The sequence below is a fragment of the Capra hircus genome, chromosome 4, assembly GCF_001704415.2.
Source record: "Capra hircus breed San Clemente chromosome 4, ASM170441v1, whole genome shotgun sequence".
Taxonomy (NCBI): domain Eukaryota; kingdom Metazoa; phylum Chordata; class Mammalia; order Artiodactyla; family Bovidae; genus Capra; species Capra hircus.
The window spans coordinates 99961170-100204962 of record NC_030811.1 but is presented as its reverse complement, the minus strand read 5'-3'; the positions used below and the strand labels follow the sequence as shown (position 1 = coordinate 100204962).

Here is a 243793-nt window from a genome sequence, read left to right as displayed (position 1 = left end):
ATTTTATTTGTCTACTAATGGAAAGGATGACTCTGGAATACTGAAGAACTAGGGAGACACAATGAATAATTTATACATACGAAATCTCTATTCAGGTATTTCCAGTTTCTCATCTACTTTCACTTCCTATTTTAGATTTAATATTTAATGAAAAAGAACAATTCATTTAATTACAAGCTCTAACTAGATTTTTAAAACATCACTTTGAGCTTGGGGGATACTAGGTGTCAAAGTAGTAAGATCTCAATATTTATAAGCTCCCTTAAGACTTTAAAGTTTTAATTAATTTGATTCTTACTAATTCACTCTTAATTTAAATTTATTATATTTTTGAATATTATTTCTATGATTAGGGTATTCATAGAACATGTAACATTTCCTTATGACCAGGCTACTTTAAAATGACAATCCATAAAACAATGAGTCTATTTAGATAGTACCGTGTTGATCACTGAGGCAAATTTGAAGACCACAAAGCCAGAATCCAGGGTGTCCAAGCTATGTCCCACTTATAAATAAAAACTAAAACTTAGGCCTTTTTAAGGTTAAACTGAAATTTAAAGTATGGCAATACTGAAAGTAGAAGAACTATAAAGGAAAAAAAAGAAGAAGATAGAAAGATGAATCTTTTCAGGGTATTTTGAAAAGAAATGTGGGGTCATCTAGTGCTGATATGCCACAATGGAATCCTGTCTCTGTAGCTAATTCATAATTACTATTTCCCAAAGCCCCCTTTGAAAATTAGAACAAATAATGGCTAGCAAATATAGCACCATTGTTGTAATGACTGAGGTCTAAATACAGCCATCTTTATCTAATTGGGTTTTATAATCCATTTTCTTGCCACATTAATCCTTCATGATTTTTACAGCAAGGGTTTTTAATCTGGCCCACATGGCCAGACATCAGGGAAGTCTGTGACTCCCTTGAGAATGTACACAAAATGTTTTTGTTTCTTTTCTCCCACCTTGGGAGAGTAGTTTCATATCATATTTCAGATTCCTAAAGAGATTTATGAAAATAATTTAAAAAGCACTGATTTGGAATGTCTTTTAAGTGAACTCTAGGTGATTTCCCTGGTGGTCCACTGACTAAGAATCCACATTCCCAATGCAGGGGGCCCAGGTTCAATCCCAGGTCAGGGAACTAGATCCCACATGCCACAATGAAATGATCCCACATGCTGCAACAAAGATCAAAGATCTTGTGTGCCACAACTAAGACACAGCAAGTCAAATAAATAAATGAACTCTGATTTGATGTATCCTGTTATCTCTTAAAGAAAACCTTTTGTGGGGATTGTGGTTAGCACTTGGCATTTTCATGAGGCCCTTGGTTTGATCCATGGTCAGGAAACTAAGATCTTACAAGCGTGTGGCAAAAACAAAGAAACAAAAACAGAAGAAAATTATCATCTCATTTGTAAGTATTAGACTAAGATTTGAAAACACAAAGAGTAGCAAAGAGTAGTAAAACTCTTTATCTTTTGGGGAAGAATATCTGAAAAAATATTATGAGCATATTTAAGATTCTACCTCCATCAGTTCAGTTCAATCTCTCAGTCATGTCTGACTCTTTGCGATCCCATTGACTGCAGCATGCCCGGCCTCCCTGTCCATCACCAACTCCCAGAGTTAATTCAAACTCATGTACTTTGAGTCAGTGATGCCATCCAACCATCTCATCCTCTGTCATACCCTTCTTCTCCCACTTTCAATCTTTCCCAGCATCAGGGTCTTTTCCAATGAGTCAGGTCTTTGCATCAGGTGGTCAAAGTATTGGAATTTCAGCTTCAACATCAGTCCTTCCAATGACTATTCAGGACTGATTGCCTTTAGGATGGACTGGTTGCATCTCCTTGCAGTGCAAGGGCCTCTCAAGAGTCTTCTCCAACATCACAGTTCAAAAGCATCAATTCTTCAGTGCTCAGCTTTCCTTATAGTCCAACAAATTAAAAAAATAAAAAATTATTCTTGTTGCTGCTTTCAGCATTCTCTTCCATGAAAACCCAGAGCAGTTTCATTCCCTTCACATTCTCTGCTATGAAGTTTAAGAATTACTTTTTATATTAGTCTTCATGTATTTTAGCCTTTTTTTCAGACAAAAATTCATCTTTAAAATTAGATACAGACACCTCTGCTACAGTGGATAATACTTTAGCCTTTGAAACCAGAATATTTGAGTTCCAGTTCTGCTATTTGCTAGTTTTGTGGCCATGAATAAGTCATAATACCTCAAATCCTCTACTTCTTCTAATTTAAAAAAAAGATGTGGGATAATAATAGAACCTATTACATTTAAATGAGGTGATATGAAGAATGCCTGGTACAATAGATTCATTCATTCAGCACAGCTTTCTCAAACTCTTAAAATTATTCTCATTAGAAATTATTACTAAGATGCTGTAAAAATTCAGATAATTCAAGTCACTAACTAGTTTTAATTATTTTTACTGTTTTCCAGCTTTCAGTTCAGTTCAGTTCAGTCACTCAGTCGTGTCTGACTCTGAGACACCGTGAATCACAGCACGCCAGGCCTCCCCGTCCTTCACCAACTCCTGGAGTTCACTCAGACTCACAGCCATCGAGTCAGTGATGCCATCCAGCCATTTCATCCTCTGTCGTCCGCTTCTCCTCCTGTCCCCAATCCCTCCCAGCATCAGAGTCTTTTCCAATGAGTCAACTCTTCTCATGAGGTGGCCAAAGTACTGGAGTTTCCGCTTTAGCATCATTCCTTCCAAAGAACATCCAGGGTTGATCTCCTTTAGAATGGATTGGTTGGATCTCCTTGCCATCCAAGGGACTCTCAAGAGTCTTCTCCAACACCACAGTTCAAAAGCATCAATTCTTCAGCGCTCAGCATTCTTCACAGTCCAACTCTCACATCCATACATGACCACTAGAAAAACCATAGCCTTGACTAGATGGACCTTTGTTGGCAAAGTAATGTCTCTGCTTTTGAATATGCTATCTAGGTTGGTCATAACTTTCCTTCCAAGGAGTAAGCGTCCTTTAATTTCACGGCTGCAGTCACCATCTGCAGTGATTTTGGAGCCCCCCAAAATAAAGTCTGACACTGTTTCCACTGTTTCCCCATCTATTTCCCATGAAGTGATGGGACCAGATGCCATGATCTTCATTTTCTGAATGTTGAGCTTTAAGCCAACTTTTTCACTCTCCTCTTTCACCTTCATCAAGAGGCTTTTTAGTTCCTCTTCACTTTCTGCCATAAAGGTGGTATCATCTGCATATCTGAGGTTATTGATATTTCTACCAGCAATCTTGATTCCAGCTTGTGCTTCTTCCAGCCCAGCGTTTCTCATGATGTACTCTGCATATAAGTTAAATAAGCAGGGTGACAGTATACAGCCTTGATGTACCCCTTTTCCTATTTGGAACCAGTCTGTTGTTCCATGTCCAGTTCTAACTGTGGCTTCCTGACCTGCATATAGGTTTCCCAAGAGGCAGGTCAGGTGGTCTGATATTCCCGTCTCTTTCAGAATTTTCCACAGTTTATTGTGATCCACAGAGTCAAAGGCTTTGGTATTGTCAATAAAGCAGAAATAGATGTTTTTCTGGAACTCTCTTGCTTTTTCAATGATCCAGCGGATGTTGGCAATTTGATCTGATTCCTCTGCCTTTTCTCAAACCACCTTGAACATCTGGAAGTTCATGGTTCACGTATTGCTGAAGCCTGGCTTGGAGAATTTTGAGAATTACTTTACTAGCGTGTGAGATGAGTGCAATTGTGGTTTACTGACATAAAATTGACATATAACATTGTGTAAGCTTAAGGAGTACAACATGTTGATTTGATACTCTTATATATTGTAAAGTGATGCCACCATAACATTCATTATCTAAGACCTGCATCATGTCACATAATTACCATTTCTTTTTGCAGTTAGAACATTTACAATCTGGTTTTTTAAGTGTATGATACTGTATTGTTTATTATAGTCACTATGCTACATATTAGAGTCCCCAGAACTTATTAATATTGTAACTGGAAGTTTGTACACCATTTCCTTTTTCTCCCACTCCTTTTTTAACCACAATCCTAGCTTCTGTTTTTATGAGGTCAGCTTTGTAAAATTCCATGTACAAGCTGTATCATATGGTATTTCTTTCTCTGCTTGACTTTCTTCACTTAGTACAATGCCCTCAAATTCTGTGTTGCCACAAACAACTGGATGTCCTTTTCTCACACTAGCAAATAATATTCCTATATGTTTGTGTATGTGTGTATGTATACACTTATGTATATATGTATATATCATATATATATCAATATATATGCACATCTTATTTATTGATTCATCTACTGACTGTGGTGTTGGAGAAGACTCTTGAGAGTCCCTCAGACTGCAAGGAGATCCAACCAGTCCATCCTAAAGGAGATCAGTCCTGCGTGCTCATTGGAAGGACTGATGTTGAAGCTGAAGCTCCAATACTTTGGCTACCTAATGCGAAGAGGTGACTCATTGGAAAAGACCGTGATGTTGGGAAAGATTAAAGGCAGGAGGAGAAGGGGACGACAGAGGATGAGACAGTGGGATGGCATCATCGACTCGATGGACATGGGTTTGGGTGGACTCCGGGGGTTGGTGATGGACAGGGAGGCCTGGCATGCTGTGGTTCATGGGGACACAAAGAGTCGGACATGACTGAGCGACTGAACTGAACTGACTGTTACTTTGTTTCAATATTTTGGCTACTGTGAACCATGCTACAATGAACATGCAAGTGCAGATATCTCAAGACCTCATTTTCATCTCCTTCAGATATATACTATGATAGTGCGATTGCTGAGTCATACGGTACTTCTAGTTTTAACTTTTTAAGGAACCTCCATAATGTTTTTCACAGTGGCTGAACTAAGTTACACTCCCATGAACAGTTGATAGAATAATGACTAAGTATTGCCTTGAGAATTTAAAAATAATACCTTTTAACTGAAAAGCAGTATATGTTAAAGAAACATTTGTTAATTCAAAAATGAGGGAATTCCCTGGTGGTCCAGTGGTTAAGACTCTGCTTCCAATGCAAGGAGGGTCCATTCGATCCCTGGTCAGGAAACTAAGTTCCCACGTGCCATGCAGCACAGCCAATCAAATTAAAATAAGCAGATGCCTCACTTCCCAAAATTTAAAAAAAAAAAAAAAGCATAGCCTCAAACTACAAATGACTGCTAACTTATAGTTCCTTCCATTTATACCCATATGTCCTAAACGTGAACAGACTTTACAGCCTTTATAATATTTCATACATTATCTAGGCATATTGCTTTTATTTAGTGGTATATTATCATCACTTCTCATGTAATAAAACATTTACAACATAATTTTTACAAATTTTATAAGATCTAACTGTATGGCTATTCTATATTTAGGTAACCCTTTAATTCTTTAAGTGTAGGGTCATACAGGTAGGCCATTACAATAGATTTGCAAGTTATCTTTTTTTCTCCATGATTCTGATTTCTTTTAGCCATAATATTTATTTTGAAATTTCAAACAATATTAGTGAAAGATGCTCATCCCTCTCCTCACCTTTGGAAGGCCTGGGCTAAATATGAGGGCTTAAATAATTGAATCAATGCTTCCAAGGGAAGACATGAGCTAAAAGGGGAGGTGAGTAATGATTTAACTAACCTCAGATTGTTGGACATTTAGGTTAAGTGAGGGCTTCCCACGTGGTGCTAGTGGTAAAGAACCCATCTGGCAATACCAGGTTGGATCTCTGGGTCGGTAAGATCCCCTGAAGAAGGGAATAACAACCCACTCCAGCATTCTTGGTCTTCCCTACTAGCTCAGCTGGTAAAGAATCCGCCTGCAATGCAGGAGACTCCGCCTTGATTCCTGAGTGGGGAAGATCCCGAGAAGGGATAGGCCAACCACTCCAGTATTCTTGGGCTTCCCTGGTGACTCAGCTGGTAAAGAATCCGCCTGCAATGAGGGAAACCTGGGTTTTATCCCTGTGTTGGGAAGATCCCCTGGGGAAGGGAAAGGCTACCCACTGCAGTATACTGGCGTGGAGAATTCCATACTGCATAGTCCATAGGGTCGCAGAGTTGGACACAACTGAACAACTGTCACTTTGAGGGCTTCCCTCCTAGCTCAGTCGGTAAAGAATCTGCCTGCAATACAGGAGACCTGGGTTTGATTACTGGGTTAGAAAGATCCCCTGGAGAAGGAAATGGCAACCCACTCCAGTATTTTTGCCTGGAGAATCCCATGGGCAGAGGAGCCTGGAGGACATGGGATTCTCAAAAAGAACATGGATATACAGTCCATGGGGTCGCAAAAAGCCCCGCAAGACTGAAGCGACTTAGCATGCACTTTGTACTGAAAACTTATTAGAGTTCTCCTCGAAGGTGAAAGCTGCTCAGGTGTTTCCGATTCTTTGTGACCCCATGGACTGAGGCCAGAATCTGGAGTGGGTGGGTAGCTGTTCCTTCTCCAGGGATCTTCCTAACTCAGAGATTGAACCCAGGTCTCCTGCATTGCAGGCAGATTTTTTACCAGCTGAGTCACAATGGAAGCCCTTAGGTTTAGGATAAATTCCAAAAGGTGGGTCTGTGGGGTTAAAGGATGTGAAAATTTAGTTTTAATACTCTTGCTACATATTTTCTAACTGCTTGCCAGGTTATTTATATCTTTACCAACATTATGTAAGCAGGCTAATTATCTTACACGTGCAAATAGGAATTTAAGATATTAAATTGTATGTTTTTTATTTGCATTTCTTACTTTTACATATCTTCATATTCTATTGGCCACCTATCCTGTCAGAACACAAAAATACAATAGATTACTATCACTTACTTCCTTGGTTATGAGGTACATTGTGACCGTGATTATAAAAGTAGGTTTCATTCATTAAACGTGAAGTTCTCTGCAGGCGATGAGTCCAGTCCGTGGTTGACAGGCATTGCCAATACCTCATTTAACTCTCAAAACAACTCTGTATGGTTATTCTCATTTTTCACATGAGATAAGCTACCCTTTGAAACATTGGGGAGAGTAGCCCCAAGTCACAGGGATGAGTTGAAACACGGGGATTTGGGCGGGGATCTCACACTCTGGTAACTAAGCACTTATGGGGAGGAGGGAGACATAAGGTGCAAAAACAAAAACAAAACCAAATCCGGTTCCCACCCACTTACTATTCCTTTCTATAATTAAGAGGTTCTAAATTAAAACAGATGTGACTTCTCAGCTACCAGACACGCGTCTACCAACCGGTTTATGTCACTCCCAGCGTCGCAAGTGTCAGGGACCACTTGAAGAGCTTGGACGAGAGGCTGTTCAGCTCAGGGAGCTGAAGCTGACGGGCAACGTCTTTCCCCTTTGCAAAGGGAAACAGCCTGACAGGGGAAAACGGAGGGAGTACTAATCTTTTCAAATCTTCCAGGGCGAGAGCGGTCACATTTTACCGCTAGTTCTTGGGACACGAAGGAAATGAAACTGGGAGACCGCACACAAGAACCGCAGCAGCCTTCAAAGCTTTAAAAAGACTGAGGCAGGACGCAGGCGTAGTGCGCGCTTCCGGGCCACAGCGCGCGCGGACACACACACACACATACACACGCACACACACACACACACTCCCCCCCCCCGCCCCCCCGCCGCCCAATCACCACCACCACTGCTCCACCAGGAGCGCTCTGCGCAGGCGCGGGCGCAGGTTGCAGCGACAGCGACGGGCCTCAGCTGATCCCGTGGTGGTGCTGCCCCACCCCCACCCCGACCCCGCGGCGACCCAGCGCTGCAGACCCGTCGCGCCCGGCCCAGCACCCGGGACTGCGGACTCCGTGACCCTGCCCTCGGGCCTGTCCGAGCCGGAGCTGCTCGGGACTGCGTAGCACCCCGCGTGCCGGTGAGCGACCCGGGACGCGCAGCCCCCAGGTCCCCTTCACCAGCGGGGGCCGAGCGGGTGCCCCGGAAAGAGCCGAGCCGGAGGAGGAGGTGGCGGAGGGGAGGCTGCGGGGCAGAGAGGCGCTGCGGGCCGGGCGATGGAGGTGTGTCAGCTCCTCTTCCTCCGGCCCAGCCTTCTGCCAGGGGATTCCGGGCTTCGGTGCAAGCCCGGCGCACGGGGAAGATACCAGGCCCCCACGCCTTGAGCGGCCAGTAGCCCTTAGTTCTGCTCTTTTTCAGTATTCTTGTCCGACTGCCTGTATTTTATCTTTAACCTTTTCAGAGTCGGCAGGCTTACGAAAGGCGCCGACTTCTTTCGTTTAGAAGCTCACGACCTATTTAAATTGGATGGAGTCCTGTACTTTTTCTCCCCTCTTCCATAATAAGCCTAAGATTCGTGTTGCTCTTAAGTAAATGAAGGGATTTTGATTTAAAAACAAATGTATTGAGCACAGGGGCCTAGTACCTCTTTATAAGTCTCCAAGAATAAAAGTGGTTAAACTTAGCAGCGCTTTGAGGAAAATCCAGTAGGGAGGGCAGGAGTGGGCAGTACCTGACAAAGCCTGGCCCTTGTCCATTAACCTTGATGAAACAAACACCAGTCCCACGCCGACTCTAAGGCAGCTGTTACGTAAGGATAGAAAACAGACTCCGACTGAGAGCCTCTTGTTTTATTTTTTTGCCTTCTGTGTCTTTTCCCTTTAAGTCATTACAGTGGGAGGCACCCTATACCTCTGTTGTGTTAACTGAGATCCTAAAAGGGTGGCTTTGGCGCCCTGATCCCCGGTCATCTAGTATTCTACATAAGCCCAAGGTCAAAGTGTGTGGGGTCAGTGATGTTAATTCTCCCCTAACCACCTGTGACTGGCAAGTATTGGTTTGGCTTGCGTTAAATGTCTTTGAGCAAAATCCAGAGAAATATATGCGTTCTTAGAAGTCATAAGTTATTTATGTTTTTGAACTTAATGGGCAGTGTGTACATAAATTTATTTTTAATATTGAAAACAAGCATTTTATTCAATATTCTGTAATTTTAAGTTTGTCCACTAGTTTTTTATCCTGCTGTTTACCCTGTGTTTGAGTGACCCCAACACATGGATCGCATACAAGTTTTAAAAAGTAGACTTTTCTTCATAGAATAAGTTGAATTAGTTTGAGGGTCAGTTTTTCTTATTAAAAACAATGAGCATTTTTAAAGACATGTTTTTTATATGAATGCCTTTAATAATCTGTTTTAGAAAATGAGGAAATATATGGTCACGTTTAGAAACAGAAGTGGATTGTTTTTCAGTTCTGCTTTCTCCCTTTGTTAATTTGTGCTCAGAATATCAACAGATTAAAATATATGGCTTAAAAATTTTTTTTAATACTAAAACTTGTGTGACTTCAACTTCAGTCTTCCTGCATTACTTACCTGTGGATGTTCTTTTGATATAGGTACTGGCACTTCCTATTTTTATTTGTCTTTAAACTTTATTTAATTTCCCACCTGCATTTTTGATACTGTTATCCTAAAAATTTGAAATTAATGTTCTAAATTTTGCTGTTTTGTATTGGTGAATTATAGTCAATATTTTGGAATATTAATTTCTTAATTTTAACTTTCACCAACTGTTGAATGAAAGAAAAAGTCTGGAGGTTTGTTTTTTGTATTTTTTTGTTGTTGCAAATGTTTAAAACTAGAAATGTGAGCATGAGAAAGATTGTGGATTTTGTCTATCACATAAGGGCATGAATTTTAAAAGGTTGAAAAATACTACTTTGACATTACCTGGTAATACCTAGCTGTAATCTGCCCAAAGCAACTTTTGCTTTGCTGCTGTTTTAAAGGTAAAACGTGTTTTTGTTTTATTCTAAGAAGAGTGAAGCACATGTGTTTCTTTTCAGAGAACTCTTAAGAAAGTGTAGACTTCTGTCAAATTTTACTGTTGTTTGAAAGCCCTTTCTCATCACAAGTTTGATATGATATCATTTCATGATATTTTGTTAGAAAAGCACTTTTGGACTATAGTAAATAGCTGCTTTATTTGAGACATTATTTTGATTGAATATAATTCCAACCCAAATAGTAGTTTGAATACTCCCTTGAAGGTTATTTTAATTAATTTGATGAGTATAAATATCCTGTAATGTTTTTAAGTATACTTTTTTTTAAACTGAAGTTTACTGTAAGATTTTTTTCTTTTTCTTAGACATGGGAAAGTCTTTTTCTCATTTGCCTTTACATTCAAATAAAGAAGATGGTTATGATGGCATTACATCAACTGAAAATATAAGGAATGGATTGGTTAATGGTGAAGTCCATAATGAAGATGGAAGAAGTGGAGATGTCTCTCAGTTTCCATATGTGGAATTTACAGGAAGAGATAGTGTCACTTGCCCCACTTGTCAAGGAACAGGAAGAATTCCTAGGGGTATGTGTTATTGCACTGTTTCTCCATTAAAGAATAATTTCAGGAATTTTCACAATTACTTTGAAACTCATGGGTCTAAGCACAACTGTTTATGTTTTAAAAGACAGAATTAAAGTTAAAACTTCCTATCAGTTATCTTCTGTCAAAAGGACACAAACCTAAAGATTTTAATTAGGGATCCTAAAGCAGTAATGAAAACCACCCTTCTACCTCCAATATTTTTTTCTTTCCCACCTGAAATTATTGCAGATAAACAGCGTGTCTTGACTGTAAACTTTTAGTCCTATTTGGTATCGATAAAGATCAGGTCACAGTTGCTTTGCTGTAGTGGGTGTTAGGATAAGTAATGTGGTGACTGAATATTTTTAATTTGTTGTTTAAAGAATAATAATAAGCTGGTCATGCGCTAATTAGTTCTTTTTTAAAGGAGCTACATAAAGAGGGATGATACATGAAGATGAGCCATATAGGAAAAAAAGTCAATTTGTGCCTTGTCATAGGGGGAGTCAGTAGGGAGTAATCCTCATGTGCTGTTTGTAGGTTACTTTAGTAGCAATGGAAGTAAAGAGAAATAATTTTAAAAACCTTGTAGTGTTCTCATTTACTGCTTGATTGAAGTCAATTTTTGACCCTGGAGAGAAGCTGAGGGAAGGCCAGAATGACAATACCTTTGCAGAGGTAGTAGCTATTTGAGAATTAAAGGATATTGTAGTTAAAGGTATTAATGCACCAGACTGGGGCCCTGGGGAGGGCTGAAGTCTCATTTTTGCAATCTAGATATATTTTCGAAGTATAGCCAGTAGGCACTTTTGGCTGTCTGGATGTGCATTGTGGATAGTAAGGTGAAGGATGATCTTAAAGATGTTTTTGTCTGAGCAGCTGGAGGAATGGAGTAGCCACTTATTAATATAGAGAAAAGGTTTGAGTATATGTGTCAGGGGAGAGAGCAGGAGTTCAGTTTTAGATATATAAAACTGGAGAGGCACTTTTGACATCTGAGTGGGTATGTTCAGTAAGAAGTTAGTTACTAACGGCCGGGAATTCAAATGCAAGGCCTAGCATGGAGTCATATCCGTGTAGAGATGATACTTAAAGCTGAATTCAATGAGAGCACCAAGGTTGTCAGTGTGAATAGGAAACAGAAGAGACTTTAGCACTGAACCTTGGAGCATTGCAACATTTTGAGGTCAGTGACATGAGAAAGAATTAGCAAAGGACACTAAAAATAGCAGCTAGAGCAGAAACAGGAAATCCCTTTGTCTGTGGTATCCTTGAAGATAAATGAGAAAAATGTACCCCTTGGTGGAGGAGAAGTCAGTCAACTATATTATATACTGCTGATCAGATAATGTGAGGACTTAGAACTGGCCTTGGGATTTGGTAATTTAGAGGCCAGAGACCTTTTAAAAGAGCAGTTTTGGTAGCAAAGGAATGCATAACGTGTGTAGAGTGGGATCAGGAGTGCATAGGAGGCGCAAAGTTATATAGTCAAAACATAGCTTTTCTTTGAGTTTTGCTGTACAGGAGAGGAGAGAAAAGTGATAGCTAGAGGGGACTGTAAGGTCAGGAGAAGAATTTTTTGAAGATGGAATTGATAATGTGTTTGTCCTCTGATGAGCCTGATCCGTAGAACACTGATAATGCAGGTGGCAAGGAGTATTACAGTGCGCAAGCACAACGGGCCCCTCCAGAGGAGCACAGCCAGTTTACTGCCAGCAGGAGGAGGGGACGTAGAGTGCCTGGGTGCACAAGCAGGTGGCTGGGTGGATGTGGTGGTGGCAGCAGCTTGGTGGCAATCCTTGCATCTTTGCCACATCATGAAGTGAGCGTAAGGACAGGGGAGAAGATATTGGAGGTTTGAAGAGAAAGTTGAAGTTACGAAATTGTAGTTTGGGAGAGTCAGGTTGAGAGTATGAACTTGGGAAATATAGTGAAAGTGTTGGCATTATTAAAGGCCACTTGAAATTAGTGATCTAAAATGAGACTGTTTTTCTCTATCTACTTTTAGCTGTGTAGATACAGGCATAGTAGCTAAAGGGTTAGTTTTAATCAGTAGTCATTTAAACAGATAAATAGCACCAAATAGGATACGTGTACACACACATACACAGGTACATATTTATATGTGAATATGGTAGGGGAAGTATGGATGAGGGGAGACTTGTGGAGAGGGCAGGGAGGTATAACAAAAGTATTATGGAAAGCTTTAAAAGAGAATTTGACTGTGGGGCTTTGATAGTTAATATGAAGAACCAAGTTTTCATAAGATTGGAAAATTGGCATTTAGAGGTCCCTTTATTCATTAAGTTAAAGTGTTAGCCTCTCAGTCATGTTTGATGCTTTGGTGACCCCATGGACTGTAGCCTGCCAGAATCCTCTGTTCATGGACTTATCCAGGAAAGAATACTGGAGTGGATAGCCATTCCCTTCTCCAGGGAATCATCCCAAATCAGGGATTGAACCCAAGTCTCCTGCACTGAAGGCACATTCTTTACCATCTGATCCACCAACCCAAGAAAGAAATACTGAATTTTGAAGTAACTTAATACAGAGAGAGGTGTGACCTGAAAGAGTCCTTCCTGGAAGGGTATGTATACGTTTGGGTTCTTGAAGCCTGAGAGTTAATATATGTCAGTGTTGGTTTTCAAGGGGAATACTTTAAGAACCTTTGTAGTTACAGGGGTTTCAGTACACAGTGGTAACAATATGCTGCTTCTGCTCTCATTCAGATAACCCAATTGAAATCTTAATGGAAAACTGGGTGAAGGAAAGCCTGGTAAATTCAGATCTGAAAGCCTGGACTTTTGTGATTTTTACCCCTCAATGGCAGAAAGAATTACTCTTTCTCATTCTTCATAGTATTTTGAATAGCTAGAAATTAGTGTCTGCTTTGGAACTCAGCTGCTACTGGATAATTTTTGAAGATTTTGAGAGAATTTAATAAAGGAATGAGATGAGAGCCAGATGGTATTGTATTCTTTCCAAACCAGACTTTGATGAGGAGCCATTATACTTTTAATTAATCATGTTAATACATTTCTAAATCTAATTCTTTTAGGACAAGAAAACCAGCTGGTGGCATTGATTCCATACAGTGATCAGAGATTAAGGCCAAGAAGAACGTAAGTAATCATAAGAAAATGGCAATTAAAAAAAAATATTTTGCTTTTCAAATATGTATACATAGGTATTTTAGTTAAAACTATTAAAAGGAAAAATAGTATCAGGTTAAGTTATGCCATCATATCCATTATGTCATTAGAAAATAAAAATGATTCCTGATTGCATAAGTCCTTAGAAGCAGTGTAGTATCTAAATCTTCTTAAATCTGTTAAAACAGATAGACCTTAAAGAGCAATTAGGTCTCAGTTACACAGAGACAACATTTTCATCAAAAATGGGTGTTAAGGTATTCCCACTAACTTCAGAATAAATATGGTTGTTCATATCATGATGACATAAGGACCCAAAAGTGCTTGGCAGCTTTGTGGAAGTTGTGATGAAACGCAAAAGGAGAGTTCCTAAGAGCCCTTGGACAAAGTAAATACTTTATCCCAAGAGAAGAGACCCTCACTCAGAAGACTTCCAGTAAATTTCCTCTGAGAATATTCTGTTAACATAGACAATCTAAAAACTCTTTAACTTGGAGAGAACGCACAAAAGTCCACAGAGATACACAGAGAGGCCTTGAGAAAATCTAAAGGAACTGGGCCATCCTAAGTCCTCAAAGACCTTAAGGAAACTCAACATAAACTACAAAAAGGAAGATACAACCTAAGGAGAAAAATTACTGACAGTAGAATCCAGGTTGTATAGAACAAGAATAGTGATAAAAGAAGAGGTTCAGATAGTCTGTAAACTATACAGATAGTCTCAAAACTATAGAAGTGGATATACATAGAGACCATCTAATGCTTTGTGTAACAACAGAGCATGGAGTCCTTGAAGAGTGAAGCTGTGAAAGCAATCCTGGCCCATCCTCCCCATACAAAATGGCACCTTCTCTTAAAAGTACAAAAATGTATCTAATTTAAATATGATCATTAAAAAAAACACCAGATTACAATCAAGCATCATACAAAAGTTCAGTTCAGTTGCTCAGTCATGTCCAACTCTTTGCGACTCCATGAACCGCAGCATGCCAGGCCTCCCTGTCCATCACCAACTCCTGGAGTCTACCCAAACCCATGTCCATCAAGTCGGTGATGCCATCCAACCATCTCATCCTCTTTTGTCCCCTTCTCCTCCTGCCTTCAATCTTTCCCAACATCAGGGCCTTTTCAAATGAGTCAGCTCTTCGCATCAGGTGGCCAGAATACTGGAGTTTCAGCTTCAACATCAGTCCTTCCAATGAACACCCTGGACTGATTTCCCTTAGGATGGACTGGTTGGATCTCCTTGCAGTCCAAGGAACTCTCAAGAGGCTTCAACACCACAGTTCAAAAGCATCAGTTCTGTGCTCAGCCCTCTTTATAGTCCAACTATCACATCCATACATGACCACTGGAAAAACCATAGCCTTGACTAGATGGACCTTTGTTGATAAAGTAATGTCTCTGCTTTTTAATATGCTGTCTAGGTTGATCAGAACTTTCCTTCGAAGGAGTAAGCATCTTTCAATTTAATGGCTGCAATCACTATCTGATTGCAGATAAAATAAAGTCAGCCACCGTTTCCACTGTTTCCCCATCTATTTGCCATGAAGTGATGAGACCTGATGCCATGATCTTAGTTTTCTGAATGTTGAGGTTTACGCCAACTTTTTCACTCTCCTCTTGCACTTTCATCAAGAGGCTCTTTAGTTCTTCACTTTCTGCCATTAGTTCTTCTTCTCTTTCTGCCATAAGAGTGGTGTCATCTGCATATCTGAGGTTATTGTTATTTCTCCCGGCAATCTTGATTCCAGCTGGTGCTTCATCCAGCCCAGTGTTTCTCATGATGTACTCTGCATGGAAGTTAAATAAGCAGGATGACAATATACAGCCTTGATGTACTCCTTTTCCTATTTGGAACCAATCTGTTTTTCCTTGTCCAGTTCTAACCATTCCTTCCTGACCTGCGTATAGGTAGTAAAACTTATAAAAGAAGAACTGATCAAAATACTAACAGATGATAAAGCATTATCAGAAAAGCAGATGAGAACTTTAACTTAATACTTCCCGTGCTCTGAAAGAGATTAAGGAAACTATAGAAACTATGACACTAAAACAGAAAAGTCAAAAGTTGAGGAGCTCAGAAATACAGTGACTAAACAATAGAAGGATATGAAAAGAGAGTCTACAGGGCCCTGGAAAGAATTAGAGAAAAATAATTCTGGCAATGAAGACCAACAGAACACAGTACAAAGAGATACCTTGGAAAGTGCACTTAGAAGACAGAGCAGACACAAAGGACGAAGTGAAAACATTCACCCATGTGCACACACACAGAAACAAAAATTAATGAAAAGTATTTGAGAGAAAATGGTGCAGAACACAAGCCAAGGAGATCAAGCATAAATGTAACTGGAGTTCTTGAAGAATATCAAAGGAGGCAAACTGAAGAAAGAGAAAATGCTTAACTCAAGATCACTTCCTTGAAATAAAACAAGACATGAATCTACACACTGAAAAGACATACCATAATTTTGGAAATAACCAATCTTGGTGAAATTACTGGACTTCAAAGGTAATAACAAAAAACTCAATAGTCCCTTTGAATGCCCAAGCAAAGGATTGATTAATTTATAAGAGATAGAAAATCAGATTGGCATGTTCCTTCTTGACCACAATGCTTTAAACAGATAAGCAGTAAAACAGCATGCCAAGTCTTCATGGAAAGAAAAATGCAACCTAGGACTTATACACAGTCAGTCTGACCCTTTATTATATAACTTCTAGATAGTTAAGAATGTCAAGAAATTAGAGTTAATTTCTTAATAACCTGAGAGTGGAGCAGCTTTCCTAACTGGTTTAGAATCCAGTAATAGAAGAATTTGGCAATAAGGAGTTCATGATCTGAGCCACAGTCAGCTCCCAGTCTTGTTTTTGCTAACTCTGTAAAGCTTCTCCATCTTTGGCTGCAAAGAATATAATCAGTCTGATTTAGGTGTTGACCATCTGGTGATGTCCATGTGTAGAATCTTCTCTTGTGTTGTTGGAAGAGGGTGTTTGCTATGACCTGTGTGTGCTCTTGGCAAAACTCTATTAGCCTTTGCCCTGCTTCATTCCATATTCCAAGGCCAAATTTGCCTGTTACTCCAGGTGTTTCTTGACTTCCTATTTTTGCATTCCAGTCCCCTATAATGAAAAAGACATCTTTTGAGGGTGTTAGTTCTAAAAGGTCTTGTAGGTCATAGAACCGTTCAACTTCAGCTTCTTCAGCGTTACTGGTTGGGCATAGACTTGGATTACTGTGATGTTTGCAGATGGTGATTGCAGCCATGAAATTAAAAGATGCTTACTCCTTGGAAAGAAAGTTATGACCAACCTAGATAGCATATTCAAAAGCAGAGACATTACTTTGCCAACAAAGGCCCGTCTAGTCAAGGCTATGGTTTTTCCTGTGGTCATGCATGGATGTGAGAGTTGGACTGTGAAGAAAGCTGAGTGCCAAAGAATTGATGCTTTTGAACTGTGGTGTTGGAGAAGACTCTTGAGAGTCCCTTGGACTGCAAGGAGATCCAACCAGTCCATTCTAAAGGACATCGGTCCTGGGTGTTCTTTGGAAGGAATGATGCTAAAGCTGAAACTCCAGTACTTTGGCCACCTCATGCAAAGAGTTGACCCATTGGAAAAACTGTGATGCTGGGAGGGGTTGGGGGCAGGAGGAGAAGGGGACGACAGAGGATGAGATGGCTGGATGGTATCACCGACTCGATGAACGTGAGTTTGAGTGAACTCCTGGAGATAGTGAAGGACAGGGAGGCCTGGTGTGCTTCAATTCATGGGGTCGCAAAGAGTCGGACACGACTGAGTGATTGAACCAAACTCTACTGAATAGAAGAACAGATTAATAAATTTGGATAAAATATAAAAAGTTAATAAAAATGTAGGTTATCTTTTAAAAGATGAAAGCAAAAACAAGATGCAGATCAAGTCAGGGTACAAATAGCAAACTAAGAAGTGGTATTTGCAAATTATTATTAAAGGTCCAGTATCCTTACTCTAGAGTTTCACAGTTTGAAAAGAAAAAGGCTAACCATACAAAAAGTAAGATCTGTAAATATCCAGTTCACAAGGAAGAAAAGCAAGTATCTTTTAAACATATGAAAAGATGTTAAGTCTCACTCATAGGAGAAATGCAAATTGGAACAATATTGAGGTACCATTTCTTGTGTATCAGATGAGCAGAAGTCCAAAATTTTGAGTGTTATTTTGTTGGCAATACTGTGTGAAAACAAGCACACTTGTGCCTTACTACTGAAGGGGAAATTTGGCCTTATCTGTCAAAATTACATACACATTTACCTTTTGGCTCAGGAATTCTACTTTGAAAAATTTATTCTAAGGATTACTGTCAAATACAGTGAATAGCATTTGCACATGTTATTCACTGTGCCAGTATTTATTTTACCAAAAACTAGAAATAATGTAAATGGCCACTAGTAAGGGACTAGTAGAAGTTACACTGTATCTATATGATAAAATGGAATGAGGAAGAACTGTATTTTACTATAGCATGATATCCAAAGCACATTATTTTTTGAAAACACACACATGCATGCACAAGGAGAGAGAGACAATAGAATGATAAACCATAGACTAACAAAACTGATTACCTTCAGAGTTTGGGACAGAGCTTTGAAGAGGAAGCAGGTAAGCAAATTAGGTATTTGTGTGTACATGTATATATTTCTGTTGTTTAGACTTTAGATCATGTCCTTTTTTTAATATCACTTAAAAGATTGTATCAAAAGTAAAAAAAAAAAGCAGTTCCTAAAAATTGAAATAAACTGAAACAATTGATTCTAACTGCATATCTGGTTGATAAAATAACCACAGATTTTCACACACATGTGAAAATTCCACTTCAGTAAATTCGTCAGGGAGTCTTGAAATGTGTATATTTATAAAGCTCTGCAGTTCGATTCTAATGAGCAGCCTGCTTTGGGATCACCACGGTAAATGTTCTATCTATAATAAGCCTGAAATTTTAGTCTCCAAAAAGATAAATACGTCTTTTAAGAAGAATATTTTAATGCTTAACAGATTCAAACCTACTCTATTCAATACTTTTATAATGTAAAAAGATGGTTAAAAAGAAAAAATCATACATCTTTTCCTACTGGTATAATAGGGAAAAAATTGAAAATGAAAATGTCTTCTCTGAATGTTTCATTATGTAATTTTTGATGCATGTATGTTTAAATATCTCACTTTCCTTTTTTTTTTTTTTTCCAGAAAACTGTATGTGATGGCTTCTGTGTTTGTCTGTCTGCTCCTTTCTGGACTGGCTGTGTTTTTCCTTTTCCCTCGTTCTATTGACGTGAAATACATTGGCATCAAATCAGCATATGTTAGTTATGATGTTCAAAAACGCACAATATATTTAAATATTACGGTAAGAACATGTTTATATTAATATTTGACTTCATTCCTTTATTTTAAAAAATTTTTTGTTGCGAGGTATTTGCTTTAGAGTATTGTGCTTGTTTCTGCCATACATCAACATGAAGACGTCATTCCTTTATCATGTTAAGCAACACCTTTGTCCTTATTGAGAGAACATGAAAGGTAACAAAGATGTATTGACCTTTTCTATCATCTTTGATTCTGCTGAAAATGGCAAATTCTGTGTATTCAGAATCCTTAACATTTGAAGTTGCCTTTGGTAGGGTAAAATAAAATAATTGCTGGGAGAAAAGTTTTTACAGTCTGTTTACTTTTTAACATTAGACTCTCAGTTGCTCCTAGCAAGATGTTAATATAGTTGATTGCATAGGTGTTATACATGTTACATTTTCATGTCCTTGTGTTTTGTGAAACACAATTTTTGCCATCTTTAACAGACCATTCCTTTGTTTTCAAAGGCAGTGAACAAGTGATTGATTTCTCTTGTAAATTAGTATGTGTGAAAATGTTTGTTTCTCAGGACAATAGTTTTTAGGATTCTGCAGCCTTTCACACCTGAAAACAAGCAAACAAAAGCCTCAGAGAAGGTCTTGTACCTGTTCTACATTTATGTAAGCATGGTTTGCAAATCACTGTATTATTAATGAGGAAGATACATTGCTTCTGGCTTTAAGGTACATCTATGTGGCAATGATTTATTTGGAAGGGTAATATTAGACTTCGTTCGTTTTCCTTGAAGAGTTGTTTGGTGTGCTAGAGGTTGAGGTAGATGCACCTGTGTTGCTGGAGGTGGGTTGAGAGACATAGGGACTGAAAAGGAAATGTGTGTTGGGTAGAATTACTCCTTAATTACAGGAAAAAAAGAATTCACATGGATTCATTTATCCTTCTTCTTTTTAAAAAAGAAACTTGAATTAGCTATACTCCGTCAACTATTTCCATACCATTTACATTATATTCACAACTATGTATGTAGCATTTACACTATTTTAGATATTAGAAGTAATTTAGAGATGTTGTGTGGAGGATGTGCGTAAGTTATATGCAAATATACACCATTTTATATCAGAGACTTGAGCATCTGCAGATTTTGGTATGATGGAACCTTGAGTGGATGGGATAGTTGATCCTGAAACCAATACCCCATGGATACCAAGAGATGACTAAACATACATGTGCTAACTCTGTATATAAGCATTTCCATGCATATATTTACATATAATACATTTTAAAATGGAATTATATACAAAGGGTACACACATATATGTGAGTGTATATACATGCACGTTTTCACTTAATTGATCTCACTGCATTTACCCATATTATGTGGTTGTATGTAGTCTTTTACATGGCCATATTACAATTTTTACTCAACCTTCTTAATAGTTGCTTAGTTTTGATATTATAAATATTTATTCCAAAAACATCTTTGTGCTTAAACTTTGTGCTTCTATTTCAGGTTATTTTTTTAAGGATAAATTCCTGAAAGTAAATTTGCAGTTAAAGATCATAAGTTTAAGGCCTTTGATAATAAATCATCATTATTTAAAAGCCATGACTGCAGTCCCTTGCTTATAAATTAAATGGATTCTCAGTGTTTTCAGCAGTAAAATTTTTTATTTTTCATACTAAACTATTTTGTCCTGTCTTATTTTTTGTTGTCTCTCTTGATGTTTATCTTTGTGTTATCTTTTTAACTACCAGTTTATCTTTCTGTGATTCTTACAAGTATTTTTGTTTCCAGCCTGTTTTGCGTCATTGACCCTTTTAATATTCTAATGAAAAGTATGGACACCTCATCAGAAAAAATGTGTACCAATATTAAATAGGACTCCAAAATTTTCCTGGATCCCGTTCCTTGGTCTATATCAGAGGGTCCATTGACCTTAAATTTACAATTTTTTACTGTAGTGTCTAGAAATAAATGGAGAAGGATATGGCAGCCCACTCCAGTATTCTTGCCTGGAGAATCCCAGGGACAGAGGAGCTTGGTGGGCTGACGTCTACAGGGTTGCACAAAGTCAGACATAACTGAAGTGACTTAGCAGCAGCAGCAGCTAGAAATAAAATGATACTGGTATTAAGAGCCAGGTAGGTGAAGATGTTTATATATTTAGAGAAAGGTTATTTCTACTATTTTATAGAATTTTAAAACATTTCTCTACATTTAACAAAATGAATGCATAAACATGATCATAAAATTGCTGGTTGCTAGCACATTCTTTTTTTTTTTTTTCATCATTTTTATTCTAAGACCATTTTCTATCTTGTCACTTATCCCATGTTGCCTCATTCCATATCTTTCTCCATATTCATATTAACTTATAAACTCACATGTTCAGTTTTTCTTAAATCATTATTTAGTTCTAAAAATATTTTGTACATACTTTTATGCATCTTGGTTCTCTCAGTTGTTAATACTTCGCAGGAATCACTCCTGATTTTCTGCTTAGAGTTCATTCATTCTTTTTAACGGCTGCATATTATTCCATGTAATGACATAATATTATTTTTCAAGCATTCTACTTTATGTTGGACATTCACTTTATTTTCAAGATTTGTGTTTTGTTTTGTTTTTTTGCCACTACAAATAACACTGTCATTAACATCCTAATGTTTTTATTTCTGTGGAATAATTGCTCAGATGTAGAATTGCTAGGTCAAAGGATAATACATAATTTAAATTTCAATGAATATTGCTGTAATCCTTCATGTATTTTCCAGGAATGCAAAAATACACCCTTTGGTCCATATCCCTGCCAGAAATAGAATCTGTCATTTTCTATAACTTTTACTAGTTTAATGGATATAAAGCAGTATCCACTTTTATTTAAATCAGCCTTTCTTTGACGATAAATTAATTTGACAAATAGTGTTTCTTGGCCATTTATATTTATACTCTTCTGATTTCTTTACTTATATCCTTTGCTCTTATTTTTTTTTAACAGGAGGCTTTATGTCTTTTTTTCTACTTTGTAAGGCCTCGTAGTATAGGTGATAACCATTATCTGCCTTACAAATACTTCTTCAAGATTTCTTATTTAATGTTTTGTGATTTTGTTTATGATTTCTTTTGTTAGTACTATTTTAGATGTTTTGTTATTTCCCAGTGTAACAGTTTTTCTTTTCATTGACTGTTTTCTAAAGTAATTTGAAACCGTTGTTTAAGTTCGAATTGTGGAAGTTCAGCCCAGCTGTAATTAAGTGTGGAAATGATGCAACTGTATTTCTTTTCATCAAGTCTTGAATCTGTCCCAATTCCTCTTAAAAGTGACCTGTTGGAAAGCTCTACTCATGTATAAGATAAAATACCAGTTTTGTAAAAAATAGTTTAAAGTTTTGCTTAACATTTTAAAAGGTTGTCTTTGTATTCAGTAGAATCAGAAATAACTTAGCCCGTGAAAACATGTACATATTAACATTTAGAAAGATTTGGATGGAACTTTAGAGTTACTTCTATTGAAAAATAAAAAAGTAATTTTCCTTGGGGACATGGGCACTGGCAGCAGTAGCCCTGAAAGGCATAGCATGTTGGCATAAGTCCTCTTGGAGGAGATAGCCATTAGCCCCACCATAGAGCCTGTGTGTGGAGTCACTTAGTTGCATCTGACTCTTTGTGACCCCATGGACTGTAGACTGCCAGGCTTCTCTATCCATGAGATTTCCCAGGCAAGAATACTGGAGTGGGTTGCCATTCCCTTCTCCAGGGGTTCTTCTACACTCTGGGATTAAACTTGGGTCTCCGGCACTGCAGGCAGATTCTTTACCATCTGAGCCACCAGCCCTACCATAGCGCCTGCAAACTCCAGGACTGGGCTGCTCAGGCCAAACAACTAACAGGAAGGGAGCACAGCTCCACCCATCAGCAGAAAATTAGATTTAGGGAGCAAGGTCCTGAAAATTATATTTAGTGAGCACGGCCCTGCCCACCTGAGCAAGACCTAGCTTTCCCCACAGCCAGTGCTTCCCATCAGGATGCTTGCACGAGGCTCTTATTCTCATCCATCAGAGAGCAGACAGAAGAACCAAGAACTACAGTCCCATGGCCTCCAGAATGAAAACTAGAATCACAGAAAACTAACCAAAATGATCACATGGATCATACTCTTGTGTAAATCAATGAAGCTATGAGCCATGCCGTGCAGGGCCACCCAAGGTGAATGGGCCATGGTGGAAAGCGCTGATAAAACGTGGTCCACTGGAGAAGGGAATGGCAAACCACTTCAATGTTCTTGCCTTGAGAAACCCATGAAGAGTATGAAAAGACAAAAAGATATGACACCAGAAGATGAGCTCCCCAGGTTGATGTGTCCAATATGCTACTGGGGAAGAGTATAGAAATAGTTTCAGAAAGAATGAGGAGGCTGAGCCAAAGCAGAAATAACATCCAGTTGTATATGTGTCTGCTGGTGAAAGTAAAGTTCAATGCTGTAAAGATCAGTATTGCATAGGAACCTGGAAAGTTAGGTCCATAAATCAAGGTAAATTGGAAGTATTCAGGCAGTAGATAGCAAGAGTGAACATCGATATTTTAGGAATCAGTGATCAAAAATGGAAATGGGCAAATTTAATTCAGATGACCATTATATCTACTACTGTGGGCAAGAATCCCTTAGAAGAAATGGAGTAACTGTCATAGTCAACAAAAGAGTCCAAAATGCTGTACTTGGGTGCAGTCTCAAAAACCACAGAATGGTCTCTATTCCTTTCCAAGGCAAACCATTCAGCATCACAGCAATTCAAATCTATGTCCCAAAACACTAATGCTGAAGAAGCTGAAGTTGAACAGTTCTATGAAGACCTACAAGGCCTAGAACAAACACCAAAACCAGATGTCCTTTTCATCATAGGGGATTGGAATGCAAAAGTAGAAAGTCAAGAGATACCTGGAGTAACAGGCAAGTTTGGCCTTGGAGTACAAAATGAAGCAGGGCAAAAGCTAACCCAGTTTCACCAAGAGAATGCACTGGTCATAGCAAATACCTCTTCCAACAATGCAAGAGATGACTCTTACACGTGAGCATCACCAGATGGTCAGTACAAAAATCAGATTGATTATATTCTTTGCAGCCAAAGATGGAGACGCTCTATACAATCCACTAAAACAAGACCTGGAACTGACTGTGGCTGGGATCATGAGCTCCTTATTGTAAAATTCAGACTCAAGAAAGGAGGGAAAACCACTAGGCCATTCACATATGACCTAAATCAGATTCCTTACATTTATACAGTGGAAGTTACAAATAGATTCAAGGGATTAGATCTGATAGAGTACCTGAAGAACTATGAACAGAGGTTCATAACACTGTATAGGAGGCAGTGACCAAAACCATTCCCCAAAAAGATGAAAGAAGGCAAAATGGTTGTCTGAGGGGTTCTTACAAATAGGTGAGACAAGAAGAGAAGCAAGAGGCAAAGAAGAAAGGGAAGGATATACCCAACTGAATATTGAGTTCCAGAGAATAGCACAGAGAGATAAGAAAACCTTCTTAAATGAACAGTGCAAAGAAATAGAAGAAAATGTGGAATGGGAAAGACTAGAGATTTCTTCAAGAAAATTGAAGATACCAAGGGAACATTTCATACAAATATGGGCACAATAAACAATAGAAATGGCAGGGACCTAACAAAAGCAGAAGAGATTAAGAGGTAGCAAGAATACATAGCAGAACTATACAAAAAGGTCTTAATAAACTGGATAACCAATATGTTGTAGTTATCCAAATGTATAGTCTGGATTTAGAAAAGGCAGAGGAACAAGAGGTCAAATTGCAGATATCCATTGGATCATAGAAAAAGCGAGGATATTCCAGAAAAACATCTACTTTTGCTTCATTGACCACTCTAAAGCCTTTGTGTAGGTCACAACAGACTGTGGGAAATTCTTAAAGAAACAGGAATACCAGACCACTTTACCTGCCTGATGAGAAACCTGTATGAAGATGAAGAAGCAACAGTTAGAACTGGGCATGCAACAATGGACTGGTCAAAATGGGGAAAGGAGTACATCAAGGCTGTATATTGTCACCCTGCTTATTTAACTTACATGCAGAGTACAGCATATGAAATGCTGAGCTGGATGAATCCCAAGCTGGAATTAAGGTTGCCAGGAGAAATATCAAAAACCTCAGATGTTACCAGACTTATGGCAGAAAGCAGAGGACTTAAAAGAACTTCTTGATGAAGGTGAAAGAGGAGAGTGAAAAAGCTTACTTAAAACTCAACATTCAAAAAACTAAAGATCACGGCCTCTGGTCCCATCACTTCCTGGCAAATAGATGGGGGAATAAATGGAAAAGATGGCAGATTTTATTTTCCTGAGCTCCAAAATCACTGCAGACAGTGACTGCAGCCATGAAATTAAGACACTTGTTCCTTGGAAGAAAAGCTATGACAGACCAAGATAGCATATTAAAAAGCAGACACATCATTTTGCCAACAAATGTCCGTAGAGTCAAAACTATGGTTTTTCCAGTAGTCATGTATGAATGTGAGAGTTGGACCATAAAGAAGGCTGAGCGCTGAAGAATAATGCTTTCAAACTGTGGTACTACAGAAGACTCTTAAGAGTCCCTTGAACAGCAAAGAGATCAAACCAGTCAATCCTAAAGGGAATCAACTGAGAATATTCATTGGAAGGACTGATGCTGAAGCTCCAGTACTTTGGTCACCTGATGCCAAGAGCTGACTCATTGGAAAAAACCCTGATTCTGGAAAACGTTGATGGCAAGAGGAGAAAGGGCCACAGAGGATGAGATGGTAAATGGCATCGCTGACTCAACAGACATGAGTTTGAGCAAACTCTGGAAGATAGTGAAGGACAGGGAAGCCTGGCATACTGCAGTCTATGGGGTTGCGATTAGTTGGACAGAACTTAGCAACTGAACAACAACTTTTATTGACTTTTTGCTAAGGCCACAAATGCGTTTTATAACATTGATTTTTCTATGTTCTGGTACTATACATTTCCTGGGCCTACTCTTTAAAAGTGTATGTTCATTGTATGCGTTTTATATACATAGCACTCATGCAAAACCCAAAGAATTGGTTCAGTGAATGTTCTTTGATGTTTTGGGGGACAATTTACTTCCTCCTGGTAAATGAAGCATAGCCACAGCTGGAGTCATTTTTTTTATTTATTTTGAATACTTCTTTATTATGCCTTTTCTAAGATAACTTGCACATTTTCTACCTCCTTTCTTTTTCAGAATACACTAAATATAACGAACAATAACTATTATTCTGTTGAAGTTGAAAACATCACTGCACAAGTTCAGTTTTCAAAAACAGTTATTGGAAAGGCACGCTTAAACAACATAACCAGTATTGGTCCACTGGATATGAAACAAGTAAGCTTCATTCAGAAAATACTTTGGAGGAGTATGCATCTCAACTTTGTATATAATATTAACTTTCAGGAGATGGGGGTTTTCCTAAAAAATTAAACTTTGAAATGTATCCCATACATATGTAAAAGAAAGTCATAGAACCAAACCCATTAAAAAACTCTTTTAAGTTATGAAATCTGTCTAAAATATTTGATATTTTGATACTATTCTCTGTTGGTTTATTTTCATTTTTTGCCTTTCAGATTGATTATACAGTACCTACTGTCATAGCAGAGGAAATGAGTTATATGTTGTAAGTTCTGATTTTTAATTATTTTCTCTCATTAAATTATAAGGAATAAGTGTGGGTATGTGTGAATATATAGGGCTTTCCTGATAGCTCAGTTGGTAAAGAATCCGCCTGTAATCCAGGAGGCCCCAATTCGATTCCTGGGTCAAGAAGATTCACTGAAGAAGGGATAGGCTACCGACGCCAGTATTTTTGGGCTTTCCTTGCAGCTCAGCTGGTAAAGAATCTGCCTGCAATGCGGGAGACCTGGGTTCGATCGTTGGGTTGGGAAGATCCCCTGGAGAAGGGAAAGGCTGCCCACTCCAGTTTCTGGCCTTGAGAATTCCATATACAGTCCATGGGGTCATGGGGTCACAAAGAGTCAGACATACATGTGTGAATATATATATTTAATGAATGGTGGTGGTGGTGGTTTAGTTGTTAAGTTGTATCCAACTCTTGCGACCGCATGGATTATAGCCTGCCAGGCTCCTCTGTCCATAGGATTCTCCAGGCAAGAACACTGGAGTGGGTTGCCATTTCCTTCTCCAGGGGATCTTCCTGACCAAGGAATTGAACCCAGATCTCCTGTATGGTAGGCAGATTCTTTACCAACTGAGCTACAAGGGAAGCCCATTTAATGAATACATATGTTTAATTTTCCATCATTTTAGCAGAGACAAGACCACATTTTTAGAATATTCCTTCTGACTTTTGATCATCTCCATCCTCTCTTTTCAAAATGTGTAACGTTAACATACATATACCTGTACACATAGTTTTTTTTTCACAGTTAGGATCATGCATACCCTGTCACTTTTTATTTACTATGTTATAAAATCATATTCTCATATTTTGTAATTTTTTTGTTTTTGTATAGGAGGACCACAAATGCTAATGATGTTTAATATTCTATTCTGGTTTGAAATTGTGAAACTTGTAAATTAGGTCTAAATGATTATTAACTCTTGTTAAGTAAAAATCTGTGATAATTTTTTATCCTCTTTTGATATCAGCCTGATACAGAATTTCTGAGTGGGTAATAATCTGGTTACTAAAATTTCAAAAGGTGAAAAAAAGTAGAAGTAGTTAGTAGACAACTCTACAGCTGCTGTAGTATGAAAGCATAGAATAAGAAGCCATGAAAATGTTAATCATTTGAGATATAGAAAACGCTCAACCATTTAATGGCTATTTATTATATCTTCTTAATAGTATTTGTATTGGCTTTAACATAGGAAGAGGAATTGTGATTAAACTATTTTATTAATAAATGTATAATGTCATAGTTTGTGTGTATTTACATTGCTTTTTTCTTTAACAGTGATTTCTGCACACTGATAACCATCAAAGTTCATAACATAGTGCTCATGATGCAGTGAGTATGAATTTTTTTGAAAGAATTTCTTTGTTTCACCTTTGGATGTGTAACATTAGCGTAGAGTATACACATCTTTATAAATGCTGTCTCATTTGTATTTTAAGCCTTACATGAGTGCAGTGAAGTGAAGTAAATAGTTACCCACTTTACACATGAGGAAATGGGAGCTCAGAGAAGTAGTGAAGGACCACATGGCTGCTAAATAATGAATCTGGACCTTCCAAGAACTCAGGAAAACAGTAGAAGTTGATACAGAGAGAAGGATGAGCTCAACAGCCAATTCCTTGCTCCCTGTGGTAAAGGCAGGAACAGGAGTGATGAGAAATAATGTTATTGGTTTGCAAGTTGGGTGTGTTTCCCTAAGCAATGAAAACATTGTAGGTTATAGGTTGGGTCTTTAGGCCATTAGCTAACACCTGATTAACCCTTTTCCTCTGATGAGAGAACTGTGTGATTATTTTAAAGAGTGCAATGAACTAAAGATATTTTTAGCCAAAGATAGGTGTTTTGAAAAAAATTACATTTTTTTGTATATAATTATTTGGATAGGGCTTGCTCAGCCAGCATTCCTGTTGTCTACTGGGGAAATACTCCCTAAGAGACCCATGTCTACAACATTAAATTATCATTAATCAAATAACCTCTCCCTGAAAAGAATTTTAATATATAAAGTGTTCCCACTTTAAAAAGATTTTTTTAATATATTAACTATTCAGTGCTTCTCTCCATTTATTTTATTTTCAGAGTTACTGTAACGACAACTTACTTTGGACATTCAGAACAAATATCCCAGGAAAGGTACCAGTATGTTGATTGTGGAAGAAATACCACGTATCATTTGGGGCAATCTGAATATCTAAATGTACTTCAGCCACAACAATGAAAACTCAGAGATGCACCTGGAGAAAAAAAGTACCTATTGATATTTTCCAAACTTTGAAGGATGAGGTACTTCGTGATAGGAGATCTTAAATTGAGCAACCTAAAGTTTACACTTCTGTTTTAAGAGTACATCTAAGAATATGTGGACTTGTAGTTTATTACAACTCTCCGCTCTGTGTTTGTGATATTTGTACCAGGATCTTTTATTTGAACCTAAATTTACTGATTGATGTTCTTCGCTCATTTCCCAAAGGGGAAAACTAAGACTTCTCCTTCAGGATAACAGATACTTATTTAAAATTCACAGCTCTAATCACTACTGAAAACATAATTTTGGTGATGAACATAATTTGAGAAACTTTATTTCTGATGTTTTTATAGAAAATTATCGAGGGCCTATTACTGATGAAGACATTTAAAGAATACCTTTTCTTTTTTCCTGTTTTATAAACTCCCATTGCTACTTGGTAGTATTTAAACTATATGCTATTTTAGCTTTTAGCTAAATATTTTTACTTTTTCATTTTGAAATTCCACTCATTTGCATGGTTTTGTCAGTGTTATTTCAAGCTAGTGTTTGCGTTAACACTTATAAACCAAAATAATGTTTGCAAAATTCTATACCTGAAAAATTTTAAAAACTCCTATATAATGTGTTTCACAGGTCTTTCCATGTTATAGTTGTGTGAAACTTTTGTGTAATATTCAAATATAACCATTTAATGTACAGTATTGTAAATAAATTATGCATGGATTCTAAATAGTTGTAATAAATGTTAAAGTGGTACAGATTTAAAATCTAGTAAGTTGCTCATAAAAATTAAAAACACAGGAAAATGATTCAGAAACCTCTAGAATGTGAATATGTTTCCAAATACATATTTGATCAGGTATAACATAGATTTGAAATAAAATATTTTGGTGATCCACGTTTTTTTAATGTTGCTTTTCATACTAAAGAATTACGAAGATCCTTTTCACAACTGTTAGGTACTCAGATCATCAATTTTATGAATGTTTTAGAGGTGAAATTATTACTTTGGTAAAATTATCCAGGAAATCCTGTTATAAATTATGGTGGCTATAGCAAAATAAAACCTATACTATACTGTTTTTAAATTTAATTACTTTGCACATTGTGGATATCAGGCTTCTAGGAGTTACATTTTTTAAGTTTTCTACTTTTGGTTTGGATTTTGTTTAAAGTTGTTCTCAAATGTAAATTATTTTACTATTTTATATTTTTAATACCATTTTGCATTTGGGCTTTTGGCCTTTTCACTTCCCAAGTTCAGAGTACCTTTTAAATACATGCTACTGAGCATAGGGACTGACTATTGATACCAAAAACAGTCATTGGCTTGAGATTAATTTCCTTCAGTTCCTTAGTGAAAATCAGGTTACCCCTCTCTCTACCCAAAAAGTGCCTAACATAGGTCTGAAACATTCTTATTTATAAGTCTGACTCTCTCAACTCTAAAACGTGAGCTTTATTTAATTATAAGTAATTAGAGCTAATGAAGCCCTCCTTTCTGCCTTTAAACCTACTCAGGTTTCCCCTTAGCTTTCATATCCTTTTTCCTAAGTTTTCCTCAATGAACCATTTTAATGATGAAATGTACTATCTTCTTTTTTTGTTTTTAACTACTTAGTCTCCCGTTAATCCATTGCTAACTCATCTTTCCTTACTATTAAACTAAAATCACCCCTTTAAATTAATTATGGATTTTGTGGTCCAACCCAATCTTTAATATTTTTTCTGCCATGTTTTTTGATCACCCCTTGTCTCTTTGAAACTGCACACTTCACTACTGTGTGGGTTCTAATTGTATTTTTCATATTGTTCTCATTTCATTTTTTCACTCTACTGTCTTCTGATGTTTTAATGAGTAGTATCCAGACCCTCTTCTGCCTCAAAATTTCTACTTCTTTGTCTTCAACAATCACTTCCATTAGTGCATCCAGATCTGTTTCTACATCCCTGACCAGTAACCTATCTAGTTTCTCATTTAGTTAATGAGTTAGACAACCCTGGTAGTTCAGACAGTAAAGAATCTGCCTGCAGTGTAGGAGACCAGATTCGATCCCTGGGTTGGGAAGATCCCCTGGAGAAGGGAATGGCAACACACCCCAGTATTTTTGCCTGGAAAATTCCATGCACAAAGGAGCCTAGCGGGCTGTAGTCCATGGGGTTGTAAAGAGTTGGACACGACTGAATGACTAACAGCTTTTAGAGATAATAGTATTTCAGTGACTGTGTAAAAGCAAAAAATGTTAAAAAAAAATGCCATATTTTGTTTCATCCCATTTCTTCAGAATCATCCTTTCAGATATGCCTTCTTCAAAAATCAATCATAATTTATTTTCCTACTTTGTATCTTTTAACCTTGGAAAACTATATAGTGTAAACTAAGTGGACTTTTCTTTTGATGTGTGGCTCTAATATTCTTGTAGAGTGGATGCAGAGCATCTGCTGAAGAGTCAGGAAAGTTAGAGAACATTTGCTTTTACTGACTTAGTTCTGAATATTATTCATTCTTTAAAGTAAAAATTCCTATTATTCCTGCTTTCTCTGGTGTTCAAGTCAGAAAGAAACTGAAATTTTAAATAAGTTAAAAAAAGAAAGTAGTAGAGAAATAAAGATCGCTTGTGACTATTTTCACAGAGGGTTAAGTAACTGCCAGAGAACCCTAGAGTAAAGTAGGCTGTAAATTAATACAATTACAAAAGCACATTCCGGTGATGCAGACTTGTAGCCATTAAAAAAAAAAATCTGGAAAGAACAGATGAGGATTTAACCTTTCTTAGGTCATTGTCCAATGCAGTTTCTTACATGGTAATAGGGTTTTTTAAAAACTATTCTCAGATCTTATTCAACAAACATGGTAAAGATGTTAATTTTTTTTTTTTTTTTTTTTGGTGATATTTCCAAGAATAACTTCCTTGCACCTTTAATAGACTGGTCATTCTAACCAAGCCTACATGTTTTGATATTACATTTATATAGCACCATGCCCTCTGCAGAACTCTTGTTTTGTCATTTGCCAGAGTCCTGTGCGTCAGAAAAGGAGGGTGGTAGGAGCCCCATCTTTTAGGAAAGGAAAAAGAGGCATGGAGAAGGACTTGCTGAATATTTAATAAATATTTTAACTGACGCCAGACCGATCTTTTCTGTCTGCCATATCTGTGCTTGGTCAATGAAATCACCCATTGGAAAGCCCTGTTGACTCAGGTTAGTACAAGTAAAAATCAGAGAAAATGTTCACATAGGTAACATAGTGACAGTCCAATTAATACTAATGAACTAAGATTTTGGATATCTTGAAATTAGTACCTTAAATATTTTCAACGGGAAATGAACACTTGTAAGATATTTTGGAGCATAGTCTATAACTTAATATTTTTAAGTAGCTTAATTTTCTGTTAAATCTGTGATTATTCCAGTAAAGATAACAGATAGACTAATTATAAAGAAGAGATTAATGGATTTGAGATTTGAAATAACAGTTTGAAAATATTAGACACCAGATAAACTGCTTGCAATTTCTAAATAGCCATCTTTACTGTACCATGTAACATGTAAATGACCATGGTTTTATTTGTGTGCATTTTTTCCATGCTTTTTTGTTTAAGAAAATGACATAATTCTCAAAGAATTCATGACAAGAAAATAAAATTCACTTTAGATCTCCTGACTCGTAGCTTAGGAATAATACAGTGTGGTGTTCAAATAGATAGGAAGTGATTGCCAAAACAAAATGAAAGTGACTTAAAGACTTCAAACGTCAGCCTGATGAATCTTTGTGGTTCTTAGCCTTATCATTATTGCAATATAATTCTGGATGTTTAATTGGAGTACATGTCCCAGACTTTCTCTTATGCCATTTGACTTTTTTTTTTTAGTTTTAAAATAGTTCTTTGTAATTGCCATGTCTTATTTAAGAAAATGATTTGCTAGATACTTGACCCCAAAGTAAGTCACTTCTCAGTATAGCTAATGTTTATTGATTACTTTCTGTGTCACATACTGTACTGTGCTAACTTCTCTCACTTCCCCTCAGAAGAGTCCTCTAAGGTAGTTACTGTCATTACCCCTCCCCCATTTTATCTCTGAGGAAATTTGGGTTTTAGAGAGGTTAAGAAATATACATAAGCTTTAAAGTGGCAGATTAGAGATTCACAACAGGTCTGTTTTACTCAAGCATCATTGTTCTTACTGTAAGCATATTTTCTTTCTAGCCTTTGAAAATGTTTTATTCATAAAAATGTATTGGATGTTCCACGTGATATGTAGGACTGAGGCTTTTGATAGTATTTTTAAGAATGCTATTAAGATACTTTATTATTTTATAAATCTTTAGTATAAAATGTTTATCTTTAATTATTAATGCTTATCTGTTAGGGTTTCTTTCTAAAAGATATAAAATTTTAAATTTACAAGTACATATGTCTTCCTTGATTGGGCTTCCCAGTTGGCACTAGTGAGATTGTAAGCCAAAGGTTACTCACCATTTTATGATATTTTAGCTCATAATATCTGAAAACAGTAACTACTTGGCTCAAATACATCTAAGAATTAATTTTATTTCTCTTTTTTTGTAATATCAGATTTTAAATGAGATGTTAAACTATTTTAAGGAAAAAATATGTTTGAGGTGGGATAAAAAGACTTAAACATTATTTGTTTAAAAAAATTATTTTTACATGAAAACTAGATATATTTGTGATGTGTTCAATCAAAAAATTCACTACTGTATCCCAGATCTACATATTTCAAAGTAAAAATGTTCACTTGTCAGCTGAAATTTCTGATTAGAACTGATATTTGTATATTTTTGTGCTTAGAATTTAAATTTCACAGTGGATTTTTTTGAAATTGAACTTTAATTAGGATGAAAGCAAGTAATATATTTGTATACTATGGGGATAAAAATGGTAATTTTCATTTTTAAAAAACTACCAGTGTGATTATGTTTTTAGTTCCTTTTACTCATGTTTAGCATAGGCTTTTAAGTTAAAAATACACTGTGGTCTGTATTGACCCAAAAAATATTCCATAAATTAAACAAATATATGGCAAGTTTTTCATAGCTAAATCTAATTCTTCTAGAAGGAAGTTATTGCCTTCTATTTAATTACATTAATTGAAATGTGTTTAAGAGAAATGTTTTCAGCATATTTTGTATACTAAAAAACAAAAGGGGTTAGTATTGGGCCAATGGCCAAGAGGTAATGTTACTACCTTGTAGACTGTTACAGTTCAAATTGTCCCACTCCACCCAGAGTTTTAGAAACTAGAAATCTGGGAGATACTATATCAGCTGTAGTCGGTTGACTCTAAATGCTGTAAGCTGTATTCATCTTTTGTTACTGTGTGAGATGGAAAAAAATGCCACATTGCAAAAGATGCATAATTTCATTGTATAATGATTTATTTTAGGCATATAATATCAGGAAGCTTTGTCTTGTGTGTTTTGTCTTATATTTCCTCATAGAACTAAATTAAGTAAGATTTGGGGAAATGATTTTAAAATGCTTTCTGACTTGACATGCTTGGTCAGAAATTGTTGGCATTGGTGGGTAGGTTCTAACCAGTGATTTTAACTGTGCAATAAATAATAATAGAGTGTGAGACTGTGTTTGGGCACTTACTATTTGTTTATATTAGGTATTAGCCTCCATTATAATATACTTACTAAATTTCCAAGTTGAGCAGTTCTGTAGTTAATAACTGTTGTTGCTGTACCTGTAACAAAACATACTTATGACAGTAAAATGAATAGAAGTGCCCCCAAATACTATTTTTTAATTCACTTGTAACTGTTCCTCTTGTAATTGTGTATGACAAAATCAAATTTGTAAAAATTTTAGCATGAAAAATAAAATTTGTATCAGTCAAGTGTCTTGGTTATGCTCTTGAAATTGATTTTTTTCATCTGCCTCGCTTCTAATTTGTTGCCTAATACTGTCTAGTCTACTAATATCTCTGAAATCTGTCTTGTAGTTGAAATCTCTGTTGCTATTAGTCCCTAATTTTTTTTACTGAATAAAGCCCTAGTCCCAACTGTGGTGTTGGGAATCTTTTTTTAATCTGGCCACAACCTACAATTCAGTCTTTATTTCCTGTCATTGCCCCTCCCTTATGTCCCCGGCAAACTGAGATATTTCCCATTCCTTGGAAACATTCCTTTCCTTTGTCCACACTTTGCTCATTCTTTTTTCCTAGAACATGATTTAACCATTTCTTTAGTCTCCCAAACTTATTTTCCAACAGCCAGCTCAGATGTCCTACCCTGCTCTCCTCCTTTTCCTCCAAACTTACTGAAATATTTGGTGACATTTTTCCACTTGTGTAGTTTTAAAAGAATTGCCTAATCACAAAGAATATTTTTTATTTTGTTTATGAACTCTAACTTTTTGTTTTGAACTGAACTTAAAACGTGTTTTAAACTTTTAATCATTATTCAAATGCATTTTGCTAGCTTAGAATTAGTGTTTTTAAAGGTTTTAAAAATCTTGTATCAAGTCGCATGATCTGAAGTTAGATGAAATGTGATCTGTAGTATCTTGGTGGAAAAAAGATTTATTATGTGCATGTGTATTTCCTACTCAATTTCTCAAGAAAGAAGAACAAATTCATGAGGTGTTTTTTTGTGTTTTTTTCCCCTGATAGATGTCTGTTTTTTGCTCAGTGACTTTCAGAATTATTTAAGTTACAAAACCTATTTTTTATACAAAGTCTTATGTAGAACTCGAATAAGTGGCAAAACAGCCACTTTGATGTCATTGGGGGAAGACCCACAATCCCTCACTACCCATCTTCCACAATGGACCCTGAAACCATTGGTCTAGAGTGTGATGTTCAGTCACTTCTTTAATGATAACTGCAGTTCAACAAAGCTGCTCTGGCTAATGACTGAAACATATTTCATAACTGGGTAAATAAAACCTTAAATTTATGTTTTATGTTTATATTTTTAAAATAGCTTTGAAAATGACAAGGGAAAAATATAGTTCAAATGGTTAGTCTTCAAAGGAAACTGTTTTTAAAAAGTTTGGGAACTGTACCTTAAAGTGATTTTGTAATGAACAGTTGAACATTTATTTTCATTTTATGAGTTTCAGATTCTAATAGAATATATTGATAATAACATTTAAAAAAAATTTTCCACAAAGAGATTAGAACCACCAAGAATTCTAATAACAAATCTGTTTCAGGTATTTAATTCTTAAGTATTAAAGGGTACCCTCTAAATAAAACTGACTTTTTTGTCTTAATAATTTGTGAATAACTTCAGAATTAAATGTTATTTGTAAAAACTTATAAAAAGTCAAGAATGAGCTTAAAGTCAGATTTTTAAAAATAAGGTAATCGATCTGCAATGCAGGAGACCCGGGTTCGATCCCTGGATTGGGAAGATACCCTGGAGAAGGGAACGGCAGCCCACTCCAGTATTCTTGCCTGGAGAATTCCATGGACAGAAGAGCCTAGCCAGCTACAGTCCACGGGTTCACAAAGAGTTGGACACGACTGAGTGACTTAATACTTTCATTTTTCACTCAAATGTAAGCTTTCATGAATTTGAAATAAAGTCTTTTATTCCAGAAGTTATTTGTTCATATATAAAGTATAATTTTTTTTAAGTTACACTCTTACTTGTTTATATGTTAATTTTAATTTTGTTCTTGTAGATAATCTTGTGTTTTTTGAGTTAAGTAATATGGAATTTCCTAAAATTACACTTTGAATATTCATGTTACTTATCACAATGTTAAAAGCATTGCCTTCTTCGATATCTTTTCCTTCCTAAAATACTAGCTGACTCTTTGATAAGCTGTGCATAGGTTTAAAAAGGTAGAAGTGCTTTCAACACCCTTGAACCATGGAATTCCCATTTTTTTTCCATGCCTTTTACTTTCTTGCATAGCATCTATCTCTATGTGAAATATTATACATATTTACTGATTCGCTTATTGTCTGTATAAGTATAATGAGAAGAGGTATTCTTGCCTATTAAATTAACTGCTGTAGTACTCATTCATCTACCACTCCAATTACTTTCCACAACCCCTGAAAGGAGTTCAGGGTGGAGAGCAGAAATGAGGCACTCTGCTTGGGCAAAGGGTGCGGTGGGGACTGACAGCACGTCTTTAGATAGTTAGTTTTTTTTTTCCGGAGCTGATTTTATGAGCCTAATTCTTATATTGCCCCATATCTAGAAAAGTACTAAACTCCTTTTCATGGTGACAACTGTTTGTCATTACTTGCAAAAGCTTCATGAGACTAGCAGAAATCTTCTGGAAAAATATGTCTTGATTGCATGTATTCCCCCATCACCAAAATCTGATATATACTGACCTTCCCCCCTGCTTCTTTGGAGAAGTTTCTCAGAGCTATCTGAGGTGCTGTCTCCCAGGCTGTAGTTCTCATGCACCCAGTAAAACTTAACTCACAATCTGCACATTACGTTTTGTTGATTTTGGCGGGTGCTTTGTTTTGTTTTGTTTTGTTTTTGGCTGTGCTGGTCTATGTTTTCTGTGGGCTTTTCTCTAGTTACAGCAAGCGGGAGATACTCTAGTTGCAGTAAGCAGGCTTCTCATTGCAGTGGCTTCTCTTGTTGCAGAACACAGACTCTAGAGCTTGCAGGCTCAGTGGTTGTGGCACACGGGCTTAGTTGCTCCTTGGCATGTGGGACCTTCCCAGGCCAGGGATCAAACTCGCATCTCCTGCATTGGCAGGTGGATTCCCTGAACCACCAGGGAGGCCCACATTGTGTACTTTCTTAAGTCGAGAGAACCTAGATGGGTAGAGGAAAATTTCTTCCTCCTCAACTTTATTTATGAAGTGAAGTGAAAGTCACTCAGTCATGTCTTATCCTTTGTGACCCCATGGACTGTACAGTCCATGAAATTCTCTAGGCCAGAATACTGGAGTGGGTACACTTTCCCTTCTCTAAGGGATATTCCTAACCCTTCAGATATCTTTCTCTGGTACAATTCTGACTCCTACTGTGTGAATATCTTTCTTGTTTTAATTATACAATTGATGCCATTTAATTACAGAAAAAAGAACTATACACTTAATTTTATAATCGCTAATGATTACTTTGAGAGCAAATTAAAATGTACCATATAGACAGTCTATATTATCTTTGCAATAGAGATATTTAATATGTCTCTTAAACTTAGGTTCTACATTTTCATTTTATTCAGTGCAATATAGAACATAAAGCATACCTATTATAAAATCTATTTTCTAAATGAAGACAGTTTAATGTTTCATTTTCCACAGTAGTGGATTTCATGGAGCAAAAATCTTCCTAGATAACTTAAGATTATGGAAATTACCTTGATACTGTTTAGCCAATCTTTATATGAAGTATGCTTGCTGAACAAATATGCCATTTGTGAATTATATACAAACAGGGTAATGTAGGTGAATCGTGCTGACACAGTAGAGGTGATTATAGTATTTGGATTTATGTGTGCTCAAAGAACAGAGCAGCTAAAGTACTAGTAAATTAGCTGCCCTTTGTGTGAATGGCTTCCTTATGCATTAGTCATCTATCTACTGGGACTCATGATTCTAATGGCACATTTCCTCACAGAAATAATGTTACTCTCCTCTGTTGGAGACGTCTTGTTGCCCAGAATATCCACTCTCCTCTTTTACAGAGCTCTGAGTTTTAGGTGGGTCCCTTGTCAACAAGTGAGGTTTTCCCAATGTCTCAGTCCATAAAGAATACCCCTGCAATGCAAAAAAAAAAAAAAAAAAAACACACAGAAGAGATGTGGATTCGATCCCTGGGTAGGGAAGATCCCCTGGAGGAGGAGACAGCAACCCACTCCAGTAATCTTGACTGGAAAATCCCATGGACAGAGGAACCTGGCAGGTTACAGCCCATGCAGCTGCCAAGAGTCACACAAGCTTGCATTGACCAACAAGGAGAACACTGCCTTTACCAGCCTGCCCTGTGGCTAGATGTGGCACGTGACTAAATCTAGGCCAATTATATGTATGTGGAAGCACTGTATATGAGATTCATGGGTAGTTTTTGAAGGAAAAGGCCCTCCTCTATCCTCTTTTCTATTGCATGGAACCTAGACTAAATGACAGGAACTCAGGTGGCTCTTTCAGATTATGAAGGAACCATGAATTAGAAATCAACACTGAAGGTGATAAACAAGAAATAAAGACTTGCTCAAATAAACAAACACAGATAATTCATTGCCAATAGGAACTGCCTTGCAAGAAATGTTCAAATGATTTCTTCAAAGAGAAGGTACAGGTCAAAAACTTGGATCTACATAAAGAAAAGAATGTTAGAGACGGATAGATCCTTCACCCGGGGCTTCCCTGGTAGCTCAGATGGTAAATAATCTGCAATGCAGGAGACCTGAGTTCGATCCCTGTGTCAGGAATATTCCCTGAAGAAGGATATGGCAACCCACTCCAGTATTCTTGCCTGCAGAATCCCATGGATTGATAAGCCTAATGGGCTACATTCCATAGGGTTGCAAAGAGTCGGACAAGACTGAGTGAGTAACACACACAAGAGAAGGAAAGGTCATTGAAGACAGTGCTGAGTTGGGAATATCCCTTGGGAATTCACTTGTGAATCCCCGCACCCAGGCCCATTGTGCCGCAGACCTTCTGTAAGGGTTTCCAAGAAGTGAACACCAATACCTGGAATAAGAAATCTTGGGACTCACAGTTAAAGAAACTGCCAGAGGGAGATCATCTTCAAAGCAGTGCACTTTTTCATCATTTCCTACTCTACCTTTGGCATTAGTATAACTTCACTGGAAAAGGAAAATGGTGAGTTATACAAATGAATACTTCTAAATCAGGAATTAAGCAAATAAAACAAAAACTAAAGCTAGAGTTACCACTCCTTCTTCTCTTCATTCTTTTCCTCTAACTGTCCTTTACACCATAGCCCCCACTTTAAACAAAGCCTGTGAAAATGGTACACAGTGGTCTCTTGAACTTTAGGCAATTGTCATCGTTCCGTCTATGAAATAAAGTTCATATTTTATGGCAAGACGAGAAAACACATAAAAAATTTTCTCTGCCCTTTGGCCTCTTCTCTCCTACTTGGCATCATGTGCATTATGCATCAACTGAACCTCCTCATCAGCAGAAATGTCTGCCCACCAAACAGAGCAACATTGTCCTGGCAACATCAAGACAATTCCTTAAAAGATAACATTTCTTCTTCATCTTATGAGGGGCAAAGATGATGCTTAGCTCAGATCAGGATTGTATAAATTGTTGATACAACATTTAATGTAGGGCCCTCTGCCTCAAATGGAGAAGCCAATGGCAACCCACCCCAGTACTCTTGCCTGGAAAACCCCATGGACGGAGGAGCCTTGTACGCTGCAGTCCATAGGGTAGCACAGAGTCAGACACAACTGAAGCGACTTAGCAGCAGCAGCAGCAGCCTCTGCCTCAAAAAGTTATTTAACTTTGCCTTAACTTCTAATGGGTATAAGCTTCTCAGAGCTTTCTGAGATGCTACCCTTGAGTTATAATCTTCAATTTGTCTCAAATAAAATTTTCTGTTTCTTTCTTTAATTGACTGATTAATTTGTTGTTGACACCACTGACCCTCAGCCACAGATTCTATCTGTGCTAGCCTTCTCCTAACCAATAATTTCCATGATATCACAGTTTGGTGGAGAAATCGTAGTGTTTTAAAATTATACAGTCATTAAATTTAAATCTACCAATGTATAGAGGAACACTGTCCTGTTCCACTGTTTGCAAATGTATCACACTTTGGGAAATTGAGTTAGGGTATTGGGCTGGTTGTTAGAGGACTACAGGTCTAGAACTTACTCTACCCCTCAAGGAGCCATGCTTTTGGAAAGTTATGTGTGCATGAGTGCTTCAGTCAGTTCAGTTCAGTTGCTCAGTCACATCAGACTCTTTGTGACCCCATGAATCGCAGCACGCCAGGCCTCCCTGTCTATCACCAACTCCCTGAGTTCACTCAGACTCACGTCCATCGAGTCCGTGATGCCATCCAGCCATCTCATCCTCTGTCGTCGCATTCTCCTCCTGCCCCCAATCCCTCCCAGCATCAGAGTCTTTTCCAATGAGTCAACTCTTCGCATGAGGTGGCCAAAGTACTGGAGTTTCAGCTTTAGTATCATCCCTTCCAAAGAACACCCAGGACTGATCTTCTTTAGAATGGACTAGTTGGATCTTGCAGTCCAAGGGACTCTCAAGAGTCTTCTCCAACACCACAGTTTAAAAGCATCAATTCTTTGGCACTCAGCTTTCTTCACAGTCCAACTCTCACACCAATACATGACCACTGGAAAAACCATAGCCTTGACTAGATGGACCTTTGTTGGCAAAGTAATGTCTCTGCTTTTCAACATGCTATCTAGCTTGGTCATAACTTTTCTTCCAAGGAGTAAGCGTCTTTTAATTTCATGGCTGCAGTCACCATCTGCAGTGATTTTGGAGACCAAAAAAATAAAGTCTGACACTGTTTCCACTGTTTCCCTATCTATTTCCCATGAAGTGATGGGACCAGATGCCATGATCTTCGTTTTCTGAATGTTGAGCTTTAAGCCAACTTTTTCAGTCTCCTCTTTCACTTTCATCAAGAGGCTTTTTAGTTCCTCTTCACTTTCTGCCATAAGGGTGGTGTCATCTGCATATCTGAGGTTATTGATATTTCTCCCAGCAATCTTGATTCCAGCTTGTGCTTCTTCCAGCCCAGCATTTCTCATGATGTACTCTGCATATAAGTTAAATAAGCAGGGTGACAATATACAGCCTTGATGTACTCCTTTTCCTATTTGGAACCAGTCTGTTGTTCCATGTCCAGTTCTAACTGTTGCTTCCTGACTTGTATATAGGTTTCTCAAGTGGCAGGTCAGGTGGTCTGGTATTCCCATCTCTTGAAGAATTTCCCACAGTTTATTGTGATCCACACAGTCAAAGGCTTTGGCTTAGTCAATAAGGCAGAAATAGATATTTTTCTGGAACTCTCTTGCTTTTCCATGATCCAGAAAATGCTGGCAATTTGATCTCTGGTTCCTCTGCCTTTTCTAAAACCAGCTTGAACATCTGGAAGTTCACAGTTCACATATTGCTGAAGCCTGGCTTGGAGAATTTGGAGCATTCCTTTACTAGCGTGTGAGATGAGTGCAATTGTGCAGTAGTTTGAGCATTCTTTGGCATTGCCTTTCTTTGGGATTGGAATGAAAACTGACCTTTTCTAGTCCTGTGGCCACTGCTGAATTTTCCAAATTTGCTGGCATATTGAGTCCAGCACTTTCACAGCATCCTCTTTTAGGATTTGAAATAGCTCCACTGGAATTCCATCACCTCCACTAGCTTTGTTTGTAGTGATGCTTTCTAAGGCCTACTTGACTTCATATTCCAGGATGTCTGGCTCTAGGTGAGTGATCATACCATCGTGATTATCTTGGTCATGAAGATCTTTTTTTCACAGTTCTTCTGTGTATTCTTGCCACCTGTTCTTAATATCTTCTGCTTCTGTTAGGCCCATACCATTTCTGTCCTTTATCGAGCCCATCTTTGCATGAAATATTCCCTTGGTATCTCTAATTTTCTTGAAGAGATCTCTAGTCTTTCCCATTCTGTTGTTTGCCTCTATTTCTTTGCATTGATCGCTGATGAAGGCTTTCTTATCTCTTCTTACTATTCTTTGGAACTCTGCATTCAGATGCTTGGACCCCACGTCCAAGGTAAGAGAAACTCAAGTAAGACAGTATGCGTGCTTCAGTTGTGTCCAACTCTGTGACCCTATGGACTACCTGCCAGCCTCACCTGTCTATGTGGATTCTCAGTGGGTTCCCAAGATCCAGGGGGTTTTCCCAACCCAGGGATTGAGCCTGTGTCTCTTACATTTCATGCATTTGCCTGTGGGTTCTTTACCACTAGCACCACCTAGGAAGCCTGGGAAGCCCTAATAAGCTGGTAAACATAGGTAAATGTTTCCCTGAGCTCTGTCAGCCATTCTAGCAAATTACTAAATTCAGGGAAGCGGTCATGGGAACATGTTTTAAGCCCATGAGTCAGAAGTACATATCACAACCAGGATTTCAGTTGGTGTCTAAAGTAGGGGTGGTCTTACAGGACTGAGCCCTAACCTGTGAGATCAGACCTATTGTTACCAAATTAGACAGCCTCTCTCTTACAGTCCTAACTGAACTGAAGCCTTCTGGCTTGGTCAGAAAGTTCTTATCTCCTCAGGTTCATATTGCCAATAATAAAACTGAGTTTGGTGCAAGCAAGACAGGCTTTTATTCAATGATCAGAGAATGGAAAAGAGGAGCTCATGCTCTAAAAGCACTTCTCCTGAAGGGATGAAAGTGGATGACTTTTAAGCAGTAAGTGGCAGACAGGTGATTAGGGCTCTAGGAAAAGTGTGGAGATTTCCAGGTGTAGTTGCAGGCAGCCTGGGCTTTTGTAGTCTTCCATGCTCCAGGCATTCCTGTAGAGAAATCAGGGCTGGTGGAGGGTGGTGTATATCTCTGAAAGCACACCTCTCTCAAAGACAAGTGCAAAGCATCTCTGCCAAACACCCAGTACATTTGAAATGAACACAGAGATGAATCAGGGTGTGTCGTTCAGTTCTTAGGGGTATAGAGACAGAAAGAAAATAAATCAGGCAAGGGATGTGACAAAAAACAAACAAAAGGCCAAAAAGCAACCCACAGATCTGTGGCCTGGGCTGAATAATACAGGTGATACCATTTCCAGGTGATACTATCTCTATTTCTCTGTTCAGGCGACATGGTGTTGGGAAGCAAACCACGCACTGGTTACTTTGCATCTCTCAACTACTTTGTCTCTACCCTGTATCTCTAGAAGGAAGCAAGATGGCCTTTCACCTAGAAGGCTTGGTAAAAGCTGGGTGAGCCCTATTTCTGCTATGCTACTTTCCACTATCCTAAGTGGATAATGGCCAGTAATTCACAGGAGACAATCCTAAGAAAAATCAGCTAATTTTACAAAGCTGAAATGTGAACTCTCAGATACTGAATATTAAAAAGCCTACGCTTTCTGCAGGAGCCATTCAGCGGCACTCCAGGGGACACTTGATTTGTCTGAATAATAATAAACTATAATGATAATAGCCAAGTGCACCTCACAGGAGTACTAAGCTTTAATGATTCAATATTTGTGGAACCCTTTGAGCACCTCCAAAGTTATGTAAGCACAAATGAATAGGTAGGGACACCATATACCATTGTTATTTCTACATTAAATCTCTCTTGGTAATTTCCTATCTTATAATGTCTTGTAAGGTAGGTACTGTATGAGACTAATATATGAACAAAATTATGGAAGAAATAAAGTATAAAATAATATATAGTAGTGATTTCCAATGAAATAATTATAATTTCATATTAGTGAAAGAGAATGGAGTCATTAATAGCATCTCTAAAAAGTCATTCCTAGGTTGTAAAATAGAAAAATGAAAATCTGGAATAGACCCTTACGATTTAAATGTCTGAAAAGAGTTTGAAGAAAGACTTGCTATTTTTTTCTTATGAAGGGGACACCTAAGATTTTAGTTGTTTTTTTTCCACACTGAAGAAATTATAATGATGTTTCCTGTTTATTTCCTAGTAGAAATTGTACACATTATTTTCATACATCTCTTTTCATCCTCTCCTCCATCACCAGCATAATTTATGCAATGTGATAGTACGTTTAATATTCCTAGTTTAAAAGATACATCTTCACAGTCCTGTTATCCTCATATTTTCCAAAATGCACCACTGTGATTTTGATACTGTCCCTAACTTCCACTGAGGTAGCTATGTACAAAATGCATTGACCCAAACAGTCTCTTCAACAAATATTCCTCTAATACCAGATCTCCACCAACGAAAGACTCATTTCTTCCAGTGAGTTTTGCCTATAAAAACTCCTCTGAGAGGACGCTGTGGAAGAGAGTGCTCTTCCTGTCCTTGCCTTTTCCCTTTCACCTAGCTGACATCACATTCTTTAAGAACCAGGGTGTTTCCAGGGGTGAGGAGGAGAGGAAAAAAAGTAAGGTTACCTCTTTGAGGAGAGTAATTATGAGTAGGACAACACTGCACCAGGTTTTGAACAGGTTCCTCATCCCAAGAGAGGGAAGAAGGGACAAAGAGAGGTAGGAGGACATTAACACAAAACCCACATGCTTTGTGTTCTAAGACCTGCAAGTATCGGTCATAGGATTATTTTCCATTCACTGAATATTCTTGTCAATGTTCTGCCTTTTCTTTACAGCATTGATATATTGTACACAGTTAATATTTTTACATCCTAATACCCTGTTGAACCTCCTAAATTTTGCCATTCCAGTAGTACTTTTTTAAGATAGCCATTCTCTTATTTTTTTATGTATGCATTAATTTATTGGCCTGTGCCAGGTCTTAGTTGGGGCACTGATGATCTTCTATCTTTGCTGTGACATGCGGGATCTTCTTAAACTACTTCATGTAGGATGGTTTTAGATGCGGAATGTGGGAGTTTTAGTGGGAGCATGCGAACTTTTAGTTGCAGCCTGTGAATTCAGTGGCAGCATGTGAGATCTAGCTCCCTGACCAGGGACTGAATCTGGACTCCCTACATTGGGGGCACAGTCACAGCCACTGGACCACCAGGGAAGTCCCAGTCCAGCAGTACTGGGATCAACACAACTCTTAGACTTGGACAAGAGGGGTGTCTACTCCAGCAAATGCAGAAGCTGCTGTTTGCCACATCACAGCCCATAGGACCAAGGGCATGTGGCCACCCAGAGACGGTGTTCCACCTTCTAAACAATACCATGGTACCTGGGTCTCTCGATTGTCTGTTTTACAATCCCTGAGTCCATTCTTCATCCCTATGGGAGCTGTTTCCTGTTGACCTGCTTACAGTGGCCGTCTTCCTCCCTAGACCCTAGGGGTAGAGAGACAGCTGTTAGCAAAGATGTCTATGGATCCTAGTTGTGAGGGTGCCTTGTGGCACTGGAGACCCCTCAAGTGTGCAGTGATACTGGGGTGGGAAGAGACAAGGAGGAACAATGGATGGTGGAGTGGGGGGAACTGGAGGCAGGGAATGTGCCATCATCATATTCAGTTGTGGAACACAGAAAATTCTGAAAAGTCTCAATTAAAACTTTGCCTCAGCCTCAGACTTCTTCCAAGAGTTTTTAAAAAGACTCCTAGAGGTAGGATCTGAGATCATCATGTGGACAGAAAATTCCAGGAATGTACCAGATAGCATGGGCTTCTCGGGTGGTGCTAGTGGTAAAGAACCCACCTGACAACACAGGAAATACAAGAGATGAGGTTTCGATCCCTGGGTCAGGAAGATCCTCTGGAAGAAGGCACAGCAATCCACTTCAGTTTAGAATTCCATGCACAGAGGAGCCTGGCGGGCCACAATCCACAGGGTAGTAAAGAGTCTGACATGACTGAAGTGACTTAGCAGGCAGGCAGCAGGTGGCATAAGGAGAAACCTCATTTCTTTTTCTTTTCTTTTTTCTCCTTTCCTGCCTTTCTTCTTCTCTCTCTTTTTTCTTTTCTTCCAGACAAAGGAAAGCTTCCTCTTTTGATCAAAGAATGGAGACACAAGTGCCTGCTTTACAATATGTGCTCTTCCTGACAACCTGCTGCGGGGATCCTTTACAGGGGTCTTGTCAGCAGGGTGATGCCATCCAACCATCTCATTCTCTGTCGTCCCCTTCTCCTGCGCTCAATCTTTCCCAGCATTAGGGTCTTTTCTAATGAGTCGACACTTCACATCAGGTGGCCAAAGTATTGGAGCTTCAGCTTCAGTGCTTCCAGTGAATATTCAGGGTTGATTTCCTTGAGGATTGACTGGTGTGATCTCCTTGTTAGCAGGGAGGGGCAGAGTTCTTGCAGATTGGCCCAGGCGTGCTGTTGGCTGCTGGCGGCTCCCGGCAGCGCAGGCGCAGCACCTCTGTGCACAGCCCACCACGGCCATCTTGAACTGAGGTGTCAGGGGTCGCCATTGCACTCTGAGAACTCTGGACCGAATTGCTGAGCGCGAGGCCTCTGCACACGGCTTCCTGTGAACAAATCAAACCAGACTAAGCCAACAGAAAAGAGAAAAAGGTTAGACTTTATTTTCTCACCCACGTTCTATTTTTATTTTCTGGGCATTACTGATGGGCTTTGCTAGTGACAAAAACCCCCTTCTGCCATTTGCCTTGCTCCTCATTCTTGAGGGGCACTGAGGGACACGGGTTGTTTTCTGTAAGTGCTTCCTGTTGAGTGTAGACGTTGTTATCACCTCAGTGGAGCAGCGGGACTTTCCCCAGCTGCCTTTAGATATGTGCGGTAGTCCCAAGGCCTCAGCCAGAACTCTCTGTATCCCTGAGAGACCACCTTTTGTCTTATCTTTTGGAAACAAAGGGCATCAGACAATTTAAGATACATGGCCCAAATAATAACGAGAATAATGGTCATATGTCATATTTTCCTTAAAGTGAAGGTATCTAGGTCTTTTACCTGTAGGCAAGTGTCCCCTGACATTGAGACTCACTGCTGTGGCCCAAGTATCTCTGGTCACACTTGGGTTTTGTTCTGGAAGAGAAGCTTCTGGTCGGAAAGAGGTTCACATGCATACTCAAGGGGAGTCTGTTTCCCCAGATTGTTTTGCTGGGGTTTGGGGCTCAGGAGCCTCTTCCCTTGAGTTTGATGACCCCTCAGAGTGATCTCCTGTAACTTTAGGACAGAATGGGTGGTTAGGATCACCAGGTGGGGGCCTCCTGCCTGGTATCACTTGTGCCAATAGAATAAGACTGAGTGGTTCAAAAGCAAACAAAAGCTCTATGCTTTGATTAGAAAATGGAGAAGTGCAAGCTTGAGCTCTGGAGGACAAGCTCTCCTGACAGGCGTACAGTCCAGCTGCTTCATATTGTTCCCTTCAGCGGGGACAGGGTTGGAGTTCTGGCAGTGGTGTGGAGTTGTGCTGCTCAGTTCCAGGCTGCCTGTCTTCATCATGCTGTTTGTCAAGAAATAAAACTAATTTTGAAATTGTGCTTTTAATTTTCCTGTTCCTTTACCCCATGAAAAAATGTTGTTATAAAGCTATATCTGTTTTTTAACAAAAGTAGAAAATATTTTATTTAACAGTTTGTAGTTTTGTTTTTTGTATCTTTTATATTTGGACAAGCTGGATCTAATTATGTAACAGAGCCGTTACCATTTTTCAGCATACAGTTTTTCGTATAGGACTGAGAGGAAATCAGGGGGCTTCCCAGGTGGCACTAATGGTAAACAACCAACCTGTCAGTGCGGGAGACATAAGAGAGGCAGGTTCGATCCCTAGGTCGGGAAGATCCCCTGGAGATGAGCATGGCAACCCACTCCAGTATTCGTGTCTGGAGAATCCCATGGACAGAGGAACCTGCCAGGCTACAGTCCATGAGGTCGAGAGTCGGACACGACTGAAGCGACTTAGGGGCAGCAGCAGCAGAGAATAAATTACTGGTTTAGATGAGTAGTTTTATAACCAGACACAGTGTGGAGCAATGAGCATAATGTAGTCAGTCTCTATGCTAATCAAAATACAGAATGTTTTCATGCTACATATGAAAAAGGGAGAGAGAATGGTGAAATCTAATGCATACTATGATGTGTTCTTTTTCTTTCTTTTATTGGGAATGGGGGAACAGAAAACCACATTTTATTAAAGAGGTTTCAATTTGTTATGTAACTTGTAACAGTGATCTATGACCACTATACGGCTGGATAGCATGCTCCCTAATATTTGGTGGCTTAATACAAGTCTAGGCCTAGGGACATGAAAGAGAAGTAATGAGGATTCCAGAGCTGCACTAGTAGTTTAAAGAGAAGCCCCAGAAGCTATGATGTTTTCTTAAAGTAGGGGGTGCATGCATGCTCAGTCATGTCCAGCTCTTTGTGACCCCATGGACTGTAGCCCACAAGGCTCTTCTGTCTATGGAATTTTCCATGCAAGAATACTGAAGTGGGTTGCCATTTTCTACTCCAGGGTATCTTCCCAAACCAAGGATCAAACCTGCACCTCTTGCATCTCCTTGGTAGACGAATTCTTTACCACTGAGCCACTGCCACATATAGCAAAATGGCTCTCTTTTCCTCATAGTTAGCAAAGAACTCATCTATGCATAAAATGAAAACCTAATTAAATTTCTAATAAGTGCACCTATGTAAGTGACTACTATGGAGAAATCATAATATGGTTCATTAAGAAGGTATTGTGGAACTTTCTGTAAACAATAGGATGGAATAACTTTAGAAATAACACTTTACTTTGTATGTAGAAGGAAGTTAAAAGCTTCAGCCAGTGCTCTGTAATTAAATAGTGTTAATGCCAGATTCCTAATATAAGGAGCTTTCTGCTATAATCACTCCCAAATGGCTGATCCATCATTATTAATACAAATCCCCAAGATGAAAATTGATATTATGTACAGATTGTATTTCTGTTAAACTAATGTAAACTTCCCCTTGTTCCATATCTCTAGAATTCTGGTTTGCTACACTATTGCTAAATTGTTTAGCTGGATTTGACTGACTAGTACTAAGCAAATATTCTGCAAACTTAAGGAAAACTATATACAAAGCGTTAACTGGTAGTTATGATCTTTTGTTCTTAATTAAAGGACTTGTCACTAGTCAATGAAGGGACCACCAAATTAGACATTTTAGTTGGAGAACAATATTGCGATGGAAACTTCCATTCAAACTAGAAATGTGTTTGCTTTAAATCTTTGACTAGTGCCACACTGCCACTTCTCAATATTTGACAACAACAACAAAAAAAGTAAATAAATGGAGTAGATGGTTCTGTATAGCTTGGCAGGAGGAAGATTCAGTTTTTTACAACATGAACAATCAAAAGGAAGCTTAATATTATTATTATGAAAAATAATATTAGCATTTTAACTTATATTAACATTTAAACTTTAAAGAAAAATGTGCTTTATATTTTGAAGATAATATTTCTATTTGGCCTGTGCAGCAAGACAAAAGAAATTGATTGTTCGAGAAGCAAAGATTTCAACCTTATATTGATTTCAGTTGATTGGAAGTTACAGTGTATCTTTTTTAAAAAATTGGGATGTAACTTACCCAAAATAAAGTGCTCAAATTGTAAAGATACAGTTGATATAGTTTTATACATTGATTCACTCATATAACCACTACCCTAATCAAGATACAAAACATTGTAGACTTCCTTAAAGATTCCCTCATGTTGCTAACCAGACAATACTCCCCAGGACACATACACCACCATCCTGATTTTATCACCATTTTAGTTTCTTTTTTAACTTCCTGTAAATAGGCTCATATATCACATACTCCTGTGTCTGGCTCGACATTAAGTTTGTTAGATTCATATAGGTTGTTGGGTGTATCAGTAATTACCTGATTTTCATTGAAATCGGTAGGTTGAAGATTATGTTAGGCATTTGTTGGAAAAGGTAGATATTTTCCCAGATTGCTAATCCCAGGAAAAGTTCTGTTTGCTCCACACCTTCACCTATTGTCTTTTGATATTTTTTAATTTACGTATTTTGGTGGACATGGAGTGGTTTTAACTTGTAGTCCTCTGAAAACTAATTTTTTGTGGATCTTTTTATATACGTTTATTGGCCACTTTGATATTCTCTCTCTTAGGAAGTATTGTTAATGTCCCATTAACAGTTGAATGACCTCTTTCTCATTTAATAGGAATTTTTCATATGTTCTGGATATGAGCTTGTTGATACCTATATATTGAGGTTATTTTCTGTTTTGTCTTATCTTTCATTCTCTTAATAATTTATTTTAGTGAACCGAAGTTCTTAATTTTAACAAATCTCGTTATTTTTATAGCTACCATGGATATATTTTACTTTGTATTCATGTAGAGGCTTGTTTTAGCTTTCACATTTAAGTCTGTGACCAATATTGGAGTAATTTTGTCTGTGATTTAAAATACAGCTCCAGGTTCTTTTAAATTTAAATATGCATTATTGAGAAGATTGTCATATGAAATTGTAGTAGAGACACATGAAAGAATCGAGTATAGACATAGTATCTCCTTTGGATGAGATTGAATCTCAAAAAACAACAAAAAAAAGAAAAACGTAAAAGGGACGTTCTGAGAAATGTCTCTTTATTTGATATTATGGACATTTTAGTTTTGGATAAAGAGATAAATTCTGAAAAATACATATTAATGTTATAAAATTCAAATATTTATTTAAAGATGTATGCAGATTTCCAGTTTCAACTCTGACATGTAAGGAGATTAGAAGTCATCATTCCTACCCTTCTAAGAAAAATGATGGGGAAAAAATCTGAAAATCAATGACTTATCTTAGGCTTATCAGAGAATTGAGGTTACAAGGCAAAGTGAAAATTGAAAGTGTTAGTTGCTCAGTCATGTGCGAATCTGCGACCCCATGGACTGTAGCCTGCCAGGCTCCTCTGTCCATGGGATTTCCCAGGCAAGAATACTAGAGTGGGTTGCCATTTCCTTCTTCAGGGGATCTTTCCAACACAGGGATGGAAACTGGCAAACCGCTGACCAAAACTTGGAGAGACAGGCAAACATAAAAAATCATAAATAAGATAAAGTTTCCTGGGACAGAAGCTGCTGTAGCTATAAGCTGGTACAAACACTTAAATGTCACTTTTGATGAATTGTGGGAGGCAGACCTAGTGTGAAAAGGAGAAACTTCTGAAGTCCACAGCCTTAGAGAAGATCCCCACACATTTTTGGAGGGGTTAAAAGAGCTTCTTCATGAGGGTGAAAGATGAGAATGAAAAAACTGGGTTAAAACTTGATGTTTAAAAAACTAAGATCATGGCATCCAGTCCCGTCACTTCATAGCAAATAAAAGGACCATAAGTGGAAGCAGTAACAGATTTTATTTTCCGGGGCTCCAAAATCACTGCAGAAGGTGACTGCAGCTCTGAAATTAAAGACGCCAGCTCCTTGGAAGGAAAGCTACGACAAACCTAGACAGCGTATCAAGAAACAGAGACATCACTTTGCCAACAAATGTCCAGATAGTCAAGAGGAAAGTCACTCAGTTGTGTCTGACTCTTTGCTACCCCATGGAAAAAAACAGGTCATGGAATTCTCCAGACCAGAATTTGGAGTGGGTAGCCGTTCCCTTCTCCAGGGAATCTTTCTAACCCAGGGATCGAATCCAGGTCTCCTGCGTTGTAGGTGGATTCTTTACCATCTGAGCCACCAGGGAAGGCTGGACAGTGAAAGCTATGGTTTTACCAGTAGTCATGTACAGATGTGAGAGTTGGACCATAAGAAAGGCTGAGCACTGAAAAATTGATGCTTTCAAATTATAGTGCTGGAGAAGACTCTCAAGAGTCCCTTGGACTGCAAGGAGATCAAACCAATCCACCCTAAAGGAAATCAACCCTGAATACTCATTGGAAGGACTGATGCTGAAGTTCCAGTACTTTGGCTTCTTGGTGCAAAGAGCCAACTCATTGGAAAAGACCTAGATGCTGGGAAAGATTGAAGGCAAAAAGAGAAGTGGGTGGCAGAAGATGAGATGGCTAGATAACATCACTGAATCCATGTACATGAATCTGAGCAAACTCTGGGAGATAGTGAAGGACAGGGGAGCCTGTCATGCTTCAGTCCATGGGGTCGCAAAGAGTTGACATGACTTAGCATGACAACGGTCTCTATCTGTACTCACTGATCTTGTCTTCTCTGTTCAGTGTACTGTTAAAATTATTCAATAAGTTATTAATCTCGGATACTATATTTTGCTGTTCTGTTGTTCAAAAATGTCCATTAAGATAATTTTATAGACTGAAGTTCTAAAAAAGATCATTTTTCATTCATTTCCTCATTATTTTCTATTATCTTTAATGTATTAATCACAGTAATTTTGAAGTCGTTGTCTGCAACTCCATTTCCTTTATCATTACTGGGTTTGAACCTACATCTTGAATATGAGCAACACCCTGTTGTTTGCTTGTTTAGTAATTTATAATTGTGTAATAAACATTTGAATTATGTGGGAGTTTATGATTATATATATTCCTCTATATTTTGTCATATTTTCCTCTGGCAAGGAGTAAATTACCAGCCTCTACTTTGAATGGCTTAATTTAAGAACTTACAGTCCTGGTCGATGCTAGTTATCCTTTTACTCCTAGCTTTTTGTCCTCAATTGCAAGGCTGACCTTTCTAGATGAAAAACCCTGTTTGGAAAAAATTTCTGTTCTAATGGGCCCAAAATCCAGTCTGTGAAGCTTCTAAAATCTCTACTCAAAACTTTTAGTATCCCAACCGCTGTTCTTTGCTAGATCTCTCAGTATTTCGTAATAAACATGCAAACTTTATGAGCTGGCCAAAGACCAGAGGGCTATGATTTTTTAAACTTTTTATTTTGTATTGGGGTATAGATGATCAATGAACAATGTTGTAAATAATTTCAGATGAACAGCGAAGGTACTTGGCCATACATATATATGTATCCCTTCTCCCCCAAACCCCCAGCCATCCAGGCTGCCACACAACACTGAGCAGAATTCCAAGTGCTATATTGTAGTCCTTGTTGTTATCCATTTTGAATATAACAGTGTGTACATGCCCATTTCAAACTCCCTAACTATCCCTTCTCCCTATGCTTCCCCCTAGCAACAGTAGGCTCATTCTTGATGTTTGTGAGTCTGTTTTTGTTTTGTAACTTCATTTGCATCATTTCTTTTTAGATTCCTCATATGAGGGATGTCATATGATATTTCTCCTTCTCTGTCTGACTTACTTCACTCAATATGACACTCTCTAGGTTCATGCATGTTGTTGCAATAGCATCATTTCATTCTTTTCAATGGCCGAGTAAAATTCCGTTGTATATGTGCACCACATTTTCTTTATCCATTCCTCTTTCAGTGGATATTTAGATTGCTTCCATGTCTTAGCTATTGTAGACAGCACTGCAATGAACATTGGGGTGCATGTATCTTTTGGGGTCATGTTTTTCTCCAGATATATACCCAGGAATGGGATTGCAGGGTCATATGGTAGCTCTATTTTTAGTTTTTTAAGGAACCTCTATACTGTTCTCCATAGTGGCTATACCAATTTACATTCCCACCAACAGTGTAGGAGGGTTCCCTTCCCAGCGGGAAATTTTAATGCTATATTTTTGGCCTCCTTGTGTTGGTCTTCTTCTCTTTAGTACGCTGATCCTCTAATCCCAACTGGTTATGTAACGCAGAACTCTGGTTTTTGTTTTCTCCACCCAGTGAGACAGCACTCTCTGATTGTGTTCTATTTTCCTGGCTAACAGTTTGGAAAATGCCCTCATTTAAAAAGCCAATGAGTGTAGAGCTCACCTCATCCTCTCTTCTCTCAAGGATCATAAATAGCCCTGGGTGGTAGCTTTTCAATGCTTACAAATTTTTTTATATACATATAAAATTTTCCAGTTTTATTGTATTCATGATAGGAATTTAAATTTGTTCCTGGTTACTCCATAGTAGCCAGAACTAGTCATTAAAATTTGAAAATGAATCTCCTGCAAGAGAAAATTTATTTTAATATGTATTTTCAATCAGATAATGTATTTTAGGTGTTTTTGAATCTTTTGTGTTTTAGTCAATGACCTTTTTCCTCCTAAAAAACTGTAAGATGAAATAGAGAACAGGAACACAAATCTTCAATAATAATGTAGAGTGTTTGTTTCCTTTGAAATATAAAACAATTATAAGAAAATGTCATTTTAAAACTAGGTCTTCTTATGAAAGATTAATTTTATGGGCTGAATACTTGACCCCAAACCACTGACGTTCTTGAGAAGATAAATGGCGGTTTGAGCTAGTCAGCAGCCTAGGAGGAAAATAATAAAGTAATACATCCAAGCTGGGTAATTTGCAGAGTGTTTTAAAAAATGACTGTTTTTGAAAAGCATGTGGATAAAGCATAGGGAAACCACAAGTTGTACTGCACCTGAGACTAGTGAATCATGGCACTAATACCACCCTTAGGATAGAAGGAACAAAAAGACAAAAAGGGCTGTTTTGAGAGAAATTCCTCAATAGGAGCTGAGGTCTTTAGTCAAGGGGCTTGCCAACACATTTCACCCCACAAGAAGGAATCCAGGAAGAAAAAGTATATTCAGATCTCATTTTCCTCCCTTCCCCTAAACTTCTGCTGGGCTTACCCAATTGAATAGAATGTCAGAGGACAAGGGAGCTAGTTGATGTAATCCACACAAGTTCAGTATATCAGAATGTGGAGTAGGGTGGAGATAAGTAAGGAGTATCTCTAGTTGAGCAAAGACTGTCCAACACAGCAATGACAGTGTTTTCCCCCTTAATAATAATTCCAGCTTGGATTTATTTTTCTTTTCAAATGAGATAATAAATATACAACACACCTGTGTAATATTTGTTACACCTCAGTTAAGTAATTAAAATGAAGTTGAATTTGGGAATATAGTAGCTAATTATTTAAGAATTTATTAATTGCCCGCTGAACTAAACCATTTTATAAACTGAAAATGAGAGCTGCTGTTTATCCTATTTAAACTTCCTAGGTGATTTGAAGTTGTGAAAATAGTTAAATATTCTTTCATCTTACTTTTGACCTCTCTCTTCTTTTCCCTTTTATTAAAATATCAGAGATTTGAGGCCTGAGCCCAGTGGGTCTCTTCCATTATAATCTACTCAGAGTCTTAATACCTCAGGCAAAGACTTCCTATCCTAGGAGGTCACTTAAAATACACAGTTACTTTCACAATACAAGTAATCCGTATAGAATATTTTGTACCTAAGAAAAAGATTTCACAGGAGGACAAATCCTTATAGCCAAGGAACCCATTTTAGTGGAGTTTAAATTGTTCTCCAAAGTGATCATAATTTGTGTTGAGACATCATGTTAAAAAACAAATCACTCTGTGATTCTTTTGATTATATGGAAAGTTCCAGGGTGTTTTTTTTTTTTTTTTGTCATCTTTAATACTTCTCAAACAGTTTTTGATCTCCTCCTTTATTTTTATTTATTTATTTTTTTTCAAACATGAACCCCCCTCCCACCTCCCTCCCCACAACATCCCTCTGGGTCATCCCCGTGCACCAGCTCCAAGCATGCTGTATCCTGCATCAGACATAGACTGGCGATTCAATTCTTACATGATAGTATACATGTTAGAATGTCATTCTCCCAAATCATCCCACCGTCTCCCTCCCTCTGAGTCCAAAAGTCCATTATACACATCTGTGTCTCTTTCCCTGTCTTGCATACAGGGTCATCATTGCCATCTTCCTAAATTCCATATATATGTGTTAGTATACTGTATTGGTGTTTTTCTTTCTGGCTTACTTCACTCTGTATAATCGGCTCCAGTTTCGTCCATCTCATCAGAACTGATTCAAATGAATACTTTTTTACGGCTGAGTAATACTCCATTGTGTATATGTACCACAGCTTTCTTATCCATTCATCTGCTGATGGACATCTAGGTTGTTTCCATGTCCTAGCTATTATAAACAGTGCTGCGATGAATATTGGGGTACATGTGTCTCTTTCAATTCTGGTTTCCTCGGTGTGTATGCCCAGCAGTGGGATTGCTGGGTCATAAGGTAGTTCTATTTGCAATTTTTTAAGGAATCTCCACACTGTTCTCCATAGCGGCTGTACTAGTTTGCATTCCCACCAACAGTGTAGGAGGGTTCCCTTTTCTCCACACCCTCTCCAGCATTTATTGCTTGCAGATTTTTGGATCGCAGCCATTCTGACTGGTGTGAAGTGGTACCTCATTGTGGTTTTGATTTGCATTTCTCTAATAATGAGTGATGTTGAGCATCTTTTCATGTGTTTGTTAGCCATCCGTATGTCTTCTTTGGAGAAATGTCTATTTAGTTCTTTGGCCCATTTTTTGATTGGGTCGTTTATTTTTCTGGAATTGAGCTGCAGAAGTTGTTTGTATATTTTTGAGATTAGTTGTTTGTCAGTTGCTTCATTTGCTATTATTTTCTCCCATTCAGAAGGCTGTCTTTTCACCTTGCTTATATTTTCCTTTGTTGTGCAGAAGCTTTTAATTTTAATTAGATCCCATTTGTTTATTTTTGCTTTTATTTCCAGAATTCTGGGAGGTGGATCATAGAGGATCCTGCTGTGATTTATGTCTGAGAGTGTTTTGCCTATGTTCTCCTCTAGGAGTTTTATAGTTTCTGGTCTTACATTTAGATCTTTAATCCATTTTGAGTTTATTTTTGTGTGGGGTGTTAGAAAGTGATCTAGTTTCATTCTTTTACAAGTGGTTGACCAGTTTTCCCAGCACCACTTGTTAAAGAGATTGTCTTTACTCCATTGTATATTCTTGCCTCCTTTGTCAAAGATAAGGTGTCCATATGTGTGTGGATTTATCTCTGGGCTTTCTATTTTGTTCCATTGATCTATATGTCTGTCTTTGTGCCAGTACCATACTGTCTTGATGACTGTGGCTTTGTAGTAGAGCCTGAAGTCAGGCAAGTTGATTCCTCCAGTTCCATTCTTCTTTCTCAAGATTGCTTTGGCTATTCGAGGTTTTTTGTATTTCCATACAAATCTTGAAATTATTTGTTCTAGTTCTGTGAAAAATGTTGCTGGTAGCTTGATAGGGATTGCATTGAATTTGTAAATTGCTTTGGGTAGTATACTCATTTTCACTATATTGATTCTTCCAATCCATGAACATGGTATATTTCTCCATCTATTAGTGTCCTCTTTGATTTCTTTCATCAGTGTTTTATAGTTTTCTATATATAGGTCTTTAGTTTCTTTAGGTAGATATATTCCTAAGTATTTTATCCTTTTCGTTGCAATGGTGAATGGAATTGTTTCCTTAATTTCTTTTTCTACTTTCTCATTATTCGTGTATAGGAATGCAAGGGATTTCTGTGTGTTGATTTTATATCCTGCAACTTTACTATATTCATTGATTAGCTCTAGTAATTTTCTGGTGGAGTCTTTAGGGTTTTCCATGTAGAGGATCATGTCATCTGCAAACAGTGAGAGTTTTACTTCTTCTTTTCCAATTTGGATTCCTTTGATTTCTTTTTCTGCTCTAATTGCTGTGGCCAAAACTTCCAGAACTATATTGAATAGTAGCGGTGAAAGTGGACACCCTTGTCTTGTTCCTGACTTTAGCGGAAATGCTTTCAATTTTTCACCATTGAGGATAATGTTTGCTGTGGGTTTGTCATAGATAGCTTTTATTATGTTGAGGTATGTTCCTTCTATTCCTGCTTTCTGGAGAGTTTTTATCATAAATGGATGTTGAATTTTGTCAAAGGCCTTCTCTGCATCTATTGAGATAATCATATGGTTTTTATTTTTCAATTTGTTAATGTGGTGAATTACATTGATTGATTTGCGGATATTGAAGAATCCTTGCATCCCTGGGATAAAGCCCACTTGGTCATGGTGTATGATCTTTTTAATGTGTTGTTGGATTCTGATTGCTAGAATTTTGTTGAGGATTTTTGCATCGATGTTCATCAATGATATTGGCCTGTAGTTTTCTTTTTTTGTGACATCTTTGTCAGGTTTTGGTATTAGGGTGATGGTGGCCTCATAGAATGAGTTTGGAAGTTTACCTTCCTCTGCAATTTTCTGGAAGAGTTTGAGGAGGATAGGTGTTAGCTCTTCTCGAAATTTTTGGTAGAATTCAGCTGTGAAGCCGTCTGGACCTGGGCTTTTGTTTGCTGGAAGATTTCTGATTACCGTTTCAATTTCCGTGCTTGTGATGGGTCTGTTAAGATTTTCTATTTCTTCCTGGTTCAGTTTTGGAAAATTGTACTTTTCTAAGAATTTGTCCATTTCTTCCACGTTGTCCATTTTATTGGCATACAATTGCTGATAGTAGTCTCTTATGATCCTTTGTATTTCCGTGTCGTCTGTTGTGATCTCTCCATTTTCATTTCTAATTTTATTGATTTGATTTTTCTCTCTTTGCTTCTTGATGAGTCTGGCTAATGGTTTGTCAATTTTATTTATCCTTTCAAAGAACCAGCTTTTGGCTTTGTTGATGTATTCTGTTCAAGTTCAGAATCATCAGGACTATAGCCATTATCAAATGGAATCTATTAATTAATACAGTTATTTTGTTTTCTTATATTAATTTCTTTACAATTGCATGTTAAGAGCAAATGCCACCTGTTTAATATAATTTGAACTGATTTCTTTCTTGTATAGATTTAAGTAAAATAAGTCACTTTAAAGAAGATTATTAAGTTAATAATAGTATAGACAGCATGAATATATATGGCAAACCTTATTAAGATGATAATGAATGACTAAGATTTCAGGGAAATGGACAGAGTCTTTGTTCTTGTTCACTGTTGAATTCACAAGTCTTTGAACAACCAACACATATTTCGGTGACTGAATCATTAATTGGAATTTAAGAGAGAGTAGCAAGTAGGAATGTCCTTGGAGAAACACCCTCAAACTATATCATATAGACCAAGCTATATTTTTTCTATCCAAGGGATTGATCCTGCTGTTAAGAATATATTCTTTATCTTCAAATTCTGTCTCACTATACAATTAAAAATATTTTTAAAATATAACAAATTTGAAATTTGAGCTATTGCTAGGGACTTTTTAATACCCCTTAAAGTTTAATAAGTAATGTCTTAACTGACTGTTTATCAGAGTAACAAAATATGAATTTTAACAATTTATGTTAAAAATAATGACTTTATAGATTATTTTGATCATTTGCAAGGTAAATCACTACATATTTCCATTACATCTAAGCTTTTATTACTAAACCACAAAAATTAGCAGGCTGACTACAAAATTGTATTTTATTTCCTGTAGCCATAAAATGATATGAAAATTAAATGCATGAGAGTGCCTTATTTTATCTTTAATTAGGCATCAAAATATGTTTAAATTAAGAAGACAAAGCCTTTATAGGTCATTAAACAGCAATGAATTTTCAGGGCTTTATACTAATTTATCTATTAGTTAAAGGATTTTTTTAAAAAGAAAAAAACCAAATGGCCAAATGTAACCTATCCTGTAAATATATATTTTACTGAGGATGCTGTCAGTGGAAGGACAGTTAAAACATACCCGTCTTTTCTTTCATTCCCTGTTTGATACAGCTAACATTTCATCAGTGGTTTGATGAATTGAACTCTTTCTAGTAAATGATATTGAATATGAGATATTTCTTACAGCATTCATGAGAAATTAACTTATTGTGTTAGACTACTTAGATTTTACCATGGTTTATTCCGACAGCATTGCTAAGTCTATTTTGACTTATATAGTAAATGTAATATAATCTAGGATATTTTAATAGTTATAGTAAAAGACTTGGCCCAAGAGAAACCCCATACCCATTAGCATTCACTTCCTACTCTTTACTCCCCTAGACCCTTGGCAACCACTAATCTACTTTCTGGTAATAAGATTTTTTCTATTCTGGATATTTCATGTAAACAGAATTATTCAGTATGTGTCTGTGAATGACTTATTTTACTGATAATAGTTTTTCAAGGTTCATTCATGTACTCCATTCCTCTTAGAGCTGAATAATATTCCATTTTATGCATATATTACATTTTGTTTATTCATTTATTTATGCACATTTGGATTGTTTCTATTGTATTTTCAAGTTAATTATGCTGCCGTGAATATTTGAGTATAGCTTTTTATATGAACATATATTTTCAGTTCTTTTGAGTCTATGCTGAAAATTGGAATAGCTGGGTAATATAACTCTGTTTACTTTTTTAAAAAATAACAATGAATCCATTTCCAAAGCATCTGCACCACTTTACATCCCCAACAGCTATTTATGAAGAGTCCTGTATTTCCACATCATCACTGACACTTGTTACTGTTCACCCTTTTAAATACAGACATTGTGGTAAGTGTAAAGCGGTATCTCCGTGTGGTTTTGACTTTGCATTTCCCTAATAACTAGTGATATTGATTATCATTTCATGTGCTTCTCAGCTGTTTATATATCATCTTTGGAAAGATATCTCTCTTGATCTTGTGTCTACATTTTAATTGGGTCATTTACCTTTCAATTGTTGAGTTGCAAGGTATTTTTAAAATGTATTTTGGATACTAGTCCCTTACCAGAGATGTTCAATATAAATATTCTCTCCCTGTAATTTGATTTTAATTATAGAAAAACTGTTAAAAAGTTAGCGTGGGTGATGGGTTGGGAGCGATGAGAGAGGAAGAAGGAAAACAATTATGACCTTACTGGAGAAGAGAGAAGTGATGAGGCAATAGTGATAAACATGGAGAGGAAACAGGGGAAATTTAAAGAGTTATTTTTCTATAGGGTTTGATAATAACATGAAATAGATTAAAAAAAAAGCTGGGTTTGTTGTGAGACAGTCTAAGTTGTAATCTTTGCTATTCCGTTTCCTAGCTGAATGATCATGCTGCTTATGGTGTTTGGAGAACATAAGTTGTACTCACAATTTTTATCTAAAAAATGGCTCATAAATATTACTTTATTGTTCAGATTTGCTCAAATAGTGAAGTTTGTGGGACATTTTAGAAGAAAAAAATTCTGAAGGACCTATGAGCAAATTTTAATGAAAACTATGCTTCTGGGAATTTTGGAAGAAAAAGTGTGTGTAACACCTATGTTCACCTCTGACTAGCTGTGTGATCTTGGGCAATTAATTAAATATCTTTGGAAATCAGTTCTCTCATCTGTGAAATTGGATATTTCTCCCATATGGCTTTATAAAAAGAAAGTAATGTGGTAGTTAATAGCATCATTTTTGAACTCAAACTTATACCAGCTATGATCTGTGTTAACTTGGGAAATTAATAACTTACTGTACTTCAGTGTCACCTGGAAAAGTGGAAAAAGCATTTAACATCAAAGTGATGTTATGAAGACTGAAAAATGCAAATTAAACTCAGTATAAAGGGAAGTCGCTCAGTCGTGACTGACTCTTCACGACCCCATGGACTGTAGCCCACCAGGCTCCTCCATCCATGGGATTTTCCAGGCAAGAGTACTGGAGTGGGGTGCCATTGCCTTCTCTGAAATATGTTCTGCTGCTGCTGCTAAGTTGCTTCAGTCGTGTCTGACTCTGTGTGACCCCATAGATGGCAGCCCACCAGGCTCCCCATCCCTGGGATTCTCCAGGCAAGAACACTGGAGTGGGTGTATGTATGGAGAACTCAGTATGGTATATGATAAATATAATTCCTGATGAATATTCGCTATTACTATAAATGTTACATAAAATAAGTAGAGGTGCTATCCTTACAATAACCATTATTACTAGATGTCAGAGAAAGAAAAATGGAGAGGTTGGGGATGAACATGAATTCTAATTTGATAAAGATCATGCTGTCATTTGTTATTAAAGTAAAGTAGCAAGCTAAAAGGAAAATAAAGACAATATTTGAGCATATTAATTCAGATAACTTGGTAAAATGTCCAGTAGACAACTGATCATATTCATTTAGTTCAGTTCAGTTCAGTTCAGTTGCTCAGTCGCGTCCGACTCTTTGTGACCCCATGAATTGCAGCATGCCAGGCCTCCCTGTCCATCACCAACTCCCAGAGTTCACTCAGACTCACGTGCATCGAGTCAGTGATGCCATCCAGCCATCTCATCCTCTGTTGTCCCCTTCTCCTCCTGCCCCCAATCCCTCCCAGCATCAGAGTCTTTTCCAATGAGTCAACTCTTCGCATGAGGTGGCCAAAGTACTGGAGTTTCAGCTTTAGCATCATTCCTTCCAAAGAAATCAGAGGGTTGATCTCCTTCAGAATGGACTGGTTGGATCTCCTTGCAGTCCAAGGGACTCTCAAGAGTCTTCTCCAACACCACAGTTCAAAAGCACCAGTTCTTCGGCGCTCAGCCTTCTTCACAGTCCGACTCTCACATCCATACATGACCACAGGAAAAACCATAGCCTTGACTAGATGGACCTTAGTTGGCAAAGTAATGTCTCTGCTTTTGAATATACTATCTAGGTTGGTCATAACTTTTCTTCCAAAGAGTAAGTGTCTTTTAATTTCATGGCTGCAATCACCATCTGCAGTGATTTTCGAGCCCTCCAAAATAAATTTAGCCACTGTTTCCACTGTTTCCCCATCTATTTCCCATGAAGTGATGGGACCAGATGCCATGATCTTCATTTTCTGAATGTTGAGCTTTAAACCAACTTTTTTGCTCTCCTCTTTTCACTTTCATCAAGAGGCTTTTTAGCTCCTCTTCACTTTCTGCCATAAGGGTGGTATCATCTGCATATCTGAGGTTATTGATATTTCTCCCAGCAATCTTGATTCCAGCTTGTGTTTCTTCTAGTCCAGCATTTCTCATGATGTACTCTGCATATAAGTTAAATAAGCAGGGTGACAATATACAGCCTTGACGCACTCCTTTTCCTATTTGGAACCAGTCTGTTGTTCCATGTCCAGTTCTAACTGTTACTTCCTGACCTGCATACAGATTTCTCAAGAGGCAGGTTAGGTGGTCTGGTATTCCCATCTCTTTCAGAATTTTCCACAGTTTATTGTGATCCACACAGTCAAAGGCTTTGGCATAGTCAATAAAGCAGAAGTAGATGTTTTTCTGGAACTCTCTTGCTTTCTCCATGATCCAGCGGATTAAGGTATACTTAAAAGTAGAACTTCAAGACCACTTTAAATTTTTCCAAATTAGCAGATTTTGTCAATCTAGGCTTTAGTTGGAGAGAGGGCTAATGTAATGGGAAAATACAGTATGTATGATCCTTGGTTCACTTGGAGGAAGTGGAGAGGATGAGAGGAGAGAAATACAAAAAAGAAGTTCAAGGTAAACTGATCATAAAAGTGATATGAGGAAGTAGGGAAAAGGGTCTTTTGTTTGAAACTTTAGTCATCCATCCTGGATTTATAAGTGAAGGAGTGTGTATCCAAGGAAGTTAACTGTAATAATTGTAAGTTATGAATTCAAAGCAGTTATTGGCCTTTATAACTTTTCTAGCTTTGGGGGCTTCCCTGCTGGCTCAGTGGTAAAGAATCCACCTGCCAAGTAGGAGACGTGGGTTTGATCCCTGGATCGGGAATATCCCCTGGAGAAAGAAATGGCAGCCCATTCCAGTATTCTTGTCTGGGAAATCCCATGGACAGAAGAGCCTGGCAGGCTACAGTCTATGGGGTTGCAAAGAGTTGGACCCAACTTAGCAACCAAATAACAACATGGTTTTTGTTATAGGGAAAAGAAATATATTTAAAGTAATTACAGTAGTCAGGGTCCTGGTAAGACACACGTGTGGATTCAAGTTTGACAGTGAAGGAGAGTTTAGCAGAATGACTCTTCAGGATGGTGAGAGCATAGTTTAGGAAAATCAGGGTCGGGTGGAGGAGGGTGCGGTATGCTATGCCTGTGCAACTAACAACCAGAGTGCCTTTGCTAGCCGTAGATTGAAAGAGACAGGGGAGGTAGCAATGATCAGATTCTGGAGAAGGAGGCTTATAGAGAAGGTGATGTATCTGCTGACCACAAACAACATGGGGGAATATGGAAGAATGAATATCTTCACACTAACCCCCGCCCTGCCCCCAGCTCTCTCTCATCTCCTGCCTTAGTCTCAGTGGCTGAGGCCAAAGCCTGTGGACAAAGAAATTGATGCCTACTAGGTTCAGCTCCCTGGGGCACAGAGAAAGATGGAGAAGGTATCTACAGAGATGTAAAAGTTAGTCAGCATAGCAATGGAAGCAAAACTTCAATATCTAAAACAAATTCCTGCCTCACACAGGAGAAAATCAGTTCAATGTGTTGAAAGATAAAACAGTGGTTTAAATGAGGTTTCAAATTAGGCTTAATTTACTTTACCATACAACTCTGATGTGTCCCACAACTGAAAAATAAATTCATGGGCAGATTCAATCAGAAATACAAAAATTACTTTACAAAAAAAATCAATCTTCTTAATGGCTACATAATAAGCCAACAGACTTTAAAGTGTGGCTGCATAATGACCAACTCGCTGTGATTGTCCAAGCCCTGCCGGGTTCAATATGAGTGCTATGAAGTGGAATGAAAGGATATGGTGAAACAGAATTGATTTTAATAACCTTAGAAATTAAAAATAGATGTTCTCTAACAAATAAATTTCTCAATTTTCAGTTAAAGACTTATTACACTGTAGTTTTTCAAACAAGTTCTGGTATTAAAGAAAAGTGGATTTGTGTATACAACTTACCTCATTTTTATTGTACAGTATCCATAACCCATTTTCTAATTTAAAAAATCATATTCCATAATGATAATGGATTATCATCATATAATCAGGTAAAATAAGGATAATGATTAAATTTCTATAAATTTTGATTAATTTAGAAATAGTTTTTCCTTAGTATCTTAAAATTGTTTTTATCAATCTAGCATCACACTTTTCAGTTTTTTCCTTACCCATGTGATAACTGATTGTGCATGGTTTATTGTGCATTCACAGTTAACCACTGGAGATGATGAAGCAGGAAGAGTTACCCAACAGAACCATCTAAATTTCAGGCATATTTTTCCCTGTGCCTGTCACTAGCACCAACCTTATCACTTTATGATAACCATGTCCCATTACTCTTCCCAGGATAGTGACTTTCTCTTGCCCACTTGTGTTTTGGTACCAGGAATCCAAAATGTCTAGGTGGCAACCAAAGCTGTAGATTTAGTGGCAAACCCTTGCTATGTCCCTTGATAGAAGCATTCCATCTCGTACCCCTTCCCAAACCAGTGTCTGTAATCCAGTGGAGGCTAAAGTTGTGGGAGAGTTGAGCAAACATTCCCCAAGTGGGTTAGTAGCAGTGATGATGAGGGAGCCTATTCTTATGCCCATACCTTGGCCCCAGCCCTAGGTATTAAGCTTTTGAGAAAATATCACCACACAGTGGCTTTTAGCTTAAAGTATATACTGAATCTTGGGAATTCCCTGGTAGTTCAGTGAATCCATGCTTTCACTTAAGACTTTAAGACTCCACTTAAGACTCCATTCTTTCACTTCTGAGGGCCCCAGGTTTGATCCCTGGTTGGGGAACTAAGATCCCACAAGCTGTGTAGCTTGAAATGAAGCTAGTATATATTGAATCTTGAAGAACAGTATCCCAACTTCCAACCACTCAGAGTGATTGGGCATCCAGGCTGAAGACTCAAGTTGGGCATTTAAGAGGCCATTAAAAATGTTACTAGCTTGGACGCTTTTAGGTGTTAAGGTATGTAGTACGACCAGTGGAGCCCATGGTCTTATGCTGTCTACTGTAACTCCTATGCCACAAAAAGGATCCTAAGTATCAGTTACAGCTCAGCCCTATAACTATTACTAATAGTCCTTGAAGAATTGCCATTTTCTACTTCCTTCCATGTGCAGCTATATGGATACTTGTCATGGATCCCTCTGGGCAGATTGGGGGACTATGTCCTATACATGCTGTGGTGTGACAGAGTCCTCCCTTAAGGTTACCCACTATCCCTTTCAATTGGAAATGAGAAATGGCTTACGTCTAGAAACTGAGTAATGGATCAACAAGTTTTGCATCATTGCAGCAGACATCAGCCTTCTTGACATATGCTCTTGACATTTTGGGGTTATATATCAATAAATCAAGAAGTGCTATTACTAGTTGCTCCTCAATCTTGCTCCTAGAACTACCATAATATATAAGCCCTACTTCTGATCATCAGCATGTACATTTATTTGCCAGAGGAATTTTTCTGGCTTCTTCACTTTGTCCATGCAGACTGGAATGCAAGTTAACTAGTGCCTGTCTCTCAGTCCCCCATAACATTCTTCAAACAATGACTACAGTAGTGGGAATTTGTAGATAAATACCACTGCCCCTTGGGCTTCCCTGGTGGTGTAACGGTTAGAATCCACCTGCAGTGCAGGAGATTGATCCCTGAGTCAGGAAGATCCCCTGGAGAAGGGCATGGCAACCCACTCCGGTATTCTTGCCTAGAGAATCCCATTACAGGTGGGATCCATAGGGTCACAAAGAGGCAGACATGACAGTGCACACTCACCCACCACTGCCCTCTTAGATTCTCGTTTCCTTTTTTCTTCTCTTTCTCTCTCACTTTTCTCTTGGTGGCAGCATGCAAGGTCTTAGTTCCCCAACCAGAGATGGAACCCAAAACCCCTGCAGTGGAAACACAGAGTCTTAACCACTGGACTGCCAGGAAAACTCCTCATATTTCCAAAGAATAAGTTTGAACTGTGAGTCCACTCTGTTAGATCAGGCTCAAGGTGACTGTAGTAGTAAACTTCTTAGTTAACTTTTCTTCGCTGTCTCATTTTTCCACTAGCCTAAACGTGTTCCTGGGTTCACCTTCCAGTAGACTACTTGCACTCAAATCCTTGTTTTAGGGTCTACTTGGGTCGAGGAGAAGTGAAATTAAATGCCAACAGGGTCCCATTGCTGGTGACAAATAGTGCCTGGGATTCTGTAGCATCACCAAGACCTTCATTTGTGGTGAATTGGGATGACATTCAGGTGGAAAGTGATGCATAGGCTTATTAGTAGCACTTGAGAGATATGAGATACGTTATTATAAAGATTGTGGGGTTTGTTGGTGTTAATTGCCATTAAGTTATGGAAGGAAGAAAATGACAGCCTTACATCGTCCAGTTCTTAAAGCAGTGCATAGTGGAACAACTCGAAAGTATTTAAAAGAACTTCACCTCCTATACATCGATTGTGTGTCATTTCTTTCCATCTTGGTACTGAAAAAGCGCTAAAAAATACCAGTGGACAACCACACAAAAACTTAAAAGTTGTGATGATGATATGCACAAGCCAGAATAATGTGAAAGAAAATAATAATGTCAATCAACACTCTTAACTCTACATCACCCATTATGAAGATGTAAAATAATCATTTCCTCTTCTGATGTAGAGTGAACTGTGTACACATAAAAATTTTTCGCAGCTTCATTTTGCAGTTGTCTAGAGTACTTTAGAATCTAGACAGCTTTTAGTTTTTCTCATTGATAGATAATACTTTGTATCTAAAAATTGTTGGTGTTTATATTTTTTCCCTCTAAGAAATATTTCCCAGTCCCAGGGAGAGCAGAATTCTTATAAAGAGATTTGTGATTTGACCTCAGAGTCTTTGTGACAAAAATCCTACATGCTTATCAGATTTTAGTATGATGACAATAAGCCAACAATTTGCACTGGGTACCTGAGAATCTGGCCTCTTTTAAAAACCTATAACAGCATTTGAATGAGTAAAAGTTAATATGAGAATCACTTCTATTTTTTTTTTGTAAAAATTACAGCTAGTTTCTAGAAGTTATATGTTTTCTGAAAAAAGAATGTGATACTCTAAAGATTAGCATTGATTTATCATAATAACCAAGTGCTTATTAAAATGTACTAATCTAAAAAATCTTGTGTCAGTTTTAGTTAGTATAGTTAAAATGCTCTGCTGATTCCTTCATGAATCCACCTGACATTTTCTGATCATCTATATACGAGGCTAATGATTAAATAGAGTATGACAACACAGACATTGAAAATATGCATAAGGCTCAAGAAATGCAGATACTCAAGCTATCTGGAGGAGTAGTAAATTACTAGTAAGAAAATGAAACTTGAGCCCAAATTTAAAAAGCTATAAAAGTTGGTCAGTGGTTTTTCAGTAGTTCAACTGCAAGTAATAGTTCAGCCTGAGAGGATGGAGGAAGAGATAAACCTGGAGAGGAAGGAGGATACCCTGACAGTTTGGACAAGATCTGAAGGAGGCCATACTATGTTAGAGTGCCTGCACTATTGGAGAGTCTTCAGTATTCTCCTTTTCCTGCCTTGTACAGTTCTGCTTGCCATGTCAGGAGTTTGGGCATTAGCCTTCCACAAGTTTCTAGGGCTTACCTGAAGATGTTTCATTCCTCCTATATTTGGATATTGAAATGTGGGCAAACAGCTTCTGCAAATTCTTGACTTTGATCCCAGTGATTTCCTTGCGATAACTGGCCTTAGAAATTCTTTCCTATCACTCCATTTTTTGGGCTACTTGCTAATAAAACCTAGCTTCTCTTCTGCCCAAGGCATGATTTTGCCAACAATTTTCCTCCCTCAAATGAAAATGGGTAAGAAATATATCATGTGTGATAGACACATTCCTCCTTTTGGTTTTATTCTCTTTTGAGTGGTTTAATAAATATATACATTAACTCCATTGTTTTGATTTAACTTAGAGTTATTATGTAACTAGCATTTTAGTTAGTTGATTTTCAAATGATATTAAAAGATTAGGTTTTAGTTTTTCCTCTTCCCTTCCATGAATAATTATAAATGTTAAAATAATTATAATGTTATAAATATGATATAGCTCATATTTATATATGGTATTCTATATTTATAATTAAATATAATTCCAGAGAAACTTATCCTTCTGCAATAATATTCAATGGAAACAAAAACGTGAAAATAAAGCTATTCATATATTTCAAAACTAAATAGCAGTCACATTACAATTTTTAACATGAAGATGCTACTTTGAAATGTAAAACTTAGCTGATTAGCCAAAGGCAAGAAAACTTTTAAAGCTTAATAAAAAAGTCAACAAAAGCTCTTTTCAAATTAGAAAGCAAAGTGCAGATTAAAAAGAAAAAAATCACAAGTTTCTGAAGAATTTTCTAGGACTTTGAAACTCAACTCATCAGATAGGACTTAAAAATACAGAACTTTGTATTAGAAGTAGATTTTTTCCCCCTGTAAATGGAAGCAACATCTGTCTGGGCAGACTCAGACAAAAACAGAATGCCACAATCAGCTTATAATACAAGCCAATTCAAATGGAAAGAGATGATTCTCAAAAAAGAAAACCCATTTTGAGAATAAAGGAACATACTCAAAACCTACAATTTATTCTTAATGATGCTTCATTTTTCATTTTCTGTATAGCAGCCTTCTACCCAAGGGGCAAAGATTGACAGACAATTCCTTAGTCCCTTAATTTTAGCTGTCCCCTAACTATGACTTGGGGTGGAATGCGCAAACAGAACAATAAATCAAAGGAACAAAGAACCTTTAAAATTATAAGGCAGAGGGGAGAAGGAAAGTATGCTGAAAAATTCCCTTTACATGCCTCCTTAATAATTGATAAAAAGTATCTAGTTTGCTGAGTCTAGTTATACATTTTTCAAGACAGATACATTTGTTCATTGTTTTCCCTAACTTTCAGCAACACAGAGTGTGCTGGTTCACATTTCCTCTTTCATGTTTTACTCTATCAAGTTATATAAAGTTGGAATATGTTGGGTTTGGTTTTATAAGTATTCATATTTGCCAAGTCCTCACCACTTCAAGACATACAGTGTATCCCTTGTAGGTTTGAAGCAAACTTTCATTTAAATGTTATCTTTTATAAAGAGATACACTGACGCTTTCCTCTTGAATTTAGGATTTCTCTTTAGATAAATGTAACACTCTCTGATTACCAGGAGAAATATCAATAACCTCAGATATGCAGATGACACCACCCTTATGGAAGAAAGTGAAGAGGAACTAAAAAGCCTCTTGATGAAAGTGAAACAGGAGAGTGAAAAAGTTGGCTTAAAGCTCAACATTAAGAAAACTGAGATCATGGCATCTGGTCCCATCACTTCATGGGAAATAGATGGGGAAACAGTGTCAGACTTTATTTTGGGGGGCTCCAAAATCACTGCAGATGGTGACTGCAGCCATGAAATTAAAAGACGCTTACTCCTTGGAAGGAAAGTTATGACCAACCTAGATAGCATATTCAAAAGCAGAGACATTACTTTGCCAACACAGGCCTGTCTAGTCAAGGCTATGGTTTTTCCTGTGGTCATGTATGGATGTGAGAGTTGGACTGTGAAGAAAGCTGAGTACTGAAGAATTGATGCTTTTGAACTGTGGTGTTGGAGAAGACCCTTGAGAGTCCCTTGGACTGCAAGGAGATCCAACCAGTGCATCTTAAAGGAGATCAGTCCTGGGTGTTCATTGGAAGGACTGGTGCTAAAGCTGAAACTCCAATACTTTGGCCACCTCATGTGAAGAGTTGACTCGTTGGAAAAGACCCTGATGCTGGGAGGGATTGGGGGCAGGAGGAGAAGGGGATGACAGAGGATGAGATGGCTGGATGGCATCACTGACTCGATGGACATGAGTTTAAGTGAACTCCGGGAGTTGATGATGGACAGGGAGGCCTGGTATGCTGAGATTCATGGGGTCACAAAGAGTCAGACACGACTGAGTGACTGAACTGAACTGAACATTCTCTGAGGCAAGATTTGTTTGCCACCTCCAAAACATGAACAACAGTGCTTTCTAGACTCTTGAATTGTTAGAGACCAGATCTCGTTAGACTTTTTCCTGATTTAAATGTTCTATAATTTAGTGGTTGAGCTGTGTTTTATATGTACTGAAATATTATAGTTAATTACCTTTATACAGATAATAAAGTATCCTAGACCTAATAACTGCTTCTACTGCTGCTAAGTCGCTTCAGTCGTGTTCGACTCTGTGTGACCCCATGGACGGCAGCCCGCCAGGCTCCCTGTCCCTGGGATTCTCCAGGCAAGAACACTGGAGTGGATTGCCATTTCCTTCTCCAATGCACAAAAGTAAAAAGTGAAAGAGAAGTCGCTCAGTCATATCTGATTCTTAAGCAACCCCGTGGACCAGGCTCCTCTGTCCGTGGGATTTTCCAGGCAAGAGTACTGGAGTGGCATGCCATTGCCTTCTCTGACCTAGTAACTAGGTGCACTCATATTAAGACAAGCCATTGTCATCCTAGTGTTCGTAACTATTTTATTTCTGTCACTGTAGGATGGTTAAAAAGCACAGTTGGGTCAGATGGAATGCTCAAGAATAAGCTGTGGATGGTTGTTGATCTTTGGAAGCTCAAACATTATTAGAGGTGCTTTGTAGTGACCAAATTGACCTAGTTATTCACTGTTTCAAGAACCTTTGTTCAAGACTTTGACAGGTTAACACTAGTAAAATGATCATTAGATAGAACTGGGGAGTCTTGGTTAAGATTTCCTGCTACTAACTCAAAGTAGGGGTGTTGAGAATGAGAAAAGATGCTCTGGAAATGATATACACACACGTCCACTGAACTTTGCAGGAAAACTGAAGTGTGGGCTATGGCAGTGCCCATTCTCAAGTTTATTATAAATTTAGCTGGTTAGGGAATAATTTTAAAATATAAATAGGGTGAAGAAGTTTTGTGCCAATGCAGTGATTTTTGTGTACAGTATGTAAGTAGTTTCTTTTAAAAATTGTTATTCTTAAATTTATAAGTTAACTCACAATCTCTCTACCTTATGTATGCCATTAATGTTGTAGTGGTTGCATGTAAATAAGTAATAAAATATATGGAAAAGTAGCAAAGGATTTTTATGATTATCATCTATCTTTTATTTCAGATGGGAAAAAAATCATGTTAGCTCATAAATTCACTTTTTGGAAGTTTTTAGTTTTTCCTTTTCTGAAAACTTTACATCACATTATGCCAAATCTCTAAACATTTTTTTTTTCCTTTCTTGTAATCAGATTCTCCATCTTCATTCAACAATTCCCATTCTGTTACCAGATGTGATACATCTAAAGAGAATTGCTCTGCTTCTCTTCTTTAGATTGGAAGAAGATTTGCTTATTTATCTTTAACATTCTTGAAGCAATTTCACATAAAATACTCAGTGATGATGGGCATGGTAATATTTAGATGATGCAAAATGATTTGTTTTTCCTGGTTATTTTGGAATTGTCATGATTCAGAAGAAAGCAATTCAGTATTTGTTTAAGAAAAAATACCTTTTGTGCCTTTCATATACCAAGAATAAATCCCAGCTTCATAACGAAGTAAAATGTTAACTCTCTTAAAATGAAAGTGTTATGATAATACGGGGAGACAAGGGGGGACTCAGTACCTGACATCTCCCTCCTCTTCCTCCTGAACTTAGGTCTGCTGCTGATGGCTCCCCTTGTACTGGCTCCACCAGGAACTATAGGGAAGGAGCCTAGGTGGGACACTGTAAAGATCAAATGCACTGTACAGAGTCAGGCACAGAATGCCTAATCATCAACACTTATGGATTAAACAGCAGATGGCACCCCACCCCGGTACTCTTGCCTGGAAAATCCCATGGATGGAGGAGCCTGGTAGGCTGCAGTCCATGGAGTCGCGAAGAGTCGGACACGACTGAGCAACTTCACTTTCACTTTTCACTTTCATGCGTTGGAGAAGGAAATGGCAACCCATTCCATTGTTCTTGCTTGGAGAATCCCAGGGATGGGGTAGCCTGTTGGGCTGCCGTCTATGGGGTCGCACAGAGTTGGACACGACTGAAGTGACTTAGCAGCAGCAGCAGCAGCAAAAGATAATTAGTGATTCAAAGATAGATCTGCAAAATTATCCAGCAGCACAGAGAAGCAAGGATTTGGAAAATAGGAAAGATTATTTAATTGACATTTAGACTGGAATGGACAGGTGCTTTATATTCCTAATGGGTGTCCTAGAAGAAAGAATACAAGTAATGGCGGTGGTGGCGGGCAATATTAAGGAGAGGATCATAAAAGTGATCATTATTCAGTAACAATAAAACACAGACATAGTATCAGTTATGTACAAAGTACTGTTCACAGCACTTGACTTTCATTAATTAAGTTAATGCTGCTAACAACCTTATGAGTAGGTATTGGATGAATCCATAGATACAATAAATATAATACTTATTGAGCAGTATAAATTAAAAATAAAATGACATTTAGACACCTTGTAGTCAAACTACAGAACAAATAAAGAAGAATAGGATAAGAACTAGAATAAAACAGAGTAACAACAATTAGGTTGATAAGATAAATTTTAGAAACAGTGAAGTAATAGTTTCAGTGCATAGAAAGAAAATAACCATAAAACTAGGATTAAGTATCCAGTACAACTATTTTCAAGTAAGAGGGAATCATAATAGTACTTTAACATAAAAATAGAATATTTACCATCAATAGAAATTTACTAAAGGAACTTCAAAATGAATGTACTTTGGGAGAAAAAAAATTGATTACAAAATGAAGGTCAAGAGGCAAGAAAGAATGGAAAGCAAATTACTAAACACTTAATCAAATGTTGTCTTTATACATAATAGTAATAATTTCTAAATTAGAGTATAAAGGAAGATAAACAATAGCATGTAACTTGGAAAGAGACTGACAGGAATTAAATTTTGAAAAAGTTATATTTTTTGAAATGAGAATGAAGAGTGACTTATATTTTGTTTTTCAACTGCAAATTTCAAAGGCAATAATCATAAAGATCAAAATATATATTATGCCCAGGCCAGTTAAAGGGAAAAGAGGAAGCAAAATCCAAACAAATATAGCATCTCAATCCAAAAGAAAGTATGAAGAGAGAAAATATAGCAGAAATGGAACACCTAGGAAAAAACAAAATGATAAGAAATAAGTCAAAATATTTGTAATTCATGATGCACAATTTCTCCAATTAAAAGGCAGAATGACTAGTAGTAAAAAGAAAAAAAAATCAGCCTTGCATTGAATTCCAGAGGCACACATAAAATTTAAGGCTAAAGGAGCGTTGAAAGTACAGTAGAAAATGATTAGCCACATAAATTTTTTTTCAGGAAAATTTAAATAAAGATGAATAGCTTTCAAAATAATTTTTAGCTAACCTTTAATAACCATTAAGCAAAAAGCATTAGGGATAAATAAGTCACAACATATAGTGATTTACCAATAGTTCTGTGTCAACTGTTGTTGTCTGTGTAAAAGTATCAACTTGTTTAAACTACATTTAAATCCAACAGGTAGGCATTATTTATATTTCCTTTTTTTTAGATGAGGAAGTGAAGGGATGGAGGTTAAATAATTTGCTTCAGATCACAGCTTGTAAGAAATAAGATTAGGGTTCAAATGCAGAAGCCAGTTTGTCCCCAGAGTCCATCCACTTAACCAATATGTTATGCTACTAAGGAAAGGCTTAGTATATGAGAAGCTTATAGGCATCTGATTTAATGCCCTCAAGTATATAAAGGGAAATTTGATAAAATTACAAGGAGAACTAAGCCAATACAAAAAAGAAAAAAAAATATTTCAGTACCTTTCTAAATTATAGAAGATTAGGCAGATAATAAATTCACAGGATGAAGAATTGAAAAAAACAGTTTAAAGTTTGGATTTAACAGAAATTAATAAACTTTTTGCTCTGTATCAAAACTTTATAAAGGTAAGGATAAAACATTTGTTATCTAACAAGTTATTCCAAAAAATGGTGACTCAGAAAAACATGATTTTCTTATATCACATTACCTGTGGGTCAGGAATTCAGGTGTGGTTTAAATGTTTTGGCTCATGGTGTCTTTTGAGGTTTAAGTCAGGATGATGGTGTCATCTCAAAGCTTGATCTGGGGATGATCCACTCAAAAATCACTCTTGTGGTTTTTATCAAGATTCAGTTCCTCCTGGGTTGTTGGACTGAGGCCTCAGCTCTTCCTGGGTTGGCTGGAGGCCTCCCTCAGTTCATTGCTATATAGGCCTTCTTATGGGCAAACTGGTAGCATGGTACCTGGGTTTTCTCAGAGATGAAGAGAGGGAAAATGAGGAGAGTGGAAGGAGAGAGAGAGAGAAAGGAAAGGGGATATAGAAGTAGGGAGAGAAGTTAGGTATCTTATACCTAATTTTAGAAGTGACAGTCATTCCTCCTGTCATATTCTGTTGGTTAGAAATGAATCACCCTCAAAAGAAGGGGATCACATAAGGGTATTAATATTAAAAAGTGGTGGTCATTGGGGATCATCTCAGAGGTTGTCTAATATGGTGCTAGTGGTAAAGAACCCAGATGCCAATGCAGGAGACATAAGAGATGCAAGTTCAGTCCCTGAGTTGGGAAGATCCCCTGGAGGAGGGCATGGCAACCCACTCCAGAATTCTTGCCTGGAGAATCCTGTTGACAGAGGAGCCTGACAGGCTATAGTCCATGAAGTCTCAAAGAGTTGGACATGACTGGATCGACTTAGCATGCATGTACAACACAGGTTATGAACACAAAATACAGGACAATAATTTGGAGTGGGGAGAAGCAAGATTATAAAAGGAGAATAGAAATAGGTGCAACTGTTTTGTCATTGGCATATTTCTGAATTAATTGAGTTGTAGGCGTCCATTTTGGTATTGTTTATAACTTCAGAGATACAGTGCCATTTTCTTTTGTATGTATCAAATATCGCATATTTTTTCAAAAAGAAAGATAGTCATCATTTTCTGAAACAAAACAAAAAGCTGTACCTAGTCAAGATTGACACTTGATAGGTTTAGACTCTACTAAAATTAGCCATTGCATTTTATCTGATTTATGACTCTTAGAGGAAAGTTTACTTCATTCTTCTGTACTTCAGATTTTATATATGGTGCATTTTAATTCTGTCTTTAAAGTAAAGTGTTCATTCATTCATTTTAAGATATAGTTAATTTAATCTTTTAAAGGCTCCAAAATTTTCACATAAAAGGCACTGTAACAAACTTATAAGTAGAAAATATACTTTGTGGATTTTCGGTCCCATGAATTTAAGCACATGTAAGCTTTTTACTAGAATTATTCAGGTAATAAACTCAAGTCTTTGCTGTAAATGTGATCTCTAAATGTTAGAACTATTGCAAACAAAAGAACTTGGTTCCATCGTTTTTATATGGAGGTTTTTTTTTTTTTTTTTTTTTTTTGCCCACCCACTTGCCTGGTATTATCACAAGACAGTTTGATAACAAGAATCAAGCTAATAACATTAGCTTATGACTGATTAGTTGTCCAGTTTGGCCTCAGCTGAAAATTCTGAGCAATTAATTTTAATCTTATGATAATACTCATAGGACTGTAAACCATTCTCCTTAATTTAAATACAACAGTTTACAACTTAAATCCATATGCAATAATGAGTTAGGAAATTTTTTTACTCTGAAAAAAAGTACCACAACTGAAATTTTCTAAAATAACATATTAAATTTTTAATTAATTTTAATTGCCCCTTTTCAGTTAAGATAAACTATGCAGTAGTCCTTTGATTTTCAGTTCATATTATTCTGAATGTCTCTTACTTGGTATTTCAAGGGAGCAGCATTGTTTGAAGCTAACTGAAGATTCTGTAAAAGTATACATTACAAAATTAAGATCACAATAAAAATTTTAAGCAGATGGTACAAATATATATAAGAAGTAATAAGTAACATCTGTATAAATCAATCCTCATCTCCTAATCATACTTTCTTAAGGTAACCAATTAAAAAAAATTATATGTCTTCATAGAAATGTTGTTATTAAAAACATATGTGCATGCAAACACACATTTTAAAATGAGTATAGTAGGATTGTCTAAAAGCTTGCCTTTTCATATTTTCATTTAATGTAGCCATCTTTCAAAGATGTGAGATTAAGTTCTGCATGACTTACTGTTTCATATGGTCGATAGAAATTTCATAGCTGAATATATAATAACTATTTTTCTATTGATGTCACTTAAAATATTGTTATTAAAAGAGTAGTATATCAGAGGTTATTATTTAAAATTTTTATGTACTGTCTTAATTGGCTGTATCTCTCAAGATTTCCACTGACAGGTCCCATTTTGTAGCATTGCTCTTAAAAGTGGATGTGATAATTCTTTAAGTTTGGATCACAATGAAATATTACAAATCTTGATTTTAATTTTCGTTTAACTCAATTATAATTACATGTTAGCTAAAGTAGTCATAACAGTATGTCAATTTCAAGTCAAATGAACAGCTTAAAAATAACAAAGTTCGTCTTAAATATTTTATCTATTTTAGCATTAAAAATTATAATATGGTAGTGTTAGAATGTTTACTCTTCTCTGACACTTTTGTGAATTATGATAAAGAATTTGCTTTTTGAAAAATAATGAGTAGCGTCTTAATTAATTGCAATGTGGCTTTTACAAAGAGCTTGAGGCCTAATTAGTTAAAATCTCACATATGTATTTTTAGCACGAGAATTCTGTCAGAAGTCACAAACTGCTTATCCATCATGGTTTCAACCATGCTTGTCAGTTTAGTTTTCCCTGAGGGGTGAGGAATGAAACAACTCCCTTTCTAGTCAGTTGTCTCACTAGGTTAGTTAGTGCTTAGTAATATAGACTGGCAGAGCCTGTTATCAACCTGTCTGTATGGGTTAATGAAGGAATTTTCTGTTTCAGTGGAAACTCAATAGATACTGGTTTGGAAGACTTATCATGATGTTCAAAACAATTAGAAACAGGACATTTCTCTTAATCATTTGGTTTAACAGTGGCTGGAAGGTAAGGCCATCTAAGCAGAGCTGCCAGGTAGTACAGTCTGGGATCCTTGTTTTCTCATTTCAGGAGAAAAATACCTCAGTGCATCTCTTGGCAGCCCCTCCTTTTCAATGTAAACCTAAGATTGGAAACATTCTAGCATATATTATGCTTCAGGGCTTTGTCATTACCCATAAACTGCCTTCTGTCTGCTTTAACCCATTGCCCTTCTTGATTCCAACCATATGACTCTAGAAAAATCCCACTCTTGCTCTGCAGAGCCAAGCACACAGCCGTATGCCAGCCCTCAAAATGAGCAATTCAAGTTTTATTTCTGGTAAGGTCAATTTCCATTTCCTACAGCTGTTTCTTCTTTTCTGGGGAGAAAAAGAACACTAAAATATTTTTCAGAATATTTTTCTATCAGTCATGTGAGACATGATAGAAATGCTATGAGAAGGTGCCCCAGTTTTGTTTTGTTTTTTTTCCAAGTTCTGCTACTGCTTTGTGGTTTTTTCTTGGTTTGAACCATTCTACTCTTCTTTGCAGCCCACTGTGTAGAAAATGAAGGGGTCAGACTATCCATAGCATTTCTGATGCTTTATTTATTTCACTTGTAATGTGCAGGCAGGGTGCTTTGATGATGACATTACACTGAAAATGGCTTGAATCTTTAATATGGGGAGATAGATTTCAGGTCAGCTCCAAAGGAAGAATTGACTATTGTCACAAAAAAGAATTTGAACAAAAGTCCTGTTTATTTCTGGAGTCCTCAGAAATTGCAAGTCATCAGTGAGAGTGCATCAGCAGAGGACACTGATATGGCAACAAAGGGGTTGCTTCATAGATGAAGCACCTTGAAGCTGCTGTCTCCTTAAACTAACAGGGGGATATCATCAAGATCGCCCCTAGAAAAAAATGCCAGGTCTTTTTTTTTTTAATTTTAATTGGAGGCTAATTACTTTACAATATTGTAGTGGTTTTTGTCGTACACTGACAGGTCTTGATGGCTAAAAACACAACTTGGAGGCATGGAAACACAAACCCTAAGAATTTTCTTTGATTCATAATCAGAGCCCTCAACCAAGAGAGAACATCCCAGCTCAGGCAGAATTGAACCAAAACAGTAAAGAAAATGCAGATGAAGATCCTGAGATCTTAGAATGAGAATCTAAACTAGGCCCTAATAGTATCTCTTGGTCACATTAGCAAGGGCCACAGTTACTTGGTGAGCAAGATTTAAGTTTTAATATCAGAATCTACTATATATATGTATAGTATATGATCTATTTATCTTTCTGCCTATCTGAGGGAGTTGGGAAATACAGTGGAATTACTCTCGCTATACTGTTTGTGTCCAGTAAGTCTTAATACTTTTCTCAAGTTTCTAGTCTCTCAAGTCAAAGACTTTCCAGGTATTGTCATATATAAGACATATAGCTGGGGGGAACCTGCCTACTTCAGATAAAATTATAGTGCCAAGAAGCAGTATATTCAGGAAACCATCATCCTTTACAAAGCCTTTTTTTTCCTCTCAGGGTGTACCACATATGGGACTTATGATTATTTGTCAATAATAGGAGAAAAAATTATAACTTTGAAATACCTGAAAGTACTGGCCATTTTCATTGCTAGACTTTTCCAAGTTCAGTGTACGTATGAAAAACAAAGGTTTTCTGCTTACCCTAATAATTCTCACAGCAGTTTAAATCTCATATCAGTTCAGTTCAGTTCAGTCGCTCAGTCGTGTCTGACTCTTTGTGACCGCATGAATTGCAGCATGCCAGGCCTCCCTGTCTATCACCAACTCCCGGAGTTCACTCAAACTCATGTCCATCGAATTGGTGATGCCCTCCAGCCATCTCATCCTCTGTCGTCCCCTTCTCCTCCTGCCCCCAATCCCTCCCAGCATCAGGGTCTTTTCCAATGAGTATAGATGGTCACTAAATCTTCAAATGCAATTCATCCCTTACTAGCACAATGGGAGTTGTTAACGGCAGTCAGCCAAGTGGCTGAAATTATTGATTAATCACCAGGTGTAACAGATGTCTAGGTCACAAGAAAGACCGATGCTGTGTTAGCGAAGAAATTTATTTCTGAAAGATGTCATGTCTGCATTAAATGTTTAAAATGCTGTCTTACCCAGTGGTCGGTTTGCATTGCGTGTGTGCTATCTGGGAAATGAGGATCTAGCACCATCTGCAGGTGAAACTCTGCTAATTCCATCTGGCAGTTACAACATTTTTAAAAGATTGACAGCTGAAGTTAAGTTTGTTTCCACATTGATGGACAAGACTGTCCTCAATTTTAAATAAATGTATGCCAGAGTTGATTGAAAATTTACATCCACTTATTTTATCTTGCTTTTGACTTACATATTGTTTAATCAGTGCTTTTTAAAAGTAAACTCTTTAGTCAGGAACAAGAAATACCAATATACAATAATCATTGGAAAACCAAAAACCTACATAGAGGAGTCTGTCATCTTTTCCTCAGCCTAGTGCTTCCACTAATTCATTTTTAGCAACAAAAAACATATAATAACACTCATATATTGGGCATTTATTAGATGACATAGTGAAAAATTATTTATAATTATCTCATTTTAAATTAAAATGAGCTAATCTCTGAAATGAGAATTATTTATCCCTATCTTACAAATGAAGGAATTAAATATAGAAGCTCTTTGTGCAAGTCCACATAACTGGGAAAAGATGGCATGAAGATTTGGGGTTGAATTAAAACCCAGGTCTCCCCAACTCTAGAGGGTCAAAGAAAGGTTAAGAATATTTGATAATTCAGATATTTCATTTAAATGTTAACATAAATAAACACAAAATAGCCAGGCATATTAAACAATGTTTAAGATCAGAATTCTTTTTCGGAAGATGACGTAAACACTGGAAGTTACACATGTTGAAGTACTTTTGCTTAAATTCTCAAACATTCATTATCTTCAAAATATTCTCCAAATAGGTTTTGGATAAAAGATTTTTCAAGTTACTAGATGTGAAAATATAACCAAGAAATAAGAAAAACTTAAATTACTTCTCATAAATCTATCAAATTACTTGCTTTTCAAAATTCACATTATATTTCTAAAACATTACTTCCATTTGCATGAGTCATTAGCTTTCATAAGGAGTGCTTTTATATAAAATCTGTAAGCTGTAAACCATAGCATTTCTTCATTATTAGCCTATACAGGTCCATTAAATCTATTATAAATGCATAGTCTACTGATTAATATTTTAATTGCAGCTTGAGAGTCTTGGTGTGGATCTAGAAAACATTTATGAAGATTTTAAAATCCTGGTTTAGACATTTCAGGATAAATCCTTGAGCTATTATAACTTTATAACTATAAAAAATATACATTGGAGATCAGCTTAGTAAGGTTACTAATAAAATTGCAATGCTGTATACTGATCAAAGAAGGCAGAAGCGGATATAAAAATTACAGCTATTTCATTATTACAGCTTCTATAGGAATTTTAATTCTAGTTATTAACTTTAAAAAATTATTTACTTTCATCTAAAGTACTTTTTTGTTTCTAGCACTTATTTTCACGACAGATTACAAATTTAACCACATACAAATTATTAAAGATTTATATTGCATTTGTATTTCTATATTTTTGGTAATAAAATAAGACAGTAAAACATGTTATATTCTCTTAAATGATTCTTTCTCTTTCAGCAAAGGTGAAATGATAAAATCTCTTTAATTCTGACACCGAATGCTTAGATTCTTACCAAAGTTAGGCAATAATTTTATTCTAACAATGTCTTACTTTGTCTTTTAATTGTAGACATGGCCTAGGAATCCTTAGTCTTTCCATTTAAAAAATATGAGTTTTGTAAACTCATATGATTTAATAGGCATGTTCAAATTAAAACGTTTTTTGAAAAAGATAATGAAGTTTGAGGTCAAATATAATAGAAAAGAAGTGTTATAACTCTAGTTAATGTATAATTATTTGCATCTCTGAAATAGAGCTTTCAGTTATTTGTATATTCTTTGCTGACATTCCCACTTCTTTAACAATCATGTCAATCTAATTTTCTTTTATGAAGTATTCAAATCTCTTTTGATATTTAGAGGCGGATTTGATTTTGTGACTGTGTCTCTTGTTTCTGCATCAAAATAGATCATGGTACTGAAAAGAATGGATGAATAAAAGACCTTTACACAGAAAGCACAGTGACCAAGTGAGTCTTGTAAAACTCCAAATTCCATTATTTCTTCCCTGCTCTCCAGAAATGGTACACGTCAGAGCAGCAGAAAGAGTAGAGATGAAAAATAAACAGACCAAACTAAACATGGTTTTTTATCACTGAAAAGTAATAACTTTATCTCCAGAATATAGTCCAAAGCAGTAAGATGCAGAGCTTTCAACATGTCCCGTGTGAGCTCACTTTGTTCCCTTGGCATCACTGTCACTTCCTCCTAAGGCTAGGAGCTACATTTTCCAGAATCCCTTCTCTGTGTGGTTCTGGGTTAGAGTTCACCAATGAAAAGAGCCTTCCAGAGAGTTAGAAGCTGGACATGAATAGGAAGCCATTATTTCTTCAAAGGTGTTTGCTATTAGATGCTTGGAATTAAAGTGACATCTTCATTCTCAATTTCTCTGACCTTTAGCAGCTGCTTTCCTGACCTCTTCCCTAGCCTCCCCCATCCCCACCAAGGCTCTTGCAACAGTCCTGAGAGTTCCTAATCTTGCATTAACACTTTATATCTGGATATGTCAGATGCCTTCTGTGATGCTGACTGGTCCCAGATGATAAAGACGCTGTCACAGTAAAGACAGGGAGAATATTCAGTTTATTAAATATTGTGAGTGTCAGAAACATCATTTCAGTATGTTAATAACAAATCACATGTCAAAGTAAATTTTTGATTATCTGGATTTCTCCTTTCCTTTTCTCCAACAATGCCAACTAAGACCAGTCTGTTTTTATTAGTTTCTTCGACCTTTAAAAGAGCTTTAAGAATGATGTTCAAATAAACTTCAAGTATTAATAGTTAACTTCAACTTCTTCTGAATAAAAATGTCCATTCTTATACTTGAAATTACTCAATGGTATTTGACCTACAGTAGAAAGAGGGAAATTAAATTTCAAAGAATATTAGAAAACTAGGTAATTCTGACTCATTATTTGCTACCTTCTTCCTCCTGACATAAAGCACTAGAGACTTAAGAACTGCTCTCACAAAATTGAGGTCTAATCAAGATCATATTTAAATGTCAAAATACCTGTGACGTAATGGAGCTTGCATACAATTGTATATGATTCCATCTTGGTAAAGGGTTATATTCAGGAAAATCCATGCTCAATAAAATCAAATAAGTATTTTTATATTCTCTAGGAAAAGACTTTTGACATTCATGTATTGCAAAATTTCCTCTCAAGTCTCTTTGTCCATCCTTTTCTTTCTCCACCTCTCTCTATTCCTCTATTCAATGTAACCACCAACAAACTTACATAGTGTTTTCTACATACCAGGCACTGTTCTAGGTACTTCACATATTTTAGCATATTTAATCCTATGCTGCTGCTGCTGCTGCTGCTAAGTCGCTTCAGTCGTGTCTGACTCTGTGCGACCCCGTAGACAGCAGCTCACCAGGCTCCCCGTCCCTGGGATTCTCCAGGCAAGAACACTGGAGTGGGTTGCCATTTCCTTCTCCAATGCGTGAAAGTGAAAAGTGACAGTGAAGTCGCTCAGTCGTGTCCAACCCTCAGCGACGCCATGGACTGCAGCCCACCAGGCTCCTCCATCCATGGGATTTTCCAGGCAAGGGTACTGGAGTGGGGTGCCGTTGCCTTCTCCGTTAATCCTATGACAACCCCATATGAGCTCCATATTACAGATGAAAACAGTTAAGGCTCAGGGTGGGGTTTAATACCTTGCCCGAGGTCACAGAGCAAACAAGTGGCAGGGATGTAGGAAGTACACTTGGCAGTTAGGCAGCAAGTTATGAAATCTCTCAAAGCTGTTCATCATATTACCCTCTTTAGCACTTCCCTTCCCCATTTCCTCTTTCTCTGTGTCTTCTTTCTAGCCAGTAATTCTTTGTCTCTTTCATTGAAATTCTAGCAACCCGTAAGAGCTTGGGAGAGCAGGTTACAATAGAGCAGGACATGTGGTCCTTGAGCTAACTCTTTTTGTTTCATTTGCCCCATGACCTCATGTTTTTTCTTTCCTTAGTATGGTTCCAGATGGATCTCAGAAACAAATGGGAATGATGATCTGCGAGTAGTCATATGAGGAAGGATTCAGATAGTAAAGAAATACATAAAAATAGAACATAGAGAAGTAGTTTAGTATGTCAAAGTGGACTTGAAAGCTTTTGAGGTCATAGGGTTTTCTGTGCCATAAAAAAATTTCAAAGTATATTCAGAATGCCTTCAAATCCAGGAAACTCAAACTTTTATATTAATATATTTATTTTTCTCAATAATAGCTGGTCAAATACTCAGTAACTTTTGTTTTCTGGTTTTCAAACCATAATACTATTATGATCTTGTTTTTCTCAAAACGGAGATCGTATCCTTCCATGAGGAACACCAGTGCTAGGAGAAAGATAGATATACATATCCACTTTGCCACCAAGCCAGTCTGATTCAGTATCTTCAGGAATAAAATTCCTTATCATTTTTCAAAATATAATGTACTCCAGAGTACTTTGATATTAAATAGCATATAATTGCTTTTTAAAAGGAAATCTAATAGATAGTAGCTCAGTTGATAAAGAATCTGCCTGCAGTGCAGGAGACCTGGGTTCGATCCCTGGGTGGGGAAGATCCCCTGGAGAAGGAAATGGCAATCCACTCCAGTATTCTTGCTTAGAGAATCCCATGGACAGAGGAGCCTGGCAGGCTACAGTCTATGGGGTCACAAGAGTCGGACACAACTTAGGAACTAAACCAATAGATTAAAAATTTTTTGGAGAGTTCTGCTGCAATTTTTCTTTTTTCTTTTCTTTCTTTCTTTCTTTCTTTTTTTTTTTTTTGGTGATTGTGTAGGAATCAGGACTGAAAAAATACCTTGGCTGGTGATATTTAGAAATTTAAGATTGGAGGCCTAAAAACTTCAGTTTCATTTTACAAGTGCATTTTACAATCATAGAAACTTTTTAAATAGATATTTACATAGCACTGGCCTTATAATTTACTTGGGGGGGGGTGCTTCAGAAACTGCAAGAAAGTCTTATTGCTTTCTTGATTTTCAAAGTACAAAGAAATCCTAATTCTAATGATATGAAAAGTTTTAAAAATTGTTTTCCCTGAAATGGTTTTTTGGCAACCTACTCCAGTTATTTTTGCCTGGAAAATCCCATGGACAGAGGAGCCTGGTGGGCTACAGCCCACAGAGTCACAAAGAGTAGGACACAACTGAACATACATCAAGTAAATGAAGAGAGGCGCTTCCCAGGTGGTGCTAGTTGTACAGAACTTGTTTTCCAATGCAGAAGACACAAGAGATGTGAGTTGCATCCCTGAGTAGATGTGAGTTGCATTCCTGAGTTGGGAAGGTCCCCTGGAGGAGGGCACAGCGACCCACTCCAGTATTCTTGCCTGAGAAATCTCATGGACAGAGGAGCCTGGCAGGTAACAGTCCATATGTTTGCAAAGAGCCGGACAGGACTGAAGCGACTTAGCATGCATGCATGCAAATGAAGAGAGAACTATCATCAAGGAAAGGAATGAGTATATTCAATGCTTCAGTGGCATATGATCCACCGAACATGTTTAGAAACACGCTTCCCCCCCAACAATGAAGTAGTGATTCCCTGATGTAAAGGTGGTGAAATGTTTCTAAAGGGTGAAGGTGGTCTTTTTAACTAGCATTTGACCAAATATAAATTATTAGTGTCTTAAATCTATATTGTGAGATACTTGCTCTCTTTCAGCTCTGGTGTCATGAAATATTACATAATGTTTGATGGTTGTTATCTACACGCTGAAATTCCATAAGTGCACATGAAAATTCTGAGTAACAAGATAACTCTATAATGACACAAAAATGATATGATTTCTAGTTTTAGAGGAACAGTAAAATCTTGTATATTTTCTATTTTAGAAGTAAAAGAACAAAAAGCATTAACAAATAGGTATAAATTACTGTATCTGAATATCCCAGTTGATTGCAGGTGTCAATATCTCATACATTCTTTGTTTAAAATGTAAAATACCTGTATATTCTTTTCACTTTTGACTCCAGAATATTCTTTGTTCTCCAGTGAGGCAAGAACATATGTTGGGGAGTACACATCTGCTTCCATAAAGACACTTTTGATTGCAAATTGCTGTAATACACAAGTTTTTACAGTTACTGTCTTTTAACACAAATGCTTCAGACAATTCCAAAAGCCACTGATTCTAAAGAATCAATGAATGACCAACTGCAGTACTATGTTTCTGCAACCAGTATGCAAACACCCACATATGCAGACATCAAAAGACCAAACACCCCCAAACGCAACACAACCGTTTCACTATTTCACAAAGATATCAATATTATTAAAGCAAACATTTTCATTGGCTCTATTTTAACGTATTTAAAACATATCTTTTTGTTTTCTTTAGAGAGGAGATTCAAATCAGCATTCATAATTTGCTTTTTAATAAAACTTTTTTAGCAAAAATTTAAAAGGGGCAACTCAGTACTGACCAACATATGGAAAAACAGACAATTTTATGTACTACTAATGGAAGTTTAATGTGAAACAACTCTATTGGAAGCTTCCTAAAGATTTTCATATTATCTGTGCTAGAAATTTCTTCTTTGAAAGTCTCTTCCTATGCAGTTTTAAAATACCTATGTCTATTTCAATATCTATTTATATTTTGTCTTTTTCTTTCCTCTATCATTTACCTACGTACCCATCTACAGAGAAAAATTCTTAATAATAGTAGCAGTTTGTAAATAACAGAAATGTTCAACATGAGAGGAAAGGTCAAGTGAATTATAGTATTTATATTATGGAATTTAATATATCATTTAAAATTTTGTTTCTAAGGACTCCGAAACACTTTTAAGTGATACTGACTAAATATAGGCATAATGTAAAATTATGTACAATACAGTTATTTTTCACGGGAGAAGTATGTTTAAATAGCTCATATTTGAAGCTTGCATATATAAGAATAATACTCCCTTTAGTATAAATGCAACATTGAAAGGCATGTTTTTATCAGAGCTATTGTGTACAGTTGAGCAGGTTGTGTAAAGGACGAGGTTCCACAGCTAACTAAACACTGTTCATATCACAGACATCATAGATTTAATATTTATTGCAACAATTTTTCCAGAAGATGGCAGAAAAACAACTTGTATAAATAATATCATCAATATTTAGACAGTTTCCAGACAGAAAGAAGTAAAGCATTTTTGAGGAAGGAGACTTTTAAAAACTCACACAAAAGCTACAAGGTGCAAAAACACATCTTCAGACTGTGCTCAGAGTACCTGAGTTCACAATCACTGGAGCATATTTTCACGTTAATGTGCTTTTAGCATCTCATCATTCTCTCTCGTAGTCCGCACAAGCCCTCTCCAGAATAAGTAGGCCAAATCGAGGTTGAGTGTTCCTTTTTATAGCATTTTATCACATCTAACTTTCAATGTGAATTACTGATTTTTGAGCATATATTTCTTACATAAGTACTACCACTTAATGAACTCTTTGAAAATATTTTACTAGATTGAGAAGTGAGTAGTAATTAACAATAAAATAAACTCTAAGAGTCATAAAAATTATATGCAGTATCTCTGACAAATGGAAATGAGTGTGGTTCAAGCATGCTGAAAAGCAGAGCAGGTATTTTTAGTAAAAAAGTACAGTCATTTTACAATTGTGTGATTTCAGTTTATAAAACATTTTCTTTACCAGTTTTGATATTATGTAGTTATTGGACATTTGAAAGTACTTTGAGGAGATTTTCTGTTTTTCCCATTAAGTCAATGTTTGTTAATATTTTAAGATGTTATTTCAAGTTTCAAAATTGCATAAAATTTGAGTTTTCTCTGTAGCATGAGATCCCATCTATGTAAAAATTTATGACTAAAAGTGGAAATAGCTAAGATGAGAAAATCAAGGCAGAAACTAGTTCTGGGTGAAGGAATTTGGAGAGATGTATTTTTTAAAAGTTTTTCATATTTTCTCTGATTTCCATGATAGATATATATCTACCCTATAATATAGAAACACATTTAAACTATATAATAAAACCTTCTTCATCTAATTCCCCCTTGGAGGAAAGCAGTCAAAAGCCACAAACTTCTAGTTAAATAAGTACTGGGGATGAAATGTACAACACGATAAATATAATTAACACTGCTGTGCATTATATACAAAAGCTTATAAGAGAGTAAAAGTTCTCATCACAAGGGAAAGATACTTTTTTAAAAAACTCTTTAATGTTATACATATATGAGATGAATATTCACTAAACATTGTGATAATCATTTCATGATGTATGTAAGTAAAATCATTATGTTGTACACCTTATACAGTGCAGAATGGCAATTATATTGCAATAAAACTGGAAGAAAAAGAAAGAAAGATCTTCTAAAATGAAAAAAAAATTCTGAAGTCCACCTAAGAGGGATTCACTGACACCCCACAGACTGTACTTTGGATCTTTCTAAGTTATACAAAACATTAATATAACATACCATACATTCCTTTTTAAATAGGTATAGAAATGAATAAGACATCCCTCCATTTCTAAAACTTTAATGGATCAGCATACTGGGATTTGTTTTTCTATATATATTTCTCTTAAAGCTATACTTTATTTAATAATTATAATAGATTCAAATTCGGAACGTAGAGTAGAAAGTTAGATCTGTAGGCTTACGTATTTGACACTGTGCTCCTGCCCATGTGGTAGGACAGTGGCATATGCTGGGAGCAATACAGTCACCACCATTTTTTCATTTCTGAAAGCAGATTGCTGCAAATGAAAATATAAGTTTAAAACTTAATTTACTAGTCAAATCCTACCATAAGCCACAACAATTTTCATTAAAGAAAAGTGAGAAACAGTTAAAAATCAATGATTAAAGAATTTTTCCCCTTAACTTTTTCCCATTGTTAGACTTTTATGGAAAAAATGAAACATTTGAATGAGAACTGCCATCATCTCAAAAACTAGATTGAAAGCAATGAAACCTCTCAGGAGGTTCTGAACTGGTCTGAGACGGGGCCAAGAAATCAGTAGTTTTTTTAAAAAACTTCCCCTGACTCCTACTTATAACTGAGACAAGACTTAAATACATGTCATTTATCCTAGCAACTGTATTGGATAGACTGGAAAATACAGGATACCCTGTACCTCTGCTAATTAGAAAGAAAGAGTTCAGAGGAACTGGAATTTTACTCTATTTTTAAAAGATATATATTTTTTTAATTAAGTGATTTATTTCAATATAAGGCAGAGGAGTTTGTTTGATGTTGACATTCCAAGAGACATTTATGGAAAACAGTTTTAAAGCTGAAACACTGATGCAACTGATGCTAATTGCGAATTTCCTAGGAAAGCTCATACATCTTTTGTAAGGAAATTAGGACCTTTTTGATTTAGAAGCTTAGGCAAGTCCAGTAATAAACCAATGGATGGAGGATTGCTTTGCACAGGGAAATGGAAGAAGATTGATATAAAAGAGATAAATTCTAAAAATAAATAAATTCTAAAGTAGGACTAAATAAGGACAAATAAAAGCAAGGAAACAAAAAACAATGAACATGCCCTCTGTCTGAAGTCCTGCTTTACGTTCCCATGTGGACTTGAGCATTTTAAGGGCATTTCCCTTACATGTGTTGCACTGTCTCCCTGTCCAGCCAGAAGGGCAAGAGCAAAGGCTTGGTCCCACACACTTTCCTCCATTAATGAACATGGGAATACAGATACCTGGAAATAAAGGGATGAAGTATTGGTCCTTAAATATCAATAGTTTTGCTATTTAATATGTTTGCTTTACCTGTAGCTGGAAAACATATTTAGTAGTGTCTTACTATTTTGGCATCTCCTACCAGTATCTCCTTCAGGACAGGTGCACACATTATTTCTCATGCAGTGACCACCATTCTTACAGAGAGGCTGGCAGATAGCTCAAAGAACACATGGCAGCAATCTGTGAATATCACACATTCAATTATTATATGTTGCATTATGTGTGTGTGATCTATGGGGACATAAGGCAGAGAAATGAGTAAAATAAAAGGTCACAACTGCAAGTTGTTAAAACCACCATTTCTAAATCATAAAATACAATGCTTATAGCCATAAGTTGCTAGTGGGTTAGCACTCTTGGAAATATATTGGTGAAGTGTTCATAACCAGTGGAGCCTTCAGTATGATAGTGCAAATATTATGAATCTAATCTTATGTTCCACCAAACTCTGAAGTAAAGAGTGAAATGACCTGGGAAAAAAAAACAAGAAAATAAGTCAAAACCAAGCTCAAAATAAGACCTGTTCTTGTGGAGGTTAGAAAAACTCAACAATTGGTCATATGTTTAGAAAAAACTTTATAAAGTTTACTTTTGGGTACCTACTGAGGTCATAGAGCTTTATATGTGACTTATTCCTGTCAGGGCCTGGGAAAAAACCTTTTTAACAATAAATCTTTGGCTTTTTCAAGAATACGTATTGGATAATCCTGAATACAGTGTACTAGTAACTTCTATGTATGTGGTTCTGTTCCATGGAGTTCAGAAATTGATGTTTGTATCTTTTATAGGATTTTTCTTGCTTCATACTTCTTCCTAATGTGATAACTAAATGCAGTTATTTAAAAATAGTAATACAAAGGCAAACTTGCCTATACATTTTTAAATTTAATTTTTTTAAGTGATGATTAAGTGGATTTTAGTTTTTGTTGTAAAAGTGAATGTCCAGTTATTCTGTTCTGGTAATAAGGTATGTGTGGACAGATTCCCCTTTCGAAAATTTCCAAACACTAAGAAAAATTCAGCTGATTTCAGATAGATTTATAGGTGAAAATAATGTAACACTTTTTGTATAAAAACAATATTAACTGAAAGATTTTAGCAAATGAATAATATCCATTATTTTAGACTGAACCTTTTCTAGTTAATGATTGAGTTTCCTTTCTCTGGCTTTTTTTTTTCTCTACCAGTATATTTTATTAGCAAATTTAGGATTATATTTCATAATTTCTAGGAACATATAGTGCCTCAGCACATATTTTCTTCAATGTGGTTTAAAACATGTTTACTATAAGACCCAAACATCTTCAGATTTTCTGTAATAAAACAAAAATAGATAAATAAACTTTGACTGTTTAGCAATTGGAGAAGGCAATGGCACCCCACTCCAGTACTCTTGCCTGGAAAATCCCATGGGTGGAGGAGCCTGGTAGGCTGCAATTCATGGGGTTGCGAAGAGTCGGATGTGACTTAGCGACTTCCCTTTCACTTTTCACTTTCATGCATTGGAGAAGGAAATGGCAGCCCACTCCAGTGTTTTTGCCTGGAGAATCCCAGGGATGGGGGAGCCTGGTGGGCTGCCATCTATGGGGTTACACAGAGTCGGACACGACTGAAGCGACTTAGCAGTTTAGCAATTAATGTTCAATGTTTTATCTTATTTGCAAATGGTCTAGCCATTCGATGAATTCTCATCATTTAACTCGCCTTACTCAGCAAGAGTCTAAAGTCCTCTTCCGTTAAGGTCTACGTAAATCACTTGTTCCTAACAATTATGTTTAGATCACTCATGAAAATTTCATGAGCAATTAGACAAAGTCAGTCACCATCCCAAGCTATTCATCTTGCTGACAAATTTTGTAACAGAACTAGTTTGAGCTTATTTAATTTTAAGTAAAATAACAGTTTTGTATTTAATGTTTATAAACTTAAAGACCTGCTTATTTTAATTAAATCAAGTGTTTATTCATTAAAGATTAATCCCTGATCGTGTGAACTTGAAAATTTGGGGGATTAGTTTATATTTTTTAGAATTTTATTTTATCTTGGTTGTTTTAGCCAGTTAGAGGTTTTTTAAAAAATTAATTTTGGCATTGACATTCAGAGGCATAAAATTACCATATCGATAACAGATGTGCACATTCAGACAGAAACAGACTTTTAGCTCTTATTTAAAAACTTTTCCCATGAGTCAGATGCAATACAAAAATTACTAGTTTGTGAGTAATAATTGGAATAAATTAAGTTTATTCACTCAAATTGCTAAAGTCTTATTATTTGTAGAGAACACCTTTAAGGTTTATATTTCTCCTTGACAAACAATTTTAAGAAAGTTTTGATTTAGAATTTGGACAAGAGAACATTTTCAGCATTTGTATTTTAAAAGCCCCCTTTCCTCTTTATTTTTTTTTTTTTCTTCTGGTTCCTTTTATTGGAGAATGGTATTTAGAAACCAAGTTCTGGGTCCTGGGTGCTCACTGCTACTGAGGGGTCACTCTAGGCACCCCAAATCTCACTTCTCTTTTATTAGTACTTTCTATAATGGAGAAATGATTTTAAGTTTTCTGTTTTCTAATCCTTACACTGGAGAAGGAAATGGCAACCCACTCTAGTATTCTTGCCTGGCGAGTCCCATGGACAGAGGAGCCTGGTGGGTTACAGTCCATGGGGTCACAAAGAGTCAGACACGACTGAGCGACTGAACAACAATCCTTATTCAATTTAAGATTATTTCTATTAATTAGGAAAAAATGTATTTTCATTACAAAAACACCACAAGAAATACCTGTGGTTAGGAATTTAACGCTTAAAAATAAAAAGAATAAAAGACCTTTTTAATAATGGGCAGTACTCATATACTCTATAAAACTTGAGTATAGAGATAAATACTACATCTATACAAAATATATATATATATATAATTAAATACAGAGAAATGGCATAAAACATGGACTTCATTGTGTCACCCCAATCCCATTTTAAGAAAAGGAGGTTTAGGAGAATACCCAGTCATGTATATATTTATGAGATTCTCCAGATTTCAGATGGATCTTCCATCAAACTCCAAAATGAGCCAAGTAATCTGGCCTTACTTTGTATATAGAAAGAGCTCATGGCATATAAGGGATGAAGGAAATTTAAAGATATATTTAATCATCTCCAGCCTCACATTTTGGGCTTCCCTCATAGCTCAGTCGGTAAAGAGTCTGCCTGCAATGCAGGAGATCTGGGTGCGATTCCTGGGTTAGGAAGATCCTCTGGAGAAGGAAATGGCGATCCACTCCAATATTCTTGCATATGGAGAATCCCATGGAGCCTGGCAGGCTATAGTCTATGAGGTCGCAAGAGTTGGACACAACTGAGCAACTAAGCACACACACACAGCCTCACATTTTAAGTCTTGCTTATTAACAGTTAACCTTTCATGTTGTTTTCAGCTCAGTGTCTATCTCCCTCTTTTGAAATCCTATAGAATACACAGTATATGCTCCTTATACTTATTTTAACCATATTCTGCCTAATTTATTCAGTGGCTTTCAATATGTATACCATCTTCCCTTCCTTCTATTTGGGCTCACAAGGGTTGTGACCTAATGAAAAGTAAAGATCATATTTTTTCCTGCACTTTCTATAACATGTCTTATAACAATAATACCATTACTTAATGCCAAGTGCTGACTGTACTTGTAGATGGTCTACTGTAGTCTCATTCACGCTCGACAGCAACTGTCCTGCTCAAACTTGAAAGTAAAGAGGTCTGAGGCCTGAAGACTATAAATGTGTCGTATCCACACCACTAGGACATTAGTTCATTCTATGTTTACTGTAATTTGTTAATTTGTGCCTTGCCTTGCCATGAAAACACAACATGGCTCTCAGTTTATTAATAATTATATATGTACAATCCACTAACATGTATTCTTGAAAAATATTACTTAAAAAATAACAATTTTTTTTCTTTAAAGTATTATCCATTCTAGGAATGCTATTTCCTAAACTCTCCATTTAAGATTTCAATCAAGGCAATGAAATTATATGGCTATAAATATGTTTTAAAAAATGATTTTTTAGGTTTCTTTTTACTACCTGATACCTTCTAATTATTTGATAATAGCAGTTCCTTGGACCCATGTTTGAGAAATTATTCAATAGGCAGATATCCTTTGTTTGAAGCTAAAATATTTATAGGGATATGGTTCCATATAACTAAATATCAAAAAAATATTTCTGCAGATACTTTTACCAAAGATGTATGAGCTATTGCTTTTTGGCTCTCTGATTTGGCAAATTTAAATGTTTTTAATCTTCAGTAAATTATTTTTAATAAGCATTAACAAAACTTAGACTCCTTCACCAGCATTCATACATATATATTAATATGTACACAGTAAAACTGAATTACCTTTAAAACATTTTTAAAAGATTGCATTATTTTGGTTTTATTATTTGATTTTTAATTTGAATTATCACCTTCATCACAGGTTGTTCCATCATGTCCTGGGGGACATTCACAGATGTTAGGCTTAATACATTTTCCATAGTTTTGCAGTCAGGATGACATACAGCTGTAAAAAATAAAGCTCATGGCTTAGAAATATTATCAATTAAATTTATTATGCAAACTAATAAAAGCTATACTTAATCAGTTTGGCAGTCAGAACCTGTGTAACCAGGTTTATATTTGCATATGTTTGGGGCAACACACTCTCTGTTTCTACCCCAAAGATGAAAAAAAAATCAAGGCAAAAGGCTGAATTGTAGATACAGTGTATACACATTGCCTATAGATTTAATTATATAATAAAAGTAAAATTCCCTGAAATTGGAAAATTTGAAATTGCTATTAAACAATAATGACTGCATACATTTGCAAAATTATTTTTCCCCTTATATTTGTTTTACTACCAGGATGACTGAGGTAAATGATTAATAGGGTAAGAAAAATATACCATATGAGGAAATTAGTTGCATAGGAAATCGCTGTTGGACATGGTTGCTAACCATAAAAGGGATTACAGTCTTTCAGAGAGCAGTTTAGTTTCAGATACTAATTAGCTAAATGCTGGTGAACGGCAGAGAGAATCAGAATGTCAAAGAGCAAAATGCCAGGAACACATCATAAGCTTATTATATGTTCTTATTTCTTAAGCTTCTCTGACAACCCAATATACTCTATTAGGCATTTAACACTTTTTGAAGTAACTGAAATGATTGAGGTTGTTTTACTTGCTAATAAAAAGGAGTTTTATGTTATAAACATGTAAGAATTTAAGGTTATTATCATTATTCCTACAGAAAAAAGAAATAAATGAAGTTCCTCAAGGTAACTCAGAACAAAGGAACACTGTAACAGTTCTGTTGCTTAAGCTGGTCTCAAACAAATCAAAACATTAAAAAAAAGACAATATGAACACTAGAAAGTAAATTCTAAGCCAGAAATTTTATTTGTATCAAAGAAAACTATGCTGATGATTGTGAAAAGAAGTAAACAATCCTTTCAAAATTAAAGTGATGCCTAACTTGTTTCATTCTTAAGAGCTGGAGGAATTATAGAGAAACTTAATTTATACAAATAATGCAGGATCTGTGAGCTGAAAAAAACTCAGACCACAGTGTTATTCATACCATTATTTCATAACTAGCTGCTTGCTACCAGGAATGTCAGCTGGCCCTGTAAGGTTGTGCTTTCTTTTCTGTATAACGGGAAAAACAATACTTAGTACATTGAGTCCTTGTGGATTATATTACATAATTGAAACAAAATATTTCCAAAGGCCCTAGGACAAGTAGGTCCTTAATTCTTATATTTGTAATATGTTATATAGTTATAATGTTTTTTAATATCAACATTATTAAAAATTTGAGAAACATGTGTTAATTTTTTTGAAATGTGAAGAGAATATACCCAAATAATAAATAAAATGAATAGAAGTTAGTGAACTAAATGGAGTAAACAAAATTTAATACATAGAAAAGTGTATCTTCCTAAGCACTTAAAAGTGAGCTAGATAGTTTTCTTTGTGCCATTTGAAGAGTTGTCACACTACCTCTGCAATTGATACCATCTCCGTAATATCCAAAGGGGCAGCATCCACATTGGAAGCGACCATCTGTGGCTGGCACCCAGGAAACACCAAGAAAGCAAAGGGGTTCAGCACAACTTGATCTTTTGGTCAATCCAGGCTTTTCTGACAAAACAGTGATGGCTCTAGTAAGTGATGATGTAAGCCTATCCTTTTATACTGCATGTACCCTTGGGCAGACCTGCCTCTGTTTGGATGAGACTCTGGGTAACATCCTTTACTTTACCATGAGAACTGTTCAGGTTAATGCTTAAAGAACTATGGTTGTTCGTAGGAGCTGCCAACTCCTCCAGACCATGGTTTGCACTAGGGGTATGAGCCACATGTTCAAAATCTGATACCTGATGGGAAATAGCCTTCTTTGAATGATTAATTTGAGTTGTAACTGATTTTAACGAGACGTGTGAGATGTTGTCAGAGAAGGCAATGGCACCCCACTCCAGTACTCTTGCCTGGAAAATCCCATGGACAGAGGAGCCTAGAAGGCTGCAGTCCATGGGGTCGCTGAGGGTTGAACACGACTGAGTGACTTCACTTTCACTTTTCACTTTCATGCACTGGAGAAGGAAATGGCAACCCACTCCAGTGTTCTTGCCTGGAGAATCCCAGGGATGGGAGAGCCTGGTGGGCTGCCGTCTATGGGGTTACACAGAGTCGGACACGACTGAAGCGACTTAGCAGCAGCAGCAGCAGCAGTGAGATGTTGTTGGTTGCAGCCGAGAACATTTTCATAGTTGCAGGACTGTGGATTGAGCTCGCACCAAGTAGTCAATGTTCTGTTGACAGTTGCTGCAAATTTATGGCTAAACAACCAAAAAAGAAAAAGAAATGTTAGCCACAGCATAATATTTATTAATGTTCTGCTCTACCTACAGAGGGCTTCTCTGGTGGCTCAGACAGTAAAGAATCTGCCTGCAGTGCAGGAGACCTGGGTTTGAACCCTGGGTGGGGAAGATCCCCTGGAGAACAGAATGGCTACCCCCTCCAATATTTTTACCTGGAGAATTCCACAGACAGAGGAGCCTTGCCTACTACAGTCCCTGGGGATGCAAAGAGTTGGACACAGCCGAGTGACTAACACTTTCTGTAGTATTTAACATTAGGTATTTCATTCCTTCATTTGAAGTCTATCACATGTACATCACTCATTATTAGAGAAATGCAAATCAAAACTACAATGAGATAGCACCTCACACCAGTCAGAATGGCCATCAACAACAAGTCTACAAACAAAAAATGCTGAAGAGGGTGTAGAGAAAAGGGAACACTCTTGCACTGCTAGTGGAAATGTAAACTGATACAGTTACTATGGAAGACAGTATCAGGACTCCTTAAAAAGCTAGGAATAAAACCACCATATGACTCAGCAATCCCATGCCTAGGCATATGCCCTGAGGAAATCAAAACTGAAAAAGACGTATGTACCCCATGTTCACTGCAGCACTGTTTACAATAGCTAGAACATGGAAGCAACCTAGATGTCCATCAGCAGATGAATGGAGAAAGAAGCTGTGTTACATATATTCAATGGAATACTACTCAGTGATAAAAAGGAATGCATTTGAATCTGTTCTAATGAGGTGGACGAAACAAGTGCCTATTACACAGAGTGAAAAGAAATATAAATGTCATATACTGACATATATATGGAATCTGAAGAGATGGCACTGATGAATTTATTTTCAAGGCAGCAGTGGATAAACAGACATAGAGAACAGACCTATGGACACGGTGGGAGGAGAAGAGGGAGAAGGGGGGGTATATGGAGAGAGTAACATAGAAATTTACAATGCCATATGCAAAATAGATAGCCAGTGGGAATTTGCTGTATGACTCAGGGAAATCAAACAGGGGCTCTGCGATAGACTGAAGGGTGGGATGGGGAGGGAGATGGGAGGGAGGTCTTGGAGGGAGGGGACGTGGTGTACCTGTGACTGATTCTTGTTGATATAAGACAGAAAACCACAAAATTCTGTAAAGCAATTATACTTCAATTTAAAAAAATTTTTTAAGTCTATTATATGTAAAAATGCTATTCTAGGAGTCTTGCAGCATTAAAAAGTCAACACATGATTCCTGCCCTCTGAGAACTTATGTTTAGATATACAAGATAACACAGAATATAAAGCAGTATAGAAGTATTTGTATAAAATTTTAATATTTCTGCATAAAAAGACAATATAGATAAGGTAGGCCATAGAGATAGAAAAGATAATTTTACACATTATGTAAAGGATCAGGGGCCAAAATAAACTCTTACAAAACAACGAAAAGTAAAAGAAAAGTTATAAACAGATAAGAGAAAAGCAAATTTCAATGATTATTTGAAAAAACATAATTTGATGATTTTTGGCAAGTTTTATCCAGAAACAAACAATGGAAAGATAAAACTAAACAACTCTGTAGATAAGAAAACAGGAAATATACATGAAAATAATTTTAAATTATATAACAATACATATAATTTTAAACTAAGAATTTGAAATCTCAATGAATTTTTATAAAATATAAATGATTAAATTAACTGAAGAAGAGATAGAGTAGATGACAGAAAAATTACATTGGAAGAAATAGAAAAACAATCCAAAATAACCTCCTAAAATGATGTCAGGACAGCTGATCTAATGGAAAAATTTTTTTTACCAAATTTCAAGGAAAGACTATTTTGCAAAACTGTTGCAACGTGCACGAAGAGTTGAAACATCAGCATTTTATCAGAGTGGCATAATCTTATAGTCAGCATTATTTTTTTAAATACACAGAAATTTAAAATGAAATACTATTATTTAAGATAAATCAAGTGCAGCTGTGTAGTTATATATTATCACATCAGGATCAAATACACGTGTATCTCAACTAACATAACTGTATTAAGGTATAAGTGAAAAAATTAGTATAATGTTTAAAAGTAATTTGATACATCCATTTTTTGTTAAAAAAAAAATAGTCTGAAAGGGCTTCCCTGGTGGCTCAGTGATAAAGAATCAGCCTGCCAGCACAGGAGACAGGGGTTCAATCCCTGTTCCAGGAAGATCCCACATGCCATGGAGCAGCTAAGCCTGTACACCACAAATATTGAACCTGTGCTCTAAAGCCCACAAACCACAACTACTGAGTCCACACACCACAACTACTGAAGCCTGATAGCCCTCGAGACTGCTCTGCATCAAAAGAAGACACTGCAGTGAGAAGCCTGGCCACCACAACTAGAGAGTAGCCTCTGCTCTCTACAACCAGAGAAAAGCCCTCACAGCAACAGAGACCCAACACAGCCAAAACTAAATAAATAGAAAAGAAAATTATTAAAACATTCTGAAGAAGTTAATCCAAGGAACAGAAGTTATAGCACATAGTGATGATGAAAAAGCATTTGATAAAATGTAAAACCCACTCCTGACTTAAAACCAGAGAATTTTGAGAAAGCAACCAATAAAAGGAAAATTCTAACAGAAACCTGTGGTGATATCATACTCAGGGGCAAAACATGGAAGAATTCCCACTAAACCATTAAGAAACATTCCTGCACACTTTGCACGGGAGGTCCCAGCCACTACAATCAGAACATAAATCTGAGAGCTGGAAGAAGGCTGTTAGATTGCTCAAGTTCAAGTTTTGCCTCTGTAAATTTAAGAACTCTGTAAACATATTGCTTAACCCATCAATGCCTCTGTTTACTCATTTGTAAAATGGAAATGAATTACTATATATAACTATTATGAGAATCAGATGAAATAATGTATTAAAATATTTGCTTAGTGTTGGTACATCATAAATTTAGACTAAATCTTAGTTACTATAAAAAAGTAAATAGAGACAAACTCACAATTTGCAAAAAATATTATGTTTTACCGACAAAATCAAGACAAGAATAAACCATAGAAGAGTCTAAATAGAGTGTTAAATAAGGCAACTGGGTGCATGAATAACTTTAAAATTAGGATAGATTTCCTATATTGCAATAATCAACAATACCTTGCAAAATGAACATATGCAATATTATCTTGGAAGATAAACAGCTGACATCATAGTATGCAAAGGCATAAAGAAAGGTAGTTAGAAACATGCAAGAATAATAGAGTGTTACTGAATAAAAGAAGAGTTATAAAGAAAGCACTGTGAAGAAGAAAAGGTCTTATGAAACAGTTTCACATTTGAGTAGGGTTTGAGTAGATGATGACGGACCAGGAATTTATAAGTTTGGAATGATCACTTCCAACCCGAAGTTTCGCTAAAATCACCTTAAATAATTGTATAATTTGTTTCTAATACAATATGACTCACTTATCTAGAATGTAAACAAGAGAATTCAAAAGATTGGTAAGAAAAAGGATAATCTGTAAAATGCATTATATAGTCTTCAGTTCAGTTTAGTTCAGTCGCTCAGTAGTGTCTGACTTTTTGCGACCCCATGAATCTCAGCATGCCAGGCCTCCCTGTCCATCACCATCTCCTGGAGTTCACTCAAACTCATGTCCATCGAGTCAGTGATGCCATCCAGCCATCTCATCCTCTGTTGTCCCCTTCTCCTCCTGCCCCCAATCCCTCCCAGCATCAGAGTCTTTTCCAATGAGTCAACTCTTCGCATGAGGTGGCCAGAGTATTGGAGTTTCAGCTTTAGCATCATTCCTTCCAAAGAAATGCCAGGGTTGATCTCCTTCAGAATGGACTGGTTGGATCTCCTTGTAGCCCAAGGGACTCTCAAGAGTCTTCTCCAACACCACAGTTCAAAAGCATCTCTCACATCCATACATGACCACTAGAAAAACCATAGCCTTGACTAGACGGACCTTTGTTGGCAAAGTAATGTCTCTGCTTTTCAATATGCTATCTCGGTTGGTCATAACTTTCCTTCAAAGGAGTAAGCGTCTTTTAATTTCATGGCTGCAGTCACCATCTGCAGTGATTTTGTAGCCCCCCAAAATAAAGTCTGACACTGTTTCCACTGTTTCCCCATCTATTTCCCATGAAGTGATGGAACTGGATGCCATGATCTTCGTTTTCTGAATGTTGAGCTTTAAGCCAACTTTTTCACTCTCCTCTTTCACTTTCATCAAGAGTCTCTTTAGTTCCTCTTCACTTTCTGCCATAAGGGTGGTGTCATCTGCATATATAATCTTAGAAGAACTTTTTGAAAATAAAAATTCTTGAGGGGTAAATATGGGAATATTCTGAAAACAAATGAGAGATAATACATGTCATTAGAGTTTAACTAAAATAATTACTTAATAAAGGCATTTCCATTTTTTGGCTTAACATTCCTCTGTCTCTAATTGGCATATATACCATCCTCTTCCTTAGTTACACTGTTGTCAGACCTTGTGAGAACCACAGTATGTGCAGTAAATTCATTTAAAAAGCATATTTCAACTATAAATGTATACATGAAAAACAGATCATAGTTAAACTTATAAAAGCAAAGCACTGTGAATAACAACATATAAAAATGTGCATTGAACTCCTTGCAAATTAGATCAGAGAACTAGCTTAAAACATCACCTCTTCAGCAGATGCTTCTCTACGGGACTGAACAGTGTTCCCCAAAATTCATTCATGGAAGCCCTAATCCTGAATGTGGCTGTATTTGGAAATATTTTTAAGGAATAAAGTTGAATGAGGTCATAGGGCATGAATCCTTTAGGACTGATGTCCTTATTAGAGAAGGAGTCACATGAAGAGTGCGCCTGTAAGGTTACAGTGAGAAGGCAGCCATCTGCAAACCAAGGAGAGAAGCCAGAAGCCAACCCTGCTGGCAACTTCATCTCAAGCTTCCAGTTTCCAAAATTGTAAGAAAACAAATTTCTGCTGTTTAAGTCACCCAGTCTGTGGTATTCTGTTATGGCAGCAGACCTAACATGTTCCTGTGGTCACGCTCATGCACTCAATCAATGTCAACCACCTGTATCCTTTCCTAGAACGTTGTTCTTTACACATATGTGTCTCTTTCCTACATTAGTAAAGAACTTCAAGAATAAGAACTTTATTTACTTTTATAGTTATTGATTTTTGTGTCTGCAACAAACTAAGTAAATAGCAAGCAACAATAAAAGGTCAAGTTTGTATTAACAAGCACCTTGGAGTACAGAATGAAGCAGGGCAAAGGCTTATAGAGCTCTGCCAAGAGCACGCACTGGTCATAGCAAACACCCTCTCCCAGCAACAAAAGAGAAGACTCTACACATGGACATCACCAGATGGTCAACACCAAAATCAGATTGATTATATTGCAGCCAAAGATGGAGAAGCTCTATACAGTCAACAAAAACCAGACCAGGAGCTGACTGTGGCTCAGATCATGAACTCAATATTGCCAAATTCAGACTGTAAAGAAACTGGAGAAAACCACTAGACCATTCAGGTATGACCTAAATCAAATCCCTTATGTTTATACAGTGGAAGTGAGAAATAGATTTAAGAGAATAGATCTGATAAACAAAATGCCTGATGAACTATAGACATTGTACAGGAGACAGGAATCAAGAACATCCCCAAGAAAAAGAAATGCAAAAAAGCACAATGGCTATCTAAGGAGGCCTTACAAATAGCTGTACAAAGAAGGGAAGCAAAAAGCAAAGGAGAAAACAAAGATATACCCATTTGAATGCAGAGTTCCAAAGAATAGCAAGCAGAGATAAGAAAGCCTTCCCCCCCCCCCGCCAAAAAAAAAAAAAAAGAAAGCCTTCCCAGCAATCAATGCAAAGAAATAGAGGAAAACAATAGAATGGGAAAGACTAGAGATCTCTTCAAGAAAATTAGAGATACCAAGGGAATATTTCATGCAAAAATAGGCTCAATAAAGGACAGAAATAGTATGGACCTCACAGAAGCAGAAGATATTAAGAAGAGGTGGCTGAGTAATACTCCATTGTGTATATGTACCACAGCTTTCTTATCCATTCTTCTGCTAATGGACATCTAGGTTGCTTCCATGTCCTGGCTATTATAAACAGTGCTGCAATGAACATTGGGATACACATGTCTCTTTCAATTCTGGTTTCCTCAGTCTGTATGACCAGCAGTGGGATTGCTGTGTCATAAGGCAGTTCTATTTCCAGTTTTTTAAGGAATCTCCACACTGTTCTCAATAGTGGCTATACTAGTTTGCATTCCCACCAACAGCGTAAGAGGGTTCCCTTTTCTCCACACCCTCTCCAGCATTTATTGCTTGTAGACTTTTGGATCTCAGCCATTCTGACTGGTGTGAAATGGTACCTCATTGTGGTTTTGATTTGCATTTCTCTGATAATGAGTGATGTTGAGCATCTTTTCATCTGTTTGTTAGCCATCTGTATGTCTTCTCTGGAGAAATGTCTATTTAGTTCTTTGGCCCATTTTTTGATTGGGTCGTTTATTTTTCTGGAATTAAGCTGCAGGAGTTGCTTGTATATTTTTGAGATTAGTTGTTTGTCAGTTGCTTCATTTGATATTATTTTCTCCCATTCCGAAGGCTGTCTTTTCACCTTGCTTAGAGTTTCCTTTGTTGTGCAGAAGCTTTTAATTTTAATTAGATCCCATTCGTTTATTTTTGCTTTTATTTCCAGTATTCTGGGAGGTGGGTCATAGAGGTGGTACATATACACAATGGAATATTACTCAGCCATTAAAAAGAATACATTTGAATCAGTTCTAATGAGCTGGATGAAACTGGAGCCGATTATATAGAGTGAAGTAAGCCAGAAAGAAAAACACTAATACAGCATACTAACACATATATATGGAATTTAGAAAGATGGTAATGATAACCCTGTATGCGAGACAGCAAAAGAGACACAGATGTATAGAACAGTCTTTTGGACTCTGTGGGAGAGGGAGAGGGTGGGATGATTTAGGAGAATGGCATTGAAACGTGTATAATATCATATAAGAAACGAATCACTAGTCAAGGTTCGATGCAGGATACAGGATGCTTGGGGCTGGTGCACTGGGATGACCCAGAGAGATGGTATGGGTAGGGAGGTGGGAGAGGGGCTCAGGATTGGGAACACGTGTACACCCGTGGCGGATTCATGTTGATGTATGGCAAAACCAGTACAGTATTGTAAAGTAAAATAAAGTAAATTTTTTTTAAAAAAGAAGAGGTGGCAAGAATACACAGAAGAACTGTACAAAATAGATCTTCATGACCCAGATAATCATGATGATGTGATCACTCACCTAGATCCAGACATCCTGGAATGTGAAGTCAAGTGGGCCTTAGGAAGCATCACTACAAACAAAGCTAGTGGAGGTGATGGAATTTCAGTTGAGCTATTTCAGATCGTGAAAGATGATTCTGTGAAAGTGCTGCACTCAATATGTCAGCAAATTTGGAAAACTCAGCAGTGGCCACAGGACTGGAAAAGGTCAGTTTTCATTCCAATCCCAAAGAAAGGCAATGCCAAAGAATGCTCAAGCTACCGCACAGTTGCACTCATCTCACACTCTAGTAAAGTAATGCTCAAAATACTCCAAGCCAAGCTTCAGCGATACATGAACCATGAACTTCCAGATGTTCAAGCTGGTTTTAGAAAAGGCAGAGGAACCAGAGATCAAATTGCCAGCATCCACTGGATCATCGAAAAAGCAAGAGAGTTCCAGAAAAACATCTCTTTCTGCTTTATTGACTATGCCAAAGCCTTTGACTGTGTGGATCACAATAAACAATGGAAAATTCTGAAAGAGACGGAAATACCAGACCACCTGCCCTGCCTCTTGAGAAACCTGTATACAGGTCAGGAAACAACAGTTAGAACTGGACATGGAACAACAGATTGGTTCCAAATAGGTAAAGGATCACATCAAGGCTGTATATTGTCACCCTGCTTATTTAACTTATATGCAGAGTACATCATGAGAAATGCTGGGCTGGAGGAAGCACAAGCTGGAATCAAGATTGCTGGGAGAAATATCAATAACCTCAGATATGCAAATGACACCACCCTTATGGCAGAAAGTGAAGAAGAACTAAAGAGCCTCTTGAAGAAAGTGAAAGAGGAGAGTGAAAAAAATTGCCTTAAAGCTCAGCATTCAGAAAACTAAGATCATGGCATCTGTTTCCATCACTTCATGGGAAATAGATAGGGAAACAGTGGCTGACTATTTTTCTGGGCTCCAAAATCACTGCAGATGGTGATTGCAGCCATGAAATTAAAAGATGCTTAGTCCTGGGAAGGAAAGGTAAGACCAACCCAGACAGCATATTAAAAAGCAGAGACATTACTTTGTCAACAAATGTCTGTCTAGTCAAGGCTATGACTTTTCCAGTGGTCATGTATGCATGTGAGAGTTGGACTATAAAGAAAGCTGAGTGCTGAAAAATTGATGTTTTTGTACTGTTGTGTGGAGAAGACTCTTGAGAGCCCCTTGGGCTGCAAGGAGATCCAACCAGTCCATCCTAAAGGAGATCAGTCCCTGTTCATTGGAAGGACTGATGTGGAGGCTGAAACTCCAATACTTTGGCCACCTGATGCGAAGAGCTGACTCATTTGAAAAGACCCTGATGCTGGGAAAGATTGAGGGCAGGAGTTGAAGGGGATGAGAGAGGATAAGATGGTTGGTGGCATCACCAACTCAATGGACATGGATTTGGGTGGACTCCGGGAGTTGGTGATGGATAGGAAGGCCTAGCGTTTTGTGGTTCATGGGGTTGCAAAGAGTCAGACATGACTGAGCAACTGAACAAAAACAACAACAGTTAATTTACAATATTCTGTCAGTTACAGGTGTGTAGCATAGTGATTCAGTATTTTTGCAAATTATACTCCATTATAAGTTATTATAAGACAATGGGTGTAATTCCTTGGGCCATACAGTATACTTTGTTGCTTGTCTATTTTAAGTATAGTAGTTTGTTTCTGTTAATCCCACACCCCTAATTTGTCCCTCCCCACCTCCCTCTTCCCTTTGGTAAGCACAAGTTTGTTATCCATGTCTGTGAGTCTGAAGAAATAGAATCAGATTTCTTCTTTAGTGTCTCTTTCATCCTAATCTTAGCTCAGAATATCTTCACGCCCTTCCTGCATGCGTGCTAAGTCGCTTCAGTCATGTCTGACTCTGTGACCCTGTGGACTGTAGCCTGCCAGGCTCCTCTGTCCATGGGATTCTCCAGGCAAGAATACTGGAGTGGGTTGCCATTTCCTCCTCCAGGGGATCTTCCCGACCCAGGGATCAAATCCAGGTCTCCTACATCTCCTGCAGTGGCAGGCGGGTTCTTTACCACCAGTGGCACCTGGGAAGCCCTATGTTTATAATATTGTTAATTCTTCTACCCATCTGCACACTTGCACAGTTCCTTACCTGTAACTGATCTGTCCTCCACAGTGCTTTTAGGTAGAGTTTCTCAGATGTAAACCTTATCATGTCTCTCATCTTTTGTCAGTGATCTGTCCACCTCATACCCCTGATTTTTGTAGCAGCCCCCCTTACCCTCTCTATTCCAAGCACACTGAACTAGTCACAGTGCCCACGGTGTGCTGTAATATTCCATGCCTCTGTTCCTTTGCTCGTGCTGTTTCCTCTGCCTAGACTGTCTCTCTCTTTCTTGATTAGAAACATCAGATTCAGCTATAGTGATACTTCCTTTAAAAACTTTTCATTATCCCTCAAGGTAGGCATGATTTCCTGTACTGTTCCTACTATTCTCTCTAGACACTTTTATTGAAAGACACAGATCATACTGAACTATGTAATTACATTTCCTGCTACTACACTCTAACCTATTAGGTCAGAAGATATATATTTCTGTATCCTATGCGAATAGCTTAGTGCATGGTACTGAATGAATGCATGAGTACAAGAGAGAAGGGAACTGAGTGATTTGAATTAATTAAATGCAGCAAAAAAAAAGAAAATCGTGCTAGAAGATGGGGACTTTTACCATGACATGTTTTTCCATCACCAAAAAATCCTTTTGGATGTGAATGGCAATGATAGGAACCAAAAGTATTGAGGCACTCTGCTCCTGGAAAGCAAGGCCTGGATTCACGCTCATCAACATCTTCCTGGCAACTTTAGCCTAAATAAAATATATATTGAGAATTCAAAGTGTTAATTCGAAAAACACTATATGTCAAATCAAAGATTGATTTCTTTTACTCTTTATGTATGTCCTGGTAACTCCCCAAACCTGTCATATAAAAAAGGAAAGAAGAGTACTGATTTAAAAATCGACTATGCATTTAAATATAAGGTTATTATTTAGATTTTATTTAACATAATGCAAGATCCTTAAGTATATAAGCTTTACCCTATAAATAAGACTTAAGAAGGCCATTAATATTTCAAAGCAAAAATTACCATATTATAGCGGTAATTTGTACTTTGTTAAAAAATACTCAACGATCTTTTAAAGAAGTTATTAGAATGGTTGCCTGCTTAGCTTAAAGGACAACTTATTCAGTCCAGTTATAGCATTGGCTATGAAAATCCATTGAAATTTTACAGTGTTCTAGGAAAGTCAGTCTTTCTTCAATACAATTTTTGTGTGGAAGTGTTGCTTTTTGAAATGTTTAACAACTTATTTGAATGAATATGTTCATAGTCATTAACGATGGTAACCCCTATTACAGTAAAATTCATGAAGAAATCAACATGTGAATTCTTTCAAAAGTAGTGTGTGGCATGGCAAAATAACCCCAAAAATAAAACTGTTATTTTAAAATGCTGAAGAAAATTAAAAGACACCTAAATGTCCTGCTAAGTTCTAGTAAAATGTTAAAAATAGATGACTTCAAGGAAAACATCAGCTCAATAGCTGGACCTTTACTTATATATATATATATTTTTTAATATTTATATCTATTTTCATTAAAAAATATTGGTATGAGTTTTTTTAAGCCTTGGGAAATTAAAGTTGTTAGTCATATTTATCTGGAGTTTCTGGAATCAGACATTTTAGGATATTAATGAGTTAACAGGTATTCTAACATTTCAATTTGATTTCAACTCTTACATCATGATGTTTTTTTAAGTAAATGAATTATCAATAAAATTCTTAGATGATAATTTTTATACTTCTTATGCAAAATTTCTCTATTATTCTATATCATATTTCAATAGTAATACATTTAAATATATTTCTACCTACCAAATATAGATAGAAGTGTTTCAGTTCAGTTCAGTTCAGTCACTCAGTCCTGTCCGACTCTTTGTGACCCCATGAATCGCAGCACGCCAGGCCTCCCTGTCCATCACCAACTCCCGGAGTTCACTCAGACTCACGTCCATCGAGTCCATGATGCCATCCAGCCATCTCATCCTCTGTCGTCCCCTTCTCCTCTTGCCCCCAATCCCTCCCAGCATCAGAGTATTTTCCAATGAGGCAACTCTTCGCATGAGGTGGCCCAAGTACTGGAGTTTCAGCTTTAGCATCATTGCTTCCAAAGAACACCCAGGGCTGATCTCCTTCAGAATGGACTGGTTGGATCTCCTTGCAATCCAAGGGACTCTCAAGAGTCTTCTCCAACACCACAGTTCAAAAGCATCAATTCTTCAGCGCTCAGCCTTCTTCACAGTCCAACTCTCACATCCATACATGACCACAGGAAAAACCATAGCCTTGACTAGACGGTTTAGGAACCTGCAAAATACAATATAGACATAGAATATTGCCAAACTATAAAAGTGAACAAAAATTTAAGAGTATACATAAGCAATGTACACTTTAAAAAGGCTACAGGTAGCAAATGTATTTGTGATGAATTCTACTAGAATTTTAAGGGGTGCATTAAAATCTTTTAAGATCATACATTTGCTTGAGTACTGTGTAGGTTACATAGAAAGCCAAAGATCTTTCATTTCTAATTTATTCACATCTGAATTTCATTCATGAGGAACCAAAATTTACCTTTGAGTTCAGGTGGACAATTACAAGAATAACTGTGTAAACCTCTAATGCATCTGCCAAGACCACAGGGGTTCAATTGGCATTCAGTGACATTCTTTTCACAAAGATCTCCATGAAAACCAGGCAGGCAGACACATAGGTATGCTCCACTTCCTGGAGGAAATTTAGTGTCAGACACACATGATCCCCCATTTAAGCAATCACAAGACATCACAGTCACCTGCAAAATAAACAAAATGTAAAGGCTTTATTTTGCTGTAAAATATCTTCAGTTTATATCTGAGAAATCATGACAGGCATGTATTTGTATGTGCTAATAGGACCATATCACACATTTTGCAAAATTATATGTATACATTTAATGTAAAATAGTATTTTTAAAGATAATTTAATAAAACAACTATGCCCACACTCAAGAACATAGCCAAAATATGAATGCTGGGGATACATTTTTAAAATGTCACAAGATGATCAATTTCTATAATGTAAGCCAAACAACTAGAAAAATAAAAATCTTAAAAGTGGAAAGCAGTTAGTCACCTGACTTATGCCAAGATCTAGAGAGGAAATAGTCACTTAAATTATTTAGTTAACATGACATAGTACATAACTGTCCATACCATTACTTCTGTGTGACTGTATCCCAAGTTTCATGTGAATATACAAAACAAAATAAGTAAAAGAAAATACAATTTGCAGCTAGCTATTTCAAATCTAATATTTATAACCCTTTTAATTGAAATATAGTTGATTTACAATATTGTGTTAGTTTTGGATATATAGCTGAGTGATTAAATTTATAATCCTGATATCTAATCCAACATCTAATATTACTTGACTTGAAAGAAAAGGACATAATTAACAATCTTAGGTTTACCACAGATCTTTCATAAAGGTGGACAAGAATGCATTTTTATTGTTACGGTTAAGTGTGGAAGAAAATGCTCTAGGAATTTGTAATTTAGATACTAATTAGATAAAATTGCGACTTTCTCTAAGGTTTCAAATTTGCCAAAAAATATTTAAAATTTTGGCAGTTAAATTTTCCATGAAGTGTTGAACAATTTCTATTTTAAATTTAATGTAGCTATTAAGACTATTTATTAACTTATGCAATTATAAATACTACCTCAATCATGACTCTAGTTTCAGCATTGCAGTCATCATTAATGCGCAGGGTAAATTTCTGGGGGGTTTGTAAATTTGTTTTCCACATAAGAAGTCCTGCAGAGGATATATTTGCTCCTCTGGGGCCGGAGTCCAAGATAAAATGAATGTCAGAGCCTTCTGTATCAAAAGCTGTGAAATAGTACACAAAGTTCTCCCCAGAAAATGTCTCTAATTTATATTGTGGAATTTGAATCACTGGGGGTTGATTTTCTGTAACAGAGAAAACATTTAACTTTTGAACCTGCATAGAAAAGAGAAACTGTGATGCAGAGAGCTACCACTGATCCATTTTGATGATTTCTGAACTCTTAAAATTGTTATTACGTACTTTCACAAATTTTGTAAAATATTCCAAATAAATTTGATTCCATTCTTAGAAAATGTAAAATTGACAGGTACCAGAATTCAAGCTTTGGTATGAGAGTGTCTGTGATTGTGGTTTCAGTCTGTCTGTCCTCTGATGCTCTCTATCAGCACCTCCCACCTTACTTGGGTTTCTCTTACCTTGGATGTGGTGGCAGACAGACTGAAACCATAATCACAGATAACTAGCCAGTCTGATCACACGGACCACAGACTTATCTAACTCAATGAAACTAAGCCATGCTGTGTGGGGCCACCCAAGATGGACAGGTCATGGTGGAGAGGTCTGACAGAATGTGGTCCACTGGAGAAGGGAATGGCAAACCACTTCAGTATTCCTGCCTGGAGAACCCCATGAACAGTATGAAAAGGCAAAGAGATAGGACACTGAAAGATGAACTCCCCAGGTCAGTAGGTGCCCAATATGCTACTGAAGATCAGTGGAGAAATAACTCCAGAAAGAATGAAGGGATGAAGCCAAACCAAAAACAACACTCAGTTGTGGATGTGACTGGTGATAGAAGCAAGGTCCGATGCGGGAAAGAGCAATATTGCACAGGAACTGGGAATGTTAGGTCCATGAATCAAGGCAAATTGGAAGTGGACAAACAGGAGATGGCAAGAGTGAACGTCAACATTCTAAGAATCAGGGAACTAAGATGGCCTGGAATGGGTGAATTTAAGTCAGATGACCATTATATCTACTACTGTGGGCAGGAATCCCTTAGAAGAAATGGAGTAGCCATCATAGTCCACAAAAGAGTCCAAAATGCAATATTAGGATGCAATCTCAAAAACGACAGAATGATCTCTATCCGTTTCCAAGGGAAACCATTCAGTATCACAGTAATCCAAGTCTATGCCCCGACCAGTAACACCAAAAAAGCTGAAGTTGCACGGTTCTATGAAGACCTACAAGACCTTCTAGAACTAACACCCAAAAAAGATGTCCTTTTCATTATAGGGGACTGGAATGCAAAAGTAGGAAGTCAAGAAACCTGGAGTAACAGGCAAATTTGGCCTTGGAGTACAGAATGAAGCAGGGCAAAGGCTAATAGAGTTTTGCCAAGAGAACGCACTGATCGTAGCAAACACCCTCTTCCAACAACACAAGGGAAGACTCTACACATGGACATCACCATATGGTCAACACCAAAATCAGACTGATTATATTCTTTGCAGCCAAAGATGGAGAAGCTTTATAGAGTTAGCAAAAACAAGACCGGGAGCTGCCTGTGGCTCAGATCATGAACTCCTTATTGCCAAATTCAGACTGAAATTGAAGAAAGTAGGGAAAACCACTAGTTCATTCGGGTCTGACCTAAATCAAATCCCTTATGACTGTACAGTGGAAGTGAGAAATAGATTTAAGGGACTAGATCTGATAGAGTGCCTGATGAACTATGGACAGAGGTTTGTGACACTGTACAGGAGACAGGGATCAAGACCATCCACTTGGAAAAGAAATGCAACAAAGCAAAATGGTTGTCTGAGGAGGCCTTACGAGTAGCTGTGAAAAGAAGAGAAGTGAAAAGCAAAGGAGAAAAGGAAAGATATAAGCATCTGAATGCAGAGTTCCAAAGAATAGCAAGGAGAGATAAGAAAGCCTTCCTCAGCAATCAATGCAAAGAAATAGAGGAAAACAACAGAATGGGAAAGACTAGAGAATTTCTTCAAGAAAATTAGAGATACTAAGGGAACATTTCATGCAAAGATGGGCTTGATAAAGGACAGAAATGGTATGGACCTAACAGAAGCAGAAGATATTAAGAGGAGGTGGCAAGAATACACAGGAGAACTGTACAAAAAAGATGTTCACGACTCAGATAATAACGATGGTGTGATCACTCACCTAGAGCCAGACATCCTGGAATGTGAAGTCAAGTGGGCCTTAGGAAGCATCACTATGAACAAAGCTAGTGGAGGTGATGGAATTCCAGTGGAGTTGTTTCAAATCCTAAAAGATGATGCTGTGAAAGTGCTGCACTCAATATGTCAGCAAATTTGGAAAACTCAGCAGTGGCCACAGGACTGGAAAAGGTCAGTTTTCATTCCAATCCCAAAGAAAGGCAATGCCAAAGAATGCTCAAACTACTGCACAATTGCACTCATCTCACACACTAGTAAAGCAATGCTCAAAATTCTCCTAGCCAGGCTTCAGCAATACTTGAACCACGAACTTCCAGATGTTCAAGCTGGTTTTAGAAAAGGCAGAGGAACCAGAGATCAAATTGCCAAAATCTGGGTGGATCATCAAAAAAGCAAGAGAGTTGCAGAAAAACATCTCTTTTTTATTTATTGACATTTCCAAAGCTTTGACTGTGTGGATCACAATAAACTGTAGAAAATTCTTCAAGAGATGGGAATACCAGACCACCTGACCTGCCTCTTGAGAAATCTGTATGCAGGTCAGGAAGCAACAGTTAGAACTGGACATGGGACAATAGACTGGTTTCAAATAGGAAAAGGAGTACGTCAAGGCTATATATTGTCACCCTGCTTATTTAACTTATACGCAGAATTCATCATGAGAAACACTGGGCTGGATGAGGTGCAAGCTGGAATCAAGATTGTGGGAGAAATATCAATAACCTCAGATATGCAGATGACACCACCCTTATGGCAGAAAGTGAAGAAGAACTAAAGAGCCTCTTGATAAAAGTGAAAGAGGAGAGTGAAAAAGTTGGCCTAAAGCTCAATATTCAGAAAATGAAGATCATGGCATCCGGTCCCATCACTTCATGGGAAATAGATGGGGAAACAGTGGAAACAGTGGCTGACTTTATTTTTCTGGGCTCCAAAATCACTGCAGATGGTGATTGCAGCCATGAAATTAAAAGATGCTTACTCCTTGGATGGAAAGTTATGACCAACCTCGACAGCATATTCAAAAGCCGAGACGTTACTTTGTCAACAAAGTCTGTCTAGTCAAGGCCATGTTTTTTCCAGTAGTCATGAATGGATGTGAGAGTGTCCTATAAAGAAATCTGAGTGCTGAAGAATTGATACTTTTGGACTGTGGTGTTGGAGAAGACACTTCAGAGTCCCTTGGGCTGCGAGGAGATCCAACCAGTCCATCCTAAAGGAGATCAATCCTGGGTGTTCATTGAAAGGACTGATGTTGAAGCTGAAACTCCCAATATTTTGGCTACCTGATGCAAAGTGCTGACTCATTTGAAAAGACCCTGATGCTGGGAAAGATTGAGCGCAGGAGGAGAAGCGGACATCAGAGGATGAGATGGTTAGATGGCATCACCGATTCAATGGACATGAGTTTGGGTAAACTCCAGCAGTTGGTGATGGACAGGGAGGCCTGGCATGCTGTGGTTCATGGGGTTGCAAAGAGTTGGACAAGACTGAGCAACTGAACTGAATTGAACTGATGAGAGTGTAAAAGCACTTTGATTGTATCATGTTACATTATACATTATACATTATATCATAAATACATTTGCATTGCCCAGATAAGATGCTCTCCTCTTTGGCCTGGAATCACTTCTCCATGTTGACTGTCTCACTTCTTGCTCTTTCAGTGTTTCTTCCTCGCTGTCTATTCTTTTCAGCTTTACTTTTTCCCTCATACCTCCTTTCTTTTTCTCCCTCACCATCTGTAATGGGACTACTCTTTTGACTCCCCTGAGCTTACCTCTCTGTACTCCCCTCCCCAATTACAATAACCGGGAGGCATTTAGTCATACAAATTCTCAGCTCCTCAGAGGTCCTTCTTGTGTCCAGGCTCCCACACTGGAATGGAATCTAAGGGAACATGGCTGTGTTGTGGACAGTGTTCCCTTTATGCTCATCAAGTGATTTAAAACATCTTTTTATGTTGTCACAGTAAGAAAGTTTCCTTCCTTGCCAACTGACTTAACAGAACACTCCTTTTTATTTTACTGGACACACTCTGCTTTCATCGAAAATGCACTGATGAAAGCGACTTTGGTTTTGACTCCCATTCTGCCCCTGTATGTCCTTATAATATTCACTGATTTTAATTTCCCCACCTTTCAATATGGGGGTCTTGGAACAGATGATTCATTGCCCCTTATATCTTTGAACATTGTGAATTTATGATGAATCAGTCATACCAAAGCCATTAAAAACAGACACCAATTCAGAAGTTACATTGTGTTTCTCTTGTTTCTTGCACTAAATTCTTCCCCACATTTCGACTGTCTTCCCATAATATCCCAAGTCTTGCACCTGAGCAATGACTCATCTGAAATATGATCTAACACAGTAATGAAATTTGCACATTTGGTAACATACATGGTGACATTACAAAGCACTATGTAAATATAAGGCTTTATGACTCCTTAGATAAAATTACATGGGACCAGGGAATAATTATATCTTGTTGTATTTTGTGATGCCTGGCCTTATGAAAAAAGAGAATGTGAGGAACACCTATGTGGAATCATACATGGTTATATATAAAGAAGTAAAGAAATTATGTGGTACATGACTATAATTTGGGTAGTTTTTTTAGGTGGAACAAAGCATCCAGAAATAATCCATACCAAATATTATGCTCAGAATGTCACAGAATAATAGGGCTTGGTTTGTGTTCTTTATTACATATTAAAATAAAAATCCCATATCTATTGTACTACAATCATTATATATAATAAAAACATTTCATCTTATATTTCCTTGCAGCAAAATAAATTATGCAATTAAGAAAAATCCTAAATTACACAGTGTTCATCTTAAAAAAACATTTATGTAACTCATGATTTTAAATTGTTTTTAAATATTTGAATTAAAAAGAATAACTTACTTTCCAAAAATGACCATGTAAATTTTGAAATTTTAGTTCTACAAATTGAACAAGGGCTGGTAAGATTTTTATTCCCTTCAGTGTAGCAGAGTCCATTGATAATGCAAACATTTTCCTAATGGAGATTTTTTAAAAAGGAAAACACCAATCAAGATACAACTAGTTAGTGTTTAGGAAAAAGAAATACATAATACATAAAAAGAAAGCAGCATATATGTTGATGATTCCAACAAATGCATTTTATAAGTCTGTATTGATTAGCAAACTTTTTTTTCACTTTAGAAAACATTTTTTGTATATTCTGATCATAAATGGATCTTGGAAAACAAAATATAATTTCCTCTGTGTGTTAATGGAACTGATCAATATGAAAGGAATAAGAAAATGCATATAATTGTACCTCTGTACAATTATAACATAATTTATAAATTACATGGAATAAAGCATCACTTTTCTTTCTATCTTTTTACTGCTAAACTCACACAGGAAGTGTTTTATTTACAAAGAAATTAAAACAGACTCTTTGCTCCTGTGTGTCTAAGAATCAGATTGGTTTACAGCTATCCTCCCTTCCTCTGGGAGCCCACTAGTCCTTTGAACATGGCCAGACTAAACCAGATCCCTGGCATAGTCATCCATACTTGATAATGGATACTATTACACAAAATAGTGGAGAGAGATGCTGACATGCAAAGAATCATAAATGTAGAAATCATTTTTAACTTGGGAAGATCAAATTTTGTCCAGGATATATAAAGTTTGCTCATTCTACCAAATCTCCTTGACATCACTTGGAACACTGCACAAAAATGAGAACAAAATAGCCCCAAGAGGTGAAAACAATTGTGAATAACAGCATCTGAAAAGTAATTATTTCAGGACATACGGAAATATAATATTTGGAGGAAAGAAAATCAAACAACTTCTCAAAAACAAATTTCTTATTGATGTGATCTGATTGTTAATCTCAAGAAAAAAAAATTTTAAAATCTGAGGAAAGGGAGGCAGAGGATGAGATGGTTATATGGTATCACCAACTCAATGGACATGAATTTGAGCAAACTCTGGGAGATAGTGAAGGACAGGGAAGCCTAGCATGCTGCAGTCTGTGGGGGCACAAAGAGTCGGACATGACTTAGTGACCGAACAACAGATACATGAAAACTATTTTATATGCTTCTTAGTTCTGAAGAGCCGAGTGATATTACACGCATGGTATCACTTAAATCAGCAACTGACATAGAAAAGAAACCTGTTGATAAGCCTAGTGGACTGGATATAGGTTATATAAGAAGGATATGGGTGAGAAGTTTCAGCCCAGGCCGTGCTGTTCTGTTATCCCTCAAGTGGTAGATATTTGCATTTTTCAATGAGCTTAGAGGGCACAAGAAACTCCCTTTGAAAGTGTTAGCCTCACATTTTACAAACTGTATCTAAATGCATGTCACTTGCCACAGAGAAGATTAAGTAACCATAAGGCAGCATTTTATTGGAAAATCACTATTACTACTTTAAAAATGTATGTAGGAAAGAAAATTCAACCTGAACCTCTTGTTTTGATGTTTCCGGAGTAAACAACCTGTCACTTCAAAATTTCTAAGGCAGAAACTCAGCCATTTTAACAGGAGTTATAGGCAGAAGAGCAATTTTGATTTAATCTTGCATAAACTTGAGAAAGGCTTTTCTCTATTAGTATTTGCGATATGAAAGTAAAAACCTACATTAATATTACAGCAGCACAAGAAACGAAAAACCTATGATGCAAATGTGAAAATAATGGAAAAGTGACATACGTTTCTAGTACACAAGTCCTTTTCATAGAGACCACAAACTTGACAAGCTCCATCATATATGGTCATTATTTTGGGATTACTGAACCTGTAACCATCATTCAGTTCAGTTCAGTTCAGTCGCTCAATCGTTTCCGACTCTGCAACTCCATGAATTGCAGCACGCCAGGCCTCCCTTCCATCACCATCTCCTGGAGTTCACTCAAACTCACGTCCATTGAGTCGGTGATGCCATCCAGCCATCTTATCTTCTGTCATCCCCTTCTCCTCCTGCCCCCAATCCCTCCCAGCATCAGAGTCTTTTCCAATGAGTCAACTCTTCACATGAGGTGGCCAAAGTACTGGAGTTTCAGCTTTAGTATCATTCCTTCCAAAGAAATCCCAGGGCTGATCTCCTTCAGAATGGACTGGTTGGATCTCCTTGCAGTCCAAGGCACTCTCAAGAGTCTTCTCCAATACCACAGTTCAAAAGCATCAATTCTTTGGCCCTCAGCTTTCTTCACAGTCCAACTCTCACATCCATACATGACCACAGGAAAAACCATAGCCTTGACTAGACGGACTTTTGTTGGCAAAGTAATGTCTCTGCTTTAAATATGCTATTGAGGTTGGTCATGACTTTTCTTCCAAGGAGTAAGCGTCTTTTAATATCATGGCTGCAGTCACCATCTGCAGTGATTTTGGAGCCCCAAAAAATAAAGTCTGACACTGTTTCCACTGTTTCCCCATCTATTTCCCATGAAGTGATGGGACCAGATGCCATGATCCTCATTTTCTGAATGTTGAGCTTTAAGCCAACGTTTTCACTCTCTTCTTTGACTTTCATCAAGAGGCTTTTTAGTTCCTCTTCACTTTCTTTAGATACCTTCAAGATATACGTAGTTCTATAATCAGATAATCTGTTCTAAGTGTAGTTTTATAAATTCATTATGAAATTTTAATACATATTTTATTTATAAATATGAGGATATCTTTTCTTTTTTACCTTTATTTGCCACTTCATGATTGGTTTCTCACCCATCATGTGTATGGTACTAAACTGCTGAACATCAGCAGGCAATTGACAATCAATAGTCCTGCTGTTTTGAGAAACAGTGTATGTGTAGAGGGCTTCTTCAAGGACCCATTTACTGCTATTAAACTGAAAGCATAATAAAAAATCAAGTAACCTCTGTTAGATCATGGAAATGCTTTGCCAGTGAGTTACATATAACCAAAGTATTAATTTTAAAATACATGCCTGGTATAATGGAATGCATAATGAAAAAATAAAACTGACATCGACAGTTTTATTCAGAATACATATGCATCCTAATTTGATATAAATTGCTTTTAATGACTCACACACTTCTTGTGGTTTCAAATCAAATAACTTACCAATATTAGCCATAAGTAATGGATCCCAAGTAATGACTTTTGTAGCAAGATGGAACATATTTGACTGTGTAGTTGACACATAGCAGACTGGTTTTCTACCCAGAAAATCCTTCACTTCTCTTGATCTCACCTTCTACTTGAAACCGCCCTTTCTGCCTCTGTATACATGGTTTTCAAAGGGCTTCTCATTTTCTTACATGACCCACCTCCCTTGACTACATCTGACTGGTCCATAGGTGGACCGAATCTATGCCAATGCTTATTTCAGATGTTTTAACTTTGTACCATAGAGGATGTTGAGCCAGCCTGTAGGCTTGAGTTACAAGATAAAAAGCTATGGAGCTGTTGATGGCCATGTTTATCATTACTTGGAGAAAGGTAATACCTAGTGAAAGGGAAAAATGAAGCTCATAAACACAGACAAGCAGGACCATGACAGATACACACACAGACAAATGCAGACACACTGTCTTCATGGTGTTTAAGTCCCAAGTTTAATTTTTTTTTTTTTTCCTGAGAATTCAGCAGTCAAGTTCCTTTTGGGATTTTGTGAAAAATGCATTTTCCTCATAATATCATTTTTGCTCAAGCTAGTTCAATTGAATTTATGTAACTTAAAACGAAATAAATTCTAACCAATTCACCCCATTTAGTAACTCAATGTCATATCATACTTAAACTTTAAATACTATTTTTCAGTATTGAAATGCATTGGTGTCTAAAGAAGTAAAGCAAGAATAATATTCTGGCTACATAACAACACAGAAAAAAGGATATATTTCATTACTAAAATTTAGGTTCAGATATTTAAAAAGTTTATGCCTTGAAATGTTTTTGAGGGCTCAGAAATAGGAGTATACTGATGTTTCAATATTACAGGTCAGCAGGAAAAAGAAGGCAGGAACACACTAGTCTGTGGCTAGCAGAAGCTGAAAGAGTGAGCCCCATAACACATCTCCATGTTTAAGGGACTGTGTACAGTTTAGCCTAGCAGATAAATCAGTGGTTCCCTTCCAGCAGAGGGGGATGACAACAATCATCAGAGGGTAGTCATGATATTGACACTTAGATGGATGTATGGACTCTTATTTTGGTTTTGGGTGTTGAAACAAGACTCCAGGCAATGACCAGGAATACAGAGGTTATTTCCACTCTTCTGTATAGACAGCCTACTCCAAATGAAGAATAAATAGGGTTCTCTTTCTTTTCCATTCAACAGTATTTTGTGAGTGTCTGTATGGAATCCCTAGTGGCTCAGATGGTAAAGAGTCTGCCTGAATGCAGGAGACCTGGGTTCGATCCCTGGGGATTCTTGCCTGGAAAATCCCATGGGCTGAGGAGCCTGGTGGGAGTCCATAGAGTCACAAAGAGTCAGACACAACTAAGTGACTAACACTCACTGTCTTTCATATGGAATGAGAATATTCTAATAAAAAGAGATCATGGAAGAAAGAAAAACAAAATATTTTCTTATTGTTGTAACCGAGATTCAAATATGGTGTAATGAGAGAAAGAAGCCACTAAGTCTAACTAGCATGGTCAAGGAAGGCTTCAAAAGGCTTCATTTCTCTTGAAAATGAAAAAGGAGACTGCCTTTTGGATACTAGGAGCAGAAATAGATGAGTGTCATTTAGGAAGCCTGGAGGGGGATACCATGTGAAAAAACACTAATGCGGGAAAAAGCATAGGATTTTCCTAGAGTACAGGAAGTGCACACCTGGAAAAACAGACAATAGCTGGACGATGAAGGGTCATTTGTTTCTAAGATAGCAACTTAGGTTTAATCCTATTAGTAAGTGATGGCATTCTTAATTCTGGATCACTTAAGTGATCCAGTTCTTAAAAATTGGATTCTGTAAAGTCCTAGATGCTTTTAGAGTGAATGAAGAAAATGACTGGGTGGATGGAGCTCTAGATAAAAGCTTGTTAAAAATGACTACTGCAAAAGTAAAAAAGAACATCTGTATTATGCCACCATTCATAGGGAAAAAAAAAAGAAGAAATTTATATTTTCCTCTGTGCAAAAGAAATTACTGCAGATGGTGACTGCAGCCATGAAATTAAAAGACGCTTACTCCTTGGAAGGAAAGTTATGACCAACCTAGATAGCATATTCAAAAGCAGAGACATTACTTTGCCAACAAAGGCCCGTCTAGTCAAGGCTATGGTTTTTCCTGTGGTCAGGTATGGATGTGAGAGTTGGATTGTGAAGAAAGCTGAGAGCCAAAGAATTGATGCTTTTGAACTGTGGTGTTGGAGAAGACTCTTGAGAGTCCCTTGGACTGCAAGGAGATCCAACCAATCCTTTCTGAAGGAGATCAGCCCTGGGTGTTCTTTGGAAGGAATGATGCTAAAGCTGGAACTCCAGTACTTTGACCACCTCATGTGAAGAGTTGACTCGTTGGAAAAGACCCTGATGCTGGGAGGGATTGGGGGCAGGAGGAGAAGGGGATGACAGAGGATGAGATGACTGGATGGCATCACAGACTGGATGGACGTGAGTTTGAGTGAACTCCGGGAGATGGTGATGGACAGGGAGGCCTGGCGTGCTGCAATTCATGGGGTCGCAAAGAGTCAGACACGACTGAGCACTGAACTGACTAACTGAACTGACTGTGCAAAAGAAATACAACAAGAATAAACTAAAAAAACAAAGGATACTTTAGGAAAGTGGATGGAAACAGGATGGAAAGAAGGAGTAATGGGGAGAGGAACACAGGGATGAGAAGAAAATGACACTTCTCTGCAGTGTATACCTTTTGTATGGCATCGATTATTAGAACCACTATAATATATCACGTACCTTCCAAATAAGTATATAACTAAAATCAACCAGAGTGTGAAGGAAATTCAACGTGGAATAGAAATGCTAATAAAACAAATCCAACAGTATTACAAATAAAATACATAAACACTCTAAACAGGTTGAGAAAGAAAATAGTTAATGTATGTAATTTTGGTTCTTGTTACTGAATATATATATTTTTTCCTATAGTTCTGTATAGAGTTAGAGAATTCCAGAGTATACTCTTTATCAGATATTTGGAGGAGGGAAGTAATATGAGAAGAAATATCACGGTAAAAAGTATATCTGAAAGAACAAAATGTACTTTCCAAGAGAATATAAACCTATAAAATTCTCTCATCATATCACTTAATTGGAGTGTGATGATCACATTTGATGTGATGTGATATGATGTGATGATAACATGTGGTTTATTCTGCCAAGAACAGTATAATGACAACTTTCTTGAGCGACACTAAAGTGAATGAAATAATATATATTACATTTCCTATTACATGTCTTATTATTTCACTGAGGTTAAAATATTTCATGGCTCATTTGGAAAGGCTCTACTCATAAAATCTTGAAATAAGCATAATTCTTGTGGATAACTATTTTCCAAAGACACATACAAAAGTTATTTCCTCCTTAAATTCTCAATCTCAGAATGAATTGAGAGAAAAGTAATAAAAAAATACTAAATTATGATTTACTATTGTAAGCTTCTAGCTTACCCAACGTGATAAGTACTTTCTAAATTTAAAGTGCTTTCCTTAAAATAAAATTCCACAAATAAATAAATAGAAGATCATATAAATATCATCAAAAATAAAGTATAATTTGATGCACTAATATTCAAACTGAGTGACCATGTCTGTCTTATGTGGCTTCAAGAAAGAAAAACACTTGTTTTTTTTTGCAATTTTCCCATATGAAATCTATAATAAGGGAAATATAAAGGATGAGCACAATTATTCCTAACTTTTTGGTTTGTAAAAGGGAATTGTTCATATCTCTAAATCCTATAATTAAAGCACAGTATCTTCGATTAAAATGACCGCCATTCTTTGTGTTTTTACATTTCAATAAAGAAGCTGAAATCATTTGATATTATTTTAATTTCTTATTGTGAGTGAAATAGTGAGCTAATGCCTCAATAAAAATGATAAAAAACAGTTTAATAGAGTTAGGGAATGGAGAAGCAACTTAACAGTTTTCCTGTTCAGCTCTCTGAGGATATGACATCCTTTGAGATTATGTTGCTAATTGATACTCCAAACTAAAGTAAATTAACCTGAATAACTCATGAACTTAATTGTTTTTGACATTATAATTAACATATCTTCAGTTTAGTAACTTCACATTTAATTGAAGGTGATTCTTTGAAGCCTTGATCCAAAACTCTCACCATCACACAGTTATATTTTCAAATATTACAGAATCCAGCATTCTCAAATTCTATAATCTCAGGAACCTTGTCTTCAGAAAAAAATGATTAAAAAAATAGACCATATTTTCTTTAATTCCAGAAAAAACTAATTAGTTTCAAGGCCAAAATTAAAAGCATATGTAAAATAATATTTTAAAGTCTATCCCCAATATTATTTAGTACATTAATTAAACTGTTAGATGTTAACAGTAATCTAGTATTAAAAGAAGTGCTACCTACTATTCAATCCAATAGAAATAGCATTACAGGTATTATCAGTGCCCAATTATACAGGTTTAATTAATATTTTAATAATATTTGATACCAAATAATATAAGTATTAACAAATTACTGCCACCCTGCGTATGTTTTACTTTTGCCATTTGGTTTATGTCATAGAGATACGTTACAGAAAAAAATGCTCTTATAAAAATAGGTTATGAAAAAATGCCCTTGTAATAAGATAATGTATTTAGCAATGCAATATATTAAATTGGGAAACAATTCTTAACGTAAGTTTTAGGAAAGAATTATCAAATTTTGTGCATGCTGTTGTCCCAGTATTGTTGATATTTTTATGCATTATTGCTATCCTGCATGCTACCATAATCTTAGGTATACTTCTCAGTCATAGGAGAAAATAATTTCTTTATCAGGCACAGTCAAATGACCTTCTTATGGTATTTCTCTCCTTCTGGTCATGGTAAGATTATTCATTATCTCTATCAGCAAGATCTGGTGGTTAAAATAGATAAATTCAGTATAAAAAGTAATTGAATCCTTTGTTTAAGAACTATCAAGATCTACATGAATATAACTTTAAAAGCAATAGGATATAAAAACCCTGCTATTTGTATTTAGAGTTCTAAAATATTTATGAAAATTTAGAAAAAGAATATTCTTTTATATATTCAAATGTTTACACAGCAACTTCTGTTTTTCTGCTGTTATTCTAAATGTTGGAAATATAATAGTCCTGGCCTTTCTGATGCTTACATTCCATTATAGGAGAGAAAAAAAGGAAAAATAAATATGAAGTGTATCATATAAGACAATGGAGAAAAAGTATATTTTCAAAACAATGGAAAAAAGTATATTAACTATTAATGCATTAAGGGAGATAAACGCTATGGGGTTGTGTGAGAAAAACTATTTTATTTAGAATGACCATGGAAGGATTCTATGATAATATGGTATTTGAATAGAGAAGACAAGGAAGTCAGTCATGAAGATATGTGGAAGAATGTGTCAGTGAGAGGGAGTGGTAAGTGCAAAGGTCCTGAGGTAGAAGCAGGCTTGGCCTTTATGAGGAACAGTAAAGCTTCCACTAGAGAACACTAGAAAGTAATGACCTATGGAGGAATGGTGGATGAGTTCAGTGAGAGAAGAGTCTCAGATTATATAGGGTCTTCTAAGCTATAGTACGGAGAAGGCAATGGCACCCCACTCCTGTATTCTTGCCTGGAAAATCCCATGGACGGAGGAGCCTGGTGGGCTGCAGTCTATGGGGTCACTAAGAGTCGGACACGACTGAGCGACTTCACTTTCACTTTTCACTTTCATGCATTGGAGAAGGAAATGGCAACCCACTCCAGTGCTCTTGCCTGGAGAATCCCAGGGACAAGGGAGCCTGGTGGGCTGCTGTCTATGGGGTCGCACAGAGTCGGACACGACTGAAGCGACTTAGCAGCAGCAAGCTATAGTAGGGCCTGCCAATTTTACTCTGAAGGTGATGAAGCGCCAACAAAGAGATTTAAGCAGAGGAATAATACAGTCTGACTTAACATTTCAAAGGAATCACTGCATGGAGAATAAACTTTGAGAGAATCTAAAATAATTCAGGGAGAGAGAATGGTGGCTTGGACTAAGTTGGTAGCAGGGAAAGAGATAAAATTCTTTGAAACAAGAGGTGAATTTGCTTCTGATGGATCAAATATGAGGCTTGATATAAAAAGAAAAGTCAAAGTGACTGACTTTTTAACATGAACAATTGAGGAAAGAAGTTTGCATTTACTGAGATGGAAAAGAGGAGGTTGGTGGCAGTAGGAGGAAAATCAGGAGTTATTGGTTTAATGATTATGAGAATCAAATTGACTTTCTAATGTCTTCCTCTAATTTACTGGGACAAAATAATGAGTAGATCGATTAGAAAAAAAACTAAGCATATTAGTAAAATGAGCAAAATATAAAGTTTTATCTTTATATATTTTATATCTTGAAGTTTTATCTCCATATTGGTCCTTTCACTGAGATATTTTGTTTAATAATTTACACTAAAGCAAATATTTTATACAACTAAAACAGCTAGAAATGTTGAGGATAATGTTTCCAAAATAATATCTCTAATAATAATTATTTCATGTAGAGCTAGACTGCTGAGTAATTAATTTACTATAATATATAGTAATAATTATAATAAATATAATAAATTATAATAAATATAATATAATATATATAATGTAATAATAAATTATAATAAATATAATTCTAGAGGAGAACGGATTCCTGTGGGTAATCAGTATTCTCTTGCAGTCAGTAGGTAAATAGACTCAGAAGCCAAATTATACCAGAAAGTAGCTTGGGGAACTGGGAATGGGAGCAAGGGGGTTTCTTGAATCATCTTAAGAGCCTATGTCATCCATGAGCCTCCTCACAGGAGGATCACCACTCCTCATAGGAGGATCACCCCTCCTCACAGGCGGATCACCCCTCTCCCACATCAGGCGCTTTGATGTCTGTGTTGAAGATCACTGAAAACACACTACCTGTGTTTCGTTCCTCTGACTCTCCTTCCCCTTTTAAAGTTTTAAATTTAAAAATAGAGCTTTTCTCCTTTGTATGGAAACAGTTAAGTGTTCACTGCAGAAAAATCTTTTTAAAGCAAACAAATTTTACATTACTACTCAATCTGAGATAGCTATTATATCTTAATGCAAGTGCTTTGTAAACCACTCCTATATTTCATTAATATCTTCTTCACCTGTCAATAAATCCACATTTACTCCAAAATTTTCTTGAGTACAAAATGTTCTATTATGTGACAACATTATATTTAGGGTTTTGGTTAAATGGTTTTATTAATCACTGATTAATTGTACTTTTTCCCTCTTGGAAAAATATAATGAGTATCACTAAGGTTCTGCACATCCTTGATTATTTTACTTTGATAAATTTTCAGAACTAAGATTTCCTGAAAAAATGGCATGCATAGGTTCAGATTATTATATATGAATACTACATATGTTCTCTGGAAAGACTGTAACTACATTTTCTACACTTGGTCTTGCGTGAGAGTTGTTTGATCTGCATTTCTTTGATAAACTAATGAGGTTGACATTTTCATTTTTTTGTTGATTATTTGTACTTCTGGGCATATTAGTCAGTTTTATTTCTTTGTGAATTGCCTATTTATATTATTTGCTCATGTTATTTGGACTGCTGACTATATATTAGTGATGTATGAGTGCTTTCTATATTAACTGTGTGCTTTATATGTAGCAAATATTTTCCATTTTTGATTTGCATTTTGGTTTTTAATGACAATTCAAATATATAAAGCTATGCTAAAAATTCTTACTCATCTCAATGCTATAAAAACATTCACTTAAACTTTCTGTTGCAGCCTGGCAGAGCAGAGACCAGAACCTGCCCCATGACTCAAGGGTGCGGCAAACCGCCTCCTCGTGATTGTCCTGGTAAGCATGCTGACCTGACATTCTTGGGGCAGGAAGTGCTCTCTGCTCCGCTTCACTGCCTACCCCTGCGTCCGTCTCCATGGAAACCAAACAAGTTATTCCTGTATTCCTGATCAACAGCAGAGCCGCTCGCGCTAATCAAACTCCCCAGTATAGCTATTCCCTAATGATCTCATGTGACTTCTGCCAATAAAAGTGCGGGCTGGAAGGAGCCATTTTGTCCCCCTGGCATGAACAACAGAATGGCCCCCTGACTCCCCGCTTGCCAAATTATAGGGGTCTGTCTTTTCATTACGGTGCTCGTCCCCTTTCAGGTCTTTCTCACCCGCTGTGCTGGACCTGGCAACTTCTACTACTTTCATTTAAATTTTAAATTTCATTCACCTGGAATTTACTTTTTTGGACGATAAAGGGAAGATGACCTTAAAATGCAAATAATCAGCTCACAGATATTAAGTATTATTTTAAATATATAACCTTAGGTCTGTTTCTTGATTTTCTAATCTCTTTCATGTACCAGTTTATTCCTGAAGCAGAATCATTTGTATTCATTTCAAAAATAGTTACTACTGAATATTTATTCTTAATTATATACTTCATCTCTGCCTAATATACTGTTTATTGGATATTATAAAAAATATTTTTATGAATAATCTACTGTTATCATATTGAAATCTTAAGGCACTTTAGATTTGAGAGTTTTAACTTTGTTGTGTCTATTTGTGTGGTAAGTGAAAAAAATGTATTCTGAGATCAGTGTTAATTGGTAAGTTATTTTCTTAAAAAAACTAACATTGGAAAATAATAGCACCTAATTTAATATAGATGAAATTCAGATTTGAATCCAAAATCATCAGCAGAAAAAAACAAACAATACTTTTAACAGTGCAGAATCATACATACTGTTCGCTTATCTTGATATTGCTGGTTACATCTTGGCTCTTTACAAATAAATATGGCTGTGATTCATGCAGCTGACCACTGCACATATCGAAAGTAACTACTTCACCTTCTTTGGCAACAAAGCCGCAGTTACATGACACAGGATAGTGAAAACTTCCACAGTCCCCCTGACGTACATGGACTTCAAAATCATGTGGCATACTCTTATAAAGCACAGATGTTCCATTCCTGAAGTTACCATACATCCTATCATTAACAGAAGTCCACTGCATTAAGAATTGGTATAAAATATCACAACAGTATGTTATAAACTAAATATGTATTAAATTTATTTATATGCATTCAATATATTTTGATGCAAGAATGGAAAATCTATATTCTAATAGCTTCATACATCACAACAATTATTTGCAGGTTACTAAATGAAACAAGGTAGTAATAAACACCCAAATCTCTCTCAGTACATTTTTCTTCTGTGTCATCACTTCAGTCAGTCCGACTTTCAGCCTTCTCTTTCTGACACTGCTTTCTTTCCCCTCAGATACACTACGTACTTTGTCGTGTATGTCTCTCTCCACCCATACAAACGTAAGCCTCGTGAGGTCAGGGGATGTTTGTTTTGTGCACTTCCATACTGCAACACTTAGAGTGTGGTTTGCCACTTAGTTGTTACATGGCTAATATTGTTGAATTATAACAAATTAAATTAATAGCCACTATGCTTTCTTCAGGTTTTTCCACTAAAGCTTCTAAGTTTAGCTTTAATCATAAAGAAGTTAATTCTAGTCATAAAAGATTGTTGTATGTGGGGTCACCTCCTACAAACTTTCAATACCTTTTCAAACTTTTGGAATTTCATTTGTTATTGGTGGGGGGGCTCTATATCTTTTTGCTGACATTAAATAATTTTATTAATGATCACATTATAATTTTTTAAAGACAAAATGAGCTGCTATCACAAAGAAAATTATGATTCAATGAGGAGGTATTCTTATTATTTCTTTAGCAACATCTTAAAATCATGTATTTCCCCAAACAGTATAACTGAGTTTAAATCCTTCTATGCAGGTATTAATAGCAAGCTAGTTTAGGTTGCTGCTGAGTCATTTTGCTAAGTTTACGTTAAGTTCTAAAGGCAGACATCCAGGTATCCATGATGGCTATACCAGTTTTTCCCCTGAGTATCCTTGCAATGAATTAGAAGTGGTTAATTTTTTAAATAATTATATGTGTTAGCTTAATCATCTTACCTAAACCTTCAATATTATTATTTCAATATCTTGTAGAAATGCAATACAGTACATATCTCTAGAATAGATAATTTAATCATTATGATAAATAAATGGTCAAGCTAAAATGACTGCATTTATAAGAATCTTTATTTTTACAAACTCAGCTTCACAATTATTCTGTATATTTAAAAAGAACTAGATTTTAGGGCAAAAAACATTTCACACGAACAAATATTTAGAAACAAAACAGTGATGTTCATACATGCCTTCCTTTGTAATCTTTCAGTGAAGAGGACTAAGAAAAATAATAGTACAATGTTTAAAACAAAGCAACAGAATCCAAGAAAAACACAAACTACCAAAAGAGAAAGCTTTCAGGAACCTACCTGCCATCAAAGGTGATTATATGTGGATCAGTAAATGAATAGCAGTAAGCAGTTGGGACATCTTTCACTCTGATCTTAAAAGCAAAGAAATTTTCCCTAAATATTACTCTTAATTGTTATTTAGAGATATACAATATATTTTCTAACAAACTCAGTGAATTTTTAATCAGCTACTGTTTTATCATAGTTATTAAGGTAGGAATTATTTAAAAACTGAAATAGCTCATTAAATAATTTTGAGATGAAAAGTTTATAAGGTATAGTGATAAAATACACATATTTTTCAAGCTTAGTTTATAAAAAGATTTTTATAATTTGTTAACCTGGATGCTGTCTGAAATGTAGCTGTTCCACAGGAAATTCTCATGAACTCTAGGTTCTACTACAATATTTGTGACTCTGTTCCCATCTTGTGAAAAATCTGTAATCACAGTATAGTAGACAAAAGCTTGGCTGCAGGTTCCAGTAGCACAGGATGATGTCTGGTGAAGGTCCACGGGACAGGAAGACAGTGCCAAATTTAAGCCTAGCTGTTCTGTACCTATTTTATTGAACAAAATACACAGAAAATTTTCCTAAGAGAAAATACCAACCAAAATCCATAATAACATAAAACAGTGAATTCAGAATTTATTCTTAAATTATTTACTCTTACTTAAAAATATATTGGTAATTTCTGCCTAAATAGGCCAAAGCTATTGAACTCTACCTAATCTTTACAAATAGTTAATCAACATGTGTATAAACATATATACATACATATTACTATTTTTCATAGGTTATAAATTCATATGCTCTTAGAAATAATTTAGAAGCAATATAAATTTTTTTTGTTTCTATAAAGAAAACAATGTAATTCTAATACTATGAAACATAATTAATTTTTTCCTTCTAATTCTTTTAGGCCTTGGGTACAGATAAATCTTAGGGCTTGAACTTATATTCTATCTATCCATTGTTGAGGGATAGCAATGATTACTGAAACAGAGTTCACCAAGCAGATTTAATTATTGATACAGAGTTCATTTTAAAAAACAGAAAAATCAAAACTAAGTAATTCTACACCAGAAATAAATCCTCAGTCTCTTTTCACCTTCCAAATGTCCCAATATATTCAGAACTTTGAGATGCTTTTTGCCTTGGAACAAAAAATACACGCAGAAATAATTTGGAAAGAAAAGAGAAGGAAGAAACTCTAGAAATTTGTGTAACTAAACAAAATGGATAGAGTGCACCAAAAGCTGGCTATAAAAGAAGTTTGTTCTCACATCCCATTGGTGAATACAAAGTCCATCTGAGATAGGCTCACTGCATAGATTCTAAGTTTCTGAAAAAATTTTCTCTTCATGCATTTTTTTCCCTAGGAATATATACTTTTCCCATATACATAACAAATACAAACAGAAACATCTAAACTCTTAGCCATCTCCCTAAGGTGAATATGAAATATATCTTCTTTAGATAGACCACAGACATAATTTCCCCTAGTCTATGATATGAGGGCCAAGTACTGTTCTTTTTAAGACTGTGAAAAAGCAGTGGGGTCTTTCTAGAAATACAGTGCGTGTGTGTGCTCAGAGGCGCAGCTATGTTTGACTCTTTGTGACCCTATGGACTGTAGCCCACCAGGCTCCTCGGTCCATGGGATTCTCCAGGCAACAATACTAGAGTGGGTTGCCACTTCCTCCTCCAGGGGATCTTCCTAACCCAGGGATTGAACCCAGGTCTGTTAAGTCTCCTACATTGGCAGGCCAGTTCATTACCACTAGCTCTACCTGTGAAGCCCAGAAATAAGGTAGGAGACACCAACTTCTGCTCTATAGGAGTAGAGATATAATGAAAATATACTTAAAGAAGATGAGATGAAGAATGTCAGGATGAAATAAATTTTATCCAGAAACAAAGGAAATTGTTTTTAATTGACAAATAACAGATAAACTTCTAAAATGTAGGAATATTTTAACAGTGCTTATCGTGTTGAAAGAATTTAGAGCAGGCAAATATACTTTAAAGTACACTTGGAAGGAATTCTTTGCCTAAAACAATTTTGGAAGATGTCAATCACATTACTTTCTTCCTATTATTCCCCATAAACTTTAGTAAAATTTGCATATTATGCAAATATACACAATAAGCAAATAGCTTGAAGTAGATGTGTCAAACAGCCTGAAAGAGAGGGTTTAATTTCATATTCTGGGTTGTATTTAAAAATAAAGTGTTGCTTATGATGCTCCTGAAACCCGAGGGAATAGTTGGGTGTTACCTAAGCCTGTTGAGTGTCAAGCATGTTGGGATAGCCTCTTTTGATTCTTTTTTCTGTCTCTGTAGTCATCTGTTTTTCTGGGTGAGTACTTCCCATGAGGCAATATCTTAGCATTTTTATCCTTTTGTTTCTCTGATTTAATTAGGTATAATATAGATGTGAAGACCTAGATACATTGCACTTGGTGTATTTAGTAAATAAAAGTTTATGCCCTATGGTGAAAAAGGTATTAATATATGAACAGAGTTATAATCTCTCCTGAAAATTATTTTATTTATATTTTACTTGCTTGGTCCCTATATCAGAGGCTTAGGGGAAAAAACCCAATCAACCCAATCACCACTATACACAGTTTGTCCTCTCATAGCCTATCTTGTTCTGAGGGAGAATTTCAGCTCTCTCTGTGGCTGTGGCAGTGACCGTGTCATACAGTCTCTATAACTAGTAATTTAAATGGAAGACTTTGAAAGCAAAACATCTCAAACATGAGCTTACATTAGAGAGCAGAGTGGGAAGAATGCATTATGAGATTTGTGTTACATAAGCTTGAACTTTTAGCATAACTTATCACACCTTCCTCATTAGGGATGACTTGGAAGATCTTAAAGACCAGTGTGTCCCTCAATCTCTGAAAACAAAGCAAAGAGAAGAGTAAGTGGAAGGATGAGGAGAAGGAAAAAGAGAAAAAAGAGAAGGAAGAGAAAGATAACAATGTGGAAACTGTTTATTATTGTCTTTTTTTCCTAACTTGTGCTTTGAGCCCTGGAGGGATAAATGGACTGCAATATAGATTGCTTTGGCAATCATAAATTTGGCCCAGTATTATTAACATGATTGAGTTGTAAAATGATGTAAACATGCAATATAATTAATTATATGTGTGCACTCCAGTGACTTCCTGAAGGAAAAAAGCATTGGTTATTATTTGAAATCTAATAATGAAATGGATTTAGCATATTACCTTGATCAACACTTGTCAGTTTTAATGAGATTTTGCACTCCTGATCAAGCTCACTGAATCCAATAGGACAAACAATAGGAACTGTGCTCTCTATCCTCAACTGGTATTCATTCCCATCTTCAGATATAGTGCTCAATTCAGGTTGTAATTGGTGCAAGAAAACATGTAAAGCAATCATGTTAAAATATAATTTATTTCTAAGATATAATAATTTTGAAAGGGCATTCCCCTCTATAGCTCCTATTTTGCTGAGTGAGCTGATGATAGCAATAAACTATAAACTAAATAGAATTTTTTAACTAACAAGATCAATTAAAACCAAACCCTTAAATACATCAGCAATGCACAGAAGAGTACATGGAGTTGCTGTAATGTTTAGAGTTTAGGCACAGTTTTGTTCCACAACATATTTTAGGCAGTCTGGTTGAAGCCTGCCTTCATGATTCTGGTTCAAGGCAGACAGAATTTTTTTCTGAAAAAAAAAAAAAAAAAAAAGGCAAGTATATTCCAACTTTAGTTCAGTAACAGGACCTCAAAGCTCATTGGCACTAGAATTATTTGAGCTATTTCTCAAAAAGTACAAACTCTTGGGTCTCAGCATGGAGTCTGTGATGTGGTTCTGGAACCAGCAGCTGCAGATCACAATGTGGAAAACACAGTTCCAGAGGAATAACCTTTCAAATCTACACCCACTGCTACATACCTTAATGCTGGCAAAAAATTCTTGGCTTTCAACAGCTGAACTTTGTACATGTGGGTTCTCCAAGAAAAAGATGGACGCACTACAAAATATCTATGAATACAGTTAACAAATAGTCATTTAGCAACACAATTATGGAAGACATATGGATAAATTATTAAAGTACTTTAACTTTTGGTAGATTGTGCATAAGATATAACAGAAAAAAGTAATTTAAAAGCTTGCTTAAAAATTGAGAAAAAGTCCGCTATAAACTATTAATTATTTAAACCTCAACATAAATCAGTGTTTTGTAGACTTTGTACTTAAGATGTTTTTAAAGGTGGATAATAAATAATATTATCATTGAAAAAATAGAGACTTTTTTCCAGAATAAAATTATGTTTTAAAACAAGAAAGGGACATAAACTCATAAGGGTTCATTGATAATAATCAGTGAATTACTAAAGCAGATACTCATATAAAGTCACTAAGATTACTGATTAATCCAGTTATCACTGGAGTTGGCACAACTCCCAAGAAAAAAAATTAAAAGAAAAACATTGTGCTTTATATCCTGAGGATAAAACTTATATTAGAATATATATATATATTAGCATTTTTGTTTTTCATTTTTATTGGAGTATAATTGCTTTACCATGTTGTGTTAGTTTCTGTTGCACAATGAAGTGAATCAGCTGTAAGTATACATATATCACCTCCCTCTTGGACCTCCCTGCCCCTCCCCACCTGTCTAGGTCATTCAGAGCACTGAGCTGAGCTCCCTGTGCTTTGCAGCAGGTTCCCACTAGCTATCTATTTTACATGACTATATATGTGTCAATGCTAATCTCCCAATTCGTCCCCACTTCCAATTTTAAAATCCATTTTTAGAAATTAACACATTTATGAAAATAAAAGAAAATTCAACTTTTTGAACATACCCTGTCTCCGCTGAGATTTATACCATCCAGTTCTGAAAGAGAGAATACCTGAATTGTGGTCTCTTGTTTCAGTTTTTCTTTGATTTCTTGAGAAGAAAGCCTAGATCAAGCTATGTGAAATCCCACCGAGTTGTTTGTAGGGAAAACATCAAAAGCACACCTACAGAAAAGCCTGGACTCAATAAGCTCCGCCACAACCTGTGGCCTTCCTGGAGCTGGTGATGGTAATGAGACAGACAGCTGACCTGGTGGGAGAAAATTTGTAGTTGGTCATCTTAAAGAGGTGTTATGGGAAAGCTAATGAAAACTGTAACTCAGGGATTTATATTAAGGAAAAGTAAAATATATTTAGAAAAATCATTATTCTCTAGCAATCAGCAAAGTACCATACTCTTACTTTGACTCATAATCTCATAGATATAGATAGCAGAGAAATATATCAGCTTATCAAGCTTGTATTAATGCATGTTGAATATGACAACTCTTGAAAAGTCTAGCTCTTGAAAAGGAAAGGAATTTACTTTCTGTTAAGCAATTATCCTTTCTAAAAAAAAAGCAACAAATAAAATAATATTTCTACTTTATAATTTCCTGTTATAAAAATAGTCATGATAATGCAAAATCAAATGCTTTACCCTTTTATAAGTTACTCTCATAACCCAATCCGTCATTACTCTGGGTTGAAAGAGAAATTCATTACAGAAGTGATTATACTATGTTAGTGGAAAATATTCAGAGAAGAAAATGGCAACCCACTCCAGTATTCTTGCCTGGAGAATCCTGTGGGCAGAGGAGCCTGGTGGGCTGCTGTCCGTGGGATCACACAGAGTTGGTCATGACTGAAGCAACTTAGCATGTGTGCATGCATTGGAGAAGGAAATGGCAACCCACTCCAGTATTCTTGCCTGGAGAATCCCAGGGACAGAGGAGCCTGGAGGGCTGCTGTCTATGGGGTCTCAGAGTTGGACATGACTGAAGTGACTTAGCAGCAGCAGGGGTGAAAAATATTAAGTGTTAAACAGCAGTCATTCTTTCCATTATTCTGAGGTTAAAAAAGTTTAAAGTTTCTCTAGGAACTCAGGAAGATTTTACAATTTTTATGCCTGGGCATTTTGAAGATTAAATTGGGGGAATCTAAATGTTTCAAAATAGCTTTTGATTTTTTTTCTGTTCTATTTTAGAAAAGAGAAAAATATCTGACTGGTAAATATTCAAAGTAAGATTTTTTAAATGTCCTAAAATATACAAATATTTTCTATGATATTCACTGTAATTAATTTTATGATAATCACAAAATAATTTTTTCAATTCTGTAATGTAGATTTTGGAAAATTCTGAGACCTTAGTCTAAATGTGAGGGGAACAAACTTATGTAATTTCAGATATTTTAAAGTATTATTTGTTAAATATCTAGTTACAAAATCCCAATAACAAATGAACCATTTTCAAATTAATCTAAGTAATAAATATTTTGCCAAACATTTTAAACATTAGGCCAAATCATTATCTAGATTTGAAGGAAATAATAGACTACTTTGGACTATATATGCTTTTGAAAAGTTACATATCTGAATGAAAATTTTCTATTAAATAAACTAAAAAAAATGTTGAATTTATTTCAAATAAGGAAGAACTATCTATGGAAATGATTACTAGGAAGAGATAACAAATGACTGAAAAGAAAATAAATCATGAAATTAATTTTTGAATGAATTGGCATCCTCTATTTGGGTAAGCTAATCACTCTTTGCAACAATGTAGATCAAAAACATTTGCTAAAATATAAAGAAAAAGATTTCAAAAACAACAACAGATAAATTATTTCTGCTTGAAAGGCACAATTATCACTTTGTCAATTCTAACAAAGCACCTGCTATAATGTATTCTCTATTTTATCCTGAAGCTTTATCTGTTGACTTTTGACTCAATATTTTCATTCAAGTGTTACTTTCTCAAATTGTGTGTGACTTTGTACTGCAGTTTTTCCAATCAATTACACAAATATTCTGAGTATCATAACAAGTGGCTTAAATTTATTGTTTATTCAAGAGGGAGAAGTGATTTTACTTAATATAAGTGTATGATAAAACCCAAATCTATAATACAGAAAAAATTATACTTTATGGTTAATGTTACTGTTATTAAGGATATTATTTGATTCTCTTATAACAGGGTCTAATCAAACTGAGACTTTGAGATATAACAATTGCTTGTTTAGAGAGCACTAGGAAAATGGACTGGAAAATCCGTTTGCAAATGAAATAGGGCATAGAAAAACAACACAGAGTGATTTATTTAAGGATTATTCTAGTACCACTTTTTTAAAGACAAAGAGCTGGTATCTAAATTTTATATGATTTATCCTGATTCATTTTACGTCAATATGGTCTATTTCACCATTAAAGATACTTTTCTCAGATATATTAATTATATGTCAACAATTCCTCTTTCATTCAGTATATCACCATATAATTATCAATATATTTTATCAACAAACCCAACAAAAAAGCTAATGTTTCAATAAATAATTTTAATTTCTGCCCCCTATTAGCTAGACATCATAAATTTTATTAGACAAACTACTTAGAGTTTTTTGTTACAGGAAGGGGGCCTAAACATTTGAAATAACTTTTAAAATTTTAAATTAAAAAATGAAAAATATAGATTGGGAAGGGACCACCATGAACATTTTTGGGTTTATCTTTCAAGCTTATTTGGTACAAAGTACCAAGACTACTACTAAGGTGAAAGTATGTATTCTTGCGTTATAATATTGTTTACAGAGTATTTTATCATAATGCATGCGTCAAAAATATTAAATTAACCAGCAGGAACTGGATATGTGCAATTTTTTTCATATTATTTGAAAAATGCTTCTATAACTAACTTTAAATATTTCTTTAGGTAGATTTTGAAAGTGGAATTCCTAGAAATAAATACATGTTAATTTTTAAGGCTGTTAAGATGAATTGCCAGATTTTCTCATGAAAAGATTCTACCAGTATACACATATATCTGTAGGACATGAATATACCCAACTCTCTATACCTCTGCCAGTTCCTAGACTATTTCTTAATGGCATAATAGAGTGATTTTTATTTTTGATATCCACTAGACTATTTGTCAAATATTACTATAATTCAACACATACAGTAAGTTACAGAAAATAAAAACCTTTTGAAATTATTGGTTTATAAATACATTGTTAAAAACACACTGATACTTACAAACATAGTCACCTTCAATTTCAGTTTCATCAGGGCCACATGGGTATAAATTTGCATCAGAAACAGCTGCAAAAGGTTAAGGTTTATAGATTTATCCAACTGATAAGATAAATAGGTGATAGATAACTAAGAGGACAATTTTTTGAGAAGTATGTTTTAATATAGGTTAAGATTTACTAGTTCTCATTTTTCTTTTATAATACTTTTTTTTTTCCCTTTTCAGGATGAGGTCAAATGAAGATAATTTGGAATCATACTTTAAAACAATTTTAGCTTTCATATTTTGGATTTTAAATTTTAGTCTGCATTAGTAAGTAATGAAACATTACAATCTCCAGAAATTTATAACAATCACCTGGACATCCCTTCCTTAGGAACTGCCTCCTCCATAGTCATGCACAGGATTATAAAACTGAGTCTACCACTGTCATGGTAGTACTCATACCCCAATGCCAAGTTCAGCACATTATGAACAAAGATAGGCTCATCAGATTGCTTCTCAGAAGAGTTTAGAACTAAACAGAGATGAGTTGAAACCTGAGACAGGTTAATAATGGAGCTCTATAGGAATGTTTGTGTGTGTGCTTAGTTGATCAGTCATGTCGGACTCTTTGTGACCCACCGTATCCCCCATACCCCTTCCACTCAATGGACTGTAGCCAGTCAGGTTCCTCTGAACATGGGGATTCTCCAAACAAGAATACTCGAATGGGTTGCCATGCCCTCCCCAAGGGGAATCTTCCCAACCCAGGGATTGAACCCAGGTCTCCCACATTGCAGGCGGATTCTTTACTGTCTGAGCCACCAGGCAGATTCCTGCGGCTAAGATTATGGAGTTGCTCTCTTGCCCACACTTTCTAAGGGATTCCATTTAACTCTTCCTCAGATTCAATGACATATCCTAAAACCTTAGTGTTGGGATTTTCTTTTTACATTATTTCTACTACTTTTCTGTTATTTGCAACCCAAATCACCATGTGGTTTTTTTCATGTGCAATTTTTTTGGTCATATGTATTTATATTCATGAGGGATGTTGCTCTATAGTTTTCTTGTAATGCCTGTATCTGGTTTTACTTTTGGAATAATGCTGACATCACAGAAGTTTAATGGCAACCCACTCCAGTACTCTTGCCTGGAAAATCCCATGGATGGAGGAACCTGGTAGGCTGCAGTCCATGGGGTCGCAAAGACTCGGACACGACTGGGCGACTTCACTTTCACTTTTCACTTTCATGCACTGGAAAAGGAAATGGTGGCAACCCACTCCAGTGTTTTTGCCTGGAGAATCCCAGGGACGGCGGAGCCTGGAGGGCTGCCGTCTATGGGGTCGCACAGAGGCAGACACGACTGAAGCGACTTAGCAGCAGCAGCACAGAAGTTTAGCTGTCCCTTTTCTATATTTTTTGGAAGAGTTGTGTAAAATTGGTAGTATTTCCTCCCTACATGTTGGGAAGAATTCCTAAGTCATCTGGGCATGAGTTTTTGTTTCCTTGTTTTGCGTAATAGATTTTAACTAGAAATACAGTTTATTGAATAGACATTAGATCGTTGAAGTTATTTATTTTGAATGAGCTTTCATTTTGCGTATTTCAAGAAATTTGTCTGCTTCATTTATGTTGAGTTTGTTGGCAGAGTTATTCATTATAATCCTTTCTTGTAATGTATGTAGAATCTGTAGTTATATTATGTCTGTTATTCCTGATACTGGTAGTTTCTATCTTCTCTTTTTTATTGATTGAATTGGCTAGGAACTTATTAATTTTCTCGAATTTCTCAAAGAACTACCTTTTAATTTTCTTGAGTTTTCTGTTTTGTGTATTGTTTCAGTGATTTTCACTCTGATCATTATTTCCGTTTCCTGCTTACTCTGGGTCTCATCTGTACTTCTTCTAGGCTCAGTGTATAAGCTGAGGTCTTTAATTTGTGACTGTTTTTCTTTTCTAATATAGATGTTTAGTAGGTTTCAAACTTTTTCCAATACTCTAATTTCCTTAATTTAGGGCCCAGAATGTGTTATATCTGAGTAAATGCTTCATGTACAATTTGTGAATAATACTGATTGCCTAGCCTCCTCCAATTTTGCAGTTTGTAGATAACATGGATTTTCTAGTCTCCTCCACTTTGCTATTGTTTCTACATGCTCAATTATTGACAGATGGGTATTAATCTCCAACATAGACTATAGATTTGTGTATCTCTTCTTGAAGATGGATAAGTTTGCTTCATATATTTTGAATCTCTGTTATTAGGTACATTAAGGATTTAGATTTTTATATTCTGTTGTTCAAGTGACTCTTTTATCATTAGGAAATGAATGCTGCCTTTCCATGTAATATTCTTTGCTCTATAATCTTTGTCTATTAATTTAGCCACTCATATTCCTTGTGATTTGTGTTACCTAAGTATATCTTTTTACATTCTTACACGTTCAACCTCATTTTTAGAAATCTTTAAAGTTGGGTTTTCTAGGCAGCCCACAGTTGTGTCTTACTTTTCTGTCCAATTTGACAATTTCTGACTTTCAGTTGAGATTTTAGACCATTTTTGTTTAATTGATTATTGATATTGTAGGGTTTACATTTACCATGTTGTTGTTTTCTGTTTGTCTTATTGGTACTTTTCACATTTTTCTGCCTCAAACAAACAGTATATTTTATGATCCATTTTATCTCCTTGTTGGTTGATTAACTATGTTATTTTATTTTTCCATGAGTGCTGTAGGCTTTCTAGAATACAATCTTAATTTCTCATAGCCTATTTTCAATTGATATGTTGCCTCTTCATGTATAGCTCAAGGACTATTTTGCTAACTATGTAAAATGTGAAAAATATTTTTCCATGCATTATTCGAATAAAAGCATTCAATCCTTTTGTTTGAATGACACTCTTTACAATTATAATCTTAAATCAATGTTTCTTTTCTTATTTGGCTTCTAAAAATCGCTAAGGGTAGATAAATTGTGTGAAAATGACATATGAATTGTAAAAAACAAAACCTAGTCATGAGAATATACTATTAAAATGAGATTTTTTTCCTTAATTTTTGCTTTTTTGATGGTTTTTAAGGTAAATATGACTGACTGTTGCCTACCCAATCACCGTAGGTTTGGGGTAGAAATATATCCACGTTAAAAAACATTTCATAGTCTCATTGAAGATGAGACTGAGAAGAGCCAGGGAAATCTGAAGTAGTTGTAATAAGGTTTTTCCCAAATAAGCTCCTTAAAAGGGGGCAAGTTTCAGTTACCACCAGCCCTCTTTCAGCCTTTGGGTTTTTCATTTTATTCGGTCTAAAAGCAGATAAAAAGGTTAAACCTGGACCTTCACCCTGTCACCGTGCAGGAAGAGCCTAGAGACTCACAGACACTGCGACCTGGCATTGTAAAGTGGCCAAATCACCATCATTATTGAACATTTGTCCAGATTCTTGCTAAGCATGAAAAAGAAATTCTTAAGAGGATTAAGTGACATTTTTGTTTGCTATCTATGACTTTTAAGTGAAGTCTAAATGGTACTTCAAGGTAAGCTTTTATTGGCATATCAGAGAGGATAATTATGTATATGTTTGACTAACTTGTATAATAAAAGTAAAAAATAACAATCATCTCCCTTTCCCTAAAACCAGTAAGAGGACTCAAATATGGAGAATGAGAGAAATAATTCTGAGTATTCAGGCTTGAGAAATTGAATGAGTAGTAATATCAATAAAACAGGAAATATTTCTTACATTTTAAAGGCATGTTGTAAAATGCAAATTTTAAATACTGAGTTTCTAAATTCAGTGCAAACAATAACAAAATAAAATTTCTGCTGAAGTAATTATTTGTATGTTATGCTATTCTCTAGAGTAAAAGTTTTTTTGTGTTTTTTTTATTTAATTTTAAACAGTTGCCACTATTTCTTAAACTAATGGGGCTTCTCTTATAGCTCAGTCAGTAAAAAATCTGCCTGCAATGCAGGAGACCCAGTTTGATTCCTGGGCTGGAAAGATGCCCTGGAGAAGGAAATGGCAACCTACCCCAGTATTTTTGCCTGGAGAATCCCATGGACAGAGGAGCCTGGCAGTTTACAGTCCATGGGGTCGCAAGAGTTGGACACAACTTAGCGATTAAACCACCACCACCACCAATGTTGGTAAATTGTTGGTTCTTTCCACTGAAACATCTGCAAAATTTTACATAAATATTTGATAACATTATTTGAAATTTTATAAAAAGTATGTTAGTCAGTCAGTCATGTCCAACTTTTTGCAACCCCATCGACTGTAGCCTGCAGGCTCTTCTGTCCATGGGATTCTCCAAGCAAGAATACTGATTCCCTTCTCCATGGCATCTGCCCGACTCAAGGATTGAACCTGGGTCTCTGGCATTGCAGGCCGATTCTTTACAGTCTGAAGTACCATGTGTAAAGAGTGTTGAAAAAATATGATGTAAAGAGTACTGAAAAATACTTTCAAAAGAAAACCCACAATATTTTTTCAAAATATCTCAGCTTGCCCACTAATGTTCATTTATTAAAAACCGTGCTACATTTGTCAAAACTAAAAAATTGCCTTTAGGACTCTACTCGTAAATAAACTGAAGTCTCTGTTTAGATTTTTACCAGCTTTTCCTGAGTGTTCTTTTCTAAAAAGTTCTAGTTACCCAGTCCAGGATATCTTCATTACTCATGCTTGCTTAGTCCTCTCCAATCTTTGACAATTTCTTACTCGTTCATGTTTTTTTGTTTTTTTTTTTTGACACTTCTAAATAGTACTATTTACATGTTTTGTAGAATGTTTTTTAATTTGGGTTTATGTGAACTTGCTAATGATTAGACTGGGGTTATGACTTTGAGCAAGCTAAGCACTGAAGAATTGATACTTTTGAATTGTGGTGTAGGAGAAGACTCTTGAGAGTCCCTTGGACTGCAAGGAGATCCAACCAGTCCATCCTAAAGGAAATCAGTCCTGAATATTCATTGGAAGGACTGACACTGAAGCTGAAACTCCAATACTTTTGCCACCTGATGCGAAGAACTAACTCATAGGAAAAGACCCTGATGATGGGAAAGGTTGAAGGCAGGAGGGGAAGGGGACGACAGAGGATGAGATGGTTGGATGGCATCACTGACTCGATGGACATGAGTTTGTGTAAACTCCGGGAGTTGGTGATGTGCAGAGAAGCCTGGCATGCTGCAGTCCATGGGGTTACAGAGAATTGGACGCAATTGAGTGACTGAACTGAACTGAAGAATATCATAAAGGAGAAAGGTACTTCCTACTGAATGTTATTAGAAGATAAATGGTATCAATATACATTACCATTGCTGATATTAACTGTTCACACTTCCACATTAACAAATAATTTTGACGATTTAAACATCTTGGCAAAGAACCCTTAACAAATCTGGCCAATTTAAACCAGAAACTTAGCCTCATTTTAGCAATAATAGTAAACCAAATATCTTACTGAGATTTACATTAGCTTCATAAACCCCATCCAGAGGATGGCACAAACACGCCAACACAGTTCCAACACTAGCAATTCATGTGCATTACACACGTTTTCTCACCTTCTGCACAATATCCCATGCATCCTTGAGTGGGTTGTAGGAAGTACACAAAAAACTTTCCACAGTTTCTTACAAACACCGGGATTTGAAAAAGACAGCAGTCTTTCACAGTGCTGAACAAAAACTGCCATGTGGCACAAGCTGGCAGTTGCTGAGTTCCCCAGGTGGAGGCAATGTTTCTGAATCTTTCAGAGACAGCCACATGGGGGCCTGTGACCCACAGTGGTTCATCTTTGAAGCAGAGAAAACAAAAGTGGAAACACCAATTTGTTCTCATACATGGTAGATACGTCAATTTTACATCTTCTTTTAAACAACCTTTAAAATATTAAAGTTCAGTTCAGTTCAGTCGCTCAGTCGTGTCCAGCTCTCTGTGAACCCATGAACTGCAGCACCCCAGGTTTCCCTATCCATCACCAACTCCTGAAGCCTGCTCAAACTCATGCCCATCGAATCGGTGATGACATCCATATTTAAATATTTAATATTTAAAATATTAAAGTATCAATCACCAAAAAAATCTAATAACTTGTGCTTATACCATAAAAGAAAAGATAAATTCATAAATAGTAAATTTAAGGGTATGTGTTTGTGTCCTCAGTCATTTCTGATTCTTTGTGACTCCATGGACTGCAGCCTGCTGACTCCTCTGTCCATAGAGTTTTCTAGACAAGAATACTTGAGTGGGTTACCATTTCCTCCTTCAGGGGATCTTCCTGACCCAGAGATTGAACCTGCATCTCTTGCCTGCATCTTCTGCACTGGTGTATGGATTCTTTACCACTTGAGCCACGTGGATAGCCATAAATTTAAGGGTAGCTTTCTTATAATTAATACAATGTTTTTTCAATTAAAATACTTTTTATTACATTTATTATTATTCATTTGTATTGTGAACAAGAGAAATTCAGTATCAGTGAATTTACTGAATAGCTGATACATCTTAAGACAAGTCAACCTGAAGTTATCTTAATATGTAGCACAAAGATAAACTGATCTTGGAGATTTCTTGAAAATTTTCTGAAAATATGTGTAAGATATTAGTGCAGAGTGGAGAAGGCATCAAAAAATCAGGGGAGAAAGAAAGGAATGCTCAAAATCTGGTGATGGACCAACTGGTTAGCAATTAGGGGAAAAAAATGAAGGTAAAGCCTCACTTGAAGCCAAATTTGGATATCTTTCCCAAGTTCTTTCACCTTACATACCTAAAAAAGGAAAATAATTCCCACTTAAAAATTTTTTTAAATGTGAGTATGATAATTTAAAATGCTGGGTAACGATAAAGAAAGGACTTCCCAGGTGGCTCAGTGGTAAAGAATCCACCTGCCAGTGCAGAAGATGAAAGAGATGTGGGTTCGATCCTTGGGTTAGGAAAATCCCCTGGAGAAGGGCATGGCAACCAACTGCAGTATTCTTGCCTGAAGAATCCCATGGACAGAGGAGCCTGGCAGGCTACAGTCCATAGGGTCACAAGGAGCCGGACATGACTGAAGCAAGTTGGCATGCACACATGCAATGATAAAGAAAATGAGGCTTCTATTAAGACACAATCCTTCTATTAAGCAGGCGAGAACTCAGGCACTTAAAATAGGCAGGATTTTACTATTTGCAAGTTACTGAGGTTAAGTACACAAACCTTGGAGACTGACTGCCTGTGATCAAAACTTGGCTATCTGACCTCATATCTAGGTGACTCTAGAAGTGTTAACCCCTAAAAGTATATTTCCTGTATTATATGGTGAGAATAATAATGATAGACTGTCTTCTATAAACATTGTGAATAAAAACAATTGGTGGACTAATTATTATTGTCAGAATAGAGAAGTATGGGAATACTCCCTCAGATTAACTTAACCTTGATGAAAAATTAAAATATTGCAGTGTGAGTTATAAATTGGTTGTAACAAGATTCAATCCTTATAGCAAAAAATACATAAGAAAAAGCACATGGAGCTAACATTAATGAGTTGATACCTCAACACACTTGGTCGGCATCTCAGCAGGTCTATCAAAGAGCAGAAATCGATACCATCCAGGAGAAATGGAGTGGTCACTTATCAGGTCTTGAATGGCTGACTACTGGAGGTGCAAGGAGTCAAAATGGACATTTTATAAGGGCTCTGAAGAAACTGGTGTCGCCCAGGAAAGCACTCCCAAGCTAGATTGGAGAGATAGATGTCTTTATAAATTTTCCTCATTGACATAGTTCATTCCTCAATTAAAATTGGTTCCCAAAGCAAAAACAGAGCAAATAAACCTACAAGTGCACATAAGACCATCTGATATATCATGATTGCTTGCTAAAACAAAAATGACTTATTATGCACTTTCCATAAATACAATCAGCTAATCAACAAATTCTGTGGAATGTGTTTTTAAGATATTTGAGCTTCGAAGACTTTATTTTCATTAAATTCATTGTTCTGGGGTTTTTTCTTGGCCATGTAGCATGTGGGATGAGATACCACACGTCCAAGGAAAGAGAAACCCAAAAAGATGGTAGGTGCTGAGAGAGGGCATCAGAGGGCAGACAGACTGAAACCACAATCACAGACAACTAGCCAATCTGATCACACAGACCACAGCTTGTCTAATTCAGTGAAATTAAGCCATGCCGTGTGGGGCCACCCAAGACGGGTCATGCTGGAGAGGTCTGACAGAATGTGGTCCACTGGAGAAAAGAATGTCAGACCACTTCAGTACTCTTGCTTGAGAACCCCATGAACAGTATGAAAAGGCAAAATGATAGGACACTGAAAGATGAACTCCCCAGGTCAGTAGGTGCCCAATATGCTACTGGAGATCAGTGGAGAAATAACTCCAGAAAGAATGAAGGGATGGAGCCAAAGCAACAAAAACACCCAGCTGTGGATGTGACTGGTGATAGAAGCCAGGTCCGATGCTGTAAAGAGCAATACTGCATAGGAACCTGGAATGTTAGGTCCATGAATCAAGGCAAATTGGAAGTGGCCAAACAGGAGATGGCAAGAGTGAACTTTGACATTCTAGGAATCAGCGAACTAAAATGGACTGGAATGGGTGAATTTAACTCAGATGACCATTATATCTAATACTGGGGGCAGGAATCCCTTAGATGAAATGGAGAAGCCATCATAGTCAACAAAAGAGTCCAAAATGCAGTATTTGGATGCAATCTCAAAAACGACAGAATGATCTCTGTTTGTTTCCGAGGGAAACCATTCATTATCACAGTAACCCAAGTCTATGCCCCAACCAGTAATGCTGAAGAAGCTGAAATTGAACTGTTCTATAAAGACCTACAAGACCTTCTAGAACTAACACCCAAAAAAGATGTCCTTTTCATTATAGGGGACTAGAATGCAAAAGTAGCAAGTCAAGAAACACCTGGAGTAACAGGCAAATTTGGCCTTGGAGTACAGAATGAAGCAGGACAAAGGCTAATAGAGTTCTGCCAAGAGAATGCACTGGTCATAGCAAACACCCTCTTCCAACAACACAAGAGAAGACTCTACTCATGGACGTCACCAGATGGTCAACACAAAAATCAGATTCATTATATTCTTTGCAGCCAAAGATGGAGAAGCTCTATACTGTCAGCAAAAACAAGACTGTGGCTCAGATCATGAATTCAATATTGCCAAATTCAAACTTGAAGAGTGTGGGGAAAACCACTAGACCATTCAGGAATGACCTAAATCAAATCCCTTATGACTGTACAGTGGAAGTGAGAAATAGATTTAAGGGACTAGATCTGATAGAGTACCTGATGAACTACGGACAGAGGTTCACGACATCGAACAGGATACAGGGATCAAGACCATCCCCGAGAAAAAGAAATGCAAAAAAGCAAAATGGTTGTCTGAGGAGGCCTTACAAATAGCTGTGAAATGAAGGGAAGTGAAAAGCAAAGGAGAAAAGGAAACATATAAGCATCTGAAAGCAGAGTTCCAAAGAATAGCAAGGAGAGATAAGAAAGCCTTCCTCAGCAATCAATGCAAAGAAATAGAGGAAAAGAACAGAATGGGAAAGACTAGAGATCTCTTCAAGAAAATTAGAGATACCAAGGGAACATTTCATGCAAAGATGGGCTCAATAAAGGACAGAAGTAGTATGGACCTAACAGAAGCAGAAGATATTAAGAAGAGGTGGCAAGAATACACAGAAGAACTGTACAAAAAAGATCTTCAAGACCAAGATAACCATGATGATGTGATCACTCACCTAGAGCCAGACACCCTGGAATGTGAAGTCAAGTGGGCCTTAGAAAGCATCACTATGAACAAAGCTAGTGGAGGTGATGGGATTCCAGTGGAGCTATTTCAAATCCTGAAAGATGATGCTGTGAAAGTGCTGCACTCAATATGCCATCAAATTGGGGAAACTCAGCAGTGGCCACAGGACTGGAAAAGGTCAGTTTTCATTCCAATCCCAAAGAAAGGCAATGCCAAAGAATGCTCAAACTACCACACAATGGCGCTCATCTCACATACTAGTAAAGTAATGCTCAAAATTCTCTAAGCCAGGCTTCAGCAATACGTGAACCCTGAATTTCCAGATATTCAAGCTGAACCAGAGGTTAAATTGCCAGCATTTTCTGGATCATCAAAAAAGCAAGAGAGTTCCAGAGAAACATCTATTTCTGCTTTATTGACTATGCCAAAGCCTTTGACTGTGTGGATCACAATAAATTGTGAAATATTCTGAAAGAGATGGGAATACCAGACCACCTGACCTGCCTCTTGAGAAACTTGTATGCAAGTCAGGAAACAACAGAAGTGGACATGGAACAACAGACTGATTCCAAATAGGAAAAGGAGTATGTCAAGGCTATATATTGTCACCCTGCTTGTTTAACTTATATGCACAGTACATCATGAGAAATGCTAGGCTGGAGGAAGCACAAGCTGGAATCAAGATTGCCGGGAGAAATATCGATAAACTCAGATATGCAGATGACACCGCCCTTATGGCAGAAAGTGAAGAGGAACTAAAGAGCGTCTTGATGAAAGTGACAGAGGAGAGTGAAAACATTGGCTTAAAGCTCAACACTCAGAAAACTAAGATCATGGCATCTGGTTCCATCAGTTCAGTTCAGTTCAGTTCAGTCACTCAGTTGTGTCCTACTCTCTGCAATCCCATGAGTAGCAGCACACCATGCCTTCCTGTCCATCACCAACTCCCGGAGTTTACCCAAACTTATGTCCATCGAGTCAGTGATGCCATCCAGCTATCTCATCCTCTGTCGTCCCCTTCTCCTCCTGCCCCCAATCCCTCCCAGCATCAGGGTCTTTTCCAATGAGTCAACTCTTCGCATGAGGTGGCCAAAGTATTGGAGTTTCAGCTTCAGCATCAGTCCTTCCAGTGAACACCCAGGACTGATCTCCTTTAGGATGGACTGGTTGGTGCACAAAAATAAAAGCAGCTTTTAAAAAAATCATTATTTTAATATGAAAATTATCTTGTTTCAACTTACTGTCTTCCACAATGTGGTTTAAAAATGAGACTCAAATACTAAAATTACTTTAAATGGGAGTTGGAAAAGTATATTTTCCCTTTCAATAGCCATTCATATACATAACCAATAATGCTTGCATCTAAAGTATATATTATACAACACCTTTATAATTGAAATGTCTGGCTAGTGTCATGATTATACTTGTATATTATTTAGATTCTTCTGGAAGCCTTAAATAAAATGTTTTACCAGATGGTAAAGCTATGTGACATTTCTGTTTTTGTTTATATGATTTATATTGTCATCCTTTTCTAAATCCCAAAGCATTTTGAGCCTCATGATTATAACTTGTAATATGTAATTAGTTAAATTCTTTAACTCCAGAGAGAATGCTTGATAATATTGGAGCAGTAATTCCATTATTTAAGAAATGGATAGATTTACAAAGCAACCTAATAGACGTCAGTATATTTCATTTTTGTCTAACTGTCCAAAACATTCACACTAGTCCAATTTGAAATAAGCTGAATTTCTGTAAGATACAAACTCATTTTTTTAAATAGTTTTATTGGGATGTATTGTTAATTTACTTAACATAAAATTGACCTGTTTTTGTAGTGCATAATTCAATGCATGGTAGCATATTCACAGAGCTGTACAAACACTATAGGCTTCCCTGATGACTCAGATGGTAAAGCATCTGCCTGCAATGCAGAAGACCTGGGTTCAGTCCCTGGGTTGGGAAGATCCTCTAGAGAAGGAAATGGCAACCCACTCCAGTATTCTTGCCTGTAAAATCCCATGGACAGAGGAGCCTGGTAGGTTACAGTCCATGGGACTGCAAAGAGTCAGACATGACCAAGTGACTTCACATGGTCACAAACATTATAACCATCTAATTTTAGAACATTTCTATCACTCTAAAGGTAAATCTCATCCCAATTTATAGTCTTTCTTCATCTCCAGTCTCAAGCAACAACTAATCTCCTTTCTGTCTCTACATATTTTATTTTTTTTTGGATATTCCATATAAATGGAATCATACATGTTCTTTTGTGACAGGCTTCACTTTTTCATATTATCTGTACTGTAGCTTTGTCAGTACCTTATGCCTTTTTATTGGAAAATAATATTCCATTGCATGAATACAGTATATTTTGTTTATCCATTGAGCAGTTGATGGGCATTTTTGAGTTGTTTCTGCTTTGGGGTCATTGTGAATAATGCTGCTATTAACATTTGAGTAAGTCTTTGGGTGTACATGTAAAAATCCTCAGAAATATTTTGATCAAACATTATGTCTTTTGTTTTTTTCCATGACAATTTTGAAGCTTAATTAGCAGTGGTAATACTTAACGCATGACTTAGAAAGGATTATCTTGAAAATGTCAGTGCATTTTATTTGATCTTAGGTGAAGAAAAGTAAAACATCTTAAAGATTTGTTTGTACAAAATTGGGATGACAAATTTTAAGTCAATTTGTGAAAGCGTCCCAAACTTTTATGAATACTGCAAATGAAAATTACTGTCAACATTTTTGAAATTTTGAGCAACTTTTCTTCATGAATGATTAATCTATTAGCAATCCTTTTAGACTTCAAATAATGCTTAGACCTTAAAAGAAAAACCAAAGACTTTAGTGTACTTAGTTAAATTCCTGGATTTTCTGATATTTTAGGTTTAAGAAATTAAATTTTTCATGATGTGAAAAAAAGAACAAACATTACTGGATTAGACCAACCTTGATTCAAAGTTGGAATCTGATATTTTTAAAGCTGTACAACTTTGGGGAAGTTATTTAACAGTTCAGAGAATTAATTTCTTGATTTCTAAAGTGAGGTCAATAATTCAATGACTACCTAAATTGAGAGGCATCCAAGAATCTCTAATTGATGGTCGCATTCTTCCCCCTGATTTCCTAATGTTTGAATATGTTGACTCTTGGTTGCTGCTGATTGGATCAGGGAATCCCTGCTTGATGCATAGAAAGGGACTTGGCATCACAATTCTGCCCAACGGAAGGCTCCAAAACAGGCAGTGATTCTCTGAGCCCACATGTCCCCACCTTTACAAAATTTATTTTACCTTGTTTTCTTTTACTGAAGTATAATTGCTTTACAATGCTGTGTTAGTTTCTGCTGTACAACAGTTATATGTATACATATATCCCTCCGTCTTAAGCCTCCCTCCTGCCCATCCTCACCCCAGTCCTCTGGGTCATCACAGAGCACCAAGCTCAGCTCCCTGTGCCATACGGCAGCTTCCCACTAGCTGTCTGTTTTACACGTGGCAGTGTATATATGTCATTTGTCCTTTACAGAATTTCAGTTCTTGACATGGAAAGTCAGCTGGTCTGAGAGCTACTGTATTGTACTGAGGAGGCTGAACAAGGTGAAGCAGTTAAGATGATTTCTGGAATGAGAGCACATCATTTGAAAATCTGACTCTTTCCCATTGCCATCTAGTAACTCTGTAAGACAATTCTCTTTACCTTTGTTTATCTGTAAAATGGGGCTAATAGTATTTGCCTAATAAAGTTACTTTGTGGATTAAACCAAACCACATATGTAAGGTCTTATCATACATGGCACTTGAACATGTTCAACAAATAGCTGAGGCTTGGGCTGTTTTTAGTATTATTATTTTTCATGCAGCTTATCAGTGCAATCTCATTACCTATATCTATTTACTGCAGGGGAGAAGAGGATAAAATTAGAGGAAATTATCAGGAAATTTAGAGATTGCCTATGGCCTTTGTAAATCCTCACTCTCTCTCTTTTCTCTTCTTCTCCTATACTCCCCTTATTTAGCTAATACACCTCCAGCAAATTCCTCTTAACTTGCTGCTGTGCTGCTAAGTCGCTTCAGTCGTGTCCGACTCTATGCGACCCCATAGACGGCAGCCCACGAGGCTCCGCCATCCCTGGGATTCTCCAGGCAAGAACACTGGAGTGGGTTGCCATTTCCTTCTCTAACTTAAAGGCTGAGTAAGAATCTGCCTCCCACTATATTCCCTGGGGCTACATTGTTACATTGACCCCTCAGTTTGTAAGAATTAAAGATTTTAAAATTTTAAAAAAATAAATAAATAAAAATTAAAAAAAAAAGAATTAAAAAAAAATAAATAAATGTGACATTAAGTCTGCTATTAAAACAAACAAAAAAAAAGTCTGCAACTTAAACTATCTGGAAAATATAACTAATATACTAGTGCCTATCATTATGATAGTATTAAAAATTAAGTATTTAGCATAATGCCTATCAAATGCTAGAGAATTGATAGTACTATGTTCTGTATATTTTTATTATTTATAAGCACAGTTACTGAGATATCTTATTCAGTTGTTTGTGACAGAGCAAATGTATCAATTAGAAATTTAGTGGAGAACAGTGTCTTAATCATCACTTAACTCTAGCAAATTTATATACTTAGTCCCAGCTGAGCCAGAACCATTCTGCTCTATGGGTATCACCCAGATTTTTCTCTAGATTTTTGCAAACTTTTTCTATAAAGGGGCAGATAGTAAATTCAGACAATTCAATCTCTGTTGAGACTACTTTTCTGTCATTATAAAGTAAAAACAGTCATAAACATAAAGGATTGGGTATAACAGTGCTGAAACAAAACTTTATCTACAAAAACTGGCTGCCATCAGTCAGATTTGACCTGTGGGTCATAGTTTGCAGATCTCTCACAGGTAATGAAAAGATAGTATATATTATTATTAATAACTACTTACCACTCACATTGTTTATTTCTTCCTTAGTTTTAAATGTATGATATTTTTGTTTTACAGAAACATTTTAAACCTTCTTAGAATTTCTGTATTTTCTTACCTGCACAATAATAAGAAAAGATATTCTAGTTAGAGCTGAATAAGAGTTACCTATTTTAGAGCTGGAAAAGTCATCAAGATGAATGATTTTTAAGCTTATTTTTTAGGATAAACAATTTATTTTAAAAATAATGTGTATCTTTAGGTTGATATATTCCTAAGTATTTTATTCTTTTCATTGCAGTGGTGAATGGAATTGTTTCCTTAATTTCTGTTTTCTCATTATTAGTGTATAGGAATGCAAGGGATTTCTGTGTGTTGATTTTATATCCTCCAAGTTTGCTAGTCATTGATTAGCTCTAGTAATTTTCTGGTGGAGTCTTTAGGGTTTTCTATGTAGAGGATCATGTCATCTGCACACAGAGTTTTACTTCTTTTCCAATTTGGATTCCTTTTATTTCTTTTTCTGCTCTGATTGCTGTGGCCAAAACTTCCAAAACTATGTTGAATAGTAATGGTGAGAGTGGACACCTTTGTCTTGTTCCTTTAGGGGAAATGCTTTTAATTTTTCACCATAGAGGATAATGTTTGCTGTGGATTTGTCATATATAGCTTTTATTATATTGAGGTATGTTTCTTCTATTCCTGCTTTCTGGTGAGTTTTTATCATAAATGGATGTTGAATTTTGTCAAAGGCTCTCTCTGAATCTATTGAGATAATCATATGGCTTTTATTTTTCAATTTGTTAATGTGGTGAATTACATTGATTGATTTGCAGATATTGAAGAATCCTTGCATCCCTGGGATAAAGCCCACTTGGTCATGGTGTATGATCTTTTTAATGTGTTGTTGGATTCTGATTGCTAGAATTTCGTTAAGGATTTTTGCATCTATGTTCATCAGTGATATTGGCCTATAGTTTTCTTTTTTTGTGGCATCTTTGTCAGGTTTTGGTATTAAAGTGATGGTGGCCTCATAGAAAGAGTTTGGAAGTTTACCTTCCTCTGCAATTTTCTGGAAGTTTGAGTAGGATAGGTGTTAGCTCTTCTGCAAATCAAAACCACAATGAGGTACCATTTCACACCAGTCAGAATGGCTGCGATCCAAAAGTCTACAAGCAATAAATGCTGGAGAGGGTGTGAAGAAAAGGGAACCCTCTTACACTGTTGGTGGGAATGCAAACTAGTATAGCCACTATGGAGAACAGTGTGGAGATTCCTTAAAAAACTGGAAATAGAAATGCCTTATGACCCAGCAATCCCACTGCTGGGCATACACACTGAGGAAACCAGAATTGAAAGAGACACGTGTACCCCAGTGTTCATTGCAGCACTGTTTATAATAGCCAGGACATGGAAGCAACCTAGATGTCCATCAGCAGATGAATAGATAAGAAAGCTGTGGTATATATACACAATGGAATATTACTCAGCCATTACAAAGAATACATTTGAATCAGTTCTAATGAGGTGGATGAAACTGGAGCCTATTATACAAAGTGAAGTAAGCCAGAAAGAAAAACACCAATACAGTATACTAATGCATATGTATGGAATTTAGAAAGATGGTAATGATAACCCTGTATGCAAGACAGCAAAAGAGACAGAGATGTATAGAACAGTCTTTTGGACTCTGTGGGAGAGGGCGAGGGTGGGATGATTTGGGAGAATGGCATTGAAACATGTACAATATCATATATGAAACGAATCGCCAGTCCAGGTTCGATGCATGATGCTGGATGCTTGGGGCTGGTGCACTGAGATGACCCAGAGGGATTGTACAGGGAGGGAGGTGGGAGGGGGGTTCAGGATGGGGAACACGTGTATACCTGTGGCAGATACATGTTGATGTATGGCAAAAACCAATACAATATTGTAAAGTAATTAACCTCCAATTAAAATAAATTTTTTAAAAGAAGTTAAACAAACAAACAAAAATAATGTGTATCAAAGTCTTTGATTAAAGGTTGCGTGGAAATCTTGGGCCCTACCCCCAGCTCTGCACAGGATAGTTTGGGAAATAACGGCTTGAGGACAGGGTACATACTCCGATATCAACAGAGGCAGAGCAGGGAATGTAATGTGTGACAGTGGTTTAGTTCAAGACTACTATGAGAGGTGGAGACTAGGGCATGAAAAGGCATTGACGACACAGAGAGAGGAGCTGCTACCACCAGCTGATTATTGTACTAACAAAATTTGGGCCTATTTTTCTTTGGGGGAGAAGGGCCTATTATGCTAGATGGTCTCTTCACAATAACCAAGCATTTTTCTTCTTTCATTCTTTTTTTCTTTTGAATATTTATGAAATATTCTTATTTTAAAAGCCAACAACTAGTTAAAAACAAACAATAAAGAATGTCAAACCAAAGACACAACTCCAGGGTACAGCTGCCAATCAGCAACCTCTGCTCAGGATCGAAGTCCTCATTTTATGGGTAGGAGAATAGAGTGTCAAAAATCATGACTTGGGTAAGTCTGGCACACATGTTCCTTGACTTCACTGCCCAAATGTACTTTTCACTAACATATTTTCTTTGATTTGAGAAGAGAACTTGGTTGATCAAATAGCAGCTAAGAATACAGACTTTGTGGTTGGGCAGACTTGTGCTAGAAATCCCAGCATTGTCCTAGATTTCTCATTTGTAACATAAGGTGATCAATTAATACTTCACAGGGCTGTAATGAGGGGTAAATAAGATAGTGAATGAAATGTCCCCTCCATTCCTGGCATGCAATAAACACGATAAATGGGAGTGTTAAATTTTAAATTGTAATGAAAATTTCCATGTGAGGAAGTGAGAAAATAGGGCTTCCTTGGTGGCTCAGTGGTAAAGAATCTGCCTGCCAATGCAGGAGACATGGGTTTGATTCCTGGTCCAGGAAGATCTCCTGGAGAAGGAAGTGGTACCCACTACAGTATTCTTGCCTGGAAAATTCCATGGCAGAAGAGCCTGGTAGGCTATAGTCCATGGGGTCACAAAGTGTTGGACACAACTTAGCCACTGAACAATAAGTGACAAAATACAAGTCTAATCACCTTCATTAGGTAAGCATGACTAGGGACACATATGCATTTTTGTCTTTCTGGGTCTATAGACTAAATATCTCAAAAATTATCACACAAATCAGAATTATTTGGCCACATTTATACCAAAAGGGTGAGGGTCTGGCTGTTTACTGCCCAAAAGCCAATAAACAGGCCAGATTGATGGAAAGGAAAGTTTGCTTTATTTCAGATTCCAGCAACTGAGCAAGCAAGAGGGTAGACATCTGTCCAAAGGCCACCTCCTCCCTAACTGACAACCAGTGGGGCAAGAGTTTTTATAGACAGAAATGGAGGTGGGGGGAGGCTATATACAGAAACAGCATATTCATCTTTAATAGTTATCTTCAAACTGGTCATCAGTGGTCTGACTAGCATCATCTTGGTTTTTTAGGTACAGTTCAGTTCAGTTCAGTCACTCAGTTGGGTCCGACTCTTTGCGACTCCATGAACCACAGCACGCCAGGCCTGCCTGTCCATCACCAACTCCCGGAGTTTACCAAAACTCATGTCCATTGAATTGGTGATGCCATCCAACAATCTCATCCCCCGTCATCCCCTTCTCCTCCTGCCTTCAATCTTTCCCAGCATCACGGTCTTTTCCAGTGAGTCAGCTCTTCGCATCAGGTGGCCAAAGTATTGGAGTCTCAGCTTCAACATCAGTCCTTCAAAGGATTGGTTGGATCTCCTTGCAGTCCAAGGGACTCTCAAGAATCTTCTCCAACACCACAGTTCAAAAGCATTAATTCTTTGGCGCTCAGCTTTCTTCGTAGTCCAACTCTCACATCTATACATGACTACTGGAAAAACCATAGCTTTGACTAGATGGACCTTTGTTGACAAAGTAATATCTCTGCTTTTTAATATGCTGTCTAGGTTGGTCATAACTTTCCTTCCAAGGAGTAAGTGTCTTTTAATTTCATGGCTGCAGTCACCATCTGCTGTGATTTTGGAGCCCAGAAAATAAAGTCAGCCACCATTTCCACTGTTCCCCCATCTATTTGCTGTGAAGTGATGGGACAAGATGCCATGATCTTCGTTTTCTGAATGTTGAGCTTAAAGCCAAGTTTTTTGCTCTCCTCTTTCACTTTCATCAAGAGGCTCTTCAGTTCTTCTTCACTTTCTGCCATAAGGGTAGTGTCATCTGCATATCTGAGGTTATTGATATTTCTCCCGGCAATCTTGATTCCAGCTTGTGCATCTTCCAGTCCAGCATTTCTCACAATGTACTCTGCATATAAGTTAAATAAGCAGGGTGACAATATACAGCCTTGACATACTCCTTTTCCTGTTCTTTACCAGTCTGTTGTTCCATGTCCAGTTCTAACTGTTGCTTCCTGGCCTGCATACAGATTTCTCAAGAGGCAGGTCAGGTGATCTGGTATTCCCATCTCTTTCAGAATTTTCCACATTTTATTGTGATCCCCACAGTCAAAGGCTTTGACATAGTCAATAAAGCAAAAATAAATATTTTTCTGGAACTCTCTTGCTTTTTCCATGATCCAGCGGATGCTGGCAATTTGATCTCTGGTTCCTCTGCCTTTTCTAAAACCAGCTTGAACAACTGGAAGTTCACAGTTCACATATTGCTGAAGCCTGGCTTGGAGAATTTTGAGCATTACTTTACTAGCAAGGGAGATGAGTGCAATTGTGTGATAGTTAGCTTTCTTTGGCATTGCCTTTCTTTGGGATTGGAATGAAAACTGACCTTATCCAGTCCTGTGGCCACTGCTGAGTTTTCCAAATTAGTTAACCTTTAATTCCAGGGTCCACTTTTCCCATTTCTTTGAGGCCAATTCTGAGAATTATGGCAGCTCATGTCCTGGGTACAGTCTGGTCATCATATACTTAACTTATTCCATCTGGGGTTTCAGTACATATAAGACAGCTCACAGGATATGGCTCACACTATTATATTTAGTCTTTGAGAAGGAGCTAAATGTCCTTTACTATGCTTAATGACTACATTATTTTTATTTGGTCTCCTTTGATTGTTTTCCTTTGTTTCTGCATTCCTCATTTCTCTGATTAAATTTATTCTTTGGCTAAAGTATTCCACAGACAAAAGGCAGGCAGAAGGCATGGGGCGGGGAGGTTGTGAGGGGAGTGGGGTTGGCGTTGAGGGGAGTTTCCAAAGAGAGAGAGGATAACACTGCTTATATAACACTGACAGTTCACATGCAACCAGTCATGTAGGGGAGCCTATTGCTGCTAGGTGACAGTGAATGTATCTGTTTCATCCTTCATGTTGTGACAGTCTGAATGAGAAAGGAAGTGCATCTCAGTATAAGCAACAGATGAGTATAATTCACTTCCAAAGGAGACGGAAAAATTGCCATGTTGAGGAAACATGTAGCTTCTTATAAATTATGTCATGTTGAGCAATGGTTTTAATGAGAGACTAATAGTAAAGTGAAGCCTTTGACTTCTTCCTAACGACCAAAGAAAATCCTCAGTCTAGTTTCAGGGAAGTGAATTTTCTGTCTATTATTTCTTAGAGCTACAAGCTGTTTCTAGTGAGTGGCTGTTTCTACTTTAGGCAATAGTGAAAAAGGCATGTGCCATAAAGGACTGTAATAAAAGTATTTTGTAGATGATAGAGGACAATATCTAAATTGAATGAAGAATGTTTTTGAAAAACAAATCGGCATGTTTAGATTTTATTTCTTAAAACCAAGTTAGTAACTCACTATTAGAAACAGGATATAACACAAGAAGATTTCTGGGAGTCCTTGGCCAGGAAATCTTTTTTATGTGCTCTTTAAACTTTATTATTTAAATAGTGTTCAGCTTGCTTTAATAAATCAGCATGACCTATTCTTAATGATAATGACTGAAAACTATAGAATATAGTAAATGTCAAAGTAGCAGCACAGCTGTGTTTTGCAGTGATGAAGTTTTAGGATTATAGTAAGAAGATGGTAATGAGCATTCTCTTCATTTAAAGATAGACTGACCACAATAATTCAGATGCAAAAAATTTCATAAACATCATTTGTCTCACTCAAATTGGATTGGGTACATACTGGATAATTAATATGCTTGACAGATTAACAGCTTTAATCATTTACTCAGTCAACAACCAATTCTTGAGACTACTGGGTTCCTATGATTCTAACCCTTCTCCAACATCAACACACAATGTGAGTTTGAGACATTTTCTTATCTCTAACATTTCCATAAGTTCTTTCCAAGATCTGTCCCCGTTAAATCTGTAAGTAGGCACAACTATAACATTAAAACACCAACTACTAACATTAAAGCAACACAACTCTAATGATACAATGCTAACATTAAAACAAGATCAACAGCAGTAGAACAGTTTAAAATCCCTAAACTATTTATTAATGAAAAGGCTAGGAACTGGGACCTGGAGCCCTTTGCTGCAGTGCTTAAATCTAGACAAATGTCTCCTCAGGCAACAAAATATAAAGAAACTATAAGGTACTAAAAATAACTGCACATATGTGCGGTTAGGGCAAATTATGTACAATAAGATACAAAAAGACCAAAAATCCAACTGTCACTTCTGAAGAGACAGGAGCACTGTGCATGCCCCTTGCACACACGCCACCACCAAAGGGGTGGGCAAAGCACCTAAGCCTCCGCTCCTGCTGGACCCCTGGACACACTCCCACCCTCATTCCATAAAAGGAACCAGCTTGCCTACCCCCTTGGGGAGCAAGCAATCAAAGGAACTTGTTGCTTGTTCTCTCTCCTCTATGCTGCTGCTGCTGCTGCTGCTAAGTCACTTCAGTCATGTCCAATTCTGTGTGACCCCATAGACGGCAGACCACCAGGCTCCCCCGTCCCTGGGATTCTCCAAGCAAGAACACTGGAGTGGGCTGCCATTTCCTTCTCCAGTGCATGAAAGTGAAAAGTGAAAGTGAAGTCACTCAGTGGTGTCCGACTCTTCGTGATCCCATGGACTGCAGCCCACCAGGCTCCTCCATCCGAGGGATTTTCCAGGCAAGAGCACTGGAGTAGGGTGCCACTGCCTTCTCCCTCTGCTGCAGCAGGGGTCCCAGTAACGCCTCGCCTGAATTGCTTTTTTGGCCTCTTATCAGTTTCTGTTGATTAAGGAGGCCAAGAACCCTGGTCAGTAACACTAATATCAAATGTCTTGATAGTCACAGGTATCATTTTCATTTTTTTCATTTAGAAGTACACTTTCTTGAAAGCAGAGCACTTGAAGGATTTGTATGTCTTTTCTTTTTCCCAATTCATTTATACTTTCTTCTGGAACTAGCACACAAGTACTCAATGTCAAGTTGAATCAGTAAATCTATTTTGTTGATTTAGTTCATTGAGATGGCAGAAGACATAAAGGTGTATAAATTCTAAATTAATGCACAGAATACCATGAAGACCCATTAAAAAAAATCTGTCGAATATATTGTTACCTACAAAAAATAAGTTCAAAGCCAAAACTACTGTGACTTTGTTCTGCTATCACTAGTTAAAACTCTTTTGATAAATATAAGATTCAAAAGCTTCATGACATATAATGTAATTTCAAAAGACAGGAGTTTCAAAAGGACCTATTTTAATGGTCAAGATCTAGGAAATTCTAGCACTATGTATAATGATACAAAAATTCTAGCACTATATAAAATGATATAAGATCTAAACTATATGATATTAAATATACTCCACTTGTAATATGACAGCATACAACTTATCAAAAATATCTAAAGTTCTGGAACTCTCCATTTGCAAGTGGATATTTACTGTTAGGACACATTTAAAGTGGATCCACCTATGCCCGCTGAAACAGCAGAAGCTGATGCCAAAAAATAATCAGTATGGAACACATCAAAAATAGCCCTTTATATTCATATTCTATTACAAATAACATCCAAGTATAACCATGAGATTAGAAAAGAATTTTTGTTGTTAATAACTGTACAAAATAACCTAGAATATTTTGAAAACAGATGAACAAAATGAAAGATTACCACTTGATAATGTGTGCTAATTCCACAGTTTCCAATGTAAAGGATCAGTGGGATATCTTAACTACAGTTTAGTCATGTGTAAGAGGCTTCCCAGGTGGCGCTAGTGGTAAAGAACCTGCCTGCCAATGCAGAAGTAAGAGATGAGAGTTCATTCCCTAGGTCAGGAAGATCCCCTGGAGGAGAGCATGGCAACCCACTCCAGTATTCTTGCCTGGAGAATCCCATGGACAGAGGAGCTTGGCAAACTAGGGTCCATAGGGTGACAAAGAGTCGGACATGATTGAGTGACTTGGCATAGCACAGTTCAAGTTCAGTTCAGTTGCTCAGTTATGTCTGACTCTTTGCGACCCCATGCACTGCAGCACTCCAGGCTTCCCTGTCCATCACCAACGTCCAGAGCTTGCTCAAACTCATGTCCATCAAGTCGGTGATGCCATCCAACCATCTCATCCTCTATCGTCCCCTTCTTCTCCTGCCTTCAGTCTTTTCCAGCATCAGGGTCTTTTCCAAGGAGTCAGTTCTTCACATCAGGTGGCCAAAGTATTAAAGCTTCAGCATGAGTCCTTCCAATGAATATTCAGGACTGATTTCCCCAACAGTCATGTGTAAAAGAGGAGAAAAACTGATGAAGATTATTTTTAAACCTATATTGGTTTTATATTTGAACAAGTTCTAAAATATTATTGGTTTGTAAATTAAAAGATTCTAAAGATTGCAAATGTTTAATAACATTATATATTATTGTTGGGCTATATGTTCAAAAAATCATAAGAAATAAAGAAAGTACATTGTTACACCCAGTATGTGAACAAACAATTAACAAACAAAATCTTAAGTATAATACATGAGAGAGTTTTTCCTCAGTGCCTGCAGTATTTATTCAGAATACAATATGTCTGACAATTAGAAATATATCAATTGTTTTAACTGGCTCCTCCTATTTTGACTTACAGTCTATTTTTCTCTACAGCTTCTTCTTCAAGAGAACCAGGTATAAGATAGCTTTATTTCCATAAAAAATTTTCCATACTGGTTCTGAATTGGGATTTCAGTGAAAATTTACCTTATTATCTTTATTATTTTATTTTGATGCCAAAATTGAATATCTGTTAAAATCTTATGAAAATATTCTAGTAAGTAACTATAACAAGATTAAAAATCATTGACTCCATAGTTACTTGCAGACGCTGTAAAACTAAAGTGAAAAGTGAAAGTGAAGTCGCTCAGTTGTGTCCAACTCTTTGCAACCCCATGGACTGTATCCTACCAGGCTCCTCCCTCCATGGGATTCTCCAGGCAATAGTACTGGAGTGGGGTGCCATTTCCTTCTCCAGGGGATCTTCCCAACCCAGGGATCGAACCTGGGTCTCCCACATTCCAGGCAGACGCTTTAACCTCTGAGCAACCAAGGTATCATCTATTGTGTGTGTGCACGTGTGCGCAGTCACTCAGTTGTGTCCAGCTCTTTGTGACTCCATGGATTGTAGCCTGCCAGGCTCCTACATCCATGGGATTTTCCAGGTAAGAACAGCAGAGTGGGTTGCCTATTCCTCTTCCAGGGGATCTTCCTGACCCAGGGGTCAAACCCAAGTCTCTTGCATCTCATGCATTGGCAGGTGGATTCTCTACCACTGAAGCCACCTGGGAAGCCTGGGGTATTATCTAATACCACATGTCAAAGATAAACATGCTCTATTTCTGGTGCTAATGGCATAAATAACTCTATGGTACTTCAACTGAAATGATCTTTCAGTTTAATGAAGATTGTTTATAAGGGCTTCCCTGGTAGCTCAGCTGGTAAAGAATCCACCTGCAGTGCAGGAGCCCCCAGTTTGACTTGTGGGTTGGGAAGATCCCCTGGAAAAGGGATAGGCTACCCACTCCAGCATTCATGGGCTTCCCGGGTGGCTCAGCTGGTAAAGAATCCGCCTGCAATGCAGGAGACTTGGGTTTGAGCCCTGGGTTGGGAAGATCTCCTAGAGGAGGGCATGGCAACCCACTCCAGTATTCTTGCCTGGAGAATCCCCATGGACAGAGGAGCCTGGTGGGCTATAGTCCATGAGGTCACAAAGAGTTGGACATGAGGGATATTATCTGATACCACATGTCAAAGATAAATCTACTATATTTCTGGTGCTAATGACTTAGAAATAACTCTATGATACTTCAGCTGATCTTTCAATTTAATGAAGATTGTTTATAAATATTTTCATGTCCCTACAATGCTTGCTAAACATAAAGGATGCTCAATAAACATTCATTTCCTCCTCTCACTCCTCTCCTGTCTCTACTTGATTAAATGATATTACCTACTTTGTTTTTATAGGAGCTTAAAAGTAACCTGGTAAGGGACAATATTTATTTTAGAGATGCCAATGCAATTTATGTGAAGACGAAAAAGGAAACGTGGTCTATAACAAAATAATGAACTTCCTTATTAAATTTTGCTCGTTTTTTTGAAAATATTTTGTCTAACTGAAATAAGTGCATATTTACTACTAAATGTTTTCATTTAAATAAGATATTTATTATATCTTAAGCGTGGTAAATCTGCTAGCAAAGCAAGGGAGGTACCAGTCAATGAAACTTGGCGTTTAGAACATGGGACAATGTTTGCCCACAGAAGACAGATGACAAGACTAAGTTAAGGATAAAAAGAGGATATGTGGTCTATAGTAAAACTATAATAAAGCCTGAAGTCTCTTTTCTTCTTAAATTTTGGTGAAGTATTTTTTGCAAAATGTTTTGTCTAGCTATAATAAACACATTTTTTATATATTATATGCATTCATTTTAAATGGTCATTATAAGACATGGTGTTTCTGTTAGAAGAAAAAAGAACGCACTCATACGCAGGTGAGTTATTTCAGGATATGATCTAATAAATTGGGTCTAATATTCATTTAATAATTTTATGGTAGGTGAGAAGATAGCTCCCCTTTTACAAATCAAACTAAATAAAATTGATTACAATCCATACAATAACAAAAAGACAGTGTCTTGTTGTGTTTAGTCCTATTTGACTCTTACGGCTTTAGCCTGCCATGCTCCTTGTCCATGGGATTCTCCAGGCAAGAATACTGAAGTGTGTTGCCATTTCCTTCTCCAGGGGATCTTCCCAACCCAGGGATCAACCCGTGTCTCTTGTGTCTCGTCATTGGCTGGCAGATTCTTTACCTCTGATGCTACCGGGGAAGCCCAAAAAGACAGAATTATATCCTAAATGGTTACGTCTTGAACTTAATTTTTTTAATTATTATTTTTCTGCACTTTTTAAAAGCTGAAAATAGTCGTACTTCACATATATAAGACAGATTTAGCTTTTCAAAAACATAAATATACTTGGAAAATAATAGCCTATTTTTACTTTGATTTTCCTTTCTATATGAAAAATAAACTGTAACTAGGAATGAATACTGTTCTTGTTGTTTTAATTGCACTATATATTAGCTATGTTTTCTTTGCGTAGATTAAAGAAGTTGGGAATCTCCCTCAAAAGAGATCTAATTTACAGTAGCAAGAGGGATCGAAAGAGAAGCAGTGTCTGATTATCCTTTTTGCTAATTAGAATTTCCTTGCTGCTAGAATGTCGGACAAGTGCTGAGATTATTGAGGGAATTTTAAGGAGCAGGATACCAGCGACAAAAATAGAAGACATGGGCCAGTATGCAGAGGAAAACTTAATGGAAGAAATGTGAAGTCCCTGCAAAGTCTGGATCGAGGCAGGGTAGCCATGGGTCAGGGTCAGTCACAACCTCTAGTTGTCCAGGAAGATGCTCCTCGTGTCGTCTCATAGACAGAGCCTCCTACCTCTCCGACCTTCTTCATGGTCAGTAACACTAGCCGGTGACCAGGTTCCAAAGATGTCAGGGAGCCCAGGTTGCGGGGACGGGGAGGGTGGGGCCATCCTGGGCTTCCCTGTCTGTTCTTCCTCCAAGTTCGAGTTGACCACGCGTTCTCACTTGGATTCTCAGCCAGCCCTTCTCTTGGACCGTGATGGCAACCTGTGCTCCCGCCTCTGTGACTTCTGCCTAAGACCCCGACCCAAATCTGTGCTCTCTCCCTTCTATGGCATTTCCAGCTCCGGCATCGAACTGCCCGCGCGGCCCGAGCGCCTGTGCTCACCGAAAGTAGCGTGGCCCCACGTGGCTCGCTAGGTGCAATTATTTCAGGGAATGATTGAGTAGTTTCAGAAACTTCAGAGATGGACTTTTAAGAGGTATGGTTCAGCTGGAAGAAGCAGCACCCCTGATTATCCCTGCAGACCGGTTCTTCACTCTCTAATCCCTCGTACTGGATTGTGCATGAGAAAGATGCCTCTCAGAGGATGCTCCTGCCACCTTCCGTCTCAGTGAGGAGAGGTAGGAGGAAGTAGAGGGTTAAAGTTGTAGCACCGACATTCCTCTATCCCTGCAGCTTTCACAAAATTTCAGAAATGAAAAGAGCAACCTGAGACGTGTTTTGGACATGGGTTTGGTTCCCCTGGATAAGGAAATGGCGACCCACTCCATATTCTTGCCTGGAAAATCCCACGGACAGAGGAGCCCGTTAGGCTACAGTCCATGGGGTTGCAAAGAGTCGGACACGACTGAGTGACTTCACTTCACTTCACTTCTTGGGTGGGCTCTGGGAGTTGGTGATGGACAGGGAGGCCTGGCATGCTGCGGTTCATGGGGTCACAAAGAGTCGGACACGACTGAACAACTGAACTGAACTGAGACGTGTTTTAAGGTACTTGGCACCAGTCACTGCTATATCATGGTGTTTCCAGGGTTTCCTCAGGCACAACCACTCAACTGCTCTCCTGACTCCACACCCACAAGACCAAACGCATATTCAACAGCTAGCTTGTGGTCTCCACATCCCAGCATGCCAACTCTGGACATCTGCACCATTTACACATTAAGTTTCAAAATTCCTCTCCATGATCTCCTATCTCAGAAATAATTCCCTTGTTTCCACTCAACTGAAAGCCTACAGGTCATTCTCATTTCCCTCCATTGTGCCTCCCACAGTCAGACAGTCCCTTCAACCTGTCTAGTCCTTGAACACCACTCAGTCCCATTCATGTTCTTCCTTCCCTCCTGACACTACACGGGGCAGATAGCCATCACTTCTCACCTAGTTTATGGACAATAACTTCTTTTTTGTTTCCATTTTTACCCACATGTCTATTTAAATCTGCCAGTTCATCCTCACCATCTTTTACTTGAGGCCTCATGTTCAAAATATAAGCTACAAAGTCTTCAGAGTGGGCCCCTCTCCTTATCCTCTTCTTCAAGCAGAATGCACACCTCTGCTCCTAGGCAGCAGATCACAATCCTCTGATAGGACAGGCTCTTATTCTTGTTTGTTTGGGGTTTTTTTCCACTTTTGGGTTGCCTCATGCAGCATGTGGGATCTTAGTCCCCCACCAGGAACTGAACCTGAGCCCCTTACACTGGATACATGGAGTATAAATCACTGGACCACCAAGGAAGTCCCCATTTCTTACATCCCTGGCCTTATTGCTTTCTGTTCCTTATCTTTTACCTGATTATTACCTACTCAGGTTTGATTTTTCCAGTGTTTTCTTAACATGTCAGCAATTCCCATAGTTTCAAGTACAGAACATTCTTACAGCTCTTTTTCTAGTAATCATTAAAAAAGATTGTTATATAGTTAATTTGCAATGTGTTAGTTTCAAATGTACTGCAAAGTGATTCAGTTATATACATAAATATACACATGAATATTCTTTTCTATTCTAGATTATTAAAAGTTATTGAGTATAGTTCTCAGTGCTATATGCTAGATCCTTGTTGTTTACCTGCTTTATATATAGTAGTATATATATGTTAATCCAAAACTCCTAATTTATCCTCCATAAATTTCACGTGCGCACACACACACACACACACACACACACACACACATATATAAAACATCTTTAGCCATTCATCTATAAATGGACTTCTACCTATTTCATGAAAGTTTCCTACTTCCCTATATGCCAACCCCTCCAAATTGTGAGGTCCATGAAGTAAAGATTTTCTGGATCAATGTGTTATTTGCAGAAGATGGCTCAGTAACTGAGACATTGATGACACTCAAAAAGTTCTTCATTAAATTTAATCCAGTAAAAGTATGAATTATGCTGATTAGGAAAGGTAGGTCAAGGATCTGAATGGACACTGTTATTCAGTAGGTTCATGAGGGAGTTAAAAATAAGCTTCATTATTGGTCTCAGAAGACCCAGTAACTTCTGTACCCCCTGCTGAGAGACCTGGCATTGATACACAAGGGCACCTAATAACCTGCTTAAAAACAGCTGCTGTATCCTTTCATTTTTGCCCCTCAAATATTTAAAAAACAAAAATTATAAAAACCTAAGTTGATATACAATCACTGACATTTGGCTCTAATTACCTACCTGATCAACAAAATGCTCACTAATTAATCATATTCTCAAAAATTTGTCTAGCATTTTTTTCAAGTCACAGTGTAATCCACTCCAGTTACATTTACTTAGCATGACACAACTCAGTGGTATTATATCTAGATGGCAGAATATCAGATGAAAGTGGGGTCTTGTATTTGAACTAGAAATTGAGATAGATGCTTGTCCTTTTCTGCAATCACATGTATTACACTGTGACATCAAAATATGCCATGTGATTTTCCATGACCATACTCTTGTTCTTGCTGTTTCCTTTGCCTAAACTACTTTCCCCTATTTCTTACTGGAAAGATCACCTTCATGATTCAGCTAAAATAAACCAAGTGATAAAGGAGTTGTAAATTTCATGCCAAGAAAAGTGAGCCATCTCCAGAGTGTCTCATGCGTTGCTCTCTATGCTCCTTCATTGTTGCCACCATTAATCTTCATTTATACTTGCACAGTGATTGTCAAGCTGGATTTTAATAAACTTTATATGTCTCTCCCTAACATTAAAAGTGATTTATTTCTTGTAAAGAAGTGGCTCTGGCAAGCTCTGTTTGGAAAAAATGTTGCTGAACAGGCAGCACTGGAACTGTAAAGCAAACATGGCATTTTTCCAAGGATTAGTCTCAGTTACATAATGCTATGTGAAAATAGACAAACTTAAGTGGCTATGTACTGTATGATTCCATTTATATGATATTATTGCAAGGCAATATATCTGCTCAGAGAACAAGTAAGTAGATTCCAGGGGCTGACAATGGGATATTTCTTGATTCCAAAGGAATGAAGAGATATTAATACATTTTGGGGTGAGATATATACTATATACTTTCCTTATAGAGGTAGGTGCACACAGATTATGTTCATGAAAACTCTCAAAACTATACATGAAAGGGTACATTTAGTGTATGGAAATTATGTTATTTTGAAAGGAAAAAGAAAAAAGAATTGGAAGCAGTCATATTGGTGTTTTAGACCCATAAACCCAAACCTTATTTGTGGTTAAGCTTACCAACTGTGTAAGGAGTGAGGTGGTTGAGGAGAACTTGCTGTTAATACTCTCTCTCTTGAATCAGGTGCTGTAACAGGAGATCACTTTGTACTTGTATATCACAGAACACTGTGTACCTCTGGTTTATTTAAATTTCTGTATGTGTGTTATATGTGACATTAAAAAGTTCATAAATATTTTAAAACTCTAAGCCACAGATAACCTCATTCCTAAGTATCAACCTGTGAAAATACATGCCAAATTTAGTAAAACATGGAACAAACAATGACAAATTCTGAGATACTGAATAATATGCATAGCTCTATACTTTTTGATTAGCTCACAGAATTCAACAAAAATAAAGAGCAACAACTGAAGTGTCAGTGTTTTATTTCTCACCAAACACGAGAAAGTGAAGGATGTGGTATCATGCCATAATTTTTAACAAGTCCACACAATGATGTGGGGCATATTTGGGCTAAATGAGGAAATCTATCATCAGTATAACAAGATAATTATTAATGTGTATGTGTTTGGTGTGGGGTTGGATTGTGAGTGTGTATTCGACTCAGGGAATTTTTAGAAGATGAGTTCTTGCTTCATGTGGTATGTCCCTGGTATTGTCAGTGCTGGGGGCCCCGCAGAGTGGCAAGGCTTTGTTAATTTGGGGAGTTCTGCCCCTCTTCTTATCCTCTGCAATAGCCTTTGCCTTGTTAGTCATGTGTACCCAGGTTGCTGCTGCTTCATAGCCATCTTCAGGGCACTGGACACTTTCTTCAAGGCTGATCCTGATCTTTCTGCCTAGATCTGCCCTATAGCCACTCCTTTAAAGATTCTGCCCCTGCCTCTCTCTTCTCCCTTTTCCGAACCTAGGGTAGTCTGTCTAGGGCATGCCCGCATGTCTTTGTATTTCAGGTGGTGACAGGTGGAAGGGTACAGACTGTTCCTGCCATCTTTCTCCCAAAGGTATTTTATTCCCTCTCCAAATTCTCTCTCTCTCCTCCAAGGTTTAAGCTTTTCAAAATAAAAATTGAACCACATGGAAGAAGTTTCTCTTATCTTCCTGTTTTATCCATTCTCTCAGAGGTTATGCAAAGAAGCTAACTGAAGGAGAGAAAGAAGGGGGAAAAAATGAAGGAAAAAAAGCTTAACACCTTAAAATGTTGTATTTGCATAATTATTGGCAGGTTAACATGCTGAAAAACAAGTCTTAAATGTGTAGCATGTGAATGAAGAAAATTCTGCTGAATATATGAAAAACAGTTTATTAAATGCTCATGTATGATTTTCTGTAGATATGAGACATCATTAAAAATGTCAACTCACCCTAAAATAATCTATAAAATTATTATTAAACCAATAAAAATGTTAATAGTAGATTTAATTGGGGCTATTGAAGAAACTCAACTGAATTATATTGAACTCATCTTCAAAATATTGTTGTTGTTTAGTCGCTCAATTGTGTCCAACTCTTTTTATGACCCCATGAACTGTAGTATGCCAGGCTCCTCTGTCCTCCACTGTCTTCTGGAGTTTGCTCAAATCCATATCTATTAAGTTGGTGATGCTATCTAGCATCTCATCCTCTGCTGTTTCCTTCTCCTTTTGCCTTCAATCTGTCCCAGCATCAGGACAAAAGATTAAGAACACCAAAAACATGAGAAAAATTCCTAAAGAGAATGAAGAAAAATTTGCCAAGGGACTGTTGTTGTTTCGGTATTTACATGTGTTTTTCTCTGTTATTGAAGGAGGAAACAGAACAGACACCATCTTTAAAGTAGGACTCCATCTTGGGCTGACCTGTGGAGGTTTAGCTATAGGCCCAGTATCTATGGAAACAACATATCAACTGGAAAACCAGACCCCCTAGATGGAAGAGCCCCAGGGCTCGTACCTAGACTCTCCATCGCCTAAAAAAACACCCTAATTATCTGTGTAATCAAATAGAATAACAAATGTTATTATGCTTTTTGGGATATGACCACAGGCCTATTGATAATTGTCCACTGTTAACTACCTAGGCTTAAGGCATATGAATCATGGGTTAACTTTGATTGTATCTTTCTTTTTGTTGTTCAGACTAGTTTCAGGGAATTTGGGGAGGTGGGTTTGGGCATGTACACTTAGGGTGTGTAAGGTTTTCACAAAAACTGGTCGGGGTCCTTGGCTAAGAGGAGACTCTGCCTTGGGCCCGCCGGTGTAATAAACTGCTCTCCACTATCTGCATTGTCCTTCGGAGTGAGTTTGTTTCCCGGAACGTTGTGGCTACAGCATTATTTTCAAAGCCAGTCATTGATTATTAAAGTAAATGCACTGATTTCTTCATATAACTGATAGCATATAGAAATAGACTTTTATATTTCAAATATCTCTGACTGGTCAGGTCACACTTCAATTATGGCTGCAGTTGTCATGGACAAGTGCTTCCCTGGTGGTGCAGAGGTTAGAGCGTCTGCCTGCCATGTGGGAGACCTGGGTCGGGAAGATCCCTGGGTCGGGAAGATCCCCTGGAGAAGGAAATGGCAACCCACTCCAGTATTCTTGCCTGGAGAATCCCATGGACAGAGGAGCTTGGTGGGCTACAGTCCACGGGTCGCAGAGTCGGACACGACTGAGTGACTTCACGATCATGATTCATTTAAAATACAATACTTATACAATTGAATTCTGGGAGGTCCAACTAAAATGAAAATAATGTTTTAATAAGAATTATAGTTTCAGCTATCTATATTCTGAAACTACTCTTTTAGGAGTTATATAAAACTTTAATAAGAGAAAATGTGTCATCATTTAAAGGGCAGCAGCTACACTAGAAAAAGGTCAGTCAAAATTTCTTTAAAGAGAGGAAATCACACAGATCTTTGGCTGTACATATGGATGTTCTCAGCAACTGAATCAAACCTGCATGTCACCCTGGACCCAATGCCCCCACATCCCCCTCTCCTCCCCTGGCAACTTGAGGATGCAGGAAATTCCCTGACCCTCTCTGGCAGCTGCCCTGGGCTGCAAGTGGAATACCAGGTGCAGCAAAGACTGGATTCTAAACTCTGATTCTGCTCATTTTTGTCTGTTTTGATCATTTTCTTAGCTCTTTGAGCTTTCAGTCAACAGAGCTGCCAAGCAACTTCAAATTTTTTTGTCATAGGAGAAAATCCTGTATCTAGAAAGAAGTGGTGCATTCTGATTCTTTCCCCACATTCGGCCATGTTACTGTAGGTATCAAGTTCTCAGTATGTAAAGGTAATGTTTTCATAAACTTTGGGAAGTTTGTGCTCTCTTCTTCTCTCTCTCTTTTTTTAACCAACAAATGTATTTTGCCACAGTTCTGGAAGCCAGAAGTCAGTAATCAACTGGCAGGCACTCACACTCTGGATGCTCCAGGGAAGAGTTCTTTTCCTGTGTTTTCTAGCTCCTGGAGTCTGCAGCATTCCTATATCTGCCTTCATCTTCTACATTGCCTTCCTCTCTGGGTGTGTCACTCCATTGTAAGTTATAAATTCCTTCAATTGACGCTGTGTTTCATATTCGTGATGTAGTTTAGATAGTTTTTAAAGTCTCAGTCGAGGCTTTTGAATCTCATGTTCAAAATATGCGTTTTCACACTCTAAAGATGCTCTCTCAGTTTGAGACTTTTATTTCATTGAATTGTCTTCAAATAACTTTTAAATTATCAGTTGTTTTCTCTTTTAAGTCTGTTTAAAGAAATTAAAATCTGCTTCTGACTGATTATCTTGTCTCATTTTTCTGAACCACCTTTTCCCCTCTGATTAAGAGTTGTCATCATCAGTGTAAGTCTTCTCTAATGAGACGAGGCACACTCATCCTCAGGAAGTTTCAGAGATTTTAACTCTCTCTCTTTATCACTTACAAGAGTTCCCATTGTGTGCTGAAGTTTTCAAGCATTTTGTTGTTGTTCTTTTAGCTTCCCATTCTTTCCTGCCATTCAGAAGCTTTCAGCTTTCTGAAGTTGAGCATTTGCATCAAAACTATTATTTCCATGTGACATAGTTCTTTAAGCTTCTGAAATGACTTGAAGTTATATTTGGACTCAGTCACTCTGAGTTGTAGGGATTTGGGTGCTCTTAAGTGACTGTGACTGCCTCTAGAAATAAGCTTCCCTGGTAGTTCAGCTGGTAAAGAACCTGCCCACAAAGTAGAAGACACTGGTTCGATTTCTGGGTCAGGAAGGTGCCAGTGACCCCTTCCAATATTCTTACCTGGAGAATTCCATCCAGAGGAGCCTTTTAGAGATAAGCTATCCTCTTTCCATTAAATGAAACTTTTTGTAACTCTCTTTACTGTTCTCTGCCAAGGTTTTTTGTATCCCTCAGGGACCCATTTGCATCTCTACTAAATGCTGCCAAACAAAGTTTGTAACTTCAGAGGAGTGGTCTCCACTGCGTGTGATTTGAGGATTTTAAAGTTGTTTGTAATCAGGCTGATCTCACTGATCTCTTGATATTCTTCAACTCAAACAGAAAATCTTTCCATTGCTCTTTCTTTCCCCCTTTTTAAAGTAAATTGGCTTTTTATATGAAACCCAATCAAAGCAGCTTGCACTAGAATTTCATTGGGAAATCTAAAGATTAGAGCCTTGTGTTCATGACACAGACAACACCATCAGAGTGCATGCATTGGGTTCATTAGAAGTTCAAGTATCTGGCTGCCAGGAGGCCCTCTCTGGTTCCAAAGAGCACTACAGCTCTACTGTGGAAGTTAGTAGCCTGTGGGTTACAGTGCTTGCCTTGACCCCTGCATATGTTTAGCTCCAACTCAAGTACCTGTCAGCCGGTACAGACCATTCATGGGGCTGGTGTGGGGAAGGGGTGGGGTGGGGCAGATTTTATAAATTAGTGCTCTCTAACTGTTTTCCAGTACTGCATTGTCTGTCTTGCAGGTCATAAGGGTGGGCCCTAGTCTGTTAGGATTATGGTCTTATAAGAAGAGGAAGAGGCATTTCTCTCTCCACCATGGGAGGATGTTGGTCATCTGCAAGTCTCCTTCTGACCTCATTTAACCTTTATTACTTCCTAAAGACTCTCAGAGAGGTAAGCACTCAAATCAATCCATAGCAGGACACTCCAAGATAGAGCTGATTCTTTAAACCCATTCTCTAGACTCATTATGTCCTTACCTTCGGAAAATTGAATTCAGTACTTGAAGTCAGCTGGGTAGGGGTGGGTTGCTGTCAGGTTGCCATTCCTCGGAGAGCTACCACATCCTACTCAAGGAGTTTCCCAATGTAAGGCACTGCAGTGCAGTGGTTAAGAGACCTATATTCAGAATGACAAGTTTTGAAAACTAGCTCTGCCACTTACCAACCAGGTGAAAATTGAAAGTGTTAGTCACTCAGTCATGTTTGACTCTCTGTGATCCCATGGACTGTAGCCCACCAGACTTCTCTGTCCCAGGGATTCTCCAGGCAAGGATAACTGAAGTAGGTTGCCATTCCTTTTTCCATGGGAACTTCCCAACCCAAGAATCGAACCTAGGTCTCCCGAATTGCAGGCAGATTCTTTTACCATCTGAACACCAGGGATACTAACCAGGTAACTCTGGCAATATATTTAACTTATTTTTACCTGTTTTGACATCTGTAAAATGGGGATAGTAATAATATTTGCCTCATAAAGTTATTTTTTAATTGTTGTTGTTCAGTTACTATTTCATATCTGACTCTTTGTGACCCCTTGAAGCATGCCAGGCTTCTTTGTCCATCGCTGCCTCCCCAAGTTTCCTCAAACTCACGTCCATTGAATCAGTGGTGCCATCCAAACATCTCATCCTCTGTTACCCCCTTCTTCTCTTGCTCTTAATTTTTCTCAGCATTAGGTTCTTTTCCAGTGAGTCAGCTCTTTGCATCAGGTGGCCAAAGTATTGGTGCTTCAGCTTCAGAATCAATGAATATTCAGGGTTGATTTCCTTTAGTATTGACTGGTTTGATCTCCTTGTTGCCCAAGGGACTCTCAAGAGTCTTCTCCAATACCGCAGTTGGAAAGCATCAGTTCTTTGGTGCTCAGCCTTCTTTATGGCCCAACTCTCACATCCATACATGACTACTGGGAAAACCATAGCTTTGACTAGATGGACCTTTGTCAACAAAGTGATGTCTCTGCTTTTTAAAACACTGTTTAAGTTTGACATAGATATTCTTACAAGGAGCAAGCTTCTTTTAGTTTTATGGCTGCCATCACCATTCACATTGATATTGGAGCCCAAGAAAATGAAATTTGACACTGTTTCCACATTTCCCCCATCTGTTTGCCATGAAGTGATAGGACCAGATGCCATGCTCTTAGTGTTTTGAATCCTGAGTTTCAAGCCAGTTTTCACTCTCCTCTTTCACATTCATCAAGAGGCTCTTTAGTTCCTCTTCGTTTTTTGCCATTACAGTGGTATCATCTGCATACATGAGATTGTTGATATTTCTCCCGACAATCTTGATTCCAGCTTGTGATTCATCTAGCCCAGCATTTCACATGATGTACTCGGCATATAATTTAAATAAGCAACAGACTTTGTGTTTTTAGAAAAGTTTTACTTTATTTATTCATTGATTTATTTTTGGCTGTGCTGGGTCTTCATTGCCATGGGAGGGCTTTCTCTATTTGCAGCCAGTAGGGGCTATTCTTCATTGAGGGGCTTCACTGAAGCCCATTGCATGTGCTTCTTGTTGTGGTGGCTTCCCTTTGTTTGGAGCATGAGTTCTAGGCACGTGGGCTCAGGAGCTGTGGGACATGGGCTCAGCTGCCTCATGACATGCAGGATTATCCCAGACCAGGGACAGAGCCCATATTTCCTGCATTGGCAGGTGGATTCTTAACCACTGGGCAACCAGGGAAGTCCTCATAGAGTTACTGTGTGGGTGAAACGAATGGTGCATGTGAAGCTTTAGCATTCCTGGTATAGAATGTGCTCAATAAGTGGGGAAACTGTTGTTATTTTTAGTATTATTATTTCTCATATGACCTATGAATGAAATCTTGCTACTCAGCACACCCCGAAACAAACTAAATTACATATTACCCTGCAAAATTGTTAGGGAGTTCAGAGATTGTCTATGGCCTTCATATACCCATCCTCTCCTATTTTTCTGGTTAACTCTTCCTCTTTCCTTGATGTGATAATGTGATGTGAAGTCGCTCAGTCGTGTCCGACTCTTTGTGACCCCATGGACTGTAGCCTATCAGGCTCCTCCATCCATGGGATTTTCCAGGCAAGAGTGCTGGAGTGGATTGCCATTTCCTTCTCCAGGGGATCTTCCGACCCAGGACTCAAACCTGGGTCTCCCACATTGCAGGCAGATGCTTTACCGTCTGAGCCACCAGGGAAGCCTCTTTCCTTATAAGTTAGCTAATATGATACCTGTAACAAATTTACCTGCAAAGGCTGGGTATGAACAATCCTCTACTATTTATTCCCTTGGCCCTCTAATTTCATATTAAGTATTGAGGCTCTTGACATTGATGGTGTTGGTTTAAATGTGACCTGACAATGCTACACAAAGTAACCAAGCCTCATTTTATCCTCTTGAAAATGGGAATAATATAGAATCATTTGCAACTGAGTGGTATAGTTTGTATAAATAAAGTGATACATATAAAATGTTGAGCCTAATGCTTAGCAAGTGCTCAATAATCAGCAATTCTTACTGCACTATCTTTGCTGGGTCATTATTACAAGCACAGTGATTGAAATATCCTCTTCTGTTGTTGGTAACAGAGTAAATATGTTAATCAGAGTATAAGGGCTAAGAGAACAAAAGGCTGCCTTAACCAACACTTAGCCAGAGATCTCTAAATACTATTTAGTCCCCAGCTGAACTAGAATCATTCTGCTCCATGCATGCTGTCCAGCTTTTGTTCTAGGTTTGGCAGGGTTAGATAGTAAGCATTTTAAATTTTACTGCCTAATCTTTTGTAGAAACTATTTATCTCTGCTATGGTGAAGCAAAAGCAGATATAAACAATCTATAAAGAAATGGGTATAGCTGTGTTCTATTGAAACCTTATTTACAATAACAGAACCCAGCTTTATTTGGTATGCCAGCCATAGCTTGTGGACGGATTGCTTGCAAATTAATAATTATCAACATGTCTCCCACAGACTGTATTTTTTTTTCTTTAAAAATATCTGCCTATTTTGGAGCTTCTGTACATTCTAATTTGCACAATAATAAAAAACAATAAAAATATAATATAATATCTGGATAAAAAATAACTCTTTTAGAACTGGTGATGTCATCCAGATTGATAGTTTTTAAGCTTTGTGAAGATAAAAAAAAATTCGAAGGAAATTTTAATGTGTCTAGAGCTTTCACTGAAGATAGAATGGGAATCATGGAGTCCTTCTCTTGAATAACAGGACAGCTGCCAACCTGCAGTCACACATCATTAGTAGGGCAAACTTTGCCAAAGAGATTGATCTTTGCCATCAACCTGAAGACAAAGGCAAAGACGTAAAAGGATCAGCTTAGAGTCTTGGAAAATTCTGATGTTACGTTACACTTGCTCACACTTTTTTGCAGCATGGGCTTTGTAGTGTATATCCTGTACATAGCTATGTCATTTTATGAGTCAAAGTTTTTTTAGCACAAGATTAAATTAATTTAGTATAATATATAATCATTATTTCACACATAAAAGTCTGTTCTGAAAATTAAGAATCAAATAATGACATCTTTTCTAATAAACTATGCTTTTTTCTTACTTTCAGTTTTCATTTCTATATTTGAAAATATAAAACTAGAGGTACAAGGGTGTAAATATTAGTTAATACTGACTATATTAAGGACATTAACTTCTACAAGTGAATACTAACTATATTGGTTATACTGGCTGTTATTAGTTAAGACTGCATATTCTATTAAACATTATTTTATATTGATTTTACTGGACGAGTGCACACATTTTTTTAATCAGATATTATACAAGAATCCTGTGACATGGTAAAAAAGTTTTAAATCTCTTTTTAGTGCTCTAGGGATCTCCTGGTTTTACCTCTATGAACTCCTGGTAGATTTCTTTCTCTTCTGATTCTCAATAAATATGTTCTTAAACTCCCTTATTTGGCCCCTTGTTCTCACTTTGCCTGTATAGTAGTCCCTCATACCTTATGTGTTATTCATATCCACCAACCCATCAATGTCAATCTCCAGTCCTGAACTGTTGTCGGAGCTTGAGATATATATAATTAACATCTTCATTCGACACATATAGGACCTAACTTATTGTATATTATCATCAACACACAAATATACATGTTGTATTAATTCACTTGAATAATTTTCTACTTTCAAGCGCACTATTTTCCGTATCTGGACTGTGTCTAATTTCTCAGCCTTTACTCTCACACTTCCTGCTTTATACCTTTACATTATTAAAGCTGAACTCTGCTCTTTCCCTGCAGAACATTTTCTTTTATCACATGGTATTGAAATTTGATCTGTTTCTAGGTTTATCTCACCTACTAAACTCTAAGCTACTTGAGGATCAAAGCCTTGTTTATATATCTCTGATTGTCCAGTACCTAATCAAGTGTTAAATACTGATGATAACATTGTTTGAACTGAATTGACTGAATTGAAATGTATGAAACTCAAGCTATATCTACAATTCACTGCTATGTTATTACTCACCAGTGGACTGATGTTGGACAGTCTTGATGCAAACTGTAAAACTCTATTCTTATCCATAGGTGGCAGCAAGCTCCTAAAAGAAAGAAAATCGTGCACAATTAATGATTGATCATAGAAGTTAAAACCACATATTCTAATGTATATTTTGGCCTTCATATGAATAACAACTATGTAAGTTCTCATTTTCCAGAAATACTAAGGTGAAGAGAACACACCTTGAACTAGAAACTCTCTGAAGTATCTTTTCTGTCTTAATTATTCAGTTTCTCCAGTCACCTACAAAGCCTTTGTATAACTCCTTCCAGTTTATTCTGTATAGAGGCTGTTGTGCTGGCCTCTACATTTTTGTTTGCTGGTTGCTGAGCAAAACTGTGAAGTTTTTTCTATTCGCTTTTAGTGACATCTTTTTTTGTTGACCAGAAGCATTTATCACGTATTGCATATCAGCCTTCCTGAAATAGCCAAAAATTAATTTTTAATAAAATATTATTTATATCTTCTGTCTATATAGCCATGGACAAGAGTTAGAAGCATTCTTTTCTTTTGTTTTTTTGGGTTTTTTTTTACTGCACTGGGTCTTAGTTTACACTGCTTATGCAAAGACGTTAAGGAGAAAAATAGGCCAGAATGGCCCCAGTTGTGAAGAAGAGTGAAAAAGTTGGCTTAAAGCTCAACATTCAGAAAACTAAGATCATGGCATCTGGTCCCATCACTTCAGGGCAAATAGATGGGGAAGTGGAAACAGTGAAAGACTTTATTTTTTGTTTTACAAAATCACTGCAGATTGTGACTGCAGCCATGAAATAAAAAGACACTTGCTCCTTGGAAGAAAAGCTATGACCAACCTACACAGCATATTAAAAAGCAGAGACATTACTTTGTCCACAAAGGTCCATCTAGTCAAAGCTATGGTTTTTCCAGTAGTCATATATGAATGTGAGAGTTGGACTATAAAGAAAGCTGAGTGCCGAAGAATTGATTCTTTTGAATTGTGGTGTTGGAGAAGACTCTTATAAGTCCCTTGGACTGCAAGGAGATCCAACCAGTCCATCCTAAAGGAAATCAGTCCTGAATCTTCATTGGAACGGCTGATGCTGAAGCTGAAACTCCAATACTTTGGCCATCTGATGTGAAGAACTGATTCCTTGGAAAAGACCCTGATGCTGGGAAAGATTGAAGGCAGGAGAAGGTGACAACAGAGGATGAGATGGTTGGATGGCATCACTGACGCGATGGACATGAGTTTGAGTAAGCTCCAGGAGTTGGTGATGGACAGAGAGGCCTGGCGTGCTGCAGTTCTTGGGGTCACAAAGAGTTGGACACAACTGAGCAACTGAACTGGACCCAGCTGTGAGAGGTTTGGTGAATAATGTTTTGAAATATTAGTCCATCTTCTTTCTCTTCCTGCCAATAAATATGTCATCTTTTTTCTGCTTAGGTATTTAGTATAGTCTTCTCTGTGTTCCTTGCCTCAAGGAGAGTTCTGAGACAGAAATTGAGAATATAGTACTGAGAAACTTTCAGCTTTTGCTTGAATTGCATGAGTTCATAGGATAACTTAGTGGATGACAATACAGAAAAAATAATCTGTACCTTGAGAATAGAGTGATACCATTGAACTTCTGTACTCTGTAAAAATATATTCCAGATAAGGATGGAATAGAAAAAGGAGAGTGAAGCTATGTGCATAGAGAACACCAACTGGAGAGTAGAGAACCATGCTCTGTGTCACTGTCCCAAAGACCTGGCTAGACCAAGCTAGAGCACATTTCCTGGCTCATTATTTTTGTATTTACAATTTTCTATATCTTGCCAAACACGAAGTTATTACAATTAGAACAACATCTTATTTTTCTAGAAATAGCTGTTTTGTTGATGTAATTATTATAGACTTTCTATTTCACTCTCAAAATGCCATGGTTTGAGTGATAAATTATAGTCATTCTAATTATAACCAGTGCGTATCAAATGTATGCTCTTCTTTTTATGTCCTTCCTTATCCCCCTTTCTCATTTTCAAGAGAATTTAAAGCATCCTTATAAATAAACATGATAAGAGAACATGAAAAAATAAACATATTGAATTCAAAGGTCATAAATAGAGAAAACAAAATAAAGCAAAGAATAATGTCAGCACACACAGTGAATAAGATAAGGTTTCCTGTATCCAAGATAGGAACATGCATTTAGGTTTAAAACCAACAACAGTATTTATAACAACAGTATGATGAAAACATATCACTAGCTCATTGCAACACACCAACAGGAACTAATTGATGGGCCAAAGACAGATAATCTGAATTAAAATCTGAATTTTGAGTCAGAGTTTATCAGTTTTCTCATTGGATACCTACTGTAAACAGTGCATGAAACTGAAGTACTAGAATGAACAAAGCCAGGTCTAGACCTCGTGAAACTTATATTCTATTAGAGGAAACAGATAATTAACAAGTAAAATCAATAATTTTATTCTATTCAACTATAAAGGAAGTAAAACTGGTGCTAGTTTTAGATAGAGGTGTCAGAAGGATCCAAGAATAAAATATAAAATCAGAGTAAGATAATGTGGCCTCAATATCAATTAAACAAGCTATCACTATTTCTGAGAATTAAAGGCTCAATTAATAATTAACCAATCTGTAATTTAAACTATGTTCATTAGATTTACATTTTCATAATGAACACCTAAAAAAGTCTTTTTGATTCTCCAATTTGATTTTACATTTTAGCCATTTTTGCTATTAATATCAACTCAAGAAAGCTATATTTTAAGGTTGAAGTAATAGATGTTTAAACTAGAAAATTGAATGTATGAAGAAAAAATTTACATCATTCCAGATTTTTTCTGTGTGACTAATTACTTACATTTAATTATTGTTTTGTAATAATTTTTTATTTTTATGATATATTATTATTGTTGTTTGTAATAGATAAAGCTGTATGTCATCACTTTAATTGTTACATACACCTGTACCATTGTATGAAGTGAGTGGTTGTGCTTTAGTCTTTGGCATGAAGAAATTTATAATGATGGTACTGTATTTGAAATGACATAACAGATTATTACAAGTAGAAAACCCTACTAAGTCATTGGCCAGTATATTTGGAAATGAAATTTCTAACTATTTGTAAATAAGGACATTAAGCATTAAAATTATTTTGGGCTAAATTTTTTTACTAATATTTTAATCTAGACATGTTGAACAATAATGCACATTAATTAATTTCATAATAAAAGAAAAATTTTACTATACATTGTTTACTAAATATACACACAAAATGCCGACATGTTTGACTTTTTAATGTTTGTTGATAATGTAACAACTTATTCTATTGTTTATTCTAGAAGTTATAAAAAAGCATAAGTATTCAAATTCTAAGATATACTTTACATTTAATCATATATTTGTATTATATATTAAGAGCATTTTCTGTCATTTTAATCTTTTTAAATTATAGTAAGCAATGGTTATATAATATATAAGACATTGAGCAGAGCATGACACCTAAATACTTTTCTGTAACTGGAAAAACTGCCTTTGGGGAAAATTACAGATAGATCCTGCCTCCTGGGATAGAGACAGTGCTTTGTCTTTCAGGCAAAGGTTCCTTTTTTCTGGGGAGGATTCCTTTGGTAAGGCTTTTTATTGGAAGTTATTGCTGCCTCATAGTTCCTGGGGAATCACAGTACAATGAAATAGCCTAAAGCAGATGTTTCAGACCAGGAAACATGTGTTAAATCAGTGCAAGGAGAGGCCATATGCTGAAAACAATCATTTTCTCCCTGGGAGATAATCTTAGCCATGTATTTTGCTTACAGACTATCAGGATCATTTTCCCTCCAACCCAGCTAACTGGACCAAAGATTGTAAGCTAGAAAGATGGAATTTTGATGGCACAGCACATAGGGTGGAAAGGACTATTTGTACTGCATTAGTTGTGTGTGTGTGTGTGTGTGTGTGTGTGTATTTGTGAGAGAGAGAGTCTCTTGGACTGCAAGGAGATCAAACCAGTCAATCCTAAAGGAAATCAGTCCTGAATCTTCTTTGGAAGGACTGACGCTGAAGTTGAAACTCCAATACTTTGGCCATCTGATGTGAAGAACTAACTACTTGGAAAAGACCCTGATGCTGAGAAAGATTGAAGTCAGGAGGAGAAGGGGATGACAGAGGATGAGATGGTTAGATGGCATCACTGACTCAATGGACATGAGTTTGAGTAAGCTCCAGGAGTTGGTGATGGACAGGGAGGCCTGGTGTGCTCTGTCCATGGCGTTGCGAAGAGGCAGATACAACTGAGTGACTGAACTGAACTCTGTGTGTGTGCATGTGTGTACACAACAAATCAAACTTAGATAAATGTATCATCAAATACTCTGACGGCCTTCAGTGGTTCACAGGACTGGATCTTCCTTGTGGTAAAAGTACCAAGCTAAAGGGAAGGGATATGTTTTCACTGTCAAGAAACCCAGTAAGGATTTAAGTGTGAGAAAGGAAATGAGAAAGGCCTTGGCTTTGGCAGGTAAGAATCTGCTTTCTCCTTAGAGAATAGGTAGTTGGGCCCAGACTGTGAGGTGAGAAAATGCCTGGTGCCTTCAGTAATAGATGAACTGGCTTCTCCTTTGTAGAGAATGGCTTGCCTCTGAGGGACTTGTTAAAAGACTTACTGAAGTAAGTAAAAGAAGTAAGTAAAAAGACGAGGCATATTAAAAATTTTACAAATTTACAAAACTCTGTAATAATCTAACTAGGAAAATAATTTGAAAAAGAATTGATACATGTATATTTATGATTGAATCACTTTGCTGTACACCTGAAACCATCACAACATTGTTAATCAACTATGAAAGTGGGGTTTCCCTGAAACTCTCACAACATTTTTAATCAATTATACTCCAGTATAAAATGAAGTTTAAAAAAAACTTCATGAGTTTATTTGAGCAGAAGTTGGTTGGAATCAGACAGTGCCAAACTGGAAGTAGTTAAGAATGCTCCATGGATAGGAGCTCTGGAAGAGACGCTTCTACAGAAAAGAGAGAAGCAAAACAAAGAGATTATTGATTGGCAGTTGCTTAAAGCCTAAACTGTGATTGGTTGACCTTGGGTTTTGATTTCTTAACCTTGAGGCATTTACAGGCTTAGATTTTGGTTTGCTTACATCGCTGCCATGGCATTAGAGCCATCTCAGCCTAATGATTCATGTTGTTTAATTAGTTTAACAGACTCTAATGCAAATTGGAAGTTGTCCTAGAAGTAATGCTCCTATTTTAATGCGACGCTTCAACAAATTCTAGATGATAAAAGTCACAGCCTGCTCTCAGTTGTACTGTGGGAAGTAGGAGCACACAGTGTCTTTCCTGTACCAAGGCTTGGGGAAGCATCAGCAGTTTTCCCACAGAAGGATAGCTCTGAGTCCTGGATACATGTGAGGCAATAGCCTGGAAAACTTAAAACACTAGGAAGAAGCTTAGAGCTAATTTTATTAGTTGGACTAGTGGGATTTAGTGTTACCATATAGTGGGAAAAAATATGACCTTGTTTTCTACTCATAGACTAGAGTGGCCATGTGTATAAGGGTTCTGTTATAGCATGGAGGAGGATCAAAGAGGACCCTCCCTTGTGGGCCTAGGTTCTTGGTAAGGCCACAAAGAAGAATCTGAGGTCTTACCTGTGGCAAAAACAAGTTTATTAAGTAAGGAGCAGAAATAACACCACAAGGAAGAGGTAGGCCAGGCCAAGAGAGGCACTGGCCCAGGAATGATGAGGTGTGGGAGTTTTCAAGACAGGACATTTACATATTCATTTAGGTGGGTATAGACTGACAGTTTTGATTGACAATTGCAAGTTACATAACAACAGGCTCTGATATGCATGCCTTTCCCATAATTCAGTCTATTATAATCATATGTATATATAGAATATTTATGACAATTAAGGAACTCCCGACTGCCTGAAGTCACTTGAGGACACAGCTGTGTTTTAAGGGCACATGTGCTAGAGTTCAAGAAGTTTCTGTGATTAATGTGTAGCACATCTGTGAGCTCTCTTGGGCTACACTAGGGTATGTCTGAGGCGGAGTTTAAAGTTTAGCTTGAGTCTTTTCTAGGCAACCCCTTGTTGCTCATGCCTAACTTCCTACCTAAGAGTTTCAGGTTTCTAATAATGCACTTTCGCACCATTTACTAAAAATTCTTACCAAAAACTATTCAGAGAAGTTATACAGATTGTTGCCCCTATTTTACAGATAGGGGCAACAGATATTTTACAGATAGAAAACAGAAACTTGGAAAATTGAAATTACTTGTCAAGAATACACAACAAGCAAACAACATACAGAGCTCTCAAATCCATAGATCTTTGGCCATAAATCCTATATCCATTCTATAATAAATCAGTCATCTTCACATTTTACCTACATCTCTATGTACTTTCTTACAGTTTTATTGAAATAATTCTTGTGTGTCTTGATTCTTATCATTCATTTATTCACCAGAATTTATTGTAAGTGACCTAGGTGTCAGTACTCCTGCTGACCTCTGGCTTCTTTACCCATGGAACCCAGGTCTCAGCTCTTGTTTAAGCCTCCTATTCCAAAGAGTGAAGAGGCTTCAAGCCTATACATCAAATCAAAGATTTCTTAATAGTGTCACCCAGGATTCAAAAGAGAGGGCCTATATTGCACATTTCACAATAAGTACCTCAGAAGTTCTCATTCATCCTTTTGTATCCTCCAGCCCTTTCAGTTTTTCATCAAAGACTGCCTGGCACACTCTTCCGCCTTCCAGTTCCCTTTTGGAAGGCAAGTTCCTCTCTTTGTAGCAAAATCCCTCTTCCTAAAACCTTGAAGCTAGGCAGCACAGGCTTCTAGAGGCTTGGTTTGAACCCTGAAATAGCTTTGCTAACTCAAGCATTCATAAAGAACAAAGAGAAGCTCTCTCTTCAAGGGATATTGTCACCAATAGAGGTTGAAGTACTTCCTACATGTGAATGGGAATTATCTCCCTGTGGGAAGATAACCATTATTCAGAGAGAAAGAGAAAATAAGAGAGAGAGATGGTGCAAGGAGATGGTGTGTGGAAGGTTGTTTGTCTTTTCTGGAAACTTGGAGGAATACCAGCCATGCAGCACTCCCCCCAGAGATGGGTCTCTTGTCTCAGTTTGCTCAAGCTGCTCTAACAAAATACCACAGAGTTGGTGGCTTAAACAACAAACATACTTCTGACAGTTCTGGAGCCTGAGAAGTCCACGATCAGGGTACCAGCAGATACAGTGTCTGGTGAAAACCTTCTTCCTTGTTTGCAGATGAGCTTCTTCTTGCTGTATCATAACATGGCAAAGTCAAACTCTGCTGTCTCTTCCTTTAAGGGCATTAATCGGCTCATGAGGGCCCCACCTTCATGACCTAATCTAGACCCAGTTACTTCCCAAAGAACCCACCTCTTAAACCATCAAAATAGGGGTTAGAATTTCAACATGAGAAATGGGGGCACAAAGATTTAGTACACCATAGCCTTTAACCCCAATTATCCCTCACTTCTCTCCGCAGGAGGTCTATGCAGACAACAGACCTAAGAAGCAAGAGAGGAGGGAAAACTTCTGAGGTAATCACGCAAATCTCTGCACAGATTGCTCAAACAGGATAAGACATGCAAGATAATATACCAAGTATAAACTGTTTCCCTCAAAAAACAATGCTCTGTAAGATTAAAAATTTAGCACATATCATATGATTTTTTCAGTTTCTTTTTTTCGTGCATTTAAAATTAACATTGTAACAAATTAGTTAATACTAGGCCCTGTAGTAAATAAATATTCAATCTTGTAAATTTAGTACCAATTGAACCATGCTAATGAGAACAAAGATAGTTTTCACTTTGTGCTTGAGCCAAGTTCTTTAAAAAAAGTTTTAATTTCTAAAATAAAAGTACTTTTCAATGTAGACAATTAATATAAACAATGTCAAAAGAAGATATATTTTAAAAACCACTCATAATCCTACTGTTAGGTAGTTAGAATAGGAAAAAGGAGTCCAGAAGCTGGTTTTAGAAAAAGCAGAGAAACCAGAGATCAAATTGCCAACATCCGCTGGATCATGGAAAAAGCAAGAGAGTTCCAGAAAAATATCTATTTCTGCTTTACTGACTGTGCCAAAGCCTTTGACTGTGTGGATCACAATAAACTGTGGAAAATTCTGAAAGAGATCGGAATACCAGACCACCTGACCTGCCTCTTGAGAAACCTATATGCAGGTCAGGAAACAACAGTTAGAACTGGACACGGAACAACAGACTGGTTCCAAATGGGAAAAGGCGTACGTCAAGGCTGTATATTGTCACCCTGCTTATTTAACTTATATGCAGAGTACATCATGAGAAACGCTGGGCTGGAAGAAGCACAAGCTGGAATCAAGATTGCCAGGAGAAATATCAATAACCTCAGCTATGCAGATGACATCACCCTTATGGCAGAAAGTGAAGAGGAGCTAAAGAGCCTCTTGATGAAAGTGAAAGAGGAGAGTGAAAAAGTTGGCTTAAAGCTCAACATTCAGAATACTAAGATCATGGCATCTGGTCCCATCACTTCATGGGAAATAGATGAGGAAACAGTGGACACAGTATTAGATTTTATTTGGCGGGGCTCCAAAATCACTGCAGGTGGTGATTGCAGCCATGAAATTAAAAGACGCTTACTCCTTGGAAGGAAAGTTATAACCAACCTAGATAGCATATTCAAAAGCAGAGACATTACTTTGCCAACAAAGGTCCATCTAGTCAAGGCTATGGTTTTCCCAGTAGTCATGTATGTATGTGAGAGTTGGACTGTGAAGAGAGCTGAGCGCCGAAGCATTGATGCTTTGAACTATGGTATTGGAGAAGGCTCTTATAAGTCCCTTGGACTGCAAGGAGATCCAACCAGTCCATCCTAAAGGAGATCAGTCCTGGGTGTTCTTTGGAAGGAATGATGATAAAGCTGAAACTCCGGTATTTTGGCCACCTCATGTGAAGAGTTGACTCATTGGAAAAGACTCTGATGCTGGGAGGATTGGGGGCAGGAGGAGAAGGGGACAACAGAGGATGAGAGGGCTGGATGGCATCACCAACTCGATGGACGTGAGTTTGAGTGAACTCCGGGAGTTGGTGATGGACAGGGAGGCCTGGCGTGCTCAATTCATGGGGTTGCAAAGAGTCGGACACGACTGAGTGACTGAACTGAACTGAAAAAACAAGGAAGGGAAAAGCCCGCCTAAATAGAACAAAGAAAGGTACTGGAGTACTGGAGTGAGAACCTCAGTAGAACAAACAGCACCCCTGGCTAGCCCGATTTACATAGGGCAGGCCCAGGGGGAGGAAAAAACACGTAAAAAGAGGAGCCAAAGGGCCAGAGTCTCTCTCCCACATGCGCTGTCTCTCTCTTTCTCTCTCTCACTCTCTTTCTCTCTCTCTCTTTGTGTCTTTTGGGTGGGCATGCCCTCACACCTGGAGGATGTATTTTCTAAATAAAACTGAGCTGTAACATGGAGCTATAACACTGTCCAAGAGCTGTGACATGCTGAGGGCTTTAACATCCATTACTACAAATTTTTGTTGTGATGAGACAGAATGAGGAAATTACACACTCCCCTGACAGTACTAGCATTAGTAAAGTAATGCTCAAAATTCTCCGACCCAGGCTTTAGCAGTACATCAACCATGAACATCCAGATGTTCAAGCTGGTTTTAGAAAAGGCAGAGGAACCAGAGATCAAATTGCTAACATTTTCGGGATCATCGAGAAAGCAAGAGAGTTCCACAAAAACATCTATTTCTGCTTTATTGACTATGGCAAAGCCTTTGACTGTGTGGATCACAACAAACTGTGGAAAATTCTGAAAAAGACACCAGACCACCTGACCTGCCTCTTGAGAAACCTATATGCAGGTCAGGAAGCAACAGTTTAAACTGGACATGGAACAACAGACTGGTTCCAAATAGGAAAAGGAGGACGTCGAGGCTGTATATTGTCACCCTGCTTATTTGACTTCTATGCAGGGTACATCATGAGAAACGCTGGACTGGAAGAAACACAAGCTGGAATCAAGATTGCCAGGAGAAATATCAATAACCTCAGATATACAGATGACACCACCCTTATGGCAGAAAGTGAAGAAGAACTACAGAGCCTCTTGATGAAAGTGAAAGAGGAGAGTGAAAAAGTTGGCTTAAAGCTCAACATTCAGAAAACTAAGATCATGGCATCTGGTCCCATCAGTTCAGTTCAGTTCAGTCACTCAGTCATGTCTGACTCCTTGCGACACCATGAACCGCAGCATGCCAGGCCTCCCTGTCCATCACCAACACCCAGAGTTCATCCAAACCCATGCCCATTGAGTTGGTAATGCCATCCAACCATCTCATCCTCTGTTGTCCCCTTCTCCTCCCACCCTCAATCTTTCTGAGCATCAGGGTCTTTTCAAATGAGTCAGCTCTTCGCTTCAGGTGGCCAAAGTATTGGAGTTTCAGTATCAACATCAGTCCTTCCAAAGAACACCCAGGACTGATCTCCTTTAGGATGGACTAGTTGGATTTCCTTGCAGTTCATGGGACTCTCAACAGTCTTCTCCAACACCACAGTTCAAAGGCATCAATTCTTTGGCACTCAGTTTTCTTCATAGTCCGACTCTCACATCCATACACAACCACTGGAAAAACCGTAGCCTTGACTAGACGGACCTTTGTGGACAAAGTAATGTCTCTGCTTTTTAATATGCTATCTAGGTCGGCCATAAGTTTTCTTCCAAGGAGTAAATGTCTTTTAATTTCATTGCTGCACTCACCATCTGTTGTGATTTTGGAGCCCAGAAAAATAAAGTTAGCCACTGTTTCCACTGTTTCCCCATCTTTTTGCCATGAAGTGATGGGACCAGATGCCATGATCTTAGTATTCTGAATGTTGAGCTTTAAGCCAACTTTTTCACACTCCTCTTTCACTTTCAAAAGGAGGCTCTTTAGTTCTTCTTCACTTTCTGCCATAAGCATAGTGTCATCTGCATATCTGAGGTTATTGATATTTCTCCCAGCAATCTTGATTCCAGCTTGTGCTTCTTCCATTCCAGCATTTCTCATGATGTACTCTGCATATAAGTTAAATAAGCAGGGTGACAATATACAGCCTTGATGTACTCCGTTTCCTATTTGGAACCAGTCTGTTGTTCCATGTCCAGTTCTAACTATTGCTTCCTGACCTACATACAGATTTCTCAAAAGGCAGGTCAGGTGGTCTGGTATTCCGATCTCTTTCAGAATTTTCCACATTTTATTGTGATCCACACCGTGAAAGGCTTTGGCATAGTCAATAAAGCAGAAATAGATGTTTTTCTGGAACTCTCTTGCTTTTTTGATGATCCATTGGATGTTGGCGATTTGATCTCTGGCTCCTCTGCCTTTTCTAAAGCCAGCTTGAACATCTGGAAGTTCACAGTTCACGTGTTGCTGAAGCCTGGCTTGGAGAATTTTAAGCATTACTTTACTAGCATGTGAGATGAGTGCAATTGTGCGGTAATTTGAGCATTCCTTGGCATTGGCTTTCTTTGGGATCAGAATGAAAACTGATCTTTTCCAGTCCTGTGGCCACTGCTGAGTTTTCCAAATTTGCTGGCATAGTGAGTACAGCACTTTCCCATCGCTTCATGGCAAATAGATGGGAAAACAGTGGAAACAGTGACAGACTTTATTGTGAGGGGCTCCAAAATCACTGCAGATGGTGATTGCAGCAATGAAATTAAAAGACACTTACTCCTTGGAAGAAAAGTTATGACCAACCTAGAGAGCATATTAAAAAGCAGACAATCCTCTCACCGAACGCCTCCAACGTGGTGTTCAGACACTTCGTAGAAGTTGGTCGAATGGCCTACATCTTCTTTGGGCCTCATGTCAGGAAGCTGGTCGTGATTGTAGATGTTATTGATCAGAACAGGGCTTTGGTGGATGGACCTTGCACTCAAGTTAGGAGACAAGCTATGCCTTTCAAAGGCATACAGCTCACTGACTTCATCCTTAAGTTCCCACACAGTGCCTGCCAGAAGTATGTCCGGGAAGCCTGGGAGAAGGCAGATATCAATGCAAAGTGGGGCAGCCACAAGGTGGGCCAAGAAGATTGAAGTCAGAGAAAAGAAAGCGAAGATGACAGATTTTGATCGTTACAAAGTCATGAAGGCAAAGAAAATGAGGAACAGACTAATCAAGATTGAAGTTAAGGAACTTCAAAAGGCAGCTCTCCTGAAAGCTTCTCCCAAGAAAGCCCTTCCTGCTAAGGGGCAGCTGCAGTAGCTGCTGCTGCTGCCAAGGTTCCAGCAAAAAAGATCACCACTGAGGGTAAGAAGGCTCCAGCCCAGACGGTTCCTGCCCAGAAAGCTGTAGGCCAGAAATCAGCTCCTCCTCCTAAAACTCAGAAGGGTCAGAAAGCTCCATCCCAGAAAGCCCCTGCTCCAAAGGCATCTGGCAAGAAAGCATGAGTGCATAAGAGGCTATTCAAATCAGAATAAAAGTTCTTTTTGATGTGCTGGCAAATTAAAAAAAAAAAAAAGGCAGAGACATTACTTTGTCAACAAAGGTCCATCTAGTCAAGGTTATGGTTTTTCCAGTAGTCATGTATGGATGTGAGATTTGGACTGTGAAGAAAGCTGAGTGCCGAAGCATTGATGCTTTTGAACTGTGGTGTTGGAAAAGACTCTTGAGAGTCCCTTGGACTGCAAGGAGATCCAACCAGTCCATCCTAAAGGAGATCAGTCCTGGGTGTTCATTGGATGGACTGATGCTGAAGCTGAAACTCCAACACTTTGGCTACCTGATGTCAAGAGCTGACTCATTTGAAAAGACCCTGATGCTGGGAAAGATTGAGGGCGGGAGGAGAAGGGGACGACAGAGGATGAGATGGTTGGATGGCATCACCGACTCAATGGCCATGAGTTTGGGTGAACTCTGGGAGTTGATGATGGACAGGGAGGCCTGGCATGCTGAGGTCACAAAGAGTTGGACATGAATGAGCGACTGAACTGAACTGACACTACCATGAAAAAATGTCTAACTGTATTATTTTTGATGCAAACTTTCTTTCTTCAAGAAAGGAAATTTAAAGGGATTTAAATAAAGAGAAATTAATCTGTCTCCCTGAAAGCTGACTGTGGTGACAGCATCAGGATTCAAGTTGGAAAGTCATGACAAAGAGGTTGTTGGATTACTTTTTCCTTCCTAAAGATTCTCCTTTTGGAATTCTTTGTAAATTCCTTAAGGGACAGAATCAAGTTTTATGAGTTTATATAATCTGAGCCCTCTTTATTTAAAAAATATATATATAAAATTAGGCATACAAAAGTGAGAAATATTTAGAAAGAAAAAAATCACAATTGTAGTACTTTTATTAATAATTCCCTCACTTCTAAAATACATTTTCATGCATTTTTAGATGATAGTTTTTGAGTGCCTCCTCACAGAAAGCAATATTATAACACTTAAAAAACAGAATATGAAGATAATTCAATACTTTAGCATAGGTGACTGAAATGTTTTATTATTAATAATAATTTAGAAAAATTTATTTCAGTTTCACTGTTTACCACTAGTGCTATCACATAAAGGTTTAGGATTCCTGTTTCCTTTGTTTGTAGGCTATAAAGCTAGGTCAAATTTTTACAGACTAGCTTTTGAGTATGTCTATTTTTAGACCAATTTTTCATCCATTTCCACACTTCCAGTGTTAGATGTTGGACATGTTTATATAGGTTCTGACTCAGGTGCTAATATCCTTGTGACATGATTTAACAGAGAAGGAAAAATCTGACTTCATATTGGATCTATTTCTTTAGCTCTAAACCTTTTGCTCTGTTGCCTGTGCTTGGTCATGTTGACTCTGCACCTCTCTAGAATGTTGCTTTTAACCTGAAATATGCATGATAGCCCATTCTTAAGGCTCTGACCTTTAAAGGTATAACACTTTTCCATTCATAGAGAAAGTTGTAGAACAGTAAATAACAACTGTTTTGTTGGAGGTTTACAGCAAGATTGTAACCAAACCTACATGAACAGCTACAAAAACAAAGGATTCTGGCACCAAGAAGTTTGCAACAACCAGCCACACCCCCTCCTCTGGTAGTATAAAGAAGCCTGAATTTTAGCTGGGATGGGAAGATCCCCTGAAGTAGCACATAGAAACCCACTCCAGTATTCTTGCCTGGAGAATCCCCATGGACAGATGTGCCTGGTGAGCCAAGTCCATAGGGGTCTCAAAGAGTCAGACACAACTGAGCGATTAAGCACAGCACACAAGATGGTTCTTTGGGACACCAGTCCACCATCTTCTTGGTCTGCTGGCTTTCCAAATAAAGTTGCTATTCCTTGCCCCAAGGAATGTAGGAAGCAGAAGGAGTTTGGACATCTGATAATGACACCAGCCGAATTGGTATGTTGGATGGTAGAAAGCCATTCCTACATAGAGACAGCTAGCTCTTATGTAACTATTCATGTAAGAGACTGTGAATCACATAACTATACCATATTAAACTTAATCTCAGTGCATCACCAACTCAACTTGTTTTTAGACGTATCTCACAAATTGCTGCGTCACTCCAGTCCCACTTAAAATGAGGAAAGTACAAAGAAAACACTTCCACTTTCTTTAACTTTCACAAAGAAAACAAAGTGAAGGGAAGCCAGTCTTAGTAAATTGCAGATAAAATATTTTGCTTTTGCAAGTTACCAAAAAACCTGTGTTCACACACATTGCCATGGTCTCTTACAAGGCCTTGGAAGTAAATAGCCAGTGATAATAAGAGGCCCTGAAACTTCTGTTTCATTGGCTTTTGGTAAATCTACCTCTGCCTGGAAAGTTGTGTTTTATTTTTTAAAAGCTGGTGTCCTGAAATTTCTCCCTCACCTAAAGCTGTTAACTCTTCACAGACATTGAGCTGTGTGACACTAAGCATCCGTACAACTTAATGAACACTTGAGCAAGTAAAGAGATCTCTTCCCATATCAAACATTAAGTATTTCAGCTTATTGGATTACTAAATTTAATAATGGATTTAAATTATAACATATTTACATTCAGTTCAGTTCAGTTCAGTCACTCAGTTGTGTCCGACTCTTTGTGACCCCATGAATCGCAGCACTCCAGGCCTCCCTATCCATTACCAACTCCTGGAGTCTGTTCAAACTCATGTTCATTGAGTCAGTGATGCCATCCAGCCATCTCATCCTCTGTTGTCCCCTTCTCCTGCCCCCAATCCCTCCCAGCATCAGAGTCTTTTCCAATGAGTCAACGCTTTGCGTGAGATGGCCAAAGTATTGGAGTTTCAGCTTTAGCATCAGTCCTTCCGATAAACACCCAGGACTGATCCCTATGTTTACATGGTATTTAACTTTTCAACATACATTTCCATAAAACACCATGGCTATTAACAAGATTCACTGTCAACAGTGAAAATCTGGATAATACATGTAAATATGGATTAGTAAAAAGACCCATCATCTCACTTATTTACATAGAACAAAACCTACATTTACCTACACTATGGTGATTTAATGTTGAAGAAGACACAGCAGGAACCACAACCCCTCCGCCATGTAAATGTGTCATTCTGTATATACAGACTACCTTGATAACAAAATATAGATTAGATAAATTGGATTTAAAACTATAGTACATGATTTTATCTTTGTAAATATGCCATTTAAACAATTTTAAACATTATTTAATAATGTCTTTTATTACTTCACAGATTTAGTTATTTTATTATATAACCTAGTTACTAATGTAAAAGTTAAAGTAATATTCTTGTATTATCTATGAAAGAACAACACAATAATTAATCACAAAAATATCTGTATTTTGGTGATGAATTATGACCCAAAGATAACTAAGAAGATGTGTATTTTTGTCTTTCTATACATATCCTAAAAATTATTATAACTAGAACAATTTCAAAAACATATACATGAAATATTAAAATGAGATTTCTTATAAACAAAGACACAAGAAGTATTCTTATTTTTAAGTGCAGTTCATCCCAATAGATCAATAATGTGTCAGTTAATCAGAAAACAGTCAGAAATCCAAATTAACTGGGGGCGCAATAAATCCACTGTGTCACAATGCTTATTGAACATGATAAATATTCTGAATTTACTTTATATGAAACCAAAAAGCTGTTTTTATAATCAAATAGTGGGCATCATTATGTCTAGATGATTTCCTATGAAAAAAATTGACTGAAAAATGTATTCCCTAGAAGCCAGTCTTGGTTTCCATTGCTAATGCCTTTTTAAGGTAAAATTTCTTTTTTTCAATACATCAGACGAAATGCTATAACCACATCTCATTCAACTAAATTAATTAGTCTTAAAAACTTACTTGAAATTGAAGTTAAACTTGGAAATAAGTAAATGCACTCCTGATCAAAGGAAGTTTGAACTGATCCACCACTGCTTTGAGGGCTCACCTGGTGGCTCAGTGGAATCTAATAAATAAATGACCATTCCTTTATCTCCATGCCGTGTGTGTTAAAAACCAGTTGTTTTCAACATCAATTATTGCAACCTTCCGATACATATATCTTTTTTCCTTAAGGATAAGGACCTTAATCTGGGTATGTAACTCACTAGTCAACTTCAGATTCTAAGTGGTTTATAGAGTTCATTAGTTCTAAGAATATAAAAGGTCTCAATACCTAATTGATATCGCTGGCATCTGCAGTGTAAGAAAGTGAAAAACTTTAATCCAAGAAAAATTCTTGAGCCCTGAGAGATCATGAGTGTCTGTATCCAACTGAATTTTCATATTAACTTCATGTATAACAATTATTTGTTTCATTCAAGGTAGATTTCCATCTTCCTTCATTGCAAACCAATCATATATCACAGAAAATACTTAAATGAAGTATTCAAAAATTTTCAGTTAGTATTTCTGAAAACTACTAAACTCTCATGATACACATTTTTCTTTCAGTTTCAAATTATTGTGTAACAAGAACAATAATTTCTGTTCAAAGTAAATAAAAAAGGATCCTGAACTGGTTTACTCGTTTTGTTGTACTTAATGTAATAGGCTAATTGAAAAATAAGAAATGCTACTTTCTGTTTCTGTGTGGTGTGTGTATCATTTGCTAAAGATCCTGTATACATATATAGGCTATGTTCATATTTTCAGCTTAACTTTTCATCACTCTGTTGCCTACTTCCCTACAGTCATTAATTTTCTCTTCATTCTCTTTTCAGCACATTGTTGATATTCACTGATATTTAACTTGTTAAAACTGACAGTTTGGAAACTACCAATATATATAGGCAGGACTTAAGCCTTTGTGGTAATATTTTTAGAGATTCACCTTAAAAGCAAAAAGCTTCCTGTGTTGCATTTTAATCTTCCTAATTAAAGAAGGTACTGCCTTCATTATGTATTGTTTTTTGTTTTGTTTTGCTTTGTTTGCTCTTCTTAAGTGAATAAGACACCTTTTATATTTTCTTCCTTCATGGGGTTAACTTTGGCTTCCCGATAGTTTGACATAGAATCTAGAGTTGTAATATATATATATATCTAAATTCTTAAGAAAATAAAAATATGTGTTTTATTGATGTTTTCAGTAAGAATTCAATCAGAATAGCCAGAAATGAGAGTGCAAGTAGACAAAATCCTTTATATATGAAAAACAGAGCAGTCTGTTGGGTCTGGCCAGTTGTTATAAGCTAGTAATATCATTTTTCTCAGAAAATTTTGTTCATCAGACACATTTTCTGAGTTACTTCATTTGAGATAAATAATGAAAGCTTTAAAAAAAAGTTTTGACCACATTGTAAGTCCTTTAAAAAAGTTTAAGTTTGAATGGTAATTTTGCCCTTCATAAAATATGTATGAACTTCATCCAAGAAAAAATACTATTAAAATTCAGATTTATTGGGAGAAAAAAATTTCCATTTTCCTTTTATCACATTGAATGATGTATGATTTTAATATTGTGAAATTATCTGATGTCTGCTATATGAGAAGACTGATTAAAACCAATTGAAATAGCTTAGAGCATTTTATAATTTCTCTGTAACTTACTCATAAGTCCACTGCCTAGAATGAGTAGAAAATATTTAGATGGCTTAATTCAGTAAGTTCTTAATGTGAGATATTTCAAAAGACCAGACTGAAAGTAGTTCTTATTAATAAAGTCCACAGAACAGTGAGACTATATTTGCAAATTTTAAAAAAACAGAATTTTGACATAAGCTTTATGGTTTACTTAAGATGTTCAGTTCACTCAGTTTGTAGTGATGTATATGTAGATGACTTTGCTGCCCCACCTAACATTTTCGTTTGATCTTCATTCTGACTGACTAGCAACATGGGTTTCACCTAACAATGATAAACTATTGATTTAATATAGGAATTTAATGAAATCTTTAGATAAGTAAGAAATTATTTTAAATACTAATTTGAAGGACCTTTACCCAAGGGATCAACATTACAAGGAAATAAAATAAATTCCATCTTTAAAAACAATCTCTATTCTCTCATATTCACAGTGAAATGTGCCTAAGGGAATTGGATGAAACAATTGCTTACTTCATCAGTCTATAACGATCTAGATAAACGTGGCCCAAATAACCAAGAAGAGCCTAGACCCTTGGCAGAATATGTTAACACTCATAAGGATCTCTCTCATACTTACCAGGAGATTTCCAATGTATTCTGGGCTCCATTTGTAGATGATGTATTAAAATATATCAAGGGAGATTAAAAAGTAAAATGCATAATAGCTAAATTAAAGTGTTCCTATTAGAAATGCTTTTAAAAATGATGCAAGAAGTTATAAGTATATTATGACTTTAATTGCATATATAGAATTGTTTGCCTTTCTCATTAGGTAAGTGTTTAAAGCATAAAGATAAAAGAAATTCCCTTTTACCATAATTTAAAATAAAAAAGGCAATAGATATAAATAGGTGGGTCACAGAAAAGTTGAGTGGGGCATGCATATATCTAGAAAAGTTCATATAAAAATGCAAATAAAAATCAAATGCCATTTTCTCTATCAAATTAGTACATTTTTATCAAATGTACTATCAAATGTAATTTTATCAAATTAGTACAAACAGTACATTTTTACATAAAAAGCTGGGAGATGTATAGGAAACAGAAACTCTCATATTATGCTGATGGGATGTAAACTGATATAATTTCTCTGGAAACCATATGACAATACATAACATGAACTTAAAAATGGTCATATGCTTTGGTCCACTCTTACATCCCCATCTAAGGAGGTAATTAGAAATGAAATCAAATGCAAAGATGTTCTGGTTAGTATTACTTATCAAAAATTAGAAACAACTTAAGAATGGGTAATTATTGTTTGAATGTACTATAAAATTTTAGTTACCTATTGGAGGTTTGGAAGATCATTTTCCAATATAATGGGATGAAAAGTAATCTACGACATCAATGAGTTGTCAATTAATGCTATATGTGTCATGCAAAACCCTTCTTATAATAAATGTATAGTCAATGTTTATAGCAACTGCATTCTTTTCAAAAGAAAAATAATATAAAAGTATTGAAAGTTGTGCAACTGTGATCCTAGACCTAGATTAATCATTCATCTATACAGTATTTGACAAAAAAAAATTTAATGATAATAGGGCTTCCCTGGTGGATCAGCTGGTAAAGAATCCAATGCAGGAGACACCTGGGTTCAATCCCTGCGTTGGGAAGATCGGAAGGGAAAGGGCTTCCACTCCAGTATTCTGCCCTGGAGGATTCCATGGACTGTATAGTCCATGGGGTTGCAAAGAGTCGGACACGACTGAGTGATTTTCACTTCACTTCACTTCACTTCATTTAATGATGGATAATAGGGCTTCCATTTTTAGAACTATGCCCAGCCATCACTGAAGATTTTAGTATTCATTCAGGACACTGCCAGCTAGAAAAGTGCTCAAGTGTTCTCATAATTTATGCCAAAATACTGAGATTTGTTCATGAATAATTTGTTTATGTCAGGGATCACTTGGGAGACAGAGCAAGGTAGAAGGGAATCTGATTTGGACTCTGGAAAGCAGTGGGACACGTTCATATCAGTTCACATGCTGGTACCTGTTGAACTGCATAAAGGATATCACAGGTTTCGATGCTTATTTCTCAAGCTAAATGTGATGGCAATCTTAATCCAAAATGTGCAACTACAGGGTTAATACTTTAGATGCCAACAACCACATGATTAATTAAAATGATAGAAAAAGAGACACTACTCAAAGATTCTGTTTTCATTTTTATGGAAGAATTATGTAATAGAATCCATGGTTATATTGAGTTACCTTTCTAACATCTATTCTTAAACTTCCCAGAAAAAATAGGCTCGCTTTATAATTAATCATACTTATTTGATTGGCTACTGCTAACATTTAGCTAATTCTGATACAAAGTTGTCATTGGTATGTCATTTGTAAGGTTTACAGTGAATGAACATATACTCTTCTTCATTTAGAGAGGGAACTGTGCTGACCTAAATGCATAAAGAAAAGTCTCTCAAGAATTTCCTCCCTCCCCTTCTACCTATTATCAGTAACATGATCACCAAATGTTAGAGAATCGGAACATATGCGTTTAAAAGAAGCAACACACATCTAGCCCAAATGAAAAATTCAATTCCAAAAATCCAGTCTTCAAAATTTAGAATAAACTGGTTAACTTGTTTCTAGAATCTTTTATTTCCAAGGGACAGAATCAGTAGAATGACCTAAATATTATAAATACATATTGCTATACTGCTGCTGCTGCTGCTTCTAAGTCGCTTCAGTTGTGTCCGACTCTGTGCGACCCCATAGACGGCAGCCCTATACACATGTACACAAATATACTATGCATGTAATCTTAGAAGAGGAAACATTTCTCTTACATTCACTAGTTTTTGGATGTCACAGTCTTAAATATTTGTTGTTGCTGTTTAGTCGCTAAGTTGTATCTGACTCTTTTGAGACTCCACAGACTGTAACCCCCCAGGCTCCTCTGTCCATGGGATTTCCGGGGCAAGAATACTGGAGTGGGTTGTCATTTCCTTCTCCAGGGGATCTTCCCCAGCCAAGGACCAAACCCACGTCTCCTGCGTTGACAGGTGGATTTTTTTTTACCACTGAGCCACCATAGAAGCCCAGTCATAAGTATACTAGTTTGATATTTCAGATTCAGAAGAAATAATGTCTCCTAGAAGTGATGGCCTTTTTATATGCGAATACCTTTTGGAGTAAAGCTCAATTTACACATACTGCTTAATGCAAACTATTTTTTTCTTTTAGTTGGCACAAAAGGCCCACATGATTACATCCATATGTAAATCAAGGAAGGTTTGTGCTCCTTTTTTATCTGCTGTAGATGGACTACTTCATGTGACCTTCTGAAAGGCTCATATATTGCCACTTCATCAAGAGCTCTGAAATGTCAGTATCACTAAAACTGAACACAGAGCTTCTTATTTTCTACAAATGTTGTCTGCAGGTAAGATCAGCTGTATCTCAGACAAGGAAAAATACTGTTTGATTAAGCTTTTGATATCTCTCTTAAGCAAAGGACATTAAAAAAACAACAACAACAAAGAACAGAAATTGATCTTGGATCATGGACAGCCCAAACTAACATACTGAAGCTAAAGAGGATAAAAGATGGTGTTGGAGTTTTAACTGATTAATGATTGGTTCCTAGTTGCTACAAATCTTTTCTTTTAATAATTTATCCTTGAGAAGATCAGGAAAATAGTAACAAATATGTCATTTTCCAACAAATTGCTATTGCTTTTCTTTTTGAGTCCAGAGCACCTCCAGAAATATAAAAGTATAGCAGAGTCTCATGTTGGAATAGGATCACTTCGTATGTGAAATAAATATTGAAAAAATGAATATTAAAAAAACACTCAGAGAAAGCACAGATCACTGTCAAAATATCTAAACACTTTATGTTTATTTAAATTTGAAACAATCTGGTCTTCAAAATGGGCTAAATAATACCAACTTTGCATGATTTATTTTTATTTTTTATTGTGTTCTATACTATGATTTGGAGTTGTATTCTTTTTGTATTTCAGAATATGAAATCTCTCAACAATGTAGAAAATGTGACTTATGTGCCTGGAATATATCCATTTGTGTATATGGAAATCAAAATATGTTTCTACCTTGATCATGGATTGTCTGGTTAAATTTAGGTAAGTTATCTAATATCTGAAGATGTAGTTTCCTATCTCTATTTTCAAAAGAGGTAATTCTAACTTTTAAAATTATCAGAAAAAATTAAAAATTAAATGAGCTTTTTGCACTCATTATTTTGGTAGAAAATGTATTATTTAATTTATACACCTCTTCAGTTTAGTTCAGATCAGTCACTAAGTCGTGTCCAACTCTTTGTGACCCCATGAATCGCAGCACGCCAGGCCTCCTTGTCCATCACCAACTCCCAGACTTCATTCAAACTCAGATCCAGCGAGTCGGAGATGCAATCCAGCCATCTCATCCTCTGTCATCCCCTTCTCCTCCTGCCCCTAATCCCTCCCAGCATCAGAGTATTTCCAATGAGTCAACTCTTCACATGAGGTAGCCAAAGTACTGGAGTTTCAGCTTTAGCATCAGTCCTTCCAAAGAACACCCAGGACCGATCTCCTTTAGGATGGACTGGTTGGATCTCCTTGCAGTCCAAGGGACTCTCAACAGTCTTCTCCAATACCACAGTTCAAAAGCATCAATTCTTCAGCTCTCAGCTTTCTTCACAGTCCAATTCTCACATCCATACATGACTACTGGAAAAACCATAGCTTTGACTAGATGGACCTTTGTTGGCAAAGTAATATCTCTCCTTTTGAATATGCTGTCTAGATTGGTCATAACTTTCCTTCCAAGGAGTAAGCGTCTTTTAATTTCATGGCTGCAGTCACCATCTGCAGTGATTTGGGAGCCCCCAAAAATAAACTCTGACACTGTTTCCACTGTTTCCCCATCTCTTTCCCATGAAGTGAAGATGCCATGATCTTCATTTTCTGAATGCTGAGCTTTAAGCCAACTTTTTCACTCTCCTCTTGCACTTTCATCAAGAGGCTGTTTAGTTCCTCTTCACTTTCTGCCATAAGGGTGGTCTCATCTGCATATCTGAGGTTATTGATATTTCTCCCAGCAATCTTGATTCCAGCTTGTGCTTCTTCCAGTCCAGCGTTTCTCATGGTGTACTCTGCATAGAAGTTAAATAAACAGGGTGACAATATATAGCCTTGACGTACTCCTTTTCCTATTTGGAACCAGTCTGTTGTTCCATGTCCAGTTCTAACTGTTGCTTCCTGACCTGCATACAGATTTCTCAAGAGGCAGGTCAGGTGGTCTGGTATTCCCATCTCTTTCAGAATTTTCCACAGTTTATTGTGATCCACACAGTCAAAGGCTTTGGCATAGTCAATAAAGCAGAAATAGATGTTTTTCTGGAACTCTCTTGCTTTTTCGATATACCTCTTACTCTCTCATAAATTATTTTATAACATCTTAACTTGGGAGAGTACGCTTATTTTTATTACCATATTTTCTGCTGTCAGCTACTTTTCCTGGTTACATGTGTGTTACTAAGGAATGTTATACATCTGAAGGTGGGCTACAATCCATTTCAGGATGGAGATATAATAGAATGCTTGTGTCTTACTTTTAACAGTACACCATTCTAATTACTTCTCTCTGACTTTTAAACTAAGCCTTTCTTCTTTGGTCTGCTTCTATTATGTTATTTAACATTTGCTCAGTTCCAATGAAAAAATTAAAATGTCCCTTTCCCAAATTTTCCTCTATTCTATTTCATAGATACATATATATCATATTCAACCAGTTCGTAGCAATTATTTACCTTTTGCATTTTTATGCAATTTTCAAAAGTATTGTATCATTAATTTCCTGTTGGTTTAAACTCTCTCATGTCACAGTGAAAGTTGAATTTTAGTCATGTGATAAAGAGATAGAGAAATCCTTAACTACATAGTCTCTCTGAGAAACTGAGCTCTTCTCTACCTCCTCATTCACTGATTCTCTGAGATACAAATTATAATTTGCACATAGAAAGACCAGCAAAGTAGAATTATAATAAACATTATAACTAGGCTAGGGTGGGGTAAGTTGAGAAGAGTTAGCTCAAAAACTGGATATTAATCCAGTGTATTAATCAGTGAATCATTAAATCTTATTCTCTATCTATCTGTCCTACATGGGACATTGCTCATGCAGAGGCAGCTCAATTATTTCAGAGTTCTGCAAGAAACTTTCCAACTTTGGGCAGAAAATGTTGACAAAATCAAAATTGTAGATAATTCATTTTTTCCCCATGCACTCGTTTTGCCTTTGAGCAAAGGTAAGCTCAGAAAATTGAAACTGCCTATACTAGTTCTGCCAGTTTTTACTCATTTGAACCTTGAATAAGTCACTTAATTTTTAGGATTCCAAAATACCCTTCTCTATAAAGCATGGATTTTTGTGATGGTATCTGATCCCTTTCTTCTTCCAATAAGGTTTTTCTTTTTTTTTTTTTTTAAGAGTCATGTTTTTATTTCTTTTTTTTTTTTTAAATTTTAAAATCTTTAATTCTTACATGCATTCCCAAACATGAACCCCCCTCCCACCTCCCTCCCCATAACATCTCTCTGGGTCATCCCCATGCACCAGCCCCAAGCAAGCTGCACCCTACGTCAGACATGGACTGGTGATTCAATTCTTACATGACAGTATACATGTTAGAATTCCCATTCTCCCAAATCATCCCACCCTCTCCCTCTCCCTCTGAGTCCAAAAGTCCGTTATACACATCTGTGTCTTTTTTCCTGTCTTGCATACAGGGTCGTCATTGCCATCTTCCTAAATTCCATATATATGTGTTAGTATACTGTATTGGTGTTTTTCTTTCTGGCTTACTTCACTCTGTATAATTGGCTCCAGTTTCATCCATCTCATCAGAACTGATTCAAATGAATTCTTTTTAATGGCTGAGTAATACTCCATTGTGTATATGTACCACAGCTTTCTTATCCATTCATCTGCTGATGGACATCTAGGTTGTTTCCATGTCCTGGCTATTATAAACAGTGCTGCGATGAACATTGGGGTACATGTGTCTCTTTCAATTCTGGTTTCCTCAGTGTGTATGCCCAGCAGTGGGATTGCTGGGTCATAAGGTAGTTCTATTTGCAATTTTTTAAGGAATCTCCACACTGTTTCTGAATCCTAAGAAATTCTCTACCATTCCAGAACTGAGTCATGTCTCATCTTCCATAGAAAAATTCACTAAACGATATTTATTGAGTGCTTACTACTAGATTGTGTTTGCTGTTTGCTGCCTTAGTCCCATGACATCCAGATGCAGTCAGATATGTTAATGATCCAGGGTCTCTGTGACTTTATCATTCCACCGGTGTGATCTTAAACAGATGGATTTTATTAAGTCTTCCCTACCAATGTACATGAGGATGGCTGTTAAACTGTGATTCTCCATGTGATTTAACATATATTTTCTGATGATTTTTGTCAAGCAAAGTATTCCAACCTGAATATGATGTCGTTTTTTGGTCAATAATATGGGCTCTGGACAGAAGCTGATCACCTATATTCAAATCCTTATTTACACTCTCCTGAAGTTTCAAAGTGTGACTTTGCTCGTTCATCAAACAATTCCATAGTTTCTCAGTAAGAATTAAATGAGAATAAGTATTCCCCAATGGCTCAGCAGGTAAATATGCCTGCAATGCAGGAGATGCAGAAGATGCATGTTCTATCCCTGGGTCAGGAAGATCCCTGTAGGTGGAAATGGCAGTCCCCTCCAGTCTTCTTGCCTGAAAATTCCTACCGACAGTGGAGGCTGGTGGGCTATAGTCCAAAGGGTCACAGAGTCGAAAATGACTGAGCATGCATGCACACATGCAGAATAATGCCTAGAATGTATTTTTAAAATAAAATAGATGTTTGTCAATCTTATGGCAAGTTAAATATTATCATCAGATCTGAATACATTTAGCAAATTTCCTTAATTTCTATTATTTAAATTTGGTCTGTTTTTTTCAGAGACTAACCTCCTGAGTGCAGTATAACACGTATGGAGACATTTTTGGTGGCTTGGATTATTAGCCTTATGCTCACCCAATTTGGATTCTTCTTCACTCACCTGATACTTAATATTATTCTGGAAACTCGGGGAAGGAATTCAGAAACTAAATTTTAAAATTTGTCTTCAAAATAAAAATCCACATAGACAACCCATTAGACTAGTAAAATCAATCCAACATAAAATAGAAACTACATTGAACATTGAAAGACATGAAGACATATTTCATAGACTCTAAAATATTGCTTCTCTAGTGAGTCAAGTTTGGCCTCAGCAAGGAAACTGTGCCCTAAGGCTGCTAATGAGAGAACAAGGCATCAATATTCTTGCTATAAAAATTCAGACATCTGTACAGTTATAGCCAATGAGAACAAAATAAACTGATCTCTGTGCATGGGAAACACCTAGTGGTAATAACAGTATTTAAAGTTTATTCTAACTTTGGAAGCTATTTATGAACAACATTTTAGAATCAAGTGACTCTTACCATGTTGTTCAAAGCAAAAGCAAAGCAAGCAAACACACAAAAAGTTTGACTGAAAGTGCACTAGTTTGCAAGGTTCGCGTGAGCATTTAGAAGCATATGTATTTACTAGAAGGTGACTAAATGAAATTCTCCTAATGAATCGTAAATATCCAATGTCTCTTGGTAGATAATGTTATTTCTCTTTTCAAAGAAATCTATTTTTTTAGTAAAACTTTCAGAGATTGTTTAATTTGAAAATTCTGAAATTTTCCTAATGAATCATAAGTACCCAATGTCTCTTGGTAGATACTATTATTTCTCTTTTCAAAGAAATCTATTTTTTTAGTAAAACTTTCAAAGATTGTTTAATTTGAAAATTAAACAATCTTTCTCCATTTGACCACTGCCTTTCCAAGATCTATAAACAAACCTATAAATTACTGATTTCAACACTGTCTCACTCGCTGTGAACTTTCCCCAGATCTAAGAAAGCTCTTCTCTAAAATTCTCCTTCCAAAACAGAGTTCAATAAGGGCACATGCAAAGCAATTCACATATGACAGGAAAATCACGAATGCAAATACAAGCCAGCAAAGGGGTAGTTGAATGCCAATTATACTTTTAGAATAGTTCTTGGAATATCCAAGCTTTGTAGTCAATTAAGTAATGCGGTATTTAGAGAGGCAAATTAGAGCTGTAATCCAGGATTTCAAAATGAAATAAATTATTTAACAAATTCATATAACCCACAAATCAGACTGCCAGATACACCTGTGAAAATGTGACAAAAGCAAGGTTGTTTAAAACTAACTCAGCAAAAGTTTTTAAAGCCGTTGGACACTCAATAAGAATAGATTCCAGGTTACAAATTACATCTTTATCTATTAAGTGTGATTCAAAAAACCTACCCCTAAAATGTCCTTTGTGATTTTATATTATCTTAAGATTTTATGTCTCTGTGACAGATGTGCATTCTGAGGTAGCTGTTATAAATATGCAATATTTTTAAAAAGAAGTTCTTTTTATAAATATGATTACAATTATACTTAATCATAATTACAACAAATTAACCTTGATTAATATCAATTTTGTTAATTGTTTTGACTAACAAGAGTTTCCATATATTGGTCTATATTTTACTACCCTAGTTTACTATGGGAATTGAGAGAAATAACCACAGAAAAGGGATAACAGGGAATGAAGAAGATAGTATGATTGTTGTCTCCCCAAATACCGGTTATTGTTGTGAAGATATCTGAAATATAAAAGATCCCCATTGCTGCACTAGAATAGAATACATTTTGGCCATGATCATATACCATTTTCATAATGCCTTGCAACAATATCCTCAAAGAACAATGAACATCTATTATAACAACAACAAAAATTACCCTGATAGTCACATTTTTTAGTTAACATTACTTAGTTAAGTTGTCATATAAATATCATCTGACTGATTAGGTACATGCCAAATTATTGTACATCACTTAATTCAACAAATTCATTCAGTGAATTACAATCATAACAAAATATTAATTTAAAAAACTTTTTGTTAATGGAAGGCTACGATTGCTTGACTTTTTATTTTGACTAAGACCAGATTCCTTAGAGTTCTGTAGTATTTGAAAACTCAGTTATCAGAAACTTTTAAATGCAGTCACTCAATAGTTGTAACTCAGTCTCAGGTGACTTAGGACATCAAGTTATGAAAATGTACAAATCCTGTTTCTTCTTCTTCATCCCAGAACCTTGATTCTGGTCTAGAGTTTGGAATTGAGAAGAAGCGTCTTCACCTGTACCTAGAATTGGGAATAGACCTTAGGGGTCATGTCTGCATGCATGCTCCATCATATCTGACCCAATATGACCCCAGGGACTACAGCCCCACCAGGCTCCCCTGTCCATGGGTTTTCCCAAGCAAGAATACTGGTGGGTTGCCATTTCCTAATCCAGGGGATCTTCCTGACCCAGGGATCGAACTTGCATCTCCTGCATCTCCTGAATTAGCAGGTGGACTCTTAACCACTGCGCCATCACCAAGCAAGGCAAATACTATTCACTGGACAGTCACGGTTTATAGACAAGAAAGATTACAAATTCAGACACTAAAGGGGAACTGATATATGGGTCACAAAACCAGCCTTTTAGAAGAGATAAAGATGGGATACATCTTACTACATTTTGGATATCTGTCGTGTATAGAAGATGTGTGGGAGGTCACCTGGAGGTATCTGGGGAATGTCACACAGGTGGCTCTGAAGATGCATTTATGGGCTAGTAAAACCATGAATGATGTACAGTGGATGGCAAATCCAGTACTATGCTTCTTTTATTTTTCATACTCTTATAATCTTATTTCTTATTGAAAGCACTTTAACTGTCTTATTAAAAATGTTAACAGAATCAGGTTTTTAGTTTTTTGCTGAGGTAAATACAATAAGAAGACATTTGATGCTTTTGAACTGTGGTGTTGGAGAAGACTCTTGAGAGTCCCTTGGACTGTAAGGAGATCCAACCAGTCCATTATAATGGAGATCAGTCCTGGGATTTCTTTGGAAGGAATGATGCTAAAGCTGAAACTCCAGTACTTTGGCCACCTCATGCGAAGAGCTGACTCATTTGAAAAGACACCAGTGCTGGGAAAGATTGAGGGCAGGAGGAGAAGGGGACAACAGAGGAGGAGATGGTTGGATGGCATCACCGACTCTATGGATGTGGGTTTGGGTGAACTCTGGGAGTTGGTGGTGGACAGGGAGGCCTGGCATACTGCGGTTCATGGGGTCTCAAAGAGTCAGACATGACTAAGCGACTGAACTGAACTGAACTGATAGTATTAATAAGTAGTTAATATATGTTGAGTACTTAGTATGACCTAGCCATTGAACTAAACAGTTTGAGCCCCATAACCAAACAGTTATGAGGTAATACTGATTTGGGCCTCCCTACTAGCTCAGACAGTAAAGAATCCACTTGCAATGCAGGAGACCTGGATAAGATCCCTGGACTGGGAAGATCCCCTGCAGGAGGGCATGGCAACCCACTCCAGTGTCTTGCCTGGAGCATCCCCATGGACAAAGGAGCCTGGTGGGCCGCAGTCCATGGGATCATGAGAGTCAGACATGACTAAGCACAGCACAGTTCAGTTCAGTTTGGTCTCAGTCCTGTCTGACTCTCTGCGACCCCATGAACTGCAGCATGCCAGGCCTCCCTGTCCATCACCAACTCCTAGAGCTTGCTCAAACTCATGTCCATCAAGCTAGTGATGCCATCCAGCCATCTCATCCTCTGTCTTCCTCTTCTCCTGCCTTCAGTCTTTCCCAGCATCAGGGTCTTTTCCATTGAGTTGGCTCCTCACATCAGGTGGGCTTCAGCAAGTGTCCTTCCACTTATTCAGGACTGATCTCCTTTAAGATTAACTGGGTTGATCTCCTTGCAGTCCAAGGGACTTTCAAGAGTCTTCTCCAACACCACAGTTCAAAAGCATCAATTCTTTGGTGCTCAGCTTTCTTTATGGTCCAACTCTCACATTCATACATGATTACTGGAAAAACCACAGCTTTAACTAGATAAACTTTTGTTGGCAAAGTAATGTCTCTGCTTTTTAATATGCTATCTAGTTTGGTCATAGCTTTTCTTCCAAGAAGCAAGCACTTTTAATTTTATGGCTGTAGTCACCATCTGCAGTGATTTTGGAGCCCAAGACAGTAAAGTCTGTCACTGTTTCCCTTGTTTCCCCATCTGTTTGCCATGAAATGATTGGACTGGGTGCCATGATCTTCGTTTTTTTGAATGTTGAGTTTTAAGCCAGTTTTTTTCATTCTCTTCTTTCACTTTCTTCAAGAGGCCCTTTAGTTCCTCTTTGCTTTCTGCTATAAGAGTGGTGTCATCCGAGTATCTGAGGTTATTGATATTTCTCCTGGAAATCTTGATTCCAGCTTGTGCTTCATCCAATCCAGCATTTCTCATGATGTACTAGGCATATAAGTTAAATAAGCAAGTTGACAATAGACAGCCTTGACATACTCCTTTCCCAATTTGGAACCAGTTTGTTGTTCCATGTCTAACTGTTTCATGTCCATGTTCCAGTTCTAACCAAGAACTATGAACAGAGGTTTGTGACATTGTACAGGAGGCAGTGATCAAGACCATCCCCAAGAAAAAGAAATGCAAAAAGGCAAAATGGTTGTCTGAGGAGGCCTTACAAATAGCTGAGAAAAGAAGAGAAGCTAAAGGCAAAGGAAAAAAGGAAAGATAAACCCAGCTGAATGTAGAGTTCCAAAGAATAGCAAGGAGAGATAAGAAAGCCTTCCCCAGCAATCAATGCAAAGAAATAGAGGAAAACAATAGAATGCGAAAGACTATAGATCTCTTCAAGAAAACTAGAGATACCAAGGGAATATTTCATTCAAAGATGGGCACAATAAAGGACAGAAATAGTATGGGCCTAACAGAAGCAAAAGCACAGCCCAGTGATTATTTATTTATGTTTTACATGTGCTGTAACTAAAGTTCAGCAAGGTTATATGACATCTCTTTGTAAAAAGGGAGAAAAATCATTTTAACGTGTATGCAATTACACTCTCTGCTGTTGGCTTTAAGTTTCTGTACCATCTATCTTTTGAAATGATGATCTTCAGAATGAGCACATAAGCATATGAATAAATTACACACTGCTTTTATCACTGGAGTTTGCTGACCCTTAGGTCACAGTTTTACCAAGAAGACTGAAAATATGAGAAATCATTTAGGGTAATGAAGGATTCTTTACAAAGTTAAGTCCCAGGAAATAATGTTCAATTCTGGAGAGAAAATTAATTGCTTTTTGGAGGGCTGGGGTTGGGTGAGGAAGGGTCAGGAAGAATTCATTTAAAGTGTCTTAGAACCAGTATTAACAGGAAAAAGTGTACTGAAGAAAGAGCCACATCAAAGAGTGGATACTTGTGCCAATAATAAGAAATTGTTGTCTGTCCCAAGAATGTGGCATTTGGAAAAAATGAAAAGAAAATAGTAGTAACCTAAATAAAACATTTATAATCAGATTTTTTATATAATTGAGTAATTGTGAGAACTGAATAATGTCAACATGACAGTTTTTGCTAGGATGTAATTGGAATACTTTACCATCATTCAAATCTTTGGATTTGCATTCCCACCATTTTGAATGAAGGGCATCAGATTTAAAAACTACTCCCTCTGATTCTCTTCCTTAAGGAAGAAGTCTAGTGTAGACTCTAGATCCACTCTGCTTATGACCCAGGAGTTGGCGGAGGGTCACATTTCTCAATGCTGTATGCTTCCTATCTGCAAGATCGTCTGGAGGAAGTGTGGAACACTGTCCACAAGGAAAAGCTAAGATTTGTGGTAGGAAACATGATCTCTTTGTCAGTTATTCCACATGTTATCATCATGTCTGCAGAATTTATTACAGGGGTTACAGTAAATGGATTTCTTATAATCATCAACTGTAATGAATTGGTCAAAAGCAGAAAGCTAACACCCATGCAACTCCTGTTCATATGTATCGGGATGTCTAGATTTGGTCTACAGACTGTGTTAATGGTACAAGGTTTTTTCTCAGTGTTCTTTCCACGCTTTTATAGCACAAAAATCTATGGCACACCAATGCTGCTCTTTTGGATGTTTTTCAGCTCTGTCAGTCTCTGGTTTGCCACCTGTCTCTCTTTATTTTACTGCCTCAAGGTAACAGGCTTCACCCAGTGCTGTTTTCTTTGGCTGAAAGTCAGGATCTCAAAGTTAATGCCTTGGATGCTCCTGGGAAGCCTGCTGACCTCTATGAACATTGCAGCTCTGTGTGTCAAGGTGGATTACCCTAAAATTGTGGATATTGATGTCCTCGGGAATGCCACAGCTAAGAGGATTAAACTCAACACAAAGCAAATTAATGAAGTTCTTCTCGTCAACTTGGCATTACTATTTCCTCTGACCATATTTATAATATGCACTGTTATATTATTCATTTCTCTCTACAAGCACACTCATCGGATGCAAAATGGACCTCTTGGTTTCAGAAACACCAGGACTGAAGCCCATATTAATGCATTAAGAACAGTGATAACATTCTTTTGCTTCTTTATTTCTTACTTTGGTGCCTTCATGGCAAATATGACATTCAATATTCCTTATGGAAGTCATTGCTTCTTTGTGGTGAAGGATATTATGGCAGCATATCCCTCTGGTCATTCGGTTATAATGATCTGGAGTAATTCTAAGTTCCAGCAACCAATCAGGAGACTTCTCTGCCTAAGAAGGAGTCAGTGAAGAGGAGGATCAATGTAAAATATTTTGTACTTCCTTATCACGGATTCAATGGACTTGTGTTTTATTTTTGTTTACTTATGTGTTGTGTGTGTTCTCTCTCTCTCTCCACTGAAAGCACTGATTTTAATGTTAGATGGATGTCTCTTTTTCTAAGACCTGTGTACTTAAAAAACATTATGACAGTACATATAAATAACTAGTATTTACTTGCATTGGAATACCAGTTATATTAAAGTTAAAAAAAAAATACTAAGATTTCATTTCACTGACCAAAGTAATTCTGTTACCTGTCTTCTGGTTTAGATAATCAACATCACATTGATTTAGGCTAAGACTTGGAACAATATAATAATTTGGCTATTTGACTGCACATAGCTATTTTCCAAAGAGTATAATTTATAATAATTATACTAATTATAATAATAATAATTTAGTATAATTATTTAAAAATGAAAATTATATGTTGAAAGTGTATGTATGTCAGGGCAATGTACTTAGATACATGGGTTAATGTCATGTTTTGCTGGATATACAGATTAAAGTCTTATTTTGGTAGATATACTTTTGAATTTAGTTACTAGCTCAGGTTGGTAAATGGTAAGGTCAAACAGAGCTGGCATATAGATACACAATGTAACTGAAGAAATATTTTTTACAAGTTAAATAAACATTTTTCAAGTTAAATAAACATTTTTCAATCACTTGAGGTGTGAAAGTCATGCCCAAATTGGATGTGAGGGAGGTTGCTGACAATGAAGTTCTAGCATGATATCATTCAACTGGTGTTTTAATTTCCCTCCAACTGGGAATCTTGTCTGAGGTATGGCTGTTGCAAATGACTTGAAGATCTAAGGTAAAAGCTTTGATATCTATTGCGAGATTTGAATTGATTCTCCTCTTTTAAAATCGTAAATTATGTTGTTTTGGGGGAAGAAAATATTTTTTGTAATATCTTACATCTCAGAATATCTGTTCGAATCTGTGACATCCTCATTGGCTTTTAAACAAACAAAAAAGTCTAGATAGTCATTTTACTTCTAAATAAATTGTAATTTAAATGGACTAAAAATTGCCAGGGTAAGGGGAAAAAAACCTAGATATGCGTGTAGGCATATGCATATGTATGTGTGAAGTCTTTTTTTACTTTACAAAATATTTCCACACACAATTGCTTATTTCATTCTCAGAACGTTTTGTAAAGTAGACAGTAGAATAATCTCAAATTTACAGTTGAGAAACTAAAGTTTGGAGAGGTTATTATATATGTCTAAGTCCACTCAACTACACTCCTTGCTATGACTGAAACTCAAACCTGGTTCTTCTATCACTAAAGTCAGTACACTCTCTGGTTTTCTTTCCATTATTCTTTATAGGCAACTTTAGGTTCTGAAAGTCATGATAAGAAATGACACTCAATATATGACCTGTGACATCCTATGACCTTTCTTCATTATGTCCTAGAAAGATAATTTTTTAAAAATTTCCTGAGTGTCTGAAGTATTCTATTATTTGGTCAAGTTATTTGTTTTCTATTTCCTCTCATATTTGGTTTCCTGACAGCCTGAGGAGCTATACATAGGTGCCCAACTCACATTTTTGTACCATTTGACTCACGTGGTAGGGAAACTGCTGTAGCAGTCTCACTTTTATAGTCAGGTGGTACTAAACTCTTTGCTGGGAAAACTGTTATTAACTATGTTTAGTTATGTTAGTTATGTTATTAACTATGTTATTAACTATGTTTGAGTTTTGCATAACTGTGTAACTGGAACTTCCCTTCAGATTATAAAACAGACCTACACACTTTTGCATCACACCCCCTGGTCTCCTAAGCCAAACTGAAACTCTTACTCATGCTAGCGTCTAAATTATCCGGGGAATTGTGGCATATATTTCCATAGTGACGTCTAGTATCAGTAGGCCATTTACATCCTCTACTATGCTCATCTTTTTTTTTAATTTAAAAAATAATTTTAATAATTGTTTATTAAATTGTAAAATAATACACAATATAAAAATGTGGAAAATACAGAGGAATTTCCTGTCAGTCCAGTTATTAGGATTCCATGTGTTCACTGCTGAGGGCCCAAGTCTGATCCCTGGTCAGGGAGCTAAGATCCTATATGTCAAGTGTCATGGTCAAAAAAAACAAAACATTTGGAAAAATACGGAAATATTAGAAGTGAACCTGATATAATCACAGGTAAAATTTTCATATACATTCTTCAGTGGTTTGAAGTATGTAGACATATAGGCATATGTAAGTATATAAGTGTAGGTGGTGCTAGTGGTAAAGAACCCTCCTACCAGTGCAGGAGATGTAAGAGACATGGGTGCAATCCCTGGGTAAGAAAGATCCCCTGGAGGAGGGCAAGGCAATCCACTCCAATATTCTTGCCTGGAGAAGCCCATGCACAGAGGAGCCTGGTAGGCTACAGTCCATAAGGTCACAAAGAGTTGGACACGACTGAAGCAACTTAGCACAGCACAGCATAATTTATTATATTATGAGGAACTTGCTATATACATACTTTATATTCTATGCTACCTTTGATTTGAATTATATGTGTGAAATTTTGCATATTTTAACAGCTTAATAATATTTTATTTTGTGGTTGTAACTTTGTTTTTAACCACTTTTCTATAACTAACCTGTATCTCGATTAACAAAGAGCACTATAGAGTTGAAAACAATGTTTATATTATTGAAGGGGAAAAAAGAAGCTCACCCAAACAAAACAAAACACGTAAAATGTGAAATAAATGTTTACAATCAAAAGAGGAGAATCTTAATAATATTTATACATTAGTGCCAAATTGGCACTAATGCCTTGAAAAAATCTGGCCTGGGAATCTCTTGGCATGGGGGCTGTTGGCATGGGAAACTTTTGTGATGGTGCTATGGGCTTGAATTTCCTTGGAATGGGTTTCAGGCTGGGAATATTTTAGAAAGAGGCTGTGTCATTGCAAGCATTCTAAGATTTCATAAAATCTGTAAAAAAAAAAAAAAGAAAGAAAGAAAGCATCAATGCCTTTAAAAGGAATTTTAGTAGTTAGTAATTAGTTTTCTATTCCAAAATTGCCTTTTTTGTGTATATTATTTCAAGAATCTTTGCAACCTAATAGAGAATATTCTAACTTGAAAATACAATAGAATAAGTCTAGAATTATCTAGACTTGAGTCTCACCTTCTAAATCTAACTTTCATATTTTTTCCTAAAGTTGATTATACATCAAAGTCACCTGGGAAGCATTTTTTAAATTGTATATTCCCAGGCTTATCTTAAGACATACTGAATACAGTCTCTGGTGATGGAACCCAAAAAATCAAAATACATTAATAAACCTACCCAGGAAATTCTGATTCAACTTTTTATGGGCCAAGGTTTGTGACTTATTGCACTACAGCATATCAATGCTACTGATTGGAGCCTATTTCTGTCAAAATAAAGTCTTTTTTAGGAGAAATTTAATGGCATTTAAATAGTACTATTATCCATTACAAAATATTCGTTTTAACTCACCCTTTCATTTATACTCTTTTGGTTCATAGGAACTGATTTATATTTTAATTATCTAATGTAGCAATATATGGATTGCATGTGGAATGATAAAGAAATACTATCATGGGAATCCAAAAACAGAAGCCAGTGCTGGCTAGTCAAAGGCAGCCCATAGTGCCCAATAGCCATAATTTCTGGAACCTTCTCTAGTGCTCCTCCATGACTGTGAGTCAGCTCTCTCTGCCTGTCTATTTTCCTTCTCTCACTAGAGACAATCAGTCTCTACCTTCAATGTGTGTCTTTTAGTTTTCTCCTTGGATAACTCCAACCTCAGTATAATAACATGTCAGATTTTGCAAATCCTTCAGTGAGCAGTCATGTCAAATTCAAACATTTACCAAGCAATCTCAAACATAAAAGAAACAGCAACCAATTCACAATAGCTCTCAAAAGCTTTAATGAATCTATTCTTTAGATAATTGACATACAATAGCTTATTCGCAAATGCTCTCTTTACCAAACTTAGAAGTTGGTAAGACACAATATTAGAAGTTGGAGACAAAAGAAGAATCAAGCTCCTCCTAGTCCACCAAAAAACAGGATTACATGTTTCCAGATAAATTTCATGAAAATGTAAACAATCTGGCTTGGATTAACTCACCTAAGGGTTTTCAAAGACTTTTATATTTGCAAGTGTCTTTTATCTTTTCTAGTGTAATGTAACTGTCAACCTAGTTGTTTACCTTTTACAGAGAAATAGCCTTATGGCCAATTAGTTGTGCACTGAAATGATTTGAGGCAAAGATGTTTAGCGCAAAAATACAGAATAGGACTTTTTTAGGACTTAGGTAAAGCAAGGGGTACCCGTAGATTCCACAAAGACTTTTCATGTCACTGGGAGTGGGAGTTTGCAATCTGCAAATAGAAGTTCAGCTTATCTTCCCAGTATGTTCTAGATAATGTTGTATCCAAAAAGACTTTGTATTATAGGCAGGTGAGATCTTTACTGTATAAAACCGCATATACATTATTCAGGAAATAATCCAATACTGAAAGGTGCAGAGGTTTTTATGTTTCCATCTCTTGGGCAAGTCACAGCTGATTCAAACCTAAAAATGAATTTGAGGATATCTATATTTATTCTGTTTCTTCTGGCTTCTTCACAGCCCTCTCTTCCTCTGATCAACACTATAGAATTTATATTTAATCAGTAAAAAGTTTTAGTTTCAGCTATTAGTTAGTAGAGAGAACACTTTTCTAGTTAAGCCCCAATATCTTGTGCCTCTTCTGTGTGACGCTGCTTAAATAGTACATCTTTGGAAAGTTAAAAGCTTCCTCCGCACATACACACACATGTCTATTTAATCCCCTAAAAGAATAAGAATTACAAAATTTTATTAAGAACTGCTTCCCTTTTATTAAGCAAGCTTCCTAATTTTTACTAAAGGATAGATAGGGAAATTACCAATAAATTACACGAAAGTAATTTCAGGATGAAAAGATGCATGCAGGTTTTTTTTTTTTTTTAGTTGGGGTTATGACTGTGTTACTCATAGTACTAGTGACACCAAACATTGATTTATTATCAGAAGGGAGAACTCTGATAATAGCATGAATTAACTGTATGTCAGTTACTTGACCTCTGATCATGGAGTAAAGAGATAAGGTCAGTTTCAATAAGGTGGTAAGTTCTAAAAATTAAACTCTCTGCATGCTTGACTTGGATGGAATGAATCTCGTTTGAGAGCCACTAAGGGATAGAATGAGAAAAAGGACAGGAAATAAAGGTATATCATATCAACTTTGCAATTTTTTTCTAGGGCTCAGCTGTGATTCTTTCAAGTTTAAGTTTGCATTTTCAGAGGCCCTTAGTTTTTGCAACATGCTTTACTATATAATTTTGAAAGTAGCTAAGTCTATCCTTTCGTCCCTTTTTTAAAAAATCTTACTTCCCCATTGCTGCTGCTGCTGCTGCTGCTAAGTCACTTCAGTCATGTCCGACTCTGTGCAACCCCATAGACGGCAGCCCACCAGGCTCCCCTGTCTCTGGGATTCTCCAGGCAAGAACACTGGAGTGGGTTGCCATTTCCTTCTCCAATGCGTAAAAGTGAAAAGTGAAAGTGAAGTCGCTCATGTCTGACTTGTCTGACTCCTAGCGACCCCATGGACTGCAGCCTACCAGGCTCCTCCGTCCACGGGATTTGCCAGGCAAGAGTACTGGAGTGGGCTGCCATTGCCTCTCCACTTCCCCGTTATGGTCCATTATAGTTTTTTTCACTACCTAGCTTCACAGAAGTAAAATAAAATGATCAAATATTTTTCTTTAATCATCTTAAAATCATTAATAGATTTTGGTTTTGCTCATTATTATCAATTTTTTTTTTCATTGCACTGTGTGACTTGCATTATCTAAATTCCCCAACCAGAGATTGAACCTGTGCCCTTAGCAGCAAAAGCACTGAGTTCTAACCACAGATCACCAGAGAACTCCCTAGTTTTACTTTTTAAATGTCCATTAAGTTTTCTATAGCTCTATCAGTGTTCCCAAGTGTTCTAACATATGCACTGTAGTGTGTTAAAGCTTCTATAATTTCATTCATAAATTAAGTCTATGGCTCTATGGTCAGGTTAATGGTGACATCCAAGATGGTTAACACCAAAGGGGACCTTCCCAGACAGCTGCCGCCAGTCCTCCCGTCCCTGTAGTGAGCCCCTGCTGACTCACACCTCCACAGGAGACCCTCCAACACTAGCACCTTTGGTTCAGTTTCCTGCAGAGTTACTTCTCCTTTCCTCTATGTCTTGGTATGCACAAAATTTTGTTTGTGCTCTCCAAGACTGGAGTCTGTTTCTCCCAGTCCTGTGGAAGTCTTGTAATCAAATCCCACTGGCCCTCAAGGTCAGATTTCCTGGGGATTCCCAGTCCCTTTGTTGGATCCCCAGGCTGGGAAGCCTGATGTGGGGTTTTGAAACTTCACAACAGTGGGAGAACTTCTTTTGGACTAATGTTCTCCAGGTTGTAGGTCACCCACGCAGCAGGTATGGGATTGGATTTTATTGTGATTCCACCTCTCCTACCATCTGGCTGCAGCTTCTTCTTTGTCTTTGGACATGGGGTATCTTTTTTTTGGTAGGTTTCAAGTCCTCCTGTCAATAGTTGTTCAGCAGCTAGTTATGACTTTGGTGCTCTTGCAGGAGGAGATGAGCGCGTGTCCTTCTACTCCACAATCTTGAACTGGAAGCCTGTAGATTATTATCCTTAAGTACGTTTTGGACTGTTTTGAAATTGGACGAACAGAACTGTCGGAAGAGTGTGTAATTTCCTTAGTTTTGTCTCACTGCAATAAAGATGTGAAATAGTGGACCAGTGTAACATTTTGGTTACAGCTCAGTTTTATTTGATAAACAAAGAATAGTACACCCTTGAGGCATGAGGGCAGTTCAGTTCAGTTCAGTCGTTCAGTCATGTCCGACTCTTTGCGACCCCATGAATTGCAGCACGCCAGGCCTCCCTGTCCATCACCAACTCCCAAAATTCACTCAGAATCATGTCCATCGAGTTGGTGATGCCATTCAGCCATCTCATCCTCTGTCATCCCCTTCTCCTCCTGCCCCCAATCCCTCCCAGCATCAGAGTCTTTTCCAATGAGTCAACTCTTCGCATGAGGTGGCCAAAGTACTGGAGTTTCAGCTTTAGCATCATTCCTTCCAAAGAAATCTCAGGGCTGATCTCCTTCAGAATGGACTGGTTGGATCTCCTTGCAGTTCAAGGGACTCTCAAGAGTCTTCTCCAACACCACAGTTCAAGAGCATCAATTCTTCAGTGCTCATCCTTCTTCACAGTCCAACTCTCACATCCATACATGACCACAGGAAAAACCATAGCCTTGACTAGACAGACCTTAGTCGGTAAAGTAACGTCTCTGCTTTTGAATATGCTATCTAGGTTGCTCATAACTTTTCTTTCAAGGAGTAAACATCTTTTAATTTCATGGCTGCAATCACCATCTGCAGTGATTTTGGAGACCAAAAAATTAAGTCTGACACTGTTTCCACTGTTTCCCCATCTATTTCCCATGAAGTGATGGGACCAGATGCCATGATCTTCAATTTCTGAATGTTGAGCTTTAAGCCAGCTTTTTCACTCTCCTCTTTTACTTTCATTAAGAGGCTTTTTAGTTCCTCTTCACTTTCTGCCATAAGGGTGGTGTCATCTGCATATCTGAGGTTATTGATATTTCTCCCAGCAATCTTTATTCTAGCTTGTGTTTCTTCCAGTCCAGTGTTTCTCATGATGTACTCTGCATAGAAGTTAAATAAGCAGGGTGACAATACACAGCCTTGATGTACTCCGTTTCCTATTTGGAACCAGTCCGTTGTTCCATGTCCAGTCCTAACTGTTGTTCCTGACCTGCATACAGATTTCTCAAGAGGCAGGTCAGGTGGTCTGGTATTTCCATTTCTTTCAGAATTTTCCACAGTTTATTGTGATCCACACAGTCAAAGGCTTTGGCATAGTCAATAAAGCAGAAATAGATGTTTTTCTGGAACTCTCCTGCTTTTTCCATGATCCAGCGGATGTTGACAATTTGATCTCTGGTTCCTCTGCCTTTTCTAAAACCAGCTTGAACATCAGGGATTTCACGGTTCACGTATGGCTGAAGCCTGGCTTGGAGAATTTTGAGCATTCCTTTACTAGCGTGTGAGATGAGTGCAATTGAGCATTCTTTTGCATTGCTTTTCTTTGGAATTGGAATGAAAACTGACCTTTTCCAGTCCTGTGGCCACTGCTGAGTTTTCCACATTTGCTGGCATATTGAGTGTAGCACTTTCACAGCATCATCTTTTAGGATTTCAAATAGCTCTACTGGAATTCCATCACCTCCACTAGCTTTGTTCATAGTGATGCTTTCTAAGGCCCACTTGACTTCACATTCCAGGATGTCTGGCTCTATATGAGTGATCACACCATCGTGATTATCTGGGTCGTGAAGATCTGTTTTGTATAGTTCTTCTGTGTATTCTTGCCACCTCTTCTTAATATCTTCTGCTTCTGTTAGGTCCATACCATTTCTGTCCTTTATCGAGCCCATCTTTGCATGAAATATTCCCTTGGTATCTCTGATTTTCTTGAAGAGATCTCTAGTCTTTCCCATTCTGTTCTTTTCTTCTATTTCTTTGCATTGATCTCTGAAGAAGGCTTTCTTATCTCTTCTTGCTATTCTTTGGAACTCTGCATTCAGATGCTTATGTCTTTCCTTTTCTCCTTTGCTTTTCACCTCTCTTCTTTTCACAGCTATTTGTAAAGCTTCCCCAGACAGCCATTTTGCTTTTTTGGATTTCTTTTCCATGGGGATGGTCCAACTGCAATGAGAGGCCCCAAGCAGTCTTGGCTTCCTCTTTTTATATGTTTTGTCTCCTCCCCTGTGAGCCTGCCCTATGCAAATTAGGTCTAGCCTGGAATTGGGTGTGTTTGTTTCACCTGAGGTTCTCACTCTGGTCCATGGATTTCTCCTTTGTTACCTTTTTGCGGGCTTTTCCCTTTCTTTGTTTTTTAACCACCACCATTTTGGGCTCCTTTTTCCCATTCTGACTACCGAACAGAACTAAAACTTTTTATCAGTACTTTGAGAAAAGAAGTAAATTATACTTGCGTTTACAAATGATGAACAGTGTTAGTATTTTTAATTGGCATAAACGAGAGTAATTATTTTAGAATGCTAGAAGGGCAGCAGCTAATGAGGTGGTGAAACAAGAATTATCAACCACTGCAGAATGACAAAAGGGCACCAGTATATAAAACGGGAGTGAAGAAAGGCACCAAGAGGCTGAAGGGTGAGAAGATACAGGAAGAGGTGAGAAGACAATGCTCTTGGAAGCAGTCCATCTGCCCACCGAGGTTTCAGTCTCCCGTTGTAAAGGACACCAAAAAGGGAGCACGGAAGTGCCACAAGGGAACCAAGCAGCCGATTAGGCAGCTAAGAGAGCAGCTTTACAGAACAATGACATAGTAGGGGTTGTCACCTTAGTTCCACAGACTAATTTGCCAGAAACTCCTTCATATACCGAAGGTGAGACTCTTAAAGCTAAGAGTGAGAGCTTTCAAGAAGATCATGTGGGGTGGTTTCAAAAGGAGGGTCTGCTTTTTCTGCCTGGGAACCTCCAATGGAAGTTGGTTAACTCCTTACAAGCTGCCACTCATTTAGGGGAAAAGGCCCTCCAAAGTTGACTAGAAAGGTCCTTCAGAGGAACAGGCCTCCAGACGACTATAAGGCAAGTGGTCTCCTCTTGCCCACTTGCCAATTAAACAACCCCCAAGGAGCTCAAAGACCCCAGCTGGCCCAGCCCATCCAACAACGTGGCCAGGGGAGGACTGGCAGATGGACTTCACCCAGTTTCTCAAGGGCATAAGTAACTATTAGTGATGACAGATACATTCACAGGATGGATTGAAGGCTTTCCCACCAGGACTGAGAAGGCTGAGGAGGTAGTAAAAAAAAACTGCTCCATGAAATCATTCCAAGATTTGGCCTGCCTAGGTCATTGCAAAGTGACAATGTGACATCATTTACTTCTAAGGTCAGCCAAATGATCTCTTAAGCATTGGGCATTACTTATTATCTCCATTGTGCCTGGAGGCCTCAGTCTTCAGGACGAGTAGAAAGAGCCAACCATTTCTTAAAATCGATGATAAAAATGATAACCCAGAAGACCTCCCTCAGATAGAAGGAGGCTTTACCAATAGCTCTCCACCCATATTGCCCCTAAGGAACAGGTTGGTCTTCGTCCTTATGAGATGCTATATGGGAGAACTTTTGTTTATCTCAATGACCTTTTCCTAGATCCAGAGGCTCAGACTATCCAGTTTTATACCATGGCCATTGGACAGTTCCAACAAGATATATGTTTGGGGGCATCAACCAGGGTCCAAAAGATTATAAAGAGCCACCACTATATGCTCCAGGAACTCAAGTCCTAATTAAAGTCTGGAAAGATGGCTCCCCAAAGGCTTAACTCCAGCCCACATGGAAGGGCCCCTATCCTGTAATATTTCTACCCCCACAGCAGTCAAGGTACCAGGATACAACTCCTGGGTTCACTACTCACAAATCAAGCTGTGAAAGGAAACAGAGGAGGACACTCAAAATACCTATGAGCTCTGGGACATCTCAGATACCCATTCAGGACTACAGATGAGTGCCATTCGTATGAACACCATGAAAATTAAGTTTCTGGGGATAAGATTTCTCAGGATAGCTCTAAAGAGCCAACACAGGTTTTCAGGGGTTATACTCCAAAATAGGCAGGAGGTAGATCTCCTGATCCCTGAACAAGGAGGAACCTGAGCAATCTTGAATGAGACGTATTGCTTGTGGGTAAATACCTCCAGCTAAGTTTTAAAAAGTCTCACAGTCCTCAAGAAAAACATTCTGATACTATGGGATCTCAAAGAATGAGCTGGAGAGTCCTCAGTGTGACAACAATCTCCCTTTGGGGGAATCCTTCTCCTGGCGAGAGGGAATTTAGAGTTGGGAAACGCCCCTACTAATCCCTGTTATCCTCATATTGATGCTGCTTATGATTGCTCCATTATCAGTTTTCTAACCCATTTTGTCTCTGCCCAGGTCAACAAGCTACAACATGTAGTTTCAGTTCAACAAGGATATATTAAACTACACCCGACCATGGAAAATATCACTCATCCTTGAAAGGACACTGCTATAAGGACTCTGAGGCTTGAGACTAGCAAGAGGGGGAGGCCCAGTGCCCCTCACCATCCCAGTTCAGCAGAAAGTAGACAGAGAGACCTTGATGCCCCTATTCCCAAAGAATTGGGCCTCTCATATCTTGCGGGGGAAATGTTAGATAGTTACAGTAGGAAAAAGGAGTCCAAAATGGTGGCGGCTGAAGGACAAAGAAAGGAAAAGTCCACAAAAATGGAACAGAAGAAAATGCGAGAACTGGAGTGGGAACCTCAGGTGAAACAAACAGCCCTCCTGGCTAGCCAGTTTACACAGGGCAGGCTCAGGGAGAGGAGAAAAAAAAAAACAAATAAAAAGAGGAGCCAAAATTGAGCTCTTCTTTTGGGTTGGCCCACCCTCACGCCTCAGAGCATGTATTTTCCTTGCTTGCTAAGTAAAACTGAGCTATAACACTGGTCTGCCAAATAAAACTGAGTTGGTCCACTGTTTCAAATTTTTGCTGTGATGAGACAGAACTGAGGAAATTACACACTCCCCCAACAACTCATACACAATTTTGTCCTCCTGACGAATATTCAGAGTACCACCTCATTTCATACTGCCAGTACTAACTGCTCTGAAATGTAGCCCCTATGGTTTTATAGATCCAAATTCATGTAAATAACTATGCTATCTTATTATTGTCTTTTCACGTAACTCAATCTTCAATTTGTTCCTATTTTTCTCTGTTATTTTCAGTATGGAAATTGTTCCCTTTCATAAAGAAGGACATGAAATAGAAACAAAGCTATTTAGCTGCATATGGCATACATTAATATTATTCCTTCTGCCCAAGAAACTCCCATCCTTTTTTTAAAAAATTCTGAACATAATTGAAAACCTATTTTACTTTCTTATTAATTTATGGAGTATTTTGAACTCCAGCTATGTGATAAGATTATTACCACAATAGTTTTTAAGTTAATTTATTTGAATCAATATAAACATATGCTATTATATTATTCAAGTAGCCTTTTAAGAAATGTGCACATTCCTTATGTAAAATAAAATGTTCTCTGCTCTAAGCTCTACCAGTAAACAAGCCTTTTCCAAATGCAGATTTCTGAGCGCAGGTGAAATAAAGCCAGCTATTTGGAAGCCATCAGCTGCTTCCTCTCTGGTAAGTGCTGAGGAGTTGAGGGGATGTGTGAGGCGGCCATCAGACAGATTTGCCATCGCTTATGTTAAACAAGGAACAAGTGTGTAAACAACGAAGAAAGCAGGATTGGCCCCAGATAGCTAGATGCATATGAAAGAGATTATTTCAGCAAGCCCAGATGCTTGCATCTTCTCATACATTGAAGATTGCTAAATCTCTTCATGTGAGAGGTTTACTTTTTTCTTAATTAAGAGTAATCTTTTAATATTCAGATTGCCTGCTCCCTGTTGCAAACTTCTATATAGCCTGGCTCCTCCCCTGCCTCCTTGGAGGTAGCTCTCTTGGGGTCACCTGAAATACTGTCTCTTGGGCTCAAGTCTTGACATTCCCACTGAATAAAATCTAACTCTCAACTTTCAGGTTGCACTTTTTTTTTGTTTTTCAGTCAGCACTTAGTACCAGGAGACATGAAAGTCAGAATGTGGAGGTTTTTATTTGTCACAACAGGTTACCTTCCTAATTTTAGGGAAGCTGAGCATCAGATCCTTTCACATATCATAGATATTTATGTGCAGTAAAAATGTATTATACATTCAAAGTATCTACATAACAGGAGGTTTTTGAATAGTTCTATATATAACTTCAGTCACTTAACCACAAAACAGTATTTCCCTAGCAGAAACATCTTGAAAAGCATTCATGAAAGCATTAAAGAGAATTATAGTAGCTTTTATGGTGTCTACCCATTAAACCACCTTCCCTTCCTGTCGTTTTTACTAAGAACTTTGCTGTTGTGGAAGATCAGAATAGATCTTTGTTGCTCTAAAGAAATTTTCAGAGATGTTCTTACTTCAAGGACCTACCCCCTCATTAATTTCCCAGGAAAGTAACTGTCAGGACTGATTATTTGGCATTTAGTACTTAGTCTTAAGATGCAGTCTTATAGGTTTGTATCTTTTCTAGTGAATTATTTATAATTTTCTTGAAATCTAAGTCCGTGCCCTGTGCATTTTCACATCCTACACAATAGTACTGAACCAATATAAAAAGGCACTTTGAACATATTCTTTTGAGAAAGAATCATATATATCCCTATGCAGAGAGTGAGAGAGATACATGTTAGATAGCATAAAGATAGGTTAATTTTATTCCAAAACTCTAAGAGATTGAGTAAACCCAACTCTACTGTCATTTCCCCAAGGAAAAAAACACAATGAAATTGAATATTGGGAAAAACAGCACAGGTAAATTGATGTTTGAGCTTCAGTTTATAAACTGGGATAAAATTATATATAAGCAATTCACTGCCACCCAGGGGTGAACTTTCACTTCAGATGAAATAATAGGATAATTGAAAGACTCCAGACATTAGGGATCTTGGTTCAGGCAGTTTTATGCATGTGTGCCTGCTAAGTTGCTTCAGTTGTGTCCAGCTGTTTTCTACCCTATGGGCTATAGCCTGCCAGAATCCTTTGTCCATGGAATTATCCAGGCAAGAATACTGGAGTGTGTTGAGATGCCCTAATTTCATTAGAAAAATACAAGAAAAAGAGAAGCTAATGCTCAGATCACAGGAATTTTTTGGACCAAATGAGGGTAAATAACTAGCCCAAATCACAAACAAATTGTAAAGAGAAAAGTAAAACCAAAAATATTTATGACTTTTGTGGGATAATTACAAACTTTAATTTTGCCTAGATATTAGTATCAATGAATTGATGTTCTTTTTTGAGGTTTCATAGTGGTGCTATGCTTATGCTTCTTTTTTTTTTAAGTGTTTTCTCTTTTAGTGGAAACATTCTAAAATAATTACTGATAAGTTGATTGTTTTGTTCTTGTATAATCGCTAAGTAGTGTCTAACTCTTTGCTGACTTCATGGCCAGTAGCCCACTAGCCAGGCTCCTCGGTCCAAGGGATTTCCCAGTCAAGAATACTGGAGTGGATAGCTGTTTGCTTCTCCAGGGGATCTTCCCAATCCAAGGGTCAAACCCACATCTCCTGAATTGACAGGAGAATTCTTACCACTGAGCCACCAAGGAAACTCAATAAGTTGATATGATGCACCAAAATAATAATAAGAGAAGGAGATAAATTGCAGGATATTTAAAGCAATTTGGGCTATAAGTTGATCAACTTTTTAGCCAGGTGATGGTAACATGAAGATTCACTATGCAATTCTGTCTATTTTGGTACACATTTGAAATTTTCTGGGAGGTGTTTTTTGTTTTTTAATCTCACCAAGAGATCGCTGAGTGTAGAATTTGACCAGTGAAAACAGAAAGCTTTCTCCATAATTTATTTTGCAGAAATCAGTAGGTGAAGCTGGAAACTATGGAAGAAGAACTTGTAATCCTCACTTGCCTTATAAAATGAACATTGAGGAAATTAACTCAAACATTCTTAAGCCCAAGGTAATAAAAGAGTTGAACCTGCTTTTCAAATTGTGCTTATATTAAATGTTAAACTCATACTGACTTACAAAAAGATTACTAAACAAATATAAAAAGTGAATTGTCAAGACATTATTTAGTAAAACTACTCTAGAGTGGGATTATTTTCTCTCTTGATGTTTACTAAGTTTTGAATTTTGTAGTATATTGATTTTCTAACATTTCCAAAAAGAGCTCAGGAGTTATTGCCTTGTTGCTAGGTTTTAGGGAACATTAGAGGCCCTACTTTCACTCTTTTTTTCCTACTCTAACTTGAGTCCTTTAGAAAATTAATTCAGTTTCTTAGCAACCCAGGTGGGTAAAACTTAAATGCACTTTGAGATCTTTTGTAAAGCAAAGGCTAAATGTTTCCTTATAAACTATCTGTTTGTTTAGTCTCATCTGGCTTTGCAGAAAAGATCTTCTGAGACATACTGCCAAAAACAATTTTATTAAAACTCGCAATTTTAAATGGTGAGTTAAGTTACTGATTTTCTAATGAATGCTCCTTTTTTGTGTTTATTTTTAATTATTCCAGTTTGTCAATTTATCTAGGTCTTTTGAATTTGTGTACTTTATGTTAAAATATATGACATGAACTCATTTATGAGAGAAGCAATCTCTTTATATATAATATTATAAATGGGAAATCATGAGATGTTAAGAAGGAGAAAGCTGGAAGTGCTGAATTTCTTTGTAAATCTACAAATGTAAATGAATTCCTGGTCTAAGGAATTCAGTGTGATCTTAATAGCAGACTATGTTATAATGCTCTTTGCTTGTTGGCAGCATTTAGGTATCAGGTATATATCTGTATCTCTATCTCTCTGTCTGTCTAGCCTCCCAAATACTTAAGTTTACAAAATTAAACTCATATTTGTGAGCAAAATAAGCTTAAATTTGCATACATTTACTAACCTAAGGAATGCATTTATTTTAAAATCTGATTGTAAAAGCAGATAACAAAAATATTTTGTGACATTCTAGTAGAAAATATTAAGGAAGAAATTTAAATTAAAGTTTATTTTTTATATTGCCACTATTAGAAGTTTTCATTATTTAGAAAAAAATGCAATTAGATATTTGAGCTTTTAGATACAGTTTCAAAAAAAGAGTCTGTAATTTCCAGAATTTGGCACATAAAATTATTCCTCTTATCATGGAACCACTTAAAGTTTGCATTTTTGTAAGGTTGAAAAATCATTGAATAAAAGAAATTTCACATGACTCAACCTAAAATATGCAGAACCCTACATAGTGTTTGTAAAAATATGTATATTTGACTCAATATTACAATCTAACGGGTCAGATCTTGGAATTAACTAACTTTAATACAAGGAACAAGGCAAAATGTAACTCCGAGTTCCACTGCTGTATTCATAAGGAAATATGAACCCTGATAGATCTGGGAAAAAGCTTTTATTGGAGCGGCATTTAAACTAATCCTTAAGACCAGGTAATTTCTTAGATGGAGAATAACTGGGCATGTTGAATGCAGATTAAACTATTCTATTATTTCCAGTGAGACATTTTTTGCAAAGTACAGCTTCTGTAATATCAACATTTACCACTACATCTTTGACTAAATGAGATTACTAGTTTATTTTTTCTTACTTTCTCAACCTCATATCTTATGACCATATTTCTCTATGCCTTAGCTTTTTCCACATAAAGTGAGGAGTATAATGTGATATTGCCATCACAAGCTTCAATCATTCAATTAGATCTCCAGTTGATTTCTTTCTGCTGGGGTATCCCGGGACTACAGTTGAGGGAGGAGGCAGATGGGCCACCCCTATCCCAAGGGTAAAGCAATTAGAGATTAATTCCCTATGGGCTGAAACTCCAAGATGAGAATAACAGGACAATTGAGGGATGAGCCTGGACCCTAGAGATGCATGCAAACACGTGAGAGGATCCTGAGATATACCAATTATGGACAGTGAACCAGACAAATCAAAATGACTTGCCAAAGGAAACCTGGAAGAAATGTCCCATAAAAGTAATTCAAACTGCCATGAGGGTGTGACTCAGCCCCTCTCTCTCTCCCTGAGTCTGCCCGTGTGTCTTTCCACACATTGTTTTTATTGTTCAGTTGATAATTTTTGTCCGTCTCTGTGACTCCATGGACTGCAGCACGCCAGGCTTCCCTGTCCATAACCCACTCCCAGAGTTTGCTCAAACTCATGTCCATAGTGTCAGTGATGCCATCCAACCATCTCATCCTCTGTCGTCCCCTTCTCTTCCTGCCTTAAATCTTTCCCAGCATCAGGGTCTTTTCCAATGGGTTGGTTCTTCACATCATGTGGCCAAAATATTGAAGCTTCAACTTCAGCATCATCCCATTCATCCAGTGAATATTCAGAATTGATTTCAATTATACTCTTTTATTCCTCTTAATAAATACTTTACTTATTTCAGTACTTTCCATCTTTGTGGGAATTCTTTTCTGCAAAGCTGAAGGGCCAGGGCCCTTGTCACTGACCACTGATCTAGTGGCTAGGATCTGGTGCTTTCACTGCTGTTTCCCAGCCACAATATCCTGGGAACCAAAGCCTTGCTCCAAGCCATTGCCGACCGAGGCCACCCGAGATCACAATGATATATGCTAACACGTGATTCATATATCACAGAAGCTTAATTTTAATGCATATTATTCTTTTGAGTAATATGTAACAATAACTTCATAATATAAGGACACAATGAAGTATCATACAAATTAAAGATAATTTATCCCTGGTTTATATATTGCATAGTTACAGTTTTTGGCAGCCAGGAAGCCCCAGACATATACAGACAGAGACAGAAATGAGCAGTAGTGGCAAGAAGATGACAGATGAGCTTGTGTCTGCTCTCAGCTACCTAGTCAAAAAGAAGTCTAGACCTCACTGCATTCTCCAGTTAGAGCTTCTTAATCTTTTGACTGTCCAGCTCTCTTACTACCATGATACTTGTTTTCTATATCGATTAGACCTATTCTTATTCTTCCAGTTTATAAACTTCCTGGTTAGTTTCTTCCTAGCTGTACATCCTGGTGAGACACTTTGCTGTCTCACTTACCTACACCTTCAACCTCCATGTCTTTTCGTGGCTGCTGCTGCTGCTGCTAAGTCACTTCAGTCGTATCCGGCTCTGTGCGACCCCATAGACGGCAGCCCATGGCAGCTGATTACAAACCCCTGGCCATGAATCAATACTCTCATGTCTTTTCTTTGCTCATGTAACCAGATTTCTGAGCCCTGCAGGAGATGGGTATATTTACAATTTTAGTCAAGACTGAGCCTTCGGTGTGCCTCAGAAATTAAAAAATACATTTCAACAGAAATGTGAAGGATCATAGGTGAGGCAAGAGACTTATAAAAGAAGGCATGAACTGGGAACAGATTAACCACTGACTGTCAAGGGCTTATTTTCATCATCTCCTAGTGAGTGGGTGGGTCAGTGTTGAAGTCACATTAGCCAGATTCAGAAGCACCCAACATGAAAACAACATGCAAATTTATTAGTTTATGAGAAAAATAAACCAAACTAACTCATATTTTCTTTCCAGTTCACTGTCTTCCAGTAGACTACTGTGCATATGAAACCAGATGATCATCTAAGATTGATTTGGTTAAAGTTAGATAAGAATAATAAATAATTATTGGTTATAGTGTTAAATGGACCAGGTTATAAAAAGTTATGCATAGATATGAGAAGGGAAATAAAAATACCAATTATTAGCCAGCGTGCCCTCCCCTCTGGAAGAATCTTGGAAGGATATGGCCAACTTTCAAACTCTCACCCTTTCTTTTTAAATCCCTTTATTTACAAACCCTTTTAATTTCTATGCAGACATTCCTATTGTTTCCTGTATAATAAAGCTATGACAAACCTAGACAGTATGTTAGAAAGCAAAGACATCTCTTTGTCGACCAAGGTCGATATAGTCAAACCTATGGTTTTTCCAGTAATCACATATAGATGTGATAGTTGAACCATAAAAAATGTTGAGCACCCTAGAAATGATGCCTTGGAATTATGGTACTGGAGAAGACTCCTTTAGACTGCAAGGAAATCTTTGCAATACTTTGACCACCTGATGGGAAGAGCCAACTCATTGGAAAAGACTCTGATGCTGGGAAAGATCAAAGACAAAAGAAAAGGGCAGCAGAGGATGAGATGTTTGGATGCCACCACTGTCAATGTGGTGGTGGGACTATTTGGACATTAATCTGAGCAAACTCCAGGAGATAGTGAAGGGCAGGGAAGCCTGACATGCTGCAGTCCATGGGGTCGAAAAGAATCAGAAATGATTTAACAACTGAACAACCGCATAATATAGAAACATGAAATTAAGATATTTTAAGTTATATTTTTAGCATTGCTTCAGTTCAGTTCAGTTGAGTCGCTCAGTCGTGTCCGACTCTCAAACCCCATGAATCGCAGCATGCCAGGCCTCCCTGTCCATCACCAACTCCTGAAGTTCACTCAGACTCACGTCCATCGAGTCAGTGATGCCATCCAGCCATCTCATCCTCGGTCGTCCCCTTCTCCTCCTGCCCCCAATACCTCTCAGCATCAGAGTCTTTTCCAATGAGTCAACTCTTTGCATGAGGTGGCCAAAGTACTGGAGTTTCAGCTTTAGCATCATTCCTTCCAAAGAACACCCAGGGCTGATCTCCTTCAGAATGGACTGGTTGGATCTCCTTGCAGTCCAAGGGACTCTCAAGAATCTTCTCCAACACCACAGTTCAAAAGCATCAATTCTTTGGTGCTCAGCCTTCTTCACTGTCCAGCTCTCACATCTATACATGACCACAGGAAAAACCATAGCCTTGACTAGACGGACCTTAGTCGGCAAAGTAACGTCTCTGCTTTTGAATATACTATCTAGGGTGGTCATAACTTTTCTTCCAAGAAGTAAGCGTCTTTTAATTTCATGGCTGCAACAACCATCTGCAGTGATTTTGGAGACCAAAAAAATAAAAGTCTGACACTGTTTCCACTGTTTCCCCATCTATTTCCCATGAAGTGATGGGACCAGATGCCATGATCTTCATTTTCTGAATGTTGAGCTTTAGGCCAACTTTTTCACTCTCCACTTTCACTTTCATCAAGAGGCTTTTTAGTTCCTCTTCATTTTCTGCCATAAGGGTGGTATCATCTGCATATCTGAGGTTATTGATATTTCTCCCAGCAATCTTGATTCCAGCTTGTGTTTCTTCCAGCCCAGCATTTCTCATGATGTACTCTGCATAGAAGTTTCATAAGCAGGGTGACAATATACAGCTTTGACATACTCCTTTTCCTATATGGAACCAGTCTGTTGTTCCATGTCCAGTTCTAACTGCTGCTTCCTGATATGCATACAGATTTCTCAAGAGGCAGGTCAGGTGGTCTGATATTCCCATCTCTCTCAGAATTTTCCACAGTTTATTGTGATCCATGCAGTGAAAGGCTTTGGCATAGTCAATAAAGCAGAAATAGATGTTTTTCTGGAACTCTCCTGCTTTTTCCATGATCCAGCGGATGTTGGCATTTTGATCTCTGGTTCCTCTACCTTTCCGAAAACCAGCTTGAACATCAGGAAGTTCACAGTTCACGTGTTGCTGAAGCCTGGCTTGGAGAATTTTGAGCATTACTTTACTAGCATGTGAGATGAGTGCAATTGTGCGGTAGTTTGAGCATTCTTTGGCATTGCCTTTCTTTGGAACTGGAATGAAAACTGACCTTTTCCAGTCCTGTGTCCACTGCTGAGTTTTCCAAATTTGCTGGCATATTGAGTGTAGCACTTTCACAGCATCATCTTTCAGGATTTGAAATAGCTCAACTGGAATTCCATCACCTCCACTAGCTTTGTTCGTAGCGATGCTTTCCAAGGCCCATTTGACTTCACATTCCAGGATGTCTGGCTCTAGATTAGTGATCACATCATCATGATTATCTGGGTTGTGAAGATCTTTTTTGTACAGTTGGAAATGCTAAACCTACACCTTATATCCACATTTTGTTAATTGGTATAGTACTTTAATGATTAACTTATTTTGCAGTAATTTTGTAGAGATGGTAAGTGGCTCCCTATTCATCAAATCACCTTTATTTTTATTATATTATTGAGCAACAGAGGATAATATATTTTTGAACACTTGAGGGAATTTCTACTCTTCTCACTCAGATATTAAGTACCACTCTTTTTTTGGTCTCTGTTCAGCTTAAAAAAAAAATGTAGTAAGAATCCTCAACAGAAGATCTAGCCTCCTGATAGACTTCCAAGTGTACAATACAATACTGTTAACATAGTACACCATCGTACAGCAGACCTCTAGAACTTATTCGACTGGTATAACTGAAACATTATACCTGTTGAATACCAGTTCCTCATTCTTCCTCCCCACCAAGCCCTGGCAACCACCATTCTACTCTCCATTTCTGTTTGACTATTTTAGATTTCTTCATATAAGTGAAATCATGCAGTATTTGTCCTTCTGTGACTGGCTTGTTTCATTTAGTATAATGACCTCCAAGTTCATTCATCTTGTTGCACATGGCAGAATTTCCTTCATTTTTAAGGCCGATATTTTCTGTATATACAACATGTTCTTCATCCATTTGTTAGTTTGCCACCTCCTCAGGAGCTGCCCAGGTGTAATCTGAACCTGGGCCCTGTACATGGAAGGCAAGGAAAGACCAAAGACAGAGGTAGAGCATTGCAGATAGGGAGGTAGGCAGGTTTAAGAAGCAAAGGAACTTGCATATGTGGCTTTTCTTGGGCAGCTGCAAGACAAGTAGATCTCTGCACTGGTTCCCCACTCTATGCCTGAATCTTGAAAGTTTATAGAGAGGACTTCTCTGGTTCCCAAGGGTCTGCCCTGGTGGCTCAGAGGTTAAAGCGTCTGCCTAACGTGGGCGGGAGACCTGGGTTTGATCCCTGGGTCCGGAAGATTATCTGGAGAAGGAAATGGCAACCCACTCCAGTATTCTTGCCTGGAGAATCCCATGGACGGAGGAGCCTGGTGGACTACAGTCCACGGGGTCGCAAAGAGTCAGACACGACTGAGCAAATTCACTTTCCCTGGTTAAAGTCACGTATGCTGTCCAGATAGCCTCAGCAACACAGTACTATCTCAAGGCTGTTTCCTTGGGCAACCTCTAGATCAGGAAACTCAAGCGAGGCACGCACTCTAAGGACAAGGAGGGGATGAGGGACCTCCAGTTGCTGTTGAGTCATTGAGTTTTTGTCACTGAGTTTTGGGGCAGTTTGTTAAAAAGCATTATTATAGCAAAAGCTGACTTAGCCACAGGCCTATACTTTGAGTTATATAGTGGACATATATTTTGCTTAAACCTACTTATTATTATAACTTCTTTCCATAAACTGTTCCTCCTCTTGTATTTCTTATCTTGGTTAAGAAATTTTGTGGTATCTTTGATTTGTTAAAATGATGTGTCATAAAAGACCTTTGGTGATATAACCACAACTGATTTTTATCCATCTTTTTATTCTGCTACCTCTTTACATACATATGCTATGTTTTTGCTACACATGCCTCTTGCTTTTCTCTCAATGGATCATAGTCATTTAAAAAATATTTATATTAGAAGTTGAAAAACAATTATCATTTTATTTTACAAAATATTTATTATTAATTTTTTAAGTTGACATTGTCAGTGTTTTTCCAAAGTAGCTTTTCTTTATTCTCAATTTCAAATTACTGCATAATAGCATTTAGAATCTTGAAGTTTCTCTGTTTTGCTGTTTTTATCAAACAGCATAAAATTTTAGCACAAGAGGAAGGAAGTCGTACCTACCTCAGACCCTTATTTCCTGGGCACCAGCATTATTTATTTGCACTTAGCCAGATAAATTTTGTTTGGTTTTTATCCCTCTTTCCATGGAGATTTCAAATTCATTGGCATTGTCTACTATCATATTAGACACTCAATTGTGACCAACTCTTTGTGATCTCAGGGACCGTAGCCTGCCAGGCTCCTCTGTACATGGGATTCTCCAGGCAAGAATACTGGAGTGGGTAGCCATTCCCTTCTCCAGGAGATTTTCCCAACCCATAGATTGAACCTAGGTCTCCTGCATTGCAGGCAGCAGATTCTTTTACATTCACTAAATCCTGGAATTGTGCCAACCATTTCCTTGTCACAGATCAACAAAGAGGAAATCCGTGATTCTTATCTGCTGCTGCTGCTAAGTTGCTTCATTCGTGTCTGACTCTGTGCGACCCCATAGACGGCAGCCCACCAAGCTCCCCCGTCCCTGGGATTCTCCAGGAAAGAACACTGGAGTGGGTTGCAATTTCCCTTCTCCAGTGCATGAAAGTGAAAAGTGAAAGTGAAGTTGCTCAGTCTTGTCTTGCTCTTCACTACCCCATGGACTGCAGCCTACCAGGCTCCTCCGTCCATGGGATTTCCAGGCAAGAGTACTGGAGTGGATTGCCATTGCCTTCTCCAGTTCTTATCTATAGATCCCAATAGTAGAACCTGAAAGTTGCTCAGTCGCTTCCGATTCTTTGTGACCCCATGGACTATACAGTTCAAGGAATTCTCCAGGCCAGAATACTACAGTGGGTAGCCTTTCCCTTATCCAGGGATCTTCCCAACCCAGGGATCTAACTCAGGTATCCCACATTGCAGGTGGATTCTTTACCAGCTGAGCCACAAGGGAAGCCCAAACTGGAGTGGGTAACCTATCCCTTCTCCAGGGGATCTTCCAGACCCAGGAATCGAACCAGAGTCTCCTGCATTGCAGGTGGATTCTTTACCAACTGAGCTGTGAGGGAAGCCCAATACACTTATCATGGTTTAGATGGCCACAGATACCTCAGAAATAGCTTCTGACAAGATTTACATACTGTCTGTGCTTTGGTGAAATGCTATTTCCTTGCTTTACCCCCCAACTTATTTCTTCTTATTCTTCAAGTTCAGTGCAAATGATAACTTTTCTTTCAATGTCATTTCTATTTTCCTGATAGAGCTAGCTATGCACTCTCCCAGGCCTCTCTTAACATTATTGTAATATCTATCATGTTACATAGGCTTTATTTTTTATCTTCATTCATAAAACTCTTGTGGTATCTATCATATTACATAGGTTTTCTTTTTTGTCTTCATTCCTTTCTCCCAATTCTCTCACTTTTTAAGGATATGAATTTCAAGTTAATTGTTTCGAATCCCTAGCCCCTAGCTCAGTAACTGCTGTAACAAACATGTTGAATAAATACTTGCAGCCACCGCAATACTTTCTTCATCTCTACACACACACCCTATCATGTCTGAGCTTTTTTTTTTTTCTTTTTCCCTGCTTCATAAATCTTTTAGAGCTTACCCTGGCCAAGAGAGAAAATATTTGATACACCGTTGCTAGAGTGGCATACTTCACCAGTTTCCATATCTGTTGCAGATTTCAACCTGTGAAAACGCCCCTGTGTCCCAGATGAGTAGGAGAGGCAGGGATACTGCAGAGAGGCTGCACTGTCTCATGCAAGATCACAACTCCAAATGGAAAATAAATGCACTGCAACCACCACAATCTGAAGTAAAAGTCAACATTTGGGAAATAAAGCCTCCTGATTTTAGTTATAAACTGTATACATCTTTGAGGCTTGCAGAAAAGCCATCAAGGACCATCATGGAAGAAGAAAGAAGAAAAATCCCTGATTTTCCAGGAAAAATGGTTCACCTTCCCAGCCTAAGGAATCCTCCCAAGAAGGCCATATCTCCTAAATTTATAACTACATTTCCACGTCTGGATTCACATAAAGCAAAGTTAATGTTTGTGGAGAGTGGAAAATATCCAAATGGTGTATACCTCAATCCAAAACCACATGACTTTCGACAGGTAACAAAAAAGCATTTGATTCTAAATAACTTAAAACAGATATAGGGAAAATATATTATTTTTATTCATGTCTTAACTATAACAACTATTATGTGAATAAAAAAAGTATATGTGAATATAATGTGTATAAAGTTGTAGCAGTATTTCTCATGGAACAATACAATTCAAATTCAGCAATAAATGAATGGCAAAGGAAAGACAAGACCCTGGTTGATGTTTCTGATGGGGTTTTATCTGCTGGAAGGGATGACCAGTTTAGGGATGGCTTTAGAAAGCCATTCAAGAAAGGGTTCAAGAAGATCTTGGACTGAAGTATGTTTGGAAAACTGACTCCAGGAGTTTACTGTCTAGTAATGAATCAAGCATGGAACAAAGGGATGAGTGAGTGAAAATTGACAAACAAGGGATATTGTATTACTTCAAAGAGTCTTTCTAATGGTTTGGAGTCTTTCTAATATTTTGAATAATATATGAGCAAGAATTTCTAGTCTAAAATTGTGGTGAGAAATAAATATTTAAGGAGATGTGATTAGGTCAAAATATAATTCCATTAGACCATGAATATATCCTATAATTCACATAAATATGACTCTTGCTAGGTAAAGAGAGAAGCAATAGGACTGATAATACCAGAAAATCTAAAAAAGGAAAAAAGGAAAAAGCTTATTCCAGTGAGAAAATATAGGAAAACAGTTAAGAGCACCGAGTATCCTAGTTCTCTTACTTTCTAATACTTTTGTACAAGTTGTTAAGCCTCTCTCCTTGTACATTGGAATGAAAATACTTTATGTTTTATATGGTTTTTTTAAGTAATGAAGGAGACAATTATATGCAAATTTCTTATAACAAAGTTGGAAATATTGAGGTACTCAGTAAAAGTGAACTTTTAGGAGCTATTAGGATAAAAGTTGGGCAATTCAAAAAGCTTTGATCTATAACCTTATTTACTTATCCATCTAAATGCTTATGTTTGTAGTAAATGAAACATATTACGTTTATAAATGAGGGGAGGTCAATTAAATATCAAGTGCAATTGCTTTATTTAATTTAAATTAATTTAAATTATTTAATTTATGATTTATGGGGCTGCAAAGAGTCGGACACAAATGAGCAATTGAACTGAACTGAACTGAAAATTAGAATGGCATGACTTGGAGAAATAAAAGTTCAAGGAATGAGGAACTTTTTAAAAAGTTCTATTGGAGTATAGTTGATTTATAATGTGTTCGTTTCAGATGTATAGCAAAATGAGTCAGTTATATATAATATACATATATTCATTCTTCTTTAGATTCTCTTCTCATATAGGTCATTGAGAAGAGTTTCCTGTGCTATCAGTAGGTTCTTATTAGTTTTCTATTTTATATATGGTAGTGTGCATATGTCAATCCCAATCTGGGACTTTTAAATTTTATGTCAATTAATTTGCTTTTTAAGAGTGAATGCAGGGAGCAAGATATAAATTATACAACCACCAGATGTCAGTATTGTTACAGCTTTAAACAGCGGACAATTTTTTTCTAAACTTGGCTTCACATTGCATTTGATGAAAGACAAAAAATTTTGTATTAGGGAGTTTCCTTTGGGATTTTTAATATTTTATTATTTGCTGTGGCAGGACTAGAAACACTAAGAAGAGAACCTCGTCTAACTTCTGGATCACAACCCAAGTTCATTCTTCTTTGTGCCACACTGATTTAGCTTTCAAGCAGAGACAGAGAAGGCAATGGCACCCCACTCCACTACTCTTGCCTGGAGAATCCCATGGATGGAGAAGCCTGGCAGGCTACAGTCCATGGGGTCGCTAAGAGTCGGACACGAGTGACTTCACTTTCCCTTTTCACTTTTATGCATTGGAGAAGGCAATGGCAACCCACTCCAGTGTCCTTGCCTGAAGAATCCCAGGGACGGAGGAGCCTGGTGGGCTGTAGTCTCTGGGGTCGCACAGAGTCGGACACGACTGAAGTGACTTAGCAACAGCAGAGACGTTTGTGTTGTTTTATTTGATTAGATTCTGGGAAGTGTACAAATTCTATTTTAGTTCATATTGGTGCATTTAAGCCATATTATAAAAACTTTGTTTTATAATATACTAAAAACAATCAATATTTATTCTATTCAGTCTCAGCAAATCATTTTTAGCTTTATTCAACATTTTTTCCTATTGCCTGAAATAAATTCAGCTCTAGAAATAAACCATGTAATTCTATTTGCATTTGAGATTGTGTTGCTAAATTCTGAATAGATTCTTTTTATTTTATCCTGTTTAAAATATCTTTTCTAAATTATTCACAGAAGGATAAGTGAAGTTCTCACGCCATCATAAAAAGAATTGGTTAAACACTGTCTGGAATCTTGGATTATTACATCAACTGTTCATATGCAGGTTTTAAATGCTACAACAAAATCCTCAGAATACATTTTACTGGTGAAATACTTAATATTTGGAGAAACCGAATTTCAAGTAGAATGTTAGCAATAAGAATATTTCTTAGTAATAGCACAATCTTCTCTTTACATGTCTAGACTGAACGTAATTTACCAAATTTTGTGACAACTTATGAAAAGGATCCTTTTGGATTAAAATTTAAGTCACAACACTTAAGTACGGGTAAGTTGTTATTATAAAGTTATAAACATGGCAAACATAAGCTTTCTGCATTATATCTTAACAGGAATATTTTAAAAGGCAAGTAATTAAAAAAGTATTATTTACGTATCACCTTTAATGATACAGTAAATTTTTTAAATTCTCAGTTCATTGATGGCAAAAATCCACATGCTTTGTTATCCACAACTTTTAATATATTACAAAACATTACTAAAAATTGAGTTGTAACTCAGTGTGTTCTGTGTGGAGAACCAATGAGTTAAAATAGATTCCAGAAGCAAGATGCATAGCTTTGAATCCTGGCCTCACTGCCCTAAATTACCTAAGCTGTCTATATCTTGGTTTCCTTACCTATAAATGGGAATGATAATAGTTGAATTTACATCATAAAATTTTTGTGAGCATTGAATCACTGGGTCTCCTGCAAGGCTGGCATATTCTTTATCATTTGAGCCACCAGGGAAGCCCATACGTATATAAAGCACCTGGTATATAATGTATGTAAAGCATATGCTGTCTAGCACATGGTAATATGCATACCATTAGTGTTATGGTGCCATTTGTATGGTGTTTATGCAGACTTAATCTGTATAATCCAGTATTTTTATATGGATAAGGCTAATACATACTGTATTTACTATTATAATTACATATCAATTATAAACCAATAAGGGGTTAACAATGGTTATTTCTGGATAGCAGGCTAATGGTTGAATTTTATTCTCTTCTTTTCAAAATGAGTAGCAAATAATTTTATAATTGTAAAATTAATTTATTTGCAAATAATGTACACATTTTAGCATGGATTAAATTTAAAAGACCTTGTCTAGGTACATAATTGAACCTAATTAGATTAGTACACCTCAAATTTCCTCGCGTCTAAGTCACTATGGAAGGAAACACCAAAAATATTTTATAAGACCAAGTCTTTGATGTTAGGAAACATCTAAGTCAAATATAAGATAGAATGCAAAATACGCCCTTCAAGTCAAAACCACTAATAAGAAAAAAATTTTTAAAGAGGTCCCCAAAGAAATAAAATAAGGTAGGATTTGAATTGATGTTTGGAGAAGGTCAAAATTAATTCTAGCAGAAATAGTAGAAAGGATAAACAATTTTTAATTTAGATTTGCACCTATACATTGCCCAGCAATTTACTGCTCCTGGGTCCTGATCTCCAAAAATGAGACCATCTTGTGAGAGACTTCATGAACAAAAAGACTCATGTCACTGCCAAGTTTCTCATTTGTCTTCCTGTCTCTAGTAAGTGGATGCCCATTGCTGAAAAATGGTCAACAGAACAGTACAGAAAGATTTATCACCTACAAGCCTCGTGAATGCACCTGGGATTCAAAGCTAATTTTACCAAAAGCCCCTTGGCCCGTTAAATCTGCTTCATACACAGTGAGTTTGCCTCTTTTTCCATAGCTGTTGTGGTTTGTATATATAGCGTTGTTGTTAACAATTGCTTTAATGCAGGAATTTTTCATTTGTTATAGTGAAAGATATGCCTATCTTTAAAAGTGAAACATTCAGATTTCTGCTTTTACTTAAAATGCAAACAATGGATTATCTAGTATTTGAGGTTTTGGGTTTTTTTTCTCCTTATATCAAAGATAGTTGACATGGTGGATTGAAGCCTAAATGTTGTGGAAAATCTTTCCCAAATTTACTCCCACTTTTTTTGGAGCAGCCCATTTTGAGTGTATTGCACTCAAACAAGGCCTGACAAGAAGGCTCTCCCAAACACTCTGAAAAAGATGCTGAAACACATTTTATGCCTCAAATTCTTCCTTTAGGCTTCTTTGAATAGTCTTGCATGTACAAACAGAACAAGATGCGTGTTTGGCCTATGGAGCAAGTTTTTAAAGCCAAAGATTATTAAATACCAATTTTTTAAAAGATAAATGAAAATTAAAGTTGATATATGCTTGCTTTCACTAACTTCCTTTGTACCATCTTCTTTAAGAGACACAGAAGACAGCGAGATGCATACAGTGCGTTTATGGATCGTGTGGAGGAAAAGTTTAATAAGGCATGCAAGAACAATGGGCAAAAATTTTAAGATATCTTGTTGAATAGTTAGATTAACTCTTTAGAATTACTATTCATATGACTGTTTTCACTGCTATGTACTTTATCTTACAGAAGCTCTACTATCACAGGAATTATAAATGAAGTATTTGTGTTGTGCTTAAATCATTTTAAGAATCCAGTCCCTTAATCAAATAATCATGATTTTTCCTAGATTTCAGCATCATTCTGGAAAACTCCACATTGATAATGCTACAATTCCAAATTCCATAAACACTGTTGGTGCCAGCCAACTCCCCTCGGTCTTTATTATTCCAGAGAATTTGTGCTTAACTTTCAAAGGCCAGCATCTGTATCTCCTTGCCCAAGGGCTATCTCTGGCTGTGGAGCTGACCACAACAGGTCCTTGTGCCCATTGGCTTTATAGCTCCTAGCAGCAGCCCTCAGGCAAGAACTGAGATGGTTGTTTTACAGTGTTCCCCAGGGCTCCCCAAGGGGGTTCAACTCCTGTTGTCTCAGTAATTATTTACCCTTTGTTGACTTCCTTCCTTTTCCTTTATCACCTGCCCAGGTTGTTACCTTCATCTGAGGAATTACATGATTTCATTAGAATCTTTGAAGTGTCTCCTTCTGCCGGTTTCCTCTCTTGTAGGCACCTGCGGTACCTTTGCTCAATAAATGATGACTCTGGCCCCTCTGAACTGGCTCCTTCTTCAGAGGAACCAGAATGGATATTCTGCAGTGCTTCCCCCCAAGAATAATGATGCCTACTTCTTTAAAAAGGCCTTCAGAATTTCAATCATTTACTTAATTTCGATGGAATGGAGTGTGAGAGTAGCAGGTCTTGCCCGTCCACCTTTTAAAAAGCCCTGTAGGATTAAGTCTGTTAGCAGCTTCTCTGTGAAACATAGGAGTACTTATTTCCTTGTGTTCTCTGCTTTGGGGCTTTTGCCTCCTTTCAAGAAAACAGGAAGCATCCCATTTCCACACTCTGTTAACACTTGTATTCCTTGCCTCAGTGAACTCTACCTCCTATCACCTGAGATCCTGGGCACACCGGCTCTCTAATTCCTCAGGGGGTTTCAGCCATTTCAAGGCAGTCATCCTCCCAACAGCCCTCCTCTGGTCTCCCCTCCCCACCTCCCAATCGCAGTCTTATTTAAATACCCCTGTCCATCAGTGGCAACCCACTCCAGTGTTCTTGCCTGGAGAATCCCAGGGATAGGGGAGCCTGGTGGGCTGCCGTCTATGGGGTCACACAGAGTCGAACACGACTGAAGTGACTTAGCAGCAGCAGTCCATCCAGGCACCAACATTACCCAAAGCATACCTCTATCTAGCATAGCTTTTTTAAAAAATTAAAGTAACCCCTGGTGGCTCATTGGTAAAGAATTTGCCTGCTGATGCAGGAAATGCGGGTTCAATCCCTGGGTCAGGAAGATCCCCTGGAGAAGGAAATGGCAACCCACTTAAGTATTCTTGCCTGGGAAATCCCGTGGACAGAGGAGCCTGGCGGACGACAGTCCATGGGGTTACAAAGTCGGACGTGACATAGCAACTAGACAACAACAAAAACATAGTTGAAGTATAATATTGTATGTTTCAGGTGTACAACATAACGATTCACAGTTTTAAAAGTTATAGTTCATTTATAGTGATTATAAAATATAGGATATATTCCCTGTGATATACAATATATCATTGTAGCTTATTTATTTTATACATAGTAATTTGTACCTCTTACTCCCTAACTCCACTATTGCTCCTCCCCAGTTCTCTCTCCCTTTTGGTAAACACTAGTTCTCTATAAGTCCGTTTCTTTTTTGCTATATTTGCTAGTTTGTCTTATTTCTTAGATTCCACATATAAGTGATATCATACACTATTCATCTTTCTCTGTCTGACTAATTTCACTTAGCATAATACGCTCCAAGTCCCTCCATGGTGTTGCAAATGGCAATTTTCAACTTTTTCTTTTTTATGGCTGAGTAGTATTTCATTGCATATGTATAGTGGTGGTTTAGTAGCCAAGTTGTGTCCAACTCTTGCAACCCCATGGACTATAGCCCACCAGGTGCCTTTATCCATAAGATTTTCCAGGCGAGAATACTGGAGTGGATTGCCATTTCCTTCTCCAGTGGATCTTCTTGACCAGGGATCAAACGCAGGTCTCCTGCACTGCAGGCAGATTTTTTACCAACTGAGCTACCAGGGAAGCCTATATATATTATATATATATACATACACCACATCTTCTTTATTTATTCATTTGTTGATGCATGCTAAGGTTGCTTCCTTATTTTGGCAATTATAATTAATGTTACTATAAACATTGGGGTGAATGTATATTTTAAATTAATGTTTGGTTTTTTTGAGGCTATATACCCAAGAGTGGAACTGCTGGGTCATTTGGTAATTCTAATTTTAGTTTTTTTAGAAACCTTCATAATGTTTTCCACAGTACAAGGGTTCCTTCCCTTTCTATTCTTGCCAACATTTGTTATTCATGTTCTTTTTGATGATAGCCATTCTGACAGGTATGTACATGTTTATAAGTGATGCACTGCTTCTTTTTCTAACTTAGTAGTAAAAAACAGGGTCTTGTCTGATTTTGTTTTGTAGGTGTGTGTGCCTGGAATGTAGTACTCTGAAACTTTGGTCATTGAATAAATGTAGGAAACCAGGATGAGTGTCATTGTAACACATGGATATAGATTACCAGGAATTAGAAATAAAGTGGTCTGTTTTGTTACACTCCTCAGCACTCTGCCATCTTCCCTTGGCTGATGGAGGAGATGCTTAACTGTGTGAGATAGGACATATGTATGAGTCCTTGATTTTTGCATCCTTTAGTAGTTTTTTTACAAATCAAACTCAGCAATGTGCAATCACTTTCTTAGACATAACTTCACTCAATTCTTTCCAGAGCATGCAATGTTTGGTTGGGTATTACTATTATTGCAATTTTATAAACCTGGAAACTGAAGTCCCATTAGAAATTTATTGTTCATAACACTTATAAATGATGTCACTGCAAAACACTCACAATGAGTGGCAGATCATGGTAGCATATGCATCCTTTCTGATAAATAACCCCAAATAAATTTGCCTGGCTGACACAGTATAGTTCTTATTCCACATCACAGTGGTAGCCCTGTTCAAGGAGTCATTTGTATTATCATGGAGGTATGAACTTGGTCTAGATGGATAGCTCTATAATGAGTTAAGAGGACTGAACAGATGACAGCTACCATTTGCAGTCAAGTTTCTGGTTCTGGGAGTGATACATCAGGTATACCTCACCATTTATAGAAGCTAATTCAGGAAAATCTGCCTCACATTTTTCTCCTTTGTTCAATTAGACAGCAGATGAACCAAAACAACATAGCACTTCCTGAAGTCCTTCCTGAATATTCATTTTCTGTGCATTTCCTTATGAGAACATGAATGGGTTTTTTCATCAACCAGATTAGAGGGAAATTAACACATTCTCAGAGGCAAAAAAAAAAAAATAGTGGTTTTAAAGTTTTAGAACAATGAAATTTTCAAATTAAAAAATTATCTGACTTAAAGTTCCTTGTTGCAACAGAGATAAGAATACTCATCAGAGTTTTTATTTTGTTTGTGAAAGATCTTTCAACTATAAGTGGAAATGTTGAGAAAACTTATACTTTCTGGTAGTGCCCAAAGTTAAAGACATGTCCTAGTCTCAGGTTGAGAAGAGTGAGATTAACAAGAATAATCCTTGTTAGTTTTCACCATCAAGCTTTCCTGAGGCAGGCATTGCAAATTTTATATTTGTATCCTTCATAGTAACAAGAATAATTCCTAACATATAGAGTATATTCTTTTAAAGGGTGAATGTCACAGTATTTGGGGGGATATAGCTGGCTAAAGGTAGACTTCCCTGGTGACTCAGACAGCAAAGAATCTCCCAGCAATGCAGGAGACCCAGGTTCAATCCCTCAGTTGGGAAGATTCCCCTGGAGAAAGGCATGGCAACCCACTCCAGTATTCTTGCCTGGAGAATCCCATGGGCAGAAGAGCCTAGTAAGCCTAGTGAGTCGGATACAACTGAGCAACTAACATGTCAGCTGGTTAAGGGTAGAAATTTTTGACCTAAAATAATTGCAGACAATGTAGCAACCAGGGTGGAAGTAATCCACACACAAAAAAGACACTTTTCCAGGGGGGGATGTTATTCCAAGACAAAAATATAAGAAAGTTTAATTTGTGACATAGCAATGTTTTTCTACGGCTTAAATTGTTCCCAGAAGTAGATTTTATTTCAGGAATCACAAGACGCCAGATGGTCTGTGATAGTATTTATTTCTCAAAGAAAAATTCAAGAGTTTTATATATGAACTTCATGTTCATATTTACAAGGTGACATAGATTAAAACAGTAAAAGTTTACTTTATGTTTACTGCTTATTAAGTCAAAACCTGAATCTTTATTTTTCACTTGTTTTCAATATATGTTTTTTAAAGTTTACTTGAGAAACTCAGATAAATTAAAAGACAGATGATCTTCAGCTAACAGAGATAAAATATGTCCTTGAAGATCATCAGCTTTGGAGAATTTATAGTTCCAGAGGGGGAAATAGTCTTTCATTTAATGTTTGAAATCAGTTTCAAAAATTCTGTTTAAAAATCTTGCAGGAAAGAAAAAGAAATCACTTATAACTTCTCCTTTTTTTCTGATCAAGCTTTGATAATTATCATCTTAAAAAACAAAATGAGGATAGAACCTCATGTCTCTGACATTGTTATCAAATGAATTATCCTATCTTCTTTCTAATTTCCAATTCCAAAACTAATTGAAAGTTGAAAAGTTTAGTTGCTCAGTCGTGTCCAACTCTTTGTGACCCCCATGGACTGTAGCCTACCAGGCTCCTCCATCCATGGATTTTCCAGGCAAGAGTACTGGAGTTGGTTGCCATTTCCTTCTCCAGGGGATCTTCCCAACCCAGGGATCGAACTCAGTTCTC

At 37.2% G+C, this 243793-nt stretch overlaps 2 protein-coding genes and 1 pseudogene across 2 annotated transcripts; 2 read left to right on the top strand and 1 right to left on the bottom strand.

Annotated features, from left to right (window-relative positions):
• Positions 7660-34663, top strand: TMEM106B (transmembrane protein 106B). Its single transcript, XM_018047367.1, has 8 exons — positions 7660-7880; positions 10111-10332; positions 13391-13454; positions 18714-18873; positions 26093-26233; positions 26476-26525; positions 27826-27879; positions 28627-34663. Exons 2-8 carry the CDS (start codon positions 10113-10115, stop codon positions 28763-28765), a joined length of 828 nt encoding a protein of 275 aa, XP_017902856.1. The 5' UTR covers positions 7660-7880; positions 10111-10112; the 3' UTR covers positions 28766-34663.
• Positions 46632-144620, bottom strand: VWDE (von Willebrand factor D and EGF domains). The gene is given in 28 exon segments (XM_018047507.1): positions 46632-46826; positions 86218-86262; positions 86264-86331; positions 88889-88984; positions 89846-89941; positions 90046-90141; positions 94452-94526; positions 94529-94568; positions 94620-94695; positions 101287-101431; positions 108885-109104; positions 110014-110264; positions 115198-115312; positions 116991-117090; positions 117968-118133; positions 122497-122628; positions 126156-126382; positions 127177-127422; positions 128795-128868; positions 129118-129335; positions 132019-132168; positions 132724-132811; positions 133642-133886; positions 136869-136934; positions 142423-142575; positions 142578-142653; positions 144397-144530; positions 144533-144620. Coding segments are annotated over 28 exon segments (3681 nt in total).
• LOC102186741 lies at positions 182279-189222 on the top strand (annotated as a pseudogene).

What these genes read in the sequence shown, in the direction of transcription:
- TMEM106B (XM_018047367.1), top strand. Translation starts at nt 10,113, where the DNA reads ATGGGAAAGTCTTTTTCTCATTTGCCTTTACATTCAAATAAAGAAGAT. An exon ending in AGATTAAGGCCAAGAAGAAC is followed by an intron (nt 13,455 to 18,713) that starts GTAAGTAATCAT and finishes TTTTTTTTCCAG; the next exon opens with AAAACTGTATGTGATGGCTT. An exon ending in GTCCACTGGATATGAAACAA is followed by an intron (nt 26,234 to 26,475) that starts GTAAGCTTCATT and finishes TTTGCCTTTCAG; the next exon opens with ATTGATTATACAGTACCTAC.